This window comes from Xenopus laevis, chromosome 5S (genome assembly GCF_017654675.1).
Source record: "Xenopus laevis strain J_2021 chromosome 5S, Xenopus_laevis_v10.1, whole genome shotgun sequence".
Lineage (NCBI taxonomy): Eukaryota > Metazoa > Chordata > Amphibia > Anura > Pipidae > Xenopus > Xenopus laevis.
Genome location: NC_054380.1, coordinates 98,269,010 through 98,557,367, shown reverse-complemented (window position 1 = coordinate 98,557,367; position 288,358 = coordinate 98,269,010). Strand labels below are relative to the sequence as shown.

The 288,358-nt window shown below is 38.4% G+C and overlaps 3 protein-coding genes across 23 annotated transcripts in view; all 3 read right to left on the bottom strand.

Moving 5' to 3' along the window:
• Nucleotides 1-710, bottom strand: part of eif5a.S (eukaryotic translation initiation factor 5A S homeolog) — a 10,715-nt gene extending 10,005 nt beyond the window's left edge. The window contains exon 1 of one of the 2 annotated variants that reach the window (XM_018265706.1): nucleotides 536-710. The gene's annotated coding sequence lies outside the window, so the exon portion shown is untranslated. Of the gene's footprint in view, nucleotides 1-434 lie in introns of both variants that reach the window. The other variant, XM_018265705.2, reaches the window with a different exon arrangement.
• A 31,603-nt stretch (nucleotides 711-32,313) lies between these two features.
• slc2a2.S (solute carrier family 2 member 2 S homeolog) lies at nucleotides 32,314-61,959 on the bottom strand. 2 transcript variants are annotated; one of them, XM_041564892.1, is made up of 11 exons: nucleotides 61,813-61,959; nucleotides 54,962-55,057; nucleotides 50,971-51,143; nucleotides 50,626-50,750; nucleotides 50,070-50,185; nucleotides 47,646-47,808; nucleotides 41,480-41,667; nucleotides 41,242-41,346; nucleotides 38,895-38,996; nucleotides 36,607-36,810; nucleotides 32,314-34,993 (listed from the first exon to the last, which is right to left on the bottom strand). In XM_041564892.1, the coding sequence occupies exons 1-11, from the start codon at nucleotides 61,876-61,878 to the stop codon at nucleotides 34,793-34,795; spliced, it is 1,539 nt and encodes a 512-aa protein (XP_041420826.1). In that variant the 5' UTR covers nucleotides 61,879-61,959; the 3' UTR covers nucleotides 32,314-34,792. The 2 variants fall into 2 exon arrangements, with proteins under 2 accessions (XP_041420826.1, XP_018121191.1); XM_018265702.2 differs by lacking the exon at nucleotides 61,813-61,959 and adding an exon at nucleotides 58,679-58,748.
• A 21,181-nt stretch (nucleotides 61,960-83,140) lies between these two features.
• tnik.S (TRAF2 and NCK interacting kinase S homeolog) lies at nucleotides 83,141-268,789 on the bottom strand. 19 transcript variants are annotated; one of them, XM_041564880.1, is made up of 36 exons: nucleotides 268,285-268,789; nucleotides 221,985-222,050; nucleotides 165,370-165,426; nucleotides 161,024-161,149; nucleotides 160,170-160,280; nucleotides 151,872-151,962; nucleotides 148,059-148,189; nucleotides 145,588-145,642; nucleotides 143,353-143,431; nucleotides 136,771-136,946; nucleotides 132,462-132,528; nucleotides 132,169-132,373; nucleotides 123,722-123,832; nucleotides 123,389-123,475; nucleotides 121,365-121,568; nucleotides 119,256-119,636; nucleotides 115,465-115,629; nucleotides 112,375-112,611; nucleotides 111,932-112,029; nucleotides 110,573-110,736; nucleotides 109,450-109,550; nucleotides 105,547-105,570; nucleotides 103,658-103,729; nucleotides 102,399-102,407; nucleotides 101,491-101,669; nucleotides 101,293-101,407; nucleotides 97,366-97,461; nucleotides 94,051-94,186; nucleotides 93,179-93,349; nucleotides 92,833-92,976; nucleotides 91,645-91,779; nucleotides 91,129-91,229; nucleotides 89,466-89,615; nucleotides 89,206-89,365; nucleotides 86,979-87,118; nucleotides 83,141-85,408 (listed from the first exon to the last, which is right to left on the bottom strand). In XM_041564880.1, the coding sequence occupies exons 1-36, from the start codon at nucleotides 268,339-268,341 to the stop codon at nucleotides 85,325-85,327; spliced, it is 4,485 nt and encodes a 1,494-aa protein (XP_041420814.1). In that variant the 5' UTR covers nucleotides 268,342-268,789; the 3' UTR covers nucleotides 83,141-85,324. The 19 variants fall into 19 exon arrangements, with proteins under 19 accessions (XP_041420814.1, XP_041420809.1, XP_041420808.1 ...); XM_041564875.1 differs by having other exon boundaries at nucleotides 97,297-97,461; nucleotides 109,450-109,547; nucleotides 268,285-268,788; XM_041564874.1 differs by having other exon boundaries at nucleotides 97,297-97,461; nucleotides 268,285-268,782.
• Nucleotides 268,790-288,358: the final 19,569 nt, after the last annotated feature.

Here is a 288,358-nt window from a genome sequence, read left to right as displayed (position 1 = left end):
GAGACGGGACGAGTTTCACAACAGCGCCGTTTTGGCCCATTCTACCATTGACGTGTCTGTGCCGCTAACCCTTCGTCAGGAGCCGACATACAGCGCCCAATAGCCCGGCCACTCTGCTGAATCACTGCGCAATAAACGAGTGCCACACGGCCGGACAAAAGCTCACTCCCCTCACAACTATGTGGACACAAACACCGGCCCAATTGCACTAGACAAGTATAGTGAAGCGACAATATTGTTTAGCGAGCAAAGGCCGCAGCCAACTCTCGTTTCTGTCACTTCTTTCTATTACTCTCCCAATCCCGGCTTCACCCATTCGCCAGGGGCCGACTTATTATAGTATGGCGCGCCTAGGCCTCTATCCCACCAGAGCGCGGCGGCAAGTCCACGCCCGAGTCTGCCTCACCCTCTATGTTTGTCCGCTCCTACGTTACCTGCGACTTCTTTCTGACACGTTAGCGCAAGCTCAGCTGCCTACATACATTGTCAGCGACGGAACCATGTACGTGAAGTCCCAAGCGCTAAGCCGTCTTACCTTCCAACAAATAAAAAGGAACGTCACTGCGCAAACGCGCCCAATTTCACTGCAGCAGCCCAGGAGAGGAGGGGCCAACAGAAGCTTCTCTCAGATCGGCCCCTCTACTTCCGGATAATTTAGTGGCAGGGCTATAGGCGAGAAGTGCGCATGCTCAAAAACGAAGGCCGCAGAAGAAAATAGATCCGGCGCGGAGTAACAACTACCGGCTAATAGTTTGTATCCGCCTTTTTCGATAGTTACGTCATAATCTTGGACAAAATTAGAGAGAGTAGTAGGACTCGGAGGTTCGGTTGATGTCGGATTGAGCACTTGGCAGCGCTGCCTAACTACTCTTTTTACGTATTGGGTCCTGGGGAAGACTCAGAAGCAAAACAAATGTTATTGAGTCAAGACTTAATCTTAAAATGAAAAAAAAGTTCTTTACAACCCATATGTGAAGCGAATGAATGGGACACTATAAATGTGGTTGCTGAGTGGAATGGTCTGTTCCAGCTGCTCATTGGTTGAACACCACAGAATATTGTTCTCTGATGCTCTGACCTCCCTTGCTCCCTCAGATGATGAAGTACATAGTTATAAAACGCGTCAGACCATGAGCTAGCATTTCATTTTAAACTGATGTAATTAATAAAGGCTGATCTTTTAACTGAATACGAACCTGAGCGATCTTTTGACTCTGGAGTGCGCTGCAACGTCTTGGATGTGCATTGTGAAAACGTCTCCCATAGCGACAGACTCAGGGCGGCAGCACCCGGGTCACCCCGTGGAGAGGGTAAGCCGATCCTTGTATTTATCTATGTGTGAAAATAAGCGTTGGGAATAACGTGCGGAGGATTGTGTAACAAGAGCAGGGTTCGGGGCAGGTGCACCCGAGCCAATTACTACCAACGGTGAGCGGCTATCAACCGCTATTAAGCTTTATATTATAGAGGATCGAGCGAGTGAAAAGATATATATTTATTTGAACCTCAATATTGGTGTTGGGATATTTATGGAATAGTAACGAATGGCCAATTCTAAGCAACTTTTCATTATTAAGGGCCCTTACTCACTGGCGTTTGAAGCTGCGCTCCCCTTCATTCCGGTTTTATGCGTTCAGCCGCAGCGGAGCGCAGGAGTTGACGCGCTGAATTCTTTTCAAGGAGACTGTACTCACACAGACACATGTAAGCGCCGAATGCAGGTTGGGACGCAGCATGTTGCATTTTACCTGCGTTCGGCGCTTACATGCGTCTGTGTGAGTACAGCCTCACTGAATACCTGGTCCAAACAGTGTGACCCTGAGCCCTCGCAGAGGAGCATCCTCCAGCTCATGCAGAAGACATTCTCAGGATTCTCTTTTGTTGTACAGGTTTTTGGGACACTGCTCACAGTTTAGTATAACATAAGCATACCTCCCAACTGTCCCTTTTTTGGAGGGACACTGCTCACAGTTTAGTATAACATAAGCATACCTCCCAACTGTCCCTTTTTTGGAGGGACAGTCCCTCTTTTGACAGCTCAACCCGCAGTCCCTCATTTGTACTGAAATGTCCCTATTTTCTCTGCACTGAACAGCCAGAAAAAGAAACAAAGTTTCTAACTTAATTGGCTTTTGGCAGAGAGCCCAGAACAGCTAACAAGTGCAAATAAGATACTTTGTAACAATTTTGAGACAGAAAAAAACAGTTTAGATAAGGAGAAATATTTTCAAACTTCCATAACCTGCCAAATTTTGTAAAATGAACATGGTAATTAGGGGGTGTGGTCACAGAAAGGGGCGTGGCCACAACATTTTGTTGTGATGCGTGTGAAAAAAACATTTTGTCCCTCTTTTTACTTCCAAAATGTTGGGAGGTATGCATAAGCATGTGTATGGGCGGTATGTTGGTCGTGTCTTATATCCAAAATGTAAACTGCTTTTGTATCGGTTACTGGTCGCTATGTATGAGTTCACTTGGGTTTATACAAAAAAAAGTTATTATACAGGGGGTTATTGTAACACTGGAAAAAATAATACATATTAATAATAATATTAAAATATGGAGGTGTGGATGTCTGTGTTGCTATTGGATAGTGCGAAAAAAACAAAATTTCTCGAGAAGCATAAATCTTAATGTATCATTAGGATAAGCTTACTGCTTTCCCAGTTGGGTCCGGGTGCACATGCCCCGGACCTTCAGCATAGGGGAGTACTTCACAACAAACCGCATTAGGCAGGCACCAATCCGGAACATACAACGAAAAATATATTCCAAGAGCCAAAATTTGTATATTCAAAATATGATACTTTATTTTACATCACATCTAAAAAATAACGCCTGACGCATTTCGTGTCACCCAGGGACACTTAATCATAGGCTAATTTTCTTAAGATACAGACAAAATATTTAAAGGATAGAGAGCCAATAGAAAAACACTTGACGGAGTTACAAAAAATGGCCTAAGGTATAGTGATCTCTAGTGGCCACTTTATAGAACACACAATATCTATTTAAAAAGAATATTTAGCTACAGAAGTATAAATTCATAAATATCTCCAACTGTTTAGATGCATAATGTAAAAAGTTTAAGTATAATCAATATAATATTATAAATAAATTCAATAAATGTAGCAATACATACATCAATAGATCAATAAATAAATAAATAAATAAAGGGCTTTATTTAGATAAAGCAAGAGATATCAAATTCTGAGTTTAACCCATTAGGTTGTCTAGTAGCTAGGTAAAAGATCCATTTAGCTTCTTTTTTTAGGAGATCCGAAGTCACACTTCCTCCTCGACTATTTGGAATCATTTTGTCTATAGCTATTACACTTAGAAAAGATATGTTTCAGTCCGCAAAATGTTTAGCTACAGGAGTAACACACGTTTCTTTTGAAATATTTAGTATGTGCTCTCTAATCCTATCTTTCAATTTATGTCCAGTTTGACTAACGTATTGTTTCTGACATTTAGTGCATTCAAAAGATAAATTAAATTTTTAGTATTACAATTGATGTAATGCCATATGTTATATTGGATAGTGCTGGCTTATAATTCTTTGGAGCTTTGTACAGGTATGGTATTCGTTATACCCGGAAAACCATTATCCAGAAGGATACGAAATACTGAAAGGCTGTCTTCCATAGACTCCATTTTATTCAAATAATCCAAATTTTAAAAAAGCGATTTCCTTTTGCTCTGTAACAATAAACAGTACCTTGTACTTAATCCAAACTAAGATATAATAAATCCTTATTGGAAGCAAAACCAGCCTATTGGGTTTATTTAATGTTTACATGATTTTCTAGTAGACTTAAGGTACGAAGTTCCGAATTACGGAAAGATCCATTATCTGGAAAACCCCAGGTTCCGAGCATTCTGTGTACTCGATCCCACACCTGTATTGAGTAATAATATGCAAATTAGGCTTAGGTTCGGTATTCGGCAGAATCTTTCACAAAGGATTCAGGGATTTAGTGGATTCTGTGCATCCTTACTTTTTTACAAAATAAGGAACCAAATCTGGTTATGGTGAGAAGGGCTGAAAGGAGACAAAAAGCCCTTAGCTAGCAATTATATGCAAAGTGATGCCTTCTGGAATCAGAACTTGTCTCATGCCATACACACAGCACTGCCTAGTGATTTGCATGTCTCTGCCCATGATGCTTTATGGGAGGATCAAAACTCTCATCTTTGGTATCTAGGTAGTGCTGTGTGTATGGAGACCTTCTGACTCCAGAGGGCATACTTTTTTACACTAACACAGAGACATACAAAAGTCAGCATAAATAAGTCGGCATAAAACATGCATTTGTACACTTTTTTAAACTGTATTTTTTTTCTTAAAATGTTTTATCGACCACTGTTTAGTGATCTCTGTTGATCACCTCAATTATTAAATTCTTTTTGTCATTTAGCCGCATTTTGAGGTGATCGCTTGTTTGATTGCTTGCTTTTCCCCATACCATTCATTTCACAGCTAGACTAACGGAACTGGGGTATTGACTACTCACCTCACTACGCAACATATACATAAATGTCCATTTTAAATAACTAAGAATGTGTACTTTCAAAAGATATATATTTTTCTGGGATACATTTACCATTGGAGGCATTCATGCCTTGCATTGTAAAGTCTGCTGATTTGTTGTTCAGTTCTTTGAAAATTCAGCAAGGTACTGTAGTGAGTTTCTGAAATATACAAGTGAAATATCTCCTTAAAACAATACACAGCAGCTTAATGATCCATCAGACATATTAATTCTAGCTGGGGGGATATACAGAGGTAAATTGGTATGTAAAAACATATTTAAGCATATTTGATTATTTATTGCATTATACATGCATATATATATATATATATATATATATATATATATATATATATATATATGGATTTTTATCTGGTCATAAAGATTGCTGCAATGTATTTAGGCCTATGCAAGGGCTTTTTATACTCTCTATTAAAGTTATTGAGTTAGGGACAGTTTATTTGCTTAATTGAAATGTAAATTGCTTTCATTGTAACCAATAAATTTTGTACCCCCTTTATCTTACAGTGAAGTTGTTATAGTGGCATGTTACTGTTCCTGTTCAATCATGTACCTCTCAGCTGTAAAGTTGTCCCTTACGCTTTTGTTTTTCTTTTTTATTACCTAGTAGTTCATGAATGTTTATGTTTTCTAGGAAAGTATAAAAAGAGAATTGTGCTGCACATTATCAGGCATTTATACACTCAATAGGGCTCTGTACTGTTTGGCTGATACAAACTGACTTGACTTGGCAGAGAAAAGTTAGGAGGGTTGCAACTGAATTCTTTGAAGACAAGGAGAATGAAAAGGGAAGCAAATTATTTTAACCTGAATGGTGTATTTTGCTTGTATCAAAATATTGGGAACTGTTTGGAAAAGAGAAAGAGGTCTGGTCTATTTCTGATAAGTGAATTACCACCAAGAAAGCTCTTCAAGAAAGACCAGGGGCGTAACTATAGAGGAAGCAGACCCTGCGGTTGCAGGGGGGCCCAGGAGTGTAGGGGGCCCAGTGAGACCCAAATTAATTAGGAATTTTAATATATCTTGGTAAAATAGGCCAATTTATAAATATTTTGGGGCCCTAAATTGAATTTGCTATGGGGCCCAGTAACAACTAGTTACACCACTGAGAAAGACTGAAGACATCTTTCTGTGGGAGAGATGCGAGTTTGCAGATTATGTATTTTTGCATTCATTCTTAACATCAAGGGAGCTTTAATATAAGGGCCAAAGAGCACACTGTATCTTTATTAGTTTTCCCCACAATCCACAGTAATATCTCACGCATGGTCACCCTCCCTGCCTGCTGTCCATCTTGGCTCACCGGTCCTAATCTGACTTGTGTCTCTCTGTTTCAAATGCAAACTCCTTCCACCCATATCTGTCATCATCCCTTAATTCTAGCCTATCCCAAGTAATTATTCCCACCAATTTGAGACAGGGAACACAATGGACATCCAATGATAGCAAACTGGAATGAAGAACAGAGTAAGGGGCGCTGGCAGTTCACTGCATTTATTTACTGTGTGCATGTATGCTTTAACAGAGAGGAAGCTTCACTAATAATAGGGATGCACCGAATCCACTATTTTCAGGCTGATTTATTAAAATGTTTTGCAAAAACCCTACTGGTCCGCACATCTGATCCATGCTGCCTCCTTTCCTAGGCTGTGCAGGAGATCCAGCGGCACTGTACTGTAGGAGAGGAACCAATCAGCAGCTAGGCTGACCTGATAATGAACTGAAGCCTGTCTTTGCTTGTGTGACTGTAGGGCTGTGATTGGCTATTTCCCTCTTACTGTGCTTCTCGCAGGGACCTTTGAGACACGTCCACCCCTTTTTAAAATATGGGCATGGACTGTAGCAGATCTATAGGGAACTCCAATAAAGGGGTAATTTTTAAAGATAATATACATTTTAGCCCAAAGTGAAACCAGCTCCATAAATTATTCATTATCACCTACAAGATTAGGTGCCTAACATAGATGATTGGGATATACTGAGCAGAGAATGTTGCAGAATGTTGCAGATAGAAACTGACCAGCAATTAGATCTGAAGAGTTATCTAAAAGAAAACAAAAGCAAATATCTGGTTGCTATGGGTCATACCTTTTCCTGTTATCTGTAAATCAACAGGAAGGTAGGTAGTTAAGGAGGGCTTGCTTGAGTAGCTTTTTTGCCCATTGACTATCAAGCTTTGTCTCCCACTGCTGAGACTAGAATTTCAAGAAATTTGGGAATAGAGATGCCAGAATGATTTATAGGGGATTTACTGTACATTCTTTGGCCCAAAGGTTCATAGAGAGAACTCTCTTCCAGTTATGTAAGTCAATGTATTTGCTTTAGTCTTGGATGCTCTCGTAGCCAGCAAGCCAGCAATTAATATATGATTATTGGATAGCTGAGAAATACTTTCCACCTCTCAGTACAGTATCTGGTATCCAAAAAATAAAAAAAAATTCACAAATGCTAGGGAGAAGTATCATTTTATTGAGACTAACTTGACTGAGTAGTGGGATGGGCAGCCTAAATCCCATGGATAACTTAGTTATTGGTTTAGGATCAAGAGAGATCAGAGTGGATGTTTACTTCAAGGTACATAAAACATGATACCATGTGAATAGAACTGAAACCTGAACTGGAACATGTAACTTGAATTGGTTTCCTACAATTCATTGTGATCATATTGAACCTTGCTTGTTATTTATACGGTCTCTCTAACCATCTATAATTGAGTTTCCCTGGGGAGTGGTCTGAGATTGATTGCTCCTGGTATTTGATATTAGTTATACAGAAAGCTGTGCTAGGTGATTAGGGTAACACATTTTGTAAGAAAGTAAGCAGTGTTTAGAAGACTGACAGGAGTAGACTTTGGCGTGAGAAGAGCAAGCACACCAGGTATCAGTTATCTCAAGTACCTGACTTTATTGTAAAAGTATAGAGGGGTCTTGGGAGAGAGCAACCAGTTTATCCAGGTGAGTAATTTATTCATAGAGGCTTGGTCCAGCTACCTACAGTACTTTATCAAGAATTTCATTCAATAATTGTATGCTGTAGTAGCCTAAACACATATCAAATAGCTGGAAAGCTAAGATATATAACCTCACATGTATATATAAATAAAGAAAGAAATATAAATTCAATATTATATATAAACCATGGAAATCAGACTTTTACATCATTAGTCTATAAACAGTAACCATTCTTAACCAACAAATATGCCCCTGGCATATCTTAAATAGAAGGTACAGTATGAGATGATAGACTTGGCTTAATGTGAAACTGCCCTTAGATCCTTAAAATTAGAGCATTACTATAAAGGAAACCGGGCCTCAAATTATTTAGCTAAACAGGTTAAACAACAAAGGGCCAAATCCTCAATAGTCAAGCTTACACACAATAATAATACTCTCTAGAATCTAAAGGACATAGCCAATGCATTTGCTGAATATTATACCAAATTATATAACCTAAAAGAAGATAGTACATTAGCCCAACCCTCCACAGCGGCCATCCAACAATTTCTTGCTAATATCAATATTCCCAAACTGTCCCTAGATGTAAGGCACCGCAGCTCTGTCATGGAGTTTGCGGCCGCCTCCCCCTCAGCCTATTTAAGTTTGCACAGGTGCAGTAACGATGCGCAGTTATACTTACTCTATCTGGAAGTAAGGCTGGTGTCTCTCATGCTCCAAGATCTTCATGTCAAGAATCATCTTGCCTGCAGTCTCCTGTTCCCAGTCCTTCTACCTTTTCTCAGCCTTACCTCATCAGTTCCTGGCCTGCTCCAGCACCTCACTTGAACCGGCATCTTCAAACTTTTGCTCGATCCGTTGCTAGACAGATCTACCCTAGCAACCACAGCTTCCTTCTCCTCATTTCAGTAATCAACGTCCAGCTTCAGTCTCCAGGCCATTGCTAACAGTTTCCTCTTCACCAACAATTCTTCCCCGGCAACATCCATAGCAACGGTCCGCATGTCAATCCCTCTTTACCTGCGTGAGTTATAATAAGCTTATATTTACGACTGCATTGTTGTTGCTGCAAAGACTGTTATTTCACCCCTGCTTGATATCCATATCAAAGACTGTGTATTGAATCTTTACTTGCACCCTGCCTGTGTCTACATCAAGTCTGTGCTCATTACTTCATGCTTGCATCCAGCCAAGACTGTGCTCATTAACCCTTGTCTGCAGCCTGCCTGTGTCTACACCAAGACTGCTCATTAACCCCTTGTCTGCAGCCTGCCTGTGTCTACACCAAGACTGTGCTCATTAACCTTTGATCTATTGCTTATTTCTGTTAACGGGGGTACAGATGGTTACTCCCCAATCCAAGACTTTCATGCTTGTTCCAGTTACCATGTGTATTGCTACTTACCTTGAGTATTAATTTGCTCTCACTCTATGTACAGTCAAGTTTCCTTTCCTAAAAGAGGACTTATTCAAGGTCATATCTGCTCCTCTGATTTCCTGTGGGAAGAAAACTACTTTTTCAAAGACTGTTACTTTCTAAGGACTTTCCTAACACAGTACACTCTCCTAGAAGCTCCTGCTTATTTCCAGAACTACTGCGGGTTTTCCTTCTTGGGATGTGCAGGGATTGTCCTTCTGTGAGACCTGAAAATAAAGAGTTTAATTGAATTCATCACGGTGTTCTTATTGCTGCACAATACAGGGTTCAACTATCATATTAAATTCCTAACAGAATAACTGCGCCCAAACAAAATGAATCCAGCAGATGCAGCGCTCCCTGGTGATGATATGCCACCAATGGAACAGATGTTGCAGGCACAAACCCAAATAATGCAAAGTTTACAGGGGCAGGTGCAAGAGCTACAGAATCAAGTGGCAATGTTCCAGGGACAACTTTTTCAAGTAGCAACTCGAACCCATGAACGTGAAGAGAAAACCATACAACTCCCATTACCTGAACGCTTTGATGGGAATCGACTCAAGTTTAGAGGATTCTTAAATCCGTGTCAAATGCAGTTTCAATTTACTCCACATAAATTTCCTACAGATACTGCTAAAGTTGGAATGATTGTTTCTCTTCTGACTGGGGAAGCTTTATCTTGGGTATCTCCATACATAGAAAGTTTGGATCCAATCTTGAACAATTTTTCTCAATTTCTGGCTGCTATGAAATTGATGTTCGACGACCCAAATCGGAGTATGACCGCTGAAACTGCTCTATTACATCTCCGTCAAGGGAAAAGGTCAGTAACAGAATATGTAGCTGAATTCCGAAATTGGATTCAAGATGTAGATTGGAATGAAGGAGCAAAACGTCTTCATTTTCGTCGAGGTCTAGCTGATTATATTAAAGATGAATTTGTAAGGTGCGAGACGCCAGTCACTTTGACAGATTTAATCCATTTAAGTATTCAGATCGATAGAAGATTCCAGGAGAGGAGAGCTGAAAGACAAGGAATTCCACCTTCATATGTCCCATCACCCTCACAGTCTTCATCGACAGAAGAATCGATGCAGGTTGATCTCATTCATGGAGCCTTATCGGTGGAGGAGAAACCACGCAGGAGAAGATTAGCCTTATGTCTTTACTGTGGAGACTCTGGTCATTTTGCTTTAGCTTGCCCTTTAAAGAGAGAACCTGCATCCAATAAAAAACCAAGTCAAGCATATTTGAGGAATCCGACTCCTTTTATTTCTGTCTTACCTGGTAATTCTAATAACCTTCCAGGGCATTTAACTTGTCAAGTTAGGATTATACATGGGGACACGAGTATTCCAGTAACAGCCATGATAGACTCTGGTGCGGGGGGCAGTTTTATTGACATTCAATTGATCCAAAAATACCAGCTACCACACAAAGGGTTGCAAGAACCTCTTTTTATGAAGACAGTTGATGGGTCACCCCTTAGCTCTGGGCCTGTGAAATGGAAAACTGAATCATTACTATTGAAATTTCCATGTAATTTTTAATGTAATATTAACCTGTTAGCCATTGCTTCTCCTCATTTTCCAGTGATCCTGGGATTATCATGGTTAATGTCGTTTAATCCAAGAATAGATTGGAAAACTCTAACAATGGTTTTTCCGAAAGAGAGAAATTTTTCTGCTTCTGACGAAGTTTCTGCTACATCTACACATCATTCTTCTGTAATTTCTTCCATATTACCGGATCCATATCAAGACTTCGAAGACCTTTGTCACAAGCGGAATGCGGATTGTTTGCCACCACACAGACCGTATGATTGCCCTATTGACCTACTGCCCGGAGCTCCAATTCCTTTTGGGAGAATCTATTCATTATCGGGACCTGAACTTGAGGTGTTGAAAGATTATATTGAGGAGAATTTGCAAAAAGGTTTTATTCAACGGTCGACGTCACCAGCAGGGGCACCGATTTTTTTTTTGTCAAGAAGAAGGATGGTACTTTACGGCCATGTATTGATTATCGGGAACTGAATCTGATTACAGTCAAGAACAGGTATCCATTGCCCCTAATTCCAGAACTCTTAGATCGACTCCATTCTGCAAAAATTTTTACCAAATTGGATCTGCGGGGTGCCTACAATTTGGTGCGTGTGCGCTCTGGTGACGAATGGAAGACAGCGTTTCGTACACGGTATGGACATTTTGAATATCGCGTAATGCCTTTCGGTTTAAGCAACGCACCCGCAACTTTTCAACACCTAATCAATGACATTTTAAGAGAATTTTTGAATATTTTTGTTGTTGCATATTTGGATGATATACTAATTTTTTCTCAAACTCTTCAAGAACATCGGGTGCAGGTTCGTCAAGTGTTACTCAAATTACGTGAGCATTTCTTATACATCAAACCAGAAAAATGCGAATTCGAGTGTTCCAGGATTCAGTTTTTGGGTTATATTGTTTCGAGTACAGGGATAGAGATGGATCCAGAAAAGATTGAAGCTATTATGTCTTGGCCTTCTCCATCAACTTTGAAAGAAGTGCAGCGTTTTTTGGGGTTTGTTAATTTTTATAGACGCTTCATTAAGGGTTTTTCCAAAATAGTACTTCCTATCACGACGCTTACCAAGAAAGGCAGATTCCCGGGTTGGTCTTCTGCTGCAGAACAAGCATTTTCCTTTTTAAAGCCTTCTTTTACTTCAGCACCCATTCTGATTCATCCTGATGTGCTCAAACCATTCTTCCTGGAAGTGGATGCTTCGGAAACAGCGATTGGGGGAGTTCTCTCGCAGAGAATGGGTTTGGGAAGCAATATGCATCCATGCGCTTATTTTTCTAGGCGATTATCAGCAGCAGAACAAAATTATGATGTGGGGAATAGAGAACTTTTAGCAATTAAGGAGGCTTTTTCCGAATGGAGGCATTATTTAGAGGGTGCTATTTATCCAGTAACAGTCTTTACAGATCACAGGAACCTGGAATTCATCAAGAAGACAAAGAGGCTTTCACCAAGACAGGTTCGTTTGGCATTGTTTTTTACAAAATTTAATTTTCAGATCACTTTCAAGCCAGGATTTAAGAACTCCAGGGCAGATGCCTTATCCAGCTGATCGGAAGGAAGAGGATTCTGAGACTACTGTCATTCCCCCTCAAAGGTTCTCTGATCATATCAATTGTATCTCGATTTCCGAGAAGATTCAGGTGGCTTATGAGCATGATATTCAGCTTACTGACCTCATTTCTAATCGTAAGGTTCAATCTGTGAATAATTTTTGGAAGTTTCAAGGAAAATTATATGTTCCATCTTCCTTACGACTTGAGATTCTTAAGGCTGTTCATGATTCTCCAGTAGCAGGTCATCAGGGGCAGTTTAGAACTTATGAATTACTTCTGCGAAATTTTTGGTGGCCCTTCTGTCGATTAGACGTGCGGAAGTTTGTTTCATCTTGTAACACGTGTGCTCGAACCAAGGTACCCCGTGCATCTCCGGTGGGGTTACTTCAGCCGTTACCAGTTCCAACTCGCCCGTGGGGTTCAGTGGCAATGGATTTTATTGTGGAACTTCCTATGTCCAGACAAATGACCACCATATTTGTTTGTGTAGATCGATTTACAAAGATGGCACATTTTATACCCATGCCTGGATTACCCACAGCGGAGGAAACGGCAAAGGCATTCTTGGCAAATATATTTAAATTGCATGGTCTGCCAGATGAATTTATATCAGATAGAGGTTCACAATTTACCTCGAGTTTTTGGAAGAATTTATTTAATGCATTGGGGGTGCAGATTAATCTTTCCACTGCTTTTCATCCACAGACTAACGGCCAAGCTGAACGCACAAACCAGATTCTGGAACAATATCTTCGTTGTTTTCTGAGTTATCAGCAAGATTGGGTAGAGCTGCTACCTTTAGCCGAATTTGTATACAATAACTCTTTCTCTAAAGCTATTTCTAACACACCTTTTTTTTTGAATTTCGGATATCATCCTGTAATCTTTCCAAACATTGGCAATTCTGTCACAGCAATGCCGGCAGTGGAGTCACATCTTGAAAAGTTGCAGTCTAGTCATAGAAAATTGTCTGAGGTGTTGAATGAGACTCAAAGATTTCAGAAATTGCACGCTGATCGGCGTAGACGACCTGCTCCCATGTATCAGGTAGGGGATAAAGTGTATTTGTCAACGAAGAATCTTTCCTTACAGCTACCCACTACAAAGTTAGGACCAAAATTCGTCGGTCCTTTTGAAATTCTTACCAAAATTAACTCTGTGGCTTTCCGTTTAAAGCTCCCTAGGTCCATGAAAATTCATCCAGTTTTTCATGTGTCGTTGTTCAAACCTTTTGTGGAGAACTGTTTTGAACGGAGAATTCAGCAACCACCTCAACCAGTTCAGGTTGATTCGCATGAGGAGTTTGTGGTGGAACAGATTCTAGATTCTCTGAGATTTTATAGAAAACTCCAGTATCTGGTCAGATGGGCAGGTTTCGGACCTGAAGAAGATTCTTGGGAACCAGCAGCATATGTACATGCTGACCGCCTTCTTAAAGAATTTCACAGACGATTTCCAGATAAACCCAGGTGAAGTGCAGGAGCACTTTTCAATGAAGGGGGGGTAGTGTAAGGCACCGCAGCTCTGTCATGGAGTTTGCGGCCGCCTCCCCCTCAGCCTATTTAAGTTTGCACAGGTGCAGTAACGATGCGCAGTTATACTTACTCTATCTGGAAGTAAGGCTGGTGTCTCTCATGCTCCAAGATCTTCATGTCAAGAATCATCTTGCCTGCAGTCTCCTGTTCCCAGTCCTTCTACCTTTTCTCAGCCTTGCCTCATCAGTTCCTGGCCTGCTCCAGCACCTCACTTGAACCGGCATCTTCAAACTTTTGCTCGATCCGTTGCTAGACAGATCTACCCTAGCAACCACAGTTTCCTCTTAACCAACAATTCTTCCCCGGCAACATCCATAGCAACGGTCCGCATGGCAATCCCTCTTTAACTGCGTGAGTTATAATAAGCTTATATTTACGACTACATTGTTGTTGCTGCAAAGACTGTTATTTCACCCCTGCTTGATATCCATATCAAAGACTGTCTATTGAATCTTTACTTGCACCCTGCCTGTGTCTACATCAAGTCTGTGCTCATTACTTCATGCTTGCATCCAGCCAAGACTGTGCTCATTAACCCTTGTCTGCAGCCTGCCTGTGTCTACACCAAGACTGTGCTCATTAACCTTTGATCTATTGCAGGGATCCCCAACCTTTTCAACCCATGAGCAATATTCAGAAGTAAAAGGAGTTGGGGAGCAACACTAGCACGAAAAATGTTCTTGGGGTGCCAAAGAAGTGCTGTGATTGGCCATTTGGTAGCCCCTATGTGGATTGTCAACCTACATTGAGGCTCTGTTTAGCAGTACACCTGGTTTTTATACAACCAAAACTTGTCCCCAAGCCTGAAATTAAAAAATAAGATCCTGCTTTGAGGCCACTGGGAGCAACATCCAAGGGGTTGGAGAGCAACATGTTGCTCACGAGCTACTGGTTGGGGATCCCTGATCTATTGCTTATTTCTGTTAACGGGGGTACAGATGGTTACTCCCCAATCCAAGACTTTCATGCTTGTTCCAGTTACCGTGTGTATTGCTACTTACCTTGAGTATTAATTTGCTCTCACTCTATGTAAGGTCAAGTTTCCTTTCCTAAAAGAGGACTTATTCAAGGTCATATCTGCTCCTCTGATTTCCTGTGGGAAGAAAACTACTTTTTCAAAGACTGTTACTTTCTAAGGACTTTCCTAACACAGTACACTCTCCTAGAAGCTCCTGCTTATTTCCAGAACTACTGCGGGTTTTCCTTCTTGGGATGTGCAGGGATTGTCCTTCTGTGAGACCTGAAAATAAAGAGTTTAATTGAATTCATCACGGTGTTCTTATTGCTGCACAATTCAGGGTTCAACTATCATATTAAATTCCTAACACTAGAGCAGCAGGAACAGTTAAATACCCCCCCCCCCCTCTCCCTAGTTGAAATACAAGATCTATAAAGGCTTTACCCCTAAATAAAGCACCTGGCCCGAACGGATTCACGTATACTATAGGGAATTTACAAACCAGTTGGCGCCCCGCCTTCTCTTGTTGTTCCAAGAAGCACAGGAAAATGAGACATTCCCTTCTGAGATGCTCACTGCAACTATCTCCACCATTCCAAAAGCGGGCAAGCCACCAGAACCTGTTCAAAATTACAGGCCAATAGCGCTCTTAAACACGGACGTGAAGATCTATGCTAAAGTGTTAGCCACGCAGTTACAGCGAGTTCTGCCATCCCTAGTAAACCCGGATCAGGTCGGTTTTATCAGACAAAGGCAGGCGTCAGATGCTACTAGACTTATGATAGATCTTATTCAAATAGCACAACATAAGCATATTCCAATGCTGTTGTTATCCTTAGATGCTGAGAAGGCCTTTGACCGGGTTCACTGGGCATTGGTAGAAGAGGCAATGAAACACTTCAACTTAGGACCACAATTTATAAAAGCAACTTTGGCCATGTATTCAAACCCCAAAGCTCAAGTTAATGCAGCAGGGTTCCTGTCCCGTAAATTTGGCCTTACTAATGGTACCAGACAAGGTGGTCCCTTATCCCTGCTAATATTTGACCTGACCATGGAAATTCTGGCTCAAAAGATACGGCAAACAAGAAGGATAGAAGGAATCAACATAGCAGGGAGGGAGCACAAAATTGGGTTATACGGCGATGATGTTATCATTATGACAACCAATCCACAAACTGCAATCCCGCATCTTTTACAAATTATAAAAGACTTTGGGGCCGTCTCCTATTACAAGATAAATATGGAAAAAAACACAAGCTATGTTGGCAGGTCTAAACTCAATAGTGGTAGCTGATCTCCAACAGCAATATAAATTTGAATGGAGAATGGACTAACTTAACTAATTAGGTGTAAAACCTACCAAAACCATGCACACTCTATATAAGTACAAACATGGTACCCTAGCGACAACCTTAAGCAGAGATATACTACAATATAAGCTGACTTATCTATCATGGTTAGGACGAGTAGCCATTGTTAAAATGTTATTGTTACCTAAGGTTCTGTACATACTTCGAACAATTCCTATACTCCCCCCGGAAATTTTTTCTGTCACTACAGAGGTTGACACTGGACTTTATTTGGGATAAAAAGAGGAGACGTTTTGCCAAAGACACCTTATATAGACCAAGCATTTCCGGGGGCTTAGGGTTGCCAAATCTCAGGGAGTACCACAAGGCAATAATGTTGGAGGCAATAATATACTGGACAATAACTAAGCCTGATAAACACTGGGTTGACATTGAGAAGCAGGCTGTACTCCCTATGGATCTTGAGGAGCTCGTATGGTCCCAAAAAGCCACTAATCCATACAAGTGTAACTTTACTCTGCAAACTATCAAAGACCTACTTGTGGTCTGGAAGAGAACCAGGAAACATAAGCTGTTTAAATTGAAGCTGTCCCCATTACAACTGATTGCTAGTCTAGAGAAAGAAATACCGAATTTGTCACTGCGAAACTGGAAACAACAGGGCATTAGAAACATAGGATCGATATTACAAAATGGTAGTCTGCAGTCCTTCACCAATTTAGTACAAAAATACGCAATACCCAATGTGGATCACTATAAATATTTGCAAGTGAGACATTATCTTACTACACAGACAAGTTTCCCTCTAGCACAAAAAACATGGTGGGAGACTATATGCCTTCAAAATAACCCACTCAAAGGAATGATATCCTCTCTATACAAACTCTTGATATTGGCGCAGTCCGAGACTAAAAGCAAACAAATGATCAAATGGGAACATAAACTTCAACGGCAAATGGAGACCACAGACTGGGAAAGAGTTATTTAGAATGTTAAAAAAACTACCAGATGTGGAAATCACTTATATGATTTATATCAAAAATATACCAAACTTTTTAACTGGTATCTGACACCACACCAACTAGCGCATATCTACCCTACCACTTCTGCAATGTGTTGGAGACAATGTGGAGCCATTGGCACACTTAAGGTGGCCATACACGGGCAGATAAAGCTGCCGATATCGGTCGTTTGGACCGATTTGACAGCTTATCTGCCTGTGTATGGGGGCTTCCGACGGGTCTTCCCGTTCGATATCTGGCCACGATATCGATCGGGAAGGTTGGATTTTTACCCGACCGACCCGTCGGAGCCAATTGGCGCATCTTAATTCGATCGTTCGGCCATATGGCCGAATGCTCGAATTACCCCCGATATAGCCACGCAGTTTAGTGGCATATCAGGGAAAGATCCGCTCGTTTGGCGATGTCGCCAAACGAGCGGATCTTTAAGTCTATGGCCACCTTTACACATATATTTTGGGAGTGCCCTAAGATTACACCTCTGTGGAAAGAGATTGAGAGACTCATTACAACAAAGTTGAATGTTACAGTAGCACTGACGCCGGCTATAGCCCTGTTACATATATTTCCAACAGGTCTAGAGAAAGGAGAAGAGTTTGTGCTACACCATATGTTGTTCGCGGCTAGAGCTTCAATAGCAAGATTATGGAAAACAATAACAGCACCATCAGTAGCTCAGGTTCTCAAAGATGCTCAGTATAACATGACTATGGAAGAATTGTTAGATTATGACATCAAATTGTCAACCCAAAATATAGTGTGGAGAAGTACTCAAGTACTAGAAATGTGTAGACAAATAAATAATCAAGGGGCAAATGTTAGTACAACATGAGCTATTTGCAATAGGCTCACGTTTTGAGTAATATGGTTTAAGTAGGGTTTAAAGAAGTGCCTTTTCTTTTTCCTTTTTTCTTTCTATCCCTTCCCTTACTAATTCCCCCACCATTCCTTAACGGTGTACTGAGAAATGTACAAAGAAATGTATGAGAAAGAATGTATAATGTTTAACCCTATTTAACTTTGGTAAAATCAATAAAGAATATTTGGAAATTAAATAGAAGGTATGAATATCTTAAAACCACACAGGCTTTCTAAAACTTTACTGTCAAAATTATAAAAAGCCCTTGAACAACTGAACTTTTTTGGGGTAAGCTGTTTTACCAGCATTTCTCATAGAATTTAGAACAACCTGTACCTTGAGTCAATAAATTTCCCAGTCTATGCTAAAGATAACCATGTCATCAAGGTAAGCAAAGGAATACAATGGGGCTTAAGAATTCAGGACTTACAAATGGGGTCCGAATGGGGTCAACCACTAAAAGGTAACCTTGGTCCCATGAAGAGAAAACTACAGATACAGTATATTAAAATAATCCTTCAGTTTTGCCCCATCAGTTAAAAATTCTTGCCATTACACTTCGGAACGGTCAAGTTCCCAACCTGTGGATCAACTAGGCTTAGGGCATGCATTAAATTTAGAGAATTCATTTATCTGATTTTTTTTCCTCAACGAATTGTGAGAAAAACGTGCATTTTTAGAGGTTTTTGAGGTATTCATATTTTTAATATATACAGTCATGTTTGAAAGTTCAACGTTTGTGAACCCTTTAACATTTTCTATATTTTTATGAGTGTGACCTTAAACATCATCTGATTTTTAAATAAGTCCTAAATGAAGATGAAGAAAACCTAGTTAAACAAATGAAAAAAAAATATATATTATAAAATTATATTTGGTCATGTATTTGTTGAAGAACGGGGATCACCTGATCACACACACCTGATCACACACAACACATTTGTGGATGCATTTCATGGCTCGAACAAAGTAGGTGTCTAAGGACCACAGAAAAAGAGTTGTTGATGCCCTTAAAGCAGGAAAAGGTTACAAGACTATCTCTAAAGAGTTTGGACTCCATCGATCAATAGTCAAATGGATTGTGTACAAATGGAGGAAAGTTACAACCGTTTTTACCCTTCCCAGAAGTGGTAGACCATGAAAGATAACTCCTACTGCAAGGCGTCTAATAGTCCAAAAGGTAACAAAGGAACCCATGGTAACTTCTAAGCAACTGAAGTTCTGTCTCACATTGGTGAATGTTGATGTTTATGAGTTCATCTTCAGGAGATAACTGAACAGTAATGGTTTGTATGACAGGGTAGCAAGGAAAAAAACCTCTGCTCTCCCCAAAAATATTGCTGGCTATCTACAGTTTACTAAAGATCATGTGGATAAACCAGAAGGATACTGGAAGAATGTTTTGTGGACGAATGAAGCCATAATAGAACTATAGTGTTACAGTAGGAGAAAGAAAAAGTATACTATACTAGTATCAACAAAAAGGCTAAAATTCTCACAATGGTACCAACACAGACAATATAATTCCACACACAAGTTGCCATCTGTCACCAGGTACCAGAACTACAGATACGACACCCGCCCCTTACTGCTGCTCTTTTACTGGGCTCACATTTCTGAAGGTATAACAATAAGTAATAGATCACATGCAGTCTCATTTATCTCTTTGAACACTAGAGGACTGAATTGTAAATTCAAGAGAGCACAGCTCTCTTTATTAAAAAGCATAAACTAGTGGTCCTGCTTCTCCAGGAAACACACCTGAAACTCCTATTTTTTAAGCAGCACTGGGTAGCTCATAGAACCCATCATGCTTCCTTCTACACTCATGTCAGGGGAGTCTTCATACTGGTCAGGAAGGATGTCCCCTTTGAATTTATTGGTGTTCAAACTGATTTCTTTTGGAGGTACATAGTACTACACTGCAAGATAGCCAACCAGCTTCTCACTCTGGCCAATGTTTACTGTCCCCTGCCACTCTCATTTGCACTACTTGAGCGTTTATATGTGGCCCTCTCCTCTTTCCCTAATGCCCCTATCTGTCTACTGGGTGATTAAAATGCCACACATGTCTTGATAGGCTAAGTCAGACAACTGGACATGGTCAGGGGCTGAAGCGCTGGATAGACACCTTAGTTCTTATAGAATTGTGGTGCTGGAAAGACCCAGATGAGCGCCACTAATGCTACTCTTCTAGTCATGCCATCCTCTCCCGAATTGACTTGGCTCTAGCTTCAGCAAACTTTGCTCAACTTGTGGTGTCTACGGAGTATTTTCAGAGCCTTTACAGGTCTTGTGCCCTATAAAAAGTGACTTCTATATACCAATCAAATGATATTTGGCCAGGGAGATAAGGCTGGAAAGCTATTGGCGAGACTGGCCTTTTCCAGAGACTCGCAAACCTTGATACCCCAGATAAAGGACTCCAAAGGTGACCTGGCTACCACTCTGCAAGGAATTCTTAATGCTTTTGTTGAATTCTACAAGGATTTATATAGGGCAAGGGCCACCTACTCCCAAGACCAATTATCCAAATTGCTTGAGGTAATCCAAAGCCCCAGGCTAACACAAGAAGAAGCAGACTACATTGACCAACCTATAACAACACTCTCTTCAACTCAGACCCCTGGTATTGATGGGTTCCTGGCAGCCTGGTATAACTTACATTGTAATCTCTTAGTTCAGCAGCTCCATAACACCTATAAATATGCCACAGAACAGGGATTCCTTCTTCTTTCCTTTTATGAGGAGGTCATAGTGCTAATTGCTAAATAAGATAAAGACCAGTGGCACAACTAGATGTTACTCGCCCCACAGCAAACTAATTTTAGGGCCCCCAACATATGCAGAGGTTGTCCATTTTTACCAATATATGTTGAAATTGTTCATTAATTAAGCCCTTATGGGGCCCCCTATACCTCCGGGGGGCCCCCTGCAGCTGCAGGGTCTGCTTCCTCTGTAGCCCCTGGTAAAGACCCAGAGCTCTGTGACTCCTACAGGCCTATATCACTTATTAATAATAATAATAGCAAAATATTAACCAAGTTCCTTGCCACAAGGTTGGATAAGATTGCCCCCCTCATCATTAATTTGGACCAGGCTTTATGCCTGCCAAATCAACCGCTATTAACCTTAGAAGAGTTTATACCCACCTCCAAACAAATCATACTATAATTGGCTCTAGAATCCTAGTCTCGCTGGATGTCACTAAGGCATTCGACTCTGTCTTTGGGAGGTAATGTGGAAGTTTGGGTTTGGACCGAGGTTTCTCAGCTGGGTCCAATTGCTATATCTGAAGCCCTTAGCACGCATAAGAGTAAACAGTGCCTTATTCTTCCCCCTGGTCAGCCGAAACCCGACATGGACTTTGGCTGTGAACCATGTTATGTTTTGTTGTTATTATTTTTCCCTTGTTCCCCCCTTCCCCCTAAAAAACAGAACAGTAAAAAAAAAAAAAAAAATCTTTATTTCTGGTGAACAATCTGAAGACATCTCAACTGAAAAGAGTGTTTGGAAGGTAAATAACCCCCTCAATAATTGACCACCATGGTGTTTTATGACTTTTTATTTAAATTGTGTTATTTTCTGTTATTTTAATAATTTATAATGAAAATCAAGTGAGTGAAACATATTTTCTTCTACCAGTAGGTGGTGCTATGAGTACAGTAGTAAAGTTTTTATTTCTGATATCAGTGGTTCTTATTATACGAAAAACAGTAATGTGCTGAGCCAAGGTAAAATGATTGAATTTTATTTTAAATTAGCTGTTCTGTCCTGAAATTTGAAACTGAACAAGCCAAACCAAGAAGGATGATCATTTTCTTAATGACACGCAACTTAACATGTTGAGCATCTACCAATTTAAACACATATATTTAAATGATAAAATCCCTTTTGCTTGTCAGAATTTGTCACTGCAAATATATATAGGTATGGCAGTTAAAATATGATGCGCTGTGGAATCCACATGAATATGCTACAGCAAGAACAGCCAGGAATTAGCTAGTGTTATTGTTACAAAAGATGTGTAAGCACCAGCAGGGTTCCTTCAAGGGATTATTCAACTTTAAATTAACTTTTAGTATGATGTGACAATGATATTCTAAGATGATTGGTCTCCTTTTTTTATTTCTTACGGCTTTTGAATGATTTCACTTGTTATTCATGAGCTCTTCAGTTTAAAAATTTCAAAAGCAATCTGGTAGTAGTCTCTAATTTACCCAAGCAAATGATTTGAATATGAATAGAATAGGGTCTGGACTGGAACGGGTTGGCATCTTATTTACCTTTGTACTGGGCCCAGCAATGGGCTAAAATCGACTCAATCAATTGGGCAGTTTTGATTTTCCCATCCCACAAAGCTACTGTACATAGGCCTGTTAATGTGGTCCTCATCCAATGACTCTATAGGTCCACCCGTATGATCCAATGATTAGCAGGTAGGTGGCCAAATCAGAATCAAGATCCACCTGGCTGATCTTTTCTGATCTGCTTTCTTCTTTGCATAGGAAAAAAAGTTAATGGAGTATATATGCATTTTATTCATTTTAAAAAATCTCTATTTGTTCACCCCTAATTTTAGAACTGTTATCTTAAAAAAGTCAAATTAAAAATGTATATAAAGTTAATCTCTTTCAGGCTCGGTAGGGAGTCTTCAGCTAAGGGAGCAGCAAAGTCAGTGATCTGGAAGGTCAAACAAATATCTGCATGGCCCAGCATATTTTGTTGCTGCACCTATTCATATGTAAGCCAGTCTTTTTGAGTGCCTGTTTTCCCAGATCTCCAATTTAGAGTGAAAAATGTTGCCAAGTTCTAAGTTTGTGTGGACAATAACCTGATTTGGATTCAGAAACGCAATAAGTATAAGATATAGCTTTTCAAGTGAAAATGTTTAGTCAACACTATCATCTTTTAAAGGTTCCGCTGCAAAAAATAGCTTTTAGGTCCTATGTGCTTGCCAGGAAAAGGGTTGTTTATTTCAACTAAGTCCTGTACTGCCTAGGTCCTGTAAGGGAGGGTCTGGCCTTGAATTTTTTGCATATACAAGAAAAGTGCAGGAAATGTTGTCCATTCATTATATTTATTTATTTAACACCACATCATTTTCATAGTGCTTACAATTTTTTGTCAACCACAAGATACCTACCAAACTATGCAGATGCATGTATTTACAGACGGGTTTTTTAGTTACAAAATTATGATCATAAGATTGATAAGCCACCATACCACGTCAAAGTAAAATCCATATGGTGGTCCCTAACTATTTACCTCTGGTCATAATTTCAAATGCTAAAGCCTCCCGGCATAAAGCTGGCCATAGACGCAAAGATCTCATCATTTCGGAACGTGTGTGGAGAGTCCCGACATTTTTCGTCCTGCGGAGGTCAGTCGTTTGGTCGATTGGACAGGTTAGAAAATTTCTGTCGGCTGCGGGTAATATCTCTGCGTGTATTGCCGATCGTACCGGGGGACCAGGGAATGTGCATTGATCAATTTTTTTTTCTCTATGTCTGTAGATTCATCTTTAGCAGTAGCCAATTATAAATATTTTTGGAGTGATAGAGGGAACGTACACAGACACAAGGATAGGATAAAACTATGCTACTATGCTGTCCTTTAAATACTCATAATAAAATCTGGCAGGTCTGTCAAATTAAGTATACCAAAGGGTTTGCCTGCCAGGCTCCCACGATTGTCTGCTTGTGTTTATACAAAAATAGACTGGTTGGATTGGGAATAATATTCTGTCTCATATATACATTTTGATGTATGAGTTAGCCCGTATAAGTGCTGCCAAATTCTAATATAAGGGAAATAAAATCCTTTATATATATTGATGGTGCATTTGTTATACTTAAATACCCTAAATATGTTATTTACTAGGTAGTCTTGGTAATTTGGCAAATGTAGCTACATTTTAATCTGCAGTTGGATTTCTGCAGGATTTGATGATAACATGAGCAAATCAGGTGCAACTGAGTATACTCACACTGGCCGGACCCATGCAGCTTGGAAGAACCTCTTGCATCATAAACATATAGAGATTCATCCTACAACCCCATTCATTTCATCTTGTCTTTTTGAGTAAAATGCAAAAGCATTGAGATTTGTATGATTTATAGATATGTTAAAGGGCAAATCAACTCAAAAAATATTTTTTTACCTAATAAAAGAAAACATGATTCTATGCAACTTTGCAATATACATTCATTACAAATTTTCTGTGTTTTTTACGTTATTTGTATATGTATCGCAGTGCAGTGTTTGTCTGCCCCTTCATATTCTCTGCCCTGGTGGCTCTTTGAAACAATGTAATATTGGCCAACGGATTAACAATCTTGACTTGCTGGAGGAGACTGACTTTTGCAACACTGTTTAAAAAGTAACAACCAGGAGTTAAGCAACTGCTGCTTTCAATAGCAATTACATTTACAAATAACTTTTAAAGCACTAAAAATTTTTAATAAAATGGAAAGTTCCTAATTGTGCTTTCTTTTATTAGGCAAAAAATTGTTGTGGGTTGACGTCCTTTAACATATATCCTTTTATTCCAGGTCCAGTTCTGGTCAGGCAATAATCGGGAATATCGCCTTCATTATTAATGTTATAAACAGCTGATCGATTAAATCATGAATTTCTCACAATTCTCACTGCCTTGAGATTAACCCCCCTCCATGGTTTCCAAGGATTTTAACAAAGCTAACAAATCTTGGAACCCATTCCATAGTAGATCTTGAGGGCAGAGCTAAGGTTCATTGACAGTAAGTGATTATGTCAGCAGTCTTAATTAGTATCTGATTAATGCCTAGCAGTTGATAGAACAGTGCTCAGAGCGTGATCTCTAGAATGGTTGGCTAGTCATGGCCTTGATTGCACAACATTATAACTAGTTTATGTAATTTACAAGATGAAAGATCTTTTTAATCATTGCCAGGTCTGAACTGTCATATCAAGAGCAAAGTACAACCTCTTCTTACTAATGGCATTTTATTTTTATTGCATATAGCACACAAATTGCAGTGGAATTCTGGGGGGAAACTCTGCATTTTATGCATGGAGATTTGCATTTTGCAGTTAGAACTTGCTTCATAAATGAACCATATTATCTCTTTCGCTTTCATTGCTAAGCCAGCCACAAGCATTGCAAACAGAAGAGTAGGAAATATATATATATATATATATATATATATATATATATATATATATATATATATATATATAGCACCACTGGCTCCCATGGTGCTTTACAAAATAAAAGTGGCCCTACATGGACAGATATATACGCTGCTGATTCAACCCATTTAGCAGCTATTCTGCCTGCATACAGACAGTAGTGACTGACCAATTTTGGGCTGACAATCATTTGATCATTTGGCCAGAGCCAAACAAGCTGATCTTAACATATGGCCACCTTTAGGGGACATAAATACAAAACATAGCCGAATTACATATACAGACAAACATTTCACCAGAATGCACAGATACAATTGCATATGGTTAGAAGGGCCTGCTCACAAGAACTTCCAGTCTAAAGCTGGCCATAGACGAATCAGGACTTCCTCATCTCCAGACCTGCCACTAACCTTTCAGATCAAATAAAGTAGTAAAAAAACAGATCAGCCGATGTTCTACCCCTACAGCAATCGTACGAAAGTTATGTCCGACAACAGCAATACATGCAGAGATATTATCAGCAGCCAACAGGAATCTTTTAACTTCGCCGATAGACCAAATGACTCAATCCCGAAAAATGTCGGGACTCTCCACACATGGTCCGAAAATCGTACGAATCAAAGAATTCGTGAAATCGGATCTTTGTGTCAATGGCCAGCTTTAAAGCTGGCCAAAAAGTTCAGATTTTAGCCTCATATCCAACAAATGATCTTACGTAGCAATCTTTAAATATAGTAGAAGAAGAACAAATCATGACAGCAATCGTACAAAAGTTATGTCCATAAAATTGTAGTGACAATCACCCATTCATATTGTGAGACATATAGCTGACAGAAATATTCTAACCTGTCTGATCGACTAAACAACCGATCACTGCGGTATGGAAAATGATGCGACGATCCCCACACGGTTCAAAAACCATATGTAACAAATTTTTGTGCGACTTTATCTTTGGGTCTATGGCCAGCTTAAGCCATTCAGATTAAGGGTATTTCATAGTGATGGGTGAATTTATGGGAGAGAATTTGCGGCAAATTCCCGCGATTCGCCGTTGGCGAATAAATTCGCAAAACCGCCGTGAAAATTTGCCAGCGAAAATTCGTCCAAAAAGCGTACGCCGGCATCCAAAAAACATACACCAGCGTCAAAAACGAGATGCCAGCGCCGCTTCGTGAATTTTCAGCAAAACGAAACGCCCAAATTCGCCCATCACTAGTATTTCATCCTGCTTTCCCTTGCGGGACAGTGCCTCTGATCCTAAGAGTATATCTAAAATGACTGCCACAAAGCAACATAGGTTTCTGTTGAAAAGAATATAGTTAGCCAGAAATGTAATGTTTAAAATCTAGAGTGACTGGATGTCTAACATAATAGCCAGAACACTACTTCCTGCTTTTCAGTTCTCTTGGTTTCCACTGATTGGTTACCAGGCGCTAACCAATCAAAGACTTGAGGGGGTGTAATGAACGAAACTCACCCTGGTGGTCTAGGGGTGCGGCAGGGACGCCCGCCGATCCGTTGCTGCTCCTTAGGGCGCGCGCGACCGCGTCTCGTCTTCCTTATATATGGTACGCTGGCGTGATGACAGAGGCGCGCAATGGCGCGAAATTCAAACGGTACAAAAGGGATTTTCGAGGAGTTCATTGTCCAAGAACTCTTCGAATCTCGCTTAGTGCGGGGTAAGTTGCAATACCTTGTGAAATGGAAGGGCTACGGTCCTGAGGAAAACTTGGGTTCCTGTTGGTAATATTAGGGCTGATTGTCTCAGGAAGCAATTTAAGCAATTTAAGTTTCCTGAGAGACCTGGGGGTCCAGTGGCCCCCCCTAGAGAGGGGGGTAAAGTAATGAAAGAAACTCACCCTGGTGGTCTAGGGGTGCTGCGGGGATGCCCGCCGCGCCGCTCTTCTTCCTGTACCATTGCCGCTTCTTAGGACGCCCACGTCTCCTCTTCCTTATAGTCGCGTACGCGCTGGCGTGATGACAGAGGCGCGCAATGGCGCGAAATTCAAACGGTACAAAAGGGATTTTAGCTTGCAGATCATTGCCCATTATAGGAGTTTGTTCCTGGTGCTTTTTGAGCTTTTGCTATCCTGTTTTGAACCTGTTTGATTCCTGTTGTGACCCCTGTCTGACTTTTGACTATTCCAACCTCTGGATCCTGACCTTTGCCTGAATACCGACTACCTCTACTGCTTAACCCTTCTGATTGACTTCCTGGTTTGACCCTTGCCTGCCTGACTTCGTTTATTCTCTGCCTACCCCGACCCGGCCTGATCTGACTACTCTAACGTCTTGTACTGCGACCTTCGGCCTAAAAGACTCTAGCTAACAGTCGTGCCTCTCTGCCTATCCAGAATCTCTTGCCTTGCACCTCTCGTTTAAGTCCTGGTGGCATCCAAGTAGCTGAGGGCTCCTCCCGAGGCCAAAGGCGGTCACACTACAGGTGAAGCACGAGCTGAGACCAGGGTGCTTGGCATTTGTCCTGGTGTTGGGTGCTGACCGTGACAGGGGGGCCACATGGGTCATAACTGTTGCTTTTGAATCTGAGCTAAATGCTAAAAGAATCAATTGCAAACTCACTGAACAGTTATGTCCCATGTGGCCCCCCTTCAAGTTGCTGACTAACTCAGAGTTAGAGAGCTGAAAAGCAGGAAGTAGTGTTCTGGCTATTGTGTTACACATCCAGTCACTCCAGCCTTTACAGATTACATTTTTACCTAACTAACTATATTAGAAGCATTTTTTATTTTGCACAGCCTATCTATTTACCCAGTTTTTACACTGAACTGTTCCTTTAATGAAGAAGATGTGTAAGTAAGTAACGGTAGTAACGGGAGTAAAGTAATTAACAATACAACCATGAAATTAAGATGTACAAGAAACAGGACAAAAAATGGGAACGAAAAAAGTATTGTTTGAGCGTTTCCTTTTCTGGATTGCCCAAACCTATCCAAAGTATTCACAACAATCAAAGAACTTAAAAACCCAAAAATGTATTTTAATTAAAAGACATTTTAATCACATGAAAATATACAAATAAATGTTAATACTGACACTGTCTTTATACAGTTCACCAGAACACGCCCTTTTGCTTTAGTACAATACAAAGGAAATACAATCCTCGTCATTTTTCATAGAAAATATGCACTGAAAATGTAAAAAAAAAAATCAAAATGACTAAAACGTTACACTTCTGAAAAAAGTGATGGCACACTCAGTAAAATAGCCATTCCCTTCCTTTGGTACAACGTGGTTCAGTTACACATATATAACATGGCTGTACATAAAAATTATATTTAAAAAATCTCACCCTGTTTGTTTTTTTAAGATATTGTACCAGTGTGGAAGATAAGTGATATATGTAATATAAGGCTTAGTTTGCAGTGATGTGTTGCTCACACAGGGGACATATATAGGGAGATTGTAAATTACCGAGGAGTTTCATGACCATATAAAAACAAGAGGCCAAAGGCCAAGTGTTTTTATACAGGTCATGGAACTCCGAGGTAACTTCTAATATCCTCATATTTTATATACACAAGTTTCAGTGAGTCATGTGACAGAAATGATCTCAGAACTCACCGTTTATAACTGATGACATCAGAACTCACCGTTTATAAGGATATAATTTACCAGATATTCATGGCTTTTGTGTATTATATACATATTAAAGGCCATTGGTTCACTAGGACAGATTGCCCTATTTCATAGCACATTTCATTTGCAGGACAGTTGTAACTTTCAATAGCATAAATGGCTCCAGTGACATCATCTGTGCTGTGTAATTTTATGATCAGTCCATTAACTCCCATGGTTTCTCAAGAAGTAGGGTGAAAGTCAGCATAACACTGTCGCACCCAGCAACCCAGTCACAAATCTTAGCAATCATCACATTAATTGATGTTTTTTATTATCAGGATTTCCTGCCTGCCTATGTCACCCTAGTCTTGCATTAGCTGGTACTGATTAGTAAGGGCACATATACCCTCTGACATTCAGTGCAATTGTATTTACTTTTCTAAGCACTCTTGCAAACGACATTACTGATGCTGAAAGCGTCTCCTGATTCTTATTTATCAGAGAAACGACAATAGATGTTTCCTGCATCAATAACTTAAGCTTCTGAAGTTCTGTATGACCAGTTCCTGGACAGAACCAAACTGGGTACTTGTGTTACACACCCATGATATTAACGGTGTTTGTTAATATCATGAAAATAAAGGTGAAAAAAATCAATGTTAATTGGGAAAGTGCTTTTACATTTAATTGCATCATGGGGGTATATGTCCTGTTTAAGGCACATAGGAATTTCTCCACACATAACTTACTTGAAAGCTTTAATTTCTCCAATTTCTACAACTACAGTATAGTGCTGTAAAAAGAATTATATTAATAAACCAAATTGTTTGTAGTGTCAGTGCTGTAAGTGAAATAAGTCACTAGAAAAGGATCAAAAGCAGGTTTCTCTATAACCACTGTCTATTCTAGGGATGCTGCTGATAATTTCCGCACTGTCTGAGATCTATGTTTTTTAAGAATCAGTCTCAGGGCTTCATTTAGATATAATGCGCTGATATTGTGTTTTTTAAAGGGGAGGTTAACCTTTATATTAGCTTATCAGTGTTCCCCAACCAGTAGCTCGTGAGCAACATGTTACTCTCCAACCCCTTGGATGTTGCTCTCAGTGTCCTCAAAGCAGGTGCTTATTTTTGAATTCCTGGCTTGGAAGCAAGTTTTGGTTTCATAAAAACAAGGTGCACTGCCAAACAAAGCCTCAATGTAGGTTGATAATCCACATATAAGATACCAAATGGCCAATCACAGCACTTATTTGGCAGCCCAAGAACATTTTTCATGCATGTGTTGCTCCCCAACTCCTTTTTACTTCTGAATGTTGCTCACGGGTTCGAAAGGTTGGGGATCCCTGGCTTATATTATGCTATAGGATGGCTAATTCTAAGCAACTTTTTTTTTAGTTTTTGAATTATTTGCCTTCTTCTGATTCTTTTCAGCTTTCAAATGGGGGTCACTGGCCCCATCTAAAAAACAAATGCTCTGTGAGGCTACAAATGTATTGTTATTGCTACTTTTTATTGCTCGTCATTCTATACGGTCCTCTCCTATTCATATTCCAGTCTCTATCCATATCAATGCATGGTTGCTAGGGTAGTTTGGACCCTAGCAACTGGATTGCTGAAATTGTGAACTGGAGAGCTGCTGAATAAAAAGCTAAATAACTCAAAAACCATATAAAAGGAAAACCAATTGCAAATTGTCTCTGAATATCACTCTCTACATCACACGAAAAGTTAATTTGACGATGAACAACCCCCTCAATATCGGTGTCTAACTAGAGGCATCAATGCAAGGCCCAGGCAGGTCTGTATGGTCCAATTTGTGTACCAGAAATCAAACCACATGAACTTCTTAGAAAACAGTGCATTTACTACTTAATTGATGTGAGAAGTCTAAAGTCTCTAGACATGACATGAGGGTAAAATGCCTAAGGTACTTTTATTCCTTTATGGCATTGAATAAACACACACTAAAAAATCAGTGGTGTATGGCATAGTGTATGGCAACATTGTGTGAGTTTCTTTTTGCAGTGTTTTGAAAGCAGAAAAAAAATTGTTTGTTTGTACATGGTCAAAAAAAAAAAAGTTCAGTGTTTGGTTGAAACCTGAAATTATTGATTTGGTACGTTCCTAGTATATATGCCAGTCAGGTTTTAAGTCTTTAGCTTATGTATATATACCCTTTCCCTGCCATGCATATAGATGCTAACAACCTCCTAACAACATCAAATATACATTTCCAGTGTCGGACTGGGCCAGCGGAACACCGGGAAAAAACCCAGTGGGCCCCGCTGGCCCAGATCTGCACCTAGATCCGAGGCTTCTTCCTTCCACGACCTCCCCTTGAGGGGTGGTCACGGCAAAAACATTGCGTACATGCACACAAACCACACGCAGCACGCTTACACAGCAAGGGGTGTCCAGAGGGGGGCATTGGGACAGCAGCCCCAGGCCCCCCAGTCCGACCCTGTACATTTCCACATGTAACACAATTACTGGATACTGCTGCTCCCTGAGCAATGCAAAGTTCTGCCAGGAAACAGGTTAAGGGGATACTGTCATGGGAAAAAAAAATTTTTCAAAATGAATCAGTTAATAGTGCTGCTCCAGCAGAATTCTGCACTGAAATCCATTTCTCAAAATAGCAAACAGATTATTTTATATTCAATTTTGAAATCTGAAATGGGGCTAGACATATTTTCAATTTCCCAGCTGCCCCAAGTCATGTGACTTGTGCTCTGATAAACTTCAATCACTCTTTACTGCTGTACTGCAAGTTAGAGTGATATCACCCCCTCCCTTTCCCCCCCCCCCCCCAGCAGCCAAACAAAAGAACAATGGGAAGGTAACCAGATAGCAGCTCCCTAACACAAGATAACAGCTGCCTGGTAGATCTAAGAACAGCACTCAATAGTAAAAACCCATGTCCCACTGAGACACATTCAGTTACATTGAGAAGGAAAAACAGCAGCCTGCCAGAAAGCATTTCTCTCCTAGTGAAGTGCAGGCACAAGTCACATGACTGGGGGCAGCTGGGAAATTGACAAAATGTCTAGCCCTATGTCAGATTTCAAAACTGAATATAAAAAAATCTGTTTGCTCTTTGAGAAATGGATTCCAGTGCAGAAGTCTGCTGGAGTAGCACTATTAACTGAAGCGTTTTGATGACAGGATCCCTTTAAATACCTACTCCCCAATTTCTAATGCAGACTTAATACAACCCCTCTCTTGGCATGGCATTTTATTTAGTAAAAATGAATATTATCAGAGCTTCAGCAGTCCAAAATGACATCTTTATTTCACAAGTTGGGTTGCCAGAAACCTTGTACTTTTTGGCTGCTGTCTCCAGGACAAAAACTAAATTAGAAGTGTCTGCAAATAATTGCTTTAAAGGGGTGGTTCACCTTCAAGCAACTAGTTGTTTTCCGAAAGATCACCAGAAATAACTTATTTTTCCAATTACTTTCTATTTTCTATGTGTCACCGTTTTTATAATATTTAAGTATAAAGTGTCTTCTTTCACATTCTAAAGCAGCTCTGGGAAGGGGGTCGCCGAGCCTGTAAACTGTTCTAAATTGATACATTTAGTTGATACATTTCTTATCTTTGACCCTGCTGAGCAGAATCTCTGAGTTTAATTACAGGCAGAATTGATACAATAGTTGCTAACACTCCAGAGATACTGCTAAAAAATGTATTAACTAAATGTTCCAAAAATTTAGTTTAGAGTTGGCACCTGAATTACTGAGCTGCCAGACTCAAACACCAGAGACACAAACATTCAACTTTAAACTTAGATTTCGGAAAAACAGTAAAAAATAAATAATGGAAAGTAATTGAAAAATGTCTTTATTTCTGGGGAACAATCTAAAAACAACTGAACTGGAAAAAGTGTTTTTCAAGGTGAACAATCCCTTTGAAGGGTTACTGGACAAAATAAGATTCAGGCTTAAGGACTGGAGGGTCTCCCCATTAACAACAGACTACAAGATATATCAATTAAGGCAAAGACATATGCACAGAATTTGTTTTGTTGCCAAATTGTTTTGTTTACACTTGTTTCCAAGCTTTTAAACCTTTCTGGTTATATAGTATAACCAATCACACAATTTCATTATTCATAATTAAAAGTAATTAACCTGTATGATGCAGGTATGAGACCTGTTATGCAGAATGCTCAGGACCTGGGGTTTTCTGGATAATGGGTTTCTCCATAATTTGGTTCTCTGTCCTTTCGGTTACTAAAAATCAATTTAAAGATTAAATAAACCCAATTTACTTGCCTCCACTTAAGATTAATTGAAATAAATGTCAGTTGGCCTCAAGTACAAGGTACTGTTTTAGTATTACAGAAATTAAAATGGAGTCTGTAGCTTCCCGTAATTCATAGTTTTCTGGAAAAAGGGTTTCCGGATAACAGATCCCATACCTGTAATTTAATAAATCAGATGCTGACTGAGATATTTAGTTGTAACAGACTTGTAAAAGTACTGAAATAAATGAGCATACAGCTACTGACAACTTGGTGACTGGTAAAACAGGCAAGGGCAAGTCAACCCCAAAATAAAAATGTGCCTAATAGATTAAAAGAAAACATAATTTTAAACAACTTTCGAATATACCTTAATTAAAAATGTTTTGTGCTTTTAAAATTATTTAAAAAACCGTTGCTATTGAAAGCAGCATTTGCTTCCTGGTTGTTACTTTCTAAACAATGTTACAAAAGTCTTAGTTCCCCAGCAAAGTCAAGTCTGATAATCAGCTGCCTTTTCTTACATTATATCAACAGTCTGAGGGCCAGACAGACACTGCTTGCAATAGCAATACATATACAAATAACTGGTAACACCATAGGAAATTTGTAATGAATTTATATCGCAAAATTGCTCAGACTTATGTTTTCTGTTATTTGGCAAAATTTTATTTTGGGGTTGACTTGCCCTTTCATCAATTAAATGGAACCTCCAGCTCAATCACAAGCTGTGTTCTAATATAATAATAATATAATAGCATATACTGCAGATATCAGTTTACAGGAAGACATTTAGGGGCAGATTTACAAATATGGGGGATCCAAAAGTTTCCCAGTAGTTGAAATTGTAGCGAAGTCAAGAAACACTTTCCTCTTAGGGAAATGTATTTCAGGACTGTATTTAATTACACTGAGTCTCATCTTAAAGTGTAGATCCCTTTGTTCACGCTAGCACACATTCATACTTAATACAGAATTTTAAACTAGCTTTGGCTGACAGTGTTGTGGAGGACTGCATTTAGTGTTAATGGATACTATTTCTGAATAACTTTGTTCATTTTGTAGGCTTTAAAATGCTATGTATGGTATTCTGTATCCACTGTTTCTTAGATATGTCCTTAGAAACACCAGGAATTCCTGTTTTCACGATACCTGTACAGTGGAAATGCCAGGACACCCTACTGGTAATGATTCAGAGAAAAGATGTGAGACTAAAGGTGGCCATAGACGCACCAATAATATTGTACAAAAAAATTTTCGTACAATATTCGGTGAGTGTATGGTAGGAGACGAGCCAACCTATATATCGGCAGAAGGCTTGGTTATCGGGCGGCTCGACGGTCGTTGATTGGTCGCCTTTGAAGGCACCTGAACATTGGCCAGATACAGGTAGTAGTCTATTGTTTCTACCTGTATATCTGACGATTCAGATCATGTGTATTGAAACTGGAAAAGATCTTTTCCAGGAAAGATCGTAATTGTAAAATCTATGGTCACCTTAACCTGGTGGTTATTATTATAGAACTGTCACTTCTTACCATGGTTCTTAATACCCCATCATTCTGTGTTATTACCATAATGCTCCTTGTTCAAAGCCACTAAAGTAAATATTCATGTGCAAAACCATGCAGAAACATAGGGACATCAGCGCTCAATCAGATGTGGGATAATGACCAAGTTCCAACACTACAGATCCGTCAGACTTATAACAGATATCACTGGATTCTGCGCCAACACAAGCATTTTTGTATAGGCCAGTAACAAAGATATGTTATGTTGAATACAGAGATTGCATCTTTGGCTTCAAAGCTGTTGTGCAACTGCAATTCAGCATCCTTAGACTCATGGGAGTTGTACATCAGCTGAATGACTGTGATTAGACACCTCTTTATCGCTTTAAAGTGGCCACAAGCATTCAACCACGCCTTTAGTTTAGCATTATAAAAATAATTGTCTATAAAAACATTGCAGTCGTCTGGTAATACCCTGTATATCATGTATGTGTATATATATATTTTTTAAAAAATGAATTTGTTTTTGCACTTGCTGGAAATATTCATGCTTCTGAACTAGTTCCCAAATACTCCATTTCAGTAGATTTAACTCCTTTGTGGGTTGGAAGTTTCTTCTTTCGGAACTCGGCAGCTATCTCATCAAATGACTTGCCCTTGGTCTCCGGGACTTTAAAGTATGTGAAAACGGTGAATATAAAAAGGAGTACGGCAAAAATGATGAATACATATGGCCCACAGGCATCCTGAAAAAGGAGAGAGAATAGCACAGAATTAAGAATAGCAGAAAGGGATTTTGTTCTCTTTATTGCAGTTTTAATAGTGTAAGGTGACACTGGTGGAGCCTCAGCAATTGTCATAAAAACACTTTAAACCAAACACTTAGAATAAAATTCAAGCCCGGCTAGGGTTCCAAATGATATAATAATCATAAAGATCATAAAAAAACGTTGTTTATATAATACCTAGGAAGTAAGCAAAAGGTTTACATGGATATCAGCTTCAGTTTTGCTTCAGGCATATATTGCTTATTACAGCTGTCCAGCCTCATGCCCAGCTATGAAAGTGCTGTTTAACTGCCTCCGCTTCTTTTATGATGCAGATCAGTCATTTTGTCAGCTGACAAGAATGTATTCCTTATAAATAGCTCCATATGTGACCAATTGTTATGAGTCAAGGTAGTTGCCCATGGTGTGGATAAGACTGTACATGAAAGGAGATTTAATTGGGAGTAATCAGGATCAGGATTGATTAAAGGAACAGTTACAGCAACAAATGAAAGTGTTTAAAAGTAATTAAAAATAAGGTAGCGTTGCCCTGCACTGGTAAAACTGACTTGTTTGCTTCAGAAACACTACTTTTGTGTGTTTATAAACACACTGCTGTGTAGCAATGGTAGCAATTAAAATAGGGATAAATGGCACAGGTTAAATAGTAGATAACAGATATGCCTCTGCTATCTGTTGTGTAACCTGAGCCATTTCTCCTTTGAATGGCTGCCCCCATTGCTACACAGCAGCTTATTTATATAAACTATAGTTGTGTTTCTGAAGCAAACACAGCAGCTGTAGCAGTGCAGAGCAACAGTATATTATATTATTAGTACTTTAAATAATTTTTTGGTGTTACTATTCCTTTAAGGGCATAGCCATAATATTCTCATTTATGTGATTTTGGCGGGTATGCACTAGTGTTGCCAGTAAAACACCAGCCAAGGCCAGGGCCGGTATTACAAATTTTCCGGCAATGCAGCTGCCGGTAAATTTGTAATACACCTAAAAAAAGCCCTTGGCCTGCCCCTAGCCTGCTCCAAACTCACCTTTTTTCCTGGGCTTCTTGCCAAATGCGGGCGTTTGGCTCCGCCCCCTTTGACTGCACGACCCGGCCAGCCAATAACGTGTCACGGCCCCGCCCCCTTTAGCGTCACAGCCCTGCCCTTTTAACCCTGCCCCCTCCACCTGCCGGTGAAGATTATTTTAAAAGGTGGCAACCCTAGTATGCACACATTAGCTGTGATTAATACCCACTGTAGTGTCTATGTGACACTAGGCACAGTTACGTTTATTATTATTTACAATTGTACACTACAGGGGCTCATACATCAAGATGCACATTTATCAAAGGTCATGTAAGTTTTTAAGAACTCCCATAAATTCGATCGAAATGTAACTGTACATTACAATTTAACCAATCTCATACACCTTGCACAATATTTACCAGATTTATATACCTGTGCAATCAAGGGATAACGTTCTTTAGATAAAACAATACTGTTTGTTTGTATAATACGATTTATTACTTCTAAATTTGCATCATTCCCTTCTCCCAATAACATATTCAGTAATATATGCATACTTACAGCTATGTACTCGAAACACATCCCAATGATAAAGTTGCATGTCCAGTTACAGAACCCAGACACCGCCATAGCTGCAGGTCGTGGGCCTTGACTGAATAATTCAGCAACAATGAACCAAGGAATAGGACCTGGACCAACTTCAAAGAAAACCACAAAGAGGAAAATGGCGACCATACTCAGGTAACTCATCCAAGCATACTGAGTCTGAAATGGAAAGAGAACAGAGGGAATTAGGCTTCATTACATAATTACATTTTAACTTGTTTCTTTTCATTTTCTCTTTAGGCTTAGCTAAACCCTCAAAAGAATATTTTGTCATGTGCATATCTAGATCAGCACTAAACCCATGCACCCCCTGTTACATATTCAGCTATTGCTTTACCAGAAGTGGAGAGGGTGAGGCTGGACAGGTCAGACTGGACCCAGACATTGCTTGGGGACATCATGGTAAAAGGGGTTGAGGTGTAACTTTAATTGCATAAATTAATCTATTAAAGGGGTTGTTCACCTTCAAACACTTTTTTTTTCAATTCAGTTGGTTTCAGATAGTTCACCGGAAATAAAGACTTTCTATTTGTGACCATTTTTCTAATACTGAAGTGTAAAATTTAATTTTTCACCTTTTAAAGAAGCTCTGGGTTGGGGGGTCGCCAACTCTTTCAGTGTTCCAATTTGCTACATTTAGTTGATACATTTGTTATCTTTGTCCCTGCTGAGCAGAATCCCTGAGTTTTATTAAAGGCGGCTGTTAGAATTGATACAATAGTTGCTAATATCCCACAGATGATGCTGAGAAATGTATCAACTGATTGTATCAACTAAATGTAGCAAATTGGAACAGTTCAGAATCTGCTCCTGGATCACTGAGCTGACAGACTGAAACACCAGAGACATTCAACTTTAAACTTAAATTTTTGGAAACTGGTAAAAAAAATCAAAGATGGAAAGCAATTGAAATTAGTCTTTGTTTATGATCAATCTGAAAACAACTGAACTGTTTGTAAGGTGAACAAGTGGCAAATTTTAACAGACATTTCCTAAATAGAAACTGTCAATTCTCTGTGTATTGTTGGTGTGGCAGTCATTTAGACAGTAGGTTTAAGGTTACAAGATGCTAATATAAAATAATATGAATTTAAACATTCCTATAATATATATATATATATATATATATATATATATATATATATATATATATATATATATATATATATATATTATTTTATTATTAACATGTATTTATATAGCGCCAACATATTGCGTAGCACTATAAAGTAAATGTGATTATACAACTACATTACAAGAATTACATACGTACATAGAATATATGGAGTAACAAACATCACAATCAATACAGGTACAAAAAGGTGAGGAAGGCCCTATGCATAGGCATACAGTCTAAAGGGAAGGGATTAATACACAAGGTGTGGGAGTGGGCAAGATCGAATTAAGTGGGTGAGAAATGTGGTATTGTATGTGGTGTTGCGTTTGGTAGTTAAGCAGAGTGGGGGTAGGCTTCTCGTTTTCAGAGATTTCTTGAAAGCAGAAAGGTTGGGAGAAAGTCGGACAGACCGTGGGAGAGAGTTCCAGAGGAGGGGTGCTGCCCTTGCAAAGTCTTGAATGAGAGCATGTGAGGAGGTAATGAGAGAAGAGTTGAGTAGTAGGTCAGTAGAGGAGCGTAGTAAGCGAGTGGGTGAGTATATAGAGATGAGTTCAGAGATGTAGGGTGGGGCAGAGTTATGAAGTGCTTTGAAAGTCAGTGTCATTAATTTGAATTTGATTCTGAAAGGTAATGGAAGCCAGTGCAGGGATTGACAGAATGGCGAGGCAGAGGAGGAGCGGTTGCTGAGGTGTATGAGCCTCGCAGCAGTGTTCATTATGGACTGGAGAGGTGACAGTTTCTGGAGGGGGAGGCCAATTAAAAGAGAGTTACAGTAGTCTAGACGCGATATATATATTTATATATATATATATATAAAGAGTTTGTATTAAAAAAAATTGAGGATGTAATGGAAAATTCTTCATGTAACTAACTTTTCAGATAGTATATAATGCACCTCGATGACATCAATATATTTTTGTTAGTTTGAAAATAAGAAAGCATCAGTCTGTTGATGCAGGGCCACATGTAGCCACTCTGCACATGGGTAGCCAAAGATTCACCTAACAATCATATGCATGCAAAGATTGGATGTGGCCTTTGTTCTAGCAAAAATTGAACTGAAAACATTGCGAATTGAGGGTTTTTTTTGGAATTAGAGTTGAGATTAAGATGAAGATGTACTTACCAGAAGTGCCAACGCAATAGTCATAACAATAGCGCAGACGCACATGCCTGCTAAGCCAACCAAATAGAGGGATCTTCTACCTGCCTTCTCTACAAGGAAAACCTAGGAAACAAAAATAAACTACTGATCAACTCACTTTTACAAATACGTATCGCTCTGTGCTCACTGGCAGACCCCCAGGCCGGTGCAGGTTTTTGCTGGTAGGAGCACCAGCCCCGGGGTATCAGGTAAGTAAATACAATTACTTGGGGTGCCTAACTTTTGGCACCCCCAAGTGTAAATTACATTCCTTCTCCTTTAGCTGACCAACATACTGAATGTTTTTGTCTGTAATTTTGCTTTACTGCCATGACACACGAAGAGAGGCACTCGAACCGTCATTTACAGCCTGTCATTAGCTGAATAATGGTAGCACAGAATTCACCCCATGGGCCTAAGCCCCAGACTTCTTCCTGCTGCACCTTGTTAATTTCCACATTTGGTAATAAATAACTGATAGGGGACTTTTTTTTTTGTTTGTGTCAGCATTTGATGTGTGTTTGACCTTGTAAACAGAGATAAAATTAGATATATCAGGACCTAGTGCAGTGCCAGGTAAGCAGTACGTTTGAACATTGTGTGAAAAGCATTTTCTCTGTGGCACAGATTAATCATTGCATCGGACAAATCTGGGCAACTCTGCTAAAAAGCAGTCACGAACAACCTCTCCAAGAACATCACTTAAGCCACAGGAGTTCACAGTTTGACTGCAGGGAACATGTTATATCTACACTTATTTAATGTAGAAGTCAAGCTTATAATAAATGAAGGTGAATTACCATGCAGAACAGTGTGCTTAATAGTCACTCTGAATGCATTTACTCACAGACAGTTCCCATACCAAGACATATACTGATGGACGCAGGCTCTGTGTGTTCTTCTACTTATAAGTGCCATCATTCAGTGATATCAATATTATATATATATATACATATACACACACACCAGACAGCACCACACTTCAAGTGCAATTACCTGGTGCCCAATAAAACTTGGCAAAAAGGTAAAAAAAAAAAAAAAGACAGTTTACAGTTAATATTTCTTCTGCATTCAGTGCATGTACATGTAAGGGCAGATTTATTAAGGTTTGAATGGTAAATTTTTATTTTGTCGTTTTTTTTGTGTCAAAACTCGAATTCGAATTTAAAAGCACCGACTTGAATGTAAATTAAAATGTGAGATTTATCACACCTCGACCCTTGAAACAGTTCTAATTTGTATATTCGCCCCCTAAAACCTGCCAAATTCATTTATAAGTCAATAGCAGAGGTCCATTTATCCACTTGAAGATGTTAATAGCCTTCCTGACATTCAAGTTTTTTTCTTGAGTAAAACTCAATTCAAGTTTCGTTCATTTTTGATTTGAATACAAATTGATTTTTTCCCCCGCTCAGACCCAGGCATGCTCCCCACCTAGAACTTCAAGCAGAAAGTTAAAGGAACAGTAACACCAAAAAATGAAAGTGTTTTAAAGGAATGACAATATAATGTACTGTTGTGCTGCCCTGGTATGACTGGTGTGTTGGCTTCAGAAACTCTACTATAGTTTATATAAACAACTGCTGTGTAGCCACCGGGCAGCCATTCAAGCACAGGATACACAGTAGATAACAGATACATTCTGAATAATCCTATGGTATCCTACAGAGCTTATCTGGCTGCCCCATGGCTATACAGCAGTTTGCTTATATAAACTATATTTGTGTTTCTGAAGCAAACACACCAGTTTTACCAGCACAGAGCAGCAGTAAATTACTTTAAGACACTTTAATTTTTTGGTGTTCCTTTAAGGAGGAGGGAGATAAAGGGTAAGGACCAAAAAGGTGCGTGCGGCAAGAAGGGGGGTTTGCAGATGTTGGAACAAGGACCTTTGAGGGTCATTGTAGTCATAGCCCCAGTGGGATCTGGGAGGCCCAAGCCAACCCACCCTGCAGCGAGTAAAGTTTCTGTGATTTCTAAATAAGAAACAATGCTAAAGAGACAATCAAACTCTTGTTCAGAAAACCAAACTTTAGGTCAGTGCTTGTCAGGTTTTTACAGTTCAAGTCCCCCTTGGAGGTCAAACCTTTGGTGAGGGACCCCCATTAGCTTATAACAAGGTTACAGATACAAGAAAATATTCATCATTCAATCATAGTTCCAAGAATCTCTTGGCCAGAAAGATGTTTTCACCACAAATCTCAGCCTAACATGGGATATTCCCACAGTCTGGGAACCACTGTCTTAGGTGTCATCTGGCAATGATCACAGTTAGCCACACAGGTATTTAAATAGCTTTATTACAAATGATAAAATATTATTTACCTACCGAAACCACTGTGAATACTGTGTTAACAACACCGACTCCAATAGTTGCATATACTGGTTGGCTAATACCTGCTCTAGTAAAAATGCTTGTAGAGTAGTAAAAGATCTGTAAATAAATAAAGATAGAAGTTATATTCATGCAAAACAAAATTGCTCTCCCTGATATGCCACGTTATATGAATGTTATCTATACTTGTTTTATTTCTAGTTAAAGCAAATAAATAATCTATAAAACTCACTCCATTGATTCCGGAAAACTGCTGAGAGATATGAAGCACAAGAGAAACAATTAGAGGCTGTCGGTAATTAGAAGATTTGAATAACTGTATGATGGAAACTTTTTTTTCACTTTCAGCTTCTTCCTTTTCCTTTTTCATCTCTTCAATGTCTTTTGTTGTATCATAGTCTCCTCTGAGCCTTATTAAGTCTGTAAAAAAAAACATGATGATATAGAAATGCAGGTAAATGTAGTGGCTTCACTGCATATCAAGAGGACTATATTACATTTCACAGCCCTAAACATTAGTAAGATATATTTATAATCATATGAAGCATCTCTGGCTTATACAACATTCCATGGTAAAGCTTTGCAAACAATTAAATTCAGGGCATTAGTTGCCCTTTAAAACCTCATCTAACCTACTATGAGATTCTCTGCACAACATAGCAACTCTGCTTCCTTGAAAACTAAACTTTATGTTATTTGCTATCTTTTTGCTTAGTAGATATGTGAAAATTATACATAAATGAAAAGCTGTTGCACTCTTTATTAACTGCATATAAGATAATGCCCTCCATCATTTTCTATGTAGTTGCTTATTTAAATGGGTTGTTAAGTTTTAGTTTGATGTAGACAGTGATGTTCTGAGTCAGTTTGCAATCTGTTTTCATTTATTATGGTTTTTCAAGTATTTTGTTCAGCAGCACTTCATTTCAGTATTTCAGCAGCTATCTGGTTGCTAGGGTCTTATTTACGTAAGTAACCAGGCAGTGGTTTGAAAAAGAGATGGAAATAGGAACATGAAAAGGCCTGCATAGAAAGATAAGTAATAAAGAGTAACAATAGCAATAAAATTGTAGCCTCACAGAGGCCCATTTGCAAGCTGGAAAGAGTCAGAAGAGGAAGGCAAATAATTCAAAAACTACAACAAATAAATAATGAAAAACAACTGCAAAATTGCCAGGAATAGGCTATTCTATAACATTCTAAAAGCTAACTTAAAAGTGAACCTTTAATGAACTGAATGTTCGTGGGGCACAAAGTACTAAAATGATTAGTGATTAGCAATATTTTCTCAACCAATATTGTTATACTATATATTTTATACTACAAAAATCTGTATAATAAAAGTCCTTTACAAATTAAACACGAAATCCAATTTCTATTTTTTTTAAAGCATTCATAGCTGTTGGAATACTTGCTATCTTGTGCCTAAGGGCAGAGACACACGCTGCAATTCGGGGAGACAAATCTCTTCTTCTAATCTCCACAAACTGCCTCCCCTGCCTTCCCGCCGGCTAGAATGAAAATCGCCGGCGGGATGGCACTCAAGAGTGCTTCGTTTTCCAAAGTTGCCTCACAGGAAAACTTTGGGCAACTTCGGAAAACAAAGTGTCCCGAGTACCATCCTGCCGTCGATTTCTAGTCGGCGGGAGGCAGTTTGGGAAGATTAGTCGCCTCGAAGAAGAGGATATTGTCGCTGGCATACTAATCTCCCCGAATGCGTGTGCCCTGACCCTTAGGCAACACAATTCTTTTTCAGTAAAATGGAAAGCAGCAATGATGAATTGCTCTGTGTGACTTTGCTTTTAGGTTTCTCAGGTTAATGAGACATACACTGGCTTTAAATAATGAAAGAGCAGGCTGCCAAAGGAAGCCTTTGGGTTATCATTAGCCAGAGCACGAACTCCTGATGGTTTAAGTATGTCTGTACAGTTGAGCCCACTGATTTACTTGCTAATTTTCATTCCACCAATGTTCCAGTCACCAGGTTTTTTCTGCTGACAGTACCCCATAGGGCTCACTACACTGGGGTCATAATGTAACATTGTGGGTAACGTTCCTTTTTTTTTTAATGACCCCTGGGTAGTTACATTTTATCATATTAAACTAAGGAGGAAAGAAGTGGATGTAGAGAGTTAACCCATCACTTATATTATAATGCCAAACATATTCAATTCAGAAACGAAACTGAGTTCCTATCCTCCTCTGACACATTTTCTTTTAAACATCAGCTTGCCATGCTAGCTGTCATATTAACAGCTCATTCCCTAAGACTGTGAACACACGGGCTGAAGCCTGCATATTTTTGTAGGTTGAGAGAAGTGGGTCTGCTCCCTGCCCTGCTCCATTTACTTCTGCCTGGGTGTGCACACGGAGGTCTGCCCAAAGATGCCTACTTTCATGTATTTGGCCTGACCTCTGCTTCTGTTCCACTGTGTGTGAATACACACACACAGATGCTTATAAATTAAATCAATGGAGCAGGAGCATGGAGTGGATCTGCTTCTGTGAGCCTGCGTTTTTTGCCGAGCAGCAGAGCCTTCACCTCGTGTGCCTACAGCCTAATAATCTAGGCCACAACTAGAATTATGTTTACATAGTCTTTTGATTTAATTTAGTCTAAGTTTCTTCTACTGTCCATGCTCTTCCGATACACCTTTCACAACCTTACTTAGACCTTTGCCCAGACTTCATGTATTATTCATAGCTTTGCTAATCCCAAGATTCTTCATACCACTTCCTCTGCAACTGCACATTCTTCAGTGATAACAAATGCCATGTGCTGCCTTTCCCTTGCATTGCCTAAAGTGTATTTTAGTGCAGTGATACCACTATAAAGCATGTGAAGCACACTTTGCATTCATTCTGCAAAGAAAGCGCTAAAGAGATACTGCATTATACTTACTAAAAGCTTCAAATAATATAATATATATATTATCATGTTTGTCACTATTTAACACTTTTTGTGCCACGCAACATGGAATCTATGGATCTGGCACAAAAGTAGCAGCATGCCATCACTGTAGAGTCCACATTTCCCGTCCCATCTTTATCCATGTGGCGCTGCATGATTATCAGTGACATGTAAAATTAAAGTGGTATAAATATATTTTATGTTATAGTACTTATACCCCTTTTAAGCCATATAAGATCCCCTAATGGAAATAGGTTAAAGTCATATGAGTGACAAGTATAACCCCAAATTAACTGATAGCTAAGCACACCTAAAATAATCAAGACTAGTAACAGGAAAAAATTAAATAAAATTGGAGGCGTGTGAATGTGGAAAGATTTAAAAATATAAACCACATCCTTAAAGTAGTAAAGAGTCCATAATCTTATGCGAGTGACCATTTTTTCAGTTGATCATTATTCTGCACACAAATGGCAGTGCTGGATCCATTATTTCAGCCCAATGGCTGCAATCTTTGGACAATGGTTAATTTATCAGTCCATGATTATAAGAGCCATAACTTTATTGTGCTCATGAAGCAAATGCAACCCATATTCTTTCTTAACTGAATACTCTCTTCAATAATTCTGATTCAGCATTAGGCCAATGTGTGAACATATGGCTGAGAAGCAGATTTGTAGATGCTTGCAAAGTGAAATGTTTAATGGCATGTCCATTGACTGGTTCAACTGATTCATTGCATTTAGTAAAGACTTGCACATGTCTAACCAAGTAGACCCACACCCAAACCTTCCAGTACTGCATTCAAACATAAGCAACTTTTGATCCCTACTGAAACAACTTCACTTAAATCCCAATTTATTATCCCCCATTAAAAAACAAAAAAACTATTTAATCATAAATGCAGCCAAACTTGGGTTAGAAGAGAGGTGGAAAAGAAAACTAAAGCAAAATGTTATAATACACATGCTTGCCCTCAACTTTAGTAACCCCATGCTGTTTATTTTTGGGTTTCCAAATAATACTGCTTTGCCTTGGGTAGGTATAACCTTTGATTAGTTGCTAGTGCAGCTATAGTATCTATTTGTAGTTGTACTGCCAGTTCTACTGCTATCTGCCAATATGCTTGCAAAACATAAAATAAAGCAGCGAGAATTCTTGTTTATTTGAACTCTTGACTCATCACACCAACTACTCTTAAAGGGGTTGTTCACCTTTCAATTTATTTTTAGTATGATGTAGAGAGAAATATTCTGAGACAATTTGCAATTGGTTTTCAGTATTTATTATGGGTTTTGAGTTTTTTAGCTTTTTATTCAGCAGCTTTTCAGTTTGCAATTTCAGCAATCTGGTTGCTAGGGTCCAAATTACCCTAGCAACCATGCATTGATTTGAATAAGAGTCTAGAAAATGTATAGGAGAGGCCTGAATAGAAAGAAGAGTAATACAAATACATTTGTAGACTTACAGAGCATTTGCTTTTAGACAGGGGCAGTGTCCCCCATTTGAAAGCTGGAAAGAGTCAGAAGAAAAACCAAATAATTCAAAAACTATAAACAAAAACAATGAAGACAAATTGAAAAGTTGCTTAAAATGGGTCATTCTATAACATACTTAAAGTTACCTAAAAGTGAACCACCCCTTTAAAGGAGAACTAAACCCTAAAAATTTATTTGGCTAAAAATGTCATATTTTATATACTGTGCTTTTTGCACCAGCCTTAAGTTTCAGCTTGTCAATAGCAGCAATTATCCAGGACTTCAAACTTGTCATAGGGGGTCACCATCTTGGAAAGTGTCTGTGACACTCATATGCTCAGTGGGGTCTGAGCAGCCGTTGAGAAGCTAAACTCTTGTTACATTTTTACTGGTCACAGGGCTGATCCTGCGCATTTCGCCGCCTGAGGCGGGCTTCGTTTTGCCGCCCCCCCACGTCACTAATGCAGAGCGCGCAGTTGCACGCTCTGCACTAGAAGAGCCAAATTTCCGGAAATTCGTCTCATAGTTACCAGGAGTGGCATTTTTGCCGCCCCTGGTAACCAGGGGGCGCTGCCGCCTGAGGCGAGTGCCTCAACTCGCCTCATTGGCGGAGCTCCCCTGACTGGTCATTACAAAAAGACTGTGATAGGAACTATAATATTAAAGGCGTTGTTCACCTTCCAAACACTTTTTTCAGTTGTTTCAATTCCAAGCAAAGACTTTTTTCAATTGCTTTTCATCTTTTATTTTTTACAGTCTTGACAAAATTGAAGTTTAAAGTGTAATACTTGTGTCTCTAGTGTTTCAGTCTGGCAGCTCAGTGATCCAGGAACATCTGAAATGTTACAATTTGCTACATTTAGTTGATACAATTAGTTGATACATCTCAGCAGCATCTCTGGCGTATTAGAAACTATTGTATCAATTCTAACAGCTGCCTTTAATGAAACTCTGAGATTCTGCTCTGCAGGATCAAAAATAACAAATGTATCAACTAAATGTATCAATTGAGAACAGTTAAAGAGTCGGTGACCCCCACTTTCCCAGAATTTCTTCAGAAGGTGAAAAATTAAAATGTACACTTCAATATTAGAAAAATGGTCTCAAATACAAAATAGAAAGTAATTGGGAAAAGTCTTTATTTCTGGTGAACTATCTGAAACCTCTTTAACTCTTGAAATTCAGGGTAGGCCTGACAGCCTTTACAATCTGCTATATAATTCAGTGCAAGGTCGCTTGTCTTGCTATGCTATCTCATTTTCCTTTCTTACACTTTTACTTTCCTATTTTTGTCTCCCGACCAACAGCTTTTTCACCTACACACACAAGAAATATTGTGACCTAGTAATTTCTTGCTAATCTGCCAACTAGATGGTACGCTAGGATAATTATATTCATTTCTTTTGAAAAAAAAAAAAGTGTAGGTATCAGGGATGGAACAGTGGGCAGGAACCACAAGCACACATTCAGAGGGGGCTCATGTTAGATTATAGGAAGAGAGTTTGTTTTAAATTTCTCCTTTATTACGTAATTATAAAACTTATATTTGCTGTCTCTTGGTCAAAAGTTCAGTGACATTTTATAGCAGAATAGGTATGGTTCAGTGACATGACCTTTCTTGTTTGCTTGCCGAAATGTAAACAATACCAGTAATTATCTAAGTTCTATCATATAACATTCAAATTGTGGAAGGAAATAAGAGCATAGTTACACTGAGTGGCCAGACAGGTAAGCCTCATACTTTGTGGCTTATTTGCTAACTTGCCTGCGTGCAGTAACAATCACAGATTTTCTAAGGCTTACAAAGAGTTAATAGAAAAGTAATTATACAGAAGCACAGCTATGCTCGTGTGGTCCAGTACAGTTAAAATTATACAAATTAAATTATATAAGTTACTAACAAGCCAATGCTTTCTATGTCACTTAATAAGCACTACATTTCCCTTATGCTAAAATCTAGAAAATGAACGTTGCCTTACAATGAAATAAACATTAAAAAAAATACTTACTTCTTTTAGCTGCTTCCAGCTTCCCAAGTTTGATTAACAGAAATCTGGGGCTTTCAGGGCAAAAGAAGAGTAGGATGGTCTGCACGACAGCAGGGACACCTGACAAGCCTAACAGAACAGGCCAAAGAGTCTCACTGCCCAAAATAAATTCCAGCCCGACCACCTAGGGAGCAATTATTCATCCACATTTTATACATGTATGAGAAAATAAATATTGCTTTTAAATTAAAAATCAGCTCTTAAAATAATATATCCAAACTCGTTTTCATATTACACGGTTTTAAAATAATGGGACAAAGGGAGCTAAACCAGAATTGAAAATGAATATGTAATTAGAAAAAACTTTTTTGTTGCTAATTAGTATAGTATTTTGAAAATATATTTTATATATATATATATATATATATATATATATATATATCTATATACACTAAACACATTACCCCAGCACTCCATTATATAGCCTTAAGAAAAAAACATACCCTAATTTTGCACACATTAAAAAAGACACCTTTAGTTAGATTTGTACAAAGTATGCGTAAGCTGGCGCGCTCCATCAAGGCAGTGTCCATGCGTCAGTCCTAACTAAGTGAAAGAAATATATATATATATATATACAGAGTATATATATATATATATAAAGAAAGTATGCCCCAGCACTCTCATCAGCGTACAAGCAGGAATCTCGGTGCTTGCTCCTATAGGAGACGCCGTCTCGTCCCCACATAATATCCAAAATTTAGAACAGATGAAGCAGCACTCGAATAATGCAAAAAGGTGTATTAAAAAGTTAGTACATCACATAGCGATGTTTTGGACAGACTGTGTGCCCTTTATCAAGCCAAATGAACAACAGCATTGCACAGGTAAGACATTTTTAAGGCAGTAAAGGGAAATGACCTCATAGTTTGCATCACAATTGCTGCACTCAATTGATATTCATAGGTACAAAAAGAGGTCATAATCCTTGTTTAAACCTAATGGATGTAAATATTTGAGTTTATTAATCCACCAAACCTCCCTTCTGTTTAATTTAAGTTCTCTATCTCCCTCCTGTCTGGGATGTGTACAATGCCCATATGAATGAAAGAATGTATTCATCCCATACTGGACAAACTGTACAGTTCCGGTGACACTATACTTGTTTTTCCAAATTAGTAATTTATGTGCTGACATGTCCGTGTAGTCCCATCTACAAAGGTGAGACCACACAGATAATAAAGTCACGTATTTCTCAACATCGTTCGGGTATAAATCGAGGTAACATTACATTACCTGTATCAAAACATTTCCTAGATAAAGGACATACTGCAGATCAATTAATATATATATATATATATATATATATATATATATATATATATATATATATATATACACACACACACACACACTTAGGACTGACAAATGGACACTGCTTTGATGGGGCACGTTACTCATACTTTGTACAAATCATGTAACTAAAGGTGTCTTTACTAAATGTAGATATTTTCCCTTTAAGAGAGAGTGTAAATATATAAGGTATAATGCGCCTATTAATATAAAATGGCAGTTTTCATGCACTGTATCTGTCTGCACTGTACTTTGCACCTTACATCTAATACAACAATAGGGCAATTTAGCAAAAGGTGCAAGTAAAGAGGACACAAGTTTTTATGAACAGCATTTATATATAGCAAACAGTTGTTTTCTTTCATTAGATTATGCAAGAACATGCCCCTTAGTGCTCATTCAGAAAATGCTTCTTCCCCTAGTCTAGCTGTGCTCTGTACCTTGCACCAAGATTAAAAAAATCCAGTGTAAAGTGTAGACCATCAGAGGGTAAAAGATGTTCATCTCTTTTAGATTACCTGCCAGCATTAATTTGACCAGTTCATGTTAATGTTCAGTCATATCTTTCTAACTCTTATTAAAGGTCAGTAAATCCATATTAACTAGGGGGTGCCAGTTTGTTAGCCCCCCATCCAGTGACTAATCACTGGGCCACCAGCTGGTGCTTCTCTTCTCTAAACAACACACAGGCTGGAGGTGTTTTCCATTAGAGTGCAATGCAGCCATCTTCTTTGATTTTTCTTAAGGATCCCTTGCACTGCCCATTCTGTGCATAATATAGCAATTTAGTAATAATTGCTAACTTTGGTCCTGGGCCAGCACTTCTGTAGCTGTGGAAAATGACTATAGTGAGCATTTATAGGCCCAGGATGGTGCAAGGGACCACTGGGAAAATCAAAGAATATGGTGTTTCACTCTTGTGGAAAGTACCTCAAGACAATGTGCTGTTTAGAGAATTTGTCCCAGGATCTTAGGTTAGCTATTAGTCTCTTGAAATCCCTAAAAAAGTGGTTAAATTCCCATCACAGAAACTGTGGGTGACCCAAAAGTTTAAGATCCCAATAACAGGTTCAGAATAATATTCTGTTTTACCTGACTAATGAGAATCCCTGTGACAATAGCCAACTGATTCAAAGTTCCTAAAGCTCCTCGAAGTGTTGTTGGGGAGATCTCTCCGACATACATGGGAACCAGTCCTGATGCCAGACCTAAAAAAAAGAATCACAAAGGCAATTCATAATAAAATGGCTGTTTAGGCATGGTTATTATTATTATCCTTTTGTGGATGTCTTTGCTTGGGAATACATGGAGTCTATATAAAAAAACTGATTTTGTGAATCAGCTTTCCCTTTGACTATTTTCTGAGTTACAAATACTAAAAGCTGGTTAATGTCCATTGAGAAGCCTTGTAAAAACAAACACCACCCTACCCTCAGCTGAAGCTTGTTAGGCTTTGAGATAAGAATGAACCCATTTGTGTACATGTAGGACAAAGAATTTGGCTAATATTAGCTGGCACAGTAAAGAGATACTGACGTTATAAAATACTAGAAAATGTTTTCCTATAAGTTTACATATAAAAAAGAATTTTAGTGATGCAGCTGAGGCTTCATGTAGATGTGCTTCATAGATGTAATGTTCTACTTACCGCAGTAAAGACCTGTGATTAATCTGCCAGCAATGACAAGAGCGTGTGCTTGACCTAATGGAGCCAGTCCCATCAGAATAGCCCCAGTAACTGCCAGAATGTTTATAGCCATCATGGCTTTAATCCTGTAATCAACAGCATAAGTATTCTATGTTAGTATTCAGTATACATTTACCAGATACATACTGGACCACGCAACAGTTTTTGGATCCCATGGGAAAATGTGCATGTTTTTGTTATTTTCTGAAATGAAAGACTGTGTCTAAAAGATGGCGTCACAATAGAAATTGCAAGAAAATAAGCACAAGCAGAAAAGTTATGAATGATTCCCCTTAGTTCACTTACCTTCCAAGTTTATCTGCAATCCATCCAACAAAGAATGAAGATACCATCCCTCCCAAGGAGAATACAGATACAGAGAGGGACCAGTACATTCTGACAGAGGTTTCTGCTGATTTTGTATCTGTCTCATTTTCACTGCCTTCTAGTAAAACCCGTGTATAGTGATTCTCAATAATCTGTGGCAAAAAGAAAACCATGTTACCAATGGTAGGTTTAATATTCAGTATGAATAATGTTATAATAATTCAGTGTGAATAATAATATAATAATCAGTGTCAATAATTCCTTGCTAATTACTAACTACCTCATCCCTTCAGAAAAACCTTATTGATTTATTAGAATTTGATGATGTTACCATCAGATGTCTTGCAACAGATGCACAAAAAATCCTTGAAGAAACAGACCTTACTGTAGAGTGTATGTTGGTAAAATAAAATTTAAATGCAGATAAAAACTCTGCGGTAAGGTCTGTTTCTTCAAGAATCCTTTGCTCTACCATGATCACCCACCTGCAATACACCTGGCTGTCTATCTAACCAATGAGTTTGTAGCATACAACAGTATAGAAGAACTGGCAAGGTCGCCAAACGAGCGGATCTTAACCCGATATGCCCACTAACGGCTGTGCAATGGATGAATCCGAATGTTTGGATGAATCCGAATGTTCGGCCCTGGGGGCAAACGATCGGATTACAATACTACGAATGGGCTTCGAGGGGGCGCAGGACCTCATCAACTAGCCAATGCTGTCCTGGATCGTACGAAAAATCAAACTTGACCGATCGATATCTGCCTAATTTTTGTCCTGATATCGATCAGGAGGACCCATCGGGAGCCCCCACACATGGGGAGATAAGATGCCGAATTGGTCTGAAGGACCGATATCGGCAGCTTTAATCTGCCCGTGTATGGCCACCTTAAGTCTACTAAAAAATCACGTAAACATTAAATAAACCTAATAGGCTGGTTTTGTTTCCAACAAGGATTCATTATATCTTAGTTTGAATCAAGTACAAGGTACTGTTTTATTATTACAGAGAAAAAAGGAGAAAATTTGGATTATTTGATTACAATGGAGTCTATGGGAGATGGCCTTTCCGTAATTTGGAGGTTTCTGGATAATGGATAGTCTTTCAAATGTAAATGTTATTACTAAAAATGTGTATGTTAGTTAAAGGACAAGGAAAGTCTAAAATAAAATAAGGCTAGAAATGCTGTATTTTGTATACTAAACATAAGCATGAACTTACTGCACCACAAGCCTAATCAAACAAATAATTTATGCTTTCAAAGTTGGCCACAGGGGGCTGTCATCTTGTAACTTTGTTAAACAGCTTTCCTGACCCTGACCCTGCACATGCTCAGTGTGGTCTGGGCTGCTTAGGGATCGTCATAAACAAAGCTGCTTGAGTTCTGCATGGCTGGGAAGTAAGGCGGGGGCTCCCCCTGCTGTTCATAAGTATGATTGTTTCCCTGCTCAGCAGTTAGGGACAATCTGACAATTCCTATCCACAGCAGTAAATGAAGGGAGAATTTCACTGCATACAGCCAGGTTTCTTATAAAAATGGTACACATTTTTTAAATAAAGTATATTGGAGATAGGTTTCTTTTTCATTAAAGAAAGTAAAAATGGAATTTTATTTTTTTGCCTTTCCTTGTCCTTTAAAGTAACTGCAAACTATTTGTAGCCTTGCTGATATTGCAGGGAAAGGTTTGTCTTTCACTTACACATGTTGATACATCAATTATGGATATTTCAACTTTATACCACTGTATATATATATATATATATATATATATATATATATATATATATATATATATATATATATATATATATATATATATATATATATATATATATAGATATATATATATATATATATATATATATAGATAGATAGATATATTCCACCAGATGAAAGCACTCACGGGTCAGTCATATGAATAAAAGTAGCAAACTTTATTCCAACAACCACATATCTACGCGTTTCGATCCACTGGATCGTCATCAGGATCCTGATGACGATCCAGTGGGATCGAAACGCGTAGATATGTGGTTGTTGGAATAAAGTTTGCTACTTTTATTCATATGACTGACCCGTGAGTGCTTTCATCTGGTGGAATATGAGGATTTTTGGTGAGCACCCGGTAACTATTGCATAGAGTGGTGCGTGCCGATAAAGGGAGAGATGTATAGATATATATATATATATATATATATATATATATATACACACTGTATACACACAACTGTATGCTGGTGCACTCAAAAATCCAAGTGTAGTCACTGCCTGGGTGCTGGTTAAACATGTGATACAAGACTTCAAAAAAGAACCACACTCACAGGGCTTAATTTTAGTGCAAAAGAATTTCTTGTTTAACAAATAAATAAGAAATTCTTTTGCACTAAAATTGAAGGATCCGCACTCACAGGACTTAAAATTCAAATATTACTTTATTTTGAAGCAAAAGACTGACGTTTCGACCGACCCACAGCCTTTCTCAAAGTGCCAAATAAACAGTAGACAGTGCCTTAAATCTACGTAAAGGCGGGAAAGTAGCAGCATCACCCATGAAGTTTAGTCAGCATCATAATGGAGCGACCTCCCAATTAACATGTCACTGTGAATACAAATAATCCTACATCTATTATATTTTAAAAAAAACATTCGATCAATAATTTATGCAATACATCTCTTGTTATACAACAGTTAAAAACAAAGAACAAAATAGCTAACTTAGATTTCACAAAAATCCAGCTACCAAATGTAAATCATAGAAAACACTGTTGCTAGTTTGTCACTCTCTGAGTAGATGTCACATAATTTATAAGGTTTCCAGTCTATTCGTGGATAATGTTAACTACAGTTTAGTCCCCTATATTTATTAAGGCTTTACATTCACTTTATTACTTAATTAAACATACTTTAATTGATCACTAAATTTAATTCAATATAGCCTTTATACACCCTTATTTAATTCCTCATCTGGCCACTCATTTGTTATTAAGCTACGGGGTACAGCCTCATTATGTTTTTAATGTAAAATTGTTACTGCCTCCCTAAAAATGGTAAAAAGGAAACTAATGCTGGGACCTCATCCCTACCCCCCCCTTGGTTTTTTGACCACCATGGGTCCTAACCCATAAATAAAACACCAAATAGTAATGCTAAAATTCATAAACATATATTAAAGATAACTATATTATACCTATTCAATACTACCCAAAATATAAATAAATTAATAGATAGAAACACCATTGTAAACCTACTCATTGAATCAGCTGTGCATAGCATTCCTGAAAATCTTCATTCTATAGACACCTGCCTATTTTAGTTAATTCTGTAAACGGAGAGAAGGCTAAAAAAATTCAGCGTGCGCAGCCCATTTTACAAAATTTGGCAGGTTATGAAAGTTTGAACACATTTCTGTCGTTTTTATGTTTTATTACAGTTTTACTAATGAAGGTGAATTGGCCATTAAGCTGTGAGACTAACTTCTCCCAAGGGACAAAACTGTTACAAATGTATCTTAAGTATCTATTCTGGGCTCTCTGCCAAGAGACAATTAAATTAGATTGGCTGTTCAGTGCAGAGAAATCGGGACTCCAGTACAAATGCAGGACTGTGGGTTGAGCTGTCAAAAGAGGGACTGTACCGCTCAAAACGGGACAGTTGGGAGGTATGATATATATATATATATATATATATATATATATATAGATAGATAGATAGATAGATAGATAGATAGATAATAGATAGATAATAGATAGATAGATAGACACACACACTTGCTGATTATAATCCAAATGTCCTACTAAGCTGAAAATGCAGGGTAGGATACCCATTCCATGGTAGATATATTTTACACATGGGCTATGGCTGGGCATACATGTATCCAGTTTTGGAAGAAAAAACATAGGTTTGCTTTTCCAAAGTAGCAATTTCTTGCATCCTTTACTAGAACTGTCTATAAAGTAATGTTTTTTACCTTTTGAGGAGCATTGATGACGCCGAGGCCATATCCAAACTGCAGTGAGGCCAACACAGCTGTAAAGACAGCTAACACCAGGGTCCCTGTCAGGGTCTTAAACAGAACATATGTATTATTTCAAATGTAATATTTCCATTGTTCAGTATTTATATGATTAGCGGTGTAAATATGTTATAGATATATTGCTGTATTGCACAATAGAAACAGGGTACACAAAAACATCAACAATACAATACATTTTTGTGTTACAGGGAACATTTACAGTTTTCAGACTGAGTGATAATCTGCAGAGCTCATGCATCATAGAGATCATACATGCCTATATTTATGTAAGGAGAATGCTCAGAACGTTTAACAAACAAACACTGCTTTTAAAACATTTCCACTTGCACAAAATGAATGCAGGGTTGGATTTTGTTGATGGTATCACCTACAAAACAGGTTTATAAGCTTAGTGAAAAGTGTTATATTATCACTAGTAGTATTACTAGTGAAAATATTTCCCCCAGTGTCAGATATGTTAAACCAAAAGGTGGGAGTCATGATCCCAGAGACAGTAACTTATAATTTGCTGTTTTAGATTCTGGCTAGTGATGTGCGTGTTGGGTTTTTCCCGATCCCCTCCCTCCACCCACCCGACTTCCCTTTAGAGACTTGCCCCACCACGCCCCGCCGATGATAAGCAGGGGCGGCTATAAAGCCGGAAGCCAGCAGTTGAAGGTGGCGGGCGGGAAGAGCATGAGGAAGTGCAGGACCCGGACCAGCCTGTCACCCGCAAAAGGAGGTGCAGGGTCGGCCCGAACACAACCGACCTGTGGGTAAACCCAAACATCACTAATTCTTGCCCAAAAGCACCTACAAATACACTAATGGATCTTGTAGCTATTCAACTGCATAGGAATGCATGAATTAATGGAATCCATTTTTCCCTATAATGCTGATAACCATGGCACCATGCTGACTTCTCTAATGCCTGAAACATGCACCATGTAGCCACACACGGGAACACAGGGTTTTTAGAGGGGATCACGGCTAGAATTTGTACCAGCACAAAAAGACAAAAAAGCAACACTAAAGCTCTGTATCTTGGTTTTTACATGGACCCTGGGCTGTAGAGACCATAGGGTACTAACTCACCAAGTGGTCCACACTGGACCTTCAGCTGAGGGAGCAGACCAAAACTGTATTTTAATAGAGCAGCCACTCAAAGAGCAGTTTTCCAGGCATATGTGTAATATAGTTTATTTGGTACACATGGACACAGCCTGAACAGTTTTTAGCCAGATATTAGTTGGGCAAGCTCATCACTGGGCCCCATACATGGGCAGATAAGCTGCCAAATCAGTCCGAAGGATAATGTGAAATTTTAAGCAGCATATGAGGATTCAGATACTGTGTATATGTATATATATATATACTGCAAGTTAACCTTTGTCTTAACCAGGACTGGTAACAGCTAGCCAAGCAACAGGGAACTGTAGTCCAGCAGCAGCAGCAGTGGAGACAAAGAATGTTGCTTATCCCTAGGCTAAGTGAGCAGGCAGCCGTAATTTACAAACAAATTTAGTCCTAGTTTGGTGACAAGGATTGCTTTGGGGGTGGGGGATTTCCTTGTCAATACTGAGATGCCAGATTGTACTGTTGATTTTGTTTAATTGCATTTGTTTGCTGAGGAGATGGACACACAGGTCATTAGCGAGGGTCACAGTTTCTAAGGGATGAAAGGCATGAAGGAGGCACTGCCTGCGGGGGAGGAGACATCAAACAAAGATTTGGCCCTTGCCATGCCCTTTGCTTTTGGATGTCTTGTTTGCTTTATCATCATGATAATGCGATTTCTAAATAAAACTCTCTGAATTTCTGTATCATGGAACATTATTTCCCCTTCATTCTAAGGGAGCTAGCACACGGGCAGATTCGGGGAGATTTTGTCGCCTCTTCTGCAGGGCGACAATCTCCCTGAATTGCCTTCCCCCTGCTATAATGAGAAAACGCCAGCACCAATGCACTTGCGCCGATTCGATTTCCGAAGTCGCAGAAGTTGCCTCGCGAGGAAACTTTGGGCGACTCGAAATCAAAGCGCCACGAGTGCATTGGCGCTGCCGTTTTCTCATTGTACAAGAAGAAAGCAGGTCGGGAGATTAATCGCCTCTTCTATGGAGCGACAATCTCCCGACCTGCTTTCTTCTATGGAGCGACAGTCACCAGGCGACTATACAGTGGCGGAACTACCAGGGGAGCAGGGGGTGTGAGCGGGCCAGGGCCCGCACCCCCTCAGGGCCCCCCGGCAGCTCACGCGCCACTGAAATACGCTAATGAAACGTGTACAGAGGGGGGTGGGGGGCCCGGCTGCGCGTCACGCACCAGGGCCCGCCCCCCTCTAGTTACGTTATTGCGACTAAATCTCCCCGAATCTGCCCGTGTGCTAAAGCCCTTAAAAGGAAAGCAGGCTATATTTACTATAAAGGGCAGAGACACGTGGAGATTCGGGAAGATTAGTCGCCCTGCGACAAATTGCCTCTTCTTCGGACGACCAATCTCTCCCAACTGCCTTCCGGAGCGCTTCGTTTTCCGATGTTGCCTCACGTGGAAACTTCGGGCGACTTTGGGAGCCAAATCGATCGACTGCCTTGTGATTTACATTCTAGCCGGCGGGAAGGCAGTTCGGGGAGATTAGTCACCCAAAGAAGAAGCGATCTTTCGATGGGCGACTTATCTCCCAAAATAGCAGTGTTTAATTCACTGTTCTTATATTCAGGGGGTTGGGGATAAATTCATTGCTTTCCTCAGCATATCAAAGTCCCTTAATCTGATGGCAAATCCGCGTGTTCACTGGTATATTTTCTTCCTTTACTCTTAATCCAGTAATCCTAATTCCAAAGCAAGATGATCAAAAAGGCATATAGTTATTAGTTATCATCTACATTCACTACATTTTCATTACAGGTTCAGTAATTAAGGCATATTCTTCTGTTTAATGTACGTCTCCTTATACCTCACTGAGAATTAGGAAGCTGCCATGCTGGTTACAGGGATGAGCCACTATCTATGTGCAGCCCTGAAACTGTTAAACCAATTGGCAACATTCTCACCTTTATATCTCTTTCTTATTTGCCCCGGTATTAACTCAGCCTGTAACACATGCAGTGTATTTCAAGGCTGGGATGGGGAGGGCAAATTGTGTTAACGTGTAGCCTAGAAGGAAAGGGGAAGGTAGTAACCTATCCAGCTGATGCAGCAGTTTTACAGGCACATGTTAAAATAACAGGACAAACATTTCATCGTGTCTGAGTGCCAAGTTTGGAAAAACAACAAATCTGAACCATTCCAAAGTTTCATAAGATCAGAGCAAGCGAGCAGGGTGAGAAGCAATGGAAGCATCAGTACTGGGCACCCACAGAGAATACTTAGGGGAATACTTAGACAGCACAAAGGCTGATTTATTAACAGGACAAGACTTGCAGTTTAAAGTATCATTTAAGTGAGATATTTATTGTCAGGGTAGCCTGAGATTTCCCACACCTGACTATATGGCAACTACCGAAATCTGGCAGGCAATGTAGTGAGTTATAGTTGCACAGCAGCTGGAAAAACTCTGGACACCCTCCTATAGCTGATGTTAAAATGACTTAACTTAAAGTAAAATCCCAAATCCCATTTGTGTATAGAAAGTATAGGGCTGATCTCATGGCAAAATCAACGTGAAATGTGTACCTTCTGCTGTTGCATTTTCCCATCCATGTCGGGCCAGACAGTCCCAGCGACTATGTGTGTGTGACTTGTACCGGCTTATATACAGGGCTGTACTTGGGGCGGGGGAGGGGCCGGCACTAGCAGGAGGGAAGCCTTCAGGTAACACATACTCCCTAATGTCCCTGCCATTGGAACAGCCCTAGGGACTGAGAGCAGCCACTGTGTCTGGACAAAGGATTTTCGCTCATAACAGCAGGTGAGCCTTTGTAGGGATGGACTTATTCTTATTTACCAGCAACCGCTTTTTTTCCTTTTTTATTATTCCCTTCTTTTTCTACAGAGGAACAAAGTTACTCCCGTTCATTTATCAATGGATTTAATGTAAAGACGCAACGTCCATTCACAGGAGTCTATCAAGGAAAAGGTTTTCCATTGGCTGCTGTCAGTAGAATCACGTTGATTCCCTTTTTAACGCAAGCAGAATGCAGTCGTATAGATGTCAGAAGCAGCAGAAGGTACATAGGATGCGCAGTTTGATAGATTGCACGCTGATTTCTAGAGAGAGCGATAATGTCTGTAGCGCTGCAACTGTTGGGAAGCGCTGAGGGCGGGGTTATCATTGCGTCATGTGCACATTGTACATTTAATATTAGTAACTCAAGCGCTACAGGATAACGTGACAACTCATTCATATGAAACCGCCGCCAAACATTCATAGCATTGAGTGTTCAGTGTGAAACTACTGCCCTCCCTGGCTGTATCTTTCCAAGTACCAACAGCAAATGAAGAGTGCAAAAGAAAACAGAACCTTTCATGCATTAATAATATTAATAAATAATTTTAATAAATAATAATAATAAAAACAGCACACTGTTCAGGGCAATGGCAATTCAGCTTCACCCTAGTAAAAGGGATTTTTTATAATTTTGCCTAAAGAAAGAGATTGGGTTTTTGCATCAGCCCAAGACAACCACAGCTTTTTAGCAGGGAAACACAACATAACAAGCATAAAAAAAATTAGCCCTGTAGCATCAGCTTATAATGTCCTGGTTAATGACTAATGAGAACCCCTGTGCTAAGCTTAAACCTATACCCCTGGACAATGTAGGTCTCTATAAAAATATAATGCATAAAACAGTTCATGTGTAAAAACCCTGCTTCATGTAAATAAACCATTTTCATAATAATGTACTTTTTCAGTGGTATGTGCCATTGGGTAATCCTAAATAGAAAATTGCCATTTTTAAAAAATAAGGGCCACCCCCTGGGATCATAGGATTCACGGTGCACACAAACATACCAACAAACCATACATGTTAGGTCACATGAGCCAATTAACAGACAGAGTTCTGTCTTTTGCTTCAACACTTCTTCCTGTTACAGTAAAGGTGGCCATAGACGTAACAATTACGATCTTTCTTGGAAAAGATCTTTCCAAGAAAGATCGTTCGTTTCAATACACACGTGTAGAGCTGAATCGTCAGATATACAGGTAGATATACAGGGAGAAACAATAGAATTCTACCTGTATCTGACGATTCAGCACTAACAATGGGCGATGTTTGGGTCCCTTCAAAGGCACCCGATCAAAATTTTCCGTCCAGCCCGATCAACGAGCCGACCGATATCCAAGTCTTCTGCCGATATCAGTCGGCTCTTTTTCCACCATACACGCAACGAATATTGGACGAAAATTTGTTTCGTACGATATTATCTGTGCGTCTATGGCCACCTTAAAGGTGGCCATAGACTCAAAGATCCGCTCGTTTGGCGACATCGCCAAACGAGCGGATCTTTCCCCGATATGCCATTAAACTGCGTGGCTATATGGGGGTAATTCGAGCGTTCGGCCGTATGGCCGAACGATCGAATTACGATGCGCCAAGCGGCTCCGACGGGTCGGTCGGGTAAAAATCCACCCTTCCCGACCGATATCGTGGCCAGATATCGATCGGGAAGACCCGTCGGAAGCCCCCATACACGGGCAGATAAGCTGTCAAATCAGTCCAAACGATCGATATAGGCAGCTTTATCTGCCCGTGTATGGCCACCTTTAGAGTTGTAGTATTTCAGGTCAGGTGATCTCTGAGGCAGCACAGAGACCATCACAAAATGGTGGTTCAAGGCAAGAGATGTAAAAGGGCAACATTTACTTAAATATATGTTCCAGTTTGTTAAGATCAATGTGCCTCTTACTTTAGTGCACTTGATAAAGGGCACTGAAGGCCCGAAAAACATGTTGTGTTTATCAGTCGACAATAAACAGTAATTCACAGCAGTAAATCTGCATTTGAGTGCTCTCCTCTCTTCTGGTTAGATATAAACTATCTGTTGCTAAAGTATTTATTGTAGGGGTTAAGTTTTCCTTTAACAGCTGCCTAGTAGTGATGGGCAAATTTATTCGGCAGGCACGAATTTGCGGCAAATAAATTCACGAAACCGCTGCGAATTTCGCAGGAAATTCGCAATTTTTTCGGTAAACCGAAACACCCCAAATTTGCCCATCAATACTGCCTAGAACACACTGAGCATGTGCGTGTCACTGACACTGTGATTTCAAGGCCTGGATCAATACTACTATGCAGATGCTGAGCCTACAGGTTGGTACATTAAGCGCAGTATTTCTAGTCATATTCCTTTTTAGAGTTTAGTACTCCTTTAAAGAGATGTCTTGCCTTTAAGCTAACTTTTAGTATGTTATTGAATGGCTCGTTTGAAGCAACATTTCAATTGGACTTAATTTTTTCTTTTTTTGGTAGTTTTTGAATTATTTGCTTTTTTTCTTCTGACAAGTGCTCCGTAACGCTACAAATGTATTGTTATTGCTATTTTTTATTATCATCTTTCTATTCAGGGCCTCTCCCATTAATATCCCAGTCTCTTATTCAAATGAATGCATTGTTGCTAAGGTAATTTGGACCCCCAGGGCCATAGCAACCAATCGGGAGTTGGTTTTGACCAGTGTATGACCAGTTGGAGCAAAAGCATTGGTTGCTATGGGCAGCTGCACTGGTGCTATCTAACACCTATATTTGTAAATCAGCCCCTCCGAAGACAACATGGCAAATATAACTTTAATTTCAGTCAGTTCCTATTGTGTATAATAACTGTATATTAAATATATCTGTATCTAATGCAAAGTAAAAACACCTTACCCAATATCTCCATGGTCTGTAAATATGCAGTGTAACTGACAAACCATTGCTTACTGGACTGATCATAGGACTTAATCAGCAAGGAGGCTTATTAATAAAATGAATTGTGTGTCTGTGCCCCATGCTGTCAGGGAATTCTGTTGGCTTATATCTGGGTCACACAGTGAGCGGAGCGTGCAGACAAATGTTCTAAGCAATCATTGTCCCTTCACACTGAAGTGGAGTTAATTGCACCAAACGAGCAATCCAGCTGACTCAGGGCCTCATTGGGAACATGGAGGCAATAGGTGGTCACTTTGTGCCTGAAAAATTCGCAGAACTTGTCATAGTTTTAAGATGTTGTACCGTGTTAGTCATTGAAAAAATGTAGAAAATGTAAAGTTTGGTTATACCTTTTATTGGCTGAATAATAATAATAACTGAATAAGTAAAAATGTCAAGCTTTCAGAGCACCCAGGCTCCTTCGTCAGGCAAAATACAAAACTGGAAAGGCACATTATATATACAGTATACCTATTAGTCACTTTGTTCTCATAGAAATAGGCAATGGCCATGAAATAAGCCAAAAGTTTAGCAGCATGAGGGCCCACTGACACCTGGGCCCACCGGGATTTTTCCTGGTATTCCTTTCTTTCATCTAACATACCATCCATCATATCAGGTGACTTTAATATACCCGTTAACAACCCTTCTGTCTCTAGACTTCTTTCACTAACCTCCTCCCTAGGCTTATCTTTGTGCTCAGACCCCCCCTCTCACTCCTATGGTAAAGCTCTGGATCTCATATTTACCAGACTATGTTCAACCAATTTTACTAACTCACTATTTCCCCTCTCTGATCACAATATGCTCACATTTTAACTCTCACTAACTCCCTCCTCACCCCCTGCTATTCCCCAAACACGTAATTACCGTGACTTGCAAGCTGTAGACGTGTCACATCTCTCTTCTTCCTTTGACTCTCTTCACTTGAATATCTCAGCCATCTCTTGTCCTAATGTGGCTACCTCTGTCTACTATAGTACTCTCACCACTGCCCGCAATGAGCTTGCTCCTATAAAAACTAAACTTTCTAGACCCAAACCACTTCAACCTTGGCATACTGCTCATACAAAAGCGCTCAAAAGACATTCACGTGCACTTGAGTGTCGCTGGCGCAAATCCCGCTCAGAATCAGACTTTTGGAGCTACAAATCTGCCCTGCGCTCCTATAACACCAGCCTCTTCCAAGCACATCTGTCTCTGCTCAAGATATTGCTGAGCACTTTAAAAAACAAAATTGACACGACTGATTGACACTGACAGATTGACACTGACACTGACAAAATTGACATTGAATCAGAAGGGACATTACACTATTCAACCCCCCTAGACTTCCACCACCCTCCCTCCACACTCCCCAGTCTCTCCTGTGCTCCTTCACCCCTGTCACTGATGAGGAAGTCTCAAAGCTTCTGGCTTCTTCTCACCTTACCACCTGCCCGCTTGATCCAATTCCCTCAAAACTTCTCCGCAATACCAATCCCTGTCTAATCAAACCTTAACTCACCTATTCAATCTCTCAATCCCAACCGGACTGTTTCCTTCTCAACTAAAACATGCTCTTGTCACCCCCATTCTGAAAAAAAACCCTCTCTTGATCCCTCCATTCATGACAACCTCCGGCCTATCTCTCTGCTACCTACTACTTGAGCGCCTAGTCTACAACCGACTAACCTCATTCCTCTCTGACAATAACCTGCTGGACCCCCTACAATCTGGTTTTAAGCCACAACACTCCATGGAAACTGCCCTGACTCGACTAACTAATGACCTTTTAACCACTAAAGCCAACATCATTTCTAACTACTAATACTGCTTGATCTCTCAGCCGCATTTGACACTGTAGATCACCCTCTCCTCCTCCAGTCCCTCCAGTCGCTTGGCCTTCGTGACACAGCCCTGTCCTGGTTCTCTTCTTATATCACCAATCGTTCCTTCAGTGTCTCCTACAATGGAGTAGCATCTTCTCCCCTACCTTTTACTGTTGGGGTTCCTCAAGGCTCTGTCCTGGGACCCTTATTATTCTCCCTCTATACTTCCTTCCTCGGCAAATTAATCAACTTGTATGGTTTCCACTACCACCTCTATGCTGACGATACTCAGATCTATCTCTCATCTCCTGATCTCAACCCAGAACTCCTAACTCGCGTCTCCTCCTGCCTGTCCGCTATCTCTACCTGGATGTTGCAACGTTACCTTAAATTAAACCTCTCTAAAACTGAAATGGTTCTCTTTCCTCCAACTAACACCAGTAACATCCTGGAAGTATCCATCATAGTTAACAATTCCACTATCACCCCCTCTCCCCAGGCCCAGTGCCTTGAGGTTATCCTAGATTCTGCCCTGTCATTCACTCCTCATATCCAGTCACTTATTAAATCATGTCACTTCCACCTAAGGAACATATCCAAAATACGATCATTTATAACCCAAGATTCTGCCAAAATTCTTATTCGCTCGCTCGTCATATCACGTCTAGACTACTGTAATTCTCTTTTAATTGGCCTTCCCCTCCAGAGACTGTCACCTCTCCAGTCCATAATGAACACTGCTGCGAGGCTCATACACCTCAGCAACCGCTTCTTCTCTGCCTCGCCATTCTGTCAATCCCTGCACTGGCTTCCACTACCTCTCAGAATTAAATTCAAACTAATGACCCTGACATTCAAAGCACTTCATAACTCTGGCCCACCCTACATAAATGAACTCATCTCTATATACTCACCCAATCGCTTACTACGCTCCTCTACTGACCTGCTACTCAACTCTTCTCTCATTACTGCCTCACATGCTCTCATTCAAGACTTTGCAAGGGCTGCACCCCTCCTCTGGAATTCTCTCCCACCGTCTGTCCGACTTTCTCCCAACCTTTCTTCCTTCAAGAAATCTCTTAAAACGCACTTCTTTCGAGAAGCCTACCCTCACTCTGCTTAACTACCAAATGCAACACCACATACAGTACCACATTTCTCACCCACTTAAATTGATCTTGCCCACTCCCACACCTTGTGTATTACTCCCTGTCCTTTAGAGTGTAAGCTCTTTCTGCATAGGGCCTTCCTCAAGTTTTGTACCAGTATTGATTGTAATGTATGTAACTCCATATGTTCTGTGTATAATTCATGTGATTTAGTTGTATAAAGACATTTACTTTACAGCGCTACGCAAAATGTTGGCGCTATATAAATACATGTTAATAATAATAATCCCAGTGGGCCAGACACTGGTTAGATCACTGAAAAAGGGTTTATGGGCAATAAATTGGAAAGTTACAGATAGACAGAGATAACTTGTAAATATAATAAATATAATAAAAGTAAATAGGGTGGGTTGCAAATAGTCCAGGAGTCTGGATTCAGTCAGGTCACATAGTGTGACATAGACCAAGACAGAATAACAAGACAATTGCACAGCATTGATCCGACTGTCGAATGAAAACACTGCACGTTTTCATCCGACAGTCGGATTAATGTAGTTGTTACCTGCGATTTCTCCTTCACTTCTGTTTTCATTAGAACATCTGACACGTCGCATGGGTTTTGTTGCATTGCGACGTGTCGGCTCCAATCGCTTTGTCTAGTCCTGCCCTTATTGTCAGAATTCCATCCTAAAGGGTATTGTACTGATATGTATAATGGGACACTAAGAATGCTCTAAAGGTGGCCATACACTATTAGACCTGCTCATTTGGCGAGGTTTCGGCTCGTTTCGTCTGGACGATATCAGGTTAATCCCCGATGAGATTACAGTTCTGCGAATGGGCACCGACGGGTTGCAGGACCGCATCAACTAGCCGATGCAGTCCTGAATCGAAGAAAAAAATCAAACTTGCCGATCGATATCTGCCCGATTGTTGACCTGATATCGATTGGGGGGACCCATCGGGAGCCCCCGATATCTAAAGGACCGATATCGGTATCTTTAATCTGCCCGTGTATTTGCCTATGGGCAGTTACCTTTAGCAACCAATCATTGATTAGCTTTTTAAAGCCGGCCGCAAGTAGAATAATGAATGCAGCAATTTGATTGGTTGCCATGGATTACTGCCCATGGGCAAACTTGCTCAGTGTTGATAAATTACCCCCACTGTATTTACTGCTAATTGCGCAAAGGCTAATGGCACCCTGGGTGGCTTTGGCACCTCATTTTGGCTTTTTAGTATTTATTTTCTTTGGTTAGGAAAATGGAATCTGCTCTGTGCTGTTAGTCTTGCATTCTGGTACAGTAATAACAGTGACCGTAATCATTGATTTTTCTACAAATCATTGCAAGGTTCATTTTTTCAGACTAGCATTTGCCTGCCCCCTTTATTTTACTAATTTCTTTACTCATAATCCCCACATTAGCCTCTACACTTAAACTGACTTCAGTGGAGCTTTGCTTAAAATGTGATGGGCAAAATTGTTACCACGTTTCACTGTGAAAAAATATCCATAGACACCACTGTATTGTAAAGTATGGCTTGGAAAAATGTGTGCATATGCAGATATGCAAATCTTGATAGTTTCATTGCAGGATTAACGTGTCTAAGGGATTCTTCAATACTGTATTCCATAAGGTACACAAGAACCACCTCCTTGGGTCTGTCTAGTTACCTGGACGGACCCAGAAAACACAAAATGAAGGTCGACTAACACTGGCTGACTTTAAAGGATATTTTATGTTGTGGCCATACACAAGGAAGGCTGTATTCTACTATTCTAACCTTGCCCAAGGGCTGAACAATTGTATCTCACAAGAACTTGGAAAGTAAAGAGTTGCACCCTCCACCCGCAGACAAGGTGCAGCAAAGGCAATTTTCAGTTTGGACACTTTAGTTTGACTTACATGAACAGACCATTGATTATATCTGGACTGTAGTGGTCAGTGTTCCTTCCTAACTCACAGGTATTGCCATTATATTACATTTTGTGCGTCTGTTCACGCACAAACCCAACTGCATTTGCACCAACAAACTGACTTTATAAACAATATATTGACCTGAATTGGTAATGGTGTCTGTGTGTGTGATTCTCATACTGTATTTTATACAGTATTTATACAGTATTTTGGTATATATTCATTAAGGTGTATCTATAGTATCATTTTAGTGATGTTTAGCTGTACAGTGGTTATTAAATGATAAGCTTAATCATTTTAGCAGCAGACAACAGCTGTTTGTGGGAATTATAGTACAACAACAGCTGTTTATGGGAATTATAGTTTAACAACAGCTGGAGGGCTGTAGGCTGGACACCCCTTATGTAAAAAGCTATTTAAAGCTAAGGAGCCAGCCCTTGTGCATATGTGAATTGCCCTTTGGCCCCTCTCCTCTCACCATAGTCCTTGGCACAACCACAGCTTCCTGTATGTACCAGATATTACTGCCCTGCACTGTGCTGAGTCCTCCATTCACTGAACTCACATGAGGACAGGGAGTCTTTGCACAACATTTCACTCATATGACTTGTTTACAACCAGGATATATATTTTCCCATCCGTTTATACAGATAACTACATTTATTATGGGAGAATTATTAGTAGTATTTATTGTCATCATATTCATTTATACTAGAAATAGGCATCGGAGAAAGAAAATAAATTGAGGAGAAATGTGAGGAAAAAGTGGCACGAGCCAGATGCCCATTCATGGGCAAAGGCTGTCCTGGTTGGTGGGAGTCAGTGACAGAACTACAGGGGGAGCAGGGGGTGCGATTGCACTTGGGCCTACACCCCCCGGGGCCCACCAGTGGTTTGTGCACATGCAAATTCACTGTGGAGATCACGTCAGGAGGTGGGGGGGCTGCACCTGGGCCCATAGATGGCTAGTTACGTTAAGCTGGCCATAGATGTTGAGATTTTTAAAAGATCAGATCCTGATCGTGAGACCACGATCTTCTCAGAACGATCGTACGATCGTACAAATTTACCATCAACTAAAAAGACCAATTTGCCCTGCAAACATAGAGAGATTGCACTGGGACCGACAAAGATTTTTTGACCTGGCCGATCAATTTCGCGACAGATGTCGGCCAAAAAATCGTAAGATGTACGATCGTTCGAATACCACTAACCGCACAATAATTTCGAAGGATTGGTCGGACTTCCCTAAAATCGGTCGTTCGGCAAGAAGAATCGTCGCGTCTATGGGGAGCTTTACTGGTGGGAGTTGTACTGAGTTGCTCATCACTGACCAATTGTTTTGTCCAGCAGATATATAAGAAGATGCACGTTATGTAAAGTTATGAATATTTTGTACTTGTACTTGATCCCAATTTAGATATACGTAATCCTTATTGGAGGCAAAACAGTACTATTGGGGTTATTTAATCTTCAAATTAAGATAAAATATGGAAAGACCCCTTATACTGGTTCCAATCATTCTGGATCCCATTCCTGTATATCATAACATCATCTTTGCTTGCTATTTTTGATTTTGCCTGATGCTTTTACACTACCTATCTGATCCCCATGTTCCTCTATGAGAGGGCCGCCATATTTGTGCAGCAGTAGTCCATTAGCATTAGAAACTATTGCACCTCCTGCACCACCCGCTTCTTCATCTCCAGGGTGCATGAGAGAATATTCACAAGCGCACCCCCCACAGCCCCTCCCCCCCGCATGTGAACATGTGTAAAACTCCTGATGCATGCCAAATCACTTTCCCAAAAATAGGGGAAGGCACGGAGAAAAGACACATGCCCATGGCCCAGCTGCCCCAAACTGTTTCAAATATTTTATTAAAGGTTTACCATAAAACAAGCAGAATTAAAACACAGCCTGTTAAGATGCAGTCACGAAGACTTATATATATGTATATATTTATATATATATATATATATATATCGAATGTGAAAAATCCTCAATAATCCTCAATAAAAAGTCCTCAATAAATAGCTCTCCCAAACTGTTGCGCTCTAGGCACATGACTCTACCCCTATCTCTGCCCTTGTTAGAAACTCTAACTGACAGGTTGAAAAGGGACAGTCAGGTTAAGGAACTTCATGACCTATAGGTAACTTTTTATGTACATTAATAATTTGAAAGGTATTTTTTTCTTGTCAGTATCACTTTAAGTCAAGCTCTCTCATTTAACCAGTCAAGTTGTTACCAGATTGTACACTACTTACAAGTGTCAATTATGCAACCAAGGGCTCTGACTTCTGCTCCTTCCTATCATATGTTCATATCTCCTCGATCCCTCATCCATACTGGGTGGTGGCCCAGCCTAGCAAGATAATTACTGAGAACTTAGTTTTAGGTGTTAGCCATTTCTCTCTATAGTATGGTCATAAATGACTCTCTGATGTGGAGTTTTGGTTAAAAATTAACAAACTTCTGGTTAGTTTAAGAATACTTATTATAGGTGTTAAGAGACACTGAAATAGTAATATAATTATATTTTCTTAATATATGATAATAGTTCAGTAAGACAAACACATATAGCAAAAAACAGTTAGTGTGCCCTTAAGGAACAGCTGTGAATCTGCCTTCAGCCACCAGACTGTACTGCCACTGTAAAGCAATTGGAACATCTTGTGCAAAACATAAACATCTCAAACACGTCACTCCAGGCATCCAGGGGGAACTATTCTGAAAATTAAAAAAGAAACAAACCACAGAGATTTAAACATCATATTTCTGTAAGTATCTGTAGAAATGATTTCTTTGATGCAAGATCCAAGTATGTGCTGGGAAGAGGTTATTCAGGGCGAATGTGTGTTGATGTATATTAACTCACAGGAAACTGGGTCAGAATGATGAGCTTTTAATAAAAAAAGAAAAAATATTTAATCACCTTATTTTTAAAAATAAACACAAGTGGATGATCCGCTGTTTAATAGGGATAGTAAACAACATATATATGTGATGTAATGGAAATATTGTAATCCTCTAATCTCTTGTTTCACTGTTTCTTCTGCCTATTTCTTTTATACACTGATAATCTATAAAACAAGCACTTTGAAAAATATACACTCAAGGGGCTTCAAAGAATAACAAGCAAAGTGCAAAGTCTTTTTCGGCTGCTGTTTTCTTTAATGAGAACTTAAAAGAAAAAGATGTAACGTCTCCTGACCTTTGGTACAAGGTGTATACTGGGAAAGCTGTTTGGCCTGTTCTGCTCATTGCAGGTGTAAGGTAACAGGCCTGTAAATGGAGAGGAATGCACAAGGGCTGCTGAGAAGGGAGAAAACAACACGGGACTCAATGTTTTGGAGAAAAAGGTATATATATATATATATATATATATATATATATATATATATATATATATATATATATATATATATATATGAAACCAATTTCTCTGTCAGAGGTCATACCAGGCATTTTATACAATCCTGTTCCCTTCTTCAAGTTTCCTCTTAATTTGCAGAAAAACATTTTACCACCAGTGATTAAATGTTAGGGATTTTATTATCAAATATTATTTTTATTTGTATAAATAAACACAATATTCTGCAGCACTGTACATAGGGTTGCCACCTGTCCGGATTTCACCCGGATGGCCCGGTTTTTAAAATTCGGACAGGACATTGAAGTGACATGGCGATCAGCCAATCGCTGATCATCAGTCCCGCCCTGATGTAACCCGCCCCCCGACATCACTGGCCCACCTCCTGCCCATTTGCTCCGAGAAGAAAAGATGACAGCCCTAACTGTACACTAAATGGGTGTATACATACACATTATATATAAACACTGACTTTTACAGCTGGTAAAGAGGGACCTGCACAATAGAACTTAAAGGGGTTGTTCACCTTTAAATGAACTTTTAGTATGATGTAGAGAGTAATATGCTGAGACAATCTGTAATTGGTTTTCATTTTTTATCATTTGTGGTTTTTGAGTTGTTTTTTTTTTTTATTCAGCCGCTTTCTAGTTTGCAATTTCATCAATCTGGTTGCTAGAGTCCAAATTCCCCTAGCAACCATGCACTGATTTGAATAAAAGACTGGAATATGAATAGGAGAGGCCTGAATAGAAAGATGAGTTAAAAAAGTAGCCTTACAGAGTATTTGTTTTTAGATGGGGTCAATGACCACCATTTGAAAGATGGAAAGAATCAGGAGGCAGCAAATAATTAAAAAAGACTATAAAAAAATAAAATATGAAGGCCACTTGAAAAGTTGCTTAGCCATTCTATAACATACTAGTAAGGAAAGTAAGGAATGATGAGCTCTGTGGTGCTACTTCCACTTTTCTGAATTTCCTTCAAATGAATGATGTGCACATTTTATTATTGCTGATTTTTGTTTCCTCCCGGTGGTGTATGTTGGAAGTGTCACAAGAAACACTGTCTCTGAAAACCCACAGGAGTAAATTGCATTTAGTTCAGGGCGACTTGTGGCACCTCCCAATAATGTAAGTGGAAAAGTATCCACAGCAAGTAGTAGATGATCAGCTATTGACAGTCATTATGCCCCATGTACCCCAATAGCTCTAGGGATACAACTACACCCTCGGCTAATTATTGAATATAGAGAGAGCACAGGACACAAGATGCAAAAGGACAAGGTGCAGAAATATAGCTTTACGGTGGATACAAGATTGTGGGTGCAATGGATAATTTGGTTGTACATAAGAGCCAGTCATGTTAAACCCAAACACTGCAAATACTGGCGATTTATTTTGCTAGGTCCCCGGACTGAAGTTCAACTGATACCAGTCTCTTCTTATCACAAGGAAATATCAATGTACCACCACCAGCCACCTGGTTCAACCATACATATAAATACATGTCAACAGATGTGTGTACTTAAGAACCGATTCAGACTGGGCCCCCCTCCATGCCCCCTGCCATAACTCTAGGTCCCCCCAGACCTCTCCAAAGCACTGCGCTGCTCCTCCCCCCCTGCACTGCGCCATTCTGTTTTTGCCGCGACTGCCCCAAAGAAGGGGGGTGGCACCAGGAAGATTAGTGCAGGAGCGGCTCTGGGCTGGTTGGGCACACAAGAGCCGGGGGCCCACCCTGTTTTTTTCACTAAAACTTCCTTAATATGATTAAGTGCACTAAAAAAGATACTTTTACTAAATTTCTTAAGGAAACCTCATCTGTTTTTTTTTGCATGTTTTTTTTTAACCTGTCCTGAACATATTTCCTTTGAAAGGGGGTATTGGATTGTACTGAGTCTTGTAGGTAATTAACATAAAAGCACAGAGGATCTTTAAATGCAACGATACTTGGGGTGTGGAGGCCCAAGAGAAGTAGCGATCACTGGTCTTAAGGCTATGGACACATAGACTCCAGCTGTTGTCAGCTTGTGTATATTTGCAGGCTGAGAGAAGCAGATCTGCTTAGTTCCCCTGTTTCATGGATTAGAATCCGATCAGCCTGTGAGTGCTTACACACACAGTGATGCTGAAGCTGAGCTCAGCCCAGAGATGTCTCTATTTGCATATTTGGGCTGACCTCAGTTTCAGTTCTGCCGTATATGAGAGGGAGGCTGATCAGATTCAAATTAATGGAGCAGGAGCACTGAGCAGATCTGGTTCTCTCAGTCTGCAAAAATGCACAGGCTGACAACAGCCAGTCTTCAGTCTGTGTACTAGTGATGTGCGGGTCGGCCAATCTCACACTCCTCTTTGTGGGGGGGGGCACAGTCAAATTCCGGCTTCTCACTTCTGACTTTATAGCCGTATGCCTTCTTTCCCCTGCCCCTATTTGTGACAACATCGGTGGGGCGGCGTGGGTCTATAGAAGGAACCCAGGAGTCGGATGTGGATGGGCGAGGGTTGTGGGAGGGCGGGTCGGGTTTTACCCACCCGTACATCACTACTGTGTACCCATAGCCTTATAGGCCACCTGTGTCTCTAGGCCCCAGTTGCGGGTACTGTCCTATAAGTTATTAGTTTGTTTTTCCTCTCTTAGGACTATGACTATGACTGATTCATCCATCGTTCCCTATATCTGTACTATGAGCTAAGGGGGGCCTGCCCAAAGGATGGACCTTCAAATGGTGCCTGAACTTGAAAAGACTGACAATTACTGACTTATCTGCTCATCCATGTTTTAATTAATCATCGATTTAATTCATTCTTGTTGGGTTACTTGTGCTTTAAGTGGATAAAACTGTTGCATTATTACTCCTTTATTATTACACCATCTATATTTTTATACAAGCTATAATAGTTACATTTGTTAAAACAATAAAAACTATTTGGATATTATATATTTCAATATTTTAAAGCTAATGTCACAGATGGCAGAGAAGAACCAAAAACAACTGCCTTTTTAATGGAGAAGGAAAGTCTTCTTCCACTTGGGGGTGCCAAATGTTAGGCACCCCCATTTACTTACCTGAAACCCCGGGCCGGTGATCAGCAGAAAACTGCACCGGCGTGGGCTTATTCCAGCGAGCACCACGGAGAAATCCTCTTCCAGCTTCTTCTTTCTTCTCCCGGCTGTGCATGCGCATTAGAGTGAAAAGCCGAACTTTAAGGGCTCTTACAGACGAGCGTTTTTTGCTGCGCTCCCCTGCATTCCGGTTTCATGCATTCAGCCGCAGGGAAGCGCAGGAGTAGTCGCACTGAATTCTTTTCAATGGGGCTGTACGCAGACAGACGCATGTAATGCTGAACGAAAGTTGGGACATAGGTTGGGACGCAGCATGTTGCATTTTTACTGCATTCGGCGCCTACATGCGTCTGTGTGAGTACAATTCAGTGCGTCTACTCCTGTGCTTGCATGCAGGGAAGCGCTGTCTGTAAGAGCCCTAACTAAAAAGTAGGCTTTTTCATTCTACTGCGCATGTGTCTGCCCCGGGAAATCTGAAGAAAAAAGAAGCCGATGAGGATCGCCCTGCCATGGTTGCTCCTAAAGAGTCAGGCACTGATGTCATACAGCGATGCAAAATATGTTGGCGCTATATAAATACATGTTAATAATAATGTGCTGAACAGAAGAAATTATGCCAGATGCCTTTTCAGCTTTGAGTGTCTGCCCCGTGTCTACCTTGCAGCTTGTTTTATATAAACTGTAGTTGTGTTACTGATGCAAACACACAGCCTTTCCAGTGCAGCATAACACAACATTATATATTCCTTCAGGACACTTTCATTTGTTGGTGTTACTGTTCCTTTAAAGATGAACATATTTCCTTTCTAAAGGGGGTATTGGATTGTGCGGAGTCTTCTAGGAAATTAACTTAAAAGCACATTTCAGTGCAATGATACATGCGGTGTGGAGGCCCAAGAGAAGCAGTGATCACTGGTATTTAGGGGGAAATTTACTCAAGGGTGAAGTGGCTAACGCTTGCAAAAATCCGCCAGAGTGATGTCATTTCTGCACTTTGCGTAATTACACCAGAGAAGGAGAAGTGTTGCGATGTGCGCGAAGCCAGCACAGGTGAATTTTCGCAGATAAGTAAATTTGCCCCATAGAGTGAAGACTACAGCTGCTTTCAAAAATGCAAAGCAGGAAAGACTGAGCAGCACCAGGCGCAAATATGTGGAAGTGCAAAGAGAACATGTTGATGCAGCCCTGGGGCCCACGATCGGATCAGCACGATATCGCCCACCTCAATGTGGGTATATCGGGGAGAGATCCGCTCATTTTGGCGACATCGCCAAACGAGCGGATCTCAACTTCTATAGCCACCTTAAGACTCGCTACTGATATCAGCATTAAATCTCACATTACCAATAGAGACACAAAGAGATTCTAGTCTAAAACCCACCACCACAGGCATGTTCAGCTCATTGTCCTTTCTTTAGACAAATCTTTGAGAATGCTGTGCCTAAAAGGGATACTGTCATGGGAATTTTTTTTTTTAAAACACATTAGTTAATAGTGCTGCTCCAGCAGAATTCTGCACTGAAATCCATTTCAAACAGATTTTTTAATATTTAATTTGGAAATCTGACATGGGGCTAGACATATTGTCAGTTTCCCAGCTGCCCCAAGTCATGTGCTCTGATAAACTTCAGTCACTCTCAGGGCCTGATTTCAGTGCCTGGCCACACCGTCCTAGTGCCTGCCGCCCGCACCACTCTATGGAGCGCAGGTGCACTGGAGAACTGGGGAGCTGCTCCTCAGCGAGCGGCAGGGCGGCATGCCACCCCTAACAACTTGCCGCCCTAGGCCCGGGCCTGGTCACTATTTACTGCTGTACTGCAAGTTGGAGTGATATCACCCCCTCCCTCTCCCCCAGCAGTTTAACAACAGAACAATGGGAAGGTAACCAGATAGCAGCTCCATAACACAAGATAAAAGCTGCCTGATAGATATAAGAACAGCACTCAGTAGTAAAATCCAGGTCCCACTGTGACACATTCAGTTACATTGAGTAGGAGAAACAACAGCCTACCAGAAAGCAGTTCCATCCTAAAGTGCCGGCTCTTTCTGAAAGCACATGACCAGGCAAAATGACCTGAGCTGCACCTACACACCAATATTACAACTAAAAAAATACACTTGCTGGTTCAGGAATTAAATTTTATATTTTAGAGTGAATTATTTGCAGTGTAAACAGTCTTTTTGAGAAATTAAACCTACATCATAAAAACCATGACAGAATAGACTGGACAACCAGTCGCCTATGTACTGAACGGATTCATGTTGTTTGGTCACACTGCTGTTGTCCAGTAGGTTTGGGGTGACAGACAAGTTGTGTTAGCACTTCTGCTGTTTGTAAAACTAGATGGTGAAGTTGAGGGGATGGGGGTGTTGAGATCAAGGAGCAACGATGGTGGGAGTGACTGATGTCATCAGAGGGGGGAGATGATGTATCAGGTGGGAATTATGCAGATTGGGGGTCCCACAAGCGGACTTTGCTTCAGTCTGTGTTTCAGAACCCTACTAGGCTCTATTGAATTAGACTGTACGGTTTAAAACCCCAATAAGTATATTCTGACCTGGTTTAAAGTAGCTGAGCTAGTGTTCCCTGCTAATACACTGAAATGAATCAACCGGTGTCAGTCCTGTGAATATACTGGATCTTGCCCAATACTCTATTTGCCTCTTCAATTTCTCAAAGGGCGGGAAACAAATGTACTGCTCATGATATGACTGAGGAGCTCCCACCCCTCTTTTTCAAAGCCAAGAACAACTTTCATGTCAGTTTTAGGTCTTTACCCTGCAGACGTCTTGTCTACTTTTAGATCGGAACACAATGCGGTTGCCTTGGGCCCCAATGGGTTTCACGCTGCTCCGTTACCTACAGGCAAAGTTTCCCACTGAGCCGCCGCAGTGTTTGATCAGAGTCACCTTCCTGACTAACTGCAAACGGGAAAATGATTAAAAAGAGAAAAGAATTCAATTCTCAGAAAGAAAATGACTTGGTGCTTCATGTCAATCTGGAGAGTTTTCTACCAATGTCTATAGGGGGTTTGATTTATTGCATTAAATACTGAGACACAAAAAAGATGATCTAGTGCCTAAAACGCAGTACAGGTATGGGATCTGTTATCCAGAAACCCATTATCCAAAAAGCTCAGAATTATGGATAGACCATCTCCCATAGGCTCCATTATAATCAAATAATCCAAATTTTTTAAAAATGATTTCCTTTTTCTCCGTAAAAATAAAACAGTAGCTTGTACTTGATCCCAACTAAGATAATTAATCTTTATTGGAAACAAAACCAGCCTATTGGGTTTATTTAATATTTAAATGATTTTCTAGTAGACTTAAGGCATGAATATCCAAATTATGGAAAGATCCATTATCCAGAAAACCCCTGGTCCCAAGCATTCTGGAAAACAGGTCCCATACCTGTAATAACAAAAACAGTAAAAATAAAACAGAGTCAAATTTGGCATAAAATATTTGTCTATATAATTTTTTGTACTGACATTATTCTCATGTTTTCCAATAGGGTAATTAATATCTTTCTTCTAATGGCTCTACCTTTCAATGGTCTAGGGCGGAGCTGTCCAATCAGAATCCTTCTCAATTATGATCATTTTGTTATAAATTGAGCCCCTGAACATGTGTGGGCAGATTTATCAATGGTCAAGGTGAATTTTCGAATTAAAAAAATTAGAATTTGGAGCTATCTTTGTGTACCTCGACTAGGGAATAGTTCAAATTCAATTAGAATCTGAAAAAAAAAGAAAATTAGAATATCGTAATTTATCATTTACTGTCTCTTTTAAAATTCAATGTCGACCATTGCTGTTTTAGCCTATGGGGGACCTCCTAGAACTTATTTGGAGTCAATTGGTGGACTTTGAAAAATCAAAGTTTTTTTTGTTTGATTGAATTCGCTATTACTTTGATTAGTACGATTCGAATTCGGCCGAATACGGACCTATTCAGCCAAAAAAAAAAACTTAGACTTAATTCAGTTGGTCTTTTTGAAGTTTTTAAAATTCGAAATTCGACCCTTGATAAATATGCCCCGTAGTATGGGGGCAGATTATCAAAGGTTGAATTTGAAAAACTTTGAAATTCGAATTCAAAAAGACCAACCAAAATCAAATCCATGGGTTTTTTTGGTCGAAAAGGTTAATTTTCTAGTTAATAGGTCAGTTTTTTTCGATCAAATTCAAATTGTATGAATCAAAGTAATAGCGATCAAATTCGAATCAAAGTTTTCCCCCCCAAAAAACTTAGATTTTTCAAAGTCCACCAATTGACTCCGAATTGGTTCTAGGAGGTGCCCCATAGGCTAAACAGCAATTTGGCAGGTTTTATATGGTGGCTGATCGAAGTCGAATTTTTAAAGACATGATAAATTTCGAAATTAGAATTTTCAAAAAATAATTTGAATCGAATCGAATTTGGACTATTCCCTGGTTGAAGTACACAAAAATTAGCTTGAAATTCGATTTTTTTTGATTCCACCGTTGATAAATCTGCCCCTAAGTATAGAGTTGGAAAGCAGTGGTCTAGTCATTTGTTCCACATAATCGTTGGCCTGAAAGCTACTGGTACGAGTAGATTTCCATGAAAGCAAGTGAAAGGCTGTGTAGTTCCTGATAGTATTTTCCACTATTAATTCATTGCTGATATTTTTGTCAATAAACTCAGAATATCCATGATACACCAGGATTATCAACTGCTTTTTATATTTACTAACTGGATTACCAGGGAGAATGTAATATGTGTCCTAATCTGCCCCATTCCTCTTGTATCTGAAATCTGCATGATGTTGTGCTTAGTTCCAAATATCTAACTGTATAATTATACCAAGGGGTTCATATCTATCCCACTGTCGCCATTAATATTGTGTGTACTGGACACAACCATGATGTACTGATCACACTCATACAAGGGCTCATACGATTGTTCAATGTCCTTCATATACTGAATGAAGCAATTCTCTGATAAGTGACTAAGTCTGATATCTGGTAAAGTCATAATCAATGTTATCAAGCAAAATTCTTCCGAACTCCAAGATTGGCTGATAAAATATCTCCAGTTTATGGCCAAGTCCAAACTTTTCTCCAGAATAGATTTCTGGGCATCACAGAGGCAAAATTCTAAAGCCGTACATTTTGGTGTGTTTCTTCTTCTTCTTCTTCTTCCTCCTCTTATTCCAGTGTGGAATACGCACCAGCCTATAGGACTCTAGCAAGTTTTTTTTTTTTGAATGAGCACCAAGTGCCTTGATTTTGTGCCTCATAGTTTTCTGGCACAAAGAGAATTTTACCCCCAAAATGAACGGATAGTTTATATCATATTACCAAACTGGTCTATATATATTTAAGTAAATATTGCCCTTTTACATCTCTTGCCTTGAACCACCATTTTGTGATGGTCTCTGTGTTGCCTCAGAGATCACCTGACCAGAATTACAGTCATATGAAAATGTTTGGGAACCCCTCTTAATTCTTTGGAGTTTTGTTTATCATTGGCTGAGCTTTCAAAGTAGTAACTTCCTTTTAATATATAACATGCCTTATGGAAACAGTAGTATTTCAGCAGTGACATACAATTTATTGGATTAACAGAAAATATGCAATATTCATCATAACAAAATTAGACAGGTGCATAAATTTGGGCACCCCAACAGAGATATTACATCAATACTTAGTTGAGCCTCCTTTTGCAAATGTAACAGCCTCTAGATGCCTCCTATAGCCTTTGATGAGTGTCTGGATTCTGGATGGAGGTATTTTTGACCATTTGTCCATACAAAATCTCTCTGGTTCAGTTAAATTGGATGGCTGCTGAGCATGGACTGCTTCAAATCATCCCATAGATTTTCGATGATATTCAAGTTGGGGAACTGTGACGGCCATTCCAGAATATTCTACTTCTCCCTCTGCATAAATGCCTTTGTAGAATGTGTTTAGGGTCATTGGAGCTCATTTATCAACACTGGGCAAATTTGTCCATGGGCTGTTACCTATAGCAACCAATCAGTGATTAGCTTTTTAAAGCCAGCTGCAAGAAGAACAATGAATGCAGCAATCTGATTGGTTGCTATAGGAAACAGCCCATGGACAAATTTGCCCAGTGTTTATAAATAAGCCCCATTGTTTTGTTGAAATATTCAACCCCTGCGTAACTTCAACTTTGTGACTGATGCTTGAACATTATCCTGAAGAATTTGTTGATATTGGGTTGAATTCATCCAACCCTGGACTTTAACAAGGGCCCCAGTCCCTGAACTAGTCACACAGCCCCACAGCATGATGGAACCTCCACCAAATTTGACAGTAGGTAGCAGGTGTTTTTCTTGGAATACGGAGAGTCAAACAGAAGCACAACTTGTAATTGGCCACCTTAAATACATTTTCTTATGGTTGGACACACCTGCCTATGAAGTTCAAGGCTTAACAAACTAATCCAACCAATTTGGTGTTGCCAGTAATCAGTATTGAGCAGTTACATGCATTCAAATTAGTAAAGTATAATAACAAGGGTACCCAATTTTTTGCAGTCAGTTTTTCACATTTTATTTAATTCCATACAAATGAATACTGTTTCACTAAAAATCTTTGTTCAGAAAACAGCCCAGTACTCAGATGTTCCTGGAAAATGAAAGACATACCACTGTAATCTTTTTTGTTGAAAGTGGAGTAAATTATTATGCAGGCTGACGGGTTCCCAAACTTTTTCATATGACTGTACTACAACTCTATTTGTAACAGGAAGAAGTGTGGAAGCAAAAGACAGAACTCTGTCTGTTAATTGGCTCATGTGACCTAACATGTTTGGTTTCTTTGTGTGCACTGTGAATTGAAGGATCCCAGGGGACGGCCCTTATTTTTTAAAATGGCAATTTCCTATTTATGATTACCCAATGGCACATACTACTAAAAAAGTATATTATTATGAAAATGGTGTATTTACATGAAGAAGCATTTTATATATGAGCTGTTTTATGCAATATCTTTTTATCAAGAACTACATTATTTGGTAATTGAGTACTGGGGACACGCAGCTCCCTGGTGCACCTGTTCTTGCTAGAGTGGTGCGGGCGTCGGGCACTGGGACCACGCGGCCTAGCGGCACCCAAAGCTTAAATCCAGTCCTGTGCACGTACAGGTATGGGATCCATTATCTGGAAACCCATTATCCAGAAAGCTCAGAATTAGTCTCCGTATAAGCTTCATTTTACCCATTTATTTTTCAAATGATTTCCTGTTTTCCTGTAATAATAGAAGAATACCTTGTACTTGTGATAGAGGAAGAAGGGTCAGCACACTACCAACTCATTTATGTTGCTTCTCCTAACATACATGTTTATATACAGTATAGGGACTGTTGGAGCCTCTTGTGATTTCCATTTAGGGTTATTGCTTTGTATAAACTAACTTATATAGTGTTTGGCACGTTCCCTGCTCTTGTTGGAGCTAGTGCTGCCACGAGCCGGTATTTTACTGGTCTAGCGGTAAAACACCTGCCAAGGCCCGGCTGGTATTACAAATTTGCCGCTAAATTTGTAATACCCTTAACAAGCCATTGGTTGCCCCAATCCAATAGAAATGTAACTTTTCTTCTCCTTCTGGCCTTCGTCCAATGGGGCTCCATCCCTTCTACATCATGGCCGGCTCCTTTTTGTTCCCGCCCCACCACCGGCCGGTAGAAATTTAATGAAAAGTTGGCACCCCTAGTTGGAGCTTCATTCATGACTTATACTGGGCAGTAACACATAGCAACCAGTCCATGATTATCTTTTATTTAGCCAGCTAGAAGGAAATGAATAAAAGCAAACATTTTATTGGTTGCCAGAGGTTACTGCCCAGGCACAGTGTTAGTAAAGGAGGCCATGTAATCGGTGATCCAAATCTCAGTGCCAATAGTCTGGCTGTGCAGTGTAAATTGTCTCTACATAGAGTGTACTACAATTTTACATATACATATTACAATAATATTTGTAAAGTGAAATTAAACTTGAAAAGTGCTTTCAACTAAAGCTGAAATCTAATCCCAGAGAAGGATCACTTCTTACATCCACCACTAGAGAGCAGTGTAGGAGAAGCTACAAATCAGACTCCGGTATTTCCCTGTGGAACAGACCAAAGCTCCGGTTGCTCAGGGAACGATCACTTACACCCAGAATTGCTTTTTAGCTACAGGTTTCCAAAATTTAGTGGCAAAAGCTACTTCTTATTTCTGGAACATAAACCCTACAGTTTAAAAGAACATTTAAATGTACCTACTTTTAAAAAAAAATATTAAAGGATATGTAAACTTAAAAGGGGTGGTTCACCTTCATATTAAATTAGAATGGCCGATTCTAAGCAACTTTTCTATTGGCCTTCATTATTTATTTTTTATAGTTTTTTTATGACTTGCCTTCTTCTTCAGACTCTTTCCAGATTCAAATGGGGGTCACTAACCCCATCTAAAACCAATGCTTAGTAAGGCTACACATTTATTGTTATTGCTACGTTTTATTACTCATCTTTCTATTCAGGCCATTTATATTCCATTCTTTTATTCAAATCATTGCATGGTTGCTAGGGTAATTTGGACCCTAGCAACCAGACTGTGAAAACTGCAAACCGGAGAGCTGCTGAATAAAAAGCTAAATAACTCAAAAACCACAAATAATAGAAAATGAAAACCAATGACAAATTGTCTCCGAATATCCCTTTCTACATCATACTAAAAGTTAACTTAAAGGTGAACAACCCCTTTAAAAATGGATTGTAAGTTTACTTGGGACACTTTTGAAATCGACATTATTGTTTTTGTTCTGCAGCTATTACGCTATTTATGCAGCTATATATGTAGATATTTTGCCTTTACTCTAAGAATCAGAACTGCGATTCCTTTCTAAACCCTGGGCATATTTGCACATGGGCAGTAACTCATAGCAACCAAGTGCAGGTTGAGCAATACAACCAAAAATGGGATTGATTTTCATGGGTTACTGCCCATGGGGCAAATTTGCCCAGTGTTTATAAATGAGCCCCACACGAGTCTTTGATCTCTTTCGAGATTGCATAAAGACATGTCTCTGCAGCTCCAAAATTCAGTGAACTGAGGCTTCTGCTACATTGTTTCATGTATATCACTTAGGGATGCACCAAATCCACTATTTTGGATTCGACTGAACCCCCGAATCCTTCGTGAAAGATTCGGCAGAATACCGAATTGAATCCTAATTTGCATATATATATATATATCAGGAGAGGGAAGGGGAAAACATTTTTTACTTCCACATTTTGTTTGAAAAAGTCATACGATTTCCCTCCCTGCCCCTAATTTGCATATGCAAATTAAGATGCGGATTTGGTTCGGCTGGGCAGAAGGTTTTGACCGAATCCTGCTGAAAAAGGCCGAATCCTGAACCGAATCCTGGATTTGGTGCATCCCTAATATCACTTAATACTTTACTTTATTTAGCCCATGGCCAGTGGCAGATGCATGAGATGTGAGACCCCTAGGCTACATGCCCCCTTCTAGACTTCTCCAGGGTCTGGATGATCCAGACAAATGTGCAACAAGCTCTAAACACCGGGTTGGGTTCAATGCATTTCAGTGACGTCACTGAAGCTACACACATGCATGCGCCTTGCCTTCTTCTTCTCAGAAAAGGTACACCTGACTGGTGCACGAATAAAAATAACTATTAAAAGAAATAATTGAAAACTCTAAATGGGCCCCTGATCACACTTTAGCCTAGGGGAGCCTTTGCATTAATCTGCCCCTGACCATGGCTCAAATGAAGACCCACTGGCCAGAGAAAACCCCCATGAAATTCCCAAAGACTCCATAGACTTATTTAGGTGGTTATCATAGGCAGGTGTTGTATATTAGACATAGAAAAGGTTAGAGCACAAATGGTCACTCAAAGAAGCTAAACCCTGAGGAACCGCTACTCACAGTCCTACAAATCAGTTCTGAGAAGTGGTCGGCATTGTGTGTCAGTCAATAAATACACAACCCATCACGTTCAAACACAGTAAATCCCTTTTATTTCATAACTTGACCCAAAAACCTACAATAAAAAAATCATTTTGACGGTGTATTTTGAAGGCTTTAACGTTCGAAAAGGTTTCTCAGTCAGCAACCGAATGTTCTGAAGCACCTGACAAAATACAATCACAGCAGCTAAATAAATCTGTTGGCAACCAAATAGTTAATGACAGAGCGTGCCGCTTTTATTCATCTCCAACCAGTGAATTGCTACATTACGTGTGTTTAGACCATGTGCCCAATCCAGACACTTTCCCTGTTGAACGGCTTCATCAAACAGCAAACTCCTCTCATGAAGCCATTTTGCACTGAGCAATCTTTATGGCTGAGACTTTTGCTTTGTCCCCAGTACATATTAAAGCCAACACAACTCTGTAGGGACACAGAAAAGTCCAATTTGTATTTAAGGTATAAGTGTTTGATCGCAGCTCCCACCAATCATGTCCATCTTGCAGGACTCACATAGGCTTGAAAATCTATTCTGTTGGGAAGAGCAAACAAGAGAGAACTTTTCCTGTTTCCGCTTCCCCACAGAATAGATTTCCTATTTTCTGTAGGGGGTTCTGGGAAGCGACAGTTCAACAAGAAGAAGAGGAAGAAGAAATGACACCCAAAAGAAAGAGACAAAACGAGGTAGGTTAAAAATAGAATGATAATAATAATAATAAAAAAAGAAGCGCAACACAGTTTTGTGGATGTAACACCCTATTACCACAGCCAGCCATGCTTGCAGCTATTAAAATAAACTTCTGATACACGTACTTTATCTTTAAATTATTAGAGCATTTGTGTTGAAGGACTTGTCACCTGAACTAAGTACACACTTTTTTTTTTTAACGTTTTTATTTTTCTATTTTTTTTTTCTGCACAGAAGTGGTCTTTTACTGTATGTTGGGTAATTTGGGGTGGAAAGAACAACAGAAAAACCCCCAAAAACAAGGTTGGCAGGCAGAAGTTGGTTTCTGTAAACAAAGGTGGTGGGGGTGGTGGTTCCGTTCTGTGGTAGAACAAACATGGAGGTTGTCCATTTACAGCAGGGATGGCAGCGCTAGAATGTGCGGTTACTGAGCCATAACCCCAGCATTCTCAAAGAGCTGCATAAGGATTAGGCATCAGCCCAACAGTTACATGTGCCTATCTCTGATTTCTGAGTACAGCTTCCAAACTACTGATTTCTGTTTAGCATTTAATAGTACTACAAAGTGTCATCGTGAGAGTGTTGGCAAATGTCCTATTATTGCCATGTCAGCTATAAACTGTGAATAGCCGTGTGCAAGAGAGTACCAATAAGAGATGCAAAGACAAACCATCATTTTGCTTTCACTCCCTTAAAATAGTTTTTTTTTGCCCTAATTTGTTGCACAATATACAAAATATTAGCTACTGTGTGAACTGCACCAATCTCACTGCTGCCGACACTGGACCAATACACGTCGCGACATATGTACGGACAGATATCTGGCTAGACAGCTCGACAAATGCCATCTGATTTATTTAGACTGAGGCTAGTAGTTTAGCCATGAACATTACGTTCCCCTAAAGACGAGGAAACTGTCGATTCCCTATTAAAAATTTTAGGCTGTTGCTGACAAAAAGCAACGTTCAAGTTGGTGAAGGCAAGAAGATTTTAAAATTACCCAGCGTTACAGCCGTGGCCTTCAGCAAATCAGAAAAGGTACATTGTTGTGCTGTCTCTTTCTAATTGAGAATTGTACAACATATGTATAATATATATATAGTGGCAGAGCAAGCAGACATAAATCAACAGACTGGCTCAATCTGAAAGACCTTTTCTTCCTCATTTAGGAAATAAGACGATGAAAAGGTCAACAAGCCACTAAAACACAGTCTGAAGTCCTCAGAACCAGGCACGTTCCCAGTCTGGAGGTGGATTACAGTCTGTGTTTTCCCTCCGGCTGCCAGCAGTCTCATTATTAAAAATAACATAAACGGTCTTGATCCCAAGAGCAATACCGATACAGGAATCGACGCATCTGGTCCGGAGAGTCAAGAACAATTGCGAGAACTTCACAGCTGGTTGTGAGAGTCAAGAACAAGAATTCACAGCAGGTTCTGAGAGTTAGCAGCTTGTTCTGCAAGGCTGTGCACATCTACAAAACCAAATGTAGTTTAGAAAGAATGGAGAGAAGTTCCGGGGGAGTTCTGTTACCAGTTCATCATGGAATTTCTGTTGAGCGTCATGAAAAAGACTTGACTGCTGCCCCCTGATCTTACAGATGCAAAGAAAACCTGTGTGAAAGAACAAGAGGAAGACTTTTGGCAACAGTCTGATAACAAAGAGAATTTGTGCACAACTTGTACAAATTGAGATGTTTTAGGCATCACTGTGATCCTCCCAAGTGAGTGATCCCCATTTTTTGATATTCTTCTCTGTGCTGCCTCAGAGATCACCTGACCAGAAATACTACAACTCTAAGGGTAGAACTACACAGACAATTTCCGTGCGCTTCTGTTGGATCCGACGCTGGACGACAAAACACCCGCAACAAGGCGGATGCGATGGGAAACAAGGTAAGTAATACAAAAGTCAGACGGTGTTGCAGCGTTCGTCCTACGCGACACGACTGTCGGATGCAGATGCACCGTGCAACGTTTCCATCCAACAGTCGTGTCGGACGAACGCTGCAACACCGTCTGACTTTTGTATTACTTACCTTGTTTCCAGTCGCATCCGCATTGATGCGGGCATTTTTTCGACCAGCGTCGGATCCGACAGAAGCGCACAGAAATCGTCTGTGTAGTTCTACCCTTTCTGTAACAGGAAGAAGTGTGGAAACAAAAGACAGAACTCTGTCTGTTAATTGGCTCATGTGACCTAACATGTATGGTTTATTGGTATGTTTGTGTGCACCGTGAATCCTAGGATCTCAGGGGGACTGCCCTTATTTCTTTAAATGGCAGTTTTCAGTTTATTACCCAATGGCACATACTACAAAAATAAGTATATTATTATGAAAATGGTTTATTTGGGGGGTATAGATTTCCTTTAAATTGGTTACAGGTGCCACAGCTCTTTCCATAAGCCCAATTCGGCATGAATTGGTGCACATATTTTTGACAGTAGTTGTCTAATACTTTTTGCAATAAGCCTTAATTTTATGGTTTTTGAGATATTTACATGGGATGTTTGTCAGATGACAGCACTTTTCAAGGCAACCATCACCTGAAGGGGGGGGGGGGGGCTATTTTAAGCAGGGTCGGACTGGACCGGCAGAACACCAGGAAAAAAACGGGTTTGCCCCTGCTCTCGTGGGCCCCACCAGCCCAGACCCGCATCTCTGCACTGAATCTACCCCCCCTGGTCACCCCCAGAGTAGGCTTTGCAGTATGGCTGGGGGTTGGAGCAGGGCCCAGAGACAACAGCCCTTGATGGGCCCGGGCCCCCTAGTCCAACCCTGATTTTAAGTGATTTGTCGGCATATTTGTGGGCTACTTAAAAAAAATGCTTAAAAATCTCAAAACAGCCTTTTCATTCCCATTTCTATTAAACAGCACAGGCGTATTTTGTGGTTGAATTTAGCATGAGGCCACCCTCTGCTTAGGCAGTACTGGAACTCTATGGCTGTAGATAATATTGATGAAGCATTATACATCCAAGAGGTGCAATACTCAATGTTTAATGGCACCCAGCATGTTATTAGCTGTAACTATTTGAAAGGAAACTGTCAGTCTTGATCTTACATTTCTCTTTATAGTAAAAGGTGAATTTTCCCTAGAGCAAGGAGAACTGTCAAGCGTTTCAGATGTTGTCCATTCATAATAATGAAACCATATTGAACAGCGAGAAAGGAGTTCTTACCTTATCATTCCTTTCACATAAGAATTTTAACCGCTGGGCTCTCTTATGCATGAACACCCCATCCAGATGCCCAGTTTCCACAGAACGGATTTCAATAGCTTTCTCTCCCCAGCCCATAATCTGATTGGAATGGATATATGCTATGAAGAGACAACAAGAATGCTTTAGGAAAGGCAAATTAGATCAACAACAAGAGATGGTTCCTGTGTTCCTTAAAGGAAGAGGAACAGAAAAAACGAAAGTGTTTTAAAGTAATGAAAATATAATGTAGTGTTGCACTGGTAAAACGGGCAGGTCCGGACTGAGAATTAAAATAAGCCCTGCCATTTCAGGTACACAGAGGCCCAATCAGCCCACATAGAGGCCCAAACAGTCCCCACCAGCCCACTAAATAGTGACTTTCTATGGAACCTTATAGCAGCCCCTCTGGCATTTGCCAGAACCCACAGATTGCCAGTCCGGGCCTGCCGGGTGTATTAGATTCAGAAACTCTACTATAGTTTATATAAAAAAAGCTGTTGTGTAGCCATGGGGGCAGCCATTAAAAGCTGAAAAATTCACAGGTTACTTAGATAACAGACACGCTCTATAGTATACAATGGGATTCTTCTGTTATCTACTGTGTATCTTGTGCTTGAATGGCTGCCCCCATGGCTACACAGCAGTTTATATATAAACTATAATAGTGTTTCTGAGGCAGTGCAGGCCAACAGTACATTATATTGTCATCCCTTAAAGGAGAAGGAAAGGTTAAAATTAAGTAAGCTTATCAGAAAGGTCTATATAAATACACCAGTTAACCCTTAAAGTTATGCTGCTCTGAGTCCTCTGTCAAAAGAAACACTGTGTACACATGGGCTTCTGTATCAGACTTCCTGTTTTCATCTTAAACCTCCAGGGCTAGGGCTTGAGCATGCTCAGTTTGCTCCTCTTCCCCCCTCACTTCTCTGCTGTAATCTGAGCCCAGAGCTTTGAGTGAGCAGGGTGAGACTCAGGCAGCAAGTGATGTCACACCAAGCTAATATGGAGACTGCTATGCTAAACAAACAGAGAGAGCTTCTAGACTTTACTTAGGTATGGTAAAGCATTCTGCAGAATAAATATAGTGTTATAGCTTGTACTATTGTGGCAAATTTATTGGCAATAAACTGGTTTTGTAGCTTTACTTAAAAACAATATTTTTGTTCCTTTAATCTTCCCATAGACTACATCAACACAACTCAACAGAACTGATTCTACATGTTAAAGGAGTGTGTTGGGTCACACAAATAACCTTTGTGCTAGAGCATCAGTCACAGGCAGCCTATAGTGTAGTGATGTGTGGGTCAGGTTCAGGTTGAAATATGGCCAACCATTACGGGATAGGGTTGGGTGCAGGTTAAACTCCTCCTTTGATCCCAAAGATTCCCTGTCTTTTAATTAGAGGCAAGCACAGAAGTAGTAGTATAGAGAGAGAAGATGTGGGTATAGGTTGGGCACGTTTTCTACAATGGCAACATTTTACAGGTTATGTTGTGTTATGTTGGGTTGAGCTTTTCCTAACCTGTACATGACTAGTGAAGTGGGTCATAATGCAAATCACTGCTCATGCACTCTAGTCATTGTGACCCCTCCTCCAAAACTAAAATGATGCTACAACGTCAACTTCTCAGATTTGATCAATTCTGTAGCAAATCTAAAGTAGATAATCACAGTCTGACTTGTTCCTGAACAACTGGAAGCACAAAGCCGAGGCAGCAGTCACAGACAGACGCAATACTGTGAGGACTCAAGGTGGTACATACAGTCTTCTTGTCATTGATCTACACATGTTTACCAAAGGCTATAGAGACAAGTCTACTGAAATGAGAGTTTTTTAAAAACTTTGCAGACTTTCTACTCTTTGATAAACTGAGTAAATGCTTAAAACATAAACATTTGGTTTTATTTTTATCCATCTCAACACATACTTTAATTGTCTTGTTATATTAAAGCATCTAATTTATGAAATACCTTCTTAGGAGTTCTGGTGACCACGTATCCCTGTTCCTGGCAGAAGTCACCATTTATACAAGCTAGTCTGGTGTTGGCTGTTTGAGTTATTGCTCAGTGTTTTTGTGCTAATTAAAACTGTAGAAGGGTGTTACCTATAATATCATCAAGTACTAGGGAGGCACTGAACCCCAGCCAAGCAGCACCCACACACAATTGACTGAATCCAAAACAAGATAAAGCAACGTGAACTCACCAACTGACGTAGGCATTTCTCCCCACTGAAGCACCACATCTTTAGTTATTCGACCATAAGTATTCACATAAACACCCTCGTCCTCATAGCACACGAGCATCTCCATGCCATCTGTTTTTGGCAATATAACAATAGCGTGTGGGGTGATGTTTCCCTGAATCTGAAAGAACAAATACAAACAGGTCTTCATGTCATAACAATGGGCTGTGAATAGTGCAACAATTTCCAACTGCTTTGCAGGATGATGGTTTCTTACTTACATGAGATGGAATATAGATGTCATATGTATTGCCAGAGTCAACATCAATTACATGGAATCCAGTGCTTGATCCAAAAATCACTTTTAATCTCTGACCTTCTTCTACAGTGAGATCACAGAGCAATGGTCTATGCTGGAGGTCTGTAAAGGACTTAAGGTACATTTTTCCATAAGGTGCAGGTCCAAGTTACAACAATGAGCTTATAGTAGAGGGTATGGTGAATGTATAGCCAACGTATCATAGTAAACAGATGTCTGAAAAGGTAAATATGTTTCTCCACAATAGAACAGAGGCTCCCTGTATCAGTAACACATACTGTCTGTTGTTAGCAGTCGTGTCTCAGATGCTGAACAATTTCTATTTAGAAGGAATAATCTCTAAAATGAACTGCACTTAACCGGAAAATCTGTGGGTTCTGGCAAATGTGAGAGGGGCTTCTGTAAGGTCCTATAGACAATCACTATTTAGTGGGCTTGTGGAGCCCTAGCCAGGACTATTTTGACTCCCAGTCCATACCTGATTTACTACCACCAGGAAGAAGTGCAAGCCTGCACCCTTTAGTGCCCATTTAGTCAGCACTTCTCCCCCAGTCTGGCTGCTGTCTGTACCACAGAATAAAAAAATCCAGTAAGTGGAACAGACCATAATATCAGGGGGGCAGGACAGGGCCACATTGTGGACCGCATCCTCTTCTGCTTCCTAATTTAATTCTAACACTCAAGTTAGGATACAAATAGGGGCTGCAGCTAGAGTTTATCCAAAGGGGTAGCTCCATTTTGTAGCACAGAAGCCTGTGGCAATTCTACACTCAATGAAGGCAGTGTAAAAAGGTGCAAACAAAGAAGCATTGCATTTCTTTTGGACTATATACACTGCCTTTCTTATAGTAAACAAGTGATAGGAAGGAAGTTCTGCCATGAAGCATGGCTGCTCTTCTGTATAATGAAACAGAGTTTTTAGAATGCGTTTTTCCAGATTAACCAAAAAGAGGCTTGGCATAAAGGGGTTGTTCACCTTCTAACACTTTTTTCAATTCTGTTGATTTCAGATTGTTCGCCAAAAATAAAGACTTCTTTCAGACACTCACTATTTGCAACCGTTTTTCTAATAAGGAATCAAAATGATTAATTTTTCACCTTCTGAAGCAGCTCTGTGGGGGGGGGGGGGTCGCCGAACCTTTAACTGTTCTAAAATGCTACATCAAGTTGATAAGTTTCTTATCTTTGTCCCCGTGGAGCAGAATCCCTGAATTTTATTAAAGGCAGCTGTTAGAATTGATACAATAGTTGTTAATATTCCACAGATGCAGCTGGGAAATGTATCAACTAACTGTAGCAAATTATATGGATTGTTACAATTAAATGTAACAGTTTAGAATCTGCTCCTGGATCACTGAGCTGCCAGACTGAAAGCCAGAAACACGAACATTAAACTTTACACTTCAATTTTGGAAAAACTGTAAACGGTTTAAATAAAAATAAATAAAAAATGGAGAGCAATTGAAAAAAGTCTTTATTTCTGGTGAATAATCAGAAAACAACTGAAATGTTTGGAAGGTAAATAACCCTTTTAACATGTTTCGTCTCGTGAAATTTAATTAATTTACAGCCATTGATGAATCTATCTGCTTAATAGAACTTGTGTAATGTGTCTTTGCACTTACCTTGAAAGCCATAAATTTATGATATGGCTTGGGGGCCCACGCATAAATCTCAACAGCATTTTTTAAAGCAATCACCAGGAACTTGATTCTTTCATATTTCACTAAATGAAAGAGATACGTGTGATTCATACACAGACACTACATACATGTCAGTTATTTGCTAATTAATGCAGACTAAATAACAGAAACTCGGGCACGTATATGTGGTTTGATTACAATACTATTAACGCCTGGCACAAAAGTTACAGCAGTGAGGCATGAGACAGTTTGTGCACACTATGGATGCTGGGACTGTGAAGCTCGGCTTAGTTTGAATAAAAGAAACAAAATATCCCATTGGTTGGCATGGGTTACTTGAATGGGGCTAAAGTCACAGTCTATCTGAATGGAGCAGGACGTTAAACTATTGGGCACACAGCTGATGCTGTTTCAGTCAATACCAGCATTTTGTACTTTCATTTTTCAATTGTAAAGCAGTGAATCTGAAACTAGATCTGGGTTTGCTTTGCAGCTTACCAACTTTATAATGAACACAGCCTTCCAGTTCCCCCACGGTAATCCAGCCCTGCTTCTTCTCTACTTCTGGGTCATTGTGCAAGATCCGATTCCGCAGCCAAGAAAGGTAGTACACTCTTAACTTGTTCTTTTTCCCTTGGGAGACATCAAAGTCACAATTTCGAATGAAGGCTTTAGAATTCGAATACCCATCTAGATCTCAAATTATGCAATCTAAAAATCTAATTTATATGCAAGATATTTGAGGTTTCACTGTTTTTTCCCATGTATATACACATACAGGATTTGCTGTACATTGCCTATGTGTTATTTATTATATTTATTATTTCCTATAACAAGTACTCCTCTTGTTCTGTTAACTTAGACTCTTAGGAAGTCAGGTTTCTGCCTGATTATATATGGGAATGAACGCTGCCTTAAAGGGGAACTATTGCGAAAATGAACATTGAATATTTGCTTCAGCACACTGAAATAAGAAACTTTCTAAATAAAATCAATTAAATATTTTGCATTGTTTCCTGACGTAATCAAGTTTATCTTCACTATTCCTCTCTGAGCATCTGTTTCTCTTCATTCTGTCTTCATTCAGGTGTTGGATGTCAGATGAATGATCCAATATATCTTATAGGGGGGCTCCTTTTGCTCAGATGTATTAGAGTTCATTATTAAAATCACCAAAAATCCTGCAGAATTTGTGCAAAAGGCAGTTATATTGTTAGATTATATTAGGGATGCACTGAATCCACTATTTTGGATTTGGCCGAACCCCCGAATCCTTTGCAAAAGATTTGGCCGAATACCGAACCGAATCTGCATATGCAAATTAGGGATGGGAAGGGGAAAACATTTTTTACTTCTTTGTTTTGTGACAAAAAGTCACGCGATTTCCCTCTCCTAATCTGCATATGCAAATTTGTATTCGGTTCGGTCTGGAAGAAGGATTCGTCCGAATCCTGCTGAAAAAGGCCAAATCCTGGCCCAATCCCGAACCGAATCCTGGAGTCAGTGCATCCCTAGATTATATAGACATATATTTGACTTAAATATTGTCCATCCACTTCCCAGAGAAACAGTAAGTTCAGCTTTCTTTTTTTGTGCTTTTTTGTGTGTTTTTCTTCGACAACTCTCATGTGAATCATTCCCATAGAAAGAGCAGATTATCTGTACCACTCCTGCAAGAAGTCATACCTGAAATTGTGACAAGGACATTTAGTCCTTCTAGGACTTCCATCTGCTGAAACCTCCTCCTGTTGATAAGGTTGTAGACTTTTCCTTGTCCACTTCGATCCAACAACATTAGTCCATTTTCTGTTCCCACTAGTAAATTTACACCTGCGGGTAGTTCATGAACATTTTATTATCAGCTCACATTTTGCTGTGTCTCAATTTAAACTCTTCATACAGAACTACTGACTAAATGAAAAAAATTGTAGAAGACATTCACAGTATGTTCGTACTTCAACCTACTGGAATAATCCCAGTGCTTTAGAACAAATGGAAGGTACCAATGTAAAAAAAACTATTTCTTACTTACCCCATAGTGCTGCACAAAGTATCTCAGAATTAAAGCGTTTCTTGTATTTCCGGATCTCTGGAGTATCGCTGTGAGGACGAATATTGGTAGGGTTCACGTTCACCACTGAAATTTTTCTGGCCTCATTCAGCTTGGCTTGTTCTTGTCTAAGAAGTTCGCTAGTAAACAGGGCTAAAAAAAAATACTCTCTTCAGCAAAAAATAAAAAAGAATAGGAAACGGATGCGTGTTCTGACATAAAGCTGTTTCACACTGTAGGCAGGTACTACTTGCTAGAGAGTGAGAAATAAAATCATACTTCTAATAGTAACAGCTAAATAACAAACAAAACAAAAAAAGACGAGATAGTAAGCGGTTCTCACAAAGACCCTCGTTTCTGGTGAATAAAAGCATGGCCTCTGATACCTCCACCCTCACATACACTTATAACAGTAAAGGCAGCGGATATAGCAGCGGTTCCCTTTGTGGTAGGGGTTTCCATGCGTTATAAATTAACATTTCTCATATAAACTGATGCCCCTCTATTGCTATTGTGCTCTCAAAACACTTTGTTTTTCATTCCCTGGTCGCTAAAAACGAATGTAAAGCCCTGCGCAACTTATTGGCGCTATATAAATAAATGATGATGAACATAAGAACTGCCTAAAAATAAAAAAAGAATAGCTGTAATGACAGTTGGAGGACAGTGGTGGATGACTTGTGTCCCTCAGCTTAACATTTGTATTTATTCCTACAGAAGAATAGACACTTGCTTGTATTAATGACGCTTAGTATCCTGAAAGTCAAGTCTAACATTTAATGCACCAACTTACCTTTGACACAAAAGGACAGCACATAAGTGATTGGCTACAAATCATGTGATCCTAATTATACCTGTTGCAGATGACTCTTCATCGTCATCATCATCATCTTCATCCTCTTCATCGTCATTGTCAGTGGGGGAAGTCTGATAAACTCTTGGATCAACAAATGAAGTGAATGATGCTTTGGTGTTATTTACCACGCCATACTAAAAAAAAATATAATAAAGGAAGTTACAATGTACATTGTATGATATAATCATTCCATTTTAGTAAAATGATCTAACCTTGGAAAGGGCTATAAGAAGTTAACCAGCATAGATCGTGGTTATACCCATTACTTGCAGAACATGTTCAAAATGCTAAATTTCCTGCCCTTTAGGGTAAGGTCACACTGGGAGATTCAGGGAGATTTAGTCGCCCAGCGACTAATCGCCTCTTCCTTGGGGCGACTAATCTCCCCAAACTGCTTCCCCCTGTCTTCCGCCTGCTGGAATGAAAAAACGCCTGTGGCATGGCACTCGCGGCGCTTCGTTTTCTGAAGTCGCCCAAAGTTTTCATCTTTTACGGATTTTGGTCTAGCCAAGATTTTTCATTCTGGAATCTTTTCTAATCTTTTTTGTAGACAGGGTGGGGGGGGGGGGGTTGTTTGAGATTTCTATCTATCTATCTATCTATCTATCTATCTATCTCTATCTATCTATCTCTATCTATCTATCTATCTCTATCTATCTATCTATCATCTGTCTCTATCTAACATCTATCTATCTAAATTAAGAAAAATCTATGGTTTCCACTATTTATGGCACTATACAGGAATATGAAGCCAGTTTCACTTTAGTACATCCTGTTACTTCTGGTCCCAAAGAACTTCAGAGGAGCTAATAAAACCAATTATTTAGATAAGAAGGAAGGAAGGGGGGGGAGTTCAGTAAACATAGCCCAACTTTCAAATTATTGTTTATAAAAGCAAAAAACAATTGTTATTCTTTTTTTAAATATTAGAACTAAAATTAATTAAAATAGGCAGAATGTAATCGCAACACAAGTCCTATTTAATGTGTGAATTTTTAGCAAAGGTGTGTTTAGGTGTATACGGTCCCTTTAAAAGAACTGTAGAGTCCCTTGCCCCGAGGTGATATTAGAGAAGCACAATACAGCAGTGTTGAAGGCGATACATTTTTGTTTACAGATTAAATAATTGTTTTAATGTTTTATAAGGTCTATAGGTCTTCTCCTACAGGGCTACTGAGGTTCAGTGTTTTGGTTGCTGTCTATACGTATAGTCGTCTGACCAATGACTTTGCTTTATTTGCTAGATAAACCTGTGTGGCTCCCACAGCACGTCTCTGCCCTATAAACCAGTGTTCCACTTTAACATAATACACACTTTTTTGAGTTTTATAGAAACATGTTCCTTTCAAAGACGAATGACTGTCCTTATAACGCAATCTCCTTGAACACACTAGAATCTGTAAGCAATGAGCTTGAGAAGAAACTGAAGGTTCCCATCACCAAAGTGGAACTCAACTCAAACAATAACAAAAAAGCCGAATGAAAGAAAATGACATTCCAAACAACTATACAATATGTGAAAATTAAAATTGTTCAATGATTTTATGCATTTGTAAATTATAACCACTGAAAGTAGCATCGGTCTGTACTGAGATTCAAAATAGGCCCTGGCGTTTTAAGTACATAATGGTCTGAACAGACCCCCGCAGGCCCAATAATTAATGATGGTGATGGCATCTTACAGCATTTGCCAGAATTCACAGATTTCTAATCTGGGCCCAGTCCTGTTCTATTGTCTGTACTGCTTACATGTACAGGTATGGGATTCGTTAGCCAGAAACCCATTATCCAGAAAGCTCAGAATGACAGAAAGGCTGTCTCTTCATTATATCCAAATAATCCAAATTTTTAGAAAAGGTATCTCGTTTTCTATGTAATAATGAAACAGTTGATCCAAATTAAGATATAATTAAACCTTATTGGAGGCAAAACCATCATATTGGGGTTATTTAATCTTTAAATTAAGGTATAGAGATCCAAAATATGGAAAGACCCCTTTTTCCGGAAAACCTCAGGTCCCAAGCATTCTGGATAACAGGTCCCATACCTGCATATCACAACATAAGGTATGAAGATGCAAATTACAGAAATATCCATTATCCAGAATGCACGGAACCTGGGATTTTCGAGATAACGGATCTTTCTGTAATCTGGATCTTCATACCTTATGTTATGATACACAGGTACGGGACCTGTTATCCAGAATGCTCGGGACCTGGTATTTTCCAGATAACAGGTCCCTTACCTGTACCAGCAAAACAACATAACAGTACTATCACACTACTCTAGTTGCACAATTCCTTGCACATGTCTGTGATTCCCTGTCTACACAGGTCTGATAATCATAGAGCAATCAGGGCCTTGCAGGAATTGGGGTTGTGGCTGTAGAGAGCCGATTACTGATATATTTTTTCAATGGCACGTATTGAGCAGACAACAGAAAGTGACAGACATTGCTCCATTCCTGATGATGAAAATCTGTGCAAATAAAGGGGAAGAGATGATGAGCGTTAGCGGGCCTAGATGTGCCCACTATGTAAATCTGGCCCTGTTTGAAAACGTTTTTTTTTTTTTTTTACGTAGGTACCCAAAGGCTACCCTCCTTTAAACTGCCATATTAAGAATGGTGCCCATTTAAAAATATGGCCCTGCTCATGTGGCAAAAATGTGTATATCAGCATATACTGCTCCTTTAAGATGATATTTAAAGGGAATCCCCTACCCTACATAGACCCCCCTCCCCCAGCCTAAGTGTTACCCCGGGCAAATGCCCATAACTTTTTACTTACCCCTCGGTGTAGATTCAGTCATCTGAGTTCACAGGCACAATCTTCAGTAATCTTCAGAATGAGACCAGCACTTTGGCAATTTTCTTGAGTTTCGGCGCATGCACAGTTGTCGCAAAACAGAAAATTGCTCTAACTGCGCATGCGCCACCACATCGGTCTCATTTCAAAGATTTCCGAACAGAAGAAGATGGCGTCCGTGAACTCTGATGTCTGAATCTGCACCGAGAGGTAAGTAAAACGTTAGGGGCATTTGCCCGGTGTAACACTTAGGCTGGGGGGGGGGGGAGGGAGGGGGTCTATGTAGGGTTTTTTAACATTAGAGTTGAATTCTCCTTTAAAGACAAAGATGTGCCCCATAACCAGCAAAGCTTACTACATGCAGAAAGAAAGGGGTAATACATAATATTAGTATTTATGCATTTGGTATTAGTTTAGCATAGAGACCCGCCACCTACTTCATTCACAGTATCCAGCTCTTGTGCATGTGTAAGACCTCGCCCCAAAGCCTCAGTTGGTGTACCCACCGGGGAGTGACTTTGCTGGACAAGGTCAGGAAGATTAATATGGCCGGCAAAACCATTACTTTCAGCATGGCCAGAATGTTTTTTATCCCCGGAAGTCTGCAGAGACACAAAGCAAGTGATTTAAGCCTTTGGCTAGAAGAGTGCAAGCAGAATGCGTTATCATGCACAGGAAAATAAAATGTTCTTAATGTTAGTCCTGTTGAGTCTAATCCGTATGCAAACAGTAAGGGGCAGATTTATTAAAAGTCAAAGTGAAAATATGAATTTTAGAATATTTTTTTTTTTAGTCAAAACTCTAAATTTGAATTGTGAATTATCCAAACTCAATTTCAGTTTTAATAAGCATTTTGAAATTTATCATACTCTAGCTTAAAGAACTCGAATTGGACTATTCGCCACATAAAACCTGCCGAATTACTGTAAAATTCAATGGGAGAGGTCAGGGATCAATTTGGTGATGTCTGCAGTTTTCCTGAAATTGGAGTTTTTTCTTTTGGAGAAAAAAAACTCGAAACGAGTTTTTAATTCGAATCGAGTTTTTAATTTGAATCAAGTTTTTAATTCGATTCGAGTTTTTCTAGTTCAAAATCGAATTCGATTAGAGTTTTTGGGTCAATTCAATTAGTCCTAGCTGAGAAAATTAAATGTTATTAATAAATTTAGATTGGTTGAATTTCGAGTTTAAGGGAATTTATGGGAGTTTTAAAAAAACTCATGAATTCGAAATTCGACCCTTGATAAATATGCCTCTAAAAGTTAGGGGGTTATTTATCAAAGTTTGAATTTATCTTAATATTTTCTGAAAAAAACTCTGACCAAATCCGCACAGGTTTTTTGGACTTGTTTATTAATACACTTTCCCGAAAATTTTGTTTGCAGGAAAAAATCCAGAAACAACGTGAAAAATACAGATTTTCACGTTTTTTTTTCCGGATTTTTCATCCGATTTTTGCGATTTATCCTGATTTTCACCCGAAAAATCAGAATTTTGGCCGACACATCAGGGTTTTGCCAAAAAGCCAGCACACATCAAAAAATCATTGGGACTTCTCCCATTGACTTATATGCAACCTCGAGAGGTCTGAGATGCCAGATTTTCAGATTCTGACTTTTCCCATCCTCTGGGTTTAATAAATTCTGAAAAATTCGTGATTTTTTTTTAAAAGTCTGATTTTATTAAAAAAAAAAATCACACATTTTTCATGATTTTTGCATTCTGAGTTAATCAAATAACCCCCTAAGTGTTCTACAAAAAATCCCCCTACCAGAACTCAATATACAAGCAATAGCAAGGGTCAGTAATAATATATCATTGTGAAAACACAATGGGGGCTCTGCAACTGGGCACATTTGCACCTGGGCAGTAACCCATAGAAATCAATCAGTGATTAGCTTTTTTTCAGTCAGCTGCAGGTTGAACACTGAAAGCAATCATCTGATTGGTTGCCATGGGTTACTGCCCAGGAGCAAATTTGCCCAATGAGGCTTCTATTAGCTACAGTATATTACCATTTTTCATATGACACCAATACTACAAACCAGAGTGGCATAAAAATAATACAGGTAATGTCCTTACATGACAGTGTAAATATGATTAGCCAACACATATACAACAGATGAGATATTGTGCTCTCTAAACAAGCACTTGTGCCCCCTCCACACTTTGGCCTGTACCAATTAGGTATAGTGCATTAGAATTTGTGTTTGCACCTTGTTATTATTCCTTTATCTAGAATGTAGCCATATAATTGCTCCCTGGGTTTTATACTGGTTAAATAACCTCTAATCAATATAAAACAAAACATTGGGGAAAATACCACTTAAAACAGATTCTCAGCACAGAACTTATACTAACCCTTATAACATAGGCAGGGTTAGTGTGTGTTTATGCATGTCTTTGTCAAGTAGTAATAAACACAACCATATTTTAATCCCATATGAATAACATGCTCCTATTAAATAATGAAATTGCAAAGCTTGCCAGCTGGGAATAATACATCCCCCTAATAGAAGCTGTACTTTGATGTCAGCACTGCATGATTCCCTTAAATATAGGTGTTAGGGGAATGGACATTTGCTTAATGAAAGCTCATTCTCACAGCTGCCATACACCTACTGCACTGAGGCACAGACTGAATGAAATAAATGATTTACTACACAGGTTTTCCCATTTATGATCCTGCAGCTCTGCTGAGAAACTGAGGGCCTCTTCTGGATTTATGAAAACTGTGGAGAAGGTGATTAATCACTGAGGACTCCACTTGTGAGCTGGCAGTTAGACTGAATATTAAAAAGGGGCACTTGCTTTAAACTACTTTGAAGACTAGTACATACAGTACATATAAGAACCTGATGAACACCATTCTCAGAAACATTCTTAAATAGATTTATAACGGATTATGTCCTTACTTCCTATTTTATTAACTTTATGATGCAGGAGATATAACGGTAGTGTTGCATTAAACAAAGGTTACTTACACTAGGGAATTCTAAAGTGCTGCAGGGTTTGGTACAGGGTCCACTTTTATTTAACTATTTAGAGGTGGGTATTAAAAGTATTGCATTTGTATTTGTTGAATCCAATAGGGCTTCATCTTAAACGGTAAAAATATTTTCATCCTGCAGTAAAAGCTGAAGTTTTTGAATTGCCTCCCTGAAGCAGTTGTACTGGAAAAAACAGACGGTTTAAAAAAGGTTTGGATTCCATTTTAGTAAGGGAGTATAGAGAGGGTATCTACCTTGCATGTTCTGAATAAGAAAACTAAAAACAAAGTTACATGTTGCTTGTACAGTTTATACAAAGACACATGCCTGGTAGGTTCAACTTATTATACAAATAAATCCTGCCTTACTTCTAGTTCATCTAGAGCAGGGACCCAACTTAGCCATGAGCCATATTTAGATGTACAAAGAGTTGGGGAGCAGCACAAGAATGAAAAATGTCCCTGGGTGATGCACAATAAGGGCCATAATTTGCCATTTGGTAGCCCCTATGTGGCCTGGCAGCCTACATGAGATTCTATTTGGCAGTGCACATGGTTTTTATACAACTAAAACTTCAAAAATAAACACCTGCTTTGGGGATACTAAAGCAACATCCAAGAGGTTGTTGAGCAACATGTTCCTCACGAGCCACTGGTTGAGATGACTGATCCTTGTTTCTAGTTTGGCTCAGAGAGGAGAAAACTCATTTCTGACTTCTTCTCTAAGCCATACTAGAACTAGGGGTTCTCCTTCCCCTAAATGAACTAGAAGTAAGGCAGGATTTACTTGTACAAGTACTTTAACTTATTGTTGTGAGATTTTGTAACAATGCCACTTTCCAAAGATATCAGCAGTTTATACAGAATCTGTTCCAAAAACGTATTTTTAGTTATGGGTTGTGTTAAAACTGAAGTTACAGAATAATGTATTGAGCCAGTTGATGGACTCTATAACTCAATAGTAGACTTGGATAAGGGCATGAACTTAGGTAGAGGCACCCAATGTGCTTTAGTTTTATATACTGTAACTCTATATAATTTATAGCATACAGATTACATAGAAAAACAACAGCCCATACAAGAGGTCAGAAGTGCCCTGCCCAAAAGAGCTTACAGTCTGCAATTGATTGTATCTGTGAATATAAAAGAATGCTAAATCCAAGAATTTTAGTGTCAAATGCATTTTACAATAAGTGGTTCGAAAAATAACTCTCAGCTTTAAAGGGCAGTTGTTTTACTCCATAAGTATTTCTATTATTTTGCTTTCTCTTTCCCTCATTATCTACAGTAGTTGTCCTGCTACACTACCTACATACACAGCACAGATAACATGAAATGCACTGGGAAGCATTCGGGTCCCTAATGAGTACTTTGCAATAAAAGCATCCAAAACAGTTCTCAGTTCTGTTCACGTTCTTTGATAATAAAACCCTATATAACTTACCTCTCTTATCATTAAAGTGCCTTCTCTTGAAATGCTTCGGAATGTCTCAGGGAGAGACGTTTCCATACCCCGTGTCCCCGCATTATATGGCTCATTTGCAGATATTTCTGTTGGTCTGCAAGTAAAAAGGTATTTGTTATATTATTCAAATTGGACAGCCATCAGTGAAATAACTGAGCTAAAATTTCAATTCCTTACATGAGTCTAGGAATGTCACTAACTGGTATAGTCCCATCTTGTGCCTCACTTTCACCATCTTCCTCCTCACTACTTTCAGACTCTTCACTAGAAGAAGAATAGTCCGTCACTTTCTTAATTGGCCGGTTAGTCTCTTCAATGCGCAGTTCTCTCAGCTCTTTGGCCAGCGCCGTCAGATCCTGCCAAAAAGATGAACCTATGACTTACCCACTCTCAACATGACAAACTCTGGAAATGAGCTATCATTTTACTAACAAGGAAGTTGTTACACACTAAAGTTACAGACATCTTGATTGGACAGACAAACAAGAGCAGAATATATTATTTAACTAGTTTCCAACCTCCTTTTGCCTGGTGCATATGGAAAGATGAGATACAGCTTCTGTGAACTTCAGCAAATTCAATAGTAAACTGGAAAGTACTGTATAAACCCCCTCACAGCTCTGTCTATTGTTATACATGATTTTCTTTTTAATGAATGCCAATCATAAATTAGACTTATTTGTGTTTGATCAGATCAAATTCTCATATTAAATCACGTAAAATAAGTGCTAATCTTTGTTTTCCCAGTTTACTATGATTCCAGTATGACTTGATAATAAAATAACACAGCAGCATTTCACTTCCAGGAACGACAGGCATTGTGTAAAATAAAGACAGCAAACCCGTGGCCCTCTGCCTGTGGCTGTACCACAACTCTGAGCACCAATTCTGGGCGTGATTATACAGCAACACAGGAAAGTGCCCTTCATGTAGAGATTACACTTCATGTTTATTGATCATGCTCATATAAAGCAATGTAGGTGACGTAGTGGTCAAAGCACAAAGACTCAGCAGAGAATGGTTCCACTTATTCTATAAAAGGAAGCATGCAAATTGTGAACGAACACCGCAGTCCTCAGTCTTACCATTTCCCCCTATATTAGAGACCAATGAAGTCATCAGTGTATTCAGTAAGAGACAAAGGGTTCAAGGAGAAAGAAAGAAATTGAATATCTCTACATTGCACAGTGGTCCAACAGTCCAAATGAGTCTAGAACATCCCATTGAAGCAATATCTATTCCACACTCTCACTTCCATCACACAGAGGTTTTGTGGTCCCTTTATATGGAAGTCAAGCATGCCAGCACATCCAGAAACATACATATTCAGTATATAAATATTACCAAACAAGTTGCACGGATTCTCTGAACAATATAAATTATAAACATCCAATTCTCTAGTAGAACCGCATTGATAGCAACTGTACTTGATACTTATACGACATGCCTTCTTTTTGCTATCTCGTTAACACTATCTGCTTATAAAGTCCTGCCAATGACTCCCAAATAGTTTAAGGCATCTATTAAAAATATAAAAGCACAGTTCTTTTAGTACATATCGAAGATAATGGACAAGCTAATAACTTCGTTAATAAGAGACTTAGTTAGACCTAAGGAATCATCATGATTATTCAGGAAATAATGGGCAGATTCAATTTGATGAGAAAAATGTCTTATGTTTTATCAAGTGAAAATGCCATTGAAGTCTATAGGCAAATCTGTAATTGACTTAGTTGATAAGTTTCTGGCATCACACTGAACATAGCACAAAGGATCACCATCACTCTTGTCCAATAAAATGAGAATTTATGGCTTAACATAGCACATCGTGAAACATTTTGAAGCAGCCAATTCACTGTTAAGGACACAGTCACAGAAATGGAATCCAGGAGCACCTGGAAATTCCTAGTCCAAGATGTAGAAGCATACAATAGATATATTTAATATCTGCATAAAGAGGAATCTGAAAAGTCTGAGTGAATATGGAATGGAATTCACAAGTGATCGAATACAGATATGAATCTGTAGGAAGTTACGAGAACAGGGTTGCCATTTGCTGTTCTAACAAATGGGCAAAATCATTTTGTGGGCCAAAATTCAATCATCACTCCAAAATTAGGAATCAAGATATATAGTTATGTAGAGTTCTACCATCCAAAGGTTTACAGTAATATAAAGACATTTTATATTACTAAAAAGGTTATTTAACCAAGTATTCTTCTTGACTGTAATAATGTTAGCTGTGTGTAATAAACCTATTGTCAAGGACTGTTATCAGAAGATAGTAACTTCCAATATGAACACTTTTCTTCCTGCAAAAAAGGTAAGAAAAATATTTTTGTACCGTTTTTTTAGATTTCACTCGCCGCGGCATGACCTGTTCATCATCCGCGGACACTGCCTCTGAGAAAACAGCCTGCAGAGAAGTATCAAGGGGACATCAGGATAACAAGCAAGTTGGGTGGTGTTTTTCACAAGATAAATGAAAACGCAAGATGAAGCAGCATGGGGAAATGCTATTGGGCTTGGTGGCTTTTAATTGGCACAAATGAAATACAAATCACAGAAAGCCTAACTTATTGAACATGCTTGATATATAGTCTCTCCTGCAATACAACGAGTAGGACTATTCTGTTTGTACAGCCTAACTAAAGCTGTAATTGTATGCAATTTAGTGGCCACGTACCAATGCAGCTAAAGAGTTAACAGATACTGTATAATCAATAAATTATTTTAAAGGTGTTTTCACTCATACCCAGCTGTTACAAGTCAGTGCAAACTGTTTGCACACTGAAGGCCAAATAGCAAGACCTTGTAGATTAGGGTCAACTAGATGAGCTTGGCTACTTACAGGTTTCACCAATTCTTAAGGGGCCCAACCAAGTTGCCAACTAACAGCAGAACTCTTGCCCCATAGCCATATGCAAGAACCAGGGGACATTTTTGTATTCCTATGTATTACTATGTAACATAATCCCACAGTGTGTAAAGTTTTCCAGTTCCTCTGGAAAGGGACAGAGATTTCTTAAAATAGAACTTGCTTCTTGATTTAGTCCTTTCCCCCCAGGGAATAAATGTGAAAAAGAAGAGACACTATACAAATTCATATCATTGTATTGATTGTATCAAACCATGGCCCAAACCATTCTCTGGGTGTCCTCTAGGGCAGGAAGACATCTCGGGTGCCTTCACTAAATAAGTGATATCCTGAGTAACATGGAGGCACCATAGAAGCCTTACAGAAGAAGCTTGGTACAGAAGCAGAAAGAGCATTTTTGAAAATGGCCTTTTATAAAAACCATTGCATAGTTGTTACAACTTGATATTTTTATGAAGATAGGGGCAATCCCCCTTTTTAAATCCTGTCCCCAAATTTAACAGCAGTAAAGTTCCAGGATCTCAAATTGCCAAGAAGGAGTGATTTCATATGGTTTACCCATAATATATTGACATGTTGCTACAAAGAACAGATTTTATAGTATGTGTGAGTGTGAACGTTGCTCAGAATTATGTTTGCTTCAGCCAGTTCAATTTCAAGCAGCACCTTTTATAGATTAGATGAATTTGGATAGTTATTTTTAACTAAATTCTCCCTCTGATTTCATTTGCATGAGAGCGGGTGTGTCCATGACACTTAGGCAAAATGTCAGCCCATATGCCCCTTTATATTATTACAGAAAATTCTAGTTTAAGCCAATATTTCTAAAACTAGGAGCTGGATCCCTACTGGGCTCACAATAAAGTATAATATGGGTCATACATCTCCTTATCAATATTATGACCGTTCAGTATAGTGAATGCGTGATTGTGAAACATTATTCCTTTACATAATATAACAAATAGCTAATGTTGTCCTATACAACATTTCGTACAACATTTCTTTCAAACTTGAAAATAAATAAAAAAGGAGAGACTGGGCTTTCACTTGCTGTGAGATTCTTACTCTTGTGAAGTTTATTTGTGCAAACAAATGGGGACAGTATAATAATCGAATTTGAATATTAGCTACCGGTAATTGTATAACATTTTGTAAGGCGCATAACTAAACTGCAATACTGCATGTATTAAGGGTGCAGCATCATTTATACAGTAGTTATCATGGTAGGAACACTATGATTAAGGCTCTCTTCTTTTTTCCTGGCTGAATTCTGTATAGTCTTTCACACTACTGCTATCAGCTTTTTAACTGAACAGCTAGGAAACGGAGCACACTAGGAAAACAACATCACTAACCTCATCTATAGCTTTCTTATAACTCTTTGAGCAAGGGAAGGAAAACGGCATCAGAGAAAGCATCAGGGAGAAAGCAGAGGGGAAAAAAAGCAGGCAAGAAACAGTAGGGTTAGTCGGGTGCTTGGAATACTTCCCATACAGCAGATCTAATTGTTCAGCAAATTGGTTGTTTAATTGGAAATTATGCACCAAATTCCATGATATTTTTGTGGAAATAAACACAGGAAGCAAATACAGTATATATATATATATATATATATATATATATATATATATATATATATATATATATATATATATATATATATACTTAACTCTTAATTTAGTTTAGAGTAAATTGATAATTTCTAATAGTTTAAAATCCTGACTTTACATGCAATTGTTAATGTATATAAAACATCAAATACTCCCATAGGCTACTATATAAGGCAACCTGCAGCACACCGTGGTCATTAGTTGGCCAAAATTTGTCTATCCACACATGAGATTGAACATGCCCCTTCTCCAACCTATCTGGTTTGAATACACAAATTATGTCTTGGAATAAATCATTCCTGGACCTTTGTGTGTGATGGAATGTATTTTTATGTAGATACATAATGCAGAACTCCTCATAAGGATCGAAACATCAGAGTTCTGCATTACGTGTGTACAATAAAAATTCCACAGTATGTGTGTGTGTGTGTGTATGAAATTGTGCAACAATACCCATTCGGTTCCTTTGTTTATGCTATATGTAAATTTTCCTGTAAACATATTTTAAATCTGCATGTAAAATGCAGGACAGTGGATAAGTCCATGCAAGCACTAGGGGGCAGATATCAAAATTTTAAATTAGAGCTCACCACAGAACAACTCACCCACTTTCTATTCATTTCTATGGGATTTTTGGAATCAAATTAATCAGTGGGTGAAAGTTAAATAAATACACCTTTAATCATGATGCAGGTAGTCTTACATTACAGAAACCGTAACTGTACATTTTAAATCAACTGTGCAATAAGAAAGAATGGACTTCTAGGTGATAGTTTTCCAGGTGATAGTATGGGAAATGTTCAGTTGCTGTACCACTGTAACTGGGCCCAGTGTACCTATAAACAACACTTTCAAATTCCAAAAAAACATCAATGCTGCAAAAAGTTACAAAAAGTAACTTGTAAATTGCAAAAAGCTCAAAATTATGGAAAGGCCATCTCCCATAGACCCTATTATAATTAAATAATCCAAATTTCCTTTTTTCTCTGTAATAATAAAACAGTACCTTGTACTTGATCCAATCTGAGATATAATTAATCCTAATTGGAAGCAAAACCAGCCTATTGGGTGTATTTAATGTTTACATGATTTTCTAGTAGACTTAAGGTATGAAAATCCAAATTACGGAAAGATCCATTATCTGGAAAACCCCAGGTCCTGAGCATTCTGGATAATAGCTCCAATTCCTGTGTGTTTTATTGTTTAAAGGCAATGAACTTCCTTTTGAGTTAAAAAAGCAAAAAGTCAAAGTGACAATAACCAGAAAGTGAATTTGAAAACTACAATTACCGTAATGCAAGCCCTCCAAACAAGTACTGAAACTAAACCATGAGTGCCTGTACCAATGGAAACCAATCAATTTTTTGCTTTTAGTCCTGCAGCAATCTGAAGAAACCTAATTCTAACTGGCTGCTAAGAGTTTTGCCCCAAATAATTCTGCCAATGAGCCCAAGTGACCTCTTTAAGGAAAACCAACCCTCAAGCTGATTCCCCTACTACTGTACAGCTTATTTCACACAATTGAAACAATCTACAATCTATTGATATGCAAAAAAAATGCAAAAGAAAAGTAATATTAAGTAACAGAGGCTATTTTTTTTAATTGCACATTCTAACAACATTCCTTTCAAAGTAGTGAAGGACAGATGATGAATGCATTCACACACACTGCACCTACATGCACTATGAAGCTCAGTAATGAAAATGACCGCAAATAGTTTTATTTGAAGTGGCTCTGAGACAACTTTTTCTGATCATCACAGAGATCTTTATATGTTGCCTTCGTTTTGCCCCTCTGCTTTTTTTTTTTTGTCATTGGTTGCTTAGAAGAAAAAAAAGCTACCTGGTTGTGTTCTCATTGTAGAAAATGCTTAGACAAGTAAGGAAAGCAGGTTATAAAAGAGAAATAAAAAACCTAGATGTGTGGCCTGTAAGGGCAGAGACACGCGCTCAGATTTGGAGAGATTAGTCGCCCGGAGAAAAATCTCCTCTTTTTCGGGATGACTAAAATCCCCGAACTGCCTCCCCTGCCTTCCCACCGGCTAGAATGTAAATTGATGGCTGGATGGCCCTCGGAGTGCTTCGTTTTCCAAATTTCACTCACAAGGAAACTTTGGGTGACTTCGAAAAACGAAGCACTCCGAGTGCCATCCCGCGATTTACATTTTTGCCAGAGGGAAGGCAGGGGAAGCAGTGCGGGGAGATTAGTCGCCTTGAAGAAGAGGAGATTTGTTGCCAGGTGACTAATCTCCCCGAAATCTGAACGCGTGTAACACTTGACTATTTACTCAAAGTAGATGTTTCCAAGCCAGGCTATGAAGGCTGATGCCCAAGGCAAGGGTGGCAACATTGTCAGATAATTGAGGAGCAGTTTTCAAGGCACTTATTCAGTACAAGACCCTTTAATGTTCTAACATTGGCTGGGGCACCCAATTGCCCCATAACAAGGTCAAACACATTGCTGTATCAGTCATAGTCCTAAAAGTCATTAAATAAGTGTTTATTAAACATCTTGCTACTTGATCTGCAAGGCGGCCTTCCAGAAGTAATTAGAACAGAAAAATACACCCCTATACCCAAAAAATGTCCCTAAGCAGCATTTTAGCTGGTCCCCTAGATAAGACTATAACCCCCCAAGATTGGGGAGCACTGTTTGAAGGCCTGCATGCAGTAATGCATTTTACGCACATTATTTATCATTGTAATCATCGGTAAAACAGATAAACGCGATAAACATTATTTTTAAAAAAATATGGTACCTGCCTTTCGTAAAAGGTTATAAAAGGTTTTTTTGCACAGCCTATTTATTCAGATTTTATTTTTACACTGAGCTGTTCCTTTAACGACAGCTATTCCAGTATTATACAGGGTAGGTAGAAACATGCTGTATTATGCATTCTTTGTTTCCTATCAATTAATTTGTGCAACGAGCGCCTTCATTTACAGGAGTTACTTTTAAAGAGTTCATCTCTTGTAAAGAACAAACCAATAAAACATTTTCAATAGAAATTTAAAATTATAGCCTGCAAAAATAGTTATTCGCACAAGGGATTACACCCACTCCTGCTGGCTGCGTTGGGAGCACCGATTTAGGATTTGCCTTGTTAACTGTATAATGTATTTCTGTGAAGGCATATTCTAATTAAAGAGAGAAAGTTTCATACAGATATATTATATTTTATAAAAAATGTTGTATACAGTAATTGAGAAACCCATAAACAGTTTAATGTTACTGATAAAGGAGAAAACTTGTTGAAGTATGGGTGGATTAGTATTATTAGCAGAAACTGTAATTTGCTAAATACCCAGCGGCTGTACCATATTAAATACAACTCAGCTGGAGACATTTCTCAATAAAGATGACTATATATGGTCCCATTCCTCAGAGCAAAATAAAAGATACAGATGGAGCACTGAATATTGCATACTAATAACTAATAAGCTTCAATCAGTCAAACACAAGGAGCTCTCATCCAACCATCTGAAAATATTTCTCTAAAGAGCACACTGACCAGACACACGCACAAAACACATACCCCTAAATACACTAAATGTTAAATTATATTTAGCAGATTACTCTTTGCACATTGGGACCAAAAGAAGAAAATCTCTATCAATATAACAAAAGAAATTGTTTATTTAACTCACAGCTGGTCGGCTTGGACGTGTCAAATCTCTGTTCTCCTCTGGTTTTGAATTAGATGTTTCATGTGGCAGCAGTGGAGATCCTTCTGGTTTATTGTTACCTGCTGTAAAAACTCTGATTACTAAATATTTATATTTTGTGATTAACCATGCATTCCTAATATCTAAGTAGACTTACCTTAACGCATCTATGAGCACAATGTGCTCATTTCAGTATGAAAAAGTGAAACTTCTTTACAACTTATAGCCTGCACTGTTAATCTCACCCCAAAATATACTTTGGTTCTGACTGAAGCCCCCCCAACCCATAGAAACCCACAAATCTTGCCCTGCTGCTAACAGAGCTGATTTTGACCATTCTGTGGCTCTTGTTCCCCTTCCTGGGTCCTCCTGCTGCTGATCTGGATAATGATGGAGAAATTGCTATGGGGTGTACAGCTGGTGAGTGCAATATATATATTTCTGTGCACAGAGAAGCATAAACAAAGCAAAATCTACGGCCTGCTGTTAATTTTATTTATTCTCCACTTTTGTGTAAATTTCAGAAGCCTTAAACCCACAATTCGGGAAATCTATAGTATGTAAACTACAGAACTGTAAATTATTAAACAACTGTGAGCAAGTACAAAAGAGCTTTCTATAACAGGCAAAACATTGCTATGGAGATTGGTTTATAATTTTGCACTAGTACTGCAACAACTGTTGTTTTCATATTTTCCCCCTATGGGAGAGCTGCAGGCAGCCAATACAAGGATGGAATGTATGTACAGATATTCTACAATGCTTTGATGGCTCCCATTGTGAGTACAGGTTCCAAGTCAGGAGCTCAGCTGGAATTAGGATGGGAATGCCAAACATAACATAAACAGAAATATTTTTAAAAGGAAGATGTTTAATTAACCTAATTCACCTTGGCACAATGCAAAGCTCTGCTTACACACTAGTAAAGAACTTAAAGTCAGAGCAATGCTCCCACGCAGCAGTCTTTTCCAAGACCTCTATGTGGGTGTTCAAAACTGCACAATAAAAACACAGCCTCAGCGCTTGCATTGCCACTGCCTTTGTATTCTGTGCTTCTGATATATCACTCGGGATATTTGGATTCAGGCAGTGAAATTATCTTTACCTCGAGCCCTGTTCCTCTCACTTGAACCTGCTTGAGATCCAGGCTGTGATCCCCCTTGAGAGCTAGGCCGGGAGCTTGGAGTACTGGAACTGGAGGAGCTTCCGCTGCCAATTCTTTGGATTGGGTTTTCAATTACTGTTTCAGTTCTTCTCAAATCAGGGTTGCTATGTAATATGCAATTTTGGAAAGTATTGACCAATGTGTGAGAAAGGAAAATTAAATAAAATTGTTAAATGCATTTATTGCACTGGCCATCACATGCATTCCTACGAATGTCAATTTTTTTTCTATTCTCAAGCATTACATATTTTTTTAGTATAAACAGATTAATATACACTGTATTAAATAGCCCAGGCTATTAATCATTTGCTGGTTTAATTTTGCTTCACGTTCCTCTTGGATATATATGCTCTAGAAAAGATTGCTGAGCACAAATATGATGTTTTTCCACTAGGATGCTTATGATATTGTGATGCCCATCTCTTTCCAAGTAATGAGCTAGTTATCTTAAATACCACATGGTCACAGGGTGGAGCATAAAAAAATTATGTCCTGGGAATAAGCCAAGGGAGCAATATAAGTACATGCTCTTGCATTAAGATACATACTTTCTGCTCCTATACAAGTGAGCCACCATGATGGTAAAAAAAACCCAAAAAACTTAAACTTCTAACTTTAATCGTCCGTATGAAGGTGAACATGTAACTTGAACAAAAAGGTGTGTATCTGAGCAAACACTCATGTGGAGACAAATCCTGGGCTTGTCAAAATGAAAAAAAATAAGTAAAGTTACAATAAACTATAAAATAAATACACAGTTAACTCCTTAATAACATGACATTTAGATAGGTACCAAAAATACCTATGAGGAGGGGGGGGGGGTTGGTGCCCAAATGCTAGGATTGCAATCTTGTTAGTGTAGATATTTCGCTTTTAGTAACTGATCTGATTTACAATATGGGCAGTGATGACACTCATTTGTAAAAATCCGGTAAAATCTGCAATATCAGTGAAATCAGAAATCTGGTCTAAAATTAGTTCTACTTGCCTATAATACAAGTAATTCCCTGCAGAATTATCTTATTAGCTGGGTTTTTTTAAGTTTCCAAGTCAGTCCAATTAATGACCACTTGGAAACTTGGTAATAGTGTTCGTTATTACACAGTGAGGCATAACTTACAAGCTGGGTTAGAGTAGTTCACAAGAGATGGAAAGTTGAGGGTCTGACATCGTTGGAGGACATAGGTGGAATATCCACTACAGATTTCAGTTACATTTATGAGGCAGCTATGACACACAGAAAATACAGCAAAAAGTGGGATGTGTGTAAGGCTGCCAACTTAAGGTGAGGTTGCTTACCTTGCTCTAAAGGGATGGGTTGCCAAATTGTTTCCCAGTGAATTGCCATTGTTCTTACGGGCTAATGCAGGGGAGATAGAAGTTGTCCGTTGAGGCACCTAAATGAAAGGATAATGGGTTCATTGTTGGGTCATAAAAAATGAAAATAAAATAAAGATATATGCTTCACATTACATGTATAATGTTCCCTTTCAATTCAAGATCCCAAAATCACATACATAGGAGGAGCAATCTAGTGATATTAGGCCATGCCCCGTCTGGACTCTAGACATTATCTATTGCCAGCATTGTGTTAGGGGAGTACAACATTAGAGAAGTGTTAAAACACAAGAGAAGGGAGCATGTGGACAGAATTACACATGAACCTTGTAAATATTAAGGGTTTCTACAATACTTATATCCTACAGGACCCTAATAAATGTACTTTGGGAAATAAGCTCCACCTTTGGTGGAAGGTCTTCCTCTTGGCGTAACCATGAACTGCGATCAAATTTTTCAATTCGAGGAGGTAAAGGAGGATTTTCAGATGTTGGGTCAGAATTCTGCCTTGGCAACTCTGGGCGATGAGAAATAATCCCCTCCTGAAAAGCAGACATTCCTTTGGCAGACTGTTCATGCACCGACTGGGAGGCGGACAAGGATGATCCCTGGGTTTTCACGGAGACCAAAAGTGGAAGTTGCTGAGAAAGAAATAAAAGACAGCATGTTGTTGAATAAAAAGAGCTGATATGATAAAGTGTTACTAAAATACCTAGGCTTTTTTGAATGCTATATATATATATATATATATATATATATATATATATATATATATATATATATATATATATATATATATATATATATATATATATATATATATATATATATATATATATATATATATATATATATAGTCCAAAAATAAAAGGAATCACTCACAACATAAAGGTTGTTAGAAGTGCTTTACTGAATCATATAAACATCTACGCGTTTCGGTACCTCAAGGGACCGTCATCAGGATATATATATATATATTGTATCTACTATATACATGCATTTGTAGCACATCAAGATTTCATGTCAACATATTTGACAAATTATTTTCTCATTACATAATGGCCGTAATTGTCCATCCACCATTAATATTAGTGGCTTATGTTTATAAACCTGTTTCATATTGCTATGGATATTGTAACTGAAAGAAACTTCTTTTATATAGAAACCTGCATTACCTATACAATATGACTGTATTTCTTAAATACACAGTAAATGAACAGTACGTTTCACCTTCTGCATAACTTTTTATTCTCCATCCTATCTGACATTTTACTTACTAATTTGCTTTTTTCTTAGGGTGAAAGGATGTAAAAAATATTATCAGGAGATTTCAAACAAGCTATTCATTATGCCATGCTATGCTTAAAAATGTTACTTAATAGCATAGGGAAGTTGTTTCATCTGTAGCACAAATCTTCTTGCGGAGCTTTAGTAGTGGACTCTATGTGAAACACCTGCCTTGTGCAATGTTGGTGAGAAATGATACTGCAAGGTGAAACGTATTAACACTCAAATTATTTAGATCCGCTACCAAAAAAAAGGTGCACAAAATATGTGATCCAAAGACAATTTATTCCCAAAATATGGTTCATCCGCTAAAAACCAATACAAATACCTGAGTAAACCTATAACGTTTATGAAAAAAAAACAAGGGTAGTTGTGGTCATTTAAAAAAGTACTTGCATCTAACGCTGTTCCTTGTACTTCTGCATAGTTGCACTTGGCACCATTGGGTCCACCCTGTCCCCCACCCCTTATGAATTATACTCAGTGCACCTGTTGATGAAGGGCAAACCTGGAGATGTGAGCAGTTGCTCCAGGTTTCCCACAATGGGCAGAGTCAAAGGAACTTGCACCTAAAGAAGTAGGCACAGTCAGCATTTTTACGCCAAGTGCCAGCGATGTTCATTGTAAATACTGACACAGTTGTGCGGTTGATAGAAATCAGACACATCAGCAGCTCATGGCTGCAATTTTGATGCATTTGTGGGGAGAAAATGCTGCAATATTAGTAAAAAAAAAAAATGCAAAGTTGTGCCATGTTTGGACAAACTCCTTAGTTATTTTATCTTTTTGTATGTTTTACTTTATATTACAATTTCAACAAAAAAGCCCTATAACTAAAAGTTCCCAAAGGAAACTGTACTAGAAAATCTAAAACAATCCAATTTCATCAAATTGCTTTTGGGGGGGGGGGCAATAAGCCACTGGTAGCGACTTATTTAGGAAAGTTCCTGAACTGTAACTCACAATAAAATCAGCGGTGCTCATCTCTATAATGATTGCCTCACTTTTTAATGGCATAATGTAGTAGTAGAACTTGGCCACACAATTCTGTATTTAGCATTGCTCTTCCTACAACTTAATGTTTACTTTTGTTCATGTCCCCTGGGGTCAATTGTTTCCCGCAGCTGAATGCTTTCCTGAGCTGATGTAGGCAAGTTATATTTATCCTTTACATCTACTTTTTGATGTTTTAAGGAGAACGAGAGACTACCCTTTCCTCAGCTACACATTCACTTGTGTTTGTTTTTCTCAGAACTGATCAAAGTTTCAGGCATGCAGGTTTTCTTTGCAGCTACAGTATGTGAATAAGTCTATCTCTCATTTATACATGTGGACCAAAACTGGGATGGGGGGGGGGGGTGGGTTATGCATGTTTCTTTATACCGAAATAATGTCCAGTTCATGCATGAAAGTCTTTTCATGTGGAAGTGGGAAAGGACAGGAAATAGATAACAATACCCTATGAAAACTGTTGTTGGAAATAAACCAGTATTACAAAGCAGAAGAAACTGAAAAGTTTGGGCATTAAGAGGTTCCACCAAATTAGAAATACATTTCCAACATATGCATTAAAAATGTTCATTGCTTTTTAAGTTAGTTATAAATGCATTTGCAGGTGTACTCTTGAAATAATGTAACAAAAATGACTTCTCCTCCAGGTCTTTTAGGGTGATCTCAGACAGGGTGTTTTGTTACCTGCAGGAAATTATCTCTTGCATGGGTGACAAATCCCAGAAAATAGCTTTGCCTCCATATATTTAGAAGAAAATTTAAATCACTGAAAATATTTAATGAATGTTTATTGGAAACTTGATTAGAATTACAACAATTACAATCACTATGCAAAAATAGATTTGGGTAAAGACCCCTTTAAATATTTAAGCGATAACGGATATTTTGCATTGTATCAGTAGAACTCAAGTTGTTGTGATTGTGAAAGCAGATCATGAGCATCCAGGGGCATGCCTTTTCTCCTACAGGGCCCCTCCCTCATGACCAATGCAAACTATAATTTGGACACTTTTGCACCCACCTCCTACTTTGGCCTTGACTTTATCAGGAATAAAGCTGCCAAGGAGTTGAACTCTACAGTAATACATACTTTGGCAAGTGCTTAAAACCTGATACAGAAGATTATTCACATTAGTAAAAAATGAAGGTGACAGACTATCTACAAAGAAATGTGGCAAGTTGAGAGATGCTCTTACCTGTGGATCAATTGGTCTGTGCATTGGAGGTGTCCGGGCAGGCGGCATTCCACTAATACTAAAAGATTCTGATCTTGGTGGCAGATTTGGATCAGATATCCTGTTAGCTACTTTATGGGGCATCGCAGGGGAACTCTGACGATTGAGTCTGGAGCGTTCTTCTACCTGAGCAACAAAAAAAGGCCAAATAAATCCACAAACTAACAAGGGCTAATTTCATGGTCCACACACTCCAAACCAGTTATGAAATCTAATAAAATAAACATGTTAAACTAAAATCAAGGAGATTGAAGGTTTTCAAAATACATTTAACCATCTGTAAAAGTAAGAGGACACTGGTTTGAAAACAGACAAACATATATACATGAGACAGAAGATAAAAAGCCCAACCAAAGGTGTGTGCAAACAGATTATCCAGGCTGAATAATTTGAACCGTGAAAGAATACAGCAGTGGTGACAGTGGTCTCCATGAAAAAGTGCAGGTACTCGTAGGACAAAAACATACATTTTAACTTTATGGTTAGAGAGTATCTAAAGGTGTTCAAGTAAATGAAACGACTGCTTAAATTGTATCAATTACATTGCAAACAACAATATTAGATACTAATAATAGGACACATATTAAAAGGCCAATTAACCTAGAACACAAGTTGATCTAAGAGTAATGTTAATTTTACTGTATATCATTTACACATATATTTGTAAGAGCACCAAAACAGTGAGAGAAGTTTAGCTGTTTAACTTTTTCTTGTTCAGTTCACTTACTAGCCATTTGTAAATAAATGCATTGTCCTTACATTTTCCTGCTGGCTGGAAAAATGGCTTTATCTCAAATATATATATTCATTCTGATATACATGGGAAACTTTCTTGGACAAGTAAACAGAAAATATGTGGCATGGCCCTTACATGAATATTACTAGTAGTTCTCATATTAATCAATTTGTGTTCTACATTCAATGTCCCCTTAACCCAAGTGAGGAAGGTTCTACCTTATGAACTCTTCTTCTATTGATTGTTTATTGCAAATAACATCATTTCTGAGACTGGGACAGGGGTGCATAATTTCCCACTATTACTTAGGGAGTGCCCAAACAGTGCAGGTTTTCTACGTATCCTCAAAAATTTGAGGATACATAAAACATCTGTGTCAGAATGGCCCTACCACTGATTAAAGGGGACCTGTCACCTTAAAGGAGAACCAAACCCTTTTTTATTAAAATCCCCTACCTTACATAGACACCCTCCCTGCTGCACCCAGCACAGGAGTTAACACAAGTAAATAATAATCCGGTAAATACCCCTTGTTGCAGAGTCAGCTCAGTTGGGCTCACAGGGGTCATCTTTAGCCGCATTAGTAATCTCAGTAAGTAAGCTCCGTATCGGCACATATGTAGTTGGAGCATTCTCCGGGTTGCTACAACTGCGCATGCAACGAAAGTGACGAAAATTACCGAAGCACCGGAAGAAGACCCGAAGATTACTGAAGCGGCTAAAGATGGCCCCCATTGAGCTCCTCTGCAACAAGGGGTAATTACAAGCTTAGGGGTATTTACTTGTGTTAACTCCTGTGCGCGGGGGGGGGGGACTATGGAGGGTACAGAATTAGAAAGGGGTTTAGTTTCTAAAAATCCAAATTATTTTCTATCATGTTAGTTGCAAAATGAACTTTACTTACTTATATTTATTATTTAAATTTTGTTTCCTTCAATCTTGGAATTACATAAGCCATCACAACATACAGGCGCCATTTTGTGGCAATTTGTTATTAAGACAAATTGTGTATACTCCAGGATGGGGGACCTAATGGCCTTGCACAGTGCCTTACACAATTATAGAGTGTGAGGAAGGAAGGGGGAATGTGAGGAGTACAGTGAAATCTAGGAATTGCTGAATGGAAAGTGATTGACTGCCCCACCTCTATGCCTCAGGCATAGAGTCAAGGAAGGTAATATTTGATTGGCAGCTCAGATATTTAAACACCTTTATAACAGGTATGGATGTTTTAATAAAAAAAGGAATCTGGGTCCCTTGTTTAATTTGCAAGGACATTCGTTATACAGTTTTTTATGTATAGGTGACAGGTCTGCTTTAAAGGGTAAGTGATTAGGATTAACTAAATATAAAACTAGTGGATGTTTAATTAATCAGTTTCACAAATACATTTCATAAATTTCCAAACCAAAGCAGATTCCAGCCTGATTTGGAGTGCTCATCCAGTATGACTGAACTCTTTGCTTTATGAATTGAGTGAGCACTCACATCATTTGTATCTCCAAATCTTTTTAAAAAGGCAAAAAAACAAAGCAAATAAGATCTATTAAACATACACTAGTCTGGATGCATATTTATAGCTGTAACAGTTCCCCTTAATCCACCCCTCCAGAAACCCCCATCTGTTTGGGCCCTTGAGAGCTGAATGTGGGAACAAAGTAAAACACCTGTGAGTACATACACCATTTCACCTCTGGGACACAACTGTGCTTCTAGCCATGCAAACGGACACCTGCTTCTAACAAGTAATAATGACTTCATTTATTAGTCTTCATCATATCCTTCAAGAGAAATTAATCTGACTGGACATACACAGTATGAGAATATTGTATTATATACAATTAATAAAAAGAGCATCAAAACTGTTGATTATGCAATGATCCCCTGACCACCAGGAAAGGTTAGAAGCTGCAAGACATAATTAGAAAGTGCAGTAAATTGGTAGCACTTCAGCATTATAAACAAAGCTTTATTTTCTGTTTCTTAGAAAATATATATAGATCATCTTTTGTATAAATCAAAATCTCAAAATTTTATCAAATAGCTTTTGTGTTTGTTGGCTTGCCAATTAATCTGTAGGATTGTATCAAATAACACAAATCGGGACTTTTACAGATTAGAATTTATGATTCACTGATGACTTTCCTTCCAGACTGCTGTCAGCAATTGCATAAGAGTGAATCAGAATGTTCAGTTCCACAAAGATAAAATATTTCTTCCACCAGCAAAATTTGTTGGAATTTACATACCACCAGAAAGCAAGGGACTTTAAGGTCTAAGATCCCTTTAAGCCAGTAATTTGTTTGTCAGGGTCGAACATATATAAGAGGGTCATGGAATGCATCCCTGTCAATTATACCTTTCTGTACTTACAATCATGAGTAAGTAATAAAAATTAAAAGAAAACAAAGCAGCTATATGTATGGCCAAAGCTTGAATTAATGATCAGGGCAGGATTTAACATATCTCAAACTGAATCTTCTTCCACTTCTTTTAGTTTGGCAAATCCTATTTATATAAGTGGCCATGATTTTACGATACGGTGGTCAATCAGGAGGAATGACAGGAGGAAAATCGAAAAAAATATATTCTTTTTCCTCAATATGCTACTAAAACTCTGCTAAAGGATTGAAAAGAGAGAAAATAAGCATTTCAGAGATGTGGCGCTCAAACTTGAAGCCAATGAAGCAAAAGGCAGCAATGCTTGCAAAGACACACAGGGACAGCTGTTAGTGACCAACAAAAAGACAACAAATAAGGGCAAAGACAGCTCATCTGAGGTCTTTGTACATAGATGCTGATAGGATATTAATATACGTTAAATGCTTTTAACAGCAAATACAGTATCAAGTGAGATTTCCTCCACCAGGCCAATATTTCCCAGACCTATTCTAATCATGCATGACCTCTCCACCAGTGATATAGCCCTGTCTCTGTGATTATACTGTTCTTCATAATTCTCTGTTAAATGGTTCATGCATGTTAATTTTCTTAAAGAAGTGAAACCTCTCTTAACCTTGGACAATCCAGAGTCCCTGGCTGGGCTACATCCTTGTGACCGGGACCCTTTAAGGGATGTTACTGATTTTCTCCCTGGTTCATTTTCTTGTGAGTTCACTTGAAGTAAGTATCTCACTTCATCATCTAGAGATTGCACTTCATTCTGTGTCCAGGGCCCTGATTTGGAAATCTGAATTGAAGGCAATATCAAGGATGGAGCTAAGATGTCCATTTTCACACGACCTGATGCTTGGAGGTTCTGAGAATTGGGCCTATTGGAGAGCTGCCAATTAGAAGATACATCTTTGGTTACCAAGGACCCCTGCTGCTCGATTGCAGAGGTATGCTGCTGCTTAGCTGGAAGTACAGGTGAATTACTAAGAGATCGCTGTTGAACCTGGGAGTGGGATCACACAAAATTAAACTATTACAAAAGACATAGAAACTCACAATGACCAAATAAATTCTTTATGGAACATGCACAGGACAGACCTTCATGAAGTCGGCACTTCAACTTTTTCTTAGTGATTAGAGGTTAATGTGCTTATAGACCAAGATTGTTAGCAATGGATTTCCATGTCATTTGGTCATTTTCTCAGCACTACATTTTTGATCTTCTTGTTTCTCATAAAACCTACTTATTGGAATGAACACAGCAAATGTCTTTTTTCTCCAAAAGATACTAGAAAGAATCAGTAGGCCATTAATTGTGCTACTTTGGCTGTCTTTTTCAAGAGTTGCTCTTCCCCTAGCTTTTGCGCTGTACAATATATATTTTATCTTGGTAGGTTTTTTAGAACATTTGGGAAACACACGGAATGTGGTTCCTTAGCTATTGTTGCACCAGATCCGACCGTCAGTGTGAATAACAATTTGATGGCTACCAGTCTTGGAGGTGTATTTCAGCAGCAGCTGGAGAACCACAGGCTGGCTACTTATTCGCCAACACTACTTTTAACTAAAAAGACATTAGTAAAAAAATATCTGTTCAGTCATAAACTCTCCCTAATATTCCCATCCTTCCTCTCCTACTAAAGAAAACATCGCTGCATGATGATTACAGAATAACTGCGTGATTGCTACATAACTATTAATAACTATACAACAACGTCCTATTTTTTTTTAATCTACGCAACAAGGACATGAATCAAAGCGTGATGTGACGAGCCAATTTAAAATAATAAATACAGAGGACGGCTAATCAAAACACTTATATGAGAGGGTTTATCCATTTTTGATTGAATAGCAATTATTCTAATGAAAAATATTTTGGCATACAAAAAATAGTCCTCATCTTTTACAGATTATAGGAATCTTCTGTAATACAATGAATATTCCATGTAAAACAGCTTTTTTGAGGAATGTATCTTATTTTCCTACTACTAACAAAAGGTATTTAATAGTGTTGGAAAGAGCAATTTCTTATAACCTGGTCAGGATCTGTATACTGTACCTTCTGTACTTACGTCTGCTATATCTACCAAGGCGCGCAAGCAATGACTTGAAAAGGTAAAAATAATTTCCTCCCCCAGGAATACATTCAAAAATCTAGTACACGCTGTTGGCACACTACATATGCAATTATCCAAGCATATTTATATATAAGGAACTGATCGTATTACCATTAGAAACATCCAACCCTAACACCATCATTGACAGTACATGTAGACTCCTTCACTCATTACAAAAGGCAAAGACAAACATTTGATACATGAACAAAGTGCTCCTCCCTGGAGAGTTTGTTTAGGTTAAATAATTATCTTACCTTTCAGAAGTTACTAGACAGAAAGCTAAAATATTGAATTCACATTCATCAGTTTAAAACTGCTTAGTTGTATCATGTCCATTAAATCAAATGCAGCAAGTGTGACTAATGAAGTCCAAAACAAATTAAACATGCAGAGGTACCCAGCGCTCCCTTGTGGACAGAGGGATTATTTTTAGTACCTCTATTATAACACTGAATCCTACCCCCAGCCAGTTTTAAAAGCATACTCATTGATCAAATGTTTAAAAATGATTAATACAAGAAATACTGCCAACAGGTGATTAAGTTCCTATTTCACTCTGAGTTATATTAACTCAGCAAAACAAGGCCTCTCCCAGTGCACAGTGGCTGCCATACCTCTTTTGCCCATGCTGGTTTATCTGTGGGGTTCAGCCCTTCTTTGTAATGATAAAGTGGCTTTTTCTCAGATGATCTCTGTTCCTGTTGCCGTTGCTGCTGCTGTTGTTGCTGGAGAGAAACTAGGTAATCTCGCTCTTGCTGAAGCTGCCTTTGCAGTCGTTCTGCTTGTCTCTGTTCTTCCACCTGCTTACGCTTATACTCCTTTAAGAAAAGATGGGTAAAAATCACTCATATGACATATGTTGAGTCTTTGGCCCTTTCCTAATTGTTGCAATTAACACAAAGAATTTTCTGAACAATATTTTACTCCAAATTTAGCAGGTAGGAGTCTAAATATTGTGTGTGTGTGTGTGTGGGGGGGGGGGGGGGGGGGAATGCAATAGCAAAGTCAAGTTGGCCTGGAAAGCAGACTATATTAATTTCTTTCAATAAGACAAAAAAAGTGGCCTCTACAATAAAGCATAATAAATACTTAAAGGGTGTTATGTTAAAAGGTGAGGTTAAAAAGGCTTTAAAGAAAGGATTTAAGAGAGCCTTACATTGTTTATATTTAAGGAAGGGTTTTTTTTTTAAGAAGGCAAAAAATGTAAATCTTATGTCACTTATTTGTTTTATAGTGTTAATAGAATTTCTTGATAGGCTCGGCTATAAAAAAGAAAAAGGTTATTTCAATTGGATAAACATAAAAAGTTTGTCCCATTGACTTTCCATCTATGGTAATTGCGGTTGTTGGCAGTGAAGCAGTGTGTCTATGGCATAAGGATTAAGGACAAACCACCAAGTCATAAGTGGCTATGCAAGAACCACTGAAGCATACTTAGTGCTTTTGCTCAATGCAAACTCTGCAAAGCCTGGGGCGCACAACAGTCAGAAATAATTCTGCTTCATAAGAACAAAGGTGTGAGTTTGCGAGGCACAAGAGCAACTAGCAGCTTTGCTGAACAAAAGACTACACTGCCTTGCTTTCCCTTAAAGGCTAAGGATTTCCAACTACATGCCGTGGCAATGCATAATGAATACACTCATATCTAGACACTTGTATATTTGCCTCTAGCTGAAAATATATTATTCTGACGCTACTTTAAGATAGTTAAAGCAAAAAGAACAAAAACACCCTAAGAATGTACCTTTAGGAGCAATGGTACAAAAAGGAAAGCTGAAACAATTAAGTAGGAAACCAAAATGAGGATCGTCTTACAAATGAATAGGGCATTTCTTTCTACTGGGCCATCTCAGTTTATTGTGCATGATCCTGTGCTTTCCAAAACAGCCAGCAATGTGCAAGTCTTTCCAGGTAGCTGTTGCCTCATCTATTAAATCCTTATCTTCCAGGCCTAAACAACTCAACACCAATTTCTCCTGCTTGGTGTAATCCTAATAGCCATCACTAGGTGGAGAATGGGAGCATTTAGCAATGCAGATAATTTCTGAGTTTATTTTGAACTATAAAATGTTGAAACCTTCCCCAGCCATCAGGTAACATGCTTTTTGGAAGGGTCAGTGAGAAGTCTGAGGTGTTAGAAACTATTGCTTTCACTATATGGAATGTATTTAGGCCTAACATTCTCACTTACCTTTAATGTACTGTATATTGGGTGTAACTATAATTTCATCTCCCTATATTTAAGATCTGGAGATATGGTTCTCAGAAGTCACTTTACCATTATTTACATGTACATACTGCGTGTGTACATATATTGACATTTATTGAATTTTCCATACTAGAAAATCCATATGTAAAATAGTACAATACACAAGTATAGTAGTCCTTTAACATAAAAATCTTTGAAAAAAATGATAGTTCCAAATTATAATGCATACAGTTCAAGATAAATAGTATGTCCTTTGAATTTTCTTCAATTAAAGATGGCAATTCTTAGTATTTTTAATGATTGCAACCACATGCAAGTGCAAGGCACGTTTGTTCTGATAAATAAGAATTTGGACACATGACTAAGGAATAACAGGCAATGCACAACCACATAATGGCAGGAATGAACTGGGAAATTGACTCCCATTACCAGAAGTAGAGCTTGCTCCTGCAGTAACTGCTGCTGCAAGATCTCTAACTGCCTCTGCTCCTCCTCTAATTGCCGCCTTATGTATTCCTGGGTTGTGCAGCAGGGGAAGAGAAAGAAATCAGGAGAAAGAAGTGAATGAACAAGAGAACTGTTAGTACCTTAGATACCAGCTACAAGGAACAAAGCAGGCAGGCATTCATAGCAGAGAGTGCACCAGTTAAAGTCAGAAATTCATTTAAAAACATGAATTTACAAACTCTTTCTTGATCTGTCTGTACATTTTTTCACAAATATGCATTTAAATAGGGGAAACTAGCTGCCACTATAGCCAACCTTCTCGTGTTCTGCTCGCCTTCGTTCCTCCTCCCTGCGCACCTGCTCCTCATATCGCCGTCTTTGGTCTCTCTCCTGCTGCTTTCTCATTTCTTTTTCCTTTCTTTGCTGCTTTTCATAGAAAGATAAAAAAAAGTAATAGAAATAAACTAATTGAACAGTTTACAATAAAAATGCAGCCTCTATATTATCCAACCCCTTATAGAGCTGCCCTTGTGTATTACCAGATCAATTCATTTCATAAATGGCAAAAAAAGTAATTTAATTGATTCAAGAATTTTGATGGAGCATTATGCTTTCATTCATATAACACAGATCATGAAAAAAGTTATATAAAAGAGAACTTACAAAGAAATAATTCATATCCTCATGTTAGGGTAAAGCAAGGCACCAGGGTCAAAACAAGTTCCCTTATGTGGACATATTTTAACTTGCCTGCAAAGTACCGGTATGTTTCTGATTAAAGTGGATATACTAACTGAAGATTTAATCTTCCTTGACCCAAACAGACTATTTAAAGTAATTTTTGGCCGAAATGACACAATTCTCCTATAAAAACTATTACCTGACTAACGTACAAAAAGTAATATGGTAACAACTTTGATTTTCCTTCACAATAAAAATAAATTCTGAAGATTTTTGGCACAGATAGTGGGCACCCTTTAAAACATCAATAACTAAGTAAAAAAAAACATTAAACTTTTGAATCATCAAGAGACAACTTTTTCTGAGCAAGTAGAGAAAGATACACTTAGCATGTGTAGCCACCCCCTTTTCCACCTGAAATAAACAGAATGCTATGTGCTTGAAAACCATCATAAAGTGAAGTTTCTTAAGACCCAGGTATTTCCATTTCCAAGTGATATCCAGTCACGCCAGGCTACCGGTCTCCTGCACTTCTTGCAGCCCAATACAACAGGAGCGGAGATGCTACGATATTGCAGCATTATTCCCTCAGATGCCACCCAGCACCGTTTCAATGTGTCAATTCTGCTTTTCTTTCCAAGCAACACTTTTATTATAAGAGCCTTATATAAAAGAGCATTTAGCCTGGTTACATTAACCATTATTATAGTGTAAAAAAATGTTGTTTTCAATGCTGGTGGTTTTTAAACTACAGGCATGGGACCTGTTATCCAGAATGCTTGGGACCTGGGGGTTTTCAGATTACAGATCTTTCTGTAATTTGGATCTTCTACTAGAAAATCATGTAAACATTAAATAAACCCAATAAGATGGTTTTGCTTCTAAAAAGTATTAATTAGATCTTAGTTTGAATCAAGTACAAGGTAATATTGTATTTCTTTTTTTTTTCCAGGGACTCAATCAGTGTTTCTTGCTATATTTTTGTGACTGGCAAGTCACTAGCTAAAAGGTATTCAATTCTTTACTGACAAAGAGCAAAATTAACGTGCCACAATTATGCACCAAAATCATGTATTACCTTCGTACCTCTGCAATCTAAAGACAGTTTGATACATAGTTGTAGTTTTCAAGTACACCTTGGGATAGAATAAGTGCATGGAGCAATACATCACAGTCCACTTATGAATTAACCCAACTTAAAGGAAAACTATACCCCCCAAACAATGTAGGTCTCTATAAAAAGATATTGCATAAAACAGCACATATGTAAAATCCTGCTTCATGTAAATAAACCATTTTCATAATAATATACTTTTCTAGCAGTATGTGCCATTGAGTAATCATAAATAGAAAATTGCCATTTTAAAAAATAAGGGCCGCCCCCTGGGATCGTAGGATTCACTGTGCTCACAAACATACCAACAAACCATACAAGTTAGGTCACATGAGCCAATTAACAGACAGAGTTGTGTCTTTTGCTTCCACACTTCTTCCTGTTACAGTTAGAGCTGAAGTATTTCTGGTCAGGTGATCTCTGAGGCAGCACAGAAACCATCAGGAAATGGTGGCTCAAGGCAAGAGATGTAAAAGGACAATATTTACTTAAATATATATTCTAGTTTGGTAAGATTCTTTAATATGCCACTTAATATGATATGAACTATCTGTTGCTTAAGTGTTCATTTTGGGGGTATAGTTTTCCTTTAATGGTTAGTTAGTGACACACTTAGAACCCATATGCAGCTGATAGAACAACACTGTGGAAGTCTATGGCAAAAGGCCCCTTAGATATATTTTAATAACATCACAATTTTAATATAATTTTACATTTGGAGAATGTATTCAAGCTGACAATGTATACATAAGAGGCATCATTATACCCAATGATTTATTTAAACAGAATATACAAACAGTTACCGTATATACTCGTGTATAAGCCGACCCGCGTATAAGCCGAGGTACCTAATTTTACCTATGAAAACCAGAAAAACGTATTGACTCGCGTATAAGCCTAGACACAACTATGTTATATATGTTGCTCTTTCTTCACGGCTGGGATGCCTTACTACAACATGCAGGAGCCGTGAATGCGCTGGTGGAAGTCATAGCTGGACAACAGATGGCTGCAGGTTTGACATCCCTGATTTATATCAATGCACCTTCCACCATTAAGATGGGAGCCCAATGCATAGTTCTAGGGTCCCTCTAACTGTGGTCCTTACACTACTGGGGGTTTGCTGAGGTGACCTTTGATCCCAGCCTGCAGAAGCCAAGTGCTTTCCCATTGGGCAGCGGCGCTTATAAGGGATGATTAGGTAGAAAGGCTGACCAATCAACTGTAGCCCAGGCCAGTAGCACCAGGGGCTTCCTCGTTGCTGCCCCTTTGTTCCACGCGGTGTGCGTGCGCGTCCCTTTGTCTCTCCGTGTGTGACAAGCAGAGAGTTGGGCAGTAGCAGAGCAGCAGTCCTGATACAAGAGACGGCACTTACCCTGAGGTGAAGGTCTCACTGGTCGCTGCTTAAGGCGCTGGGACTAGAGAAGACGCGCACTCGCGCAGTTCAACAAAGCTGTCACGTGGGGCAGGGGTTTGCCTTATTATATGGAACGCATTTTAGGACATCATGCGCCTACCGTAATTACCTTTGACGCATGCGTTGTCCTATGCCTTCTCCATAGCGCATCGTTGGCCTTTGTAGTCACGCCTGCTCCAAATGCGCAGTCACACCAGATGACACTTGCGCTGTTGCTCTTCGCGGCTGGGAGGGGGATTCATCGCTACAAGGCAGCTGACCCGCGTATAAGCCGAGGTAGGATTTTCAAGCACATTTTGGGTGCTGAAAATCTCGGCTTATACGCGAGTATATACGGTATCTCACAGATTCATGAGACATTATTGGAAGGTTTACATATAGACAAAGACAAGACATACAATATATACACATTATAAAGAGTATTAATTTTGCTTTTGTTATAATTAATTGGAAATGCATGTGGTAGTTAATTCTTTTATTGAACTTTACTCTTCTGATTACATTTACATGGAGGTTAAGCTGATGTATTTCTCTTCTTGCATCAATGGAAGAATGCCTCTGTGCATCTTAAAATATGTTTGGTCTGTTCCTGCAAATGTTCTATTAATTAAATGAGGTGTGCGAGAAAAAAAAAAAGTTGAACATTTTTAAAGTCCCCCTTTCTAGTGCAGGGACAGTGCTACCTTAATTTCTGTAGATGTATGTACAGTATTGGTTAATATTGCACATGTTTAGTCAACAGTGGGTGATGATAATAATGTGAATTGTACTGCATCCAGATATGAGAGTCAAGCACCCTTCATAAAATGGGATGAGTCAGAAAAGAGATGGGGATTCTCTGAATGCTGTCCACATTTTTCTAATGAATGGGTCCATTATTCAATATCTGACATGTTAGAGGTCATATTATAATATATGAAGCATGTCCCACAAAGAAGTCTTTGAACCCCGTGATGATGACAAAGGCCATAAATATAACAGAAGGGCAATAGCTAAACCACATGCTGCAACTTGGACTGCCCATCTCTAGGTGAAGGACTTACAACATAAACCACTGCAGACTGAAGTGATCAATCCTATTACTACAGAGTAAGTGACTATCAGGAAAGGAATTTATTATCTAAACAAATGCCACTGAACTCCGCTCCTTGTCAAGTAAATATGATTTTCGAGCACCACCATATAAAATAGTAGGTGGCGTTTACTCATTTATACATTTACAAATAGATTCTGTTACTTTCCCCCCTTATAGTTTGGAGATATTAAAATCTTTATTAGTGTGATAGTTAAGGCTTAATAAAAAAAAAAAACACCCCAAAAGGCTATTTAGGTAACAAAATTATTTAACACGTACTGCAGTTTTTTTCAGAACAATGTTCACCTTTAAATATGTGCTGGTTATCTTTGTGTTTTTGCATATTTATAAATAAGCCTTCATTTCACACCAGTCTGTTTGGGTGTCTGTTTGGAGTATCTATAATGTGTTACATTTCAGTGATTGAGTGTACAAAGCAGAGAAGCACAGATGGAACATCAGCAGGTTAGAGGCAACAAGCTGTAAAATAATAAAACATTCCATGGGAGGTGACATACAGACACCACAGGAATTTTTGTCAGAGAGCTTTTGGAAAACAGCTTGCTTTGCCATATATTGGCCACTGGAGAGCAGCGCAGTACAGAAGAACGGTACAAAATGGTTAAAAACCTTTTTTTTTTTTTGGACCCTGCATGATGATTTCCTAAATTAATTTACTAATTGTTCTTATAACAATTGTTCTTCATTAGAGAATTTGTCTCTATAGAATTATGTATTATTGGCAGAAACTTTTTATGTTTACTTTCAGGTAGGGAATTGCAAACAGGTTTAGTATTCACAGGTAGGGCAAGTTTAAAATATATATGGCATGCTGGGTGTCATATTAAATATAGAATGTGGGCAGTGTCAGTAGGCTACAGGGCAGTCTAATGCCTACATTTCCCCTGAATGAGGGGTTGGCTGTGCCAGTTTTGCACTTTTCCTTTGCAGCAGAGGATACACCCCATGTGACATTTCCCCAAATCTGTACTAACAGTATAAGCACTCCTGCAGGAATCAAAATTATTGCCCTCTACATTTCCTCATGCACACCATTCTCAAAAATTGTGCTGCATGTATGTGTGTGTATGATATATATATATATATATATATATATATATATACACAGTACATACAGGTATGAGAGCTGTTATATGGAAACCCGTTATCCAGAAAGCTCAGAATTATGGAAAGGCTGTCTCCCATTATAATCAAATAAACTTTTAAAATGATTTCCTTTTTCTCTGTAATAATAAAACAGTACCTTGTATTTCATCCAAACTAAGATATAATAAATCCTAATTGGAAGCAAAACCAGTCTATTGGGTTTATATAATGTGTACATGATTTTCTAATCTAGTAGACTTGGGGGCCCATTTACTTAGTTCGAGTGATGGAAAAAATAAAAAAAACGTTGAATTTCGAATGTTTTTTTTGGCTACTTTGACCTTCGACTACAACTTCGAATCATTCGACTATTCAACCATTCGATAGTCGAAGTACTGTCTCTTTAAAAAAAAAAAAACTTCGACCCCCTTGTTCGCCACCTGAAACTTACTGAAGTCTGAGTTACTGAAGGTCCCCATAGGCTTTCTAAGTATTTTTTGGTCGAAGAAAAATTGTTCGATCGATGGATTAAAATAGATTTTTCCTTCGATCGAAGGAATTGCGCTAAATCCTTCAACTTCGATATTCGAAGTCGAAGGATTTCCAATCGGCAGTCGAATATCGAGGGTTAATTAACCCTCGATATTCGACCATAAGTAAATTTGCCCCTTAAGGAATGAAGATACAAATTACGGAAGGACCCGTTATCTGAAAAGCCCACGGTGCAGGTAATGGTGTAAGGAGGGGGCCCACAAGTGAGTGTGGCTGGCTCCCTCAGTGCTGGACGGGCCCGTGGAATACCAGGAAAAACCCTGGTGGGACAGTCACTTTTGGCCCAATTTACCCTGGTGTTGGCCCCAGAAAATCCCAGTCCAACTCTGCCCTCACTAATTGTATTTTTCCTCCAGTAACCATGCTTTAGCTCATCAATAAATGTATGAACGAATAGCAAACATAATAGTTTAATTTAAAAAGCATCAACCCAAGATACTACCAAAACACACCATCAATTATTAAATAAGATTGTGCAATTTATTTCTGGACTTCAGCAAATCATTCTCATAGCATGAGCTCCTGGCACTTCACATATTTCAAGCAACTATGTGCCCAGCAATAAATAGCTGCTCTTAATGCAGAACACATTTGTCCAACTTCCTATCCGTTTTTAGCTTTGAAGAGACAATCATTCACTTTGTGTGCTTTAACATGTAAGGTGGTGTGATGAAATCCCAAGATTCTAATAATATCCCTTCTCAACAATATAACAGTCTATAGTGTGTCCCCCTCATTCTTAATAAGCGAGAGTTTAATGCAAACAGATCACAATATATAAAGTAATAGATCACTGCAAGCAATGTAGCCTAAGGAGTAATGTAATAAGCATTATAATTTATAGAATGCATGTAAAACCCAAGAATAAAAAATATGTTTATATTTATCTGTGCATAGCGCGTACACTCAGGCACATACGGACAATTTTGGGCATATTGCCCACCATATTTTTTAGCACAGTTCCAAAGCACCCCTGCAACCAGTCTCTTGGTTATTACATGCACCTGCAGTCAGTGATCTGGGAAAAAGAACTCTAAACATTGAAACCAGTCTGAAGCAGCAGCAAAATGATAATAACCTGTGATATATATATGTGTTGTACTTTGGACTTCTCTGCTTATGCAGTCAATAAACCATCAAGCTGTTTAACTCTGCACTGGTTAATGCATCTTCCTGTTTCTGGGCAGCAGTGCTGCTTCTGCTGAATTCCGATCTGAAAGGACATCTTGTGACACAAGTGCTGAACAGCAGTTTTCAGCCCCCACTGCTTCCGCTCGTCTAACTCAAGGGCACTTGCCAGCACGAGAATAGAGAGTAGGCACATACAGTAGAATTGCTGCAAACAGGGCTAATGCCCTGGGAATCCCAAAAGCATGAAAGAACAGGCAGTGTGTGAGGTTTTGTTTTGTACAACACATACAATTAGACACCATTGACTTTTCAACTGCCTTTCTGAAAGAGAATCTGCTATTTGATACTATGAAAAAATGAATATAAAATATATATTTTAGCAGAATATTTGTCCAAAGAAGTAGAATGAAATCTTAAGTTGTATATAGGATGCTATCTTCTGCACACCACTGAGTATATTAGGGCAGCAGAGGGTTACACTGTGAATGTTGTTGGGAAAACTAGTTTTTTCATATAAACTGTTTAGATCCAATTTTTATTTCCAATATTTTTCTTAAGGAATATCTTATTTATTGGTATCGTTTTGTGTATTTCTATGCATGGAACGTGTCAGAAGTGTTGTCTAATTTAATAGTACAATTAAACTGTGTCAATAGTGTTCATATTAATGCACCCTGTTGCAACTGTCCATCCATTGATCATCAATTATTCTTTAAATCACACTATGTAACTTACTACTGTGCAAGAAGGACCTCTCGTGTACAATCTATTATTTTTCAGAGACCATGACCACAGCAGTTGGTTGTGCACACTGCTTAACTGCAGTATAACTATATGGTTACACAGTCTTTTTGTTGGAAGCTTATCTTTAGGGTAATGGAACGCTTTGAACTGCTGTTTTTATATAGCACCAAAGTGCCGCAAATCACATCCTCTGACTTCAGATACTAAGGGTAAGGCCACACGAGGAGATTCGGGGAGATTTTGTCTGCTGGCAACTAATCGCCTCGTCTTTTGAGCGACTATCTCCTCGAACTGCCTCAGCGTTTTTTCCCCATAGGCTACAAAGAAAAGTCGCCTGCGCTAATGCAAACGCGGCAATGCATTTTCAATAGTCGCCCAAAGTTGCCTCCTCGTGTGTACTAGCCCTAAATCCTTACCATTTCAAAGGGATTGAGGGCAGAATTCTCAAAAAGAAGATACTGCACAACCCCAAACCAAATCCAAGTCCTAATGTGCGTATTTAGGTTTGAACAGAGCTGGAGAAATGCATCACCTGGTAACTAAGCTGTTGCTTTCAGTTGTACATTGACATGCCAATAAAAATTCCAATTTGGTTGGGATTACACCGAAATGTAGTCAGAATCCAAAAGTAAATATTGGATACTGTGTACCTGATTTCATTTTATTAGCTGTATAGAAGAAAAGAAAATACAGTATGATTTTGTCATTGAAACAGGCAGCTTTGTATAGGCAGGCCCACCCTGATTTCTACAACCTGCACAGTGGCATTCCATTTAGATGATTTATTTGCAGCTTTTCCCTGCTTAAAAATAGCATTGAATAAGGTAACAATGTGAGTTGTACCAATTCCTTCCTTGCTACAGGATTCTGGCTCCATTACTAGATATTATCGGGTTCTGTTCAGTTGGCTTCACTTTTCCTCAATAGAATTTAAAATTTACCTCTTCCAGCCTCCTCCTTTGTTCCTTCTGCTCCTCAATGCGTTTTTGCCTCTCTGCCAGTAGCTGCCTTTTGTGTTCTTCATTTTCCCGTTGCTGCTGTTCCAGCTGCTGGCGTCTCAATGCTTCTGAACGCTCCTTATTTGCCAACTGCAGCCTCAAGAAATCTCTTCTTAGAGTGGATTCCCCAGGTAGATTTAAAATCGAGCTTAAAGACAAGAAATATATATAAAATTCATGCACATCCAACAAATGAATACAGATATAAAACATTTTGTGCCTCTATGTTTTATTACCTTGGCTCTCCAGAATCATTGTCTTCCTCTTCTTCTTCACTTCCACTATACTCATACTCGGTTTCATCTGTAAGGCAAACATTTCATTATGTAACAAATACGCATCAGGAGGGGGGACGGGACGTAAGATTATTAATCTGCTTTTATTTAAACTTCCTGGTACAGATAAATATTTAATCCATAATCAGTGATTATTATATTAGTATTTATTACACCAAACATGGCACATTACTGTGTACTTTTTTCAAGCATACTTCATTAGGCCCATTATTTATGCTACGAATCATTTAAGAGTTTGAATTGTAAAATCTGCTTGTCTTTTAAAGATGTTTTTGCCTGTTTACTAAAGTAAACTGCTTGTCAATAAAGCTGACAGTTATGCCCAGTCTAACCCAACTGGATTTTTTCCAAATTTTCATCCGATTTTCACTATTTTTTTCACCCAAAACTACAAAAACTTCGGGGTACCCAGTGCACATCAAAAAATCATTGGGACTTCTCCCATTGACTTATATGCAACCTAGACAGGTCTGAGATGCCGGATTTTCAGATTCAGACTTTTCCATCCTCGTGGTTTAATAAATTCATGATTTTTTTAAAAGTCCGATTTTATTAAATAAAAAATCATCAATAATTTTTGCATTCGGAGTTTAATAAATAACCCCCTAAGTCTTTAGGCTTAAATGGCTATGCTGGAACCGGCAGCATGCTCCATATTAATCTTATTGCTGCTCATTGCGTTAGTAATCTTATTACAGTTAAAAAAGGTGCATGGCATGAGATCTTTGGGGGTATGGGCTGCATCAGGAGTGCCCACACTTTACTAATGTGCCCCATTATGATCTGCATCCATAAAAGCAAAACATTATGTTCCATGAAAATATTAAAGGACCAGTAACATAAATTTTTTTTAAAAAAAAACATTTGTTAGTATACAGCAAAAAAAAAATAAACACCAACACAAATTAAAGTTTAAAATTGCAAATCCTTTATTAAGAAATAACTTACTGAAACTCCACTTCCTGTCCTTTTCAGAAACGGCGAAAAGGCGACCATCCGTACTGCAGCAATCGATTTCTCTTCCCTGGCTCTATCCCATATTCTGACAGTATGTGAAGGAGCCGTGGTCCCTGATAAGAAGCAGGCAGCGCTGGGCCAGTGGAAGTGTGACTCCGGCGATCGGTCTAGTGGGTCTAAGTCTGGGAAGAAGACTCTTGCGAGTCTGCGAGGAACGAGGCCGCTCAATTGAAATCTCTCTCTCTTGTCAGCGATTTCAGGAGGAAGCCGTGGTAGTGGAGGTGGCGGAGGGAGCAGCGGATCAATGTTGGCCGCCTCCCCCTTTGCTAATAATACTCTGTGTTCCCAGTAAGCGGGGTCCCAAGAGGGAGCAGCGGCAGTGGCCCTAATTACTTTGCGCTACAGGTGTCTGCGATCCTTGTTAGTTATACCCGGGGCCCCTCTCTTGTGTCATTAGTACCGCAGCTGTCTATCTTCCTCTCCGCACCTGTACCACAGCAACAGTGGAGACCGGCCGGAGCCAGGCAACAACTGACAGAGGGGTCGGAGCACAAGTAGATGGTGTCCCCCAAGCACCGGCTTATCAAGAAAGATAGCTGCGGCTACCTGCGGTACTGCAGGTGGAAGGAGCGCTCGGCCCCCATTCTTCTTGTAATCTGGTCTGGAGGGTTGCAGGGGGCTCTTGCTTTTGTTACCCATGTTGAAGTACTTATTCAGCCATTTAGCCATGATCAGCTACTCTGGGTCCTGTAGGTGTGTGGCTGGGCAGCCACTGGCATTGTAGAGTGACTCCCTTCCTATGGGCTGTGTGATGTGACAGGAACAGCCAGGGGAGCTGCGGGAAGGCTGCAAGGGCGAGTTCAATGTGAGGGGGAGTGTGCGTGGCTGGGAGACCAGCAGCCTGAGAGATCGCTCCCATACAGCCACACACCTAGAGGACCCAGAGCGGGCGATCATGGCCGCCTCCACTACCACAGCTTCCGCCGTGGTAAGGGCGAGAGATTTCAATTGAGCGGCCTCGTTCCTCGCAGACTCGCAAGACTATTCTTCTCTGACTTAGACCCACTAGACCGATCGCCGGAGTCACACTTCCACTGGCCCAGCGCTGCCTGCTTCTTACCAAGGACCACGGCTCCTTCACATACTGTCAAAATATGGGATAGAGCCAGGGAGGAGAAATCGATCGCTGCAGTACGGATGGTCGCCTTTTCTAAAGAGGACAGTAAGTTATTTCTTAATAAAGGATTTGCGATTTTAAACTTTAATTTGTGTCGGTGGATTTTTTTTTTTGCTGTATACTAACGAATTTTTTTTAAAAAAATGTTGATGTTACTGGTCCTTTAAATAATGATTAAAATATTGTACATTGTTATATTCAAAGGGGTGGTTCACCTTTAAGGTAACTTTTATTATGTTATAGAACGGACAATTCTAAGCAACTTTTCAATTCGTTTTCATTATTTTTTTTTGTAGTTTTTATAGTTATTTGCCTTTTTCTTCTGACTCTTTACATGGGCGTCGCTGACTCCCTTCTAAAAAACAAATGCTCTGTAAGGCTACAAATGCATTGTTATTGTTACTTTTTATCACTGATCCTTCTATTCAGGCCCTCTCCTATTCATATTCCAGTCTCTAATTCAAATCAATGCATGGTTGCTAGGGTAATTTGGACCCTAGTTACCAGAATGCTTAATATGCTGCTGAATAAAAAGCTAAATACCTCAAAAACCTTCACTAATGAAAAATGAAAACCAATTGCAAATTGTCTCAGAATTCACTCTCTACTTCATACTAAAAGTTATCTCAAAGGTGAACAACATCTATTTCTTCTGTAACCTTAACATAAAAAATTAATGAAAAGCATGAAACAGGAGGGTGATTTAGTCAAGCTGTTTGTTGTCAAGTATCTTGAGATCTACTGATCACCAGCTAAAGGGTGGTAGATCCCAATCTACCTTTTGGCACCCCTGGGCTACAAAATGGTGCTGTAAATAAAATGCTCCACAGCAGGGGAAATATCCAAGGTTTTCCAGTAAGCTTTAATGAAAAATAATACAATGTTGGCATACAACCCTATTTTAAGCAAAAATCCGCAAAAGATATTAATTATAGTGGCACTTTAATTCTTCCAATTAATGTCTTTTTGCTCTATAGTTTTGCACATTGTAATGCTTATTTTAACTTTTAATGACAAAGAATAGTGAAACTAGCAATGCATGGTCCACCTCCAAGGTTACCAGGACCGATAGCTGTTATCTGTCTAAATGATAATATTACAGGGCATAGATATTTATTGAAGGAGATAAAGTGTAATAAAGACAGTTCTCCAAAAACAAAAAAATCGGATAATAAAAAAAACGGGATAAGAAAGTATTTTTCAAACACACATACTACGGGGCACATTTACTTAGCTCGAGTGAAGGAAAACAATAAAAAATACTTTGAATTTTCGTATTTTTTTGGCTACTTCCGACCATCGAATTGTCTACTTCGACTTCGAATCTAACGTTTCGAACTAAAAATTGTTCGATTATTCGACCATTCGATAGTCGAAGTACTGTCTCTTTAAAAAAAACTTCGACCACCTACTTCGCCAACTAAAACCTACCGAGCATCAATGTCAGCCTATGGGGAAGGTCCCCATAGGCTTTCTAGCCAATTTCTGATCAAAGGAAAATCGTTTGATCGATGGATTAAAATCGTTCGATTCAAAGGATTTAATCGTTCGATCGAACTATTATTCCTTCGATCGAACGAATATCGCTAAATCCTTCAAATTCGAAGGATTTTACTTTGACGGTTGAATATCGAGGGTTAATTAACCCTCGATATTCGACCCTAAGTAAATGTGCCCCTACTTGTAGGGGGTTATTTACTAACCGCTAATTTTTTTTTTATATAAAATCACAAATTTTTTGGAATTAAATAAACCCTGAGGATGAAAAAGTCTGAATCTGAAAATCCAGCATCTCAGACCTGTCGAGGTTGCATATAAGTCAATAGGAGAAGTCCCAATGATTTTTTGATGTGCACTGGGTTTTGTGCAATACCCTGAAGTTTTCGGGTGAAAATTCCGAAAAAAATCTTGAAATTCGGGAAAATCGCGAAATCACGAAATTCTGATTTTTTCCCGAAAAATTATTATTAATAAATTATTAATAAATAAGCGTAAAAAACCTGAGCGGATTTGATTGGAGTTTGTAGCAGAGAATATTGAGATAAATTCGGACTTTGATAAATAACCCCCAAAATGTACATATTACATAAGGGCATTCATGACTACAAATCTCACCCTTTTCCCCTCTTTTTTTCTTTGTTCTGTCAATGTGATCCTTAAGTTGGATTCGAACCTGCCTTTCGTTAGGCTGATCCCTGATGAAGGGATGTTTCATTAACTGATCTGTTGTGGGTCTTTGGCTGTGATTTTTCACAAGGCAGCTGTCAATAAATGACTGAAATTTTTTAGACCTGGAAAAAAGAAATTAAGAAAAACAGGGACCATGAATCTCAGAGGCTATAAAAATAGGATCTTTGGCCTTGGGTGCCAAAGATCCTTGGCCAGACATACCCATACATATACTTTACCACACAAGCAAAAAACGGTCGATAACTTTATCAACACTGTATAATATAATTTATTACTTTTTCATATTAAAGTAAGACATTTATTATATTGATATGGGAGTAAATTTAACAGAGTAGAACAATCTATACAAAGGTCTGAAGTGGCATTGTGTTAAATCAAAAGCACTGTATTCAAATAAACCTGTAACAACTGCAGAAAAATGTGATTACCTCAGTACTGTAACTTACTTATGCTCTATTTGACTTTCAATAAAAAGCATAATTGTAATATAATAGACAAGGGTGCTGAAAACCATGTTCATAATTAAAATGTAAAGAAGAAAATATATTATACAAACATTTGCTGATATTTTGGGCCCCTTCAAAGAGAATATTATTCATCACTGTCAACTGTAATAACTTATAAAGGTTATATATTGTTTTGCTTTCAAATGCATCAAAAACAAAGGAAATTAATTACATGCATTATAGAAACAAAATGTTCTAGAACTATTTATACCCTACACGGAGCACATACTTTATTAGCTAACTCTTATTCTTTTTTCTTTAAACTATTTTAAAGTGCACCTCCTTTGTAGACTGGCTTCATTATTCACTTGCTTCCAGCAAATTCTGAATTTTAACAAATTTGCATCAGGAGAAACGGTCACATGGGTATGAGGCAATTGTCCCTTTATGGCAATGGCTCCCAAACAGTAGGGGGGCTCAGTCTGACTGCCAGTTTGTGGAAAATGCTTCTGCTCCCCCTAAATTCACCTGAAAAGCTAGGATGAACTTCAGTTAGGTTGAGCTTTAGGGTGCAAGCTTATTTTTGTCCTGGATATTCTTGGAACTATGGGCTTAATGATTGCTGAACTGGTATTTTCCTATTTTTGTAACTTTGTTATGTGCTATGGGGCATGACCAATGGTTAGACCTTCAAGAGGGACTGAAAAAGTCTGACATCCACAACTTTAAGTGTTTGTCACCTTTCAATCTCTTACAATTTTAAAATAATACCTATAATATCAAATCATAACGCATACCGAAACTTGTATAGAACAAAGCATTATTAAGGTGGCCATAGACGCACAGATAATATCGTACAAAATGACTTTTCGTCCGTTATTCGGTGCGTGTATGGTGGAAAAAGAGCTGACCGATATCGACAGAAGACGGATATCGTTCGGCTCGTCGATCGTGCTGGACGAAAAATTTTGAACGGGTGCCTTTGAAGGAACCCAAACATCGGCCATTGTTAGTGCTGAATCGTCAGATACAGGTAGAATTCTATTGTTTCTTCCCGTAAATCTACCTGTATATCTGACGATTCAGCGCCACGCGTGTGTATTGAAACAAACGATCTTTCTTGGAAAGATCTTTTCCAACAAAAGATCGTAATTGTTACGTCTATGGCCACCTTTAGGCCCAGATTTGATAAGGATTTTTTTAAGAATCATGGACATATTGAATCATTTCCAACGGCTATATTTCTAGTAGCAAATTATGCAATATAATGTAGCATGAAGTGGAAGCGCTGAAGGTAGTTCATTGCTAATGGAATGTCTGGCACCAGCCCAGGGACATGTTGACAGGAAGTGTTCATGGCAAAGTTTTACTACCTTTGCTTTCTAGGTGAGAAAAATGGTAAGAATTTAGATAGAATCTGCAAGCAAAAGAATGATTGTATTACATGTTCTACTGAACTGTGAACATAGTACGGGTAGGGGATCCTATATCCGAAAACCTATTCAGAAAGATCCAAATTACAGGAAGACCATCTTCCTTAGTGTCCATTTTAAGCAAATAATTCTGTTCTCCTTTAATTATTTCCCTTTTCTCTGTAATAAAACAAAACTTTTTACATAATGGTAACAAAGCTGCATACATACATTTGATAGCAAAACAATCCTTTTGGGTTTATTTAATTGTTATATTTATTCTAGTAGACAAAGTTTGGAGATCCAAATTAAAGAAAAATCCCTAATCTGAAAAAAACAGGTCCCAAGCATTCTGGATAACACATCACATACTTATATAACCGATCACCTACCTTAGTTTATTTCTGTGTTTCGTATACAAATTGTAGCCAAATATTGCCTATAACTGCCATTCAGCCTTTAAAACCAGGAATGATTTACAGGTCTATGTTAATTGCTTTGGACTTAAAAGCTCCCTGCTTTCTCAATAGAGGTAAGAACACTTCCTAGTCAATCAACAGAGAGACTTCAGAGTACAAGAATAATCTATATCTAATATATTCTATGACTCCGAAACCCTTGAACCATAAAGTTCAAAAATACAGCATTATTATATTTGGCTATTTCCCATAAGGTCATGATAAAGAATTATTTTTGATTATTTTGCTTTTTATCTTGTAAGACAGTATCTTTTCCTTGATGGTAACTAGGCCAACATAAATCCATGTTGATTGCTAAAAACATTTAAAAAACCCAATAAGATTGTTTTGCCCTCTCCCAGCATGACAATACAAATTTCAAAAGGAAAAGCATAGGTCTCTAGCATTGCAGGTAACAGTTCCTATACCCCAGTGTATTGTATACATTAAGATAAAATTAAATAAATGGCATGCACTCAAAAAAAGGAAATGCAAACATGCAGCAAATACTGCACTCATTTGTTTTTGTTTTGCTACTTGTCTTTTTATCTATAAAGGACTAAAAAACACGCCATAAAGAAGATATATTAATCAAAATAAATAAAAGGTGGGAAGAACATAGAGCAATGAAAACAGGGTAAATTAAAATAAAAATGGCATAGAAAGAGGAATAAGGAAAGTATTTAAAGATATTATTCTTTATTTGTATAGAACATATTTTCTCCGTTGTTTCTATTATAAAGGAGAAGAGCATTGTTTTGTTGAAAGTGGTATTTACCCCTTGTTTATCCTTTTTTTCGTACTTTGGAGAAAATGTAACAGAACACAGTATTCCTCCTCCAGTTCTGTTGCCTACAAAATTTCACTTTAGAAGGTGTAGGTAATATTAACACTGGAAAATTTTAATGTATGTTTGCTTAGGATCACTCTTTTTTCATACATGCATAAACAGTTTGTGGCAGAGGATCACTTAAGTAAGGGATTAAATGGGAAAAAGACACAGGTACAGTAGGTGAACATTTAGTAAATAAAGAACTAAAGGTGGGATATATTTGAATATCATCACTGCTGCTCTAGGGAAAGTTATATTTACCTATTTGAAAATCTGGAGGATCAAAAAAAAAAAACAATTGAAAAACATGGGAGTATTTTTTGGTAATGACTCTCTTTAAATGGGAAGTTATTAAGCAAGTAGGTATAGTCTAACAAGAAAAACCTCATGAATAAAACACAATGATGACTGCTGCGATAATCATTTCAACATTTAGCTACAACATGCTGATTGCAAATGGATCGTCAAGGATTACTTAGTCTTTCTATACAATGATAAACTTTTGACTTTCTTTCACTTTCCACACATATGAGAACTGCAAAATATCGGATTTCTGCCACAAGAACTCTTCTGTAGCCTCATGTTCTATTTCCAGTGATATCTACTATATGCAGCATAGGTCCTTCACTGGGATACTCCAAGGACCAATGTAAAATGGCACAGTTGCAGATTTCCCTATAACAATCAATCATGTGAGTGAGTGAGTGTAGGTGGTTGCGTCTGTACCACCACTGTAAAATAGAAGTATAAGGATAATATAAGTCACCTAGGAGTTCCATCACTTTATAAAAGCAAGAAGCCAAATGTCACGGAACCCTGAGCTGATGTCTAATATCCTTATATTTTACAACAGGGGGTACTTTATTATAATGCAGTGAATCATGAGACAAATCTTGTGCATAACATACATATAAATGTAACTTTAGCAAAATGCTATTGCTCAAACCTTATGAAGACAAATGAAAATGTATGGACTAATGTAGGAAAAACTGGAAGCAATCTAATATCCTTTTAATCCTTGACATGAGAAAGACCTGGCTGAAGGGGGTCGGTAACCCTTGCAAGCAAAAACTGCTGTCCTATGAAGCTACTTTTTCTTTCTATTCAGTCATCCTTCTATAATGTTCAAGTCTGTCATTCTAACTACTGGCTGCTTTCTAGGTTAAATGGAGCTGCTGAAAGTTAAATATTTTAAAAGCTACAAAAAATGAAGGGCAAGCTGCAATTGTCTCAGAATATATGTCTATATGATACTAAGGGGCCCATTTACTTAGCTTGAGTGAAGGAATAGAGGAAAAAAAACATTGAATTTCAACTACGACTTTTGACGAAAAATCGTTCGACTATTCGACCATTTGATAGTTGAAGTACTGTCTCTTTAAAAAAAAACTTCGCCCCCTAGTTCGCAACCTAAAAGCTACCGAAGTCAATGTTAGCCTATGGGGAAGGTCCCCATAGGCTTTCTAAGTATTTTTTGGTTGAAGAAAAATCGTTCGATCGATGGATTAAAATCCTTCGAAGGATTTAATCGTTCGATCGAAGGATTTAATCGTTCGAATTGCGGTAAATCCTTCGACTTCGATATTCGAAGTCAAAGGATTTCAATTCGACTGTCGAATATCGAGGGTTAATTAACCCTCGATATTCGACCTTAAGTAAATTTGCCCCTAAAAGTTAATTTTAAGGTGAACTACCATTTAGCCATCATATAAAATCTGACTAGACATTTTTACTTAGGCTTCTCACAATGTTTATGATGATGGCTCAGCTTGTAGATGCACCCTAAATCACAATACTGTAGGCTAATATCTGCAAAACCATATTTTTTTTATGTGGCACTGTTGGGACATATGCATTTTCCAAATTATAAAACATTATCACACTGACTGATATCTATGTAAATATTTCTCAGACATAAATTACAACATATAAGAGAACCTTGAAACATTCACATATTGTTTATTCATATGTTTAGAAGTGTCCTTGCTTTTCCTGACCTAAAATTTGAAAGAAAGATTGTATCCGAGGTGCTTTGAACTCTGAAAATAATTTCCTACTGTTGCTTCCCATATGCTTATGGATTATACAACAAAAATGTTTCTTTTACTGCAAATTTCAAATAGCTATATTCTAAATCTATTTATCTATGAAAAGCATTTGTAGTTGTTACAATGTTTATAGCTGTACAATACTGCATTTGCAAATTCTAAAAGAAAATAACCTTAGAGCCAATAGAGAACTACAAGCAGGGCTTTCAATCTGGTGCAAAGTGCAGTTGCCTAAGTAGTGAGACCGCCTAGCATTTTGCACTCTTTGCTTTGCAAGAACCCATGTGGGATACCATGGGTCAGCACAATCAAGCCTTAGGAAAACAACTGCTTCATGCATAAGCAGACTATCAGTTTTTATACAAGCAGTAAGAGTATGTCTAATGAGGCATTACATACTGAATATTATAAACAAGTGTTCCACATGCATAAATAACAACATATTGTTTTAAGTCCACGTGTGGGGCATAACTCCTGTCACACTTAGGTTCTACGGAGAGGAGGTGGGGCGTATGTTGTGCTACTTTTTGGGTTTGATCATTTCGACTGAGTTTCTATAGTACGCAGATAATATCTCAGTTTCTTCAGTACCAGGGATTCTAATACAAAATGATATTACAAATTGTTCATCTGCCATAAACACTGCCATGTTTCTAAAGTGCTTTCAGTCAATAAAATCAGTTCAGTATGTGTTTATTTTCCAGTTTTCTTCCTCCACAGCAATTAATAGATTTTTCCACCTAAGCAATTTGTATCTCTTACGCATTTAGTGTTTGCCAATGGGACAAAGACAGGAGCTGCATATTTTCAGTTTTTCCTGGAACCTCCCTGCTTTTCTTCAGAGGCATGCAGATTTATTTTAGCAATGTGTAAAGACCAGACCTTGCTTTCTGTGCTCCTAATCCTTCCAGATAAACTATGCATTCTGGAATGACAGTGTTTCCACTGAGACGTTACATTTTGCTACACAGAGAAAAAATGCCAAGTCAAGTCCCAGCTGGTTGAAACAAAGCATTTGGAATGGCAACCAAATCAGTTGATAATTCATAGAAAAGGGAACTTTCATAAAACTCCCTGGATCATAGCTGTTCGTTTTTAATGAGACAATGATCTAATTTACTAGAACTAGACTAATATATTGCAAACATGTCAGATGACCCACTTGAGACACCTGTAACGGATAAGGGAGGCACAGAATTCCTTTGATAGGCTGCACCTGACCTTCTTGCTTCTTGGCGGACAGTCCTGGACTAAATAAACTTTGACATAATGTACACTTATGAGAGGAAACCAGGAAGAGGTTTAACTTACCATTTCTTTGATTTCAATCTAGGTGCTGGATTCCGAGGAATAAGAAAGAGGGCTCTCATTGGGTGCATATCGCAGAGTGCTAAAGTTTGGAAAAAAACATTTATATATTTAGAAGTGAAAATTGTAATGTATGTTCCGCTGCTGTTAAACTATATCTATAATTATAATTCAACAGCATTAAAGGAGAACTAAACCTTACATTTGATTAAAAATGATATATATATATATATATATATATATATACTGAACTTTTTGCACCAACCCAATCTTGCAGCTTCTCAATAGCAGAAATGATCCAGGACTTCAAACTTGCCACAGGGGGTCACCATGCTCAGTGGGTTCTGAGCAGCTGTTGAGAAGCTAAGCTTAGGGGTTGTTGCAAATTATCAAACTGACAATGAGGTTGGGCTGTAATATAAGATGATGCTACACGGCTGTAAAGCAGCACAGAGCATGTACAGTGAATCAGCAGAAAAGAAGATGGGGAGCCACTGGGTCATCTTCAGAGACACAGATCTTCCCTGCTAAAGGGCTGTGGTTGCCATGGTCTGATACAGAAGTCCCAAACAGTACAACATTTCTGCCCTACTAAGGGCAGAGACACACACTCAGATTCGGGGGTATTTAGGGCAGAGACACACAGGCAGATTTGGGAAGATTAGTTGCCCGGTGACAAATCTCCTCTTCTTCGGGGAGACTAATCTCCCCTAACAGCCTCCCGCTCGCTAGAATCTAAATCGTTGGCGGGTTGGCACTAGGATCGCTTCGTTTTCAGAAGTCGCCCAAAGTTTCCTCGTGAGGCAACTTCGGGCGTCTTCAGAAAACAAAGCACACGATTGCCATCCCGCTGGCAATTTACATTCTAGCCGGCGGAAGGCAGCTCGGGGAGATTAGTCGCCACGAAGAAGAGGAAACGTGTCGCTGGCCGACTAATCTCCCCGAATCTGAGGATGTGTCTCTGCCCTTCTTTAGTTAAAGGAAAACTATACCCCCAAAATGAATACTTAAGCAACAGATAGTTTATATCAAAGTGAATGACATATTAAAGAATCTTACCAAACTGGAATATATATTTACATAAATATTGCCCTTTTACATCTCTTGCCTTGAACCACCATTTCGTGACTCTATCTGTGCTGCCTCAGAGATCACCTGACCAGAAATACTACAACACTAACTGTAAAAGGAAGAAGTGAGGAAGCAAAAGGCAGAACTCTGTCTGTTAATTGGCTCATGTGACCTTACATGTGGTTTGTATGTGTGCACAGTGAATCTTACGATGCCCTTATTTTTTAAAATGGCAATTTTCTATTTATGATTACCCAATGGCACATACTACTAAAAAAGTATATTATTATGATAATGGTTGATTTACATGAAGCAGGGTTTTACACATGAGCTGATTTACTCAGTATCTTTTAATAGAGACCTACATTGTTTGGGGGGTATAGTTTTCCTTTAAGCTTTAGTTCTCCTTTAAGAATCCACTGAGTTTGCAGCCTATACTTGCTGAGCAGCAGGATCTTAAATCTTGTCTTCATGAATCTTTAGACCCATGGATTAAAATATTTTGCTTTCATCTTTAATTTCCCCTTTGAGTAATATCAATACAATGACTATTTAAAAAGTGAGTCTCCTAATAAAATGGAATAAAATATATAACCTATTAAAATGTTTAGTATGAAGGGTTTTTAATTCACAAAATTTATCCCATTACTTCCGGACTGCCTGTATCCACAGTAAACTTGTCTACTCAATAAATATGGTAAATGCCTGCATTAACATTATCAGGGGAATTATCAACGACCAAAACAATCAGGAGAAACACATGGCTGATAGTATTTATGAAAGTTTCATATAAAAACTGATTTGAGAGTTTTTATTAGAGGTTTGTTTGAAAATAAGTGAATATTCCATACAGAAGGCCATCATGAATTATAATATTTTGCCTTTAGAACCACTTTAAACAGAGATATGCTTTGAAGAGTGCTCTAAAAAAAAAAAAACAGATATGACTGGAGAACAAGCAATATCATTCAGGTCTACCATTATTCACTTGAAATACATAGATCAACTTTATTAGTTGATCACAAACACTATGAAAAGATCGCATATAACAAACATGGTCAGATTACATCGTTCTTGAAAAAAAGCATTCCAGATTCTCTGACAGTTTTAGCAGTACTTCTGCCTTGGTTACAAGGTACATGGAAATAATTATGTATTTTTACTTACGGGGAGCTCCCTCTGCCATTTCTATGGCTGTTATTCCTAATGACCACAAGTCACTCTGGAAAAAAACAAGGTACATTTGTAATGTTTCATGCATACTTTGTGGCCATTTCCACTGCTCTAGGATCTGCTTATCTGACTGACTAAGAACAAACAAAAAAATCAAATGGATTTCAACAATGTGTAACTGGGCATTAATTTGCTGCATTCCTGATTGAAGTGTTGTAAAAAATTTAAATTTATGCTGACACAACCCAGTAGTGATGTGCTCTGTGTTCCAATCTGATGAATGTAGGCAAACTATGTTTTTGTTATTCTTGGTGAGATCTTCAGTTTTTAAGTCACGTACGTACAGGTCAATCTGCCCATTTGACACGTGGCAGCCAAATAAACGAACATGTCACTTATCAGATCATTTGTCACCAAAAAATCAAGTACAGAATGGACCCCAGTAATCCATTTGCACATTCTGTCCAGACGGATTTATTAACGTGAAACCTCAGCATTGCAAGCTAATTCTCATTAGCATTCAGGTCAGTTGGATTCATATGCACCGTTAGATATTGGTTTCTTCAAAAATGTACCATATTGGACAAAATTATGCATCCATACACATGCAGATTAAATCAAAGCATTTGGCTAAAAATTGCTGGGGGCAGGGGTAGTTATGTTTAAACATTTGCCCCCTTAAAAGGAATTCTCTCTTTGTAATAAGGGAACTAAATAGAGTACTGATATATATATTTCTTTGTGAATGTGTTACAGTCATTTTCTGTGGGTCAGAGCAGGTGGGAATTTAACTGTAGAACTGAAAAAGCCAAATGACATTCTTTAAACTAAAAAGAGTGTCGGAAAATGGCAGAAAACCAATTACAGCATTAAAGCCTCTGAAGGTTTAGCATAAATACTCATCTTCACTTAATCCACATGGGATCAAGCTCTATAAAGCTGTATCCAGTTTTCAGATTTGTCTGAGCAGTAGTTTTGTATTCTCTATGGAATGGACTGTGATATACTAGACAACATTGCCATATTGCCATAATTGAACAGTGGGCACTTGTATACACATACTCAATGTGAAATGTCTTGACAGGATTCTGTTCCTCCAATTGCTAATGCAGCAGTCCCTCTAATATGGGAAACTATCTTTCAAACCGAGAATGCTGCTTGATCGAGAGGAGGTCTCATATAAAAGATTATGGCCATGTGGATTAATTACATATTAAATAGAAATGTAAAGAGAAAAATGTTTACAGCTCATTACATTCTCAAACTTACATTCTTACACTCATCCAAACCACTCTTAAAGGAGAAGGAAACCCCCTGGGCACAAAAATCCCTCTCCCTTCCCCTGTGTTGCCCCCCCCCTCCTCCACCCTGGCCTACCTGTCGTCCCGGGCAAATGACCCTAACTTGTTACTCACCTCTCTGCGCAGGTCCTGTCCACGGAGCTCCCAGACGCCATCTTCTCCCAAGCGGTGTTCTTCCTGCTTTGACCGGCGTTTTTGGTGCATGCGCAGTAGGAGCATTTAACAGGTACGGATCTACTGCGCATGCGCCGAATGTCACAAAGTGAAATCGGAAAACTACGTGACATTCGGCGCATGCGCAGTAGATCCCGTTCCCTGGTTTTTGTGCCCAGGGAATTTCCTTCTCCTTTAAAAGCATTAATATCATCCAGCAGGGATGAAATCTGCAATACACCTTAGGTTTTTTTTTTTGGTGTTTTTTTGGTTTCTAGGGTCCAGACTGAGAACTAGAAAAAAATTGCAAAAGATCTTAGCAGAACACTTTATGCAATTTTAATTTTTTTGAGGTTTAGTTTCTACTAAGCCAAATACCCAAACCCTGATGTTCTGGTTGACCAAAGAAACTTCAATATCTAAAAGGTTGATCAACAACGCAATAACATAAACTTCCAACCTCTGACCACAATCACCTCCTGCTTTCAAAAGCAAATACATTTACAAAGAACTATACTACATATGCGTGCGTCCATGACATCTGTAGATACCTAAAAGGTTCCAAATCAAAGAAAACTGTGTGAGCCAGCTGATAATAAGAAAGCCAACTGCCTTAACAGTTAGTGCCAACAATACCCTTTTGTTAATCCCCAGTGCAAGTTTATGGTCACTCACTGTTCTTATTCGTTTGTTCTTTAGAAAGTAGGCTGCAGTTGGTCAAAGACAATGTATTGCCTGCCTTTGGAAACTGTTCTTATTCCTCAGTGTTCTGTTTTCTGTGTAGAAAGCCTACCCATATAGCTACTGAGGCACCAATAAGTAATAAACATGCATAAAATAAAAAGCACAGAGGTGCTAAATGCATAAAATTTATTTTTTATTAAAATAAAAAGTGTAATTTAAAAAAAAAAAAAAAACTATTTAAAATTAATATGAGTTGGACAAAAAAGAAATCCTCTATTTAAAGTGTACAGTGGGGAAAGTAGTGCCAAAAACAGAAAAAGAAAATACCTTAAAGTCATAGGTCGCATCAGGGTTTTCATCACAGGCAATGACTTCTGGAGCCATCCAATATGGTGTTCCAATAAATGTATTCCTCCTGCCAACTGTTCGGTCAAGCTGAGCACTAACACCAAAGTCCACTGAAAATTTATATCACAAGCATGAATTTCAACACAGGCATAGGATCTACTATAATGAAACTCATTATACAAAAGGTTATGATTCTGAAATATGTTAATGCTCTTTCCCATAATGTTATATTTAAACATTAAACTTTCCATCATGTAGGGCAGCGGGCCTTAGGGATAGGGAAAACACTTGGCAAGCAACCCTAATGGGGTTTTCATGTTATCAGCATGTACTAGCTAGTGTAATAATCACCAACAGAAAGGCTCTGTTTAGTTACAGACAGGTAAAAAGTAAAAAAAAAGGCAACAGTTAAAACCTTAATAAAACTGTTCTAACTGTATACTGGTTTACCAAACAGCCAGTACAGTATTTTTACGCAGGCATAAATCAGAATATCATGCCTGTTGCATACACAGTTTGGTTATATCAGATACCCTATCAAAATCATAACAAATATTATTAGGCCAGAAAAAATCAATTTGTAGTTTGGAAGCAAATGAATTGCAAGTGATCCCAGGTTTTAAGCATTAGAAAGCAATTCCGCTCTGATAAAATAGTAGATGGGCAAATAGATTTCAAGAAAAAGTAGAACTGTAATGCTAGGTTTAAGTGGGGACACTGACTGTGATTTATTGCCATGTCAATCAACAGGCAAACTGTCTACGTTTTATGCAAACAACCTAGCACACTTATTTACAGCATTATTCTCAGCATGAAAGCAACTTTCAGGACTTTTATAACTATCCCTGTGGGCACTGGTCTGTTTAACCACACACAGTCATATGAAAAAGTTTGGGAACCCCTTTTAGCCTGCATAATAATTTACTCCACTTTCAACAAAAAAGATAAGTGGTATGTCTTTCACTTCCCTGGAACATCTGAGTACTGGGGTGTTTTCTGAACAAATATTTTTAGTGAAGCAGTTGTATGGAATTAAATCAAATGTGAAAAACTGTCTGTGAAAAAATTTGGGTACCCTTGTAATTTTGCTAATTTGAATGCATGTAAGGAGCTCAATGCTCCTTACTGGCAACACCAAATTGGTTGGATTAGCTTGTTAAGCCTTGAACTTCATAGGTAGGTGTGTCCAACCATAAGAAAATGTATTTAAGGTGGCCAATTACAAGTTGTGCTTCTGTTTGACTCCCCCCTGAAGAGTGTCAGCATGGGATCCTTAAAGCAACTCTCAAAATATCTGAAAACAAAGATTGTTCAGTATCATGGTTTAGGGGAAGGCTACAAAAAGCTATCTCAGAGGTTTAAACTGTCAGTTTCAACTATAAGGAATGTAATCTGGAAATGGAAGGCCACAGGCACAGTTTCTGTAAAACCCAGAAAAATACAGGAGCAGCATATGCAGAGGATTGTGAGAATGGTTACAGACAACCCAAAGATCACCTCCAAAGATCTGCAAGAACATGTTGCTGCAGATGGTGTATCTGTACATTGTTCTACAATTCAGCGCAATTTGCACAAAGAACATCTGTATGGCAGGGAGATGAGAAATAAGCTCTTTCTGCACTCATACCACAAACAGAGTTGCTTGTTGTATGCAAAAGCTCATATAGACAAGTGACTGTCATTTTGGAACAAAAAGCGCTTTGCATGGTGGAAGAAGAACACTGCATTCCAAGAAAAACACCTGTTACTTACTGTCAAATTTGGTGGAGGTTCCATCAGTCTGTGGGACTGTGTGACTTGTTCAGGGACTGGGGCCCTTGTTAAAGTTGAGGGTCGAATGAATTCAACCCAACTCTTCAGGATAATGTTCAAGCATCAGTCACAAAGTTGAAGTTACAAATTTATGCACCTGTCTAATTTTGTTATGATGCATATTGCATATTTTCTGTTAATTCAATAAACTTTATGTCACAGCTAAAATACTATTGTTTCCATAAGGCATGTTATATATTAAAAGGAAGTTGCTAGTTTGAAAGCTCAGCCAATGATAAACAAAACTCCAAAGAATTTAGAAAGGTTCCCAAACTTTTTCATATGACTGTAAGAATAGTGTCATCAGAACAGCTACTGTAGCTTTGTATTAATATGCAGAGACCATTCTGTGAAAATAAGCATGATATGTCCTTAACCGAATACAACCCTAATGCAAATTTTGCCCAGTCCCCTCTGGCTTATTGCCTTGCTTCATCCATACTGGGACCAGGAAACTTTATTGTGGTGTTTAAATACAGTGAGAAAGCCAAACATCTGGCATTGACCTAGCTTTTCATGTGCACATACTAGCAGTGGCCGCCGTGTTTGCATGGCAGAAAGAAGTTTCCCTTCCAGCCATGTTTTTTTAATTTACTATCCATGATACAGTATGGGACCTGTTATCCAGAATGCTCGGGACCTGGGACTTATCAAAAAATGGATCTTTCAGTAATTTAGATCTTCATACCTTACGTCTACTAGAAAATCATGTAAACATTAAATAAACCCAATGGGCTACTTTTGCTCCCAATACGGATTAATTATATTTTAGCTTGGATCAAGCACAAGGTACGGTTTTATTATTTACAGAGAAAAATTAAATATTTTTTTAAAATTTGGATTTGAAAATAGAGTCTATGGGAGACGGCATTTCCATAATTCAAAATTTTCTGGATAACGGTTTCCGGATAACAGATCCCATACCTGTACTAAAAATGTACACTAAATCTGAGATGCAGTATGTGGCCTTTATATACACACTGTTTTTGTGTACATAAGAAAACTGTTCAAGAGGGGAAACTCAACTCTGATAAGAGCAGAGTTGTCACCAATTGTAGAACCTAGGTACTTTGTTAACAAGGAAGAACCACTGTGTCGATAAGGTAGATTCAACACAATGGATACATTGAAAACTGTTAAAAAAACTGTTTTGCCCAGTACTTTTTACCAAGGGAGAGGAAGCAGACCCTGTGGCTGCATGGGCCCAGGAGATATAGGGGGGGCCCAAATAATGCTCAATTACAACATCTATTAGTAAAATAGGACAACCTCTGGATATGTTGGGGGCCCTAAAATTAATTTGCTGTGTGGCCCAGTACCATCTAGTTACGCCACTCAACGGTATCCATGTTAAAATCAACAAGAAAGTTTATGAATAACATTTTTAGTGCTTGAAATTTAGTAATTGATCAGTACAATGTCCCTTTAAATCCAGATTAGAAAATATGGCTATTCTTATGTTTTATTAAGACAAATATACCAAAGTTGCAAACCTTATTTATAAACCATATTTTGTATTTAATGTGGATGCCATGTAACATTAAGAACTTTTTTGTGTATATTGCTGCAGTGCAGAGATTGTCTTTACTGGTGAATACTATTGCTACTTTATAAACCCATCAAACTATATTGCACGCCATACATGGGTGTTTTAGCATATCATTTAAACCCTTACAACCTATTAAATGGCATATAATATAATACATATAATTTGCTTTTTAGTTAGATGACACTCTAGTTTTGCCCAGGAATTTGATAGGTAATATTTCCACATTGTTTACTGGCTGTGAGCTTGTGTATGGAGGAAATTATAATTCCCGAATACATATCTTACATGAATTTTCAATGAGCAACACATATTACAGAATAAATATCCACAGCAAATGTAAATTCAAGTGTCAGTAGAAGTTTGCGCTGTCAGATACTCTCACTGCACATCCTTCTCATTCATGCTTAATTAAAATTCGGCGCTTTCCTTACCTAGTTTAACTTCTGCGTTTTCTGTCAGCAAGACATTCTGCCCCTTAATATCTCGATGAATCACTTTGTGCTGGTGCAGATGACTCAGGCCCTGGGGAGATTGATGGGGAAACGTACACTGTAATAAGTCTCTCAAGGCAAAAGAATAAATTAAAGCTGCATTGCTTGTTTGTCACCTGAAATTGATTTTTTACTGAAAGCATTCTAGTAATTTAGCCTTTGCATCTATTTACGACCTCTCTCAGCACAAAAAAAATGAGTGTAATTATCAGCTTACTGTGAAAACTCATAACTTGTTTGCCATTTTCTCAGACATTCTCAGAATAGGAAGCTCTACTACATTGGCAAAGTAATAGCAGAACAGCCATTGAACAACATAATAAAAACAAAAGCTAATTGAATGTATCATGATTTTCCAACTGTCTTCTCTTAGGAAGATATATTGACCAGTTGTTAGGGGAAAGTCAAAAAAGATTTAGAATTGAAGCAACAATTCCTGTGCAGGTCCTAACCAGAGCCGCATTAAAGGAAAACTATACCCCAAAAATTAATTCTTAAGCAACAATTTATGTCAAATTAAGTGACATATTAAAGAATCTTACCAAACTGGAATATATATTTAATAAATATTGCCCTTTTACATCTCTTGCCTTGAACCATCATTTTATGCTGGTCTGTGTGCTGCCTCAGAGATAACCTGACCAGAAATACTACAACTCTAACTGCATGTGGAAGCAAAAGACAGAACTCTGTCTGTTAATTGGCTCATGTGACCTAACATGTATGGTTTGTTTGTGTGCACCATGAATCGTAGGATCCCAGCAGCAGCCCTTGTTTTTAAAATGACTATTTTCTATTTAGGATTACCCAATGGCACATACTATTACAAAGTATATTATTACGAAAATGTCATCTTAGACTCTCATCTGTCTTTTTCACCACACATTCAAACACTTGCAAAATCTTGCTGTATTCAACTGCGCAACATTGCTCGAATACGACCCTATCTCAGTTCAGAATCAACTAAAACACTGATTCAGTCTCTCATCATCTCCCGCCTTGATTACTGCAACTTACTCCTCATAGGTATTCCAACAAGTCACCTTTCACAACTCCAATCTATTCTAAACGCGGCCGCTAGACTCATTCATCTAGCTCGCCGCTCAACATCAGCTGCTCCCATATGTATGTCCCTTCACTTGCTCCCAATCTCTTCTAGAATCAAATTCAAATTACTTACACTCACATTCAAGGCCCTTAATAATGAAACCCCTCCCTATATTTCATCTCTAATCTCCAAATACACTCCTTCACGAAACCTACACTCTGCTTCTGATCTTCGCCTCACTTCTCCTCTGGTCACTTCTGCCCATTCTCGTCTACAAGACTTCTCTCGGGCTTCTGCTTTTCTCTGGAACTCTCTGCCACAAACTGTCAGACTTTCTCCTTCCTTCCAAACTTTCAAGCGCTCCTTAAAGACCCATCTGTTTAAAAAGGCCTATTCGATGTACCTTAATTAATCATTGCTGTATCAAAATGACAAAGTGTTTATACAATCCTAATGTCTCAATTGTACCCTAACCTTTTAGTTTGTAAACTCTAATCTCTAGGTCCTTCTAACCCTATTGTACTCTGTAATCCTAGTCTGTTATCCACCATTTATTCCCTGTTTGCTATAACTGCAGTAAAGCACTGCGTATCTTGACAGCGCTATATAAATAAATGATGATGATGATGAAAATGGTTTATTTACATGAAGCAGGGTTTTACATATGAGCTGTTTTATGCAATATCTTTTTATAGAGACCTACATTGTTCGGGGGGAAGGGAGTAGAGTTTTCCTTTAAGTAGCTGCAATATCATAAAAATAACTTTAATGGGAATTTATGTGTAAAAGAGCAGTTATACCATAATTCTAGGCTGGATATGGTGTGGGTATACAGTATGATTAAAATATTGTTCTGGAAGATATTTCAATTAAAAGTGACTTTTTAAGCATCAATTGTGCCCAATTGCAGCCCAATAACTGGTGATGAAATTCTGCTGAAGTTATGGAATAGTTCTGCCTCTAGGACAAGAACACACCTGTTGTATAGCAAGAGACAGAGCTATCAATACTTTATTCCACAGCTGTACTTTTCAACAAAGATCTTGGATATGGCAGATCCTATTTTTTGGGGCAATGATATTTTCTAAAATTGTTTCAACAACCATTATTCACCAACTGAGATTTAAAGGACACAAGGTCAGAGACAAAAGCACAAAAGACTGTTTGTATTTATTTCTTGATACACTGCTAAATATTAAGATGAAACAATCAGATTTGAACAAATGGAATACTGACATTACAGTCCAGCATGTGAAAGAGTTTTATTTTCACATTATTTTTGCTTCAGGTGAGAAACAGCATTTCTTAACCTTTTCTCTTGGATGACCTGAATTAAGTGGTGAATCGGCTTCTGGGCCCACAAATTGGCTTAGAAATAGATACACAGTTATGGGATCTGTTATAGGAAAACAGTTATCTAGAAAGCTTTCAATTACATAAAGGCTGTCTCCCATAGACTCAATTATAATCAAATAATTAACATTTTTAACAACTGTTTAATTTTTCCATTTTTCCTTGTAGTAATGAAGCAGTACCTTGTACTTGATTCCAACTAAGATATAATAAATATTTATTGGAGGCAAAACAATCCTACTGACTTATAATTACTTTTTGAATGATTTTGTATTAGACTTAAATGTTTTTTTCCAAAATGAATCAGTTAATAGTGCTGCTCCAGCAGAATTCTGCACTGAAATCCATTTCTCAAAAGAGCAAACAGATTTTTTTATATTCAATTTTGAAATCTGACATGTGGCTAGACATATTGTCAATTTCCCAGCTGCCCCAAGTCACGTGACTTGTGCTCTGATAAACTTCAATCACTCTTTATTACTGTACTGCAAGTTGGAGTGATATTACCCCCCCCCAGCAGCCAAACAAAAGAACAATGGGAAGGTAACCAGATAGCAGCTCCCTAACACAAGATAATAGCTGCCTGGTAGATCTAAGAACAACACTCAATAGTAAAAACCCATGTCCCACTGAGACTCCAGTTCAGTTACATTGAGAAGGAAAAACAGCAGCCTGCCAGAAAGCATTTCTCTCCTAAAGTGCAGGCACAAGTCACATGACGAGGGGCAGCTGGGAAATTGACAAAATGTCTAGCCCCATGTCAGATTTCAAAATTGAATATATAAAAATCTGTTAGCTCTTATGAGAAATGGATTTCAGTGCAGAATTCTGCTGGAGCAACACTATTAACTGATTCATTTTGAAATTTTTTTTTTTTTACCATGACAGTATCCCTTCAATAACAGGTCCCATACCTGTACATCACTGCTGAAAGCCATTTCACATTATTTACGGGGTTTTAAGGGTACTTGCAGATGAGGAGCTTTTTCAACAACTTTAAAATCTTGCTACTGTGGGCAACTCATTTCACTAAAATACCTCACCTCAGGGGGCATTGCCCCCAAAGTTACCAGGAGCAGCAAAAAGCCCCCAGCTTTTTGCTGCTCCTGGTAACTTGTCACCATCAGGTGCAATCCTTAACACCCCCTCAGGTGTTAAGGATCGCACCTGATGGTGACATGTTTTTGGGTCACAAGCAATAGGTTAAGAATCCCCAAATTAGTTAAAAAACATAAGTATTGACCAACATCATCATTTTTTTTAAAGAGGAATTAGTTTTAAAGTGCTAAAATGTTGTCATTCCCAGGTAACCAATTGAATCATTCAGTGATACAAAAATGACCATGTAAAAAGATTTCAATGTATCATTTCACATTCTCTATGGGAAAGACAGAGCACTTACTTTTAATTCCAATGAGTACATGTTCAAATTTTTTTTATTGTACTGTTTTTATATCCTACAGATGTAGGCTAAACATAAACAGGGGTATAGTTATTATATTTGACAGTGAAAATAAATGCTCACATTCTAGGAGTTATTTGAAAACATGAATAGGATGAGGTATCTTCCCCAAAGAGTTTACAATCTATCATGATTTTAATGCCAGATTACAGCATACGATTTTTAAATCTATGGACATGAAGAAATTGGACTTTCATTTTTTTTAATACTTTTAAATTTAGTTGTTAGATACATTATAGGATCTAATTCTGCCTGATCATTTGGCCAATTAAACAATCAAGACTTGTATAAGCTTAGTTGGCTACAAGTGTTGTGTGTATGCACATATCTTTTCTAAGCAAACTGTTACATTTGATACAATAAAAAGAGACGCAAACATAGATTGTTATCTTCACAAAGATACAGAATAAAGTTCGGCCTACAATAAATCTGTAGTGGAAACTGACGCCCACATGGTGCTTTTCAACAACTGAGAACAAATGGTGACTAGGCTGTTTTATTTGTAATTGATAAACATGTCCTGGTTGTACAGTTCTTTGATAGAGGTATTATATAACACTTTTGCAAACAATTAGATGTACAAAAAAATGAACATAAAATGTGTAAGATCTACCCCCTGGAAAAAAAATCATATGTTTCTGGCCATTATTAATACGGCTAGCTTTCTCCTAATTACAAGTAATGATCGTGGCAGCTTTTTGGGCATAAATTAGCAACTGCTCCATGCAGAGTATGTGCTGCCAAGACTGGGCTATATTCACAGTGGGTGCACATAGAGACAGCAGTATCTGCAGCTGTACAAGACAGACTGCATTTTATAATTAATAGCAGATACTTTTGTCAATTACACCAAAGGTACAGTCCTTACACTTTTTTAACCTATGTTTTTCCTGCACTGCAGCTGAAAGAAATAAACTTGACTCTTGCTGCTTCTGGACATCACTGTTTATAAGTTTAATGGCTGCCTGAGATTACCTCTCTATTGCAGCAAATGTCAATGAGATTAATTATGGAACACTGGTATGAATGTCACTTGATATTAGACGAAAACAGGGCCATCAGGTTAGATGGAAACAAAAAGAGTTAGATATATCACATATTCAACATACTGTAGTATTTTAAGGGGTGAAGAAGGTGATTGCTACCTATTCTGGTGACAAGGAAAAGTTACACATAAGATGTCAAATGATTGGTACAATAAATATGCCATTCCAATACTAAAGAGAAGGTTGATTAAATATAAACTGGGAAATCCTGAAATGCCGACAGCATTGTGATATTTTCCCCATTTATGATATGCGAACCGTCAGGAATGATTCAAGTGGCCATATGTATCCAATCAGATTTTTTGTATCAATCCAATTGAATTGTGCAGTTGAACACTACTGCGTTCAATTATAGCAGATTTTTGGGACTCTAACTAGCTACTTCTCCAGGACCCAAAACGCAGTAGCTTCAATCTCCCTTTATGCCTTGTTTAGTTCAGTTTAGTTTAGTTTTCTTATGATTAAAACAATAGGCAAAAAAGTATGTTCAGCCCAGCCCAAGTTCACGTTGAACGGAGCATGCTGCCCTTTAAAAATCACGTCTTGGTCCACTCATGGATCAGTATACTTTGTTTTGTAAATGGCTTTTCTCTGTTTCAATGATTTGGCAAAAATGAATGCTGTATCACATTATTATTCTACAATTGCATGCTGTGATTAGTCATTCAACTTTGGATAGGGAAGGGTTTAGATCATACAATTAATCTATTGTAGACAGAGAAAGGCCCCCTAGACCAGAGAAAGTCCACATCAAGTTATCATTGTATCTGCCCTATAAGTCATGGCGATCCATCATCCACAACAAGATGTTCGTTTATCAGTCGAAATGAACACATTGGTCCTTTTGCAAAAGTATAAATCAAACAGTTGTGTATTACAATGTAACAACTTAGTGAATAAGTTAGTTGTCCATATAATTCATGGCATAATATCTGTAACTAAGAACTTAACCACAAGATAAAATAAAATAGTAACGCCATTCTTAATGTTAAATGTGTTGATCCCATTCATCTTTTGCTTAAAGGGGAAACATACCTCTTCTATTGGCTTGTAAAAACAAAATCTCTTTTCTATATATTTAAATTTGCAAACTACATTTGAATGGTCAAATTGCTTGCTTATGCTGACTGACATAGCTATAGTAACAGAACCTAGAAAAGTAAGGAAAGAAACAAGAGATGTCTCTGGTTTGTCTCAGATGGAGAAAACATTCCATCTTCATTCCAACGGGCAACCAACCTTGTGCCATAGTATAAGAAGCAGTAGCCGTATACTGTATATGCTTTCTTGTCCTTTGTTACACTATATAATGCTTCAGAAAGAGAATTCACAGCTCTCACTGTGAAAAATCCCTGTGGCACGTTAAGATGACACCTCCTTTCCTCTAATCAAGGGATGCACTTGTGCCCTGCCAGTAAATATTATTAGTAAAGAGTAAAATATTCTCCATATCCATCAAAGGAAGATGACATCTTGTGACTAAAAAAAAAAGAGGTTACCCATTCTATCTTTATTGATGTATACTGGGAGCACCAACCTATAAAAATGGTAATATGATTTCAGAATACATCAGTTAATAGTGCTGCTCCAGCAGACTTCTGAGCTCAAATAAGTTTTTTAATTTTGAAATATGACATGGGGCTAGACATATTGTCTGTTTCCCAGTAGCCACCAGTCATGTGACTCGTGCTCCGATAAACTTCAGTCATTCTTTACTGCTGCACTGCAAGTTGGAGTGATATCATCCCCTCCCTCCCTCCCCACCCCCAGCCCCCCTTCAACAGAACAATGGGAAGTTAACCAGATAACAGCTGCCTGGTAGATATAAGAACAGCACTCAATAGAAAAAATCCATGTCCCACTGAGACACCTTCAGTTACATTAAAGGGATACGATTATGGGGAAGTTTTTTTTTTCAAAATGAATCAGTTAATAGTGCTGCTCCAGCAGAATTCTGCACTGAAATCCATTTCTCAAAAGAGCAAACAGATTTTCTTATATTCAATTTTGAAATCTGACATGGGGATAGACATATTGTCAATTTCACAGCTGCCCCAAGTCATGTGATTTGTGCTCTGATAAACTTCAATCACTCTGTTTACTGCTGTACTGCAAGTTGGAGTGATATCACCCCCTCCCTTTCCCCCCCAGGAGCCAAACAAAAGAACAATGGGAAGGTAACCAGATAGCAGCTCCCTAACACAAGATAACAGCTGCCTGGTAGATCTAAGAACATCACTCAATAGTAAAAACCCATGTCTCACTGAGACACATTCAGTTACATTAAGAAGGAAAAACAGCAGCCTGCCAGAAAGCATTTCTCTCCTAAAGTGCAGGCACAAGTCACATGACCAGGGGCAGCTGGGAAATTGACAAAATGTCTAGCCCCATGTCGAATTTCAAAATTGAATATAAAAAAATCTGTTTGCTCTTTTGAGAAATGGATTTAAGTGCAGAATTCTGCTGGAGTAGCACTATTAACGGATGCGTTTTGAAAAAAACATGTTTTCCAGTGACAGTATCCCTTTAAGTAGGAGAAACTACAGCCTGCCAGAAAGCAGTTCCATCCTAAAGTACTGTCTCTTTTTTGAAAGCACATGACCAAGAAAAATGACCTGAGATGGCTGCTTACACAGTAATATTACAACTAAATAAAAATACACTTGTTGTGTTAGAAATTAAATTTTACATGGTAGATGTAATTATTTGCAGTGTAAACAATGTCATTTAGAAATAAAAACTACACCAAAAAAATTATGACAGAATCCCTTTAATCTTTTCATCGTGGCATTTACATTTCTATTTGCCAACTCCATTGGTTCATTCTCTTGTATCTTACATTTTCTCTTGACTACAGTAATCATAAACAATACACTTTTAGCAACACTTTAACCCATTATTGCTCTAATCCTTTTTTTATCAAGCAGCAGCTTTATTTCAAAAAAGCCTTGCCCACACTATACAAATATCTGCCGACATCAGTTATACACAGTTACGCAGCATTAATCTTAGTAATAAAAAACAAGATAACTTTACTATGCTCCAGTAAAACCAGCCAGTATGCAGGCTTATCAGTATTTCATTTTAACAGGGTATTTAAATTGACCTCACAGTCTCCCAAACTAAAAAAGAGAAAAATAAGAAAACCTTTAATAGTCAGTTAAAAAGCAAGTGAATTTTCCTTGGCAACACAGATATGAAATATGAATATTCAATTAAACCAATACAAACTGACAAAAAGCCACACTTTTCCAGTGAGTAGAGAAAACACACTGTTCCAAAATTTTTCAATCTTTAAAAATAATAATAGAGAATATTTAGAGGCATACCCGCAAGATCTCCCTGCAGATGTAAGCAATCCACTCTTCTTTCAAAGTATTGCCTTTGGTGTTTTTGATCAAATCAGTGACGGATCCAGCGCCACAGAATTCCATTACCAGCTGGAACAGAAAGATTAGACACATATTTTATGAGGTATATTAGCCATTTTATTGGCATATTTGAGATAATTAAGAACCTTTAACACATTTGTTGATGTTATCAGTTGCATGCAAACACACAGAAAAACATACAAAGGTAAGAAATCTGCCATTGCGAATCCCTGTAAAGGTATTGGATCGGTTATCCAGAAACCCATTATTCAGAAAGCTCCGAATTATGGAAAGGCCATCTCCCATAGACCCCATTATAATCAGATAATCCAAATTTTTAAAAATGATATCCTTTTTCTCTGTAACAATAAAACAGTACCTTGTACTTGATCCAAGCTAAGATATCATTATTTCTTATTGAAAGCAAAACCAGTCAATTGGGTTTACTTAATGTTTACATGAGTTTCTAGTAAACTTAAGGTATGATGATCTAAATTACAGAAAGATCCATTATCCAGAAAACCCCAGGTCCCGAGAATTCTGGATAACAGGTCCCATACCTGTATCTAGAATTACCATTGTTAATGGAGTCCATTTTAAGAAAATAATTCTATTTTGTTATTTCTTTTCTCTCTGTAACAAAAAAACAGCACCTTTTATTTGATTGTAACTACACTGCATGAATCCATGTTCATGGCAAAATCTTTTTGGGTTCATTTAATGTATAAATATTTGTATGAGATGTAAGGTATGGTGATTACAGCTTCCCTGTAAACCACTAGGTGACTATTTCTTGTGGTGCATATTCTTACCCATAGCTGATCATCCATTCCAGGAGGGTTCTTTTTTATAAATGCCCCATAATATGTGGCAATGTTTCTGTGATGTGAGTATTTCTTCAGCATGTTAATCTCTTGTTTGATTTCTTCCTCTTCATCCTGCCACAAAATAAACAAGAATCATTTTAATTAAACATTTTATTTATGCTTTTAAAGTTATTTGTAAATGTAACAAATTGAGAATAGGAAGAGGGAGACAGCAACTGCATGAACAAAATAATGTTAAAACCATAAAAAAAAATGTGATTAAAGTATACTGGACATTTACTTGGAATTACATTTAGTTTAATTAGGAACAAACTTATTTTGGTGTCCACAACCCTTTTAAAGATCCCACATCTTCAGAACTTGGGGAAGGTTATCCATGTCACTGTGTATATATCAAGAGCCCCAGGCTCCACCAATAAATGCATTTTAAGTTCCTTTCACTACAACGATTTGTCAAAACAAAAACACTATGACAAAGATGTTTGTGTGATATAAAGCAATGGAGAACAACAAGGGCTTTGTAGTATTACATAAAGAATGGGAATGAACAGTAGAAAACATGAATAAACATGAATATTACTAAAAACATGGAAAAAGGGGAAAATAACTAGTCAGTGGAAGGGCAAGAAACATAGGAGAAAAAAAAAAATCACAATTTAAAGTTGATAAGCGAAAATACAATATTCGACATAAAAGGGAAAGTGGTATAAAAAGGGGGGGGGGGGGGACAGGCCAATTATGAATAAGAAGAGCCAAAAAGAGTGTTGAAACGAGCAGACAGTAAAAACTGATTTAATACAGTGGTTCACTATGGAGTACCTGTTTATCTCTATGTGTGACGTTCAACTTGCATTTAGTGCACCTCATTCTTGATGCTGTTTTCCATATTCAGCATACGCCATCGTAATTTTGGTGCACACTTTTTTTTCATTATTACGAATGATTGGGAACATATTTCCTTAACCATAAAAACATATTGTACAAAAGCCGTACATGATAAATCACCGGTGCCGTACTTTTAAGATCCTAATCCCCAGCGGCCAAGAAAAGGAAAGCTAAAGCTGCCATAATGGGATGTATTGTAGTTTCCATGCATAATAATATATTTTAATGACTTTGTTCTTTTCTATTGTCACATTTATATAGCTGACTATATATAACTAAAGACACAGCAGTGATTTTGATTCACAGAAGCACAGCCACAGATAAATCAAGACCCTAATCTAAGTAGTTATATTAGCAATTTTTGTAACTGTAGCTTTCACATGTAGCTGGAATCTCTAAATTACAAACTGACAAATCACATAAAATCCATGTATATTGTGTGAGGCTGGTTTACTAATTAAAATAAAATGCTTTGTATTAGCAAAACAATCATTGCCAGCTTTGTAAAGAAAAGTTCAAGTACCTTTTTGGCAAGACAATTTTGAAGTAGTGGCCAACAGATAACCTACACGCTTCAAGTTACCATAAACATCTGAGGATTCTTTTCTGGCATCTGTCACTGCTTTTTTCGTAAACATCACACTGACACTCATCAGCGATGAGACATACCATTTTCTGTGATTCGTATTATGAAAAGTATACATCAACAGACAAGACACTTACAGATAAAGATATATCAAGCAAAAGTAAATACAATATTTTGTTGCAGTAGAACATTGGCAAAGTTGTATACACTTTTAATTTCACCCTGCCCCATAACTACAGAGGGGACCTAAGGATCTGAGCAGCTAATGGACACAAATGAACCTGCATCTCTTTATCTCTGTTCACATGATTACCAAGAAATGCAATCATCTCTGCTTTCCAAAAGGGACAAGAACATTCTTTTGAAACTTTTTAATTTGGTTTTAATGAACACAATGCTCAAGATTTCTTTGCACAATTAAGATGATCTTAATTTAGGGGGCATATTTTTCAAGAGTCGAATTTCGAATTGAAAAAACTTGGTCGAATAGGTCCGTATGTGGCCGAATTCGAATTGTATGAATAGAAGGAATGGCTCATTCGATCAAATTCGATTAGAAGTTTCCCCCCCATTTTTCAAAGTCCACCAATTGACTCCAAATTGGTTCTAGGAGGTCCCCCATAGGCTAAAACAGCAATTCGGCAGGTTTTAGATGGTGAATGATAGAAGTCAAATTTTTAAAGAGACAGCACATGATAAATTTCGATATTCTAATGTTCGGATTTTTTTTTAAATTCGAATCGAATTTGGACCATTCCCTAGTCGAAGTACACAAAAAATTCACCTCTACAATTCACCTCTTTGATAACTTTGATAAAAAGTTAGAGAAGAGGGCACACACCCTTAAAAATATAATGCGAGGTGCTAATTCATCTGGAGGCTCCCCATGTGGATCTCCAAATCTAACATAAGAAAAAAAAAGGAAAAAAAGAAAAAATATCAAAATCAAAAGTGAGCAAAAAAGATCTGTTGAAATAACTGTTAACTGGAGGAGTGATCATTGAAGTAATGGAGGTGTACATGTATATGTTGGTGTTTAGTGGGCGTTGTTGCATCTGTTGGTATTTATTAAATGCAGGTGCAGAATGGCTTTAGTGGTGTGTGCTGGTGCTGTAGAATGGGTGCAGGGGTGAATATTGTTTAACTGTACAACAGTCAACCTCAGCAATCAGTCATAATGAACAGACCGGAAACATCCATGGGACAGAGGGTTAAATTCTTTCTTGAAGTATCATCCCTTTGTTAGCTGATCAGACTGGGAAGCAAAGAGGCAGTTCCTTCAGTAAATAAAAAATACATATCCAGCAGCTTAAAAGCTCTTATGAATTTAAATGGAGCAGCGCTTTATGTATTGGTATGAAAAGGAGAAAGATTGACAGCATGGTGTACAAAGCTCCCAAAGCATCTTTCAATGGCAGACTGCAATGAAATAAAGGTCATTTCTGCATTTAAGCTTTTATTTGTAAAATTGAAATGTAATACTCACTGAAGTTTATACGTTTGCAGAGGGCCAAGTCATTATTATGCAACTATTATACAGCTGTAAATTAACTCATGATATTACCATTTTCTTTGTGGCATGCAGGCCACCAGTTCATGAAGGAAGAATGGACATAGGTGACATACCTCATATTTATGGTATTTTTAGTTTGATAAGAAAATCTATTTACGTGTTAGGTCTCATTTACAAATGCCCCAGGAACATAAGTTGAAGCAATAAGCCCTTAGGGCTCATCCACTGAGAAGCTTCAGCTGTAGAATTGGCAGGGTTAACTGTACTCCACACCTTGCCCAGTATTAAGCAGTATTGTGTATCTTGCACCTTCCTGCTCTGGATTCTGTTTGATCTACAGCAGGGTGACTGCTGCATCAATATTTTTATATATCTTGTTATTTGGTCTCCTGAATACCCCTGAACTATAGCACGGCGACTGTTACACCAGATAGCTGTAACCCTGTTATGAGTTAAAGAAACAGTAACACCAAAACAATTTAAATATTTTAAAATAATGAACATATAATGTACTGTTGTGGTGCACTGGTAAATCATGTGCTTCAGAAACTCTACAATAATTCATATAAACCAGCTGCTGTTTAACCATGGGAGCAGCCATTTAAAGCTGAAAAAGCAGAAAAGGCACAGGATACACAGCAGATAACAGATACAGTATACAAAGGGATTCTTCTGAACTTATCTGTTATCTATTGTGTATCCTGTGCTTAAATGGCTGCCCCATAGCTACATACATACACTATATAAATTATAGTGTTTCTGAAGCAAACACACCAGTTTTACCACTGCAGGGCAACAGTATATTGTATTGTCGTTCCTTTTAAAATCTTAAAAAATGCTTTGATGTTACTGTTTCTTTAAGAGAGTCCAATATAATAGCAATTTAAATGAAATTTTGTGGGAGAACTCATTTGCCACACTAAACAAATCCAGAACTATAACAGAGTGATAAAGTATGCGCTTTGAGCTAGTAACAACAAAGCAGTAACCAAAGTCTTCATGCCCATGCCACACTGTGACAACATTGCACTAAGTTGCTGGGTGAGCTCTGCATTATGTGCTACTGGGGTCTATTCACCCCCCAGTAAATTATTATTATATTGATTGCTGCCTACCCTGACACAGTTACATCATTACTAACTGACTGTGCTGAGGTTTTTGGACTGGCATGCAATAAAACGCTTGATCCTTATATCTTCTGGTGTCGTGCTTTGGTGGCCGGATACTTGATACATAGTTTTGTATGGGACTCACAATTTCTAATATTGGATCTTATAATTAAAAAAGCTACTTTATTTAAAACTACAACAACATGGTTATATAACAAAGAAGAAAAATATACATTACCCCTGTGACATCCATGACTTTAATAGCTGCAAGCTGTCCGGTTTTAACATGGCGACCCTGATAACACACAGAAACATGTTGTTAAGTTTTGTTTTGATTAAAAAGCCACTGATGAATATATAATTTTATAATAACTGTAAGCACTTCTAAGATCCATACGGAATAAAGACACACAGTGCAGTGACAGCATTACCATTGTATAATACCACAATAGCATGGCAAACACATCCATTCGACTGTGTGAGGCTTAAGGGAATTAGATTATTTTTCTGGACTCAAATGAAATTCAGCACAACTGATTTATAGTTCAATGAGTCAAGACTTCTGTGCTGAAGAGATGACTAAGCTCCTTATGTGTCACTTCTCTTGCACACAGGAAAAAACAATGCTGCCAATTTAAAAAGGTAAAAAACCTATAATGGTTTGGAAAATTATGTTCCTTCTCCTGAATGTCATAATACATTAAGAATGATATAGAATAATCACTTTGAGAACTATTACTGGGATGTGGGCTGGGGTTTTCCAGACGGGGGTTCTTTTTGTAATGAGGAGTACTAGGTATTTCTTTTTTTAAAGTAGGATTGCCTTTTCATTAACATGGAATTATTTTAGCTTAGTTGTAATTATTATCATCTTCATTATAATCATTTCATTATCACTCCCTGCCCAAGAGGGTCAGTTTTAGCAGGAGTCAATTAACCTTTTTGAGTGCATGAAGAAACCAGAGTGCAATTGCAACCCACGCAAACAATGGTTGGAATAGAAGCTAGGATCCCAGAACTGCAAGACAGCAATGCTAACCTCTGCTCTACCATTAAAGAAACAGTTCAGTGTAAAAATAAAAACTGGGTAAATAAATAAAAAATATTTCTAATACAGTTAGTAAGCCAAAAATGTAATCTTTAAAGGCTGAAGTGACTTTATGTCGAACAGAACACTACTTCCGGTTTTCAGCTCTCTAAATGAACTGTTAGCTACTTTAAGGAGTGTCACATGGGTCATAACTGTTCAGTGAGTTTGCAATTTATCCTCAGCATGCAGGTCAGATTCAAAAGCAAACAGTTATGTCCCATGCCCCCCCCCCCTCAAGTCACTAATTGGTTACTGCCTGGTAACCAATCAGTGGAAACCAAGAGAGCTGCAAAGCAGGAAGTAGTTTTCTAAATATTATGTTAGACATCCAGTCACTCCAGCCTTTATACATTACATTGTTGGCTAACTAACTATATTGAAAACATTTTTTATTTTGCACAGCCTATTTGCCCAGTTTTTATTTTTACACTGAACAATTCCTTTACGTATGAGCGAAAGATAAGCAAAGAATGCAAACTGTTTTATTAAAATAGGCCTTGATAAGAAATGCCACTGCAATATTTTAGAGCTTCCTGGAAATGGGTTTTCAGATAACCAATCACATAACTGTACCTCAATCTTGTGCTGCTATCAAGCACAGGGAAAACACACAATCTCATTGCAAATAACATCAAAACCTGAACTTGAAACCGCAGTGCTGCCAATCTAGAGTGCAGAGCCACTGTGAGCTCATGGGTTTATTTTGCCAACAAAATGAATGAAAAATAAACAGTGTACTTAGCCTATAGCACATGGCACCACAAATGGGTTTTATGCAGTTTTTTATAAAATAATGGTATGGTATTAATCTCCGTTTTTTTTCTTTTCCACAGTTCGGCTTGATATTTTACGGTCTACATTATTCCAGTGGTTATGATATTCAATGCATATTTTAGCACCTTCACCATCATAAAGAATTTGCAGAAGGCAAATAACCCTACACATTTCACAGTCAAACTGCTCTGTTGCTCAACACTCTTTCCACATTCAACTCTTTCCAATTTCCAAAAAATTCAAGTAAGAATATAATTGGGTAATGCGATGGTTGTCATGGATACAACTGACATTTTCCTGCCTGCTCAGCTATATGACATTCTCCGAGTGTTTACAATGGTTTCTGTCATTAATTCTTTCAGTGTATGAATGTTTCAGCACTAATAATGCGCCCGACGAGAAGCATCAACATCACTGCAGCCTAACACCCAGCAGCTTTCTGCTAATCCTATATGACAGTAGCCATATTGGGTCCTAGCAGTAGTTTATAAAGGTAAAATCTTGCATGAAAGGAAAACTATACCCCTCAAACAATATAGGTCTCTATAAAAATATATTGCATAAAACAGCTCATATGTAAACCCCTGCTTCATGTAAATAAACCATTTTCATAATAATATACTTTTTTAGCGGTATGTGCCATTGGGTAATCATAAATAGAAAACTGCCATTTTAAAAAATAAGGGCCGCCCCCTGGGATCGTATGATTCACAGTGCACACAAACATACCAAACAAACTATACTTGTTACCGTAGGTCACACGAGCCAATTAACAGTTAGAGTTGTGTCTTTTGCTTCCACACTTCTTCCTGTTACAGTTAGGTTTGTAGTATTTCTGGTCAGGTGATCTCTGAGGCAGCACAGAGACCATTCTGAAATGGTGGTTCAAGGCAAGAGATGTACAAGGGCAACATTTACTTAAATATATATTCCAGTTTGATAAGATTCTTTAATATATCACTTAATTTGATATAAACTAATGCATCTGTTGCTTAAGTATTCATTTTGGGAGTATAGTTTTCCTTTAAGTCAGCAACAACGAGATTTTGGTTTTATCACCTTGTTGGTTTGGGGGTATAGCTTTCCTTTAAGGGCCCATATGTAAAAGTGACACAAACACAATCAGTCCCCATCTACAGTGTCCCACAAATCAACCAGACCAATCAGATTTTAGCATTCAGCAGGGTAAATAAAAATGAAACATATGACTAGGGGTTTCAAAGGTACTCATGCTCCAATCTACCATCTGTTTAACCCAAATCATATGTCTGCCCATCTTACCAATGAGGCTGTGGCATTTCAGAACATGAGATAATTACTTAGCAGTGAATTTTTGCAAAACAGAAAACATACACAGGTATGGGATCCGTTATCCGGAAAGCATTTTTCCAAGAATACTTCAAATTATGAAAAAGGCCATCTCCAAAAGACTACATTTTATCCAAATAATACAAAAATGTTAAAGGAAAACTATACCCCCAAAATGAATACTTAAGCAACAGATAGTTTATATCAAATTGAATGACATATTAACGAATCTTACCAAACTGGAATATATATTTACATAAATATTGCCCTTTTACATCTCTTGCCTTGAGCCACCATTTCGTGACTCTATCTGTGCTGCCTCAGAGATCACCTGACCAGAAATACTACAACTCTAACTGTAACAGGAAGAAGTGAGGAAGCAAAAGGCAGAACTCTGTCTGTTAATTGGCTCATGTGACCTTACATGTGGTTTGTATGTGTGCACAGTGAATCTTACGATCTCAGGGGGCGGCCCTTATTTTTTAAAATGGCAATTTTCTATTTATGATTACCCAATGGCACATGCTACTAAAAAACTATATTATTATGATAATGGTTCATTTACATGAAGCAGGGTTTTACACATGAGCTATTTTACTCAGTATCTTTTAATAGAGACCTACATTGTTTGGGGGGTATAGTTTTCCTTTAAATATTATTTCCTTTTCCTCTGTAATAATAAAACAGTACATTGTACTTGAACCAAACTAAGTAATTAATCTTTATTGAAAGCAAAACCAGCATATTAGGTTTACTTAATGTTTACATTATTTTTCTCTGAAGATCAAAATCCGTTATCTGGAAAACCCCTGTTCCCGAGCAATATAGATAACAGGTCTCATACCTGTACTTTGTTTTTAGTGTACTTGCTCCCAGACCTTATTGGCTTGCTGGACAATGCTGGATTCAGGCCCACCTACCAATTTGACCAATGACACTGTGGATGCATATACTTTTTCCCTTGATGACAGCTTTGGTATGTACAGTGAAGAACCTATGATCTATGTGAGCACCCATATAGTGGTGGTGGCCAAATCAGACACTGGGGTAGATGTGTGGAACCCATGCTACGTGAGACCTCCCACCACTGTTGATAAAAGTGTTAAGCTCCCCATAGACGCAAAGATTTTTCTTGCCGAACGACCGATTTTAGCGAAGTCCAACCAATCCTTCGACATTATTGCGAAGTTAGATGGATTGGAACGATCGTACATCTTACGATTTTTCAGCCGACATCTGTCAGAAAATTGAATGGCCAGGTTTAAAAATCTTTATCGGTCCCAGTGCAATCTATCTATGTTTGCAGGGCCATGCAGTCAAATGGTCTTTTTAGTTGATGGACAATTTGTACAAACGTTTCGAGTTAATTGTGGTCTCACGATGACAATCGGATCTTTTAAAAATCTTTACATCTATGACCAGCTTTAGACCTATCTGTGCAAACATTACTGTAATATATTCTGATACAATAACAACCAACCTGTTAGGCTCCACTTTCCTATTATTTTCACCCTTGGAAAAATACCCTACTTGAAAGACAGGTTCCGCACCTGACTGGTACTAACAGAAAGGGAATAAGTGTCGCCACCTTTTCTGGAAAACAATTCCAACCTATGAACTGCTTTCATTGAATAATTTCAGTATCAAATATTAAAACTTATGAAAGCACACATGATCAGCAATAGACAGAACTTGATTTCTAAATCAGCAGTTTGCTTCCTAGTTTGACACTTGCCTTTATGCTGAGATCTAATGGCTGCAAAGCATTGGACTTTGTGGAATGGTAGAAAAATGATAAGAATGTTAGTTTCTCGGTGTACTGATACAGAAGCGCGGCAGGTATTTCTGTTGCGGGATTGCAGAGGGGCCCCAGCCAAATGAAGCAGAGCTTTTACTGCTCACATAAAAAGGTATTTAAATGGATCATTGTGGTGTGATCTTGCCCTGCATTGGTTTATGTCTGCAACGAACATATTCTGAAAGCATGTGCTTTATCTCTTTGCCACCATCCTCTATTGTTCTGTACAGGTATGGGACCTGTTATCCAGAATGCTCGGGACCTGAGGTTTTTCAGATAATGGATCTTTCTGTAATTTGGATCTTCATACCTTAAGTTTACTAGAAAATCATTTAAACATTAAATAAATACAATAGTCTGGTTTTGCTTCCAATAAGGATTAATTATATCTTAGTTTGGATCAAATACAAGGTATTATTTCCTAATTCAGAAAACCCCAGATCCCAATCAGGTTTTCAGTTTGGAATTGGTTAATAAGTAGTTAATTTAAAAATCTGCCTAAAATATGGGGGGAGGAATAAATTTATTGGGGGACCCAGTAATTTATAGTAAGTATATTGCTAGTTCATCCAGCTGAAGCTTTCCGATAGCCTTGTCTAAGCTGCTATGTACTATCCTGAGGAGCTATGGTTGCAATGTTGCAGTCTGGTCCAAACAAATCCATTAAATACCAACATGTGATGAGTGTGTTTGATACGTGTATACCCTTCTGTACAACTGCTGGCACATAATCATGTTTAATCCCTGAAAGTACCCAAACATATACAAACTAGTCTGCTCAAGACCATTTTTTATGTAATCATATTATATGGATATTAATGTCAATGATATGTTTTGCAATATTTTGATCATTGACATCAATATCCATATAATGGGGCACTGTGCTCCACCGCCAGAAGCATTTTCGGAGGGCCAAGTGCACATAGCCGCTCCTGACTGTCCACAACTCCACAAGCGAATGTGAATGCTATAGTGGAAGCAGGCCCTGCAGTCCGGGCAGCACTGACTTTGTGATTATGACATTGACAGACCTGAAGTGGTCACCTACAAACCTATAAATCTGGATTTGCTTCTTTACAGCTAACTCTTCTAGTTTTACCAATTACATTAGTTTAGAAACAAAATATACACCTATACACAAATCACAACATTCCTGTTGTGAATACAAGAAGAAGATCTCTTAACCAGTTTGCTTGGGACCTGGGGTTTTCCAGATAATGGATCATAGCAACTTAGGTTTGCTCAAGATGTAAAAACATTAAATAAACCCAACAGGCTTGTCTTGCCAACAATATGGCTTCATACAACATAGTTACCCTAATATATAAGGTATAGTTTTATTATTAAAAAAAAAAGGAAATTGTTAAAAATGTTAATGTTAAAAATTATAATTATTTGCTTTAAATTGACTCTATTGTAGATGGCCTTACTGTGCATAATGGGTTTCCGGATAAAGGACTCCCTACCTGTATTAAAAAGGTGAATGGCTTTGTTATTGATTTTATGGGGTTTGAGTGATTATATTTCTTATTTTGCAAGGGAATGCTGTCTTGTTGTCAGGTCAGCTGCCACCAACAGCCAAAAGCTAATTAGTCTTATTTATTTTTAATTGTTTACCCTTTAGATCAATCTACTATTCATTCTGACTTTCAAACTACTACTTTGTTTCTATGGTAAATTAGCCCTAACAGCTAGAGAGAAGTAGAATTCAGAGACTGAGTAGCAGAACAAAACATACATATATAAATATACATAAAAAAAAACACACACAAAAGAAAACCAATTGCAAACTGTCTTAGAATACTGCTGTCTATATCATAGTAAAAGAAAAGAACAGCTTACTCTTTATTTATGCCTTTGCAGGCGACTGATACCCACATGATGTCAATGTCATACCTCCTAACATTTGGGAAATAGAAAGAGGGAAAAAAGATTTGGAGAGTGGCAAAAAAAACTGAACCAAATCCTAATTTGCATATGCAAATTAGGGGTGAGAAAGGGAAAACACTTTTTACTTCCTTGTTTTTTGACAAAAAGTCACGCGACTAATTTGCATCTGCAAATTAGGATTCAGATGCGGTTCGGATTCCTGGACGGATCCCAAACCGAATCCTGGATTCGGTGCATCCCTAGTTATTACAGTTTTGCTAAAGAAGATGAATTGGTCTTTAAGCTGCAAGTCACAGTTTCCCCAAGAGACATGCTTATCTTAAATTGTTACAATTGTTTGTTTGCTTATCTTACATTGTTACAAAAGTATTTAAGTGCCCCTGCCAAGTATTCTGGGCTCTGCCTAAAGCCCATTAAGTTTTAGAAACTTTGTATCTTTTTCTGGCTGTTCAATGCAGGAGATCAAAGAGAAAGTTTGGACATTTCAATAACAATCCGGGACTGCAGGTTGAGCTGTCATAATCAGCACTGTCCCGCGCAAAGCGGGACAATTGGGAGGTATGTAATGTATCAAAAAGCAATGATTTCATCTCAACTAAAGTGGCTGCCAGCAGGAAGGACTGTATCACTGAGATTCTACCTGACAGGATAGTCTTAATCAAACATATTCAGGTGCCATTACCCATAGTCTAAAAGCAATTAAGGTGGTGATTATCATTTTGTCAGGCCCACACTGGCAACATGTAGAGTCTGCAATGGGCAGTCACCATTTATTGGGCCTGCGGGGGCTATATTGGACTTAAATGCCACTGCCTTTTGAATCTCAACCTAGACCTGTATTTATACATAAACCAAAATGATGATGCTGTGCAAGATGCTTTTAACTATAAGGATATCTTACAAAGCAGTGAGCCTAATAACAATATCAACATTACTTGTGTTTGCTGCTAGCATTTGTGCCATGATTTTAAAAAAATCACCAAAACATGGTTAGGGCAAATATAGTACAGTGTAGTATGAGAAGATTCTTGGATTTGGCCCACAATGAATAACACAGCAAATCCTACAAAATCACATATAATACTATTCCAGGTCAAGCATGTACATCTTGCTGAATAATATGAAACTTGGAAACGAAAGTCAACTCTTCTGTTGGAATAATGTAATAATACAGCACAGATTTCTGTGGTTCAAAAAGACTTTGAACAAGAAAAAGCTAAATTTGAGCAGCTGAGTGGAGGTAAGGAGGCTACCGGTATATTTGGCCGCATAAATTGGTGAAAGCAATAATCTGCAGGGAACAGCCTGTGGGCATTCTACCAGTAATTGCTGCAGGGCCATGTCACAGATTGGTACACACATACTTACTGGGCAGCTTAAATCTATTTAAATAAAACAGCTGACATTTTTCCTGATTTTCAATCCAGACAGAGTCGTATACACAACAAAATTACTTGACCTATTAAATTATAAGTCTTTTAGCATAACATAAATTGAGCTGAAAAAACTAATAGATGATATAACCAGAGAAAAAGATGGATCTGAAATAAATGCTTGCACTCTGATTAAATTCATTCATGTGTGACCATTGAGATTGAATTGCATTATACCCGACGCCATAAAAATCATTTCACTACACAGATGTACCTAAGTGCTATTAATCATGTAATGGAACAGAGGAATCACATGGCACAATGTCAGATGAGGCCAGGCTACCTACCCATGTGTTGCTGGCACAGCTTTTAGTCAGATTGATTTTACCAATCTCCTTGCCACAAATACAGTTTATTATTGCTGCTGTTTACAAACATACTACTTATGAATACCAAGCTTTAACCCTTTAAGTGCCAGCAGAATTTCACATTTTGGTTACGCGAAATGCCAGCCGTTTTTGAAACATTTTGTGCTCTCTCACTTTAGGGGCATTTTCTGAGGGGAAACCTATAGTTTACCTAGGAAAACTATACATTGTTTTTTTCGGTAGAAACTGAGCTTTCTAAATCTGCCTGAGTTTTCATGTATTTCCACCTGTGCAAAAAAATTTATAGTGCTAAATACCAAAAAAAAATGAAAAATTACCATTTTTCATCGTATATCAATTTATACCAGAAAAATATTTCATTTTAGGGATGAAAATCCAACTGATTTGGAAAGCCTTATGTCTCTCGAACGTGCCAATACCAGATATGTATAGTTTTAGGGAGATTTAGGATTTCTGTACAGCAAAAACTCCCGGCAGTATATTACCGAATTTTGAAAGCACTAAGGCAGAAAACAGCATGCTTTAGATTCCAAGGCAAAAAATCCTGAAACCGTAGGTTTACCCCAGAAAACCATACATTTTTGAAAAGTACACATTCTGCCGATTACAAAATGGGTAACTATGTCTCTCTACTCCCAACTACCAAACATAAAAGCTTGTCTGAAAATAGCGGTTTTTCAAAAAAAAATTCAAAATTCTGAAAAATCATTTCAAAGGTTTTATTTTGCTGCTCCGCATATCCCAAAAAACTATATTAGGAACCAAGAAAAAGCACCTGAAATATGATTGCCAGGGGTCCACTGAACAGTTTGATACCCATTATGCATAGGTTTACCAAAGTATCTGGCATTTAGAGACACCAATATGAAGTTAGCACATCCAAATTGATCAGGACTTTACTTCAGCTACTGAGAAATCAACACATTGACTGCATTTTTTGTGGGGTAAAAACACAGAAATATATGTTTACCCCCCAAACCCATATATTTTTGGAAAGTACACATTCTACTGAATCTAAAATGGGTACCCATGCCTTTCTGCTCCAAACTACTGAGTCGCAAGGCTTTCCCAAAATTGTCGGTTTTGGTGAAATATCTGAAAATTGCCTCAAACCTTCAACTTCCCAGCACCATATCGCCCATGTATCATTACGTACTAAGAAAAAGCACCCTAAATATGATTGCCAGGGTTCCTCTGAACATTTTGGTGGTCATTGTTCATAAGTTTACCGAAGTATCTGGCATTTAGAGGCCCCAAAATGAAGTTAGCGCATACAAACAGTCCCGTGGGTAACTTCAGCTAATGAAAGATCAACACATTGACTGCATTTTTGTGGGGTAAAAACACAGAAATATATGTTTACCCCCCAAACCCATATATTTTTGGAAAGTACACATTCTACTGAATCTAAAATGGGTACCCATGCCTTTCTGCTCCAAACTACTGAGTCACAAGGCTTTCCCAAAGTTGTCGGTTTTGGTGAAATATCTGAAAATTGCCTCAAAGCTTCAACTTCCCAGCACCATATCACCCATGTGTCATTACGTACTAAGAAAAAGCACCCTAAATATGATTGCCAGGGTTCCTCTGAACATTTTGGTGGCCATTGTTCATAAGTTTACCAAAGTGTCTGGCATTTAGAGGCCCCAAAATGAAGTTAGCGCATACAAACAGTCCCGTGGGTAACTTCATCTAATGAAAAATCAACACATTGACTGCATTTTAGTGGGGTAAAAACACAGAAATATATGTTTACCCCCCAAACCCATATATTTTTGGAAAGTACACATTCTACTGAATCTAAAATGGGTACCCATGCCTTTCTGCTCCAAACTACTGAGTCGCAAGGCTTTGCCACAATTGTCGGTTTTGGTGAAATATCTGAAAATTGCCTCAAAGCTTCAACTTCTCAGCACCATATCACCCATGTATCGTTATGCACCAAGAAAAAGCACCCTAAATATGATTGCCAGGGTTCCTCCGAACAGTTTGGTGGCCCTTGTTCATAGGTTTACCAAAGAATCTGGCATTTAGAGGCCCCAAAATGAAGTTAGCGCATACAAATAGTCATGTGGGTAACTTCAGCTAATGAAAGATCAACACATTGACTGCATTTTTGTGGGGTAAAAACACAGAAATATATGTTTACCCCCCAAACCCATACATTTTTGGAAAGTACACATTCTACAGAATCTAAAATGGGTACCCATGCCTTATTGCTCCAAACTACTGAGTCGCCAGGCTTTCCCAAAGTTGTCGGTTTTGGTGAAATATCTGAAAATTGCCTCAAAGCTTCAACTTCCCAGTACCATATCACCCATGTGTCATTACGTACTAAGAAAAAGCACCCTAAATATGATTGCCAGGGTTCCTCTGAACATTTTGGTGGCCATTGTTCATAAGTTTACCAAAGTATCTGGCATTTAGAGGCCCCAAAATGAAGTTAGCGCATACAAACAGTCCCGTGGGTAACTTCAGCTAATGAAAAATCAACACATTGACTGCATTTTTGTGGGGTAAAAACACAGAAATATATGTTTACCCCCCAAAACCCATATATTTTTGGAAAGTACACATTCTACAGAATCTAAAATGGGTACCCATGCCTTTCTGCTCCAAACTACTGAGTAGCAAGGCTTTCCCACAATTGTCGGTTTTGGTGAAATATCTGAAAATTGCCTCAAAGCTTCAACTTCTCAGCACCATATCACCCATGTATCGTTATGCACCAAGAAAAAGCACCCTAAATATGATTGCCAGGGTTCCTCCGAACAGTTTGGTGGCCATTGTTCATAGGTTTACCAAAGTATCTGGCATTTAGAGGCCCCAAAATGAAGTTAGCGCATACAAATAGTCCTGTGGGTAACTTCAGCTAATGAAAGATCAACACATTGACTGCATTTTTGTGGGGTAAAAACACAGAAATATATGTTTACCCCCCAAACCCATACATTTTTGGAAAGTACACATTCTACAGAATCTAAAATGGGTACCCATGCCTTATTGCTCCAAACTACCGAGTCGCAAGGCTTTCCCAAAGTTGCCGGTTTTGGTGAAATATCTGAAAATTGCCTCAAAGCTTCAACTTCCCAGCACCATATCACCCATGTGTCATTACGTACTAAGAAAAAGCACCCTAAATATGATTGCCAGGGTTCCTCTGAACATTTTGGTGGCCATTGTTCATAAGTTTACCAAAGTATCTGGCATTTAGAGGCCCCAAAATGAAGTTAGCGCATACAAACAGTCCCGTGGGTAACTTCAGCTAATGAAAAATCAACACATTGACTGCATTTTTGCGGGGTAAAAACACAGAAATATATGTTTACCCCCCAAACCCATATATTTTGGAAAGTACACATTCTACGGAATCTAAAATGGGTACCCATGCCTTTCTGCTCCAAACTACTGAGTCGCAAGGCTTTGCCAAATTTGGCGGTTTTGGTGAAATATCTGGAAATTGCCTCAAAGCTTCAACTTTCCAGCATCGTATTGTCCATGTATCATTACCAGCATAAAGCATCCTAAATATAAACATAGGGGTCTACTAAACAGTTTGATGCCCAATATGCATAGATATACCAAACTATGTGGCGCACAGAGACCCCAAATGACAATATGTATAGACATTTTCACGGCTGACGCGCTGGCTGCTGCAATATAACCACTCGGTGTGTGTATTATGCGACATTAGACCACCTAACAGTACAGAGACCCCAGAAAACCATATATTTTCAGAAAGTACACATTCTGACGAATCCAATATGGGTAAATAAGTGTTTCTACTGCAAACTGGCCAAACTGCAAAGCAATGCTGAACATAACGGTTTTTATCAAATTTCTGAAAATTGTCACAAAGCTTGAATTTTACCCCATTATATGCCCCACATTTCGTAACTTATCAGCATAAAACATCCTAAATATGAACGCCAGGGGTCTACTAAACACTTTGATGCCCAATATGCATAGATAAACCAAACTATGTGGCGCACAGAGACCCCCAAATGACAATAGTGTATATACATTTTCACGGCTGACGCGCGCTGGCTGCTGCAATATGAGCACCTGGTGTGTGTAATATGCGACATTAGACCCCCCCTAACAGTACAGAGACCCCAGAAAACCATATATTTTCAGAAAGTACACATTCTGACGAATCCAATATGGGTAAATATGTGTTCCTACTGCAAACTGCCAAACTGCAAAGCAATGCTGAACGTAACGGTTTTTATCAAATTTCTGAAAATCGTCACAAAGCTTGAATTTTACCCCATTATATGCCCCACATTTCGTAACTTATCAGCATAAAACATCCTAAATATGAACGCCAGGGGTCTACTAAACACTTTGATGCCCAATATGCATAGATATACCAAACTATGTGGCGCACAGAGACCCCCAAATGACAATAGTGTATATACATTTTCACGGCTGACGCGCGCTGGCTGCTGCAATATGAGCACCTGGTGTGTGTAATATGCGACATTAGACCCCCCTAACAGTACAGAGACCCCAGAAAACCATATATTTTCAGAAAGTACACATTCTGACGAATCCAATATGGGTAAATATGTGTTCCTACTGCAAACTGCCAAACTGCAAAGCAATGCTGAACGTAACGGTTTTTATCAAATTTCTGAAAATCGTCACAAAGCTTGAATTTTACCCCATTATATGCCCCACATTTCGTAACTTATCAGCATAAAACATCCTAAATATGAATGCCAGGGGTCTACTGAACACTGTGATGCCCAGTATGCATAGATATACCAAACTATGTGGCGCACAGAGACCCCCAAATGACAATAGTGTATATACATTTTCACGGCTGACGCACTGGCAGCTGCAATATAAGCACCTGGTGTGTGTATTATGCAACATTAGACCCCCCTAACAGTACAGAGACCCCAGAAAACCATATATTTTCAGAAAGTACACATTCTGACGAATCCAATATGGGTAAATAAGTGTTTCTACTGCAAACTGCCAAACTGCAAAGCAATGCTGAACATAACGGTTTTTATCAAATTTCTGAAAATTGTCAGAAAGCTTGAATTTTACTCCATTATATGCCACACATTTCGTAACGTATCAGCATAAAACATCCTAAATATGAACGCCAGGGGTCTACTGAACACTTTGATGCCCAATATGCATAGATATACTAAACTATGTGGCGCACAGAGACCCCCAAATGACAATAGTGTATATACATTTTCACGGCTGACGCGCTGGCTGCTGCAATATAAGCACCTGGTGTGTGTATTATGCGACATTAGACCCCCTAAAAGTACAGAGACCCCAGAAAACCATATATTTTCAGAAAGTACACATTCTGACGAATCCAATATGGTTAAATAAGTGTTTCTACTGCAAACTGCCAGACTGCAAATCAATGCTGAACGTAACCGTTTTTATCAAATTTCTGAAAATCGTCACAAAGCTTGAATTTTACCCCATTATATGCCCCACATTTCGTAACTTATCAGCATAAAACATCCTAAATATGAACGCCAGGGGTCTACTGAACACTTTGATGCCCAATATGCATAGATATACCAAACTATGTGGCGCACAGAGACCCCCAAATGACAATAGTGTATATACATTTTCACGGCTGACGCGCTGGCTGCTGCAATATAAGCACCTGGTGTGTGTATTATGCGACATTAGACCCCCCTAACAGTACAGAGACCCCAGAAAACCATATATTTTCAGAAAGTACACATTCTGACGAATCCAATATGGGTAAATGTGTGTTTCTACTGCAAACTGCCAAACTGCAAAGCAATGCTGAACATAACGGTTTTTATCAAATTTTTGAAAATCGTCAGAAAGATTGAATTTTACCCCATTATATGCCCCACATTTCGTAACGTTTCAGCATAAAACATCCTAAATATGAACGCCAGGGGTCTACTGAACACTTTGATGCCCAATATGCATAGATATACCAAACTATGCGGCGCACAGAGACCACCAAATGACAATAGTGTATATACATTTTCACGGCTGACGCGCTGGCTGCTGCAATATAAGCACCTGGTATGTGTAATATGCGACATTAGACCACCTAACAGTACAGAGACCCCAGAAAGCCATATATTTTCAGAAAGTACACATTCTGACGAATCCAATATGGGTAAATATGTGTTTCTACTGCAAACTGCCAAACTGCAAAGCAATGCTGAACATAACGGTTTTTATCAAATTTCTGAAAATTGTCAGAAAGATTGAATTTGACCCCATTATATGCCCCACATTTCGTAACGTATCAGCATAAAACATCCTAAATATGAACGCCAGAGGTCTACTGAACACTTTGATGCCCAATATGCATAGATATACCAAACTATGTGGCGCACAGAGACCCCCAAATGACAATAGTGTATATACATTTTCACAGCTGACGCGCTGGCTGCTGCAATATAAGCACCTGGTGTGTGTATTATGCGACATTAGACCCCCTAACAGTACAGAGACCCCAGAAAACCATATATTTTCAGAAAGTACACATTCTGACGAATCCAATATGGGTAAATAAGTGTTTCTACTGCAAACTGCCAAACTGCAAAGCAATGCTGAACATAACGGTTTTTATCAAATTTCTGAAAATTGTCAGAAAGATTGAATTTGACCCCATTATATGCCCCACATTTCGTAACGTATCAGCATAAAACATCCTAAATATGAACGCCAGAGGTCTACTGAACACTTTGATGCCCAATATGCATAGATATACCAAACTATGTGGCGCACAGAGACCCCCAAATGGATATATAGTAGATAAAATTTACAAGGCAAAACAAAATAAGGCAGTAAAGGTTGAAATGCAAAAAAATCCAATAAAACCACAAAAATCAATGTTTTTTTTCCAGACTAGTGTTATCGGCCGTCAGAATCACAGTTTGAATATTTTAGATGGGCCAAACAGGTTCTACGGCTAGAAACAAGTGAACACAACATATGCAGAGCTGAAAATGCAATAAAATGGCTAAAAATTCAATAAAATGGCTAAAAATGCACCAAAATACCCAAAATTGCAATATAATCACCGAAATAACATACAAAAGGTATTGCACAGTACGGTTAGCGAATACGCTATGCGTAATGGCAATAAAACATTTTTTTCAGCCAAAAAAAGAAACGATGCGATAAGAAAAAAAAAAAAAAGCCACAATGCCATGTATGTGCGTGTGCGTGTGTACAAATGGTAAATTACATGTTATGTGCGCGTGTGTGCGTGTGCACATGTGTGTAAGTGCAGTGAGTGTAAGTGACCCCCCCAATCCCCAAAAATGTATGTGTAAGTGTGTGTAAGTGTGAATCTAAGTGTGTATTACTGTAATAAGTGTGTGTTGGTGTGTTTGTGTGTGTAATTGTTGCACTAACCTGAAAAAGTCGCTGGAGACTGTTGCAGGCGATCAGGAAGAGCCTCTGGAAGACATCTGCCTCGTGGTTCCTGTCTGTGTGCTGTGGGGGCGGAGATCGTCGATCCGGTGCAGGCTGCAGCAGCAGGACACGTAAGTAACACGTGCCTGCTGCTGTTTTTGGGCCCCTGGGCGATCGCGCCCCAGGGGCCACTCGATCCCCTGCTCTGCTCGTTGCCTAGGGGCAGGGGATCGAGCAGGAACGGAGCGAACGGCTCTAACAGCCGCTCCTCCGCTCCTGAACCAGGAAATGCTGCAGAACGTAGAATCTACGTTCTGTGGCATTTCAAGTACCTTTGCCACAGAACGTAGATTCTACGATCTGTGGCATTTAAAAGGTTAATCTGAGTGGGTAAATGGAGATGTGGGCCATTTGTTGGACCTCTTTGTGTAAAATTCAATCCAGCACCCCTCATTCATTCTGGATTAAATGTGAGGGTAAATATGTTATGTTGTGGGCCTAACGTGTTATCTATTTTCTATTTTTTATGATAGTTCTTACTGTATTATCATTATGACCTTTGCTCATATTAGGTTGTGTGTGTTCATATAGCACTGTTTAGTTATTAAAGGAGAACGAAAAATAAACTAAAAAGTAGACTAAAAATGTTGTACATTATGTTTTGGGCTTCTGTACCAGCCCAAGGCAACCCCAGCCCTTTAGCAGTAAAGATCTGTGTCTTTAAAGATGCCCCAGTAGCTCCCCATCTTCTTTTCTGCTGATTCATTGCACAAGCTTTGTGCTGCTGTCACTTAACGGAGTTTAGGGGCCAATGTACAAGATACTGATATATATATATATATATATATATAATACACAAAAGCTATGAATATCTTGTAAATTATATCCTTATAAACGGTGAGTTCTGATGTCATTTCTGTCACGACTCGCTGATATTTGTGTATTATAATAAATAAAGTACCCCCAGTTGTAAAATATGAGGATATTAGAAGTTACCTCGGAGTTCCATGACCTGTATAAAAACACTCGGCCTTCGGCCTCGTGTTTTTATATGGTCATGAAACTCCTCGGTAATTTATAATCTCCTTATATTTTATATATATCTATATATATAACGTGCCCTTTATCAAGCCGAACAAAAAGAAGTATAGCAATCTTCCTTAAGCCGTGCACAACAGTCCACATAATGTTCTAGACAGTGCTACTACATGTGTGCTATTTTCGGGGTGTGCAGCTTGTGTCTATTTTATATATATATATATATATATAGTATAAGGAAAAGCTCGCACTCACAGGACTTATCACAATCAAAAAAGGTGTTTATTTGGATCAAAAAACAAGTTGTTTTTTGATCCAAATAAACACCTTTTTTGATTGTGATAAGTCCTGTGAGTGCGAGCTTTTCCTTATACTACTTAACCTTTTGAGCTTATTGCACCCAGGCAATATATATATATATATATATATATATATATATATATATATATATATATATATATATATATATATATATATATATATATATATATATATATATATATATATATATGAATGAAATATGTCACAACAAGGCTGCGGCTGATTAGTAAATAATTATTAATACACAACAGCTCAGAAACTGGCAAAATTAGCATCAGAATTGAGTAATCAGGCCTGTAATCTTTGCTTGATGATTTATGAACCCCTAAGCTTAGCTTCTCGCACACTGAGTATGTGCAGACACTAACAAACAGCACCGGAGCATGCAAACAGAAAATGAGTAATTTAAAAAAAACCTATAAGGGTATACCTTCTTCTACAAAACGGATTAGCAAATTTGCACTTTTCTCCCACATGATTTCAAACTCCTTGGTACCCACATATTTGCATTTCTTTGAAGGTTGCATGCTGTATGCGGATTAGGAGTATCTTTTTTCCATTTGGGATAACTGTATCGGTAGTGTTTTTTAGGAATAACGTCATTCCAAAATGGGAAACTCCTGTGACAACTTTGAAGGCCTGGATCATTACTACTATAGAGAAGCTGAACCGTTACATGATTAAATAAGTTTAGTTTATAAAATATGGCATTTCTAACTACCGGTATATTAATTTTTACGGTTTAGTTCTCCTTTAGACACAGTTTAATGCACTAAGGGGGAAATGTAATAAAATTCACAAAGAAAACTAATTTGTATACAAATAAGAATAAAAATTCACGTGTTGCGATGTAATGTTCGTCATTAAACTTTTTAATGCATTGCGACTCTTAATTGCGCATTGGGAACCTTTAAGACCTGCTTGAAGGTCGAGTAAAATTTTTGGAGCAAACAAACACCTTTATCATTAAGAAGTTTTATTACATACACTGCACACTATTGCAAACTATAAAATTCTCAATCACTATCCTACTGTTGTGTGAGGGGCAAACTGTTTGCAAAGGCAAAATTGTTTAGTTTAGAAAATGTATTCTCACTTGGAACCAATTGAGAACAATTTTTGTTTAGCAACCATTACATTCCGAACGGTTTGTGGAAAAGGTGCCATTTTGACGGAAAGTTTGTGGGTAGAAAGAGGGGATCTCAGCAGGGGATCGTTTAGACCACTCAAGAGATTCAATTTTCTGCCTTTTGGGAGGCTCTCATTCCTCACCACTACCCTGGCTGCTGTTAAAGAATTCAAACAAAAAGTTTGAGGTACAGGTATGGGATCCGTTATCTGCAAACCCATTATCTAGAAAGCTCCGAATTACGGAATGCCTCCCATAGACTCCATTTTATCCAAATAATCCAAAGTTTTAAAAATGATTTCCTTTTTCTCTGTAATAATAAAACAGTACCTTGTACTAGATCCAAACTAATATATAATTAATCCTTATTGGAGTCAAAACCAGCCAATTGTACTTATTTAATGTTTATATGATTTTCTATAAGACAACGTAATTTGGCTCTTTGTACCTTAAGAACCCTTATTGAGAAAACCCCAGGTCCCGAGCATTCTAGATAACAGATTCCATACCTGTATTATGTTTTAGGTTTCTATACCTGCCTAAGGTTCTTACATTACTTTACCACCAAAAGTTGTGTGTCTCAACATCCTCCCTCAACGTCCCCTTTACATGTGCCCTGGCCCACTGTTAGTTACCTGACTTATGGAGCAAAACACAATTCTCATGACAATGACTTAACAAACTGACACATTTATAGAAAATTTGTCAGTATGTTCCAACGGCTTTGAGAAGCTGAACACATATATCATTAGTGAGGTGTTAGTGTTCTTCTATAAAGCTGTTCTGAACAACCATTTCAATTGTTAACCCATAATTCAAATCAACTGCAGGAACTACTGTTTCAGACAATAACTGGTACTGGATTTTTAAAATTTTTTAAAAAGTAACGAAACATGGAGAGTCAGCCACTCAGTTAGACAGAGGATGTCGGTAGATGATGAGGCAGTACATCAAAGCAAATAATTTGGTCTTTCACAAGATAAGAGAAAAAACAAAATAACAGTTTCTAAATGACCTGGGCATTCACAGCATTTACGTGCGTTTATTAGACAGTAGTTCTATATTCCTTCTTCTGAATATTCCTACTATGAACTTATTGGCATGTATTCAGATTTATTTTGTTGATTTTCCAGTGTGACATTATGGATTACTTTGTCCTTTGACCAACATCATTAAATGGTTGTCCCAGAAGAAACCTTTTGAAATCTGTAATTTACAAAACAGCCTTTTGTAGTAAATACTGTGATCACTAAATTCTTAAAAGGGCACCAATTTGTGACATGATTGGGCACCAATCCACTCAAATCCACGACCCAGTTAAATGATAAGAGTAAACAATAGTTGTCCCATCTTGGGTACACCATTTAGCATCACATGCAACAGGGATCTAGACATTTATAATGGTTATTACAGTGCTGTACAACTTCTGTGGTACCGAGGGCCAAAATTTTAATGGCCTATGTGGTGGAGGGCTGATAATGGAAGTCAGCGTTGGCCACTCCCCCTTGTAAACCACACCCACTGTAAACCACACCCATATTACCACAAGAACTTTTAAGATCATATCCACACCAAAAAAACAAATTGTCGGTGCTCACTGCAGGGAAACCCCTCATCACTCATATGTGAAAAATCTAAGTTATGTTAAAAACATACCCTTAAATCCATATGCCTCATCCTCCCCTGTGGATAATACAACAACCCCCCCCCCCCCAATACATGATTAAACACCTTAGGAGCCCTTAAAGAGATACTGACACCTGAAATTAAACTTTTTAAACTATTATAATATTGCCTTTGAAAGCTACTTCTAACTTTGCCATAAAGTATTTGCATGAAGCTTTTACATTACCTGTCTGATCCCCCATGTTCCTGTATGAGGGGGCTGCCATATTTGTGCAGCAGGAGTCCGTTAGCATTAAAAACTGTAACTAACAGGCTGAGATGGGACAGTCAGGTTGGCAAAGTCAGAGTGTCAGAGAGTCAGGCTTAGGAACTTCAACTAACAATTATATACAAAAACAAACCTCTCAGCAAAAAATGATCAACATGACCTATAGGTAACATTTAATGTACATTCATATGCTAAAATTAATTTTTTAGTGTCAGTATCACTTTAACAACAATTTGCAAATGCTAAACACCAAGAACAAACCCCTAACAGGCTTACATTCAACAGGTAGTGTAGGGCAAGCAGAGAATGTCACACACAAGCAGCACTGGGCAAGCAGAGAATGGCACACACAAGCAGCACTGGGCAAGCAGAGAATGGCACACACAAGCAGCACTGGGCAAGCAGAGAATGGCACACACAAGCAGCACTGGGCAAGCAGAGAATGGCACACACAAGCAGCACTGGGCAAGTAGAGAATGCGCAAGCAGCACTGAGAAAGCAGAGAATGGCACACACAAGCAGCACTGGGCAAGCAGAGAATGGCACACACAAGCAGCACTGAGTAAGCAGAGAACGGCACACACAAGCAGCAGAAGGCAGAACAGAGCAGGAGACAGGGCAAGATATTCTAATATGTACTACATACAGTGACACAGTGCTGGTGCTCCATTAGCATTTTGTATAAACTGTGAACAGGTGAACAATGTGGGCAGTCTGGGTCTCAGATGTGAACAGTACAGGGTTTTAGAATATAAACAATAGAGGTGTCACAAGTGTGAACAATACAGGGGGATCACAGGTGTGAACAATACAGGGGACTAGAGTCTGAATTTCTCAACCCATTATCAATATCTCAACCCATTATCAATATATTTAAGATAGACACATACTGCTACTGAAAAATGCCGTACCCTTTAAACAAAACAGGGATTGTTTGTCCATATATTGCAATATATTTATTTACTAAGTTTTACCTGCAACTTACTTGCTGCTTTCAAAGTAAAACTCCCAAACTTGGCTGCCCTTTTATTAGACACCAGTGGGATCACCTGACTATAGCTGGGAAGGGTGGGAGCTACAACATGGAGCTGGTCACTGCTCCTGTATAACTATAACAAACAAGGGAAAGTTGTGCTCACCACTAATTTTTAAAACCATTAGGCAGGGGTGCAATGAGGGTGTGACCACAAAATACATATAGTCAAATACAAGAGTCCTCTGCACTCAACCCATTATCAATATATTTAAGACAGAGACAGGTTGCAGGTAAAACTTAGTCCCTTTATAAAATGTATAATGAAGCAATAGAATTCTTAATGAATCAGATGAAAATTAAGCATAGGACTGGCCAGATATGGGATGACTTTGACGTAGTTGGCCAGCTTAAATATATTGCAATATATGGACAAACAATCCCTGTTTTGTTTAAAGGGTAAGGCATTTTTCAGTAGCAGTATGCACAAAATGTCTCTGTCTTAAATATATTGATAATGGGTTGAGTGCAGAGGACTCTTATATTTGTCTATATGTATTTTGTAGTCACACCCTCATTGCACCCCCGCCTAATGGTTTTAAAAATTAGTGGTGAGCACAACTTTCCCTTGTTATATATATATATATATATATATATATATATATATATATATATATATATATATATATATATATATATATATATATATATATATATATATATATATACACATACATATATATATATATATATACACACACACACACACACACATATACATACACACACAGGTATGGGACCCGTTATATAGAATGCTCAGGACCTAGGGTTTTCTGGATAAGGGATATTTTCTTAATTTGGATCTTCATACCTTAAGTCTACTAGAAGACCATTTAAATATTAAATAAACCTAATAGGCTGGTTCTGCTTCCAATAAGGATTATTTATATCATAGTTGGGATCAAGTACAAGGAACTGTATTATTATTATAGAGAAAAAGGAAATCATTTAAAAAATTTGGATTATCTGGATAAAATGTAGTCTATGGGAGATGGGCTTTCCGTAATTCAGAGCTTTCAGATAATGGCTTCCATACCTGCATAGCTTGTGTCCCCCCAAACTGACTGCCATAAAATTAATAAATCTAGTTGCCATATTTCACCCCAGTGTCATTATGTTGTCACATGAAATACAGCCAAATAATATGAAGAAACTACAGGTCGCAATAAGATACAATGCGTGCATTTTTATGAGGCAATAAACTGTACAGAACTGGCAGATGTCGTACTGACGCCACCATATTTTCATTCAGCTCGCATCCACCACTTTAATGCACATCTACTTCCTACCACTAACTAGATGCCCTTGAACACTTGGCATGTGAATAACACAATGTATAAAGTTCTGTATCTCAAGTTTTAACAGCTTCACAATCTGCATACTAATAAGAACAATTGGTCATGGGCGTTTGTCAAGCAACCATGCCGTTCTTTTTTTTTTTTTTTTTAGTTATGTAGAATAGACATTGCAATCTATGTTCCAAGCAGAAAGAAGATTTTCAGAACATCATAATTCACTTGACCTTTTGTATAACAGGAAGAAATAAGCCTCTTCACTCTACAGAGACGTTGCTCCTTTCCTATAAACTACACGTCTCCTGTCAGAATAGATTTTATGCACAAACTGAAGCAGAAAGAGATATGTTAGGCAGCCCTTCTGCAAGATTGCTTTATGAATTACGATTTCTTTTTTAAATAATGTCCTGTGCTTCAACAGGTCTCAAGTCTCTAGTTTAGAAAAATAACAGAGAGATAACTTTAAAACACAAATGCCAGACAAACCAAAATATTTAATATAATTCACCTTATTTCATATATGATATTGGAATAAAGTAAAGTGTTCATTTCTGTTAAAGTATTAACATGACATCCGACCCTGGGTGATTCTGCTATATTCTTTATATTGTTAAATTGTCATTTACAAGACAAAACTAGTCTAAAGCCGCATACATGCTTGTAGGCCACCGGAATTCTGCAAAATGTTACAGGTATGGGACCTGTAATCCAGAATGCTTGGGTAACAAATTTTTCCAAAATTTGGATTTTCATACCTTAAGTCTTGTAGAAAATCATGTAAACATTAACTAAACCAAATACGCTGGTATTGTTTCTATGGTACGCAGTAGTAGAAGCATTAAATATAATTTAGAAAGTTGTAATATACAGTTCATGGACTATTTTCCAGTGAAGTGCTGAACTGCTCCTATCTATTGCAATAAACACCTATTAGGCACCATGTTGGACAGTACTGAACATCTGTCACAACCAGACTTATAGGGGCTATATTTGTCCATTCCTCCCAGGAAAACTATATTTACTCCCTTAATCTATTAAATTAAATTTAAATGTAAGCTCATACACCACTTGGATTCCATCCTTTATCTTGTAGGTACAGGTTGTACCCAAATGCATCTCGGGGGACCTTGCACAAAATGTATGTTTTTTACAATGATATTCTGGTTAAAAATATGTTGCATTGTTGATAGAAATTATTTTTGGATAACACCAATAACCAAATAGCCATTATAAATACAGGCATGGGAGCGGTTATCCAGAATGTTTGGAAAACCTGAGGGTCTTTATGTAATTTGGATCTCCATACCTTATGTCTAATAAAAAAATCATTTAAACATTAATTAAACCCAATAGGATCAAGTACAGGTATGGGACCGGTTATCCAGAATGCTTGAAGACCTGGGGTTTTCCTAACCCTAACTCTAATAGGGCATCTACAGGGTCAGTTACCTATGCACATCCCCTGGATAGTCAGCCCACAGCTTTGTAAATCCTTCTGATGATCACTTTCTTGTTATATATACAAGTTAGGTCCATACAATACATAGGTGGTGGAAGTCCCTAACTTGAACAGTTGTCTAGGTCTGAGGTTTAGTATTAGAAGAATCTGTTAGAGAGCGTTTAGGGGAATCAATTTACTGAATACTGAGAAAATGGAGATGGATAATTATTCTACAGAAAAAAAAAACAAGACAGTTGCTTCATGGATATGTTCCTTATGTAAAATCATTCTTCCTCTCTTAACTTCTGATAAAATCAATAATTAATTACTTATGCTATTTTTTAAAATCCAATACAGGTAAGGGATCAGTTATCTGGAAACCCATTATCCAGAGAGCTCCAAAGTATGGAGAAGCCCATCTCCCATAGAGATTTTTTTTAATCGAAATTCAATTTTTTTGTCTGTACAGGTATAGGATCTGTTATCTGGGAACCCGTTATCCAGAAAGCTCAGGATTATGGAAAGGCCATCTCCCATTGACTGCATTCTATCCAAATAAGGCAAATTTTTAAAACATTTTTCTTTTTCTCTGTAAAGATAAAAGAGTGCCCTGTACTTGTTCCAAACTAATATAATTAATCCTTATTGGAAGCACAACCAGCCTATTAGGTTTATTTAATATTTACATGATTTTCTAGTAGACTTAAGGTTTGAAGATCTAAATTAGGGAAAGATATGCTATTCGGAAACCCCCAGGTGCCTGAGCATTCTGGATAACAGGTCCCATAGCTGTAATAATAAAACAGTATCTTGTACTTGTTCATAAAGATATAATGAATCCTTATTGGGGGTAAAACAATCATTTGTTTAATATTTAAATTAATTATTTTTTAAGCAGACTTAAGATATGATATCCTTATCTGAAAATTTCCAGGTCTCAAACATTCTGCATAACAAGTCCCATATCAGTATAATGAAGCTCAACGTTTTTTTAGGGTGTATAACCGAGCATGCAGTATGGAAATAATCAAATATTGATAAACATAAATAAGCCCCTTTTTATCTTGCCCTTCAGAAAATGAAGCTAACATAGTTATTGTGTTCTGCTCTATTACTTTTAAAATAGGTCAAACTAATTGTATTTTCAGCATTGAAGAATAAACGAGTAGGTAGAAGACAATAATCCCAGACCAACACAGAATGTAGCCTCCACACAGCCAATGTATTATAAGCAAAATCACAATAGTGGGTACCCTGAGTCTCTAAAGGTATAAATAGGTTTTGAGCAGGGCGCAAATGGAAACAGCACCACATGAGAAAGAACACAATGACAGTCCTAATTGCTACATTCGCTTGCTCAGTTTCTCTAAAGGGCTACAATTAAATATGTGCTTAAACTACATTACAAAGGAAATGTACTGCAGCTGCAACATGGGTACACTTGTGGGAGAAGCCAGATCTGGCTCTGGTAACATACTGCACAATAGTACTGCCTGCATTGTGACTAAAATAGGCCAGCTTTCTCCAAGTTTCTCTGGATATACTAGGGAAACAATGACAGTGCTGAAAAGAGCCAGTAACTTGTTGCAAGTAAGATATGACTTAAAAGATGTTGGGTAATTTGTTGTGGTGTTTCCTGTGAACCATCTACCCTTTTTCTAGGCCAACTGGCAGAATCGATTCTCACAGATAGGATTGCCATTTATTTCCTACATATAAACATTGGTGTAACTGGTAGCTTAGAGCTTTGAGCCTCCACACTGCCTTGACCAACATATAGAATTGGCAGTCTATATATCAGAAGAATCAGAGGCAAAGACCTATTTTGGATCATATACGGAATGCAATTGGTGGTGAGGGAGCCTACAATAGTGAGACGCGCAGATAATGAAGGCAATGACCTAGGAGACATGTTAAGTGTATGGAAAAAGTAACCAAAGGCATAGAACTACCATTGTAACTTATGTAAGCCACTGGCTACTTGTGTGTCAAACAAAATAAAACTCATTGTAGTTGGCATTAGCTTACTTCCCACCTAAACGAAGACATGTGGAGTCTTTATCTTTCATTAGATATTCTGAAAATCGCCATTCGCCATGTGATTATCCAAGCTACTAGAAGAATTATGTTTGAAATATACATTAAACACTGTGTGTAATATGGCCCATTTCCATCGTACAAGAAAGGCATACAGCCTTCAAAATTATTATGGGTCCATTTACCAACAATCGAATTACTATTTTTCTTCCCATTAATCACGAACAATTTGTGGTTTTCCTACATTTGTAAATAGCTCTAAAATGTTTAAATTTAGTAGGTGTAAAAAACACAAAAACCTTTAATGCCAAGTAAAAGTTGTCGAGGTGCTGTGGAAGAAAAAAATGGGAGCAGCACTGATCCTATTTTTAATCCAATCAGAATTTTATTTTATATACATACGCACACACACAGATACCCACAGTGTGGAAGGCACAGAGTGGAATGTTACATTAGTCACACCTAATTACGTAGCTACATAGTTAAATCGGTTTGAAAAAAACAAAGTCCATCAAGTCCAACCCCTCCAAATGAAAACCCAGCATCCATACACACATCCCTCCCTACTTTCACATAAATTATATATACCTATATCTATACTAACTATAGAGCTTAGTATCACAATAGCCTTTGATATTATGTCTGCCCAAAAAATCATCCAAGCCACTCTTAAAAGGCATTAATAGAATCAACCATCACCCGGCAGTGCATTCCACAACCTCAATGTCCTCACTGTGAAGTACCACCTATGTTGCTTCAAATGAAAGTTCTTTTCTTCTTATTGATAAATAATAAATGGAACATTTTTGACATCTTGTAAATGTTTGGTGTTTAACCATATTTGCTGAAGGAGTGCGAAATTTCACCTTACATGAAAGAGTGTTTACTATGGTCATTGAATATGATTGAATGGAATCACCTGAAAATGAACTTTTATGAAAAATTTAAGCAACCACTCTCTGGTGTGACATTTTTTTTTCTTATATATTCTGCTTCTGTAAAACACATAAATGCTTCCAGGTTGTTAAAGCTGCTGCATTACAGAGCTATATTTTCATGATGCATTTTATATCAATGTATTTGCATATGATGTAAACATATTTAGCCTCAATGGAGCTAAAAATCTAATTCCTACCACGCACAGAGTGAATTTGATCAGAAACTAGCAGACCCGGATGATTTTATACACCAGGGGGAACATACACAAGCACAAGTAGAACATAGAGACTTCATGTAGACAGTTGCAATGGCTAAATAGCTTGTGTCACTGTTTAAGTATAGCATGACATTTGTGTCCTGTAATGAGGAGCAATGATGTAGTAATGCTGACACATTGGTTTTGAATAGTTTGCGGAGATAAAGGCTACAGCTTTTACTGACCCTTATATTTAAAATATATTTGCTGCGAAATTCCTCCACTATATGGCTGCCATCAGAGGACAGATACATCTGTTTTTGATTGAGTTATCTGTTACTCATATAAATGTAAAGGCAGCCAATAAATTATCAACCTACACATTTTACCACACACAGAGCAATTACCGTAATTCAGTTAAAATGCCCCAAATTCATAATTTTTACATTGGATCAAACCATGAATCGAGTGAATGCTAAAGTGAATCCAATATCCTTATAGTCAGATTTGAGCAAAATGTCGCTCTTTTGTTTTCTTTTTAAAGTTGTCTGGAACAGTTAATATGATTATAGAAGCATCTGTTATATGATCATTCTTGTAAAATGTTAAACTAAATGAAAAAAGGTTCATCTGAAAAAACCCCAGAAACCTTTCATTGCCACTTTACTATACATTAAAATGGTTTTAGAACCTAGCATTTAGGGGGTTATTTATTAAAGTCCAGATGTCAAAAACTGGAAAAACGAGAGGGTTTTTTTTAACTATAAAATTAGAATTTTTAGTGGGAAAAAACTTACATTTTTTTATTATTTTTTTTATTATACCCCGAGGATGGAAAAAGTCCTGAATCCAAAAATCTGCCATCTCAGACCTGTCGAGGTTGTATATAAGTCAGAGAAAGGGAGAGGTCCTTATCCTATTCTGAAGTTTCTATGGTCTGCGCTGGAATAAGCCTCAAAATCCAACTATTTTGAGCAAAAATCGGAAAATTATGGGCTTTTTGGGAAAAGCCCCACCCCAAAATTGAGTTGATTCAGGAAAAAAATCTGAAAAAAGCGTACAATTCGGATTTTCGCCCATTTTTCTGATTAAATTGTGCTTTTTTAATAATAAACAAGGTCAAATTGTACTCTAGTTTGCTCAGACTTTTTAAAATCAAATAAGGCCCCCAGCGGCAAATAATTCCAGGGCATTTGCATTATGGTTTTATATAATCTGAAGGAAATTTATGTCAAGCACACCACTCCTATACTTACTAATTAGACGGCAAATCTGTAAATGTATTAGTAAGGGTTACTAGAACTGATCTAGAACTAGAACCATCTAATCCTGCCCAGTGTCAATCCCTCACTCAACCCAAATTCAGGGTAGTTCACGCTAATCACTATATCGGGAGGAAAGGCAGTTATTCAGTAAGCCGATACACTCTCAAAGGGTTATCTAGGGAAAGTTACAGAAATCTAATGCTTCAATAAGTAACAGTGTAAAACTGCTGCATTTGGGTAAGGCTGCAGAACAGGGTGTGGGAAAATCACCACTGATGTCGCTGCAGGCTTATATTGTTGGGCCATTCTTTAATATCCACACACGCAGACATGACTTTATATTTCATGATTCATTTGTGCTCTGCACTTCAAACAATGGTCTCCAACTGTTTAGAATAAATCCCATTTTAGAATTAGCACAGACCCAGGCTTCTGTGCCTATTCCTTACATAATGAAGAGAATGAAAATAATTTGCAATCTGTCCTCTGCAGAGAATGTGTAAGCCATAGATCTTAGCTGAGCAGTGGAAATGATTTCATCTGGCACGGAAAGCCCCATCCTCTTGGCTGCACACGCTGGCATAATGTAAGCCTATCTTCCTGCGCTGAATTATTCAGAAGAAAAATCACAGTACAGAAAGTTCCATTCCCATCCAGCAAAAATAAAAGTTGCAAAGGCTTTTTTTTTTTAAATAAAAATAAATTAAATTTCACATAGTTTATTCTCATCTAGAAATTATCTTTTCAAATAGGTAATAGAAAGCTCTTGGTTTCTTCTTTTACATGTTACAAACCCTATAGCAAAGGATGAAGGCAAAGGATGAATGCATTTGCCTAATGTTCCAGATACAGCTGGCTGCACCCACTGCAAAACTGATACGTTCTGGTTGAACAATGGGACACAGCAAATGGAGTGAGGGCATCATAATCCCAAATGCAAGCTTTATCAAAAAGACAGGCTGAGTCAGATGGAAGGCCAGACACACAGTGGCACTGACATGTGCAACCAGGGCAATACCAATTAAAAGCAGGAATAAAAACAAGCTGAATACTGATAGGACAGTAGTCAGTCTTATCCACAGCTGCTACTCAAGTGTTTCATTTATACAACACCAGAATGAAATATCTAAAATGTACAGTTAAGTGCATAAATCTTTGGACAGGGACAACTTTTTTCTAATTTTGGTTCTGTACCAAAATTCACCACAATACATTTCAAATGAAACAACTCAGATGCAGTTGAACTGCAGACTTTCAGCTTTAATTCAGTGATTTGAACAAAAAAGATTGCATAAAAATGTGAGGAATTAAAGCCTTTTTTTTAACTTAATCTGAGTTGTTTCATTTAAAATTGCACTTGTCTGGGAATTGGCCATGTTGGGGAAAGGGCGCATGTATTCATAGAAAATTATTATCGTGGTCTTTTGTTCAAATCAAATAAACAGTCAGCTCTGTGTCCCTTCTTGTATAAGTTGTTCTATATATGCTGCAAACTCTGCCACACAGCAGGTAATAGTGTAGTAGTACCACTTCCACAGAGTATGTTGGCTCATCTCTTACATTCAAAAAAGAAGTCTCTAAAGAGAGTTAGAAAATAGCATGGCATGTGGGACACTAAGGCCCAGACTCACATCTTTAACATAGTAAATAACCTATCAAGGGGCCACTAAGTTAAGTCTGCTATTTATGGAAGCCATGTTCAATAATACAAAAACAGTACAGGAGTATCAAATAATTACACAAAATGCACTTTTTTTTAAAGGGTACTTTAATTAAATTGGTCCTCCTCAGATGTCACAGGCATGGGTAAAGAAAATTTAAACAACCAGAAAGATTCATCTTTTAGTTGCTATTATATTTACAAATAATTTTAGAACCAAAAAAAAATGTTACAAAGCAAATTTTTAAAAAAAAGTTAGATGACCCCCTTTAAAATATATCATATTACCCTCTACATAAATTAAGAGCACCTGAAATCCCAATCTATATTTTAATTATTTCAAAGCAAGCAATTGTAGGTGTTGTACCATGTGTAAGGAATACTCACCTCTCTGGTCCTCTTCATCAAGATGACTGTTCCGGTTCCCTTCAACAAGTTGGCGGCCTCCAGGATTTCCTTGTGGCACGTTCTGATGCCAGCGCGTCAAACGTGCGCAACGTCAGCACGCAGCGTCACAATGCCAGCACGTCCGTTTAGAGCGAAAGCTTGCCTATTTAAGGCACCAGAACATTGCAGACCATGCCCAAATATAGGTTCATCTTTGTAAGTTCCTGGGTGTGATCTTTGCTAAATACTTTAATTCTTGTTATTGACCTTAGCCTGTCGGATTACGAACCTTGCTGCCTGGTTTGACCCCTTGCCTGGACTTTGTTTACTCTTTTGCCTAACCCTTCTGATCCACAAACTGTAATGAACTCTAAGCTTCCTTATTGGTCCGCAAAACTCCAACAGAGCTTTCGGCCCTGACACCATGAACCCACAACCTCATTTATGGAAAACATTATTAGAATTATTATGCAGATTATATAAAAGTGATGGTCATGAAAGGTTCTGGTCCCTGCTCTGGAAAACAAAATATTTAAAATAAATAAATAAATAGTCCAGTTGATTGGACTTACAGTATTTCTATAGATATACCATGACCTAGATGAATGAGAATCTTCACAAACATTTAAAATAAATGTTAGCGTAAAGAACTGAAGTGATATTTAGCAAGTAAAGTACAGAACAGGTCCAAGTTGCCAATGTTACAAATGAAGGGATGATATATATCCTTTGTATCACAGACAGCACCATCTATGAATGTATTTTCTTAAAACGCCTTTATTGAGACATAGGCTCTTGACCCAATTTTATTGTCTCAATAAAGGCGTTTTAAGAAAATACATTCATGGATGGTGCCGTCTGTGATACACAGGATTTGAAAATCAGTTGGTGGTGGAAAGGGTGAGACTTGCACCAAATGAAAGGATTTTGGGAGGTATGAGTGCCGACTAAACTCTTGCTGGAATGCTGCCAGGAGAAAAAAAACATTATGTAAAACTGGAAATTCAAATTGAGGACCCTGCAGTTGATGTTTTACTATATCCCACAGTGTGGCCATATGCCACCACTGCTGGAGGGCCTTAGGTTAAAATCTTTTATATATGCACAAGCATGGAAATACAGATAAATGGAGGGCACACCTTATTCGAAATATACAAAAGAAAACAATGCAGTGGGAGGTGCAAAATAACCTTTAGGTCACCCCTACAGAGCAACCAAATATAGTACATACAGGAAATCAGGTCTGCACACTCACACACAAATCTTTAGACTCAGGTGGTAAGATTGAAATATGTTTTACTAGTTAAAAAGAACAAGCAAACAAAAAGCATAATGTTAACAAAAACAAAAAACATTTCACATGATGCTAATATACATACCACCCTTAAGGTACAAACAAGGCAGAAAAGAAGACTACAAGGAGCGAATACACCTGCCAAAATGAGAATAGCCACAACATTTCGGCAAATAGCCTTTACCTACCTTGATCCCCGTAGTTTCCATCCACCTTCAACCACAAAGGGTTTACCCTATAGCCAGCTATTACGTGTGAGACGGATTGTGAGTACAGATACCAAGTTTGATGAGAGAGCAGGAGAAATGTTGACCCACTTTAAGAGCAGGGGTTATGAGACTGGTGTCCTTTTGGAGGCCAAACAGAGGGCTAAGGAAAAACCTAGATCCACTCTATTGACGAAGACACAGAATAAAAAGACTGATAGATTGCCTTTTGTTTCCACATATTCCACCAAATCAGGGCAGGTGAAGAATATAATAAACCATCATTGGCATTTGTTACAGATGGACCATAGGTTACGACCTTGGGTGGCTGATCCTCCAATGATGACGTACAAAAGAGCGACAAACTTGCGGGACCAGCTGGTACATGCCCTGAGTGAACCTCCTAAAAAACAAGGTACTTGGCTGAGTGGGACTAAGGGGATGTTTAAATGTGGGAGGTGTGTCAACTGCAACTTTGTAGTTCGTACTGACAAATTCTATCATCCAATGAGTGGCAAAAGCTATGAAATGAGGGACTACATCAATTGTCAGTCAGATCATGTCATCTACATGGTGAAATGTCCATGTGGAAAGATCTATGTGGGGGAGACAACTAGATCCCTAACCGTGAGAATTGGGGAACATCGGAGCGATGTGAGACTGGGTAAAAATTCGTCCCCGATAGCTAGACATTTCATGCAGGCACAACATCAAGTGAATCAGTTGCGATTCATGGGAATAGAGCAGGTCAAGAGACCAACTCGAGGTGGCAATAGAGAATTACTTCTCAAACAGAGGGAATTGAAATGGATATATAAATTGAATTGCCTCTCCCCTAATGGCCTAAATGAGGACAGGGAGCTGTCCCTATTTTTCTGATTTCGTTACGAGAGTGATTAATTGTCTATGACCTCAGCCTGTGTATAAAATGGGTTTTATTTTGTATTCTGGTGTTTGTGTAGTATTTTGTGTATATCTGTGGTTTTAATTGTAACGAATACCGTTATTCTTTCAGATTTAATAGGACATTGGTGACGGATTTGAATCTGTGCTATTTACCCCTACCTATGAGTGACATGAGCATTTTTTATGATTATCTTCACGTTAACTTTATTATGGATGTGATGAGGATATACCACGTTGGTGATCGATTTGCACTGGACACTATATTCGTACTGGATCAGTACCGGATGAATTGTAATATATATATTTTTCTGTATGCAATATTTTTTTTTAATAACCTCTTTTTTTTTTTAATAACCTCTATTTATGGTACTATGCACTTGCACTTTATGGTATATAACTTTACTACATATATTTATTAACACTTATTTTTATATTTATTCTGTAATTTTATTGGTATAATATGGTCAATTGATTGTCACGATATATAATCTATGAATGACACATATATAATAATGCCTAAACACTGTCTATGTTAATTATTGTAATATCACTTTAAATGGACTATGTTACTTTAATGGGGTTGACACATTTGTGTTACAACACTAGACCCAATGTCTAATATTTTATCTGTTGCGAAAACGCTGGGGTTGCTAGGATACGGCGTGACTGCCAAGGTAGTTCTCACTGCGCATATTTTAAAAGCACCCATACGCTTCATAGTCTATTCTCGCGCTATTGTTTACCCGAGGCAACGATCGGTTAGGGAGCCGCGTCACCACGCCGAACGTATCGAGGCGGAAGTGTCGTAGGCGCATGTGACGTCACAGACACGAACGTTCGGGTAGCGCACGAAAATAGAAGTGGACGCATTATTAAAGAGGGTATTTATTCCATTGCTAATCCCCTTACACATCAGAATCCCCTTGACAAAGGCTATTTGCCGAAACGTTGGGGCTATTCTCATTTTGGCAGGTGTATTCGCTCCTTGTAGTCTTCTTTTCTGCCTTGTTTGTACCTTAAGGGTGGTATGTATATTAGCATCATGTGAAATGTTTTTTGTTTTTGTTAACATTATGCTTTTTGTTTGCTTGTTCTTTTTAACTAGTAAAACATATTTCAATCTTACCACCTGAGTCTAAAGATTTGTGTGTGAGTGTGCAGACCTGATTTCCTGTATATATGCACAAGCACCCATACTAAAAACATTAGTACAAACTAAAATAAAAACAATAGTTGCAGCACAATATATTTTTTTACTCCTCGCCCCAACAATTTCTGCTTCTGATCCTGGGGCCCAGGTACCCTCCTTCTTTGACATTGTTTCAATAAGCCCTAAATATAGTACAAAAAAACAGAATGACAAATACAGAGCAAAAAAGCTTTTATATAACCATTTTATTTTTATGGCACAATATCCAGCCTTTATTATTGTTTATGTACAATCAAACCCACTGCCAGATATTGAAAAAACAACGAATTCAGTGAAATTATATGTAATAACACAAGCAATCAGTAAAAATGCTGAAATCTATAATCTGTGAAACCTCAGTTTTACAATATGACCTACTTTCCAATGGCTTTGATTCACATGAATGACCAGGGCTTCAAAAAACCCATTCTGCAGGGTATGTTCGTTAAAAGACCTTTTCCCTTTATGGATTTCAGCTTCGTGGGATAAAAACACATTTCATTTTAATAGCCCTTGGCAAAGAAATTTTGCAATAAATTTAACACTCCTGACACAAAAGGGGACACAGCTTTATAGGGGGTCAGAACCAGAAGGTCTACGAAACAGAATGACTGAAAACTGGTCTCATATGTTCACTGTTACCTATCGCACAATTATTTGTAATCGCTACAATAATAAGTTATGAGGTCATCAATTGGGAAGGATGCTTTCTAATTAATACAAGGGCATGTGATGTTACCATAAATGATCCAGTTGTATGAAACAATGGTCCATGTGTCATTAGTTTTATTCATCATCATCACAACAAAGTGATAAAACCAAAATCTCATTGTTGCCGACAAAGGAAAACTATATTCTCAAAATGAATACTTCAGCAACAGATTATATCAAATTAAATGGCATATTAAAGAATCTCACTAAACTGGTATATATCTCTAAGTAATTATTGCCCTTTTACATCTCTTGCCTTGAACCACATTTTTCACGATGATCTCTGTGTTGCCTCAGAGATCACCTGACCAGAAATACAGAAACGACAACTGTAACAGGAAGAAGTGTGGAAGCATTCAACAGAACTCTGGTTTACCAGTGCAGGGCAACACTACATAATATTTTCATTACTTTAAAACACTTTAAATTTTTTTGGTGTTACTGTTCTTTTAATTGGCTCATGTGACCTAACATGTATTGTTTGTTTGTGTGCACCATGAATTCTAGGATCCCAGGGGGCGGCCCTTATTTACGATTACCCAATGGCACATACTACTAAAAAAGCATATTATTATGAAAATGGTTTATTTACATGAAGCAGGGGTTTACATATGAGCTGTTTTAATATATTTTAGGGATGCACCGAATCCAGGATTCGGTTCGAGATTCAGCCGAATCCTTCTGGCTGGCCGAACCAAATCCAAATTTGCATATGCAAATTAGGGACGGAAGTAAAATCACGTGATTTTTTTTCACAAAACAACAAAGTAAAAAATGTTTTCCCCTTCCTACCCTTAATTTGCATATGCAAATTGGGATTGGGATTCGATTCGGTATTAGGCCAAATCTTTCGCGAAGGATTCAGGGGTTCGCCAAATCCAAAATAGTGGATTCAGTGCATCCCTATTACATTTTATTTTTAGTTTTCCTTTAAACCCACATAGGTTGAAACAATGCCTTCTATAAATTATGCTGATTTGTCATTTAGCATATGATTATAATACAAATAACAAGATAAAGAACATTCATTTTCTACTGGTGTCTGTACATTTTGTTAATATAATGGTTTTATATGTCCTTTGTTGTTGCTTGCAGACATAAGGATCATTTTATTCCCCCCCAGGGTAGCTACAATCTGAATCAACTTTGCCAAACTTAAGGTCAAGTTTGTTTGGAGACAATTGCTATAGGTTGATGCACTTTGGCGAACTTTGAGCTTTTGCCGAAAATATCAAGACATCATGTTTCGTTATGATAAATCCAAGATTTTGAATACAAAGGGAATTAAAGGAGAAGGAAAGGCTTGGTGCCATTGGGGGTGCCAAATGTTAGGCACCCCAAGTGAATGTATTGGCTTACCTGAAACCCTGGGCCAGTGCTCCTATCAGCAGAAAACTGCATCGGCCCAGGGTTACACCAGTGAGCACCACGGAGCGACCCACTTCCTTCTTCCTCTTTCATCAGGCGGCTGCGCATGCACAGTAAAACGAAAAGTAGAACTTTAAATAAAAAATTGGCTATTAGGTTCAACTGCGCATGCGTTTGCCCCAGGAAATTTGAACAAAAAGAAGATGGAAGAAGACCACTCCGTGGTGCTCGCTGGAATAACCCCGGGCTGGTGCAATTTTCTGCTGATAGGAGCACTGGCCCGGGATTTCAGGTAAGTCAATACAATCACTTGGAGGTGCCTAACATTTGGCACCCCCAATTGCACCAAGCCTTTCCTTCTCCTTTAAGCTATGGTATGAAACACATGCATGTGCCTCATATATGTTTGTTTGCACCAGAGAATAACTGCTGAAGGGGCACAGCAGCCAAAGAGCCATCGCAAAACGAGAGGGAAGAGGCCCCAAAAGTCCCCCATAAGCTTTTCTTGTATGTTTAAGGGGAAGCTCTATATGTATGATCATCTCTATCACATGAGATGCACAGCCCCAATTTCTCTGAATTATTATTAGACTACTGTATATCTATAAGAATGTATCCTGCACCTAAAACAATCAAACCACTAAATTGCAATTTATTGAAAATTTGAGATACGAAGAACAAAAATATAATGTGTGTATATATATATATATATATATATATATATATATATATATATATATATATATATATATATATATATATATATATATATATATATATATATATATATATATAATGTATATAATACATATTAATGTAAATATAAATTAAATAAATATATATATATATATATATATATATATATATATATATTATATATATATATATATATATATATATATATACACACACACACATATACACACACACACACACCAGTGCCCACAGCATAATAACAGTTAAGTGTAAGGGGACCTCCTTCTCTGAACCTGCAATTAGCAATTCAATTACAGCAAGCCTCTCTTAACCCACAATTAGTGATACAATTACAGCAGATCCAATTCATTTCTAACCTTTGCAAAGCAATCAAATCAATCAATTGCTTGGCTTTATGACCTATTCATAGAACATAGTGGGACTTCACCAATCATTTTGTTGCTTATCTTCTGAAAAAAAAAAGCACTGAACAAGGAGGCAGAGCAGAACCTTACCACTGATTAAATTTAGCCACAGAGCAAATCCTATTTTTGCAATACCCCAAGGCAAAAGAAATGCCAACATGGAGATCAGAAGTGACAAAGGAGATATGTCAAGCTCCTGCTGATGCTTAACTGCTTCATTACTGAAACCCAGACATCGAATCATATAAAGGGCTTTGAAATTTGGGTTTTACCCTACCTCTGTAGTTAAGGGCATAGGGTTTGACTGAAATGCAACAGGAAATCTTTATTGCAAAGGACAGCAAGAAAACTGCCAGATTCTGCCTCACACTTTATATACCTTGTGAGCCCTTGGAAAGTGTGTGTGTGGTGTGTGTGGTGTGTGTGGTGTGTGTGTGGTGTGTGTGTGGTGTGTGTGTGGTGTGTGTGGTGTGTGTGGTGTGTGGGTGGTGTGGGTGGTGTGGGTGGTGTGGGTGGTGTGGGTGGTGTGGGTGGTGTGGTGTGTGTGTGTGTGTGTGTGTGTGTGTGTGTGTGTGTGTGTGTGTGTGTGTGTGTGTGTGTGTGTGTGTGTGTGTGTGTGTGTGTGTGTGTGTGTGTGTGTGTGTGTGTGTGTGTGTGTGTGTGTGTGTGTGTGTGTGTCCCATACCTGTATATGTTACAAACACCACAGATTTTTTTTTTTTTCCCGCTATAAGGATACTTCAACACTGCACCAAACGCTATCTACCGATTTGGATCTTGTCTTTGCATATATACTGATGTAATAGTTTAACAAATGATTCAACAGAATTTAAATTGCTTAAAAATAACCAATTTAAAATGAATGCTAATTATCAGATGGATACTTTGGGAACTGTTCCAAATGATTATTTTAGATCTTAAGAAAAACAGTTGGAGAAATTAAAAACTTTGCAGATAAGCTGTTGCTCAAAGCAAAATCCGTCAAGCTACTCTGGAGCAGATTTCCATGACAGCTCCCACAGTTCCTTTCAGGAAGCAAAGAACAGCAACACGCAATTAATAAAGTGCTAGAAATGTCATATAATTATTATCTTTTATTTATATAGAACCAACACATTCAGATTGCACATCATTCACATCAGCCCCTGTAGCAATGGAGCTTACAATCAAAGCTCCCTGTGTTCACAAAATTTTATTTATCTGTATGTTTTGGATTAAATTATAGTTCAAGTTTTATTGTGGGATTTAAATTGTTACAGGTTTTCTTTATTTTAAAATAACTAGATATCTAATTCCATGGTTCACAGTATAAGTTCTGTCTCAAACTAATGTGCTGGATGGTAAAGAACAAATAATTGCAATGGGCCGTTATGAAGACAGAACAGAAATGCCCATGTTTTGAGGCAGCAAGCCCTCCAATGAGATGGTAGCCATTGATTTGGGAATAGATTAGCAACACATCCTCAACAGAATGTTAACTCAATAAGAATAACTATATTATTTACATTTTGATATGATTGATCAGTAATGACAAATATTCCCTATGTGTGTCCTAAGTGTAAGAGCAAGCAGCATCCAAGGGCCATCCCATTTCACACAATCTGGCCAATCAATCAAATAGGGAATATCCTGTGTGTCACCACCTTAGAAGAACATCGTCTCAACTCCTTCAAGCATGTCCTTACCATACACAAATGCTTGAGAGAAGCCGCACAGGACATGAGTAATGTCCCAGTCCCTTGTCAGCCAGCACACTCTGGAGCAGGTATATAATGAACTATCCTATGCCCCAATGGAACAGTGGCAAAAATGAACGTTACCTTGCAGTCATTTAAAAGCAGAAAGCTGGCACAGTAAAGAAAAAATGGCTTCAAGAACTGCCATGCAATCTCAATTCAGCGTCTCTTTATGAAAGCTTAGTGATTTACAGCATTAGTTCATTGCACTTCAGATAGAAAGAGAAGAAGCCCAAGATATGTGTTTAATCATAAAACTATAACAGAATAGGCGTCCCACACATGGGAGATAAATTTTATGAAGCATGAAAATCTATACAAAATATTCTCATTTTCACAATTCATAACTGGTCAGTATAATATACTTCGTTGCTTAAACAGCTGACATATACATCTGATACACAGTCTACAAATGCTCAGTCTTGGCGCCTTAATTTATGGGAAAACATGTTTTTTTTCAAAACGCATCAGTTAATAGTGCTACTCCAGCAGAATTCTGCACTGAAATTCATTTCTCAAAAGAGCAAACAGATTTTTTTATATTCAATTGAAATCTGACATGGGGCTAGACATTTTGTCAATTTCCCAGCTGCCCCCAGTCATGTGACTTGTGCCTGCACTTTAGGAGAGAAATGCTTTCTGGCAGGCTGCTGTTTTTCCTTCTCAGTGTAACTGAATGTGTCTCAATTGGACATGGGTTTTTACTATTGAGTTCTGTTCTTAGATCTACCAGGCAGCTGTTATCTTGTGTTAGGAGCTGCTATCTGGTTACCTTCCCATTGTTCTTTTGTTTGGCTGCTGGGGGGAAAAGGAAGGGGGGGTGATATCACTCCAACTTGCAGTACAGCAGTAAAGAGTGATTGAAGTTTATCAGAGCACAAGTCACATGACTTGGGGCAGCTGGGAAATTGACAATATGTCTAGCTCCATGTCAGATTTCAAAATTGGATATAAAAAAATCTGTTTGCTCTTTTGAGAAAAGGATTTCAGTGCAGAATTCTGCTGGAGCAGCACTATTAAAATTTTTTTTTCCCATGACAGTATCCCTTTAAATGCATTCACATAAGCACTGAAGAAAACAAAATGAGGAAATCAATATACTGCAAACAGACATGAAACACACTATTTTAACCTAATGGCTCAACACTATTTGCATAGCAGGCTGAGCTTCTAACCATATCCCTTTTAAACATCGAAACCATCACTCACAGAGGTTATCATTTACAGTCTTGCACTTCTTGCACATAAACTTTACTATACGTATGCACAACAAAATTAAGTACGGTATGCTGCAAACTTAGCTCCCAGCATTTCATAACACTGCCTCTGCTTGCTTCACAACAGTTCTTGAGGGAAGTTGAGGTCTCCTTTTACATAAGGTACTGTTAAGCTGTTCAATATCTAACTTTCAAGTGCTTCAGGTAAGAAAATGAAATGTAACAATTACAAGTCCTTCAGGCAGAAGTGCAAGAGCACTTAGGACAATGTTCCCTCTAATTCCTTCTCATCTATGTGCAGTAAAAAAATCTTTTGTGCAGACATTTTAAAGCAATTGTTCAATACAAAAATAAAAACTGGGTATATAGGTAGGTTGTGCAAAATAAAAAATGTTTCTAATATAGTTTTTTTAGCCAAAAATGTAAGCTATAAAGGCTGGAGTCACTGGATATCTAACATTAAAGAACAGAACATTACTTCCTACTTTGCAGCTCTCATGGTTGATTGGTTACCAGGCAGTAACTAATGAGGCTATTATGTTAGACATCCAGTCACTCTAGCCTTAATACATTATATTTCTGGCTAACTAACTATATAAGAAACATTTTTTATTTTGCACAGCCTTTCTATTTACCCAGTTTTTATTTTTCCGCTGAACTGTGCGCAGTTTTACTCTAGCCTGTTCTAAATGCTGCTGCTAGACTCATCTATCTCAACATCAGCTGCTCCCCTATGCATTTCCCTTAACTGGTTCCCAATCTCCTCTAGAATCAAATTCAAACTAGTCACACTTACAGTCAAGGCCCTTGACAATGAAGTAACTCCAATTATTTAATCTCTGATCTCAAAATACACTCCTTCACACAACTTTCGCTCTGCTTCTGACTTTTGCTCTGCTTCTAACCTTCAACTCTCTTCTCCCCCTCATCACTTAAATCCATTCTCATCTACAAGACTTCTCTCTGGCTTTTGCTTTTCTCTGGCTTATTCAATGTACCTTAATAATCAGTCATAGCTGTATCATAAATTACAAATTGTTTTCTGAAATCATTATGTCTCAATTGCACCCTAACTTTTAGTTTGTAAACTCTAGCGATTTGGCCTCACTAATCCTATTGTACTCTGTAAACCCTTATTCACCAAGTCAACTACCGGTAATTGCTGTAAGTTTGAAACCAGATACAACAATACAACAGCTGATAAACAACAATGACATTTCTTTCAGTTGAGCTCTACAAAGCACTACCAACTTTGGTTTCTGGTCAAGAACCTTGTGCTACTCAGATATGGTACAATCCACAAAACTCTTCCTGCGCTACACCCAAACATTTTTACCCAAAGAGTTTTAGCCAAATAGTTTTAGCCAAAGAATACATGAAAAGAGAAGGGAAAGAATGGTCTTTCTGCACAATAAAATCAAGGACAACACTAACATACAAGCAAAAATGAACTAGTACTATAAAAGGACATAGTTACATAGTTACATAGTTACATAGTTAAATTGGGTTGAAAAAAGACAAAGTCCATTAAGTTCAACCCCTCCAAATGAAAACCCAGCATCCATACATACACCCCTCCCTACTTTTAATTAAATTCTATATTCCCATACCTATACTAATTATAGAGCTTAGTATCACAATAGCCTTTGATATTATGTCTGTCCAAAAAATCATCCAAGCCATTCTTAAAGGCATTAACTGAATCAGCCATCACAACATCACCCGGCAGTGCATTCCACAACCTCACTGTCCTGACTGTGAAGAACCCCCTACGTTGCTTTTCTTTTCTTCTAGTCTAAAGGGGTGGCCTCTGGTACGGTGATCCACTTTATGGGTAAAAAGGTCCCCTGCCATTTGTCTATAATGTCCTCTAATGTACTTGTAAAGAGTAATCATGTCCCCTCGCAAGCGCCTTTTTTCCAGAGAAAACAACCCCAACATTGACAGTCTACCCGCATAATTTAAGTCTTCCGTCCCTCTAACCAGTTTAGTTGCACGTCTCTGCACTCTCTCCAGCTCATTTATATCCCTCTTAAGGACTGGAGTCCAAAACTGAACTGCATACTCCAGATGAGGCCTTACCAGGGACCTATAAAGAGGCATAATTATGTTTTCATCCCTTGAGTTAATGCCCTTTTTTATGCAAGACAGAACTTTATTTGCTTTAGTAGCCACAGAATGACACTGCCCAGAATTAGACAACGTGTTATCTACAAAGACCCCTAGTTCCTTCTCATTTAAGGAAACTCCCAACACACTGCCATTTAGTGTATAACTTGCATTTATATTATTTTTGCCAAAGTGCATAACCTTGCATTTATCAACATTGAACCTCATTTTCCAGTTTGCTGCCCAGTTTTCCAGTTTAGACAAATCACTCTGCAAAGTGGCAGCATCCTGCATGGAACCTATAGTTCTGCACAATTTTGTATCATCTGCAAAAATAGAAACAGTACTTTCAATGTACACCTCCAGGTCATTAATAAACTAGTTGAAAAGCAAGGGACCTAGTACAGAGCCCTGCGGTACTCCACTAACAACACTGGTCCAATTAGAAAATGTTCCATTTACCACCACTCTTTGTAGTTTATCTTTTAGCCAGTTCTCTATCCAGGTACAAATACTATGTTCCAGGCGAACATTCCTTAATTTAACCAGTAACCTTTTGTGTGGCACTGTATCAAATGCTTTAGCAAAGTCTAAGTAAATCACATCCACTGCCATCCCAGAATCGAGGTCTCTACTTACATTCTCATAAAAAGAAATTAAGTTAGTCTGGCAAGATCTATTACGCATAAAACCATGCTGGCACAAACTCATAGTATTATGATTTGCTATGAAGTCCAGTATCTTATCCTTTATTAACCCTTCTAAAAGCTTTCCTACCACTGATGTCAGACTAACTGGCCTATAGTTTTGAGGCTGAGAACGGGATCCTTTTTTGAATAGAGGCACCACATTAGCATTTCACCAGTCTCTCGGCACTATGCCAGATCTCAATGAATCCTGAAAAATTAAGTAAAGAGGTTTGGCAATCACAGAGCTAAGCTCGCTAATTACCCTGGGATGAATACCATCTGGCCCTGGACCTTTGTTAATCTTAACATGTTCTAGTCTCTTTTGAATTTCATCATGTGTGAACCATGCATCATTAGTTGTATTACTAGAATTGGGACTGTTAAGAAAGAAACCTTCACTTACTGGTTCCTCATTTGTGTAGACAGATGAATAATATGAGTTCAGAATCTGCGCTTTTATTTTGTTTTCATCAACCAGCTGACCCCCCTCTGATAGTAAGGGTCCCATCCCTTCCTGCTTCATTTTTTTACTATTAACATATTTAAAAAATAATTTGGGATTTTTTTACTGCTTGCTGCAATATCCTTTTCTATAGCAATTTTAGCTTGCCTTATAGCTTCTTTGCATGATTTATTGGCCTCCTTGTACCTTATAAATATTTCGGCTGTACCAGCTAACTTGAAAGCCTTAAAAGCACGTCTTTTCTTACCCACCTCAACACCAACGCTTCTATTGAACCAAAAAGGTTTTGCTTTGCAATGACGTTCCTTGCTTACAAGTGGAATATACTGACAAGTATATTTATTAAGCAGCATTTTAAAGACTTCCCATTTTTGTTCTGTGTTTAACCCTGTGAAAAGCATTTCCCACTTCATATGTTACAGAGATGCCGTTATACTGTCAAAGTTTGCACGTCTGAAATTTAGTGTTTTAGTTACTCCCTTATAGAATTGCTTCTGCAACAGAATCTCGAAGGAGACCATGTTATGATCACTATCCCTAAATGCTCACCCACACAAATGTTAGAGATGAGTTCAGTATTGTTAGTTATTACAAGGTCCAAAAGAGAGTTATAGTTATCATTGCAGTATTAAATAGTATATAATGATATATATTAAAAATACATTTGCACCAAGCATTTGCATAGTATACACGTGGGGTGGAAAAGAGGTCATTAGTACTATTATTATCTTTTATTTTCCATAAACTATACATTAATCCATAACTGAGCAGGATTTAAAATCTACGGTGTTACAGGGTTGGGTTGCTATCATAATCTATAAGGGCTGCAATTTCCTGGAGATATGTGAAGAAATACATCAAGATCTATTAGAGATTCATTCCTCAAAATTCAGAACCAGATTCACTAATGATTTTTCTATTTACTTATTGAAATATTTATTCAAAATAATGTGATCCAAAAGGAATTGTTCTGAAACATTCTAATTCAGATTGATCAAGTATAAAAAAGTGGCCTAAGCTCAATTTTAAAGAACTGGAAAAAACATTATATAAAATGGTCAGTTGCCGATAACTTGACCTGCAGTTACATTCCATAATGTTTTACCTATGTTTGGCTACTTGCATACATATCTAACCTACTACGGTATGTAATTAAAGGCATTAGCAAAAAAATATAGGAAGTGCTAAAATGTGCAAACGATGTTTTCATGTTTTTTGTGTAAATTTAGAGACATCATCCACCAGTGGAAACAAAAATCTTAAAGGGGACTTGTGACACCTAAGAAATAAATCCAAATTTTTTTTTTTTTTTACAGGGTTTGTCAAGCTAAATAAACTTTATTTACACTATATGAATTAATTAAATTTTGTTTCCTTCAGTCTTTGAATTACATAACCATAATTTCTGGTGTTGGCCAGAAATATTATCCCCAACCAAAGGTGCAGGATATTACAGCCCACCGGTTGGGGGTAACAGTAGTTTTTTCTTTAATTGCCCCCCCCCCCACCAGTGTTAGGCACTCACATCGGCAGTTCTCTCTCTGTGCGGGTGGCCAAACAGATTTCAGTGCAGAATTTTGCTGGAACAGCACTATTAACTGATTCATTTTGAAAAAAAAATTTTCCCATCAAAGTATCCCTTTAAGTAGAAGGCAGTTGTGATTTAATGTTTTACCTGCAAAATAGTTGAAATAGTTTTTTTGGGGCAATTTGTTGCCGTTAGTGGGATAAGCATGAGAAACTAATATATTAAGCTACATTGTTGAACTTGGAGACACCCCTTCATCAGGCAGACGATGAACAGTGTGTTTGAAGGAGAACATGTCAAATGAAAATTCAAACAGACATGGTATTTCTTCACCAAGGAATAACTCCGAATTTTCAGTTTATGATACGGCTGTGCAAATATTAAGCCCTCGTTGTAAGAGGTGTACACAGTTTTAAGCTGCTGCTTGTGACACATGTAGATAGGAATATATTTAGAGCTGGGCGGAGATGTTACTGAACCATGAAATACATTTAGCATGTGACAATCTGTACTGAGAGTACAAGAAACAAGGAATTACTATAACAAATAAAACTGATTTTAACACAAATCTGAACATATCTGAAATTTTTTACTAAGAAAAACATGGTGTTGAAAGAATGAATGGCTAACTTTAAGAAACAAATTGAGAGCAAGAAGACTGGATGTGGTTTGAAATATTTTACTGAAGAACTAAGTTAAAGGACCAGTAACATCATTTTTTTTTATTAAACAAATAAAAATTACAGCCTGCTTATAATACCCCTGACCTAATAGATATTCCATATTCACCCTCCTTTTACCTGAAAAGTCCCCAGTAAAAACTCCCCTCCATGGTCTGACCTGACTTTAGAAAAACGGCGATTTGGCGACCAATCTTCACTCATTGCAGTACGTGCGCGTCCCAGGCACTGCTCCTCCCAGGACTTCCGGCAGGAACCCGGAAGTCAGAAGAGCTTCAGAGCATAGCAGCCGGCAACCAGCACAGACGTCTCCCTTTTCTGCCCGTGTATTTTTTTTTTCTTTTACTTTGTTTTACGAGTTGGACGCTAGAGTGACAGCAGCGATGGTGAGAGGAGCTCGCTAAGGAAAGGAGACGGCAGTGAGAGAGGAACATGGAAGGGGGAGGAAAGTTGAAGGCTGGGTAAGGGGAACGGCAGTGAGAGGCACACAGAAGGGGGAGAAGGCGGCATAGACATGGGACGCTAAGAAAAGGAGCCGGCAGTAAGAGGAACATGGAGAGGGGGAGGAAAGTTGAAAGTGTGAGAAAGAGTTAACAGAGTGAGATGAACACAGAGGGGAGGGAGAAGGCTGTATGAGGGAACGGCAGTGAGAGGAAGGGGGGGGGGAGAATGCTGCATTGAAAGTGGACGCTCAGGAAAAGAAAAGGCTGGGTGAGGGAATGTCAGTGAGAGTAACACGGAGGGGTAAGGCTTCATGAAAGTAGGCAACGGCTGTGTGACAGGGACACGGGGAAAGCTGCATGGACACGCTGAGGGAACATTAGTGAGAGAGGAAGTGACGTCATGAAGACCAGGAAGAGGCACACAGCTGCGCGCACGTAGAGGAGAAGAAGAAAGATGAAGCTAGAAGATGGCGGAGACCCTTTGGACGCCGTGGGACAGCTTCGGTTTGATTTTTTCCGGATGTGTTACTGAAACAGCAGGAAAGAGTAGCATATTGGGGGTAAGTAATGTATATTAATTATTTTTTTTTGTGAATAAAAAATGATGTTACTGGTCCTTTAATAATCACAGAGCCAGTGTTTTAGGAATGGGCACAGAAGTTTCATAGCCTTCCATGTAGGATTTTATAATGATCCGGTCCAGGAGAACCTGGTTAACTGCATAATCAAATAAGGCCATTATAAGGAAAACGTTGAGCAGCGCTGATCTAGACGACCACAGCTAAAGTACTTCCATGTAGGAAGAACCAAGGTTCTTGTTAATTGAAGGCCTCAGTATACAGCAGCAATGTGCAATCAAAATATTCCTCTCAAAACACAACTATACAAAGTAGCAATCATACATGTAAAAAAAAAAAAAAAAAAAATTAATTTGAAAGCCAAACATGCCCTTTATCCTTCAAACCTTAATGAAGAGTATAGCATAAAAAAAGAGTTTACAAATAGCTGCACAACTTTCATTAAAAAATTAATGCAGAAATGCCAGTATCATGAAAAATATGTGCTTTGCCAGGGTTACATGTCCAGTTGACATTGTGGGGGCTATTTATTAAAGTTAGAATGCTAAAAACTTGAAAAATGTGAGGTTTTTTTTTGTTTTTTTTACCATAAAATCCGAATCTTTAGAGGAAAACAAGACCTCAATTATTATACCCCAAGGATGCAAAAAGTCAGAATCCGAAATTCCGCCGTCTCAGACCTGACGAGTTGTATATAAGTCAATGGGAGAGGTCCCTATCCTATTTGGAAGTTTCTATGGTCTATGCTGGAATTAGCAGCAAAAATTGGAAAAATTCATACTTTTGCAGGTAAGAGCCAGGAAAAAAAAAAAAAAAAAAAAAAAAAATCGCACAATTTGGGTTTTTGCTCAATTTTAACCATTTTTTCCCTGATCCAATTGAATCAAGCTTTTTTAATAATAAATAAGGTCAAATTGTGGATTATAGTTTGGTCGCACTTTTTTGAAATAAAATATCAGAAAAATTTGGATTTTGATAAATAACCCCGTGTATATTAATTATCAATGTCTTCATCTTAATGGTGTCGGCATAAGAAAAAAAAAAAAGTTCGGCATAACTGGGCAGTGAAAATGACTGAAGTGAATCCTGTGCAAATGAACAAGTCACAAATCTGGCAAAATTAGATATTTGTATACTCATTTTCCTATCCAGTGCTCTTGCTCCAGTCTGCAGGATCTATTGATCAATGCTAATTTTGGGTATGTCTATTATTAACATGTTTAGCCAGGAGATAAAAGGGATAGTCTATCCAATATCATAGCACAAAATACGTTTTTCAGAAGCTAACAATGTTACAACCATATAATAAACAAAGGTTTAAAATTAAATTGATCCTTTTGTTTCACATCTTCAATGAAATGTAAGCACATGTAGGAAATGAAATCAGCAGTACAGGATGTGTAGCATAAACACTAGGTAATAAAAAATAACTTTAACCCTTCTGGGTCACACAGATGAAAGAAACAGATTACAGTAAGGAAGGAGGAAGCGTTTATGTACTGACAGATATTTTGTACACAGGCAACTATAAAATCAGCTATGGAATTTAATTTGTTGTGCTGAAGAGAAATTTGGTTTCAACTTGCCAAATCCAGAAATGGGATTCATGGGAGATTCCAGCAAATAAAGACTTGTCTTCATCAATCACGTAGAGAGTTCACCTTTCTAAAATCACACTGTTACTACTTAGAAGTTAATGATGATTATCTTAAGAAAAGTCAGTTAAAAAGAGGTAACCATAATGGATCTAATGGTTTATTGAGAGCCAGGACGCTGGCAGCACTGAGTGGTGTCACTCCATTTGGCAGAATGATATTTGACTGCTCAGAGCACATTTAGATAAATTCTGATGAATCTGCTTCGGTAAATGTTATTTGTTTAAAACTTAGGAAAATATTAATTTTCAATTTCATATTGCTGACATAAAGATTAAAAACAAAAACATAATTTTTCCATGTGCTTTACGTTAATATTAACAGCAAAATGGTTTATTTACTCTATGGGGTCCATTAACTAACAATTGATTTTGTATTTTTTTCCAAAAATGTGTGGTTTTCCTGTATTTCTAAAAAGCTCTAAAAATGTGATATTTATTATATGTGTATAAACACAAAAGCCTTTAATTCCAAACTTAGCCAAGTAAAAGTTGTTGAGGTGCTGTAGAAGTCAATGGGAGGTGCGCTGATCCTATTGGACCATTTTTAAATCAATCAGAATTTTAGAAGTTTTCGGATTTGTTTTTGATATGAATTATCCTATAAAAAAAAACTAAAATTTTTAGAGGTTTTTGAGGTATTCGGATGCTTTTTCGGATTGTTCAGTCCTTTTTTTCACTTGTACTTTTCTTAATCATAAATTTTAATCAATTAAATGAAGGCCGTGGTTTTAAAGTTTGTGAGTTTAGTCGTGGTTTCAAAACCTCTACTTCTGACCTCTAATTAAATAAGCCTCCACAGGTAATGGTAGATGGGACATTTTATGACCCATGTTAAATCTGCACTGCCGTGGGCAGCAAGCGTCCCTAGTTTCCGCCATAGCACCAGTGGGAAGACATACTGTATGCATCGCTTCCTGTTTCAGAAGTAGCCTGAAGTTGACTGGCAAGGAAACTTCTGGCTACTTTGCGTTGCATAGGTCTTTCCATCTGTGTGTTGGGTAGGGTAGGAAGCTAGGGATGTTTGGTCTCCCATGATAGCGTACAGATTTATTGCAGACAACAAAATATCCCTGATTGCCCTAAGAAGTCTCTAGCTGGAAGGTGGGTTACTATTTTTTTCTCCTCTTACAACCAAAAAGCTGGGATTGGGTGTAAAATGAAATTTTAGTTTTTTTTAGTTTTTCTATTAAGCTCATTTAGTGCACGAAACAAACAAAACCAACCACAATTTTTGAAGACTAAAACAACAGATAAAGAGAATGTCTAACATCAGCATTATTGAATTAACCCTGGTGTATATTGCACATTTAAAAGCATAGTCCCTAGCGTAGTTAAGAACAATGGGGTGTTTTAAATGTTTGTGTGTGTGTGTCTAACCCTTGGTTAAATGAACACATTTTAAATCCAAAGCCAGCATAAGGTATTACTATATGAACAATGGTACTGAACTCAAGTATTAAAAAGAACCTACTCATTCTTCCTATTCCATGGAAAAATACATATTCAAAAGAATGAGTAATAGACATAAAAAGGTGATAAAGATTAGTACATGTTTTATGTCAAATGATTAGCTAGATTTCCTGGAAACATGAAGCATGGAAAATGTATGCTGAATATAGAAATCTTTTGTAACCCAAACTCAGTTTGTGCTCATTCTAAATACAAGTCATGGAATGTGCTCTAATGCCATGCTCCTTTGTTAAAGAAGAAGGAAACACCAGAAGCCTCTTGCATTCTCTTGTTATTGCAATCACAAACCCATTCCCATAAACTCCTCTATATTAAGTTTTAATTTACCCTCAGAAAGAGCAGCTTTAAATATCCCCACTGAAATTACATAACAGTTCGGTATTTAGTCAGAAGAAAAGATGCTTTTAAACTAAAGGCAGTGATTTTGTTGGAAGCAATTCTGAAATAAGGAAAACAAAATATTATTGGTTAAATACATGCATTTCTCAGCCACCAGCATTTTTACTCTCATCCTGCATACTGGCAATGGCATTTTTCTGCAGGGAGGTAAAAAAGTTTAGCTCAATGGATCAGATTAAAGTAATTGGGTGAACTACATATATTTATTTTTATTATATATATATATATATATATATATATATATAATATATATATATATATATATATATATATATATATATATATATATATATATATATATATATATATATACACACACACAGTGGTGTGAAAAACTATTTGCCCCCTTCCTGATTTCTTATTCTTTTGCATGTTTGTCACACACTATTAGTCAAAGATAACACAAGTAAACACAAAATGCAGTTTTTAAATGAGGGTTTTTATTATTTAGGGAGAAAAGAAATCCAAACCTGTGTGAAAAAGTAATTGCCCCCTGAAACTAATAACTGGTTGGGCCACCCTTAGCAGCAATAACTGCAATCAAGCGTTTGCGATAACTTGCAACGAGTCTTTTACAGCGCTCTGGAGGAATTTTGGCCCTCTCATCTTTGCAGAATTGTTGTAATTCAGCTTTATTTGAGGGTTTTCTAGCATGAACCGCCTTTTTAAGGTCATGCCACAACATCTCAATAGGATTCAGGTCAGGACTTTGACTAGGCCACTCCAAAGTCTTCATTTTGTTTTTCTTCAGCCATTCAGAGGTGGATTTGCTGGTGTGTTTTGGGTCATTGTCCTGCTGCAGCACCCAAGATCGCTTCAGCTTGAGTTGACGAACAGATGGCCGGACATTCTCCTTCAGGATTTTTTGGTAGACAGTAGAATTCATGGTTCCATCTATCACAGCAAGTCTTCCAGGTCCTGAAGCAGCAAAACAACCCCAGACCATCACACTACCACCACCATATTTTACTGTTGGTATGATGTTCTTTTTCTGAAATGCTGTGTTACTTTTACGCCAGATGTAACGGGACGCGCACCTTCCAAAAAGTTCAACTTTTGTCTCGTCGGTCCACAAGGTATTTTCCCAAATCATTGGCAATCATTGAGATGTTTTTTAGCAAAATTGAGACGAGCCTTAATGTTCTTTTTGCTTAAAAGTGGTTTGCGCCTTGGAAATCTGCCATGCAGGCCGTTTTTGCCCAGTCTCTTTCTTATGGTGGAGTCGTGAACACTGACCTTAATTGAGGCAAGTGAGGCCTGCAGTTCTTTAGATGTTGTCCTGGGGTCTTTTGTGGCCTCTCGGATGAGTTGTCTCTGCGCTCTTGGGGTAATTTTGGTCGGCCGGCCACTCCTGGGAAGGTTCACCACTGTTCCATGTTTTTGCCATTTGTGGATAATGGCTCTCACTGTGGTTCGCTGGAGTCCCAAAGCTTTAGAAATGGCTTTATAACCTTTGAAATTGAACTCAGGTGTGATAAACCACAGTTAAGTTATTTTTTAACAAGGGGGGCAATCACTTTTTCACACAGGCCCATGTAGATTTGGAGGTTTTTTCTCCCTTAATAACGTAAACCTTCATTTAAAAACTGCATTTTGTGTTCAATTATGTTATCTTTGACTAAAAGTTAACGGTTTTTGATGAGCAGAAACATGTATATGTATATATATATGTATATATATATATATATATATATATATATATATATAATATATATATAATATATATATATATATATATATATAAATATATATATATATATATATATATATATATATATATATATATATATATATATATATATATATATATATATATATATATATATATATATATATATATATATATGAATTGAGTTCTTAACAAATGAGATGAAAGTTGAGTGTAGGACTGGCCATATCGGGGATGACTTTGACGTAGTTGGCCAGCTTTTATTTATATTTTTATATTTATATTGACGACGGTTCAGAGAGAACCGAAACGCGTTGATGTGGGAGAGTTTGTAATACTCCAATAAAAGATACTTTTTTATCACTACACCTGTGAGTGCTCCTAACTGCATTTATCTATTTCCCTCTGAGGAGCACCCGGGATTTGATCCAGTGAGGGTGAGTGCCGGTGAATCATATGACTATATATATACCGTATATACTCGTGTATAAGCCGACCCGTGTATAAGCCGAGGTACCTAATTTACCTAAGAAAACTGGAAAAATGTATTGACTCGTGTATAAGCCTAGGGGCCCCATGTCAGATTTCAAAATGTGAATGTGACCCGGCCGCAACAATTGGGGGACACTGGGCAGGTACCTGTTAAAGGGTCCTCTGTCTACCCCTATTTCATGTTTGCTTCCCTCTGCCACTTCCCCCCCCTGCCCTCCCCATCTGTCGCTCTCCCCACCCCGGCCCTCACGTCTGCTGCTCTTCCCTCTGTCACAGTAAAACGTGACCCGGCCCCAGCAGGACTGTCTGTGACTGACTGTGTCGCCGCCCGGAGCAGGTCCAGGAGCTCCGGGCGGCGCGTCCTTCCCTGCCGGCGTTCGCTCCCAAAATGGCGGCGCCCATGGCCGCCACGTGGGTAGCGGCCGGCGCAGACATTCCTGCTGGGGCCGCGGAAGGAGGTATGACCCGCGTATAAGCCGAGCTTGAGTTTTTCAGCACATTTTGGGTGCTGAAAAACTCAGCTTATACGCGAGTATATACGGTATATATATATATATATATATATATATATATATATATATATATATATATATATATATATATATATATATATATATATATATATATATATAAAACAAGGGAAAGTTGTGCTCACCACTAATTTTTAAAAATGTCTCTGTCTTAAATATATTGATAATGGGTTGAGGACCTCTTGTATTTGTCTATATGTATGTACATATGTACACACACATATGTGTGCTGATCCAGATGTGAAATATTGTACTGTGCAAATGCGATTTAGTAAACCTGCCAGGACATTAAATAAAGCTTTACTGTTGTCCCAGTGAAGACAGTGGGTGACCACTTAAGATCAAGATACAGTACTTTAATTTATGGAGCATTTGTACAAAGACTTACAAAAGCTTAATAAATGCAGGAAAATAAGCACCAAAATATGGCTGTGCAACTTGTGATTTACTTGTAAGAAGTCCACCTGACATTAGCTGGGATTGGCAGGATAGAAAGGTTGTCAAAGCTAGTGACAGGGAGATTTCATTCAAGTAAATGGCAAACTATAGGCTTTGTACTGGTGCTTTTCTGCTGCTGGTAAACATGGCCTGGACACTGCCCATACTGTCAAATAATGCTGCAAATCCTGTTTTTCGAACACAACTGCATCCAAATTACAACAGACTGGAAACTTACACTTACAGTATGAATCTTAGCAGAACTTTGTCTTAACAAGTCGGTACTTTTGGAGGCACATTTATCAAGGGTTGAATTTCGAATTCATGTGAGTTTTTTTTTAACTCATATGAATTTGATTTGATGAAAACTCAAATTGAATTTGAGCAAACTCGATTTGAGTTTTTTCTCTGAAAAAACTTGAATGTCAGGAAGGGTACAAACAACTCCAAATTGATCCCTGGACCTCTCCCATTGACTTATACCGCAATTCGGCAGGTTTTAGGTGGTGAATAGTCAAATTTTAATTTTTAAAGGGCCAGAGTATGATAAATCTCGAAAATCGAATTCAAGTTTGGATTTCATTTTGACCATAAAAAAAAAAATCAAAATTAAAATTTGAATTTTCAATTTACTCGTAATAAATTTGCCCCTAAGTGTCAATTTCAGGTCATCTGTGCATAAATAAAAATGGCCCAAAGGTACATTCTTGATCTAACAGCATTAAAAATTTTCCTTCATCCAAAAGCTAATACACGTTTCCGGCACAGCCCAAAAGTCTATAATTTATTTGTAACATAATCAAGTTAAGGTGGCCATACACGGAGAGATCCACTCGTTTGGCGATGTCGCCAAATGAGTGGATCTCTCCCCAATATGCCCACCTTGAGGTGGGCAATATCGGGCTGATCCGATCGTGGGCCCTAGGGCCCAACGATCGCATCCCAACGATGGGTAACGGGCGGTCGGATCGCAGGACCACATAAACGAACAGATGCGGCCGCGATCTGACGGGATCTTTAGTTCCGTCCGATCGACATCTGGCCGACTTTCAGCCAGATATCGATCGGGGAAGCCCATCGGAGGGCCCCATACACTGGGCCAATAAGCTGCCGACTTCGTCTGTCGGCAGCTTTTATCGGCGTGTGTATGGTGACCTTTAGTCTTCAATCTCTCTCTCCCCATTTAGGCTTTGTGTCAGAGTTGGTTATATTAAAACACAGTTAGCGCTTTTTCTAGGTATTCTTCAGCTCAGGTTAAGGAGCAATGTATCAGACCCATTACAATTGGACCTCTGCATGAAGATGCTGAGAGGGGGTTACTGGTCATTTGATAATTTCATAAAAAATATTTTTAATTACATTTAGATAATTACATTTATATAAATCTTCTAAAATCCTCTCTGCTTTGGAGTGAATGGGAGATCAAGATCCAAGCTGTTTAGGCTGTGGACAAACAGGCAGAACGGTTCTACTGTTCTCAGCCTGTGTTTTATTAAAGGCTGAGAGAATCAGATCTGCTCAGTGCCCCTGCTCCATTGATTTGAATGTGATCAGCCTGTGTGCATATGTGCGGATGCAGGCTAATCGGATTCAATGAATGGAGCAGGAGCATGGAGCATATTCACTTCTTTAAGCCTGAAAAATAAGAAAGCTAACAAGAGCCGGAGCCTTCAGCCTGTGAGCCCACAGCCTTAAAACCTTTGCTATCAACTTTGTCCTACAAACCTACAACTACTTATCAGGCTGTTATCTCAAAGGAACAACAACTTCCTGCTTGATCTCAATTATTTCCTTTTTTTCTTTTTTGTTCTGTAACGCTCAAGAAAAATTCAGCCCGTTTGTTTGTCCTTTCAATGTGTATACAGTCTAGAATTGCTGGTATATCACTAGCAGAGGTTACTTTGTTGGTGTTTTTCTACCAGCAGAGAAAACAATGATCTGATGTCAGTCAAAGTGTGGACAGTGCAAAACAGGAAAAGTTTTCCAAGCAGTCACAGTGTATAATTCAATCCTAAAGCTGGCCATAGACATGCAGATTTTACCTTTGTATCCGACGAATGAGCGGACACGATCCACACACAGTTCAAAAATAATACGAACCTTTAATTCATGCCACTATATCTTTGCGACTATAGCCAGCTTAAGGCTATGGGCACACAGGCTGTTGGCTCTGGCTGTTCTCTGTGCCAGTAGTGCAAGGGTTCTGAAAAAAGGGAATTTCTCTAAAATGTTTCTCCCCACTAAACCCATACATCTGTGTTATAATGGTTTACTAATAGTTGTAAGGGGTTTGATAAAAATCATCAAGCAACTTTAAGGGAATTTATATATTTATTGTATAAAGGGCTGTTGAGGTAGTGGCCCACTGGCAAGATCAGCCCCACAGTATTTTTATGGGCCAAAGGATTGTCAAGAAATTCCTTATGTATAACATCATTTTAATCTGCCTTTCAGATAAATTATATATTAAATAATCTACCTGCTGTATAGAAAAACACAGGAGAAAAGCTTGACTTTAAACCCTATACCATTATAGCCAATTCAGGTCGCACTCACTTGTTTGCGTATTTGGTTTACGGGTGCACTTTCCCTCGTGTCCTTCCACACGCGTAAATACTTGTCAGGAATTCAAATGGGCAGCACTCCAGATAAAAACGCCTTTATTATCGTAAGCAGAGCAACAAAGACAGAGCAACGTTTCAAGCCTACATGGCTCTTTGTCAAGCTTTAAAGCCTATACCACTGCAAGATGTGAAATATTGTTCATAAAATTAGAAAGGTCATTATCATAATAGTTGTAATCATAGAATCTTCACCTTGTTTTTGGTGCAACTAGGCTCTTAACTAAACATCCTTTTAAAGGGATGGTTCACCTTTACGTTAAATTTTATGTATGTTATTTCAATTGTATGAGATAAAATAGCTAATTCTAAGCAACTTCAGATGGGCATTGTTTTTTTTATAGTTTTGTAATTATTTGCCTCTGACTTCTTCCAGCTTTAAAACGGGGGTCACTGACCCCAACATCTAAAAAAGCAAATGATCTGTGAGGGTATGGGTAACATTTTAATGCTATTATTATTTTTTTTATTCAGACCCACTCCTACTCATATTCCAGTCCCTCATTCAAATCAATGTCTGGTTACTAAGTTGAATTGGACTTTAGCAACCATAGAGCTACTGAAATTCTGAAATGGAGAACTGCTGACTAAAAAGACAAATAACTCAAAAACCAATCATAAACGGTCTCAGAATTTCACTCTCTACATCATGCTAAAAGTTAATTTAAAGGTAAACAACAAGAAGCTTACCTTGTAAACTTGTCCATAAGTTCCATTTCCAACTAGTTCCACCAACTCAAAGATTCCAGCAGGATCCTTAAATAAATAAAATAAAATTAATATCAAACATACAAAAAGTCAGAAAATTAGATAACAAGTGGGATTTTAACATGATTTTACTATGTGCCTTGTTGTCTTTAAAAAACTAAATACCCATATATGGTACAGGGAATCAACTGTGCAGCCCCATCCCCTGAAAATACTTTTGCCAGTGAAGTAAATATAGTCATTGAGAGATATTGGGGCTCATTTATTAACACTGGGCAAATTTGCCCGTGGGCAGTAACCCATAGCAACCAGTGCTTGGCTTTTTCAGGGAGCTGCAGGTAGAACAATGAATACAGCAATTTGCCATGGGTAACTGCCCACAAACAATTTTGCCCAGTGTTGATAGATGACCTCCACTATGCTTTTAACAAGTGCTTTGAAAAGGGAAGAACCACTCTATTCAGACATATTGTTTGTTCTTAGGGTGAATATAACCTTATATCATACACCACATGATATACAATATCAATTAATGAAAATAAAATCACATATATATACATGGAGCACACCACAAACTGCCTTGAGAATACAATGGTCTAAGTACACCAGCACTTATAGACCTTGGCCCACAGGATGATTTACTTAAATTGGAAACCAATTGTCTGCAGCATACTTTTGTGCTAATAAGCAGGTACTGCTCTGGTTTTACTAGATATCTGTTCATCAGAACTGCATTTCAAACACGGGCTCAAATGTTTCTTCTACAGAGTTTTAGAGGACGCAGGACATTTAATATTATACATAGGTAGGACGCAGGACATATAAAATGCTACAGTTAAATAACACTAGTATATCCATCACTATTGTGTATCCTGTGGGCCTGGAGCTCCATTCCTACTGGCAGCAAAGGGATAGAGGGCCACAGCTTTGACAATGATAAGTGTTTTTTGGGGTTCTATACTTTTTGCATTGCCAAAGGGCTCTTCATCTCTAAATGTAACCCCCGCTTACCATGTAATTTCGTTTTTTCCAAACTAATTCAAGGTCAAGGTTTCCCCAATAAAAGGAGATAAGCAGTTTGTAAGAAAAAAAAATCTTCACGCAAAGCTACAAAATGTAGCAAACAGTGAAGTGCTCAGAATGTCCTTGGTATATGTCTTATATATATTGTTATGCATTCCATATTAAATAAAATAAATAATTGTGATGGTTCTAGCATTATAAAGCATCACTCAAATTGCATCATTATTTGTTTTGTTCTGAGGTCTAGATATATCAGAATATTTTCCTTTTGTAATTAAAAAAAATGGGTTTTTGGAAGCCTATAAAGAATGTGTTACATGAGACAACAGATGTTTTTTGTTATAAAATCACTTAACTGGATGGTGCATAAGAACTCCGTTCCAACTTCTAATTATCTCATAAACAATACAAGCATACCCATAAATTAGTGGTTTACACTATTTGCATAAATCTACTAATTAGAAATTGCTGTGTAGCCATTTATTATGAACAGGTAAAAGCAGTATGTGATCTGTCATCAAAATATATGTATCTATGCCAAGGTTATTTACCGTTATGATTTTGTTTTTACCTTAAATCAGAATCTAATCAGCTTCTACATACTATGATAAAGATCACTAGTATCTAAAATTTCAAGCATCTCTTATGTAGTAATGGTACACATTGTGCACTGGAGTAATGCAATAGCAAGGCAGCGGTGGGTAGGTATGGGGTATGGGTATTACGAGATGCTACACGGCTGATTTTAAAATTCTGATGCAGAGAGCATCCCTTTCTGAGCTGCCATGTAATTTGAATCTGACCTAATTAATAATCAGCCTTGTATCATGATTTCTTTATAAAAATAATAATATTTAGAGGTCTTTAAGGCAGCAAGTGCAGTTGTGGGGCACTAAGTCAGTTGCACTCAAAATTGCATCAAAAAGTAGTTTTGCGGAGTTTCTGTGTCTTTCTATAGCCCCTAGCAACCCCAGTGGAGCTGGTATAACAGAAAAGAATGCTGCATTGTTCGTAAAACACATGGGAGGTTATTTATCGAAGGTTGGATTTCGAATTGATGTGAATTTTTTTTTTACTCTAATAAATTCGAATGTACTCACAACTGGAATGGGTGGTTATCTAGGGAAAAATGCAAATGTCTAAAACTTAATCGAATGGGAACGACCCGAAAATTTGTTTCATATTCAAATCTTATACGGACGAAATTGATTGCATTTTCCTCCCAACAAACTCAAATGTCAGGAAGGCTATTAACATTTTCAAATGGGTCAATGGTAGTGATGGGCGAATAAATTTGCCAGGCGCAAATTTGCAGTGAATTTCCACCTTTCGCCGCCAGCAAATAAATTCGCTAAACTGCAGCAAAAATTTGTAATTTAAAAAAAATGGATTTTTGGAAGCCTATAAAGAATGTGTTACATGAAACAACAGATCTTTTTTGTTAAGCATACCCATAAATTTGTGATTTACACTATTTGCATAAATATACTAATTAGAAAGTAGCCATTTATTAGGAACAGGTAAAAGCAGTATGTGACCTGTCATCAAAACCATATATATTTATGCCAAGGTTATTTACCGTTATGATTTTGCTTTACCTAGAATCAGAATCTAATCAGCTTCTACATACTATGATAAAGATCTCTAGTATCTAAAATTTCAAGCATCTCTAGAGTAATGAAATAGAGTAATGAAATAGCAAGGCAGGGGTGGGTTGGTAAGTGACCCCATAAATACAGCAATCTAAAGCCTGAACATGAAGATGGCTAGAAATAATAATTATAGAGACCTTTAAAACTGTCCAAGCTAAGGGGTTGTTGGAAATTATCAAGCAGAAAACAAGTTTGTCTGTACTACGAGATGCTACATGGCTGATTATTAAATTCTGATGCAGAGAGCACCCTTTCTGAGCTGCCATGTAATTTGAATCTGACCTAATTAATAACAGCCTTGTGTCGTGATTTCTTTATAAAAATAATAATAGAGGTCTTTTACGACAGCAAGTGCAGTTGTGTGGCCGCTAAGTCAGTTGCACCTAAAATCCCATTCATCAAAATTGCATCAAAAGGTAGTTTTGCGGAGTTTCTCTGTCTTCTTATTGCCCCTAGCAACCCCAGTGGAGCTGGTATAACAGCATGCATGCTGCATTGTTCGTAAAACACATGCAAGGTATTTACCAAAGTTCGTATTTCGAATTGATGCGAATTGTTTTTTTACCCAAATAAATTCAAATGTACTCACAACTCGAATGGGTGGTTATCTATGGAAAAATATGAACGTCTAAAATAAATCGAATGGGAACGACCCAAAATTTTGTTTCATATTCAAATCGTATACAGATGAAATTAATCGCATTTTCCACAGAAAAAACTCAAATGTCAGGAAGGCTATTAACGTCTTCAAATGGGTCAACGGTAGTGATGGGCGAATAAATTTGCCAGGCGCAAATTTGCTGCAAATTTCTGTGTTTCGCCACCAGCGAATTAATGCACAAAACTGCGGCGAAAGTTCATCGGCGTAAAATTTGCAGCGTCAAAAAAAATTGCGCATAAAAATTGTCACACGTCAAAATTATTTGGACGCCTGTTAACTTTAATGCATTTGGACAAAATAGGCGCGTGTATAAAAATTGTCGCGGGTGTCAAACTTGAAAATAATTTTGACGCCCATTGACCTTGATGCGCTTCACAAATTTTTTGCCGTTTTGCGAATTTCACAGTAAATTCGCCCATCGCTAGTCAACGGACCTCTGCCATTGACTTCTACATGAACTCGGCAGGTTTTAGGTGCCAAATATTCGAATTGGAACGGTTTCCATGGTCGATGTGTGATAAATCTCATATTCGAATTTACATTCAAGTAAGGGGATTTAAATTTGTGTGTTTTGACTCAACGACCATTCAAACCTTAATAAATCTACCCCATGATGTTTGCGTTTGAAACAGCCCTTTGCATGCTACATTGCAATAAATTACCCCTAATTAGGGATGCACCGAATCCAAGATTCGGTTCGGGATTCGGCCTTATTCAGCAGGATTCAGATTCGTCCGAATCCTTGTGCCTGGCAGAACCAAATCCGAATCCTAATTTGCATATGTAAATTAGGGGCGGGAAGGAAAATCGTGACTTTTCGCCACAAAATTGTATACAACTACTTTTTCCTTTCCCACCTCTGATTTGCATATGCAAATTAGGATTCGGCTTTGGTTCGGTATTCAGCCGAATCTTTCAAAAAGAATTCAGGGATTTGGCCGAATCCCAAATAGTGGATTTGGTGCATCCCTACCCCTAATATGTAGCAAATCTAGCTACCATCTACTTTTATAAGTCTTAACTCTCCTTTAGGTGGCCATATAGGTTAACTATGGACGACGGCTTACAAATCGAGCATACTGTTTAAGACTAATAGCACCTTGAGGTTTTTGATTAATATGGTCTGCTGAATAGGAACTGCGGTAATCATAACACCAATCTCTGTATGTATTCCTGAAATGCAAAATCTTATCTCAATAGATAGATAGTGTGACTAGGACACAAGCATCACTTCAGGACACTTTCACCAGGAAAGAGCATATTATTTTAGTGCTGCTTGACTTTCTTCTATTAAAAGCAAGGAAAGTGTTTCCTCTGAGCCGTCAAAATTTAGAGGACAATGATAAATTAAGACAAAAGGTTCAACAACAAACACAGGGTAGGTCTTTATGGGCCCAGCCTGATCTTCAGTCCATGTATGATGTGACATTCAGAACAATACAGAAAGCCTTTGAATAGGTAAGTGCACATTATAAGAGAGATTTTGAGATTAAAGCAATGTGCAAAAAGTAGCAGATAGGTAGTTAATAAACAAAAAAACAAAAAAAAAGGTTGAACTCGATGGACATGTGTCTTTTTTCAACCTTACTTACTATGTTACTATGTTACTATGTATATTCAGCACAAGCCCCTTTAACTTTCTGAAAAGGTTTATAACCAAGTGGAGATTTCACCATATTCTTCCCACAATGATTCATTAAATAACTTGTAAAATATATATATATATATATATATATATATATATATATATATATATATGTGTGTGATATGCTGCTTATTTCCACCAGAAAAGTTAGAAACATGGAGCTAATTTCCAAAAATAAATACAAATATGTATAAATATTTGATGTGCAACTAGTGTAATTAGTCCTACTGAGAATTATTACGAGCCATATACCGACTGCTAAGATGACACTGATAATTTCTTCTCAGGAAGATACAGCAGGGAAGAAACTGAGTTGAACGCAGGGATTGAGGGACAACAGGTAATTGCAAATTAAACAGAAAATATATTGCAAGTAAATTTTTAATACCAGCGCCAGGCTTGGTTGGTATTTTACCAGCTAGGCCATTGAAATACCAGACAGGTGGCAAATCTAGGTGTAGTGCCTTGCACCACTGGGGCCCTAGGTTTCATTCAAGCCATGTGTGGATTTTCTCTGAACATTCAATTTCCTCCCACATTCCAAAAACATACAGACAGGTTAACTGGATCCTAATAAACTTATGTGAATGCAATAGGGACCTTAGATTGTAAACCCACATTTGTGCTTTAGTCCCTCATGTAAAAAATAAGAAGTTTTCAAAGGAACAAAAAATTGCCTCATTGTTGATCCCTAGCGGAAAGGATAATAGTAGTTTTAAGCTCCTTCTGAGCAGAAGACACACAGATAAACTGGTAAAATAATGGAATATTTAAACTAGAGAAGAAGTACATAACAACAACTACAAATTTGTTGGAAAAGATTATAAACAGATTGAGTGGGGATCTATTTTTCCCCAAATGGAAAAGAAAAAAAACACGACAAGAGGCTGTCCTCTTTAGGGTGACTTTCGTTGCCTATGGGAAACCTAAAAAGTTCCTGCAATGATGCCATTCATATATTTTAGTGCTGGAGATGCCCACTGACACCAATAATAAGGTATTTTTTGGTGCCGAATGAAGAAAGGTTGTTGCCAGACCCCTGATAAACCTTAGAAACCTCTCTGTTCCACCCAGGCCACGCACGTTGACCATCTTTACTGCCATGGCTGCTTGAGTGGAATTTTTAGGAGGAGTTTTATTGCTTTTGGCGCAAAGTAATTCAAATTGTGGTGCAAACTCTGACAATGGGGGACAAAGTTATTACTGCTAATTTCCTTTATAATGAACAGAGGAAAAAGCTGCAGTGCTGTGTGAGAGAACACATTTATTGACAATAAACAAAAATGTTCTTCTAGAGACACATTTATCAAGGGTCGAATTTCGGATTCATGTGAGTTTTTTTAAACTCCCTTAAATTCGATTGAATTCGAAATACGACTTGGGGAAATTAATTAATAAAGTTGAATTGTTAGAACTCGGTCGAATTTTACTGATCTGAAAACTTGAAACAAATTCGATTTGAATTAAAAAAATCTTGAATGTCAGGAAGGCCACAAACATCATCAAATTTATCCCTGGACCTCACCTATTGACTTACATAGTAATTCGGCAGGTTTTAGGTGGCGAATAGTATGATAAATCTCGAAAATCGAATTAAAACTTTAATCAAGTTTGGATAATTCACAACATGAATTTGAGAGTTTTGACCAAAAAAAAAAAAATGGAAAAAAAATGGAAAATTCGAATTTTCAATTCAACCCTTAATAAATCTGCCCCCTAATGTTAATGCATGGTAATAGCAATAGAGTCAAAAATTACTTTAAAGTGTCTTGTTGTTCATTATCAGTTGGTGCAGGTGCTTGGATCTGCATCATATCTTTCAGTAACAGGGGAACCGAAGCCTTAAAATGAATATGGCTGGAATGACGTCGAAGAAACAGTAACACCAAAAAATTAAAGTGTTTTAAAGTAATGAAAATATCATGTAGTGTTGCCCTGCACTTGCTTCAGAAACACTACTATAGTTCATATAAACAAGCTGCCGAGTAGCAATGGCGGAAATTGAAAAAAGGCTAAATAGTGGATAACAGATAACACCATTATGTTCTACAGAGCTTATCTGCTGTGTACCTTGAGCCTTTTCTCCTTTGAATGGCTGCCCCCATGGCTACACAGCAGATTATTTATATAAACAATAGTAGTGTTTCTGAAGCAAACACAGCAGTTTTACTAGTGCAGGGCAACACTACATTATATATTTAGTACTTTAAAATATTTTCATTTTTTGATGTTACTGGTCCAAGCAGATCCACGGTCTCCTGTTTTGACAGATGTGCAATTCTGCCCAGGTTTGACTGCTCTGCATCTCCCACTAGCTGAAAGTGATCTGCACATCATAATACATTTAAATTTAAAGGGTGTAACAAAATTCTACAGAATCTAACCAAGAGAGGAGTCCAGCCAACAAAATCTCTTGTCTGCACACATTTCTTCTCTTACTGTAACCCCTAATAATAACAAACTCTATGCAATAAACATAAATTAGCTGTGATGCATGAGAAAGTATTTCTCATTAACCTAACAATTGGAAATTATCCACAAAGTCTTCCAATAAACAAAGAAGTAAATAACAGGTTTGGCAACCACAGGCTTATTGTGCCACTGTAGAAAGGTTCAGCTACATTAGTATCCTTTGTCAATGTTTAAAAAGCCCCCATCAATATTTATGACCTTCATATATCTGGAATGGAATTAATTAATTATTGGCAGTAATGGGAATGAGTACTGCTAGTAGAAAAAAAATATTCCCAGACTTCAAGCAATTGATTTTATTTTTTTTTTTTAAATGTGAATCATAAAATCTAGCAAATGTAATCAAATAAGCATCTCAGCCAAGCTTTCCGCAACAGAATAAGAGAAGCTAATGGTAACAAACAACACAGCACTTGTTTTTTGTTACCATTTATATGCCTGTAGCACTAACCATTAATAACGTTGATTTAGATTGTAAATTTACCTTTAACTGCTATGTTTTTGGAAAAAACTATTATAAATGGGGTGTTGTAATAAGCCTTATAGAGAATACATTCAGTGTAACATTCTAATTATGTATACCTTCCAAACTTTTGGAAATAGAAAGAGGGACAAAAAAATTTGCTGCGCAGAACAACAGTGACATTTTTGACTACGCATATTTTTGAGGTCACACCCCCTAATTACCATGTTCATTTTACAAAATTTGGCAGGTTATGAAAGTTTAAACACATTTCTGTGGTTTTTATGTTATTACAGTTTTGCTAATGAAGGTGAATTGCCCTTTAATTTGCAAGTCACAGTTTCCCCAAGATACCTGCTCATCTTAAGTTCATGCAATTGCTTCTTTGCTTATCCTAAATGGTTACAAAAGTACAGAAGTGTACCTGGCACATATTCTGGGCTCTCTGCCATAAGGCAATTACGTTGGAAGGTATGAATTATGTATCAGAGAATGCTTTTGCACTCTGCTATTGTTTGGGTTCACCACTTTGCTGGAACTATAAAGCTCTGTTGGCTTTAGCATTACATATTGTCACTATTGTGGCATAAAAGGCAACCTTATGTAACTATGTGCATTAGCAAAAACATGAGCACATTGTATTTTATTACTGTCTGCTGAAACATCAATAAAGGAGACACATTGAGTGAAAAACAATAAAGTGCCAGTGCATTATACTCTTAAATATAGAAGGAAAGAGCAAAAAAAAAAAACATTTCAGGTTGATTTATTGAAAATTTCTGTAAAATCCCTACTAGTCCTGCTCTGTTCCACTTCCTGCTGTCTTCTTTCCCAGGCTGTGCAGGGAAACCAGTGGTACTGTAGGATTGGAACCAATCAATGGCTAGGCTGACCTGAGAGGGAACTAAAGCCTGTCTTTGCTTGTGTGACTGCAGGGCTGTGATTGGCTATCCCCCCTCCTACAGTGCACTGGCCACCCCTCATTTGAAACACTGACATGGACCATAGCAGATCTATGGGGAGCTCCAGGCGAAAGTAAAACTCGCACAATATATTCAATTTTATTGCCTACAAGATTAAAGGGTTTTTACTTATCTTATATGTCTCCTTTAAAAATGAACATTTCTTCAACATTTTTTTTCAGTTCAAAGGGTTTCATCCCACTAGCACCTCTGCTCTGACACCACCCAGGTTTTACTCAAATTATTTTATGATTAGCAGGAATACATTACCGCCTCATTTAGACTTTATTGGCAAATGGGCTGCTGGCTGGTGAGGATGGTTACTTAACTAGCACCTTAGATTTGTATCAGATAGTTTATTAAATGGAGCGTTATTTGTTTTTATTTAACTGTCTTCCTCTCATACAAATCAAATGCAAATCAAGCCAATGAAACTGATACAATAGGATACTTTTTTTAGCAGCATTAGAAATAAATTATAATTACTTATGTATTTGATTACATTAGTTAGTTGCTCTGTGACAGACTTTGATAAAGTTAAAATGCTATACTGAATCAGAGATGAAATCTGTATAAAAATAGTGGTTGGCTTACCGAAAATATGAGGAAATATGACAGAAAGGGGAGATCAAACCAATGCATTTTTTTGAAGGGTCAAATTAAGAAAAAAGATAAAGTAATTCACCAAAAAGTCATTATTTGTGGCATACTATTTAAAAATGACACATTTTTATGATGGTGAACTGTCGCTTTAATGTGGAGTGTTTTCCTGCATTGACATTAGCCAAAGCCATTACTTTAACTCTTACTAAATAAACAAAGTCTGATATATGAATAAAGGTCCCAAATAACCTCTAGTATTCACAGGAGAAAAGCTTTAGGAGGATATTTGAGCAATCGGAAGTGAAGATCATATCAAGTAAATGCTACACAGAAGAGCAAGGACACCAGCACATAATTTTATTTTTAGATGTTAGTTATTGCTGTAAAATCAAAATTATACTTTCAGCACAAATGTTGTCCAGGAGGTTATTTAGTAAGGGAACATGCCCTAGTATAGCAAATTAAAATTCTGGAAGTACATGTCATTAACAGACACAGCTTATTTGGCTTACTCTGGCTGAAAGTTACAGAAAAAAACTATACTGGGAAAAGAGAAGAAGTGAACACTGCACTCTATTTCTAGATAGTCAAAATGGAAATTAATAATGCATAAAGCTTTTTTCTGTCATAAATTATGCTGCAGTGCATTGGTTCTGTCAGCGGTAAAAATAGAGCCCTACTAGGAAACATCCTTTTCACTATCTTGCTTGCTTAAAGCTGTACTTCCAAGGTGATTTGGGGTAATGAGGAACCTTGCTGCCAAAAGAAATAATGAGGGTCTATCTATGGCCCAAAAACAGGATTGTCCACAGCCAATATATGTTGCAATCAAAATGTTTTCTTAAATGCAGAATATGGGGCCCAAAACCTCATATAAAGGTGTCTAAATTGAGCAGTGATCCTTGCTCGCAGCTGTATAGAGCAACATTTGCATTAGCTGCCTAAAGCTACAGGGATTGTGCACCTTCCAGCACCTATTTTAGATCAGTAGTTTTCAGATAGTTTTCTAGAAATAAAGACTTTTTTCAATTACTATTTTTCTTTGGGGGGGGGGATTTGTTCTTCTAACATTGAAATTTAAAGATTCATTTTTCACCTCTCTCTCTGGACCCCAAATCCGCAGTGATCCGTGGTTTGACCACTTGTTGGGAAGGTTTGGGTCAAAATTTGTCCAACCATTGCAGGTTAGGGTTGGGTGTGGGTCAGACTAGGGAAGTACACTACTCCACTGCTTCAATAAATTCCCTGTTGTGGAACCAGGGTGTAATAAAATTACCTGGTGTGCGGCGGCGTGGATGGCCGCCACGCCGCCGCGCTCCTGGTCCGGCGCCATCTTGATTCTTTTAGGGCGCGCGCGGCGCACCTGCGCGCCTCTTAAAGGTACAGGCGAGCTGGCGTGATTGCGCCAGCGCGTATTGACGCTCGTTTTGGCGCCAATTTCAAATGTATATAAAGCCCATTCTGACTTCCCAGCCAGTGCCCGTGATAGAACTTGTTTCTAGTGGTTTCCTGAGCCTTGTGCATCTGATCTGAATCTCGTCTGTCTGATTATCCGTGTTTGACCTTGCCTGTATCCTGACTATTCTGAAATCTGTATCCTGACCCTTGCCTGCCTACGACAACTCTTCCTGCTTAACCCCTTGATTGACAACCCGGTTTGACCCTTGCCTGCCTGACGATTCTGATATCCGCCTGCCTCGACTCTGCTTGTCTGACGATTCTCTTGCCTGCTCCATTTGTACCGTGACCTTCAGCCCAAAAGACTCTCTACCTGCCGTGCCCCTCTGCTAGCCAGAACATCTCGCTTTGTACCCCTCGTTAAGTCCAGGTGGCACCCAAGTAAGCTGAGGGCTCCTCCCGAAGCCCAACAGTGGTCACACTACTGGTGAAGCCGAGCCGAGACTAGGGTACTTAGCACCTGTTCTGGTATTGGGTGCCGGCCGTGACATTATCACGGCCATGGAGGTCGAAAGTCATGACGATGTTGCTGCTGCTTCTCCTACCGCTTCAGTTTCCCCAACTTCCACCGAAGCGCTTCTTTCCACCTTGTTACAGCGCTTGGAGGACCACGAGCGGAAGCAGAACTTCCTTCTGCAGGGTTATCATGATCTAACCCATCAGCTGGAGACTCCGCAAACTCCGCAGCAGCTGCCAGTCCTTGATCCTGCTCCTCCTGTGGGGTTTTCTGCCATGTGGGGCAACACTACTAGGCCCCATGAACCCAAAATCGTATTCCCCGAGAAATTTAGAGGGGACAGAACTAAATTTTTTGTCTTTAAAGAGGCATGTAAATTGTACCTTAGTTTCCATCCTCACTCATTCTCATCTGGTGAGGAGGAGGTAAGGTTTGTAATGACCCTGTTATTGGGTGACCCCCAAATTTGGGCCCTCAGGCTGCCTTCTTCAGACCCTGCTCGTTATTCCCTAGACACCTTCTTTAACAGCATGGCCATTCTTTACGATGACCCGGATCGTGCATCTTCAGCCGATTCCGCGATTTGTAAGTTGCGCGAGGGGAAAAGGGATGCAGAGGTGTATTGCACCGAGTTCCGCCGGTGGGCAGTGGAAACGGGGTGGAATGATTTGGCTCTACGGAGTCAGTTTCGTTTGGGGTTATCTGACTCAGTAAAGGATAGTCTTGTAAACTACCCCCTATCTTCCAACCTGGACGATCTTATGTCTCTGGCCATCCAGGTGGATAGGAGACAAAGGGAGAGAAGGGGTGAGAGGGGTGTTTCTACTTATTCTGGGGTTACTAATGTGAAGTCTAATATGGTGACCAATGTTAAGTTTTCAGACCTCTCTGTGCCTCTACCTCAGGAGGAACCTATGCAGTTAGGCATTTTTCATCTAACTCCTGAGGAAAAGGTACGCAGGCGCTCCCAAGGTTTATGTATTTATTGTGGGGAGAAGGGTCATTTCTTGAACCTATGTCCTAGGAGGAAAGGGAGGCTCCCTAACCTAAATGGAGAAGGGGAGCTCCATTTGGGCGCAGGAGTTTCCTCTCCCCAATCTGCCTCTAAAATTTTGTTACCAATTAAACTAACTTGGCCTACGGGCTCTGTTAAACTGTCCGCATTTGTGGACTCTGGGGCGGAGGGTAATTTTCTGGATACTGCTTTTGCAGCTAAATTCTGTATCCCTGTAGTTCCTCTAAGTGCCCCCATCAGAATAATGGCTGTGGACAGAAGACCCTTAGGGTCAGGTGTAATCTCTAAGGAGACAGTAACTCTTTCCATGTGTGTTAATAACTTGCATTGTGAGGAGATAGCTTTTTACCTCATAGAGGGTGCTTCCTCTCCGCTTATTTTGGGGTTACCGTGGCTCCAGAGGCATAACCCTCTGATTGACTGGGTCTCAAGGGAGGTGGTTCAATGGGGTACTATGTGTGGTGGGGTATGTTTTCCCTCTGTAGTTGCAACTACTTCACTTGAAGGGTTACCTGCTGCATATGCAGATTTCGCTGATGTTTTCTCTAAAAAGGCAGCAGAAACCTTACCCAAACACCGGCAGTATGACTGCCCAATAGATCTGGTCCCTGGGTCAACTCTTCCTCGTGGTAGAACCTATCCTCTTTCATTGCCCGAAGCCCAGGCAATGAAAGAGTATATGAAATAGAACCTAGAAAGCGGTTTCATCAGACCTTCTAGTTCCCCTGCGGGGGCAGGCTTCTTTTTGTAGGGAAAAAAGATGGTGGTCTTCGCCCCTGTATTGATTATAGGGGGCTTAATAAGATTACCATAAAAAATCGCTATCCTCTCCCTCTAATTTCGGAACTTTTCGATCAAGTTAAAAATGCAAAAGTCTTTACCAAGCTTGATCTTAGGGGGGCTTATAACTTGATTCGAATCAGGGAGGGGGATGAGTGGAAAACAGCGTTCAACATCAGGGATGGCCACTACGAGTATTTGGTAATGCCATTCGGTCTTTGTAACGCCCCCGCAGTGTTCCAGGAATTTGTCAATGACATTTTTCGGGACCTGCTGGGGATATTCGTAGTGGTCTATCTTGATTACATTCTTATTTTCTCTTCTAATCTAGTTGAACACAGGAATCATGTTTGTGAGGTTTTACATAGACTGAGAGAAAATAATCTGTATGCAAAACTTGAGAAGTGTACTTTCGAAGTTACCTCTGTACAATTTTTGGGTTTTAACATTTCTAACAGGGTTCTTGAGATGGATCCAGGGAAGGTGAGAGCAGTCCTGGAATAGACCCAACCCCTTTCTTTATGAGCAACCCAAAGATTCCTCGGTTTTGCAAATTATTACCGCCAATTCATCAAGAATTTTTCCCTGGTAGTTGCCCCAATCACCAACTTGACCAAAAAGGGTGCTGACCCTAGTATTTGGCCCCCAGAGGCAGTTTTAGCTTTCGAACGCCTCAAAAAAGAGTTCAGTTCTGCCCCTATTTTGCAGCATCCTGATACTGCTTTACCATTCATTGTGGAGGTAGATGCCTCTGAAGTGGGTGCTGGGGCAGTCCTTTCCCAAAGGCACCCGATTACCAACAAGTTACATCCCTGCGCCTTTTTCTCTAGGAAGTTTTCGCCTGCAGAGGTAAACTATGATATTGGGAACAGGGAATTGTTGGCTATCAAGTGGGCCTTTGAGGAATGGCGGCATCTACTTGAAGGTGCTAAACATATGGTAACCGTATATACAGACCATAAAAACCTGCTTTACATTGAATCGGCCACACGGCTAAACCCTAGGCAAGCTAGATGGGCATTGTTCTTCACCAGGTTTAATTTTTCTTTAACATATAGGCCTGGATCTAAAAACACCAAAGCTGATGCACTCTCTAGGAGTTTTGAATCTACCTCCTCTGACTCTAGTGAGTGCATCCCCATCATTCAAAGGGAGTTGATTGTAGCCGCATTGGATTCTGACCTCTCCACCTTATTGTCCCCTGTCCAATCTTCTGCTCCTGCAGACACTCCTTCTGGGAGAATGTTTGTGCCTGAGGAGTTGAGGGAACAAGTTCTCGAAGAGGTTCATAACTCCAAAATGGCTGGGCATCCTGGCATTTCCAAAACTATTTCTTTGTTAGCCCGTCATGTGTGGTTGCCTTCTTTTAAACAGGATACTAAGGTTTTTGTAAATTCTTGTCCAATTTGTCAAAGGTCTAAATCCTCTCGTCAATTGTCACAAGGTCTGTTGAATCCGTTAACAATCCCTGATAAGCCATCTTTCGATGGATTTCATTGTAGATCTGCCTCCTTCCCAGGGTAAAACTGTAATTTGGGTGGTGGTGGATAGGTTTAGTAAAATGAGCCATTTTGTTCCCCTTCCACACCTCCCTTCTGCCAAAACCTTAGCCGATCTGTTTATCTCTCATATTTTCAGGTTACATGGGTTCCCTGTTAACATTGTATCTGACAGAGGAGTTCAGTTTGTCTCAAAGTTTTGGAGAGCTTTCTGCTCGTTAGTTGGGATTGATTTATCCTTCTCAACTGCTTACCATCCCCAAACCAACGGACAAACGGAAAGAGTGAATCAATCCCTTGAGCAATATCTCAGGTGTTACATTTCTGATAACCAGTCCTCTTGGGCTGAATTGTTGCCCTGGGCAGAGTTTGCCTACAATAATGCCACTCACTCCTCCTCTGGGGAGTCTCCTTTCTTTATTGTAAATGGGCTACATCCAAAAGCATTTTCTTTTTCTGGTTTAGATTCCTCTGTACCCTCTGCTAATTCTTCTGTCAATCATTTTTCTAAGGTTTGGGCTCAAGTTCATCATTCTCTTTCTGCAGCTTCCTCTGCTCAAAAGAAAGCTGCAGATAGATCTCGTAGAGTGGCTCCTCAATACAAAGTGGGAGATTCTGTTTGACTATCTACCAAAAATATTAAGTTGAAGGTCCCCTCTCTCAAACTGGGGCCCAGGTTTATTGGTCCATACCCAATAACTGAAATAATCAATAATTCTTCTTCTGTTCGTCTCAAATTACCTGCAGAGTTTAAAATATCTAATTCTTTTCATGTTTCTCTTCTAAAACCAGCCACTCAAGACCGACATATTCCTGTTCCTTCCCCAGTGTTAGTTGAAGGTCAGCCTGAATTTGAGATCCAGGAGTTCCTCGATTCTCGTCTGGTACGGGGTAAGCTTCAGTACCTTATTAAGTGGAAGGGCTATGGCTCTGAGGAGAACTCCTGGGTCTCAGTCGATGATATCAAGGCTGATCAACTCAGGAAGAAATTCCATCAAAAATTTCCTGGGAAGCCTGGGGGTCCAGTGGCCCCCCCTAGAGGGGGGGGGTAATGTAATAAAATTACATGGTGTGCGGCGGTGTGGATGGCCGCCACGCCGCCGCGCTCATGGTCCGGCGCCATCTTGATTCTTTTAGGGCGCACGCGGCACGCCTGCGCGCCTCTTAAAGGTACAGGCGCGCTGGCGTGATTGCGCCAGCGCGTATTGACGCTCGTTTTGGCGCCAATTTCAAATGTATATAAAGCCCATTCCGTGATAGAACTTGTTTCTAGTGGTTTCCTGAGCCTTGTGCATCTGATCTGAATCTCGTCTGTCTGATTATCCGTGTTTGACCTTGCCTGTATCCTGACTATCCTGAAATCTGTATCCTGACCCTTGCCTGCCTACGACAACTCTTCCTGCTTAACCCCTTGATTGACAACCCGGTTTGACCCTTGCCTGCCTGACGATTCTGATATCCGCCTGCCTCGACTCTGCTTGTCTGACGATTCTCTTGCCTGCTCCATTTGTACCGTGACCTTCGGCCCAAAAGACTCTCTACCTGCCGTGCCCCTCTGCTAGCCAGAACATCTCGCTTTGTACCCCTCGTTAAGTCCAGGTGGCACCCAAGTAAGCTGAGGGCTCCTCCCGAAGCCCAACAGTGGTCACACTACTGGTGAAGCCGAGCCGAGACCAGGGTACTTAGCACCTGTTCTGGTATTGGGTGCCGGCCGTGACACAGGGGCACTCACAGAGGTAGCATGCAAAGCTAGAAGGGTTTGGCACGGGGGCCTATAATGGCAAATTTTGCAGGCTAGGGTTGAGTGCTGGTTAAGGTTTGCAGTTAGCAAACCTAACCTCCATAACGCTTCTAAATTGATACATTTCTTATCTTTGGTCCTGTAGTGCAGAATCCCTAGATTTCATTAAAGGCAGCTGTTATAATTGATATAATAGTTGCTAATATTTCAGAGATGCTGCTGAGAAATGTATCAACTAATGTAACAAATTGTAACAACTCTCCATGTGTAGATCACTGAGCTGCCAAACTGACACACCAGAGTTAGGAACATTAAACTTCAGTTTTGAAAAAATTGTCAAAACTAAAACAGGGAAAGCAATTGAAAAAAGTCTTTATTTCTGATGAACAATCTAAAAACAACTGAACTGAAAATAGCATTTGGAAGATGAACAACACATCTCACACACACAGAACAATTAGAACACTTCCCAAAATTCTCAATTTCCAGTGAACTCTGCCTTTTTACAAATGTGTGATTTAGGATGGAACAAGTAATAAGGGAAGTATGCAGCTTCTGGCACTTGGCAGGAACAACGGGTAATTTTCGCAGACAAGGGGACATGATTACACTTACAAGTACATTAGAGGACATTAAAGACAAATAGGCAGGGGACCTTTTTGCCCTTAAAGAGTATCAGAGCCCGATGACTGGGAAGAGATAGAGGACAGTCTCTATGTCCCTCTAATAAGCACAAGAGACAGGCTCATTCAATTTAAAATTATACACCAAACATACTTGACACCAAAAAACTACAACTTATGGGTCGCCTAGAGCATTCCAGATGCCCTCCTGCAATTCACCAAAAGCGGATTTCATACATCTTTTATGGCATTGTCCAGATATTTAGGGAAAAAAATGCAATTTTTAGCCGACAAATTCACCTTACCGCAGGTATTGAACTAACGGCTACCTGTCTATTGGGAGTAACAGACACTTTGGTACCTAGAACTCACTCCAGATTATTGATGAGAGCACTTTTGTTCTACGCTATAAAAACGGTAGCCCTACACTGGATGTGACCAACACCTCCTACGCTTAAAAAAACTCATAAACTCCCAGCTGGAACTTTACAAACTAACTTATATAGACAGAGGATGCCCACAGAAATTTTAAAAAATATGGACTCCTTGGCTGGATTCACCCGCAACAACGATCCAATAACTTTGTCTAAGAAAATGTATCCTTTCCATGTCTACCTCTTTCTCTTTTTCCTACTTTCCTTCCTTCTAAACTTGTTTATTATTGTTATTTTTGAAACTTAATAAAAATTTACTATTAAAAAACAAAAAAAAACAAAACGTAGGTGGTTCTTTACAGAGAGGACAGTGAGGTTGTGGAATGCACTGCCGGATGATGTTGTGATGGCTAATTCTGTTAATGCTTTTAAGAGGGGCTTGGATAATTTCTTGGACAAGCATAATATCCAAGGCTATTGTGATATTAAAATCTATAATTATTATATATATGAGTATATTTAGTTTATGTGAGTCTATGGAGGGGTCAGTATGTGTATGGATACTGGATCTCATTTGGAGGGGTTGAACTTGATGGACTTTGTTTTTTTTTGCAGCCCCACCAACTATGTACCTATGTAACCTTTCATTGTGAAAGCACTGCTAACTAAAAATGTAAAAGATCACACAAAAAACAGCAATTCACTTGCCAGCAAAAAAAGCTTTAGTTAGCTTATTGCTTACTTCATAAATGCACATGAATGATCAAACAATGAAGATTATTTCACAAGCAGTATCAAATTGTGTGTAAGCAGCAGTGTGCACAAATTTAATACAACCCTACAGCTGGCCATAGATGTTGAGATTTTTAAAAGATCAGATCCTGATCGTGAGACCACGATCTTCTCAGAACGATCGTACGATCGTAAGAATTTACCATCAACTAAAAAGACCAATTTGCCAGGAAAACAAAGGGGAGCTGCCTGCTTGGCCCTGCAAACATAGATAGATTGCACTGGGACCAACAAAGATTTTTTGACCTGGCCGATCAATTTCCTGACAGATGTCGGCCAAAAAATCATAAGATGTACGATCGTTCGAATCCCACTAACCGCATGATAATTTTGAAGGATCGGTCGGGCTTCCCTAAAATCGGTCATTCGGCAAGAAGAATCGTCACGTATATGGGGAGCTTAAGTAATATTTTATTTACCAAGAAAGAAAAAAAAAATTTGACACAAGTTATATACAGTTTTCACAACTTTTCCCATGTATTATCCTACAACATAATGTCCTAAAATAAAATCATTGTGTAGGCAGTTTAGCTGCTCAAAGTTACTGACCTAGCAAATCCCAGCATAGGAGTTAGCATCAGCTCCTGGAAATGAGGGAAACAATATGATATGGTATGGGATCCCTTGTCCGGAAACCCATTATCCCAAAAGCTCCACGTTATGGGAAGGCCATCTCTGCATGAATCCATATTGGTGGCAAACAATTCTATTGGATTTACTTAATATTTAAATGTTTTTGGCAGACTTAAGGTATGTTAATAGGTCATATACTTGGAGTTTAAAAAGCTATCACTTAATACTCCTCCCAAAGAAAGACAGGAACCCAACAAAACCTCAATCATACCGTCCCATCTCCCTTTTAAACCAAGACCTGAAAATCATTACAAAAATAATGGCTGATAAGACTGCAAAAAATCCTGCCTAGGATTTTGACCCCAATTCAAACAGGTTTTACAAAAGGGAGGCACTCAGTGAGGGCTATATGCCAAATATTAGCCTCTATATACACATACAATACAGAAAAACGCAAACATGGGATACTGGTAAACCTGGATACTGAAAAAGCATTTGACAGAATATATCATTCCCACATCCTTAGAGTTTTAAAATTTCAACATTTCGGGCGCCAACTACTTAAACTCTTCCACAACCTCTATGCATCTCCCATAGCCTTCCTTACAGTAAACAATATAAATTCCGACAAGATTCCAATTAAAAAGGGCACCAGACAGGGCTGTCCCTCCTTCTCTTCAACATTGCCTTAGACCCGCTACTTAGACACCTAGCACAAAATCCTTCATTCCATGGATTCACCATGTGACAAATACAACATAAAATATTAGCATTCGCAGACAACATCTTGTTATTTATAAACAAGCCTGACCAAGACATTCCCATCGTCATGGACACCATAAATTGATACACCACCTTTTCAGGTCTAAACACACTATTCATACAGACTAGACACAAAAGATCCCGTTTAAGAAAGCACACCACTACATTACATACCTAGGCATAAAATTCCTAGATCCATTAGAAAATGACACCTCTTTTGAAAATGGACATAATCTCAGACTCCTCAACTTCAGATATTGTGAAACTTCACTCCCATTCTACTGTATGCACATAATACCATCCAGACAATACCAGATTATGACTTTACAAATATTACACCAATCCTACCTGACCCCGCTACGTAGGTTTAAAATGGGACTACTAGCCAGCCCATCATGCTTGAGATGCTCCACAGCTGATGCCTCCCTAATTCAATGTATGTGGCTCTGCCCAGTGATCAAAACTTTTTGGTTGGAGGTATATGGAAATTGGCATTCACTGACTAACCAAAAATACCAACCTACTATTGAATGGGCTCATAACACCCAACATATATCTAGGGCTAACAAAGACTTTACAGAAAGGCTAGCCGCAGCCACTAGAAAAGCTATATTACAAGACTGGCTATCGCCCACTCCACCTTCTCTGAATCTAGTAAAGAGCAAATTACACTTCCTGTTCCATATGGACTGGCTAGAAGCGTCCTTAAACTAAATATCCCACACCAACAAATTTTTCGACACATGGACCACTTATATCCTAAGTCTCCCCCCTGACATAAGAAAGCTTAAAGACTCCACATTCCATCGAAGCACATGGTACTTCCGAGAAAGCCTCCGAGGCACATACCCTTTAATTCTAGCGACAATGACTTGAACAAGGTTGGGTATACTGACTGCCTCCCAGGATCCACGAGACTCTTTGAAATGTATGTAATTGAAGAGCTGTCAAACCCCTCTAGAAAGGGCGAGTAACGGGCTTAGTTGATTTTATTGTTTACTTTATGTTAACTGTTGTGTCAATATCTGTTCAGACTATAAAAAAGAAAATAGACCTCACACAAATATTTGGTCAGAAGTAGTGGTGAACTTATAAAAGTGAACATCACTACCTAACTTGTAACACCTCTCAAATCTTATTTCTCAATACCTGTTGCAACTGTATATTATGCTCATAAGATTTAGGAACGCACAGACAAAACTGATTTTGACCGAAATGTTTTATCGATTATTGGTTGTGCAATTTTATAACAACATTGTCAACAATGCATAAATGAACATATAAAATTGTAATGAGGCATTAATAAAAATATTTGAAATATTTGTAGTATATCAGCAGATGGAAAGCAAGACAGCACAAACCATAAGATTTTGATATTGAACAAAATCAAATTCGTCAAACTGCTTATCTAAAAGAGTCCTGAAAAAAATAATTTAAAATAATTTAATTCAGTAGACATATTTGCGCATTAACTCCACAGAAAAAAAAAATCAAAAGAACCGCTGAAATAAAGTGTCTTGGTATTTTAAACCACTATGTTTAAACTACCAATGCAACGAGTTTTAAGACTTCTTTGGTTCTGGCCTCAGTTTCAAAACAAGGTTATAAAAATAGCTATGCATAATTTCATCTGTATAGTAGAGTACCGCAGCATTTCATGGAGGCTACTTGCTCAATGGGAAGCACCATGTCCTAAGCATCATGATATTTTATAGGGCAGACTATCATTATGATCCACATTATGATTGTCAAAACTCTTCCACTGGTCAACAATAGTTAGGGCCATAAATGTATAACAAAATCTGGCAGGTGCTTAGATAATATATATCAAAGTTTAAAAACAATTTGGTCCCTGGATGTTCTTACATGAAAGAGCTCCAGAACCATTTGAAGTGAATGGATCTATTAAAATTAGGTTTTAGCATAAGGCCTTTTCTCTTCACTGTTTTGTGATATATAGTTCTGGGTTCATTGGACCTTGGAACCCAGTGATATAAAAGAAAAATACAGACTATGAAACACAGTAAAGGGTTTTAAAGTCTTTTTTTTTTCTGCGACCTACAGTAACTGACTGAACTCATAAATCAACCAGCATGTACCAGAGTCAGCTAACCCTAGTTGTCGGAATTTAGAGACAAAATTAAAAGGCAAGTATTTTTCAAAAGCAGTGCATATAACATCAGTATATAATATAATTTAATAGGCAACTTCCGATTTAACCTCACTCTTCCTGGGAGACAAATAATAGATTGCAACCTATAATGTATCCAGACAAAATCTAGAAGTAAAAGAAACATAATAATTTATCAGATCATCTACAAATTATTCCTGTATTCAGAGAGCTGATTTATCAAAATGTTTAGACTTTAATAAATAAAAACACCCACATTCTAGTCATTTCTAGTCATGGGACTTTTAGAAGCATATTTATGAATGGGTGAAAGTTAGAACTCACCATTTGATAAAAAAACGCTTCCAAAAATCCCATAGTAATGAATAGAATGTGGGTGAGTTTTTATTTATTAAAATCTAAACTCACATTTTGATAATTCTACCCCTAAGTGTCACAGATAAGCTTGTCATGACAAACACTTCACGTAGGGGGGTAGCATCCGGAAAAACATCAACAGCAGTGGAGCCAGGAAATGAATTTAAAAATTCAACTTTATTCGATCCTTCTAAAATAGTATATAAGATTGTGTCTACTAGGCTCACAAATTAATCTGGTGGTTGATTTGGGGCAATAGTTTTTGAATAAAGCAGACCTAATCTACATAGGCAAACAGTTAGGATTTTATTTTCCTTTTTTTTAATGCAAAATACATGTTTTTTGATCATTAACTGTGTTTTTTAAGCACTATACATTTTTTACAGAATTTCTGGAAATAAATTAGCCTTTTAGTTAAAAGCATTTGCTAAAATGTGTTTTATTTACCATAGAACAGTGTAAAGATAGTGTTAAATGCAATTAATCTCATGGCTGTATTCAGCATGCACTATTGGAATTGTAATGCTGAAATTCTGTGCATTGAAATAGGATTAGTAAATCAGAGCAGTGCCAGGAAAACAAGAATGACTTCAATTATGTCACAGTCACTGTTGTCTTCAGACAACCTGAGTGCATAAAATATTCAATGGGATTTTGAGGGAAATTATGCGATGACTAACCTCTTAAAGGGGACCAGTCACCCAAAAAAATATTAAAAATCCTATTTTATCACATTAGTCAAGCAAAACTAACTTTACTACACTGTATAAATTTTTTGCAGTTTGTTTCCTTCTGTCTGGGATGTCCTAATAATAGCAAGTAGGTAGGAGCCATTTTGTGGACACTGTTATTAAGGCAAGTCTTGCATCATCTCAGAATCTTGTTTGTGCACCAGAACATGGGACCTGATGTCCATCCCCATGCCCTGGCTACACAATTAAATGGTTAAGAGAATGGGGGGAATATGGGGAGTGCAGTGACATCTAGTAAGTGCTGAATGGAAAGTGAAAGTAACTACCTGCCCCGCCTCTATGCCTCTAAGGCATTGAGGAGGGGCAGACAATGTTTGATTGACAGTTGAGATTTTTAAACTTGTTTTCAACAGCTATGAATGCTTTAATAAAAAATACAATTTTAGATTTCATGTTTAATTTGAAAATTATACAGTTTTTTATGTTTGGGTTTATACAGTTTTTTTGGGTGACAGGTGCACTTTAAAGAAATATTTGCTGAAAGGACAAATTACGAACACATACGGTGGAGGGGGTTGGAAGTATGCGATGTAAAATGCCTAGCAATGAACTGTAAGAATAGGTGAACTAACCTGCTTGATTGTGGGACCAGTGAGGTTAAGATTCCATCTACACTATTAAGTAATCTAATTATCCTAGTACAAGCAAAGGATGTAAGACCTTTACTGCACAGCCATAAAAAGCAAATAGAGAACAGGGATATTGCTACAGTCTGAGCTAGTGACCTAGATACATGGCTGGAAGCATGCATAGGCGCAATTACCGAATAAGATAAATACTAGCCCCTTACATTATATGGCCCTGTAAGCTCTAAAACATACAATAAACATACTTACAAACACGAGTCCACTAGTCCACTCTGCTCCCTGCCATTATGCTTCTGTAAGAAGGCAATCATGCTTTAATTTTTCATATGCCCAAATGAAAAATGTAACAAATATGGCGTTGCTGTTCTGCTGGACTTTCTGAGGCATTTTAGCCAAGAATCTCACTGCAGAGGTCATTCTGCAAAAGGAGCACATAGCCTCCAGCAGCAGAGGTTACATGCACTCCAAGGCACATTTAAATCTTAAAGCTGAATTCCAGTTTAACGAGTAGGATACCTGTAAGCAATTGTGTCTCAAAGAGGAATGCACACACATGTATTGATACCAGCTCATACAAACAATTGTAAAGCATCCAACAAATCTTTTTGTGCACTCACAACGTACTTGCTGTGACCCAACCACCATTGGTAAAGACTACCACTGAAGTGTGTTCTGGCATTGTGTGATTATACTGTGGAACAATGGCTTTCCTCCATCTAGCACAAATGCTGCACATATCACTCCAACAGTGTTTATGAAAATACTTCAGCAGCACTCCGATTATGGTGAAAGAATTGTTGCTTTATTAGTGCCTCAAGCTAAGCACAACCATGTAGGTGACTTGTGCAGAGAAGTGTTTATTGGGTCATTACACACAATAACCCCCCCCCCCCAAAAAAAAACACCAATGTTCACAATGTTCACAAACGTACATCCATACACCGCCCAACTACCATTCCCACACTCATCCTTACAATTTACAGCTACTTTAACTTCTGTTGAATGCAACAAGAAGTAATAAAGTTTGTGACAGAGGTTCCGTAGTTTGGTGGAAGGGAAATCCCCTGTACTAGTAATATAAACAACGCAGTGCTGAGAGCATCGAAGGATACAGATCCGTGGGGACGTGATTCCCTGTTCAAAATAAGTTTAAATCCAAGCAGCTCGTGCTTTGCACATTGTGTTTCAAGATATTTTATTTAGGTGAAATCTTAAAGGGGTGGTCCACTTATAAGTTAACTTTCAGTATCTTATAGAATGGCCAATTCTGAGCAACATTTCATTTGGTTTTCATTGTTTATTTTTTATAGTTTTTAAATCATTTGCCTTCCAACTCATGCCTCTGCAGGCTAGAATCACCAGCGGGATGGCACTCAGAGCGCTTCATTTTCCAAAATCGCCCAAAGTTGCCTCGCAAGGGAACTTCAGGTGACTTCGGAAAACGAAGTGCTCCAAGTTTATTTTTTTAATAGATTTCAATTGGTCGAATTTCGAGTTCATGCGAGTTTAAAAAAAAAAATAATACTTAATACTTAGACTTTTTAAAACTTTTGCTTTTGGCTATTGGTTCTAGGAGGTCCCCATAGGCTAATTTGGCAGGTTTAAGATGGCGAAGTGTTGAAGTCGAACCTTTTTAAAGAGACAGTAAATCGATTTTCAAATGGTGGAATATTCAAAGTATTTTCTGTTCAAATCAAGGTCGAATTTGGCCTATTCGATGGTCGAAGTACCCAAAAAATACTTAGAAATTCAAAGTTTTTGAATTCGAAAATTCACTTACAACTCACTTTGACCCTTAGTAAATTTGCCCCTAAATAAACCCAATAGGCTAGTTTTGCTTCCAATAAGGACTAATTATATTTTAGTTTGGATCAAGTACAAGGTACTGTTTTAGTATTACAGAGAAAAGGGAAATCATTTTTACAAATTTGGATAATTTGGATAAAATGGAGTCTATGAGAAACTTCCCCTCCATAATTTGGAGCTTTCTGGATAAATGGTTTCCAGATAACGGATATAGATAAATGGAGGGCACACTAATCAATAAAAATATTCGGCAATATGTGTTTAGAGGTGCAGAAAACCTAAAGTTACCCCTACATAGAGTAACCAAACGCTCACTATATCATATGTCAGGTTTGCACACTCAGAAACACTTCAGATAACGGATCCCATACCTGTAATACCAAATGAAAGAAACATGGACATGATAACAACAGGCAACATATGTAAGCCTAACAAATGACCATATTATATTACAAGGAAAGAGGAAAAAAAAAAAAAAAGGGGCTGCATTGTTATTCATATACAGTAATTCAAAACAAAAGGCATTTAGGAAGGTGAGAGCTATTTTGCAGCTTCCTTCAATTTAGATTCTCATTTCTCTGCTTCCCCTCAGGATTGCTACACTTCCTAATGCTTTCAGCAACTCGCCCTCAAGTAACATCCACCGCTGCTTTAATTGGCAGCAGTGATACAGGGCTGGCTCTGTAATTATCTCTGGAATACAATTCAAGGATCTGTGAACAGAATTTCTGCCCGTTACATAACCATCCGAGCAATTAGTTTTGCAATAATAAAGAAGTCAGGCACAAATTCTCAAGAATAAGGTACATATCACTATCCCCGTGTCTAACCTTACGCAGCACTAATAATGTATTCCCATCATAGCAGTCATTCACTGCACCATACAGGAGGACTTGTTTAATTATTTTTTTAGTGGATTTAAGGTATGGCAATCCAGATTACAGAAAACCCCATTTTTGGAATTTAAATACAGGAATGGGACTGGTTATCTAGAATGCTTGGGACGTTGGATTTTCCGGATAATGGATCTTACTGTAATTTGAATCTTCGTACCTTAAGTCTGCTAGAAAACCATGTAAACATTAAACAAACTGATTTTACTTCCAATAAGGAGTAATTATATCTTAGTTGGGATCAAGTCTAAGGTACTGTTTTAATATTACAAAGAAAATAAAAATTATTTTATTATAATGGAGTCTATGGGAAAGAATCTTTCTGTAATTCGGAGCTTTCTGGATGTTTCCTGATAACGGATCCCATACCTGCACTATTTTGATGGTTTAAAGATCAAACGCTTACATTTCAGCACCTAAATCTACAACATGTGCCTGCACCGGGCCAACACAATGGATACAGGTGCAGGCAATGCAAGGAGCCGATTCTTGACCTGTGTTTTTAGTAGGCCAAGTTTTAGCCCTGTATGACATTATTCTATATTATTTTATAATATGGTCACATAGGATTTAAATATTTCTAAATACTACAAATATGAACCACTGATCACTCTCATATCACTGTGCTGCCACAGCCTGGAGCTCTGAAATAAACCAAATGGGTTTTTATCGCCAGTTTTAGAATACCACAAATCTATGCTGCTTTAAAATAAAAAAATTTAATAACCTGCAATAACTGTAGGAAGATTCTTCCAGGGCTAAACATGTAAGTCTTAAATGAATATGCATTTAAAACCTTAGGGACATCACAGCAGGCCTTATCAAGTAAAAAGTGAGAAAGATGTTTGAGGATTTGAGTGAGAGTGCACCTTATGTTCTTTGCATGGAAACTTAAAAGATTTTTATTTATCAGTGCATATCTTGAGTAGCTACCATGGCAGCTTGCAGTTGGCTATGTCCGAAAATGTAGATTTTTACAACATGCTGAATTCTGTGCCAATTTGATAACAGAAAGCAGCGCTGCCATTGCCCCTAATTTTTCCAGGGACCCCAAGGCCAGCACATGCACAGTATAGTAAACTTTCCCTGAAACAATAAGGTAAAATTGTCAGGGCAGCACTCAAGTCGAAAAAACCAAGAGCCAATGAAAAACCTCATATAATGTAGAGTGTAAGATTACATGAACAGATATTCCTCAGGGTCTCTTTGTGAAATAAAACTTTAATAGAATCCTACTTCCATGGGTTAAATACTGTGGTGCTCTATCTGGGAACTTTGCTGCTCTTCAGTTCCATACATGTAGCTATGTGTTCGAGAAAGGGGGTTGATCCCCTGAAACGTTGTGCAGAGATCTGAATAAATCATAAAAATTCAGCACATTTTGCTTGGTGAGTGCCATCTGATTTCTCTCTTTGTGAAATATTACACTTAACCCAATAACCATAAGAAAATCTGGATGCAAAGTTAATAAAATATAGTACATTACCCTGTGCATATTTACAGGCTCATATCTAATACCATAACAATACTCCAAAGGTAGTTCGATGGCACTCACACAGCAAAATGTGCTTATATTTTGTGGTTTATTCAGATCTCTGCACAACGTTTCAGGGGATCAACCTCCTTTCTCAAGTGAGAAACGTTGTGCAGAGATCTGAATAAACCACAAATTATAAGCACATTTTGCTGTGTGAGTGCCATCTGACTACCTTTGGAGTAATGCTATGCATATGGAACTGTTGAGCAGCAAAGTTCCCAGATAGAGCACCACAGAACGACATCCACGGAGTTTGGATTTTATTAAATCATTTCTAATACCATGTTACAGTTAAAGGAACAGTATCACAAAAAATTAAAGTGTTTTAGGGTAGGACTACACAGGCGTTTTCAGCGCGATCCAACGCACTGCGCAAAAACGCAGGCGTCAAGTCGGATGCGACGGAAATAAGGTAAGCAATAGCAGTTGGATGGTGTCCCAGCGTTTATCCGACGCGACTGTTGGATGCAGAAGCTGCGCGCTGCGTCTGCATCCGACAGTCTTGTCACGACGGATCAACACTGCAACTTCATCTGACATTAGTATATCTTACCATATTTCCGTCGCATTTGACTTGACGCCTGCGGTTTTGCACAGCACGTCGGATCGCACAGAAAACAATATCATGTAGTGTTGCCCTGCACTGGTAAAACTGATCCGTTTTCTTCAGAAACACTACTATAGTTCATATAAACAAGCTGTTGTGTAGCAATGGTGGAAATTGAAAAAAAGACTATAATGGCACAGGATAAATAGTGGATAACAGATAACACCATTATGTTCTACAGAGCTTATCTGCTATCTGCTGTGTAACCCGAGTCTTTTCTCCTTTGAATGGCTGCCGCCATTGCTACACAGCAGCTTATTTATATAAACAATAGTAGTGTTTCTGAAGCAAACACAGCAGTTTTAGCAGAGTAGGGCAACACTGCATTATATATTTGTATTACTTTAAAACACTTTCCTTATAATTTAATGTAAGAGCATATAAAGAAGGGAAGATGGTGAGCCTTGCTCAATGGCTTGCATGGTACAGCACTCTGATACGGTTTTCCAAGATGAAGGGAAATATTTTTCAAAAGGACACAGTCAATTTATGCAAATATCACACATGGCATTAGATCTGCTAGCAGAGAAATTATCAGTTTTCATCATGTTCTTTGAGCATTGACAGGAGGTTCATAAGCCTGTCAGCTCTCACACAGGGTAGATTTTGGCCCGACTGTGCACAGGGCACATTGGCAGAGAAAAAGGCATATGTGACATTAGCCTAACACCTGTGAATTACAAACACTGTGCATGACATTAAATTAGAAATAGCACATGCAGAACGCAATAATCTTTCATCATCACAAGTGCAATGCCACATTATTTCTATGGCATGTTTATCATGCAACACTGAAAAATAAAGACAGGTGAAAGGAGCTTTCAGTCCACGAACCACTGCCCATGCTACATTTTGAACAACACTTAGGGCCACACCAGGAAACTCTGAAAGAAGACAACCTTAAGCCGCAGATTCATCAAGGGTCGAATTTCGAAGTAATGGGAAATTTATTTTAAAAATCAAAGTTTTTTTTGCGGGTGAATAGGCTGTATTAGATCATTCGAATCATGTAAGATCGAATTTGATTGTTCGTATCGAAGTATGTTCGTATCGAAGTAAGATCGAATTTGACTGTTCGAATCGAAGTAAGATATAATCAAGCTGCTGTGTATAGGGGCAGCCATTCAAGTTGGAAAAAGGAGAAAAGGCACAGGTTACCCAGCAGATAAGAGATAAGCTCTGTTGTATGCAATCGGATTCTTCAGAACAGTATCCGTTATCTACTGTATATCCTGTGCTTGAACGGCTGCACCCTTGACTTCACAGCAGCTTGTTTATATAAACTATAGTAGTATTTCTGAAGCAAACACACCAGTTTTACCACTTCAGTGCAACACTGTTATATTTTCATTACTGTAAAACACTTACACTTTTTGGTGTTAATGTTCCTTTAACACACTTATCTTAAAGTTGCAATTTTCAAAGATGAAATCACTTATCTTATGCCTAATCAGAGAAGAGTCTCAACTTGCTCAGAACATACAGTACAGGCAGAAAAATTGAAAAACAAACAAAAAATGAATTTGGCACTTCTATTTTGCAGGGTTTGTCAACATTATATATATATATATATATATATATATATATATATATATATATATATATATATATATATATATTTTTTTTTAGGTAAAGAAACAAGTTGTGATAAATTCTTTCCAATGTCGCAAATAACATTGCCTAGCAATGTGAAGTGCTATGAGAAAAAAAAGCTGTGATACAAATTACATAACAGATGACAAGTAACAATAACAATTAAAAATGTTGTCAACATTAACAAAAATAAGGAAGTGCATGGGTGAGCTATGGCGGAGAATAAGTGTAGTACCTCTAGGCCAAAAATGTCACTATGCAATGTTCCAAAACATTATTCATTACGAATACCTCTGTAGGCCAGCCAGGGGTTCCAAACTTTATTGTGATGTTTCAGTTTACCAGTGCGACGGCTGATTAATTGTTCAAGAAAAGAACATTATCCAGTTTAATTTTTACCATTTGAACGTCTAGGAAAGGGGACTTCCAAGCTTTGGCGATTATGTGTCACTAAAGTCCTGGTGTATTTATTTCCTCCTGAGATATGTTTATTGAGGAGAGTTTCCGCTGGGTCTTTTCGTAATGGAAGACCAGTAACATTAGTGATCCTGGAATAAATTCTGATCCACAATCTTGAAGCTTTCGGACATTCCCACCAGATTTGCATAAAAGAGCCAACCTGTCCGCAATTCCTGAAGCAGAGAGACGATGATGATGGGTACCATTTTGATAAAGTGGTAGGAACCAGATACCATTGATGAAGCACCTTTTAGGAGGTCTCCTGAGTCAGAATGTTAATAGAACAGTGAGTGGAAGCAGAAATAATATCGGACCAGGTATCATTGTCGTAACAGACTTTTAGGTCTCGTTCCCAGCGGCGGACAAATGGTAAGTCTTTAATATCAGTTTGATGAACCATATAGTTGTATAATATAGAGATTGACCTTTTCTGAGGAAGAACTTGCAGAAACATTAGTTTAAATGGGGATGGGCGAGGAAAAGCACTTCCATACAGACCTTATGTAGTTGCGGATTTGGAGATAATGAAAAACTTCTTGTGGAGCCAAGTCATAGAGATCTTTAAGTTGTTGAATTGTAGCCAAAGATGTTTGCTTTGTCAGTGAATAAATTGCAATTAGACTGTGTTGCTCCCACCAGAGAAAGTCTTTTCGAGAAAGTCCTGGTATGAACTGTGGGTTTGCAAAAAACCGAGTGCAGGGCTAGAGAGAGATAACATATTGTATCGAGTCCTAAATCTCCGCCACAGCTCGAGAGAATGAATAATTATCGGATTGGATTGGTTGCCAATAGGTATACATTTAAGCCATAAGACAATCTCAGTGTATTTAGAGTTCAATTCTTCTAACTCAATATCAGCCCACAACGGGGCGTCAGCCTCCCCATGCCATATCGTCAGTTGGCTAAATTACGATGCTAAATAGTATAGATGTAGATAGGGTATACCAAGACCTCCCTTTTGTCTATTACGGGAAGCCACAGCAAAGCTAAGGCGGGCCTTCTTGTTGTCCCAAACAAATTTGTTAAAGGCTTTTTGTAAATGTTCTAGCATACCTTTGGGAGGGGCAAACGGAAGGGTTCTGAATAAGTAAAGCAATAGGGGGAAGGCTGACATCTTAAGAGCATTCACCCTTCCTAGTCAGGACAATCTTAATTTTGACCAAGAAGCAATCATGCCGAACACTTTCTGAGAGACGTGTTTGTAATTACCTAGCGCGAGGGAGCGATAATCTGGAAAAAGGTACACCCCCAGATATTTAATGCTGCGCTGTTGCCACTTAAATTGGAAATGTATTGTTTGTCAACATTTTTAATAGAAACTGATTCAGCTTGTTGTCGGCACTTTTTTCTTGCAGAAAAATGTATTTTAAGACTTCTAATTTGGGGCAATTAATGTCAGGAACATGCACTTTCCATGTCAACGTACAGAATGAAATGGATGAAAATAGCTCACAAACACAGTTGCAGGCACAGCACATACGATTAATAAGTGTGCTTTATTGTCATTGCTTGTGGCATACATTATTTATATACTGGGATAGAGGTGGCCAGTCAAAAAAGGGCAATGGTTATTGGGTAAGTGTCCCATAACTCATACGTCCATAAATATTTACTTTATTCCAAAGTCATATTAAAAGAATAACAAACATACATATTCTGGCATGGATCCGATATCTGAAAATCTGTCATCCAGAATGCTCCAAATTACGGAAAGGTCATCTCCCATAGGCTCCATTTTATCAAAATAATCCACATTTTTCAAAATGATTTCCTTTCTCTGTGTAATAATAAAACAGTACCTTGTGCTTGAGCCCAACTAAGATATAATTAATCCTTATTGGAAGCAAAACCAGCCTATTGTGTTTATTTAGGGGCAGATTTATCAATGGTCGAATTTCAAGGCAATGGGAGTTTTTAATTCCCATCAACTCGAAATTCTAATAAAAAAATCCCAATCGAAATGAATTAAAGAAAATCAAAGTCTTTAACTTCGGGTGAATAGGCTGTATTCGAATCATTCAAATCTAAGTTTTACTGCATTCGATCGAATTCGAATCAAAGGATTTGCTCCAAAAAAACTTTGATTTTTCAAAGTGCAGCAAATGACTCCAAATAGGTTCTATGAATCATGTGTTAGATAGTCTAATTTTTTTCAAATCCAAATAGAATTTTGGACTATTCGATGGTCGAAGTTCACTTAAAGTAGCTCGAAACTTTAACTGTTTGGATGTTTCAAAATTTTTGGATGTTTCAGTATTTAGCCAAACACAAAAATTATGGATTTGGTGTATCCCTAGTTTGGACATCATAAATAATAGGCTTTGAGAAGTATTGCGTAGGAATGTACACCAACAAATTTTTACACTAATAGTTTACACTAATAGTTTACACAGGTTTATCAGTTCTGTGTAGGATAAAGATTTTATATACAAAAAAAAAACCTGTAAAATATTTTCTATATATGCTAAGTGGTGTCCCTTGAGTCACAAAAAAAATCTTAGGAAATGGGAAGTAGCACTTAATTATCACGATTTCACCCACCCAAGGTTGGCCTGTCGGGGGGGGGGGGGGAAGATTTGCTTGTATGGCTACAGTACTGCGACCAAACAAGTGAATCAATCTTACAGTGCATGGCCACCTTTAGTCAGAGCCACAGTGGGGTATGAGCCTTGGCACAACAGGAGATTAGTCACCCATAATAAATCTCCTATTCTGCGGTTGGCTATCTTCATCCCCACCAGCAATGAAGTGAAATGCCAATGGTAAAATATAAAAACAGAAAATATAAAAACAGTAGCAGGACTGCTGCTTTTATAAAAAAAATAATCCACTATAGATGTGTGTGCAAACTTATTTCCAATTGACTGATGCTCCATTAGACATATTCACTGTCAAATTCTATTGCAATTTAAGGGCAGAGACACACACTCAGATTCGGGGAGATTAGTCGCCTGGCGACAAATCTCTTCTTTGGGGCAACTAATCTCCCCGATCTGCCTTCCCACCAGCTAGAATGTAAATTGCCGGCTGGATGGCACTCGGATCGCTTAGTTTTCCAAAATTGCCTCAAGAGGAAACTTCGGGCGACTTCGGAAAATAAAGTGCTGCAGAGTTGTCTTTGGGTGGTTCTGAGCAGAAGTAGGTATTGTATGGGTGTGATAAGACTATACTTTTTGTTATCCCAAATACAGTACTTTAGATTTTGGATTAAATATAATGTTTAAAGTACTGTAAGAAAGATAACAGAAAACCTACCTACCTGTACCGTAGTAACCAATCTTGTCATCTACAAGCAAGATTAAAGTGCAGTTTTAATGGACATCCATCCATTAAGTCTACTAAAAAAAAAAAAAAAAAGAATTTAAATATTAGTTAAACGCAATAGGATTATTTTGCCTCCAATAAGGTTTAAATATATGTTTGTTTAAATCAAGGTACTGTTTCATTATTACAGGTATGGGACCTGTTATCCATAATGCGCGGGACCTGGGGTTTTCTGTATAAGAGATCTTTCCATAAATTGAATCTTCATACCTTAAGTCTACAAGAAAATCATGTAAACATCAAATAAACCCAATAGTTTGGTTTTGCACCAATAAGCATTATTTATATTTTGGTTTGGATCGAGTACATGGTACACAGAAAAAGGAAATCATTTTTAAAAATGTGCAGAATTTGTATAAAATGGAGCCTATGGGAGATGACCTTTCCGTAATTTGGAACATTCTGGGTGACAGGTTTCCGGATAACGGACCCCATACCTGTACAAAGAAAAAGGAAATACTTTTTAGAAATTGTCAATAATGAATTAAAATGGAGTCTATGGGACTATGGGAGATGGCCTTCCCTTACTTTGTAGCTTTCTGGATAATGGTTTTACGGATAATGGATCCCATGCATACACACATCTCCATTCTTTTTCACGTGTGTGTCTGTGGGTTTTTTTTTTAAGCAGGAATTGGAAATGTTTATACAGTCACTATAATCCTGCACACAATATCAGCATCTGACTCTCGTTTTCAATAAGCAGTGGATTTGGTGTTTACAGCACAGTAAATCTAACCTTTTTATATTCCTGCTTCTCTTCAGTCCAGTTTTATAATGGGAATCTATAATGACCAGACAGTGAAGCAGAAGATATCACAGAGCTGGGGGGAAAAAATAACTTGTATGAGGATTACCAGGATTTGTACTACCTAATCTGTAGAAAATCTGATGTGTGATAGGAAGATCCGTGTAATAGCACCGCACCTGCTTTGTGAGAGATTTCAGTCTTTTTAATATGGGCACTAAGCAGTTTCTCCACTCTGATACAATGTCATTCATTATTTTACTTTATAATATATGTATTTACGGTACTTTGTGAAACCAGAGTGGTCTACAGTAACTCAGTATTCCATGCATCTATACAGGTTTGTGAACCATTTAAAATGTTCTATATTTTTATATAAAATTTGACCTTAACATCATCTGATTTTCAAACAAGTCATAAACGTACATGAAGAAAACCAAGTTAAACAAATTAAAATTATTATATTTTAGCATCTATTGAGCAAAAAAAGAAGCTCTATTCTATATCTATATCTAAAGTGTTTGGACAGTCCTTAAAGTTTATCCATCAACAGTGATTAAAGACAAATTAATATAATAATTTCAGTTTCATTTGTTTAATTAGGTTTTTTTCGTCAACTTTTAGGACTTGTTTGAAAATCAGATGATGTTTTAGGTCACATTCATTGGCTGAGCAACTTCCTTTTAATATGTAACATGCCTTATGGAAACAGCAGTATTTCAGCAGTGACATAAAATTTTTTGGATTAACAGAAAATATGCAATATGACAGGTGCATAAATTTGGGCACCCCCAACAGAGATATTACATCAAAACGTAGTTGAGCCTCCTTTTGCAAATGTAACAGCCTCTAGATGCCTCCTATAGCCTTTGGATTCTGAATGGTGGTATTTTTGACCATTTGTCCATACAAAATCTCTCCAGTTCAGTTAAATTGGATGGCTGCTGAGCATGGACAGCCTGCTTCAAATCATCCCATAGATTTTCGATGATATTCAAGTTGGGGCCATTCCAGAATATTGTACTTCTCCCTCTGCATAAATGCCTTATGTAGAATTCGAAGTGTGTTTAGGGTCATTGTCTTGTTGAAATATCCAACCCCTGCGTAACTTTGTGACTGATGCTTGAACATTATCCTGAAGAATTTGTTGATATTGGGTTGAATTCATCCGACCCTTGACTTTAACAAGGGCCCCAGTCCCTGAACTAGTCACACAGCCCCACAGCATGATGGAACCTTCACCAAATTTGACAGTAGGTAGCAGGTGTTTTTCTTGGAATGCAGTGTTCTTCTTCCCTTAACCATGATACTGAACAATCTGAACAATCTTTGTTTTCAGATCTTTTGAGAGTTGCTTTGAGGATCCCATGCGGAGAGAGTCAAGAGAGTCAAACAGAAGCATAACTTGCAATTGGCCACCTTAAATACATTTTCTCATGATTGGACACACCTGCCTATGAAGTTCAAGACTTAAGCTGGCCATAGATGTTGAGATATTTAAAAGATCAGATCCTCGTCGTGAGACCACGATCTTCTCAGAACGATCGTACGAATTTACCATCAACTAAAAAGACCAATTTGCCAGGAAAACAAAGGGGAGCTGCCTGCTTGGCCCTGCAAACATAGATAGATTGCACTAGGACCGACAAAGATTTTTTGACCTGGCCGATCAATTTCCTGACAGATGTCGGCCGAAAAATCGTAAAATGTACGATCGTTCGAATCCCACTAACCGCACGATAATTTCGATAGGTCGGGCTTCCCTAAAATCGGTCGTTCGGCAAGAATCGTCACGTCTATGGGGAGCTTTAACGAGCAAATACAACCAATTTGGTGTTATATGCATTCAAATTAGCAAAATTACAAGGGTACCCAAAAATTTTGCACAGCCAGTTTTTCACATTTGATTTAATTTCATACAACTGAATACTGCTTCAATAAAAATCAGAAAACACCCCAGTACTCAAATGTTCCTGGAAATGAAAGACATAACACGGTTATCTTTTTCGCTGAGAGTGGAGTAAATTATTATGCAGGCTGAGAGAGGTTCCCAAACTTTTTCATATGACTGTAAACATATATACATGCACACAATCATTAATTTATAAGTATTACTTAACCAAGGCACAAAATGCCATTGCAAGTCTACAATGTCTCAGTAAAGAAATACAGTCTTACTTAGGATGTGGTTATTTTATCGGTGAGGTTTGGCAATGCACATATACTCTAGTTCAATTCTGTAAATGAAAACCTTTTAAAAAGCACATTCTACGCGAATATCTATCAGAAACGGCAAAATAAGCTAAAATATGCGGATTGTTATTTACAATAGGCATAAAAACAAGCAGGGTACAATACATATAAATAAGACAGAATACATAAGCTAGAAGAGATGGAATGAGGTCTCTAACCCAAAGAGCTTACAAGTTTATGGGAGAACTAAATCACAAGACAAAGACTTGTGCAGCTTGCAACAAGCTAATGCAACAGATGTCATAATATTGAAATAAGATACTGTGGGGATATACATTTAGAGATTGCAGATTTTCATAAACTGCACATTTTCGGGCTAATTATGCATAAAATCATGACAAATATGAAACAGTAATAACTATCCCATGCGGGGTGTAAGACTAGCACAGAGGAGAAGATGTTATGCCTTTTCCATTATTAACTAGAGGCTCTCCTAAACGATTAGAACCACAGACTTCACATCATTTTCTGTCCCCACAGGTTCAACAAATAAATTATGACTGCAGAACTAGCAACTAAGTACAGGTATGGAACCTGTTATCCGGAATGCTCGGGACCTGGGTTTTTTACGGATAAGGGATCTTTCTTTATAACTTCAATCTACTAGAAAATTATTTAACCATTAATTTAAACCAATAGCCTGGTTTTGATTCCAATAATGATTCATTATATGTTAGTTTGGCTCAAGTACAAGGTACTGTTTTATTATTATTATTATTATTATTATTATAGAGAATAAAGCAAATAATTTTTCAAAATTAGAATTATTTTTACATAAAATGGAGTCTATGGGAGACTGCCTTTCCATAATTTGGTTCATTCTGGGCAACATGTTTCCAGATAACAGATCCCATACCTGTACATAAATCAAACAAGCTGCTGTTCTAACTTCCAGAAGCAAGCATCTCCAGCCAGGTGAGACCACCAATCTTTCTCGGGGGGGTTGGCATGCCAAGAGCCTCAAAAAAGAATGCAATGCGGCTATGGGACACAGCAGTAATACCTGAGTTTTATTATCAGATAACATGAACCTGGAAACCAGCAAAAGCTTTACAGGATGTATTTTGTTTCAAATAACTTGCCAAAAAGAACACTTTTGAAAGTGTTACTATCTATAAAAGTTTGTATAAAATTAACTCATCATTAAAATAAGCACAAAATAGTATTCTGTGGAAGTACTCGGATTGTAACAAATATTGGTCTGACCAGTGTTTAGGATTGCAGCACTCTGGTATCTATACCACAATGCACAGCCCCACTTAATTGGCTTTGCCAATCTTTGATTCACACACAAGTATTAAAAGACCAGTAACATAAAAATAGAATATAAATCTCACAATATAAGGCTGATTAGTAATTATTACAGATAATTACTACATGGCAGCACAGAAACCAGTGCAACTAGCATCAGAATTTAATAATCAGCCTTGTAGCATCAGCTTATATTACAGGCCGACCACATTTTCTGCTTGATATTTTGTGACAACCCCTAAGTTTAGCTTCTCAACAGCTGTTTAAAGCCCACTGAGCATGTGAGTGTCACAGACACTCTCCAAGATGGTGACCCCTGTGACAAGTTTGAAGTCCTGGATCATTGCTGCTATTGAGAAGCTGAAACTTTAGGCTGGTGCAATAAGGCCAGTAAATAAAATATGGCATTTTTAGCCATATTCATTTTTAGGGTTTAGTTCTCCTTTAAGGGGAACATAGGGCTAACACCACCGGGGTTCCTTCAGTGTATGCATCAACAGGTGCAACAAACTAGCACCCGAAGAATCACATGCTAACAGACCCATCCCTATTGCTAACATTTTAGCCACAACTTGCAGACAATTTGCATCAAGAACCACACTTGCAGCCATAAATGAGCCGTGAGACTCAGATCTATCATATATTGGCAGATCACAAGTTAGTGATTGCTTTGTGTATAAGCAACTTAAGCAATGTCACTAGGCACAAAGGGATAGAGTATAAAATAATAAATATGCCTTTACTAAAAATTCAAAAGTTTTAGTAAAGGCCCTGCACTTCATCTTAAGGAAAAGCTATATTACCACGTTGTATGACATTACCCAAAGGATAAGAAGTCTGCACAGTCCCACCAAAAACATCTGCAGCTGGGTAACTAAGCACAGAAACTTATATGATAGAAAAGTCAAACAAGCACCATTAGTATTCTATATATTATGATACTGTAGATACGGGGTGTATGATCATATAATACACAAAAGCCATGAATATCTTGTAAATTATATCCTTATAAACGGTGAGTTCTGATGTCATCAGTTATAAACGGTGAGTTCTGATGTCATTTCTGTCACATGACTCACTGAAATTTGTGTATTATAATAAATAAAGTACCCCCAGTTGCAAAATATGAGGATATTAGAAGTTACCTCTGAGTTTCCTGACCTGTATAAAACACTCGGCCTTCGGCCTCGTGTTTTTATATGGTCATGAAACTCCTCGGTAACTTATAATATCGTTATATTTTACAAGAGGGGGTACTTTATTCACTATATAATCGTCCTGCATGGGTGCCTGATAAAACACTCCATTCATTAGAAGTTGTCTTGCATACTTATAGACACAATGAACAGTGGCAAAAGGAGCTGGTTACCCATAATGAAACTGTATCTGTTGAATACGCACAAAAATAACTGACAAGTACAGAGACTTCCTCTAAGCAAGCTAAAAATGAGTTACATTACACAAGTCTGCTTTGAGCAATTTTGACCTTTGTTTTAACCATACCAACATTAATGCTTCTTTCAAACCAGTGAGAGCTATGGCCATTATGGCATTATTATCTCCGCTGCATGAATCGTTGCCAAGATTTAGAACTAGACTAAGGAACAGAAATAAACCTTCAAAGGTCTAGTAGACAATGCTCAATGTATAATCAGATATTTCCTTTTAACCAGCACTGGTTTGTTTTGGATTTGGCTATTACAAACTAAGCACCTTCATGGTTAACCAATATTATTAATACTATTATAATATGTCAGATGATATAAGGTTGTGTTTGCCAGTTTTCAAACTTCAAAGACCAACCCCCTTAGATCACAACATAGTTTGGCTACAAAAATCAAACCTGATACTGCTTTTATATTGGGCCACAGACACTAGTTTTAGACCACAACAGGGGCTGAGGGCACAGTATAGTTAATGGTAATAATCTTTAAATTGGGAGGGCCGCCAGTGGCTGTTCTTATGGATATGTACATGATAATAATTCTTTGCAGAATGAAACTTAGTTGCACCACATGGGATGTAGGTCACACATTTCCTGCTGGTGACTATGGTAAGCAAATTTAAGAAAGAAATGAGCAGCCTGATGGTTAATAGTGGGTTAATACTGCCACTTCAGATCATGCAAACCATGGTGAATTCTATGCTGTTAATTCACAACGCATTTAAATTCTGGCCTGCTCCCTCACAACAATTAATCACTGTATATCAAGATATAAGACAAAAATATATTATTCAGTGTGACCCTCTTGGACAACTCCGGGAGAAGCACATCACACGTAATTTCACTATGTCTTTAAAACCTTGAACAATTCCCTTAATTAACAAAAATGAGCAGCCTGATGGTTAATAGTGGGTTAATGTTGCCAATTCAGATGCAAACCATGGTGAATTCTATGCTGTTTAATGGCTAATTCACAACACATTTAAATTCCGGCCTGCTCCCTTACAACAATTACTCACTGTATATCAAGATATAAGACAAAAATATATTATTCAGTGTAACCCTCACGGACAACTCTGGCAGAAACACATCACACGTAATTTCACTATGTCTTTAAAACCTTGAACAATTCCCTTAATTTATGGATTAAGTTTAAAAACAAAACAAAATAATTGTTCTCTTGCAAATGTCATCAATTGAAGGAACCTGCTGCAAGGCTACCTAGAATAATGGGTCGAAATCACTCCCAAATAGCGAGTAAAGCTGGTGCATACTTATCCCAATAGGCTAAAGGTGGCCATACATGATAAGAACCGCTCATTTGGGGAGGTAGCCAAATGAGTGGATCTTTCCCTGATATGGCTCTCATTAGGGTCACTTTATGCTATATGGTCAACCACTACTCGGCTTTTAAGGACTTTTGTTTTGCTGAATAATCATCCCAAAAGGAGAACAGCTGATCATATAGAAATAAATGCCCATACATGGATTTCCATTATTTAGTGTATGAGGTCTCATTATCCAACTGAGATATGGTATATGAGATATTTTGGATATGTCTGTATTAAAAAAAAATAAACACCAAATTATATGTAAATAAAATGAAGATGACAACTCCTCTTTTATCTCATCTTTATAAGCAAGCTCATTGGTAAATGGCATTTTAAATACAAATGTAGCAAACATTAAAGTGATTGTGCTTGATGACTTTAAGGCCCCAGCTCATGAGCTGCTGGTTGGCTGATACATGATCTATGGGTTTCATAAGTGTTGCCTTCCATATTTGGCCAGATATACTTAACAATAATGTTCATAGTTTGAACAAAAAAATGCATATTCATGTTTTAGGAAGTCAAAGCACTGTTCTTCCACTGATCAATGAGTGAGGCCGAGTCAGGTGCATTCCTGGCCAGCACAAGCTTGTGGCACATCTCCAGAACAAAATCTATTTTAAACAGTTATTTCACAGAAATGTTAAAAAACACAATGACATTAAAAGGACTTTCATGTGAAATACTGGTTTGTTGCCCAGATGGAATATGTAGGCTGTCTGGTTACCATTCTAAGATACAATACAATGAACAAAAAGTTATTTGAATGTATAACAACTGGGTGATAAAATAGCATATCACAAAAAAAAAGTTAAAGCAGGTATCATGAATAAGTGTTGGATAAATATTTAAATGTCTTAGTGTGACAGTATACAGAAACATGGCAAGCAGTCCCTTTGAGAATTTCCCTAATGCACAGTCTGCATGGACTTTATGTCATCTCACTTCATAGTGATTCTACATGGGTCAAACCACACTATGCCACCACACTATGACTGTCAGAGGTGATTTTTCTGGTTCAATCCAACTAACCATGCAAATGTACTCCACTTCTTTGTGGAGTTTCAAACTGTATACCAATTGCATCCAACATAAATAAATGGATTTTGGTTTCACATCAGAAAGAATATGGGTTATTCCCACCTAAAGCAAACCAAAATGTGTAATAGTGCCATCATGAATACAGTCGTTTGAATTTAGACTTGAATTCATTTTATAAAAAAAATGGCCTCTCTTCTAATAAAACACATTTCAGGGATCATTTAGGACCATAAGTACTAGTGCTCCTAAAGCTAGATGTCTGCAAGGCTTTGCCTATACTGATACTATTCATTAAAGGTACGGGTATGGGATCCCTTTTCAGGAAACCAGTTATCCAGAAAGCTTCGGATTACACAAGGGTCTTCTCCCATAAACTCCATTTTAGCAAAATAATCCAAACTTTTAAAAAGTATTTCCCTTTTCTCTCTAATAATAAAACAGTAGCTTGTACAGGAACGTGATCCAAAATAAAATATAATAAATCCTTATTGGAAGCACAACCAGCCTATTGGTTGATTTTATGTTTACATGATTTTCCAGTTGACTTAAGGTCTGAAGATACAAAATATGGAAAGATTCATTATGCAGAAAAACCCAGATCCTGATAATTCTGGATTACAGGTCCCATAACTGAATGTGCCTCCAAACACACACCTTGCATTTCCATAAAGTTGTGCTCAGTACCAGTGCATCTGTCCCACACCCTCTTTTGAACTAAGTGAAAATGTGCTTATGGACTCTGAGGGCTACTGTCACCTTAAATGTTGTGATAATTCCAGGGTTCCCTCAATATATTGCATGAATAAGTGAAGCAAACCTGTGCCCAAAGAATCACATGCCAATAGCCCCATATAGGATTGTTTTGCTTTTAATATGGATACTTTGTATATTATTGGGCTCAAATGCAAGGTACAGTTTTATTAGTATTATTATTATTATTATTATTATTTTTATTATTGAGAAAAAAGGAAATAATTTTTAAAAACTGTAATTTGATTAAAATTGAGTCTATGCGAGACGGCAATCCCATACTTCAGAGGTTTCCTGATAATGAATCCCATAACTGTACTAGCAACATTGTATCATCACTCAAAAATCTATACAATCCCATCAACAATGTCAACAGCTGGGCAGCTAAGCACCACATTTACTGCATAAATGATGATAGATATGGGGTGTATGATGATATAATCATACTGACTGGCTGCCTGATAAAACAATGACAGCCAGGCATCCCAGCACTCCAATAATCAGATGTCTTGTATACAAGATGCAAAATGAGCTGGTTAACCCTAATAAAACCTTTGCTAAACAGAACCAAGAACTCTTGGGCAAACACACACAATGACTGGAGATTATAGAGATTTCTAAGCAAGCTACAATAGTATTGTGGAAAAACGCATAGCTTACAATAAAAGTATGACAAAACTGCATGCTAGCAGGCACAGCAATATTGTTTTAACAACATGACAACAGTAAATACTCTACAACACAATCCTTCTGATGAAATGGATTTTTTTCTTATAAAGGCACAAGCCCTTTTAGCTGGCAAATGGGTTAACAGTACTCAATCAAGCCAGCGATTTCAAAGCATTGATTTGAAATTCTAAACAGCACAATATGTGCTGGATGAAATAATACAAAATGCTACCTGCTGGCTATTTGTTGAATGCCAAAAACAGCACATTGCTCATTTAAATCCAAATCAAGCATGGCATAAAATACAAAAATATAGGCAAATATCAAGTATTATAAGGAAAACCACCATTAACAAACACACTCAACCAGGTCCAGTGAAGGGTGGCAGATTGTGGTTAAAAAGCAGTTGAAGGGAGTGTTATGACTCTGGAGCCTTGGATGCCTGCAGAGCATCAAACATTTGACAGGCCCACTGCAGAAATAAAACAAGCTGTCCTCATCAGGCTCTGTTTGGACAGGTCCAGTGCCTAAGGTTTTTTTCTGCAACAGACTTGACCCTTGACAAGAATCTCAAAGTAAGCCAGCAGGGAAAAGAACTAATGACAATTCAGAAAAACCTCTAAGCACTGCTATACTTTCCACTCAGGCAGCCAATGCACTATCAATTCCCCATTCAGGCATGAAATGACTGGGAAACCTTCATACCATCAATATGGTTTCTGACCTTCCACTATGATCATAAACTGTATTTCCTCCAAGAGGAGCATAAATTAGATTGAAACAACCCCAGCATAAGGCACAGTGCCCTAAACCTAAAAGGGTCAATACTTTGTGGATATGCACTATACATTCATAATACCATCATCTTGAAAACATAATAGAGCTTGCATCCATCTAAAGCCTGAAGGTTTTATTTTGAGTACAGTACGATATACAAGCAGGATATTGTTTAACATAGATATGTTTAATTCAAATGATGCACTGGGTCCACGGACTTAATATTTCTGCTTTAGGCTTGAGATAAAACCAGCAAGCCAGAGCACTGAAGCAGATATAAGACTCTCAACTGAACTGTCCTATGAGCCATGTCCATCCTTAATCTCGCTGACTGTACAATAGTCTGGCACATCCAGCCATACAAAGAATCTTGTTTCTTACAGACACCATGTGAACATGACAGCTAGCACAGCACAGCCCTCATTAGCACAGGTCATTTTGGGAAGCCAGCAATGCAAGTCCCTGCAGACCCGAGACTGCTGCTATCTTACAGGCATTCCACTTGTATGTTTGTATGTATATGTGTATATATATATATATATATATATGTGTATATATATATATATATATATATATATATATATATATATATATATATATATATATATATATGTATGTGTGTGTGTGCTTTTTCCAAAGCGAACATGGCACCCTTTAACTAACAATGGCTGGTATGTAGTACAGTGGATAATGAAAACAGATAGCTCAATGGCAAAGACTGGAATGAGGAAGGGGTTGCTTTAAACCAATGTAAGAGACAGCGTACACAGCAATGCAACATAAATCTACGGTTATCTGCCATGATGAAAGTAGCCTTTTGACCCAAGAATTGTCTGTTTACTATGCCATCACCCTTATTGTCTCTACTGCAAGAAGGGCTTGACTGGTAGTGGAATTCAATGAGCATTCTCTCCTTTTGCACAGAGGATCTCTAGGCTAAATTCAATCTTTCATATAATTTACCAATTAGAACAGCCAAATTCCCCCTCCCCCAGCAATGTGGCCTTTGTACATGGCCGTGTCGTTTAAAATATCATAGCATATACACAAAACAGAAGAATGGCATTATACACAGAAATAAAAGGATTGAGAAATCCTGATGTGCTTCATGCCAGTGATGTACCTGGGGACCTTCAGCGATGGCTGAACTACAACATCCAGCGTCCTGCACAGCCTTACGCTGCTGATCAATGCTGGATATTGGCTAATTGGGGCAAGAGCACATAGGTGATAATAGGAAATGCAGGCAGGCCAGCGGTAGGCAAGCATTTATGTGATGTTTAGCCATCCAGCCATGAAGTGATTTGCACATTCAGCACATATACATGGAAATTGGCCCCCACTCCTACCCCTCCTGAGATGAGCATATGACTACATAATGCCTGGATTGAGTTTCTACAATGAATCTACTGGGTTTCTTCATGTGTAAGTGGTTCATTAAAGGGGATATATATAATGGCGAGTGGCTTTGTGCAATCTGTCACACAAGGTTACGATACGGTCCTTCCATTTACAATATGAGTGCAGTGACAGTAGCAAATGAATGAGTGTGCACTAGTATGTACTGGCACTATAATACTGGCACTATAATAAAGGCGCTGGCACTATAATAAAGGCACTGGCACTATAATACTGGCACAATAATAAAGGCACCGGCACTATAATACTGGCACTATAATAAAGGCACTGGCACTATAATACTGGCACTATAAGAAAGGCACTGGCACTATAAGAAAGGCACTGGCACTATAAGAAAGGTGCTGGCACTATAATAAAGGCACTGGCACTATAATAAAGGCACTGGAGTGGCACTATAATAAAGGCATAGGCACTATAATAAAGGCACTGGAGTGGCACTATAATAAAGGCGCTGGCACTATAATAAAGGCGCTGGCACTATAATAAAGGTGCTGGCACTATAATAAAGGCACTGGAGTGGCACTATAATAAAGGTGCTGGCACTATAATAAAGGCACTGGCACTATAATAAAGGTGCTGGCACTATAATAAAGGCGCTGGCACTATAATAAAGGCACTGGAGTGGCACTATAATAAAGGTGCTGGCACTATAATAAAGGCACTGGCACGATAATAAAGGCACTGGCACTATAATAAAGGCACTGGCACTATAATAAAGGTGCTGCCACTATAATAAAGGCACTGGCACTATAATAAAGGCACTATAATAATGGCAGTTTAATAATAAAGGCACTGGCACTATAATAAAGGCACTATAATACTGGCACTAGAATAAAGGCACTGGCACTAGAATAAAGGCACTGGCACTAGAATAAAGGCACTGGCACTAGAATAAAGGCACTGGCACTAGAATAAAGGCACTGGCACTAGAATAAAGGCACTGGTTCTCCAACAGCAGCAGCAGCTTCCCACAATAAAACCCCAGAGGCTTCACTCACCCTCAGCGCCGACAGATCTATCTCATCCAGGCTACGAGCCGGGGAGTCGCTCGCCATGTTTCCTTTGCGCTCGTATATTGCACACAGCTCCCCGTTCTTTCCACCTTGCGGCTGTTTGTCCCAGAGCCCAAACCCAGCATGCAGCGGTCCCGCCCGAGCCCAGAAGCTGTGAGGCTTGCGGTGCTGCTGCTATGAGCGAGGGGGCGGCCTGCAGTAGGACATGCTGGGGCTCTGCCTGGACGGCAGCTGCATTGAGAGAAATAAGAAGAAGACAGTCTTTCGCACTCACACAGCAGAGGGATGGAGAGGAGCTGCTGAGACAAGCCTGTCACTGCTTCCTGGGAGGAGTCACACGCCAAGCGGGGTGGATCCGTCGGCAGAAATGGTTCTGCCCAGCGCCGCCTTTTCCTCTCACTGGCGGGGAGCGGTATATTATAGACAGTGTGTGTACGAGCGAGGGGCGCCTTATAATATAGCAGGTGCAAAGAGCTGAGCAGTCTTGTCTGGGGGCGGGGCAGCGCTCTACACCGACCCGGTGGGGATACAAATAAACAAAGCAATTGAAAACAAGCGATTAATTTGAACTAAATCACGATATGAGGGAAACGGGCATGAATAGAAAAGACAATATGAACAACATCTTGTGGCTCGTAACTAGGGCATTCTGGGATTGATTCATGTGAGGAGCCATTATAGCGCTATGGTGCCTGGCCAATGTGTAAGAGCAGCTAAAGAGCCATGAACAAGGCATGCTGGGATATCATAGTGTGAGAGACTGGCTCAGCCGCATGGCATGCTGGGATATTATAGTGTGAGAGACTGGCTCAGCCGCATGGCATGCTGGGATATTATAGCGTGAGAGACTGGCTCAGCCGCATGGTATGCTGGGATGAAGCAAAATGGACAAATGAGTAGGCCATGCTGGAACAATGTAGTTGAAGAGACATAACAAAGACGTGGGGGGAATAGGGCACATTAAGAACAGTTTAAAGTGAGAGGTTAGAGAAGAGAGTAGCTGACAATCCACAAAAAGGATATGTAGGTATAGGCCAGTATAAAAAGCAGTAAAGCAAGCAGGATGGGGCAGTAGACTCCAAATGACCATAATGAATTTGTGCTCATTCTCTATCTAGGGGCAGTTAGATAAGAAGCAGGAGCTTGGCAGGAGCATAGAATGTCCAATTCCTAGCTACTTTGCAATTGGTCTACATTATTTATTTGCTATACTTTTTGAGTTATTTGCCTTTTTCTTCTGATCCTTTCCACATTTCAAATGGGGGTCACTGACCCCATCTAAAAACAAATGCTCTGTAAAAGACAATAGTTCAATTTAGCATCCACTGCACTACAATGTTTGCTTGATAGCTGGTCTGCAAGGTTGAATACAATATATCACAATCAAAAAACAACTGAAGTGTGAGTCAGGTGTCCTGATAGTCAGAATACCTGTCCTACAACTCCCAGCAACCCAGTTCAGACCGCCATCAACAGTGCTGGTGATAGCTTAACACTAGTTCCCCATAGCTTTAATAACTTATTGGTTAAAAACCACACAAACCCTTAGGGGCACATTTACAAAGCTCGAGTGAAGGATTCGAATTAAAAAAACTTCGAATTTCGAAGTGTTTTTTGGGCTACTTCGACCATCGAATGGGCTACTTCGACCTTCGACTACGACTTCGAATCGAAGGATTCGAACTAAAAATCGTTCGACTATTCGACCATTCGATAATCGAAGTACTGTCTCTTTAAGAAAAACTTCGACCCCCTAGTTCGGCAGCTAAAAGCTACCGAACTCAATGTTAGCCTATGGGGAAGGTCCCCATAGGCTTGCCTGCGTTTTTTTGATCGAAGGATATTCCTTCGATCGTTGGATTAAAATCGTTCGATTCGAAGGATTTAATCGTTCGATCGAACGAATAATCCTTCGATCGTTCGATCGCAGGATTTGCGCTAAATCGTTCGACTTCGATATTCGAAGTCGAACGATTTTAGTTCCTGGTCGAATATCGAGGGTTAATTAACCCTCGATATTCGACCCTTAGTAAATCTGCCCCTTAGTGTGCCACACTTCCCACGACCAAACAAAACCCACTCCTTGAATTGTGAGCATTTTTATGAAATGGCTGCAAGTGAGTCAAATACAACTCCATCTTATGCCTACAATTACACTGGAAATATGTAAATTATGCTTAAAAAACATGCAAATTGTGTCCAAAATTGCATACTACACTTGCAGTCATAAATGACCCTTTGGGGCAGATTTATCAAGGGTCGGATTTCGAGGGTTAAAAAACCCTTGAATTCGACCCTCGAAGTAAAATCCTTCTAATTCAAAGGATTTTAGCCCAAAAGGTAGCAAATAAAAATCGTTCGATCGAACGATAAAATCCTTCGATTCGAACGATTTTAAGCGATCGATAGAAGGATTTTTATTCGACCAAAAAAAACTGTGCTGTGGAAGGTCTCCATAGGCTAACATTGGACTTCAAAATCAAATATATATAAACCCCCATCAGAGAGACGCCTCTGAGGAAGCTGGTAGCATCCAGCGAAACGCGTTAGGCATAGTTTGGGGGACGCAACAACCTGGACCAAGGCACCTGGAGCGAGCAGAAAAGATTTTTGGAGCAAGCTGGCAGGACTGCCTCTGGGGACCCCAGAAAAACTGTTTGTTGGACTCAATGCGCAAAAACCCGCAAGGGAAATGTGAGTGTAAATTTTAATTGCTTTTAATTATGTTTTAAATAAACGGTGTTACACTATCATCGGTTTGTACTCCTACTTTGGGAACCTGGAAGGAGTCGAACACTGGAGGAGAAACCTGAGAGAGCTTCATATTAAACGCATTATACCACGCTAGTGGTTTGTAAGTAGGCATTTTATATAGAAGGTGGAGGCACCTGCATCCTTGGAACATATTCCATTTTCACAGGAAAAGCACTCTTCCGCCCCTCTGTTCACTTGAATTGCCACTTTCATTCACTAATAGCCACCTGAAGGAAAAGGGGAAAACACATCCACTTAACATCCAGTGCAAGCACGGGGTGATATTCTACATTGCAAACGTATTGCGCTATTTTTGTTTTTTGTTTTTTATTTCTGTTGCCACAGGCGCTGATCGCTCCCTATACATATTCCCTCTTTTGGGGGTTTATATATATTTGATTTTGGATTCATGTACAGTTGAGAGACTGTGAAGGGGTCGGCAAGAAATAATCTAAGAGACTGACATTTTTTCATTGGGCTGCATTTTGTAAGCTTTATTGTTTTTAACATTGGACTTCATTGGCGAAGTATGAAGGCAAAGTTTTTTTTAAAGAGACAGTACTTCGATTATCGAATGGTCGAACGATTTTTACTTCGAATCGTTTGAATAATTCGATTCGATCGAATTTGACCAATTCGATGGTCGAAGTACCCAAATAATTACTTCGAAATTCAGATATTTTTTGATTCGAACTATTCACTCGAGCTTAGTAAATCTGCCCCTTCGTGTTTACCTTTAATTAGTAATTTTTTTGGACTTGTCAGGGTAAGGGCACATGCTAAAGATTCAGGGAGTTTTTAGTTGCCTCACGAGGAAACTTCTGGCGACTTAGGAAAACGAAGCGCTCCGAGTGCCATCCCGCCAGCGATTTCGATTTTAGCCAGCAGGAAGGCTCCCCGAATCTCCCCGAATCTTCGCGTGTGTCTCTGCCCTAAATAGGCAGGATTTCAGCAGCAGTTTTTGTTACGTAACTTTGTTTTAGCAATCTTGTAAATTGTCTTGACCAGAGGTGGGCCAGGCAAGCTGGGCGCCCAAGGCAGCCCAGCTGCCAGCTCGCCCCCTCCCTTCCCCCGTCACACACACTGGTGTGCATGCGCAGATACGGCGCTGGTGTGCATGCGCAGTAAGGCGCTGGTGCGCATGCGCAGTAACGTTTGGGGCGCATTGCATACGCGAAGCTCCAGGTGAGTCCAGTCTAGGGGTAGGCAGAAGAGGTAGCTGCCCAGCGCCCCCTAATCGTTGCGCCCTAGGCAGCTGCCTCTTCTTCCTACCCCTAGTTCCGGCCCTGGTCTTGACTAATGATTTCATTATAATCAGCACAGCAATCTTCTTAGATCTGCCCTGGGGGTCTGCTGTGGTTGCTACTGCAGAGTTACTGGAGGAAGGAATCCTGGCTCCTGCTTTCATAATTCTTACAGTCTCTCTTTATACACAGTAAAAGTCCAGCAGCTAGGGAATGTCCGATTTTGCAGCCTGGATTTACCGAATTGTCAGAAGGAAGATAATGCAAAAGCTATGAGCGGAATGGAAAGAATGCCAGATATCTGTCAACTGACCTCCTCGGCCCTGAATGCTAAACTTGTTTGCTGATAAGCTCTTCTGCAGAATCACCTTAGTGCTTTGATACAGTAGTCAGTAGTATCATCTAGATATTATTCTAAATGATCCCTGCAAAACAGCTAAACGGATGTTGATACTTGTGCAAGGTATCACGGCATATTTCTAGTACTAGTCATCATCCAGTACAGTTTGTCTGCTTTACACAAGAAACTTTATAAAAAGATTAAAGCACAACAGTACGCTTTCAGCATATATACCTCCCAACTGTCCAGTTTCCAGAGGGACAGTTTCTCTTTTGACGGCCTACAGTCCCTCCTTTGTACTGGAAAGTCCGGGTTTTCTCTGCACTGAACTGCCGGAAAAAGAAACAATGTTTCTAACTTAATTGGCCCAGAACAGCCACCAGGTGCACTTGGAAACTTTTGTAACAATTTCAGATAAGCAAATAAGTAATTGTAACAATATAAGATAACAGGTCTCTTGGCGAAACTGTGACTTACAGCTTAAAGGGTAATTCACCTTAATTAGCAAAACTGTAAAAACTGAAAAAACCAAAAATGTGTTCAAACTTTCATAACCTGCCAAATTTTATGGTAATTAGGGGGTGTGACCACAATAATGGGCATGGGCAAAAAAAACAATTTGCTGCACGTAGCGCGGCAACTTTTTGTCCCTCTTTATATTTCCAAAATGTTGGGAGGTATGTACTATATAACCAAACAATGCAGAAATGCATGCCCTAGGGCTTATGCATAAAATACTTGCACCTACCGTCCCTTCAATATGCAGTGATGTTGGAACACTGTACATCAAACACAAACACAGTACTTTCTATAAGATTATTTTAACACAAGTTTTTCACCATTTTTAAACTGGTAAACAATTAACTCCAGGGAAAATGTTGCTGCTGGTGGCTTAGGAAAAGCTGGGTAGATGCACCTATGTGCTCCCCAGACACCTCCTTGTATTGGAGGGGGTTGTGGTGCTGCCAGAAGGTGAGCCAGGCCCGAGGCTGGTGAATACGTATCCCAGGAGGGGAGAGTCAGTGGGGTTTAGTGAGAAGCCCAGAATTTCCAGACTGTGGAAGCTACCCAGATAGGGGAAAAGTTTTGAATGCGTGATTTTGAAACCCTTTAAACTGTGTTCCTGTGATTTTATGTTGGGAAGAATAAACCTGTTTTTTTCCCCTGAAGACTAAGGGGGTTATTTACTAAACTCCAAATGCAAAAATTATGAAAAATTTGTGATCTTTTTTTATAAAATCTGACTTTTAAAAAAATCTTTATTAAACCCTGAGGATGGAAAATGCTGAAAATCCGGTCTCAGACCTGTTGAGGTTGCATATACAGTAAGTCAATGGGAGAAGTCCCAATGATTTTTTGGTGTGCGCTGGGTTTCGTGCATTACCCCGAAGTTTTCGGAGTTTTCAGGTGAAAATTCTGAAAAAATTGCGAAAATCGGATGGAATAATAAATAAGCGTAAAAAATCAGAGCGGATTTGGTTGGAGTTTGTAGCAGAAAATATAGAGATAAATTCGGACTTTGATAAATAACCCCCTTGGTGTCCATGTCTTTATGCTCCTGTTCCTATTCTTACCTGTGTGTATAGGCAGCCAGCTTATCACAATGTAGATATATATACATAATCTTAATAATATTCAAGGCACTCATGGGCATAGTTACAAATAGATTTATTTAGTCTTCACATATTTCCCCACATCAACACGTTTCAGTTCTGGACTACTTGGTGGTCAGAATGGTCAGAAACTGACCAGCAGGTGGCACTTTTGTAACAAAATAAATTAATTTATGTTAAAAGTTCCTGTATTCTTTGATATCTTGGAATCTAAAAAAAATAAATAATGAATGTACATTGCAAAATTGCTTAGAACCGTCGTCAGGATACACACAGAAGTCGCTAATCCTATATAAATATTTAAAATACACCAATCATCAACCACTATTTATAACACCATGTGACATATTTACTAGTGCTAGTGATTCTAATAGTGCACAGTTGGCTGACATAATCTAAGTTTAACATCATTTATGCTTCCAAATCTAAAATCAAATCCAATATATCAAATATATCCAGAAAACATACATAAAAAAGTGAATAAAAAAATCCTTACCAGTGCCCCTTTGTCACTGATAACTTGTAGCCACATATTGACATTGGTACAATTAGGGTTAGTTCACGGATGGAGATTCGGGGAGATTTGTCGCCTGGTGACTAATCGCCTTGCCTTCTGAGCGACAATCTCCCCGAACTGCCTCAGCGTGTTTTCCAATAGGCTATAATGAAAAGTCCCCTGCACTAAAGAACACGCGCCGATGCATTTTCCATAGTCGCCGAAGTGCAGTTGCATTCCCCCTATCTTTAATCATCTATTTTTCATTAAAAAAATCATATATTAAACAACCCGATAACAGGAATGCTATATAGGTCAGGATTCAGTAATCAGAAAACCTTAATCTTCACCCCAAATTCAGAGTAAACTTAGGCTTCATATTTTTCAACTTATCATAATTAGAATAGGTGTTCTATTTCAATACCAACCTACAAACCTTATAGTTCTGGCAGCTATCAGTGAGCAGTATGTTTTTTTATGTACATTCAAATATGTGCAAAACCAGGGTCGGACTGGGCCGGTGGGACACCGGGAAAAAACCCGGTGGGCCCGGCCTCTTTTGGGCCCCGCCGGCCCAGATCCGCTCACTGAACTCCTCTCTCTCTCTGCACTTCCTACCTGAACCCGGTCGCGCTGACGCACAGAAAAGGAACACGTGTGCGTGCATCCCAGAGTAGGGAGGGGGGAGTGCAGAGACAAATTTGCAGCCGGGGATGGTATGGGGCCCCGCTGCACTGGCCAAGATCTGCTCCCAGAACTCTTCTCTGCACCTTCTCCTTGAACCTGATCGCGCAATGCACAGAAAATGTACAAGTGTGCGTGCGCTCTGGGGAAGGGAGGGGGGAGTGCAGAGAGAACTTTGTGGCTGGGGGGCCCGGGGATGGTATGGGGGGCCCCTGAGGGTGCAGGCCCTGGGCCCCCCAGTCCAACGCTATGCAAAACCATGTAAAAGGTGCAAATATCATCATAATCTTAAAACCATCCCCATCAAAAGTTTTTTTTTTTGCTTTCAAACCCCAATACGAGTCAAGGTTATAACATAAAAACAAGTAAATCAGAAGGACATGATCAAATTTAAACAAAGCAGGCTAATGAGTACATTTCATTAAGACAGTATCTATTATCCAAATCCATTTGTCCTCCATTTGTAGCAACATCTTTCCTCTATTGCTGCCACGTCTAGGTGGAGGTACATGATGAAATGCATCGAATTGAAGGAAGCATGTATCCAAACAATAAACAATGTCTTGCAAGGTGAGTTTCTGCTCTACCAGAGTTAAGGACGGTACGTATAGCAGCCCTGTGGTTATATACATATATTATACAAAAGCCATGAATATCTTGTCAATTATATCCTTATAAACGGTGAGTACTGATATCATCAGTTATACACGGTGAGTAGTGATGTAATTTCTGTCACATGACTCACTGAAACTTGTGTATTATAATAAATAAAGTACCCCCTGTTGCAAAATATGAGGATATTGGAAGTTACGGAGGAGTTTCATGACTATATATATATATCTAGTGTAAGCAAAGTTTATTTTGCTCAACTAACATGATAGAAAACAATTTGGAATGATTCCTTAGGGTGACAGATCCCCTTTAACAGTATAGTAGGATTTCTCAGACAAGTAAAGGAGTAGCGTACCTAATTCCAGTGCTCATACTTAGAGGCACATTTATCAAAGGTCGAATTTCAAATTCATGGGATTTTCTAAAAACTTCCCTAAACTCCCATAAATTCGGCTGTAAACAACTCCAAATCAATCCCTGGACCTCTCCCATTGACTTAAACAGCAATTCAGCAGGTTTTAGGCGGCTAATAGTTGAATTTGAGTTCTTAAAGGACCAGAGTATGATAAATCTCGAAAATCAAATTCTGCTTTTTATAAAAAACTTAAATCGAATTTGAATAACTCTGTACTCTAATTTGACCATAAAAAATTTAGATTTTCGAATTTGAATTTTCAATTCGACCCTTGGTAAATCTGCCCCTTACTCTTGCTGGGGTTCCTATAGCAGGGATCCCCAACCTTTTGAACCCGTGAGCAACATTCAGAAGTAAAAGGAGTTGGGGAGCAACACTAGCATGAAAAATTTTGTTGGGGTGCCAAATAAGTGGTGTGATTGGCCATTTAGTAGCCCCTATGTGGATTGTCACCCTACATTGAGGTTCTGTTTGACAGTGCACCTGGTTTTTATACAACCAAAACTTGCCTCCAAGCTAGGAACTCAAAAATTAGTACCTGCTTTGAGGCCACTGGGAGCAACATCCAAGGGGCTGGAGAGCAACATGTTGCTCACGAGCTACTGGTTGGGGACCACTGTCCTATAGTGTCCAGATTCACTGCACTACTACAATTTAGATATTAAAATAATACATAATACTTAGTAGCATTGCCGAAGCATCCCTTGCACACATGGTACTGGAATTTCTCTATTTTAGTAGTATATACAAGAACAGCACTGCCCTAGTTAAATGAACCATTAAAACAGTATCCTTACCACGTATGTAACACTTCTAGCACTGATATGTGAATCTGGTATGGCAGCAGGCAATGATTTAAAGATGTGTGGAAAATATAGTATGTAACATTACTCTAGTGTAGTCTAATGATACCCTGAAATGTGCTGTAGTAATGCAGTTTTCAGTGCATTAGTTGGCTCACTATATATCACCCTTTCATGGCTTGCATGTGACATTGGCTATGGCACGTATATGTATTAATATGAATCAATATATTTCATTTATGCTGCGGCACACTGATTAACCTTCTCACCAAGACTCCCAGGCTCTCAATAAACTAAAAGGAGGCTCAACATTCAGCCAATTTCAATGAAAACATCAATAAACCATGGCAATTAGCTAATTTTCACACAAGGCAACCACACACTAACACATCCTTTTATAACAGAGATATCCGGCCTCTTGCCTAACATAACACACGCGCATCACCTAGAAAATGAGGGGTATTTTAAGTGGATGTAATTAACTCCGTTAATATTTTTCCAAATGATAATAGGATAAGCTAAAAAAAAAAGCAATGTAATCATTTCTATTAATGTATCACATCAACCCTTTCAATGCCAATTGATTTTCCACAAACTTTTAGTTAACCTAGGAAAATTCTAAATTGTTTTTTTCCCAGGACAATATAAAAATATTCAATAATTCCACCTCTGTGACAAGATATATGGATCTAAATACCCCAAAGGTGAGTTTTTCATACATTTCTTAATAAAGATTAAAAACAATGTAAACATATTTTTATATCCATGAAAACATACGTGATTTTGAAAACCCCATATTTCAAAGCATCTCCCAGAAATAAGCATTGTATGGTTGACCCACGTGGCACATTCCAAAATATGTCCCCACAAACAATGATCCTTCTAGTTTTCTTTTGGCCATGTGCACAACAATTACCCTTTTGAAGCGTTCAGGGGATCCTGGGAGCAGAAAAACGCCATCCCAAACCGTTTATTCACTGTGGACTAGTCACATTTTTGTTAAAACAGCATTCTCCATAGAGGGATTTGTTTTGAATAATGCCCATCCTCAAGCCCCAAAAATATGGAATATCGTAATGTACAGCAGGCCTGGGCTGGCAATCTGTGGATTTTGGCAAATGCCCAAGGGTCTGGTGGGAGCTGTTTGGGACTCTGTGAACTTGAAATACATGGGTCTATTTTGAATCACAGTCCAGTCCCATGTACAGAACATCACGACAACAAGCTTTTCATGCCATTTTGTGTATTGTTGGTGCAATGATACTAAATTGCACCTATTAAGTGTAAGTCAAAAAAAGATTATGGTAGACAAATTTGTGAATTGGGAGTAACCCATGACTGCAGCTGTCTGGAAAAACAAACTTCTGTTTGGTTGCTATCAGTTACTATGTGCCATTTATCAGGTTAGCACTCCTTTATATAAGAACACCACACATTCAATAAAAATGTAAATTCCCGGGTTTATTTAAATATTCACAACATCTTTTCTGGGTGATCAGTTAACAGTAGGGATGCACCGAATCCAGGATTCGGTTCGGGATTCGGCAGTAACGTAACTTGGTGGGGGCGGGCCCTGGCCCATTTGCACCCCCTGCTCCCCCGGTAGTTACGCCCCTGGGATTCGGCCAAGATTCAGCCTTTTTCAGCAGGATTCGGCCGAATCCTTGTGCCTGGCCGAACCGAATCCTAATTTGCATATGTAAATTGTGGGGAGGGCGGGATTTCACATGACTTTTTGTTACAAAACAAGGAAGTAAACCAATTTGTTAACATTTTTCCTTTCCCGCCCCTAATTTGCATATGCAAATTAGGATTCGGTTCGGTATTCGGCCGAATCTTCCAAGATGGATTCGGGGATTCGGCCAAATCCAAAATAGTGGATTCGGTGCATCCCTAGTTAACAGTACTAATCAAATATTACTATGAAATCCACTATACAAACAGATTATGTGACAGTATTTCTCTTAAAATTATCAGAAAAGAATAAAAACAATTTCACAATCCCAGCTTTATAATGTGGAATACCTGCACATAGAACTTAGTGGCATGAAACACTTTTAATATCTATATAGGGCCGCTTACTCAGAGTTCCCCTTATAAATCCTTGACTTTTCAGTTTTCAGTAAAATGGCACTAAGAAACCCCCCTTGTATATAAAACAATTATACATTATAATATGACATGTTAAATTTAGCAAAGTGGATTTTGCAGACCCCAAAATGTAAATGGTACATGGAAATGTTCGCGTTCATTTTGGCAGGTTTCTGTTTGTGACTATGGACATTGTATTTGCACCAGTTTTAACACCAGTTTTACACCAAAAAAATGTTTTCTCCACTTTTGTGAATTCCCCCATGAGATGACATTCACCTCAGCAGCACCCAGCAAGATACCAGGGACAACAAAATAGCTTCTCCTGGTACCTATAAGAGACTCATTTCCATATTTTATGGCTTTACTAGTGCAAGAGAGTGCAACTGCGCTCTTCGAACTAGCGGTGCCCCCCCCGTAGCTCAGTAAAAGTAAATGCTGGTGGGCGAGGGGTGGCACTGCAGGCGCTGTCTCAGGCAGCTCCTACCTGAGAAACACCACTGATGACATTGCCACCTTGAAGATCATCTTGCATTATAGGCGTCAGGAATGAAACATAATTGCATTATGTGTAACAGTACACAGCAAATAGGATTACTAAAAGTTCCTTCCTAAAATGAAGGTGTAACTGGGACTTTTTACTTTTATATCTTTAAAAGGGAACTCCACACAAACATAACTTAAGCTTTTTGAAAAGTAAACATAATTCAAAGCAACTTACATCAATTAAAAAATATGCAGCCATTTCATGGTTTTTAATGGTTTGGAACAGTTGCCTAAGCCTAGCCCCCTGCTCTCCTGCTGATCTGTCTGACTACTTTGCTGAGCTGGCTGACTACTGTTAATTTGTATCAGCAGCCATCTGTCCTTAGACTGCATCCTCCAAACAGCACAATTCCCTGCACACGTGATTTCAATAAGGAACGGAACATCACAGTGTAATGCATTGTGGGTTATGTAGTTCCTGCATGCTGTTTGTAAGCTGTGGAGAAGTTGTAACAATTTGTAACATCAGTGTTTAGTCCCTCCTTCCCTTCCAGGATTTCAAATGATGCAGAAAGAGAAGAACTGTTAAACAGCTAGATGTCAGCATAGAAAATGGCATTTATTCATACTTTTTGAAGAAACGGGTAAGTGTGATGGGTATATTAGGGGTTTCTGTGTTATGTGGGCCTCATTCAAATTTCGGTTTGGAAGCCGGAGTTCCCCTTTAAGTCTCTCCAAGGCCAGTGAAGCAGCAGAATGGTACTAGAATTAATTACTCTATACAAATCCTGTTCAGGTGCATTTATTAAAAAAAAATAAACAGATGACATAATGAAGAAATAATTCATTATTTACAATTAATAAATAGTGTTTAACCACCATTAAGAAAGGTGCTTGCAATTGTTCCTTACAATGTGTGCCTAACACCAATGCATTTATTCAGTCTGCACTAATGAATTGCTTGCAGGGTGGAATGCAGGGCTGTTTTACACCACAGTGCCGTCTTGAGGCAGCCAAGTTGATGCCGATCCCGCACCTCTTTTTTCCGCTTTGGAGCAGGTCAGGGAGGGCTGCATAGCTAGTGCAGAGAGGGCTAATATCGGTCTCTGCATTAGAAGAGCTGAAATTCTAATTTAAGAATCTGAATTTTGTCTCTATAAGTTAGCTTTTGCCGACTTGGTGGGCACTGCTAGGTGAGTTTCTCAATTTGCCTCATGGTAATGGTACCCCCCAGTGTAACAAACAGGTTCATTTACATATGCTTTGAGAAGTTTACTTTTGGGATTCCTTTAGTGCCTTTAATCACCAATTGACCTGTATTAGGGCTCTTACTGACGAGCGGTTGAAGCTGCGCTCCCCTGCGTTCCGTGCGCGTGTAGGTGCTGAATGCAGGTTGAGACGCAACATGCGGCATTTTTCCTGCGTTTGGCGCCTACACGTGCCTGTGTGAGTACAGCCCCATTGAAAAAAAGCTAAATGCATCTATTCCTGCGCTCCCCTGTGGCTGAACGCAGAAAAACGTAACGCAGGGGAGCTCAGCTTCAACCGCTCATCAGTAAGAGCCCTTAGACTAGTAACACCAGTATTGATATGTGGTGCGTTGCTGCTCCAGAAGTGACAGCATTCAAGCACACATTTACAAAGAGTAACCGACATGGTAACTTGCTTGTTATTTACCAACACAGACACCAAGCTGAGCGCTCATTGGTAAATCACATGCAAGTAGCACTGAGGGTAGCAAAAGTGTGACTCCAGTGCTTTGATATATGAGCTTTTATACACACCCCTTACAACTTGCATCCAGCACCAACACAACCTGCTCAGATGAATTTTAGGCAATTATGTGCAAGGTGCAAAGCATCAAGGTTAACCTGAAATTATGTTTTACTTTCCAGGGTTCCCTTAGCCTGTTGCACCTGCACATGCAACGGACTTACTGTACATTTGGTGAACTGCATGCAAATGGCAGTTTTGAATGCAAGTTATTCAGTATAATGGTTTTGCTGCCATTTGCGCACAAAAATGACTGAAAAAACAATGGCATAGGAGCTTTTGTAAAATTCAGCAACCCAGATGCTTATGCATGTTTCCCATTGGTAATGCGTGTGCATAATGCATTATTCAGTATCTTGTGGGCACCCAATATTGCTCTGGAAGCCTGGGGAAAATCCTGCATTCTTGGTAAAAAAAAACCAAAAACATCTACCGGGCTATTTATTGATTTGCACAGAGCACTTCTTTAATAAGTGAGTGTATATATGTATTTCATCACAACATGCATTTGTCAAATATACAGTAAATTCACTTTGGGGCAGATTTTTCACTTTTTAATCTGAACTGCGTTCCTGGTTTAGTTTTGTAGTCTCAAAAATACGAGACTTTACCATAAAAATGTGAATGGAAAACTCCATTTCAGCCACACATCAAACCTGCTGAATTGCTGTAGAAGTCAATGGGCAATATACCCTTAACGATAATAACTTTCCCCCCTAATTTTATTTCCACTCAAGATTTTTCAACCTCACTGAAATTGAATTAAAACATTTTTGCTTTTTACCTCAACACATTTTCACACAAATAGGGTGGAAATACAAGTTTTTTTGCAGTGGTACAAAAAATTATAAATATACTGTCTGTACTCCTAAATATCTGAGCAATCATTTTATCATATTAAAGAGGATATTTCAATGGATTCTTTATGTATTATGTGAACTTATTGCATTTTACAGAGACAAAGGCCTATTGAGAGATTTCTTCTTCTTTTCTTCTCCTCCGAGACTAAAGGGTGAGTGCCATGTAAAATCAAGAATGTTGCTGAGGTTCGAAATGGAAACATACTTGACCTGTCAGGCCAATACAAAATTAATATATTCTACTACTGTGAATGTGCCCCAGACAAACTCTGCGATTGTTTGAATTTCGGCGCTGTCCATTATGCCATGGACTGCACTCTTTCTTTTGGTGTAGTTCTCCCCATGCTGCTGGTTCAGGTTACTGCACCCAGACCATAGAGATCAAGAAGCGAGTGACCTGTTCATTCTTCGATGTGAGGGAAATAGTCTTGTGTTGGGTTCATGGGTATCTGTACCTGATTAAGAATTTGGTGAGAGTAAAAGCCCAAATGGAGTACACTTGATTTGTGTATTTAGAAAAATCTCTTAAGACTGTACATTTAAACTTTACAAAGAAAGGGAACTATCAGAGATTTTTTACTTTTCTCATCTCTCGTCTACATTTAACAATTTGAAACTCTGCGATACCCTTTTTCCTCATTTGGTACACGTTTGGTCAACTGCCGGCTATAGCATGAATTTGTCTTCTTTCTTCTCTCACCTCTTCTCCCTGTCTTTTCTTCTATCATCTCTTTTATGCCTTTCTTTCTCAATACTCACCAATCCAAAAGTGAAGCTACTGTAGTTTCCGTATAATATATTGGTATTTGATCTACAACTGCCTCTGCTGACTTTGTAAAATCTTAAAATGTAAAGTTGAACTGAAAAAAAATAATAATAGGACATTAGTTGACATGAAATTTTTGCCAAGTATTTTTGTAGTTGCTCGCATTAGATATACATTTGATTCATCAGATTTCAATTGATTTAATTTATTCGACAACAGTAAAGACGTTTAAGAGTTCATATTAAGGCATCAAAGATATCTAATATCACAATTAGTTATCAATAAATTGCCAAAAATGTCTGTGCTGTTTGCCAGAGCCACCTCATGTAATCCGAGACAGAAAGGCAAACCTCAGTGACCATTAATAATGTGAAGATTGCTTATTGGATGAGCAGTATGGGTGCTGAGATTCATTGGTGGGGGGCAATTTCTTGTAGTGAATACATTTGCTTTCTTTTTCCCCTGCTCTTCTGTAGTTATATACAGAAGCAGCCAGAAGTACTTAAAGGAGAACTAACCCTAAAAATGAATATGGCTAAAAATGCCATATTTTATATACCAAACTTAATGCACCAGCCTAGAGTTTCAGCTTCTCAATAGCCGCAATGATCCAGAACTTCAAACTTGTCACAAGGGGGTCACCATCTTGGAAAGTGTCTGTGACACTCACATGCTCAGTGGGCTCTGATCAACTGTTGAGAAGCTAAGCTTAGGGGTCGTCGCAAAATATCAAGCAGAAAATGAGTTTGGCCTGTGATATAAGTTGATGCTACAGGGCTGATTATTCAATTCTGATGCTAATTGCACTGGTTTCTGTGCAGACGTAGTAATTATCTGTATTAATTTATAATCAGCCTTATATTGTTACATTTATATTCTATGTGTACTTTATATTAATCCCTAAACTCAGTAAGTGACAGCAGTACAGAGCATGTGCATTGAATCAGCAGAAAAGAACATGGGGAGCTACTGGGGCGTCTTTGGAGATAAAGGGCTGTGGTTCCCTTGGGCTGGTACAGAAACCCAAAACACAATGTGCAACATTTCTAGCTACTTATTTATTTAAGCTTTAGTTCTCCTTTAACTTCTGAGCGCCATGCTGCTATCTTTCAGCTTTTCCAGAAGTAGCATACGCCTTTACACAAAAAGAACCCATTCTTGCCTTTCTCACTTCAAACACTTCATTGGACATTTCTTAATATGTTATCACGTCATATTGCGTTATCTGACGGATTGTATTAAAACATCAGCTGTAGGCCTCTTAAATGTCATCATGCTTTCCCCATTATTATGAAAGATGCAGCCGCATGTTTAGAGGTATCCCATGCCAACCATTACAGCTCTATCAGACATATATGGTAGTGGAGTCTTGATATACATTTCCTGCAGATTTTTCTTCCTTGCTTTTCCATTATATCAGCCCCTTGCACATAATGGTTTCTTTCAAGCTCTTCACTTCCCTCCATTATAAAGCAACTATCAGTAATGTTTACAACAAAGAGATGCGAAGGCGTGACAATATTACTTCTGCTGTGCGCTATGTCATAAATGTGAATGTTCTCAAGTCAGACTGTGATCAGCAGTTCTATTCCACGGGTAACGGCCTGCTTGCTGTTTAACTGTTTCCTTCATAAGATTCCTTCAGTTGTTATACCAGGGACAACACAGTGTGCTTTATATAAGGGGAAAGCTCTGCCTGTTTTTTTGTGGCTCTTTTTGTGTTTCTTGTTTGTAATATCAAGGCACTCACAGCACAGCAATAAGCACACAGTGGTCAAGGACAATTTGTATCCGCCACCATAGCCTTATATTACACATTTAGCTCTATCTACATCTAATTATAGTGGATCCTGAATGCCAGATTCTCTGGTTGGGCCAATATCTATGATAGATGTAAAAATGATTTAATTTCTGGTATCAGTATCTCTTTAAGTCTGCTAGAAAATCATGTAAATATTAAATGAACCCAATAGGCTGGTTCTGCTCCTAAAAAGCATCTTAGTTGGGATCAAGTACAAGCTATTGTTTTATTATTACAAAAATTGTATTATTGGTAAAATGTAGTCTATGGGAGACAGCCCTTCTTCTTTGTTTTTTTGATAACTGTTTTCCAGATAATGGATTCCATACCTGTATTTGTATATCATTTGTATTTTAACAATGCTACATTGTGAAACAAGAATACCACGCCAAATACTGAAAGCACTAGACTATAAACCAGTTACGAATATCAGCTATACATAGACAGTTATTCAATCTTTTTGAAAAGTTTAACGAGCTATAGACAGAGAACTAATTTTTCAGGGCTAAATTCTCCCATGAAAGTGTTCATTCACCTGTTGATGGGCTATTGATCAGAGGTCAGAAGGGAGATATTTTACAGAATTACGTCTCTGTTCTGCTTGTTATCGTGGATTATTATGTTGAAAGAAATCGCAATGGCATACACGATATTCCAGTTCTTTTACTGCAACAGATCGATCGGATGCTAGTGTAGGTTTCAGCCAGTGCAGTGTAAACAAAATAAATTGAGCAAATCCTGCTGAAAATCTATTCGCAAATAGCTGAAGCAAGGGTAATGATTCTGCCACTGCGTATGCCTCCACGTTGTCTTGAAAATGAAACAGTATAGAAGCGGCCGACATAGGAAACTGTTCATCTCAAAACAAAGCTATATTTGCATATCCTGTATAAGGCAAACCAGTTGGCTAAGGTATAGCTGGAAACGTTTTCAAAAATATAATGGCTTCCTTTCCTCACTTGAAGACAACAACGTAGCAGGGGATACAGGTATATATGGCCCTGGCCTAGCCACACGCCAGTAGTAGATCCCAGGAAAGAAAGTATTGCCAATACCTGTGTTTGCTTTCAACGGGGTGCTCCCACTTTTATTCAAGGTGCTTCCAGACACTTTATCCATTGTAAAGTGTCTGGAAGCACCTTGAATAAAAGTGGGAGCACCCCGTTGAAAGCAAACACAGGTATTGGCAATACTTCCTTTCCTCACTCACATTCCAAGAAGACAGTTGCTTACAACTGCACTCTAGTGCAACCAATTCTTTGATTCTTTGAGTTCATCATTCCCAGACCGTGGCCTACCCTGATGCATGGTGACATGATGACATGATGCAGTCACAGGCACAACTCCCTGCATAATTCTCAAAAACTCTCAAGCAAGTATTTTGCCCCAATTTTGTGTACTTGCTCCTGGAAATGGAGCAGATATATAGGCAGGTTTGTTGTGTTTGGCACTAAGATCGCTGGCTGTGCTTCTTTACATTTTATGTAGGAATACATATGGAGAATGCATTAGAATACCGAGGAGGAGGGTGGTTTTATTTGGTTCGGACATACTAAGCAGGTACTGTCTACAAGATTTCATTACATCATTTCAATGGCAATTATTTTGGGGAGGCTAAACCTCCTGTAGCCTTCGATATTATGCACCTATGAAGGAAAATCGATGAACCCCTGTCCTGTCTGGAAAATGTTGGTATATTAATTTATCTTCTAATTAGATTGTGGGCTAGATTCTGCTCATGGAACATTGTCTGTACCCAAAATACTTCATTCAAATTGGTTTTGGCTGTCAAATATTTACTAAGTATGCTGACAGCAGCTATGCAGATTAGTAGATATCACTTGGATGGCCCAATGGCTTCTTGATTAACTTTTTCCTCTGTGACACGTGGCTGACATACATTTGGGTAAAAAGAAGCACAAGGAGAGCTCTACCCTCTGAATAAACACCTTATGGTGGCCAGTGCTCAAAGCACTCTCTCCTCCCGAAGGGTCTAGAATGGGAGTCGTCAACCTTTTTTGCCCATAAGCCAAATTCAAATATAAAAAGAGTTGGGGAGCAACACAAGCATTAAAATGCCCCCGAGATGCAATATAAGGGCTGTGATTGAATATTTGGTAGCCCCTATATGGATTGGCAACTTACAGGAGGCTCTGTTTGGTAGTACATCTGTTTTTTGAAAGGAAAACTATACCCCAAAAGATATGGCATAAAACAGCTCAAATGTAAAATTCTGCTTTATGTAAATAAATCATTTTCATTACAATATACATTTGTAGTACAATGTGCCATTGGGTAATCTTAAATAGAAAATTGCCATTTTAAAAAAATACGGGCTGCCCCCTGGGTTCGTACGATTCACTGTGCACACATACATACCAAATAAACCATACTTGTTAGGTCACATGAGCCAATTAACAGACAGAGTTCTGTCATTTGCCTCAACACTTCTTCCTGTTACAGTTAGAGCTGCAGTATTTCTGGTCAGGTGATCTCTGAGGCAGCACACAGACCATCATGAAATGGTGGCTCAAGGCAAGAGATGTAAAAGGGCAATATTTACTTAAATCTATGTTCCAGTTTGGTAAGATTCTTTAATATGTCACTTAATATGATGTAAACTATTTGTTGTGTAAGTGTTCATTTTGGGGGTATAGTTTTCCTTTAAGCAAACAAACTTACCTCCAAATCAGGAATTCAGAAAGAAGCTCCTTTAAGGCCAATGGGTACAAAATCCAAGGGGTAGGAGAGGAACATGTTGTTCATGAGCCACTGGCCTACAATATACAATAGGAGAGCCTTGCAGCTGAAGGTGTTAAATGTTGCAAAAACACTTGTTTATTGTAGGAACATACAAAGAAAAGGCAGTGTTTTGGTCTTCACGAAGCTTAGGCATGATAAAGGGCCTAGCAAACTGTGGAATGCACAGCAAATTATGCATATACTCACACAAATTACTTTTAAAAATGCTTGAAAATGTAATTTTTGAGCACAGACTTGACTGAAGACTGAAAGGGGCTTTGGAGTCATGCACTTAGGAGCAAACTGTAATTTGAAAGTTATATTTGTTAGATATAGTGTCAGAAAAGGGTGACACATGTGAAGACAAAAAATACTCAGGTCTTCAGTAGACACCCAAGAGGGTACATGGTTGGGCCTTTCTGCTGCTGGTTTAAACAAGAATTTTGGCTCTTAAAGTGACGTGCATACTTTGGTACTACTGATGTTAGTTCTTGTAGCTGTAGGAAACACTCACACCATGGCACACTGGAAATTCTTTCTAGTATTTGACTGAAGAGGTACCATATAGTGACAAACAGT

Excerpts from the sequence above, each read along its gene's own strand:
- slc2a2.S (XM_041564892.1), bottom strand. The coding sequence starts at position 61,878 with ATGATCAGTCCAGTAAGCAATGGTTTGTCAGTTACACTGCATATTTAC. Across the intron at positions 41,668-47,645 it reads GCTGGAAGCAGCTAAAAGAA|ACTTAATAAGGCTCAGAGGA; the intron begins GTAAGTATTTTT and ends TTTTTTTTACAG. Across the intron at positions 34,994-36,606 it reads TGTGTTTCGAGTACATAGCT|GATGCCTGTGGGCCATATGT; the intron begins GTAAGTATGCAT and ends CTCCTTTTTCAG.
- tnik.S (XM_041564874.1), bottom strand. The coding sequence starts at position 268,341 with ATGGCGAGCGACTCCCCGGCTCGTAGCCTGGATGAGATAGATCTGTCG. Across the intron at positions 132,374-132,461 it reads AATGATTCTGGAGAGCCAAG|CTCGATTTTAAATCTACCTG; the intron begins GTAATAAAACAT and ends CTTGTCTTTAAG. Across the intron at positions 85,409-86,978 it reads TATGTGAAAGGAATGATAAG|GTTTTCTTTGCATCTGTAAG; the intron begins GTAAGAACTCCT and ends TCTTTCACACAG.